At 43.1% G+C, this 278,769-nt stretch overlaps 4 protein-coding genes across 6 annotated transcripts in view; all 4 read left to right on the top strand.

The window, feature by feature from the left end:
* Window positions 1–110,120: 110,120 nt before the first annotated feature.
* On the top strand, window positions 110,121–119,530 carry pet100 (PET100 cytochrome c oxidase chaperone). Its single transcript, XM_072564215.1, has 4 exons — window positions 110,121–110,264; window positions 117,268–117,354; window positions 117,912–117,944; window positions 118,735–119,530. The coding sequence occupies exons 1-4, from the start codon at window positions 110,136–110,138 to the stop codon at window positions 118,828–118,830; spliced, it is 345 nt and encodes a 114-aa protein (XP_072420316.1). The 5' UTR covers window positions 110,121–110,135; the 3' UTR covers window positions 118,831–119,530.
* Window positions 119,531–145,068: 25,538 nt separating this feature from the next.
* stxbp2 (syntaxin binding protein 2) lies at window positions 145,069–210,428 on the top strand. Of its 3 annotated transcripts, none has more exons than XM_072564211.1 (19): window positions 145,069–145,131; window positions 167,337–167,386; window positions 172,358–172,439; window positions 175,023–175,099; window positions 177,173–177,251; window positions 178,504–178,607; window positions 179,306–179,454; window positions 182,771–182,855; window positions 190,993–191,123; window positions 191,643–191,750; window positions 194,410–194,467; window positions 197,025–197,090; window positions 197,428–197,508; window positions 198,957–199,095; window positions 200,989–201,095; window positions 202,538–202,636; window positions 205,577–205,662; window positions 206,297–206,454; window positions 208,782–210,428. In XM_072564211.1, exons 1-19 carry the CDS (start codon window positions 145,095–145,097, stop codon window positions 208,859–208,861), a joined length of 1,776 nt encoding a protein of 591 aa, XP_072420312.1. In that variant the 5' UTR covers window positions 145,069–145,094; the 3' UTR covers window positions 208,862–210,428. The 3 variants fall into 3 exon arrangements, with proteins under 3 accessions (XP_072420312.1, XP_072420313.1, XP_072420314.1); XM_072564212.1 differs by lacking the exon at window positions 145,069–145,131 and adding an exon at window positions 145,484–145,523; XM_072564213.1 differs by lacking the exon at window positions 145,069–145,131 and adding an exon at window positions 158,668–158,744.
* Window positions 210,429–236,320: 25,892 nt separating this feature from the next.
* LOC140468039 (G-protein-signaling modulator 2) lies at window positions 236,321–262,458 on the top strand. The gene is made up of 4 exons (XM_072564210.1): window positions 236,321–236,758; window positions 253,374–253,512; window positions 259,778–259,921; window positions 262,050–262,458. The coding sequence occupies exons 1-4, from the start codon at window positions 236,618–236,620 to the stop codon at window positions 262,058–262,060; spliced, it is 435 nt and encodes a 144-aa protein (XP_072420311.1). The 5' UTR covers window positions 236,321–236,617; the 3' UTR covers window positions 262,061–262,458.
* Window positions 262,459–268,934: 6,476 nt separating this feature from the next.
* xab2 (XPA binding protein 2) overlaps window positions 268,935–278,769 on the top strand; it is a 48,988-nt gene continuing 39,153 nt past the window's right edge. Inside the window, exons 1-6 of the mRNA XM_072564209.1 lie at window positions 268,935–269,113; window positions 270,585–270,733; window positions 272,612–272,735; window positions 274,778–274,975; window positions 275,719–275,853; window positions 276,563–276,727. Of these exons, the coding sequence (XP_072420310.1) occupies window positions 269,078–269,113; window positions 270,585–270,733; window positions 272,612–272,735; window positions 274,778–274,975; window positions 275,719–275,853; window positions 276,563–276,727 (807 nt within the window). The 5' untranslated portion in view covers window positions 268,935–269,077. The remainder of the gene's footprint in view (window positions 269,114–270,584; window positions 270,734–272,611; window positions 272,736–274,777; window positions 274,976–275,718; window positions 275,854–276,562; window positions 276,728–278,769) is intronic.

Genomic DNA, 278,769 nt, shown 5'->3' with positions numbered 1-278,769 from the left:
CAACTGCGTTTGTGACAATGGTCTATATGCAAAGATTATTTTTTTTTCCTCTTGAATGCCGTCATAAAACAAAATTAGACTGTGAATCTGCAGACCCAGAACTGAATGTTTTTTCCCATGTCAATCTGATTCAGGGATGTTCTCTGGCATGGCTCAGTGGTTAGCGCCAGGGACCCGGGTTCAATCCCACCCTTTGGTGGCTGTGTAGAGTTTGCACATTTTCCCTGTGTCAATGTGGATTTCCTTCAGTTCCAAGATAGAATAGAATATTCGCAGAATCCCTTCAGTGTGGAAACAGGCCCAACACGTCCACACCGATCCTCTGAAGAGTAACCCACCCAAACCCATTCCCCTACTCTACATTTACCCCTGACTAATGCTCCTTACCGACACATCCCTGAATGCTATGGGCAATTCAACATGGCCAATTCATCTAACCTGCGCATCTTTGGATTGTGCAGGTCAGGGTGGATTGGCCGTGCTAAATTGCCCAAAGTGTCCAGGGATATGCAGGATAGGGTAGATTAGCCATGCTAAATTGTCCATAGTATCCAAGGATGTGCAGGTTATGGTGGATTGGCCATGCTAAATTACCCAAAATGTCCAGGGATGTGTGGGTTAGGGTGGATTGGCCATGCTAAATTGCCCATCGTGTCCAGGGATGTGCAGGTTAGGGTGGATTGACCATGCTAAATTACCCATAGTATCCAGGGATGTGCAGGTTAGGGTGGATTGGCCATGATAAATTGCCCCATAGTGTTCAGGGATGTGCAGGTTAGGGTGGATTGGCCATGCTAAATTACCCATAGTACCCAGGGATGTGTAGGTTAGGGTGGATTGACCATGATAAATTGCCCATAGTACCCAGGGATGTGTAGGTTAGGGTGGATTGACCATGATAAATTGCCCATAGTACCCAGGGATGTGTAGGTTAGGGTGGATTGACCATGATAAATTGCCCCATAGTGTCCAGGGATTGCAGGTTAGGATGGATTGGCCGTGGGAAATGCAGGGTCATAGGGGCAGGGTGGTTTGGTGTGGATTTGATGTGCTGAATGGACTTCCATGTCGTAGGGGCTCCATTCTATGATTCAGGTGGGGTTTGTACCTTTGTTTGTGTAAACTCACAGCATAAGGGCATCTCCAGCCAGGCCCAGCATTTATTGCCCATCCCTAATTGCCCAGAGGGCAATTAAGAATCAACCACATCACTGTGGGTCTGGAGTCACATGTAAGCCAGATCAGGTAAGGATGGCAGTTTCCTTCCCTAAAGGGCATCAGTGAACCACATGGGGTTTTCCCATGGCTTCATGGTCATCATTAGACTCTTAATTCCAGATTTTTGTTAAATTCAGATTCCGCCATCTGCCATGGCAGGATCTTAACCCAGGTGCCCAGAACATCAGCTGAGTTTTTGGATTTATAGTCTAGTGATAATATCATTTGGTCGTTGTCTCCCTGGACCTCCTGGTTCAGAGATAGGGGCACTCTCACTGAGCTAGAACAGCCCAAGTTCATGATAAATAATTCCTAATCAACCCATTGGGGGATGATATTACAAACCACTGGAGCACGAGGGACACCTGAACCCAGGACTCCTGGCTTAGAGTTAAGGTCACTACCACTGTACCCTAAGGAAACTGTACACGCTCATGATAGTTAGTTTTAATCAACCTGCCCAGAGATATTATCACCAAACTTGCCACTTGAACCAAGGATTCTTGCTCAAAGGTAAGGACAGTACTACAGTGTTACAAAATCTCTATATAACCTCATGATAGCTAGATCAACCAGTCAGGAGATGTTATTACATCCCTCTGGAGCAGGTGGGGCTTGAACCCAGATCTTTCTGCCTCAGGGGTAGGGACACTACCATTGCGCTGCAAGTGCCTTTTCAATCTCATGATTTGTCTTCATCTATCACCCAGCACCATCCAAAAAGTGAGGGAGAGGGGGCTAAATGCACATGGAATTGGAAGGGTAGAGAAAGCACACAGTCTCCCCTGCTGTGCCCATCTCTCTCTAAAAGGTATCACGATTATTGGTGGGCACCACGTGCTCCCTCTGCAGGGGCACAAACATAGCTGTGGAAGATGGGCAGGTGGTCAGCAAAGATGAGCCCCTCCATACCCCGCTGTCTGGACTTGTTTATAGCCAGCCAGGCCCCGCAGCAGACCCACAAAGAGGTCCCTCCGATCTGCCCACTCCCCTCTGCACCTTGTGCCCGAAGATCAAATAGCTAGGAAGGGAGTGCAGTCGCCCACAACCAATGGTCCATGGACTCCACAAAGCATTCAGTCAGGCTGGGAATCTGAGAACCAACCACAGTCTGCAGTTATACTGTTGCGTGTGACACACTTCACCCCCCCCCCCCCCCCCATGCCCATTATGGAAACAAGGAGGACTTCTATGTAGAGAGCCCTCCACCGATTCTGTTTTACATGAAAGTAGACAAAAGAAGGGTACTCCACACAGACCATGATCTGAATCCCACTGACCCAAGTTGTAATCATGTCACTTTAGCCTTCAGAGTCACCATTATCCTCAAGAACTATACAACTGCTCTCGCATTACAGAGAGACAACTCAGAATCCCTACAGTGTGGAAACAGGCCATTTGGCCCAATAAGTCCACACCAACCCTCTGAAGAGCAATCCACCCAGACCCATTCCACTCTACATTCACCCCTGACTAATGCCCTTAACCTATACATCCCTGAACACTATGGGCAATTTAGAGTAGCCAATCTACCTTAACCTCCACATCTTTGGAGGATTGTGGGGAGGTAACCCACACAGACATGGGGGAGAATGTGCAAACTCCACACAGAGAGTTGCCCGAGGCTGGAATCATATCCTGGTCCTGTGAGGCAGCAGTGCTAACCACTGAGACACTATGCCACCTGCCACGTTTAATCAGGGGGTCACTATGCCTCGAGCGAGGAGAGAGGCTGAAGGTAAGACCTCCATGATGATTTCAGCTAGTACATTGTTAAGGTCACTCTGCGTTATAATCCAGCAAACTGATCCACTATCCACCCCCTCATGATGGATATTTTTAATCCTCCTGTTCAGACATGCTGCTACATACATTTGGAGGAAGATAGACTTGGACCCTTCTGGTCCAGAGCTCAGACACTATCAACGTGCCCACAACCTTCTGAAAGCTATTTTTCTAACCCAGCAGTTCAGAGATATTAATACGCACCTCTGAGCAGGTGGGACTTGAACCCAGGCCTCCTGGTCCAGAGGTAGGAATGTCACCAATGTGCCACAACAGTCCCACATGATATTCACACCAGAGACACTGAAGCCAAGTGACCACCATGACTAACAGCCAATCAAATTAACCTAGCAACAGCTAGAGCCGATTGTTAAATTAGCCTGACTCTGATGTAAGGTGATGATCAATCAGGGGTTAAAAACCAGGACTCCACATGGTTTCATCACGAGCTAAGTACTGAAAACGCTCCAGGTTAGAACCACCTGTCAATCTCTGTAGATGATGGGAGTGCAGAGATGGAGAGTTTTGAGAGGGTGAAGCCTATCAATGGATTTTTATCCAGGTGTAGCTATGAAAGTTATTGCACTAAAGAATGTTAAATATACACTTTTCCTTCAACTAACTTTCTCAAATTGACTATCCAAACACTTTTCTGTCTTAGTTGCTAGCAATCCTAACAACCTTTAACCATAAGCAAAATACTGTGAGAGTGTTGGGGATCTGAAATGAAGACAGGAATTGCTGGAGAAACTCAAGAGGTCTGGCAACATCTGGAGAGAGAAGCAGAGCTAATGTTTCTGATCCAACACGACATCTTCAGAATGAAAACTGAAAAAGTCATAGTGAATTCAAAACATTAACTCTTTCTCTCTCCATAGGTGCCCAGAACAATCTTTTTCACACAGAACTTAAATTCTGACTCACCGCTGCAATCAGTCCTGGACAGATAAATAAGAATTTAGAAGATTGCAAACAGACTAAGATTCAATATTTCGATTAAAGGACCTCTTCATTTCTTTAGATTGTAACAAATGTCTGGTTCTATGCCACCAGAGCAAACTCAACCTAAGCAAAAATGACTTTAAACTGGGATTTAAGATGGGATTGGTGAGCTGGGAATTTCTTGTAGAATTTGTTTGTCAGGGCCAACTTTTTTATTTCATTTATCATTTTCAAAAAATATGCATAGTCACAAATGCAGTTTGCTCTGTACAGTAGCTTGTGAAGAAAACAAACATTGAAGTTTGACTTTATCCAACAAACAAACCAAAGGCATCTCTTACTTATGCAAAATTATGTTTTTATATAATTAGAGTACCAAGATAACTGAATGGGACCCACTTACCTTCAGCAGGAAGACCTCAGACAGTGGTCTTTCCCCACTGCGCCTTGGCAGTAGCTGCCCCAAGCTTCAGTGTGTCCCTCAGCACATAGTCCTGGACTTTGGAATGTGCCAGTCTGCAACACTCAGTCAGGGTCAACTCCTTGCTCTGGAAGACCCACAAGTTTCGGGCAGACCAAAGAACGTCTTTCACCGCGTTGATGGTGCTCCAGGCACAGTCTATGTTTGTCTAGTGTGCGTCCCAGGAACAGCCCATAGAGCACAAAGTCCCGCCTCACAGAGCTGCTCGAGATGAATCTCAACAAAGAGACTTCCTTTTCAAATGTGGCTGGCAAGGCAAGAATCAAACACATGACTGAAGGATTGTCTCCTCCGTTAAATTTGCACTAATTGTTATTCTCTCTGCTCCCTAATGCCAATGACTGTGCAAAATCACTTCTTAATTTATACCAGGAGAAAAAAAAACTCCTAATACACAAAATATGGTGCTATATGAAACTAGAGGAGGCGGATATAGAGTCATACAGATCAGAAACAGACCCTTCAGTCCAACTCGTTCATCTCAACTGGATATTAGATTAGATTACTTACAGTGTGGAAACAGGCCCTTCGGCCCAACAAGTCCACACTGCCCTGCCGAAGCGCAACCCACCCATACCCCTTACCTACACTACGGACAATTTAGGATGGCCAATTCACCTGACCTACACATCTTTGGACTGTGGGAGGAAACCGGAGCACCCGGAGGAAACCCATGCAGACACGGGGAGAACATGCAAACTCCACACAATCATTCGCCTGAGGCGGGAATTGAACCCGGGTCTCTGGCACTGTGAGGCAGCAGTGCTAACCACTGTGCCACCGTGCCGCCCAGCAATATCATAAATTAATCTAGTCCCATTTGCCTGCACTTGGCCCATATCCCTCTAAACCCTTCCTATTCATATACCCATCCAGATGCCTTTTAAATGTTGCAATTGTACCAGCCTCCACCACTTCCTCTGGCAACTCATTTCATACATGCACCACCCTCTGCGTGAAAAAGTTGCCCCAGAGGTCCCTTTTATATCTTTCCCCTCTCACTCTAAACCTATGCCCTTTACTTATGGTCTCCCCTACCCCAGGGAAAATACTTTGTCTATTTATCCTATCAATCCCCCTCATGATTTTGTAAACCTCTATAAGGTCATCCCTCAGCCTCCGACACTCCAGGGAAAATAGCCCCAGCCTGTTCAGTCTCTCCCTATAGCTCAAAGCTTCCAACCCTGGCAACATCCTTGTAAATATTTTCTGAACCCTTTCAAGTTTCACAACATCCTTCCTATAGCAGGGAGACCAGAACTGCATACAGTATTCCAAAAGTGGCCTAATTAATGTCCTGTGCAGCTACAACATGACCTCCCAACTCCTGTTACCAATGTTCTGACCAATAAAGGAAAGCATACCAAACAGAATTAGCTGGAAAACTCTGCAGTTAAGGTGGCAGTTGTAAGGGAGGATCCCAATTAATGGACTTAATCTTCCCAGGTAAAGGCGGAGGTGGTGAGGGGTGGGGTTAAGGAAGAAAATTCAATTGACTGTCGTCGGAATAGTTTCGTGACATGTCCCCATTTCTGTGCAAATTTTCCTGCAGACAAGATCCCAGCAGTGGATATTGAGGTAGACAATGACTATTGGAACTGGATTGCAATGTTACTGATTCATCAGTAGCAATTTCTCCCAGATTCCCGTTCCCGCTGTGTCAGTGAAATTGAGCAGAGGTGACTTCACAGCTGGAGGTCAAAGTTACAAGTAGTACTTTTTTTTCACAAAAATATATTCCATTCACCAAATTTATAAAGGTAGATTCAAAAACATTTCAAATTGACTATTACAGGAGATATTGTGAAATTGAAGTTTTCTCCAGTTCTACTCCAAATAGCCTCAGTTCATGTGCAATAGTGTTGATATTGACCATATACATTCCTTATCAAACACACAGCACAAACGGGATTACAGTTTCCAGCGCTTCAGTGTTCTATGAATCCACAATTTAGATTAGATTAGATTAGATTACTTACAGTGTGGAAACAGGCCCTTCGGCCCAACAAGTCCACACCGCCCCGCCGAAGCGCAACCCACCCATACCCCTACATCTACCCCTACCTAACACTACGGGCAATTTAGCATGGCCAATTCACCTGACCTGCACATCTTTGGAGTGTGGGAGGAAACCGGAGCACCCGGAGGAAACCCACGCAGACACAGGGAGAACGTGCAAACTCCACACAGAAAGTCGCCTGAGGCGGGAATTGTTCAGTGGTTAGCACTGCTGCCTCACAGTGCCAGGGACCTGGGTGTGATTCCAGCTTCAGGAGACTGTGTGGAATTTGCATGTTCTCCCAGTGTCTGCTTGGGTTTCCTCCCACAGTCCAAAGATATGCAGGTTAGGCTGGATTGGCCATGCTAAATTGCCCTCTCACCCTAAACCTATGCCCTCTAGTTCTGGATTCCCATACCCTGGGGAAAAGACCTTGCCTATTTACCCTATCCATGCCCTTCATGACCATAAGATGCAGGAGCAGAAATTAGGCCATTCAGCCCATCAAGTCTGCTCTGCCATTCAATCATGGCTGAAAAGTTTCTCAACCCCATTCTCCTGCTTTCTCCCCGTAACCCTTGGTCCCTTTTACAATCAAGAACTTATTTATCTCTGGCTTTAATATACTCAATGATCTGGCCTCCACAGCCTTCTGTGGCAGTGAATTCCATAGATTCCCCACTCTCTGGCTGAAGAAGTTTCTCCTTATCTCCATTTTAAAAAGGTCTTCCCTTTACTCTAAGGCTGTGCCGTCAGGTCCTAGTCTCTCTTACCAATGGAAACATCTTCCCAACATCTACTCTGTCCAGGCCATTCAGTATTCTGTATGTTCCTTCATCTACATCTTTAATGTATAAAGTGAAAAGTTGTGGTCCCAACACTGAGCCTTGCAGAACACCAGCTGCCACCCTGAGAAGGACCCTTTTCTCCCCACTCTGCTTCCTGCCAGACTTCTATTTCATGCTAGCACCTTGCCTCTGACAGCATGGGCTATCTTACTCAATAGCCTCCTGTGCGGCACCTTGCCAAAGGTCTAGTTGAAGTCCAGGTGGTAACATTCATTAATTCTCCATGGTCTAACCTGCTTGTTACTTCCACAAAGAATTCTAACAGATTTATCAGGCATAACCTCCCGTTGATGAAACCATGCTGACTCTGCCCTATTTTACCATATACTTCCAAATATTCAGAAATCTCATCCTTCACAATGGATTCCAGGATCTTACCCATGACTAAGGTCAGGCGAATTGGTCTGTAATTTTCTGTCTATTGTCTTATTCCCTTTTTAAACAGAGATGTCACATTAGCAATTTTCCAGTCCTCTGGGACCCTCCCAGATTCTGAAAGTTCCTGAAAGATTGAAGGAGTTTAGAGGGATATGGGCCAAGTGCATCCAAATGGGAGTAGATTAGGTTGGGATATCTGGTTGGTATGAATGAGTTGGACTGAAGGGTCTGTTTCCATCCTGTAAATCTCAGTGACTCTGGGGTCATAGTCCATCTGGTCCTGGTGATTTATCCACCTTCAGGCCAGTTTTTCTAGCATCTTCACCTTGGTGATGGCCACCATACTCAGCTCTGCCCCCTCACTCTCAAATTTTTGGAATATTATTCATGTCTTCCACCATGGAGACTGATGTAAAGTAATTATTCAGTTCCTCAGCCATTTCCTTGTTCCCCACTACTATCTCTGCAGTGTCATTTTCCAGCAGTCCAATGTCCACTTTTGCCTCTCTTTTGCCCTTTATATATCTGAAGAAACTCTTAATATCTTCCTTTATATTACTGGCTAGCTTACCCTCATTTAATCTTCTCCCTCCTTATTTCTTTATTTGTTGCCCTCTGTTAGTCTTTGAAAGCTTCCTGATCTTCTGGTTTCCCAACGTAGTTCACCACATTATATGCTTTCTTTTTTGCTTTTATGCTATCCCTAACTTCCCTAGTCAGCCACAATTGTCTCATTCTCCCTGTACCATGCTTCTTTTTCCTCGGTATGAATCTCTGCCGTGTCTCCTGAATTACTCCCAGAAACTCCTGCCATTGCTGTTCCACTGTCTTTCCTGCAAGCCTCCTCTCCCAGTCAGTTCTACCGAGCTCCTCCCTCATGCCTCTGTAGTTGTCTTTATTCACCTGTAATACCGTTACTGCTGCTTCTATCTTTGCCCCCTCAAATTGCAGAGTAAATTCAATCATGTTGTGATCACTGCCTCCTAAAGGTTCCTTCACCTTAAGCTCCCTTATCAAGTCTGCCTCATTACGCAACTCTAATTGGCTGTTCCCTAGTGGGCTCCACCATAAGCTGTTCCAAAAAGCCATTCTGTAGACATTCCACAAATTCCTTTCCTTGCAATCCACTACCAACCTAGTTTTCCCAGTCCACCTGCATACTGAAATCCCCCATGATCACTGCAACTTTGCCTTTCCTACACATCTTTTCTATCGCCTGGTGTACCTTACGCCCCAGCTCCTGACTAATGTTTGGAGGACTGATCATAACTCCAACTATGGAGTTTTTAACCTTAGTGGTTCCTCAAGTCTACCCACATAGATTCGACAGCATCTGACCCTACTTCGTTTCTTACTATTGATTTAATTTTGTTTTTTTACTCAATGGGAAACCCTAACCTCTCTGCCCACCTGCCTATCTTTTCAATAGGATGTCTATCCTTGAATATTCAGCTCCCAATCCTGATCCCTTTGAAACGACGTCTCCATGATGCTCACCACATCATACCTCTCTAGTGTCATTTTCCAGCAGTCCAATGTCCACTTTTGCCTCTCTTTTGCCCTTTATGTATCTGAAGAAACTCTTACAATCTTCCTTTATATTGCTGGCTAGCTTACCCTCATATTTAACCTTCAATCTGCGCCACAAGCTCATTTGTCTTTTTCCTTAAATTGCGTGCATTCGGATAAAACACCTTCAGCCCGGTATTTAACCATCCCTCTCCTCATTGCCATTCGTTTGTCCAATGTGCTTGAAGTTTGATAGCTAACCCTTTCCAAGCACTCTGTCCTATTTGTGTCTGTGCTGGGGATTTTAAACTCCTCCCTGGAGTTCTGCACATCTTTTAATTTGGGTTTTCCAATTTCCCTTATAATTGAACCCTGCCCCCCTGTATTGCGTTTCAAGCCCCGTGTGCAGCCCTGGTTATGTGACTCCTTAGGACTTTGGTCCCAGCACAGTTCAGATGAAGATTGTTCCATTGGAACAGGTCGCTTCTTCCCCAGTACTGGTGCCAATGTCTCATAAATTCAAACCCATTTCTCCCACACCAATCTTCGAACCACGGTTTCACTTACTTAACCTTATTGTGACCCTCTGCCAATTAAATCGTGGCTCAGGTGGTAATCCAGAGATTATTACTTTTTTGGTTCTGCTTTTAAATTTAGCTCCAAGCTGTGCATACTCCCTTAGCAGAACCTCTGCTCTAACTTTATTAATGTCGTTAGTACCTATGTGAACCACAGCCACTGGATCTTTACCCTCCCACTCCAGGTTCCTCTGCAGCCCAGATGAGATATCCTGAACCCAAGCACCAGGCAGGCAACACAACCTTTGGGACTCAGTCCTGGTGGCAGAGAACAGTGTCTATACCTCTAGCTATTCTATCTCCAATTACAACATTTCTCTTTTCTCCCCTCACTTGAATGGCACCCTGCACCACGATGATGCAGGCAGTTGACTCATCCTCCCTGCAATCCCCATTCCCGTCCACACAGGGAGCAAAACTCTTGAACCTATTGGACAAGGAGGGGCTGAGGTTCCTGGATTCCTCTACCTGCCTCACTCACAGCTGCACCCTCCTGCCCTTGACCACTGGCTGAATTCAGTTTGGTTAGTCTAAGGGGTGTGATTGTCTCCTGAAACACTCTCCCCCTCCCCGATGTGTCGCAATGTTTGAAGGTCAAACTCCAACACATCAACTTTGAGGTGGAGGTCTTCCAGCAACCAGTATTTACTACAGAGATGGTCACTGGGAACCACAGTGAATCCACTAGCTCCCAGATCATGCAGAAGCAACACATCACCTGACCCTTCATCCAGATATGGGCCGGGTGCTGGCAGGTGGGACTAGATTGGGTTGGGATATCTGGTCAGCATGGACGGGTTGGACCGAAGGGTCTGTTTCCATGCTGTACATCTCTATGACTCCATTTGTTTTAATTAGGTTTGGATTTGTTTTTTTTTTAAAACATTTAACTGTTTTTGTATCTCTGCTTATGCAAGTTGTAACCAATAAATTTAGCACAGATTCAAATTTAGCTGACCCTTTATTAGCCAAACTAATCTTAGCCCTCCTGTGACTTCACCTTTCAGTTTTCCACTCAGATGCAGAATCAGAATCTCTTATCATCCTAGAACACTCTCCGCTCAGCTCCTTTCCCGAAGTGAAGGCCCCAAGTCTATGCAGTAAGTTTTTATACCACTTACCTTCCCAGAATGCTCTGCATTCGGCTCCTTTCCTGAAGTGAAGGCCCCAAGTCTATGCAGTAAGTTTTTATACCACTTACCTTCCCAGAATGCTCTGCATTCGGCTCCTTTCCCAAAGTGAAGGTCCCAAGTCTACGCGGTAAGTTTTTATACCACTTACCTTCCCAGAATGCTCTGCATTCAGCTCCTTTACCGAAGTGAAGCCCAAGTTTTTATAGTATTTACCTTCCCAGAATGCTTTGCATTCGGCTCCTTTCCCGAAGTGAAGGCGCCAAGTCTACGCAGTGAGTTTTTATACCACTTACCTTCCCAGAATGCTCTGCATTCGGCTCCTTTCCTGAAGTGAAGGCCCCAAGTCTACGCGGTAAGCTTTTATACCACTTACCTTCCCAGAATGTTCTGCATTCGGCTCCTTTCCCAAAGTGAAGGTCCCAAGTCTACGCGGTAAGTTTTTATACCACTTACCTTCCCAGAATGCTCTGCGCACAGCTCCTCTCCCAAAGTGAAGGCCTCAAGTAGATGCAGTAAGTTTTTGTACTACTTACCTTCCCAGAATGCTCTGCGCTTGGCTCCACTCCCAAAGACTAATATTTTCCATTTTTCGGTTTAGCTTTAAGCTGTTGCTGTTGTGGGCTTGAAGAAGTAGAAGCCATCTTTTCCCTCGCACTCAGTCACAGCTAGAAGCTGGGGGTTCCTTTGTGCTGCTGGGTTACCTGGGAGACAAATCTATTTTTCTGAACTTGCCTTTTTGCCAAGGGGTGTGTTTATGGGATGTTACTGCATTGGAACAGTTAGTTACTAATAGTTACAGTATCGGTTATTCAGTTAATTTTCCCAATTAAGTTAAGTTATTCTAAATCTCTCTTTCATTTGTTTATATTTTTAACCATAGTATTTAAATAAATTGTGTTTTTGCTTAATGTCGAGTAGTTTGACTAGTCGCATTGCCTCTGGAACATGGCATTTTACATTTGCCTTAAAAGTTAGCCTCTAGGCTACCTTCTTATATTTTGTAGGGGTCTGGTCTCATCCATAACTGGCGGAAGTGGGTACTGCAGATGCTGACGATTAGAATCAAGATTAGAGTAGTGCTGGAAAAGCACAGGTCAGGCAGCATCCGAGAAGTCGGAAAATCAACGTTTCGGGCAAAAGCCCTTCATCAGGAATCAGGAGTTACAGATTCCTGATGAAGGGCTTTTGCCCGAAAAGTCAATTTTCCTGCTCCTTGGATGCTGCCTGACCTGCTGTGCTTTTCCAGCACCACTCTAATCTTGACTCTCATCCATAACAATCTAGCCTCGTTTTCTTATGTATTCACACAACTCTATCATATTCTGTATTCTGGTTTGTTTGTAACATTGTCAAAGTTGTGATAATTAGAACTTACCTATCTGCTGTGGGTTTGTGTCTGTCACGAAGCTCTTTCAACAGAGTTCACTTAAATACCTGGTTCCAACCTTATGCTCCGTCTGCTTTGGGATATTTTTAAACTGCTACTGAAAACACACCTAAAGTTGCCCCGAACTTCAATTAGGCAAAGTTAACTTACTATAAATTAAAGTGGGCCTTAACTTAAAAGGCAACATTGTAGCTTCATTGTCTAATGTAAAGGCCCACACTAATTAATAAGTTTCCAGTTGTGTTGATCAAAAAGAAATTTACCTGGCCACAGAGAACTCCAAGTTTTCTTTCAGAATAATCCCTTCAGTGTGGAAACAGTCCATTTGGCCCAACAAATCCACATCTATCCTCCAAAGAGTAATCCACTCCCCTACTTATTCTACATTTACTCCTGACTAATACACCTAATCTACACATCCCTGAACAATCGGGGCAATTTAACATTGCCAATTCATCTAATCTGCACATTTTTGGATTGTGGGAAGAAACCAGAGAAGACCAGCACAGACACAGGGAGAGCATGCACACTCCACACAGACAGTTGCCCGAGGCCGGAATCACACCCAGGTCTCTGGCGCTGTGAGGCAGCAGTGCTAACCACTGAGCCACTGGGTCACTTCAGATATCTTCAAGGACCATCTAAAATATTCAAATGGGTCGATAGCTAGGTTAGTGTCTCTTTCAAAAGATGTCGCCTCCAACAATACAGGAGTCCTTCCGTCCTGGAATTACGTGTCAGCCAAGATCAGTCAGCCTCAAACTGCAGTCTGTTGGACATGATGTGGTGTTGGACTGGGGTGGACAAAGACAGATACCAGGTTATAGTCCGACAGGTTTATTTGAAATCACAAGCTTTTGGAGCACTGTTCCCTCATTACACTTCACGTGACGAAGGAGCAGTGTTCCGAATAAACCTGTTGGACTATAACCTGGTCTCGTTTGTTGACTTCTGATTACAGTCTCATGGTGACACAGGGTTCCGATGAGGTAGGGGTAGGCAAACTAATGAGAAGAGCCCCTCCTATAGGTGGACGATGGTAGCAACAGTCCAGTCCACTCTGGTCAAGGGTGGAAAATGAGCAATGGGTGGTGGTCACTTGGAAGCAGGCCGGAATGCCTGATCTAGAATGGGAAGTCTACATGGCTACTTTCCCATATCAACCTGCTTCAGAGCTGTTACAACACACCTCAGGAGCAGATAGGACCTGGATCCAGGACTGCTCACTCAGAGGTAGGGACACTATCACTGCAATACAAAAGTCCTTGGAGCAGCTGTGAGAATGGCAATGGCAATAACCAGGGAGACTACATTAAACAAGGTTGGAGGTAGACACCATGTCCCTAAGAGAGGTTTGTTTTTTTCAAACAGAGTGAAGTACTACATGCTTAAAGAAAGGTGACCACAATACAAATTCAGGTAAAAGCAAATTACTGCAGATGCTGGAATCTGAAACCAAAAGAGAAAATGCTGGAAAATCTCAGCAGGTCTGACAGCATCTGTAAGGAGAGAAAAGGGCTGACGTTTCGAGTCTAACTGACCCATTGTCAAATTCAGGCACTGTCTGGAAGTGGAGAGTAGTTTGTGAATGTCATTGCCAATCACTGCACCAAGGACAGACACGTTTTGCAATTAGAGGCGGGAACACCCATCCCCCATGTAACTGTAGGTAAATCTCTGCTCCCTCAAAAGCATTATTTAAGACACTTTAATGCAAAACATCTACACTGTGAGTCTCGTATTATCATCGAAGGAGTGGTGATCTGTGATTACAAATCCATTTAAAAAGTGTTCTTCAATCAAAGTCTTTTGAGAACCTAGATCATGCTGGAATGGAAAGTGGGGTTTGCCTGGTTTGTATGCTAGTAGAGGGAATTGGTTTAGCTCCATTAGCTGGATTGTTGGTTTATAGTGCAGTATGATGCTAACAGTATGGGTTCAATTCCCACCACTGGTTTGAGGTTCCTACGAAGGACTCTCCTTAACATCTTCCTTCACCTGAGGACTAGTGCCCTTCAGGTTACACCAGTTGCTTTGCCCTATGGTCTGGTAAGACTATAGCAATACAGCCAACCAACATTAGTAGAGATACTGTATGAAAGTAATCCTGAGTAAATAACTTGCTTCTCTGTTGAAAGATGCTGACAGCAGTAGCCATCAACAAATCAACCAAACACACACAAGAGGAGTAAGCAAGATACTTAAACCAAATAAAATTGATTTTTAATGGCTTCCCTTTACAGGACGGCACTGTAGACTTTGTTTCTTTAATGACTTGTCTAACTAAGAAAATGCAGCCATTATGTAACCCAGGCACCTTGATCTTCCAAATAGATTCAGTTAAAGAGACCAAGATGTCAATTGTGCTAAGTGCCACATTCAACATCTCAATGAAATCTCACATTCAAATTATTTAGGCTGCTTTTCCAATTAACATTCCACAAAAAGAGTGGTTTTAGAACCCATCAAATTTACACAAACACACTTAAATGTTCAATGAGAAGGAGCTATTTATTTGTCATAACCTATCAAGTATTCATTGAATTATCTGTTCAGTCTCTTGGTAATAAGAACTCAAAGCAGATATAGCTACTCCAGAGTGCTTTGCAGTTGTCATTGGGTTAGTGAAACAGGCTTGGAATACATGATTTGGAAATGTCAGTGTTGGACTGGGGTGTACAAAGTTACAAATCACACAACACCAGGTTAGAGTCCAACAGGTTAAATTGGAAGCACTAGCTTTTGGAGCGCTGCTCCTCCATCAGGTGGTTGTGGAGTACACGATTGTACGTCACGGAATTTATAGCAAATGTTTACAGTGTGATGTAACTGAAATTATACGTTGAAAAATACCTTAATTGTTTGTTAAGTCTCTCATCTGTTAGAATGACCATGATAGTTTCACTTCTTTCATATGTAAATTGCAAAACGTTTTTTAAAAAAAAAGTTACATTCTCAAGTGAACTCCACCTTCTCCTCCTTGACCTATCACCTTCATCCCCTCCCCCACTCACCCATTGTACTCTATGCTACTTTCTCCCCACCCCCACCCTCCTCTAGCTTATCTCTCCACGCTTCAGGCTCATTGCCTTTATTCCTGATGAAGGGCTTTTGCCCGAAACGTCGATTTCGAAGCTACTTGGATGCTGCCTGAACTGCTGTGCTCTTCCAGCACCACTAATCCAGAATCTGGTTTCCAGCATCTGCAGTCATTGTTTTTACCTCGTTGATTTTAACAATTGGTGTCAGCCCAGATAATGTTTGGATTAGCCTGGAATATCAATGATAGAGTCCATTCGTAAATCACTTACTGATTTCATTCCTTTCTTTATTCACTCATGGGATGTGGGAGTTACCATCTAAGTCAATATATATTGTTCATCCCTAATTGCCCTGACAAAGCTGGCTTCTTGAACTGCTACAGTCCTTGGGGTGTAGTCACGCCAACGGTGCTTTAAGGAAAAGAGTTCTAGGATCTTAACTTAGCCACACTGAAAAGCACGTGATGCATTTCCAAGTCAGGATGGTGGCATTCCCAAATATCTGCTGCCTTTGATCTTCTAGGTGGTTGAGGTTGAAGGTTTGGAAGGTGCTGTTGAAGGAACTAGGATGAGTTCATTGACACTTGGCAAGGCATGTGTTCAGATATCCAAACCTCTCAGCCTGTGCTCCTCACAATTCAGCTCACAAGGCTTACAAGGTACCACACGCATTTAATTTAATGGGCCTGGAATTTGGCATTTGCTAGTTTCAATGCTTTTGACCCATCAATGAATAAAGCACTCAGAGTAACATGTAAAGTTACTGCAGTGCTGCTCTCTCATTAGCGATTACTGGGGTGGTGGTTTAACCTGAGGGTCACTGTGCCTCAGGGAAGGGAGAGGTGAAGGGGAAAATGCTTCATGATAATCTCAGCCGGTGTGGGAATTGAACCTGCGTCGTGTGGTATCACTCTGCCTTACAAACCAGCTATCTAGCTAATTGGACCCCATCTTGGGTGAGAGAGATGTATTTAATTGGAATTGGGGATTTGAAGGTGGACTGGCATTGGAGGGGGAGAGAACAATTCCCCCCCCAAATGCAACACATTTTGAACTTGAAAATGGGAAGCTGGAAGTTGAAAATCTAGAGAAAAGAAGGCAACTTGGCTCAATTCCCCAATGGTCTCTTCAATTAATTTTGAGAATCCCTACAGTATGGAAACAGGCCCTCTGGCCCAACAAGTCCACACGAACCCTCTGGAGAGTAACCCACCCAAGACAATTCCCCTAACCTATATTTACCCCTGACTAATGCACCTATCACTATGGGCAATTTAGCCTGGCCAATTCACCTGACCTGCAACATCTTTGGACTGTGGGAGGAAACCGGAGCACCCGGAGGAAACCCACGCAGACAAGGGGAGAACGTGCAAACTCCACACAGACAGTCACCCGAGGCTGGAATCGAACCCAGGTCCCTGGTGGCAGCAGTGCTAACCACTGAGCCACCATGCCACCCCTTAAATATCTTCAGTTTGAACATTTTGTTCTGGTTTTCTTCTTGATATTCGTGTTGCACACCAATAAAGCACAATGGCAGCAAGCCCTTTCAAACAGGAGGTTGACAAATGTCAATGGAAAAATACCTAAATGGGGTACTCCAGTGAACGACTGCCTTGTGCGTAGACTTTCTTCACAAAAGTGCGATTGTCAAAGGTTACCACTTTTTTGAAAAGTATCTGTACCTCCTGCTCTGAGTCCTGGCCAAATGGGTGTAAGTTAGTCAGTTGTCCCTTGCTGTTAGTATTGCCACACCCCAGACAATTACTAGCTGCTGCTGAGGGCAAATGCAAAGAGATTGCAGGACCAAGTACCCTCCCTCCCTTTACAGCTGTCAGCTCAGCGCCTCCCTTGCCTACAATTCAGGATACAATCGATGGAAGGACATGTATCTAAAATGCTGGGAGAAAGTGAGGACTGCAAATGCTGGAGATCGGAGTCAAAACGTTTGGTGCTGGAAAAGCACAGCAGGTCAGGCAGCATCCGAGGAGCAGGAGAGTCAACGTTTCATCCCTGATGAAGGGCTTATGCCTGAGACGTCGACTCTCCTGCTCCTCGGATGCTGCCTGACCGGCTGTGCTTTTCCAGCACCGCACTTTTCAACACGTATCTAAAATGCACCTCTCCTGAATTCAGGATGTCTCAAAGTGAATTGCAGCCATTTTTTGTAGAGTTAGAGGCAAAAGAAAAACTGCAGATGCTGGAATCCAAGGCAGACAGGCAGGAGGCTGGGAGAACACAGCAAGCCAGGGCAGCATCGGGAGGTGGGGAAGTTGACGTTTTGGATATAAATCTTCATGCCTAAAGAAGGGTTACACCTGAAACGTCAACTTCTCCACCTCCTGATGCTGTGTTCTATCAGTCTCTTGCCTGTCTACTTTTTGAAACGTAGCCAAAGTTATTATTTTTTTTCATTCATGGGATGGGCAAAGTCTGTATTTATTGCCCATCCCTAATTGCCTTGAGAAAGTGGTGGTAAGCTACCTTCTCAAACCTTCTTGCAGTGCTAGGGACCTGGGTTCGATTCCAATCTCATGCAACTGTCTGTGTGGAGATTGCGCATTCTCCCTGTATCTGTGTGGGTTTCCTCCCACAGTCCAACAATGTTCAGATTAGGTGAATTGGCCATGATAAATTGCCCACAGTGTTCAGGTAGGTTAGGTGCATTGGTCAGGGGTTAAATAAAGAGGAATGGGTCTGAGTGGGATACTCTTTGGGGCGTTGGTGTGGACTTGCTGGGCCGAAGGGCCTGTTTCCCCACACTGTAGGGATTTTATGATTCATTGAAGTCCATGGTGCTGTCAGAGAGGAAGTACCAGAGGTCTGGCTCAGAGACAGTCAAGGTGTGGTAACCTAACCAAAATATCCCTGAATATTATGGGTCAATCCACCCAAACCTGCACACTATGGGCAAGTTAACATGGCCAATCCACCCTAACCTGCACACTATGGGCAAGTTAGCATGGCCAATCCACCCTAACCTGCACACTATGGGCAAGTTAGCATGGCCAATCCACCCTAACCTGCACATCTTGTACTGTGGGAGGAAACGCATGTGGACACAGGGAGAATGTGCAAACTCCACACAGACAGTTGCCCGAGGGTGGAATCGAACCTGGGTCGCTGTGAGGCAGCAGTGCTAATCACTGAGCCACCACACCACCCGCATCAGAGAACAAACAAAGTTTGGATTTAACTTCTGCAGTTAAATATGGTGTACAGTTTTGGTCACCTGATCTGAGAAGGAGTACAGCAAATGTTTATCAAATTGATTCCTGAGGTGTTAGGACTGATGTATGAGGAGAGATTGAATCCATTAGGATTGTATTCAGTGGAATTTAAAAGAATGAAGGAGGTTCTCATAGAAACCTATAAAAGTTTAACAGGACTTGACAGGTTAGATGCAGGATGTTCCCCATATCGGGGGAGTCCTGAACCAGGGGTCACAGTTCAAGGATAAGCCTTTAGGACTAAGATGGAGGAGTAGTTTCTTCACCCAGAGAGCCTGTGGAATTCACGACCACAGGAAGTGGTTGAGAGCAAAACATTAGGTGTTTTCAAGCAGAAGATAGATATAGTTATGGAATCATGGAGTTGTACAGCATAGGAACAGACCCTTCGGCCCAACTCGTCCATGCCAACCAGATATCCTAACCTAATCTTGTCCCATTTGCCAGCATTTGGCCCTTATCTCTTTAAACCCTTCCTATTCGTATACCCATCTGGATGCCTTTTGAACGTTGTAATTGTACCAGCCTCCACCACTTCCTCTGGCAGCTCATTCCATACATGTACCACCCTCTGTGTGAAAAGGTTGCCCCTAAGGGACCTTTTAAATCATTCCCCTCTCACCTTAAACCTCTGCCTTCTAGTTTTGGACACACCTACCCTGGGGAAAAGACCTCTTGTGACTGAAGGGATCCAGGGATATTGGTGTGGGGAGGGGGAGGACGGGATTAGGGTATTGAGTTCCATGATCAGCCATGATCATATTGAATGATGGAGCTGGCTGAAAGATCAAAAGGCCTACCCTTGCTGCTAGTTTCTATCTACCTGCTTAGATGAAAGAAGACAGCACGCGTGACAATGCAGCACAGCCTCATCACTGCAAAGGACATGGGATTTGAATACACAGACTTCATTGGCAAGAACACTGATACTACAAGAGATGACAGAAAAAGAATAATGACTCTGTCCCACTGAGGGCATTCCTTTCAAAACAACCCCAAAAAGAAATCACAGATTCTAATTCCATTGGCTTAATCCTTTCCGAAGTAGTTTACCGCGTCAGGTGCTCCCAGTGTGGTCTTCTCTGCATCAAGGAGACCCAACGTAAACTTAGGGAACGGTTCACCGAGCATCATAGCTGGGCCTGCAGGGGCTGACCTGACCTCCCGGTCACCGCCCATTTTAATTCCCCTTCCCACTCCCTTTCTGACATGGCCATCCTCTGCCTCCTCCATTGCCCCAGTGAATCAGCCCGGCAATTGGAGGAACAACACCTCACCTTCCGCCTGGGCAGCCGACAGCCCGGAGGACTCAACAGTGAGTTCTCCCATTTCAAATACCCTCCCTTCCCATCCCCTCCACTACCTTCCCAGCCCCTCCCCCTCCCTTCCACTCCCATCAACTGGATTCATTCCTCCATTGACCAACCAGGTTGCGCCCTCTACCTGTCTTCACCTATCCCCACTTCACCCCTTTATCTGCAGCTCCCCCTACACTCACCCCCAGTCCTAAAGAAGGATTACACCTGAAATGTTGACTTCTCCACCTCCTGAGGTTGCCTGGCCTGCTGTTTACCTCCAGCCTGTCTATTTCAATCCTTTCAAAGGTATGTTAGGACTATTTTGAACATTATTTTAAACAATACACTTTATTTAGCCTGTTTTCTGACTTGATTCTCTTTCAAAAGGTGCTTAAGTATCCAGTTCAACTTACGCAGATCTACAATGGTAACCACACTGACGCATCTAGTCAATGACGGCATCAGCTAATTTGAACTCGGCTTTCTTTTACAGTATGGTTCATTAGTTCCTCCCAGCCAGTGCCCCGATGTGATGCTGTGCACTTTAATGTTCAACCAGCAAGATTGTAGCTTCCTGAAAATAGAAATAAAGTTATGGGTTTTTTTCAATCACAATTGCAGGCTTTTGTTTGTTTGCGAGTTGAATTATGGGATGTCAGAGTTAGGGATTAGAACACTTTGGAGCAAAACAAGAGATAACGCAACTACACAACAGGTCAGACAGCTTCTGAAGAGTCGGAGATAGTGAGAACTGCAGATGCTGGAAAGTCAGAGTGGATAAAGTGTGGAGCTGGATAAAGCACAGTGGGTAAGGCAGCAACAGAGGAGCAGGATTGTCAGTCCCGATGACAGGTCCCAGCCTGAAACGTCAATTCCCCTGTTCCTCTGATGCTGCTTGACCTGACGTGCTTTTCCCAGCTCCACACCTTATCAGCTTCTGAAGAGTGACTCGGCAGTCAAAGTAGGTTGCTCGGCCCATTTCAGAGGGCAGTTAACAGTCAACCACGGTGCTGTGGTTCTGAAATCACATGTTGCCCAGATCACCACCCTCCCCATTTATCTCTCAGCCTCCCCAGCCCACAAGCCTCATTCCTGATGAAGGGCTTATGCCCGAAACGTCGATTCCCCTGCTCCTCGGATGCTGCCTGACCTGCTGTGCTTTTCCAGCACCACACTAACCTTGACTCTAATCTCCAGCATCTGCAGTAGCCACTTCCATCTATTCATCATCAAGAGACCCAGGTAATGTGCTGGGGACCAGGGTTTGAATCATAGAATCAAAGAATCTGCAGAAAGGTTGACATCCCATCACCAAATCATCATTTATTCCCTTGTGCACAATACACTGGCTGTAGCCAATCAGCTTGGAGTCAGTCCCTCAAACTGGGAAGATTCTAAATCCCCTCATTGTATCGTTTATTTCTTTCTTTTTAAGGACTTTATCTCTTGTTTTTATATTTCTTTCTTTTTTATTAATTTTTCTCAAAAACCCCCACACTACCACATAACTGCAGTAGTGCTTATTTTTCCCCAGCACCCATGTTGTGTGTCTGTGGAGGTGTGAGACACAGTGAGAGACACAAGGTGCACAAATCTTTATTCAGTTTCCACCACCAGGAAAACACCCGAGTGGCCAGTGACAAGCACTGCCCTACACCTCAAAGGGCAATGCTGTGTGATCAAACAGTGAAGGGGAGGGTAGGGACTAAATCAAAATAGAGTTGGAGGGGGAAATAATACACCCCACTCCCTGCGGCGCCCACCTCTCCCTGAACAACTCCAGGGTGTTGGAAGACACCGTGTGCTCCTTCTCCAAGGACACCCGGGCTCTGACATACCCATGGAAGAGGGTCAGGCAGTCGGCCATGACGACCCCCTCCACGGCCCGCTGCCTGGACCTGTTTTTTGCCAGTCTGTCGCCTGGTTGTTTTTTTTTTCCTGTTTATTTTTTTTTTGTGAACAGAATCTCTGACACTCCTGTTTATTTTTAAAAATTTTTTTTACCCAGCACCCATGTTGTGTGTGCACAGGTGTGAACACTCCTGTTCATTTTTTTTCTTTTTATTATTTTTTTTCTCCTGTTCTTTTTTTTTCTGTTTTTTATTTAGCCCCCACACTACCGCCTAAGTGCGGTAGTGCTTATTTTTTCCCCAGCACCCATGTTGTGTGTGTGTAGGTGTGAGACACAGTGAGAGACACAAAGTGTACGAATCTTTATTCAATTTCCACCACCAGGAAGAAAGGAAACAACCGAGTGTCCAGTGACAAGCACTGCCCTTCACATCAAAGGGCAATGCTGTGTGATCAAAAACAGTGAAGGGGAGGGTAGGGACTAAATCAAAATAGAGTTGGACGGGGAAATAATACACTCCACTCCCTGCGGCGCCCACCTCTCCCTGAACAACTCCAGGGTGTTGGAAGACACCCTGTGCTCCTTCTCCAAGGACACCTGGGCTCTGACATACCCATGGAAGAGGGTCAGGCAGTCGACCCTAACGACCCCCTCCACGGCCCGCTGCCTGGACCTGTTTTTGGCCAGTTTGTCCCCTGGTTGTTTTTTTTTAATCTTTATTCAATTTCCACCACCAGGAAAATACGAAAAACACCCAAGTGGCCAGTGACAAGCACTGCCCTTCACATCAAAGGGCGATACTCCTGTTTATTTTTTTTCTTTTTCTTTCTTCTTTTTCTTTTTTTTTCTTTTTTCCAACCCCCACACTACCGCCTAACTGCGGTAGTGCTTATTTTTTTCCCCAGCACCCATGGTGTATGTGTGTGTGTGTGCAGGTGTGAGACACAGTGAGAGACACAAGGTGCACGAATCTTTATTCAATTTCCACCACCAGGAAGATAGGAAAAACACCCGAGTGGCCAGTGACAAGCACTGCCCTTCACATCAAAGGGCAATGCTGTGTGAGCAAAACAGTGGAGGGGAGGGTAGGGACTAAATTAAAATAGAGTTGGACGGGGAAATAATACACTCCACTCTCTGCGGTGCCCACCTCTTCCTGAGCGACTCCAGGGTGTTGGTGGACACCGCATGCTCCTTCTCCAAGGACACCCGGCCTCTAATGTAACCCCAGTAGAGGGGCAGGCAGTTGACCCTAACGACCCCCTCCACGGCCCGCTGCCTGGACCTGTTTTTGGCCAGTTTGTCCCCTGGTTGTCTTTTTTTTTTATTTCTTTTTTTTTCTTTTTTTTTTCAGCACCCATGGTGTGTGTGTGTAGGTGCGAGACACAGTGAAAGATACAAAGTGCACGAATCTGTATTCAACTTCCACCACCAGGAAGATATGAAAAACACCCGAGTGGCCAGTGTCAAGCACTGCCCTTCACATCAAAGGGCAATGCTGTGTGAGCAAAACAGTGAAGGGGAGGGTAGGGACTAAATCAAAATAGAGTTGGACGGGGAAATAATACACTCCACTCCCTGCGGCACCCACCTCTCCCTGAACGACTCCAGGGTGTTGGTGGACACCGCGTGCTCCTTCTCCAAGGACACCTGGGCTCTAACGTAACCCCGGAAGAGGGGCAGGCAGTCGGCCCTAACGACCCCCTCCATGGCCCGCTGCCTGGACCTGTTTTTGGCCAGTTTGTCCCCTGGTTGTAGTAGTCAGCTAGAGCTCCCTGATTGGCCCAGATTAACGACCCCAATCAGAGATCTTGCAGTCCCGATCACTATTGATTCCCACCACACCATGGCAGATGGTGGAATTTGAATTCAATTTTTTTAAAAATCTGGAATAAAGATCTAACAAAAGCAACATTCAATTGTTAGAAAAACTCAGCTGGTTCATTCATGTTCTTTAGGGAAGAAATCTTCCAGCTTTACCTGGTCTGGCCTAAATATGAGTCCAGAGTCACAGCCACAATGGAATTGACTGTTACGTGTCCTCTGGGCAATAAATGCTGGTCTCACCAGTGACATTGTTTTTCTATGTTTGGGAGAAGATTTGTAGCTCGGGTGCTCGTTTTTTTTAGATTAGATTAGATTACTTACAGTGTGGAAACAGGCCCTTCGGCCCAACAAGTCCACACCGCCCCGCCGAAGCACAACCCACCCATACCCCTACATTTACCCCTTACCTAACACTACGGGCAATTTAGCATGGCCAATTCACCTGACCTGCACATCTTTGGATTGTGGGAGGAAATCGGAGTACCTGGAGGAAACCCACGCAGACACAGGGAGAACGTGCAAACTCCACACAGTTAGTCGCCTGAGGCGGGAATTGAACCCGGATCTCTGGCGCTGTGAGGCTGCAGTGCTAACCACTGTGCCACCGTGCCGCCCACGTTGTTGTGGTTCTGTTCGCCGAGCTGTGAATTTGTGTTGCAAACGTTTCGTCCCCTGTCTAGGTGACATCCTCAGTGCTTGGGAGCCTCCTGTGAAGCGCTTCTGTGATCTTTCCTCCGGCATTTATAGGGGCCTGTCTCTGCCGCTTCCGGTTGTCAGTTCCAGCCGTCCGCTGCAGTGGCCGGTATATTGGGTCCAGGTCGATGAGTTTGTTGATAGAGTCTGTGGATGAGTGCCATGCCTCTAGGAATTCCCTATATTGGCTTGCCCTATAATGGTAGTGTTGTCCCAGTCGAACTCATGTTGCTTGTCTTCTGCGTGTGTGGCTTTTTCTTTTATTTGTTTTTCTTTTATTTGTTCACAAGCTTTTTTATTCCAGCTTTATTAATTAATTCAATTTTGTATTCCACCAGCCGCTGTGATTGTGTTCTAACTCATGATTCCTGAGCATTAGTTTAGACTCTGGGATTTTAAACTCAGGAACATTGCCAGTACATTACTGCTCCATACTGTGATGATACTATGGCTTTTTTGTCCTGGTTTTTTTTTAATATGAAGTGTGGTTGAGACAGAGCTAGCAAGTAGTCTGTTCAAAGCCAATAAAGCAAACAGCTTGTGAGGCCTTGAGATTTTAAATAAATGTTGGAACAATAGAAGCAGACTGAATGGGTGGGGTCAAGGTCCCCCAGAACCAAGATTTTTAATTTTAGCTTTCAGTAGCTGTTGGGGCTGTGAAAGCGGCGATATCTCTCTCTGTCTCTTTGTGAGAGCTAAAAGCTTGGGTTCTCTTCCTGCTGCTAGAATTGCACGTGCAACATTACTGGATTTGCATTTGTGAAGGGTGTGCTTATGGAATGTTACCATATTGGAACAGTTAATAAGTCATAGAGTTATACAGCACAGAAACAGACCCTTTGGTCCAACCAGTCCATGCCAACCATAATCCCAAACTAAACTAGTCTCACCTGCATGTGCTTGGCCCATATCCCTACAAACATTTCCTATTCATGTGTTTATCCAAATGCCTTTCAAATATTGGAACTGTACCCACATCCACCATTTCCTCTGGAAGTTCATTCCACACACGAACCCACTCTGTGTAAAAGAAAATGCCCTTCAAGTCTTTTTAAAATCTTTTTCTTCTCAACTTAAAAATATGCCCCTTAGTCTTGAAATCCCTCATCCTAAGGAAAAGGCACATGCCATTCACCTTAGCTGTACCCCTCATGGTTTTATAAAAAGCCAACCTTAACCTCCTACGCTCCTATGACAAGAGTCCCAGCCTATCCCTAACTCAAACCTTCCATTCCTAGTAACATCCTGGTAGTTTATTACTTTGTAAGTATTTCAATAGAGTTACAGTGAAGTCAATTCTTTTATTTTTATTTTGTCTGTATTTTATCTATAGTGTATGACCAAAGTATGCCTTCCTTCAAGCCTGATTGTTTGACCAGTCGTACTGCACCTGGAATACAATGCCTGGCATTTGCCTTCAAAATAAGAAAAAGTTAGGGTCTAGGCTACCTCCATGATATGTTTTGAGGAGGTTTAGTCTGCTCAGACACAGGTAAAAATGAAACCTAGTCTGAAAACCTAACACCACCCATCAATTTCCAAGCAAGACAGTCAATTTGTGACAGTCTGCCTCACAATTGTGCGATATGGTCTTGTACAGTTAGTTCCTTTAAACCAACTCCCCCTGGAATTACAAAATCCAGTATACATTCAAACTTTGATCTTGGATGTGAAAGAGCTTGGTAGTTCATTAAATTCCTTTTGATTTCTTCTTAAAAACTGCTAACGAATAAACAGGCAAATGAATTTTGTTTCTGTCCCACTTGTGACATTGAATTTTAGACGGTCTGTTAAACATGCCCATTGTGTCCCTTATTAAAATTCAACTGAAATCACTTCTCAGTACACATGAACATGATGGAAATAAATTAAACAATGTTTTTTTGCAGTATTAGCAGACAGTAACTAGAATTATGGATGGAATTGAGAATATGAGGACATCGGTCAGCAATGTTGAATAAACAAGTCTTCAGCTCCCTGGCAAAAAGCAACAAGCTCATTATCTGATGTCCTGTAATACGTTCCAATGCTAAGTCTGTCCAGCTATAGTTCCACAGGCACTGGCAACCATCACACATCTAACCCAAAGGTGTGTATCAACAGCCTCTGAACAGCAGCACCACTGAACCCAATGTTACCTTCACCAAATAATCAGACATGTATATATACACAAGGATACACATACACAGACAAACATGGACACTTTTGAGTTGGGAGTCACTATGACCCAGGAATGAGAAACTTAACATATGAGGAACTTTTGAGGACTCTGGGTCTATACTCGATGGAGTTTAGAAGGATGAGGGGGAATCTAATTGACACTTGTAGAATACTGAATAGCCTGGACAGAGTAGATGTTGGGAAGTTGCTTTCATTGGTAGGAGAGACTAGGACCCGAGGGCACAGCTTTGGAATAGAGGGAAGTCCTTTTAGAATGGAGATAAGGATTTCTCTCTTCAATTAGATGCATCACTCTCTTCTTCATCGAGAGAGTGATGAATCTATGGAATTCGTTGCCTCAAAAGGCTGTGGAGGTCAGGCCATTGAGTATATTTAAGACGGAAATAGATAGGTTCTTGAGTATCAAGGGGATCAAGGGTTATGGGGAGAAACCTGGAGAATGAGGATGAGAAACGTACCAGCCATGATCGAATGGTGGAACAGACTTGATGGGCTGGATGGACTAATTTTTGCTCCTATGTCTGATGGTCTTATGGTAATAATCAAACACAGGAACCTTGGCTCAATCAGCACAATTCTAGCCAGACACTTTGCGCAGAGCCATTATCCTGTAAATTTACTAGGGCTATAGTGTTAACTGCCTAAGGGCTAGGTGGGGAAAGTGAGAAAGGAGCTAGAATTAATTCCGTCTTTAAATATCTGTCACAGAAAAATCTCATATGTCCAAGCCTTACTAATTTACAGTCAATAGCTAAAAGGATGGATTTAGAATCATAGAATGGTGCAGCATATTAAACCTATGTCACCGCTTTGAAAGCGTTATCCAGTGCGTTTCATTTCCCCATAGTCCTGCAGAATTTTTCAGTTCAAGTATTTATTCAATTCCCTTTTAAAAGGACGATTAAAGCTGCTTCCAAAACAATTGCAGCAGTGTGCTCCAGCGCACGGCAAGTCTGTGTAGAAAATGACATCCTTTGTGCCAACTTCTCTTTCTTCTGTAAATTGTTTCTTCCATTCACAGGATGTTGGTGTCACTAGCTAGGCCGGTATTTATTTCCCATCCCCTTGTAAGTGGTGGTGAACCACCTTCTTAGTAATAGAGGCAGGCATGGTAGATTCACTTAAGATGCGTCTGGACAGATGCATGAATAGGTAGGGAGCAGAGGGATCCCAGATGCTTAGGAAATGGCCGACAGGTTTAGACAGTGGATTTGGATCGGCTCAGGCTTGGAGGGCCGAAGGGCCTGTTCCTGGGCTGTAAATTTTCTTTGTTTTTTGCTCTTGAACCTCTGCAGTCTCCACATCGAGTATAGACCCAGAGTCCTCAAAAGTTCCTCATATGTTAAGCTTCTCATTCCTGGGACATAGTGACCCCCAACTCAAAAGTTTCCATGTTTGTCAGTGTTTGTGTATCCTTGTGTCTGTATACATGTTAAGAAGGGAACGCCAGGATTTTGAACCAGCAACAGTGGAAGGAACATATAGAATATATTTCCAAGTGAAAATGGTGTGATTTGCAAGTCACCTTGCAGCTGGCATTCCCACATACTTCCAGCCCTTGTCCTTCCAAATGTTAGTTGTCGCAGGTTTGGAAGGTGCTGTTTAAAGAATATTCATTTCTAATAATTATTAATCAAAGGAGCTGAAATGCACCTTGTAGATGGTAAACACTGCTGCCAACAATGGAGGCAGTGAGTAGTGAAGGTAATGAATGAGATACCAATCAAGTAGAACTGCACTGCCCTGGATAGTGTTAAGCTTCTTGAGTTTTGTTGGAGCTGTACCCACCCAAGGAGAATTCCATTACACTCCTGACTCATGCCAAGTAAACAATGGACAGGCTTTTGGGCATCAGGAGGTAAGTTACTCACAAAGGAAATCTCAGTTTCTGATACCCTTTTCTAATATTTATATGGCTGGCCCAGTTCAGTTTCTAATCAATTGTAATCCCCAGAACATTGATAATGTGACAGTAATGGTGAACAGGAGAGGGTTAAATTCTCTCTCATTGCAGACAGTCATTGCCTGTCACTTGTGAATATTACTTGAATTTGTCCTCTGGCTATCCAACTTCTGCTGGTGAGGATAATTTCACCTTAAAAACCTGATTTCATGTCTCATGACATCATCTGTGTTTACCGTTCTACGTCCATAATCTTAGTGTTAAGAATGCACACTGCTTACTCTCATTGTAGCTGAAATGCAAAGTACAATTGGCCGTGAGGTGCTTAGTGATGTCATCCCAGAGGAAATAAAATTTTCAAAACTAGCAATACTTGGAAAGAACATACCAGTTGCACTAGCCCTGTATTTTGAAGCCTACAGTTCGGAATAGGATGTATCATTTGCAAAAGTTAGAGATTTTTCTTTCAGGCTAAGCATCTGAAAGGCATGATAAAATTATTTTCTCTCTCTTTCTGTCTTTCTCATAGAGACACACAGCAGGGAAACAGAGCCTTCGATTCAACCAGTCCATAATCCCAAAGTAAACTAGTCCTGACTGCTCTGGGCCCATATCCCTCCAAACCTTTCCTATTCACGTACTTAGCCAAATGTCTTTTCGATGTTGTAATTGTAACCACATCCAACACTTTCTCTGGAAGTTCATTCCATACACCAACCACTATCTGTGTAAAAAAATGTTGCCCCTCCTGTTCCTTTTAAATCTTTCTCCTCCCACCTTAAAATTATGACCCCCTAGGCTTGAAATCCAAGGGAAAAGATACCTGCCTTATCTATACCCCTCATGATTTTATAGACCTCTACAAGGTCACCCCTTAACCTCCTATGCTTCAGTGAAAAAAGTCCCAGCCTATTCAGCCTCTCCATTTCCAGCAACATCCTGGTAAATCTCTCTTGAACCCTCCCCAGATTCATAATGTCCTTCCCACCACAGGGAGACCAGAAGTGGATGCAGTACTCCAGAAGAGGCCTCATCAATGACCTGCACAACCTCAACATAACATCTCTCTTTCCCTTTCTCCCCCGTTGTAGTGTGTAACTACAATTCATAACCGGCGCCCAAATTATGTAAATCAGAGGGATCACAAGATCATGCGAAATGAGGTAATGAGCTTCAGGAGCTTCAATCGAGATGAGAGCGAAGAAATTTCAGTGAGTCCTTATCCTGTTCCGAGTTCTCGAAATCTCTCCAGAAATGCGTGTCAGATATGGGACCTTTAAGGAGTGATTCACAGCTGGATCACATCAGCACCCCTTGCTTACCTTACATGTGAAAAATATTTACCAAGTGATGATGCCTGCTACCTTTTGCTGCTCAAACGTCTCAATCCCAGCATGAATCAGCACCTTCAATAAAGGAGTAAAGAAACTAGCCTCTAAACACAACGCACAAAGATCAGATAGATAGATCTGAACATAGATGATCAAGTATTTTATAAAGCACCAAAGGACTTGCTAACTGGATATTTATTTCAAAGTGAATAATTAAACTACTAATGCTTCTTCAAATTATGCTGTAGGTTTGGTTGTCAATCTGACGTGAATATTTTCACTGATTTGTGGCTGAATACAAGGCATCTCGAATACAGAAGCGCTGTGCCCTGTTCCTAAGCAGAACCAAGAGAAAAGAGCTAATGAGCTCGAAAGCATGTTTGCGATATGATAACTTGGATCCAAATGCAAGAGGGAAACCATTCTGCAGTCAGCAATGAGATAAATAACTGCTCTCCCACATTCTTATGCTGGTCAAGGGAATCTGTCTAAGGGAGATTGACAGCGTCCAGCTTTCAATGCAAGCTTTCTCCCCTTGTATGTCAGCTGTTCACAGAACCCCTACAGTGTGAGAGCAGGCCATTTGGCCCATTGGGTCCACACTGACCCTCTCAAGAACGTCCCGCCCAGATGCAACCCCCTACTCTTTCTCTGTAACCCTGCATTTCCATGGTTAGAGCAACAGAGTCAGAGAGATGTACAGCACCGAAACAGACCCTTCGATCTAACTTGTCCATGCTGACCAGATATCCTAAACTAATCTAGTCCCATTTGCCAGAACTTGGTCCATATCCCTCTAAATCCTTCCTAGTCATATACCATCCATTCATATACTCATGTTGTAATTGTACCAGCCTCCACCACTTCCTCTGGCAGCTCATTCCATATGTGCACCACCCTCTGTGTGAAAAAACTGCCCCTCAGGTCCCTTTCCCCTCTCACCCGAAACCTCTGCCCTCTAGTTCTGGACTCCCCCACCCCAGGGAAAAGACCTAGTGTATTCACCCTATCCATGCCCCTCATGATTTTATGAACCTCTATAAGGTCATCCCTCAGCCTCTGACACTCCAGGTTTGATTGACAACCAAACCTACAGCGTAATTTGAAGAAGCATTAGTAGTTTAATTATTCACTTTGAAATAAATATCCAGTTAGCAAGTCCTTTGGTGTTTTATAATAGCCCCAGCCTATTCAGCCCCTCCCTGTAGCTCAAATGTGATGTCAGAGTGAAAGCCTTGCCAAGTTTAATACGGGCAAACACACTCACTAGATTGCTGGAATCTCCATATACCACTATTATGTGGGAATCCAACCTGGCCATTGGGACACTGGCTCATAATGATAGATGTAAACGTAGAGGCAAAGAGCAATAAAAGAGAGTCCTACAACAAAACAGGGAGTTTGACTTTCCCTTTGTATGGGACAACTAGGAATGAACTTGACTCAGGGAACATATGGGATTCTGAGAAGGTTTGACTGGAGGTGTATGGTTGCTGTCAGCTGGAGAATCCAGAGCACGCTACGATCATCAGGACCTAACATTGACATCGGACAGTCTTTGGAATTCTCTGCAGCAGAGCGTTATGACTGTTCCATGACAAGGTATGTTTGGGACTGAGATGGGCAGATCTTTGGTAGCTCAGCAAGATGGGGAGCAAGTGACTTTGAGGCAGAGATCAGTCATGATCCCAGGGCCAAGGGGCTGTATGATCAGGCACTGATTCTCTTTCTTCAATTCATCCAGTCAGAGGGCACCTAAATCACCACCTCAGCGAGTGAATCTGCAGCGTTTCTACTCACTGCCGAGAACAACAGGGGAGCTCTGTTAAAGTCAAAAATTTGCCTTCAAACTGCAACACTGTACTGTTGTCAGATAACATCACAGTGTCGTGTGGCTGTCTAGGTACAACGTGCATCATTCTATTAAAAGATTCTCTGATTCACAAAGCTTTTTATCCTTAGTGACAGAGTTAGTGCTCTTACCTTCACTAGCTTCCTCACCTTTTACAGCTGAAAGAATTAGCCATGATAGCTATAGTGTTAATTCAGTTGCTATTCTCTTCTGACTGCAACCTCTTATCTCTGTTTTTACCTTGGTACATCTGAATCATGCTTTCAAAGGACTACAAATCTTAGGCATCAAGTATCAACAAATTCCCTTACTTTCCCTTCCTTCCTGAATCATGTTGTGCCAAAAAGTGTGACGCTGGAAAAGCACTGCAGGTCAGGCAGCATCCGAGGAGCAGGAAAATCGACGTTTCAGGCTGGAGCCCTTCATCATTTGTGGTAAATATGATCAACCCTATCCTCAAGGTGTCAACTTGTGCTGGAGTAGAGTTAAACAGGACTCTCTCCCAAATATGCTGGGCCAGAGGAACATTGGAACAGGGGTACTGTCAAGATCACAGAGTCATAGAGACATAGAGTCATACAGCACGGAAACAGACCCTTCGGCCCAACCAGTCCATGCCGACCATAATCCCCAAACTAAACTAGTCCCACCCACCTGCTCCTGGCCCATATCCCTCCAAACCATTCCTATTCATGAACTTATCCATGTTATAAGTGTACCCACATCCAACACTTCCTCTCGAGGTTTATTTCATACACAAAATTACCATGTCTGTAAAACAAATTGCACCTCGCGTCCTTTTTAAATCTCTCTCCTCTCACCTTAAAAATGTGTCCCATAGTATTGAAATCCCCCACCCTAAGGAAAAGACATCTGCCATTCACCTTATCTGTATCCTTCATGATTTTATCAATCTTGCTATGGTCACCCCTCAACCTCCTACGTTCCAGTAAAAAAAGTCCCATCCAAGCCAGACCTTCCTTATAACTCAAACCTTCCATATCTGGAAAGACCCTACTCAATTTCTTCTGAACCCTCTCCAGTTTAATAATATCCTACTTATAACAGGGAGACCACAACTGGACACAGTATTCCAGAAGAGGCCTTACCAAAAATCTATTGATCTCAACCTTAAATCTATATGCATTTTCTGAGCGTCTATAGTCCTCTGAGATAACCATAGTCATTCTTGGAGTAGATGTGCAGGCTAGGGTGAATTGGCCATGCTAAATTGCCCATAGTGTTCAGGGTTATGTAGGTGAAGTGCATTAGTCAGGGGTGAATATAAAGTAATAGGGAATGGGTCTGGGTGGGTTACTCTTTGGAGAGTCAGTGTGGACTTGTTGGAACAAATGGCCTGTTTCCACACTGTAGGAGTTCTATGATACTATGATGATTCCATCACCAAACATGTCGCAAAATCGCAATAGGTGGGCAATGTTGTAGAATAGAGAAATCTTAGGGTTCTGGCACATAATTCTTTAATTTGCATCACATACAGACAGAGTCAAGAGTGTGATGCTGGAAAAGCACAGCAGGTCAGGCAGCATCTGAGGAGCAAGAGAATTGACGTTTTGGGCATAAGCCCTTCATCAGGAATCACATATAGACAGGATGGTTAAGAAGACATTTAGCACACTTGCCTTCATTACTCAGATCTTTGAGTCCTGTATAACCTCAGCATGACAAAGATCTGAGCAACGAAGGCAAGTGTGCTAAATGCTTTCTTAACCACTGTCTATATGTGTTTCAGTCTTCAAAGAATTATGTACCTGAACCCCTAGGTCTCTCTGTTCTACAACATTGCCCTCATATTGTGATTTTAAGACATATTTGGTGCTAAGATATAGACACTCCAAGAATGGCTACAGTTATCCCTGAGGGCTGTGGCTGCTCAGTCGATGCTTATAGATTTAAGGCTGAGGTCAATAGGCTTTTGGGCACCAGGGAAATCACAGGTTACTGTGATACAGCAGGAAGGTGGATTTGAGGGGGAACTTAATATTGAATGGCACAACAGGCTGGAGGACTCAAATGGCCTACTCCTGTTCCTATATCCAATTTTTAAAATATAGATATATAGCAGAATTGAATAAAGCTGAATTTTTATCTTTTAATGAAACATTAGGCCTATCTGCACAAGCAGAGCGATGTAATAGCAATACCCAACGTGCTGGTTGGGTGAAAAAATGAGACATGCACAGTCTGTAGATTTAATTACTGTGTTTTATTTGTGTGAACTATCATTACTCAACATTCATCGTTTAGCCATTCAGTGCAGAGCTGCAGAACAGCAGACAAGAAACAGCTGGATAAACACAAAGGTATTGATCGAGTCCTGTGTCGTATCATTTCATTGTCAAACAGCAGGTCAGGCAGAATGAAGGTCGCATATTGAAACAGTTCAAGTTTCCCTGCACTGAAATAAGCCCAAAGAGGCCTGGCTGGCTATGGTAACCATGGCAACAATTACACCTTTGTCGGCATTTGAAACAAAACCTCACGCTGAGAGAGTTATGCTTAAATTGATCCTCTTGGGAATGTAACGTATTTGGTCATTGATGAGGGTCCTATAGAACTGCAGGTTTTATCATTCCATCACATAGTTCTGTCAAGTTGCTAGACCTTGCTTGAGGTGGTTGTGTTGCCACTGTAGGATTGGAGTCCAAAATCTGCACGAAGATGCCAGGACAAAGAGCATTGTTATGATCCCAAATGATGTTACTACCTCGCGAGTCAGATCCCTGAATTTGGGGTCTGGCTTCATAGATCATATTTTGTTTTCTTTATAATTCACTGCGGCAAGTATTTCACACATCATTCCAGCTGCAGCTTTGATTTTGCCGATAAGATATTGGTTTATTATACAAAAGAAGTGAAAATAAAATAAAACAAATCAAGCTATGACACAGACAAAAATAGAAACTGTTGGAAAAGCTGAACAGGTCTGACAGCGTTGGTGGAGAGAAATCAGAATTACCCTTTTAAGTCATAGAGTCATAGCCATTGAGTCATAGAGATGTACAGCACGAAACTGACCCTTCGGTCCAACTCGTCCATGCCAACCAGATATCCCAACCCAATCCAGTCCCATCTGGCAGCACCCAGCCCACATCCCTCCAAACCCTTCCTATTCATATACCCATCCAGATGCCTTTTAAATGTTGCATTTATACCAGCCTACACCACTTCCTCTGGCAGCTCATCCCATACACATACCACCCTCTGCATGAAAAGGTTTCCCATTAGGTCTTTTTTATATCTTTTCCCTCTCACCCTAAACCTACGCCCTCGAGTTTTGGACTGCCCCACCCCAAGGAAAAGATTTTGTCTTTTTACCCTATCCATGCCTCTCATGATTTTATGAACATGTATAAGGTCACCCCTCAGCCTCCAATGCTCCAGGGAAAACAGCCCCAGCCTATTCAGTCTCTCCTTGTAGCTCAAATCCTCCAATCCTGGAAACATCCTTCTAAATCTTTTCTGAACTCTTTCAAGTTTCACAACATCCTTCCGATAGGAAGAAGACCAGAATTGTACACAATATTCCAACAGTGGCCTAATCAATGTCCCTGTACAACATGACCTCCCAACTCCCATACTCAATGCTCTGACCAATAAAGGAAAGCATACCAAACGCCTTCTTCACTATCCTGTCTACCTGCAACTCTATGTTCAAGGAACTCGAATGACCCTTCCTTAGAACAAGCTATAACACAATCTGAAAGATTTCAAAACATAGAGCCAAAAAAATCCTACCTCTTCCCCAATATTATCACTTTAAAAAACTCAAAAGCCACAGAAATTTGCATTCCCTGCCCAAATTATAGCTTCGTCTTAAGTGATTTTATTTCTCAGTTCCTGTCCTGTGTGTTTTGAAGCATTTTCCTTGAATCTTATTCAACTCTAGACTTTGTCAGGTGTGAATAACCAGTGCAGACAGTTATGGACCAGATCAGACCCCCTTAAAATATTCTCAAAAGGTAGCCTAGACCCTAACTATTTTTTATTTTGAAAGGTCCCTGGCACAATGTAACTCGTCAAACCACTCGACTTTGAGCAAAATACAATTTATTTAAATACTGCGGTTAAAATGTGAACAGAAGAAAGAATAAGTTGACTCTATTGGAAAAATTAGCTAAATAATAGATGTAGTAGCCATTACGAATTAACTGTTCCAATGTAGTAACATCCCATCAACCCTTGGCAAAAACAAAAGGTAAATTCAGGCACAGATTCTCACATGCAGTTGTCCAATTCAGGAGGAAGGCAACACCAAGACAGAGTAGCAGCCAGGAGACATTCACTGATGCTTCCCAACTCTTCTGAGAGCCCAATAACTTCTGCTCAAAGCTAAACCTGAAAACCCAGAAATTTTGATCTGTGAGAGCTGGCCATATCCACTCAGGCTGTTAAAGAAAAAGCCCAAGGTCTCCCAAGTTGTTTACTCTCATGGTTCTGGTAGACTGCCTGATTCCTCTGCCATACAACCTCTCTTCAAAAGTGAAACAGGACACAATAACCTTTTAAAGTCACAGCATCGTCACATGATTTCCAGCTGAAAACATCAAAAACAAACCAATCTATCTCAAAGTTTTGTCTCGCCCGTCATAAACCACCTCAGTAGAAACAAGCTCTCTTTATAAGTTCAGGAGGCACATGCTACCTTATAGTTAGGCCAAGAGAACAGGCCTAAGTAATTTTAGAGTAAGGGCCTTTAGGACAAAGATAAGGAGGAATTTTCTCATTGGTAATGATTCTGTGGGATTCTTTACTGCAGCAATGTACTGAGAAAGGGTATTAAGTATATTCAAGGCTGCGATCAACAGACCTTTTAATCAGTAAAGGTAATCAAGAGTTACAGGGAAAAGGCAGGAAAGTGAAGTTGAGGATTATCAGATTGGCCATGATCCTGTTGACTGCCAAACAAATTCGATGGGCCAAATGTCACGGTCATAGAGCCATGAAGCCATACAGCATGGAAACAGACCCTTCAGTCCAACCAGTCCATGCCAACCATGTTCCCAAACTGAACTAGTCACACTTGCCTGCGTTTGGCCCATATCCTTCTAAACCTTCCCTTTTCATGTACTTATCCAAACGTCTTTTAAATGCTGTAACTGTACCCGCATCCACCACTTCCTCTGACAGTTCATTCCACACACAAATCACTCTGCGCAAAAAAGTTGTCCCTATGTCTTTTTAAACTTTCACCTCTCACCTTAAAAATATGCCTTCTAGTTTTTAACTCTCTCCACACTTGGGAAAAGACCTTTGCTATTCACGTTATCCATGCCCTTCTCTGACCTCTATAATGTCAACCCTCAACCTCCCAAGCTCAAGTGAAAAAGGTCACAGTCTATTTTTATAACTCAAACCCTCCATTCCCTGAAACATCCTGGTAAATGTTTTCTGAACCCTCAATAATTTAATAATATCCTTCCTATAGCAGGGACACCAGAACTGAATACAGTACTCCAGAATAGACCTCACTAACACCTTGTGCAACTTCAACATGACATCCCAACACCTATACCTTGCAAGAACTGTAACAAACACTGCATTGGACAAACAGGGAAAACTAGCCACCAAGATACATAAACATCAACTAGCCACAAAAAGACATTACCCACTCTCACTCATATCCTTACATACAGATAAGGAAGAACACCACTTCAACTGGGACAACACATCCATCCTAGGACAAGCCAAACAGAGACACATGGGAGAATTCCTCGAAGCATGGCATTCCAGCTGGAACTCTATCAACAATTACATCAAGTTGGACCCCATCTACCACCCCCTGAGAAAAAGAACAGGAAATGACATCACCACAGGAACTGACATCACCCACCCAAGGAAACCTAAACACATAAATAAAAAGCGGGCCATACCACCAGTGCTTCACCAGAGGCTCACTGATGATGTTACTTAGAATGGTGACAGAAAGTCTGAAAACAAACCTTCCAGCTCAGCGAGCAACCTACATGCAGAACCGCAACCTGAGCTACAAACCTTCTCAAAACTCGCTAACCTATAATCAAAGTTCTGTCCTACGTCTGTTTCTGCGTTCAAAAGGAATGGAAGGTTATGTTGATAAGTTGAGATGAAATGCAACTAGAGCTGCTGAACCAAATTTTCTGACAAATTCTATGAATATAATTCAATGAATGTACAGTTTGAACTGTTGACACATATGCCCCAGGAGGGGCTTTGTTTCCAGGAGATGGGGTGGAGTTGGAAAGTTAATTTCAAAGTGCTGGAGAAACTCAGTAGGTCTGGCAGTATCTATGGAGAGAGTTAATATCCAATGTGCCTCTTTTTTTCGGAAATGGTTTGCTATTCCAATTCAGAGAGCAGTTAAGAATCAACCACATCACTGTGGGGCTGGAGTCACATGTCGGCCAGAACTGGACAGGACTGGCAGATTTTCTTCCCTAAAGGACATTGGTAAGCCAGAAGAGGAGTCATATCGCTCTGCAAGCATTAACTCTGTTTTCTCTGTCTGCAGATTATGCCAGACCCTGCTGGGTTTCAACTGTACCTTCCTGGTTTTTGTTTCAGATCACCAACATCCACAGTCCTTTTTTCATGCGGGGGAGGGCTTGGTATAATTAAGGAGGCAGATGGAAGGGGAAACGAGGGGGTATGTGAGCTTCCTTCCTTTGGAAACTCCAAGGTACTTTGCCGAGCTACGAGGAGAGCAGCAGGGCTGGTTCTTGCTTGGGTCATGGCCAGCCAGTTTCAAGAGGGGAACCTAAAATAGGAAACTAAAAATGAAAACTGACATTTTAGGAAAAGGTATTCAGAAATAAAACCCTCATAATCCTATCCGCAGTTTTATAAGACTGGAGCTCAGTTAGCCTGTATACCTAACATAAAGCTACATGAAGTTGTGGTATGGTGGCTCAGTGGTTGGCACTGCTGCCTCACAGGGTCCTGGGTTCAATCCCAGCTTTGGGTGACTGTGTGGACTTTGCATGTTCTCCTCATTTCTCCTGTTTCCTCCCACAATCCAAAGATGTGAAGTTTAGGTGTTTTGGCCATGTGAAATTGTTCATGGTTTTTTGGGATGCACAGGTTGGCTGTGGGAAATACAGGGTAAAGGGTCTTGGTGGGATGCTCTTTGGAGGGTTGGCACAGACTCAATGGGCAGAATGGCCTCTTTCCACACTGTGGGGACTCCATCATTCTTCTCTGTAGTCCCTCATTCCTGGTGCTAATTGAATACATTCTTTCTCTGTTGACAACTACAGAGTTGTGCCCAGAATCATATATAAGGTTCCAGCCCAGACTTAACAAGTGTTTCATAAAGATTTAGCACCAATATTATAGAAAGCGATAATTTATTTCTCAATGAGAAAAATATTGAAACTCGACAAATGACAATGTGCACATGTAATAATTCGCTGTAAGTTTCATTAATTCAGTGGGTAACCAGAGAAACTCAAGTTATTACAGCTGGAGCTTCCTTATCCTGTGCTTGTAATGCCATGTAGCTTTCTCCACATTAACGACACTAAATAAATAGATGCTGTTGTTGTTGATGGAGTGGATTAATACTTTTGAATACACGAGCAGTCAATCAGTTCTCTTAGTCTGGATTTTCCAGGTAATTTATAAGGGAGGAAGTATTGTGATATGTCTGTTGGCACTTTGCAGATGAGGTACTGAATCTGGGCAGAACAATATGCTTTCTGCAAAGCTGTAAAGGTGACAGGAAATCAATTTGCGAACTTGTGTATTCAATGGAAAACAAAGATGCCGAGCGGGCTTATGAGATTGTGGCTTGATATTTCCGAGGCAGAGCAAAAATTCAGATAAGATGTTTGTGTTCACCGTGTCCAAAGTGGGTGGCAAGTTTCCAGAATCCACTACGTTAGTCTCTGTCCTCATTAAAGGATTCAGCAAAACCTCATTGATCAATCTGTATTTCGATTACATTAGCACCAGACCTGATAAATCTGAAGTGAGTTTATTCCCATCTTCTGTCAAAGAGGTGATGAAAGATGAACAGAGATTTCCAATCACTGATAAAATGTAATAAACACAATCTAGTCAAAAACTGTATTTGTGTTGTTTTCCTTCAATATCGAAGATTTTTTCTCATTTTAAACTTCCTCAGCAGTAGGGCTGGCTCTTGCTTGGGTCATGGCCAGCCAGTTTCAAGAGGGGAACCTAAAACAGGAAACTAAAAATGAAAACTGACATTTTAGGAAATGGTATTCAGAAATAAAACCCTCATAATCCTATCCGCAGTTTTATAAAACTGGAGCTCAGTTAGCCTGTATTTTTTTTTTTATTTCAAAAATATACTTTATTCATAAATGATTTGATGGTCTGTACATTGGATCATGCCACACATATGTCCATATTTACAAACACAGATTCGACTTTATTCTTGTCCTTTACAATCCTGTGCATTTTTTCAATCTTGTATATATACATATATTTGGCTGAGGCATCAGCAGAGCCCAAAAAAACGTCTGTATGGGCCCCCTGTTCTTCTTTCGGCAGGCCGATCTTACACGGTGGTCTTTCCCCACCGCGCCTTGGCGGCAGCTGCCCCAAGCTTCAGCGCGTCCCTCAACACGTAGTCTTGGACCTTGGAATGTGCCAGTCTGCAACACTCGGTCGGGGTCAACTCCTTCAGCTGGAAGATCAACAGGTTTCGGACCGCCCAGAGAGCGTCCTTCACCGAGTTGATGATCCTCCAGGCGCAGTTAATGTTCGTCTCGGTGTGAGTCCCGGGGAACAGGCCGTAGAGCACGGAGTCCCGCGTCACGGCGCTGCTCGGGACGAACCTCGACACGCACCACTGCATTCCTCTCCAGACTTCCTCTGCATAGGCACATTCCAGAAGGAGGTGTGTGACAGTCTCGTCCCCCCCGCAGCCACTTCGAGGGCAGCGTGCGGTGCGGCAGAGAGTCCGGGCGTGCATAAAGGATCTCACAGGCAGAGCCCTTCTCACCACCAGCCAAGCCACGTCTTGGTGCTTGTTGGAAAGTTCTGGCGATGAGGCATTCTGCCAAATGGCTTTGACAGTCTGCTCAGGGAACCGCTCGACAGGATCCGCCCTCTCCTTTTCCCGAAGGGTCTCAAGGACGCTACGTGCTGACCACTTCCTGATGGACTTGTGGTCAAAGGTGTTTTTCCTCATAAATTTCTCCACGAAGGACAGGTGATACGGAACGGTCCAACTACTCGGAGCGTTCCGCGGCAGCGAGGCCAGGCCCATCCTTCGCAACACCGGGGACAGGTAGAACCTCAGTACGTAGTGACACTTGGTGTTTCCGTACCGGGGATCCACGCACAGCTTGATGCAGCCACACACAAAGGTGGCCATCAGGGTGAGGGTGGCATTGGGCGTGTTTTTTCCCCCATTGCACCGGTCTTTGTACATTGAGTCTCTTCGGACCCGGTCCATCTTTGATCTCCAAATGAATTGGAAGATGGCCCGGGTGACTGCGGCGGCACAGGTCCTGGGGATAGGCCAGACCTGTGCCACATATAGCAATACTGAGAGGACCTCACACCTGATGACCAGGTTTTTTCCCGCGATGGAGAGCGACCGTTGCCCCCATCTGCCTAGTTTCTGTCTCATCTTTCTGATCCGCTCCTCCCAGGTCTTGGCGCACGCCCCAGCCCCCCCGAACCAAATACCCAGCACCTTCAGGTGGTCAGTCCTGACGGTGAAGGGGATAGAGGATTGGTCGGCCCAGTTCCCGAAGAGCATGGCCTCGCTCTTGCCTCGGTTTACCTTGGCCCCCGAGGCCCGTTCGAACTGGTCGCAGATAAACACGAGTCTGTGCACGGACAGCGGATCCGAGCAGAAAACAGCGACGTCATCCATGTACAGGGAGGCCTTAACCTGCAGGCCCCCGCTGCCAGGAATAGTCACCCCTCTCAGGCTCGCATCCTTCCTGATGGATTCGGCAAATGGCTCTATGCAACACACAAACAAGGCGGGTGAGAGGGGGCATCCCTGCCTGACTCCAGATCTTACAGGGAAGCTATCTGATTCCCACCCATTGATTGAGACTGCACTGACAATGTTGGTGTAGAGCAGTCTGATCCAATTTCCGATTCCCTCCCCAAAGCCCATTTTGGAGAGGACATCCCTCATATATGTATGCGATATCCTGTCAAAGGCTTTCTCCTGGTCCAGGCTGATGAGGCAGGTGTCCACCCCCCTGTCCTGCTCGTAGGCGATCGTATCCCTGAGGAGTGCGAGACTCTCAGAGATCTTCCTGCCCGGTACAGCACAGGTTTGGTCCGGGTGGATCACCGATCCCAGAGCAGACCTGACCCGGTTGGCGATGACCTTTGACAGGATTTTGTAGTCTGCATTTAACAGTGAGATCGGTCTCCAATTTCTAATTTCCTCCCTCTCCCCCTTCCGCTTGTAGACGAGGGTGATGATGCCTTTCCTCATGGATTCACTCATGGTACCTGCCCGGAGCATACTGACATACACCTCCAGCAGGTCCTGGACGATCAAGTCCCAAAGAGCGGAATAAACCTCGACCGGTAAGCCGTCGCTTCCGGGAGTTTTATTCTTTTCGAAGGACTCGAGGGCCTTGGTCAGTTCATCCAGAGATAGCGGCTGGTCCAGCCTCTCTCGTGTTCCGTCATGTAGGACCTCCGTGATAGAGGACAGGAACGACTGGGAGGCCGCGCTGTCGGTCGGCTTCGAGTCATACAGGCTGGCGTAGAAGGATTTGCTGATCCTCATGACGTCAGCCTGAGATGACGTTACCGAGCCATCTTCTTTCTTCAGGCTGCTGAGCACGGAGCTCTCTTTGTGCACCTTCTGGAAGAAGAAACGTGAGCACGTCTCGTCCTGCTCCACCGAGCGGACCCTGGACCGGAAGATTATCCTGGAGGCCTCCGAGGCAAAGAGCGAGGCTTGCTGGCCCTTCACCTCCTTGAGGTCCTCCGTGACATCCACCCCCATCGTCTGCAGCAGGAGCAGGTTCTGCATACTTTCCTGGAGCTGGGACAGTTTTCCCCGCCTCTCTCTCGCCTCCTGGACACCTTTGAGGATAAAGAACCTCTTGATGTTCCCTTTTACCGTTTCCCACCAGTCCGCTGGAGACTCAAAGAGGGGCTTCACGGTTCTCCAACCTGCGTAATCCCTCTTGAGCTCTTCGATGTTTCCCGGGGTCGACAGCTTGGTGTTCAGTTTCCACGTTCCCTTGCCCGCCCGCTGTTCGTCCTGTAGGTGACAGTCGACCAGCAGGAGGCAGTGGTCAGAGAAGAACACCGGCTTGACGTTGGTGGATCTGACTGAGAGCGTTCGGGACACAAACAGGTAATCTATCCTTGAGCGGATAGACCCGTCTGCCCGTGACCAGGTGTATCTACGCTGCGCTCCGTCTGCAGGGGCGCTGAAGACGTCGTGTAGCTTGGCGTCTTTGACCGTTTCCATCAGGGCCCTGGACGTAGCGTCCGGTTTACTGTCCCCCCCCGCCGGATCGTCCATCAGTTAGCCTGTATACCTAACATAAAGCTACATGAAGTTGTGGTATGGTGGCTCAGTGGTTGGCACTGCTGCCTCACAGGGTCCTGGGTTCAATCCCAGCTTTGGGTGACTGTGTGGACTTTGCATGTTCTCCTCATTTCCCCTGTTTCCTCCCACAATCCAAAGATGTGCAGTTTAGGTGGTTTGGCCATGCGAAATTGTCCATGGTCTCTCGGGATGCACAGGTTTCCCAGCATGTTTTGATCACTTAGGCTGATTAAGAAGATTAGAATATTTAAGGTCTGACTCCTGCCCAATGTTTCTTCAGAACAGCACACCAAAGAAGAAAGCCATTCTGCCCATTGACCTGAGCAAGGCATGATAGAGTCATAGAAGTCTACAGCATGGAAACAGGCCCTTCGGCCCATTGGTCATGCTGACCACCTTTCACAATTTGAATTAATCCCATTTGCCTGCATTTGGTCTATATCCTTCCATACCTATCCCATTCATGTACTGTCTTAAATGATAAAATTGTACTCATATCCATCATTAACTCTGGCAGCCTGTTACAGGGACTCACCGCCCTTAATGACAACACATTGACCCTCTGGACCCTTTCGTATTTCTCCCCTCTCACTTTAAACCCATGCCCTCTAGTTTTAGACTCCCCTACCCTGAGGAAACTCTGGTGGCTATCTACCTTATCTATGCCTCTCATGATTTTATAGACCTCTATAAGGTCACAACTCAGTCACTTACGCTCCAGGGAGAAATGTCCCAGTCTATCCTACCTCTCCTTACAACTCAAATCTTCCAGTGTAGGTAGTATCCCAGTAAATCTTTTTGCACACTTTCTAGTTTAATGATATCCTTTCTATAGTAGGGTGATCAAAAATGCATACATTACTCCAAATGTGGTCTTACCAGTGTCTTGTACATCTGCAACGAGACACCCCAACTCCTATAATCAATGCACTGACCAATGAAAGCAAACATGCTGAAAACCTAGCCATGATAAGTATGTACATTGTTTAAGAATTCTATGTTAACGTTTTTCCTAATGTCATTCCCATTTTAAGTTGTTCCAGTCACAGTTATAGTAGAGAACTGAGAGTGAATCCTAATGAGCGGGAAGAAATATAAGCAATTTCCAGCATAAATGGAGCATATGAAAAGGAAAAAAGAATGACTTTGAAATTGAACAGAATTGTTTCTGTGCACAATTGTCTGAGATGCACTGCAGAAATTCACCAAAGATCCTCAGACAGCACCTTCCAACCTATGACCACCTCCATCCAGGAGAACAAGGGCAGCAGAAACACTACCCCGCCCCCTGTAAGTTCACTCACCATTCGGACTTGGAAATATATCTCCATGTGTCGCTGGGTCAAAATCCTGGAATTCCCTCCCCAAGGGCATTGTGGGTCAACCTACAGCGGGTGGACTGCAGCAGTTCACCCCCACCTTCTCAAGGGACAACTGGTGATGGGGCAATAAGTGGTGGGCCACACCCCACAAAATGAATTGCTTAAAGCAATTATCCGGGCACTAAGCATGTTTCATCCGAAGGCTCTTGCTCTGGATGTTGTACAGCTAATCCCACGGGTGATGAACAAACTGTACATGCACTCCCTATGCTTGTCCTACATTCTTGAGCTTTCGGGATAAATCCCCATGCTTGCACGTGGATAATTCTGCAAATAGATGGTACTGCATAAGCTGTAGGCACCCAGGTCTGAAACATCACAAATACAGTCTGAGGCACATTGGTTTCATTTACCTGCAGCATCACTATCAGTGATCCATTGGTATGACGGACAAATACCGCTACCCATGAGGGTAATTACAACCCATTTTGCTATTTATGAACTTTTCTGGGGGCTTGATACAGTATCTAATATTAGCATTGGACAAGTGCACCTTTAATTATGAGGAATACAATGATGGATTGTGCGTAATTAATTATGAGCCAGTTCCTCTATCGACTTGCTGAGTTAGTGTTTGAACCACAAGAGGGGTTGAATCAGTTTCATTTTGTTAAAGGTCAAATTTTCAGTCAGGAATATTGTCAGTGGAAGCAACTGGGAACCTCAGAGGTACAAAGACAGAATGACAAGCCAACGTTCTACAGGCAACCCGTGGGATGCGAATGGTTTCTGTTCTGGTCTTTAATATTATATTCCTGTAGATATTGTGTTCATAAGTATCGCAAGTCAGACATTCAGAAATTGGGGGCCCCCTGTAAACAGTCAAGGGGAATACACATTATTCCTGCTGGCCTTGGGTGGAATACAGACAATGTCAGTTGGTACAGTTGGAAAAGTATAAAATGGATGACAGACTGTGGGAATTATAATACATAGCAATATAATTATAATTGTAATATTACGCATAAAGCTCAGAGGTGTCTGTAGTCCTACAGTTGGTTTTATGCTGATAAGACTAACCCTCTTTACATGCACATGAGACACAATCATTAACCCATACCTGAAGTCTCCTATCAGTTTGTTGGGTTGTAAGAAAACACCACACACAGTGTCCCCTGAAACAGCTGCACAGAGGGTGGTATCCTGTCACCAAGTCACCCTTTATTTTCAGGTGTACCATACATGGGCTGTGATCAGCCAGCTCAGAGCCAGTTCCTAGACTGAGGAGACTTTCTGAATCTCCTGTTTCTATCTGTCAGCCAGGGTTCCCTGATTGGCCTGGTGTAACAACCCTAATCAAGAATCAATGTTAGCTGATCTCATCCAACACTGCCCAAGGCAATCTGCCTGCTGAAAGATTTCAGTTCAGCTCTCCCTAGTTGCCTAATCAGTATGTATCTCTCAAACAAACAAGACAGAATCAGACTAACTGGTTGTTGATACACTGTTGTGTGTCAGACCTTCCTGTGAGCAAATTGGCTTCCACATTTCCTGCAACAGCGAACTAGCTTCAGAAGTACAGTACTCCATTAGCTATGAAATGCACAGGGAGTCCTGAAGTTGTGAATGGTGCTCTCCAACAATAACAATCTACATTCACCTAGCAACTTTGTTGATGCAAGACATCCTCAAAGCACTTCATGACGGTGTTAATTATCAAGCTCAATGTGACACCAAGCCACAAGTAGAAATAATAGAACTAAAAACCAAAAGCTCGGTCAAAGAGGTAGGTTTGATGGCTCATCTTAAAGGAAGAGAGAGACACGACGAGGTTTAAGGAGCAAACTCTACAACTTAAGGCCCAGTTAGTAGAAGGCATAGCCTCTGATGGCAGACCAATTAAAATTGAGACAATTCAAAAATGAGAGTTGCACTGAGAACTTGGATGGTTGTGGGGCTGGAGCAGTTGGGAAGGCCATGAGGGAGCTTGGAAACAAGGATCAAAGCTCTAAAATGGAGATGTTGCAAGGGAAGCAGTGACCATAGGGACAGTGGGTGAGCTGGATTTGGTGCGGGTTTGTAGATGAGCAGCAGGGTTGTGTATGAGGCTGGAAGAAAGGAAACCAGTTATGACAACACTGGCATAGTCAAGAATAGAGTTAAGCACGGCTTAATGAGGATTTCAGTGATAGATAAGCTCAGGTAGGGATGGTGTCGGGCAGTGCTCCAGGAGGTGGTTTTGTTGACATTGCAAATGTCAGGTGAGAATCCCATCTCGGCGTCACATTCATTACCAACCTTACAAATGGTGTGCTTCAGGCTCTGACAGTAACAAAGGGGAAGGTGGAGTTGATGGCTTGGGAATGGAGGTCTGGGTAGGGGCTGGAGACTATTGGGTCTTCCTAGGATTCAGTTGCAGAAAATTCCTGCTAACCTCTGACTGGATACAAAATAAATAAAATGGATGTTGGTTTGCTCGTTGAGCTGGAAGGTTTATTTTCAGATGTTTCGTCACCATACTAGGTAACATCTTCAATGAGCCTCCGGATGAAGCCTCAGGGCATCGTCCAGAGGCTCACTGATGATGTTACCCAGTAGGGTGACGAAACATCTGAAAATGAACATTTCAGCTCAGCGAGCAAATCTACCTCCAGAACCTCAACCTGAGCTACAAATCTTCTCAAAAGGCTTTGTCCGGAGGCTCACTGATGATGTTACCTCGTATAGTGACAAAACATCTGAAAATGAACCTTCCAGCTCAATGAGCAAACCTACATCCTGAGCTACAAATCTCCTCAAAACTCGCTAATAAATAAAATTTTAAAAGTTCGATAGATGCAAAGCTTTCTTTAGAAATAAGCTCTAATTTGAAATGACATTTCCTAACTGTAGAAGACACAAGTTCTCTCTGGTGTTAATTCTGATTTCACTGCCCCAGCAACATTTAAGCATTCAGAGTGCCAACACTCGAATGATTGTGTCTCTCATCCAAAAGCTCTACATTCAAGTCCCCACCTTGGACTTGATGTCCAAAGTCCTTTCATAATGAGTATCAATCTGTTGGCATATCCAACATATGACAATGGCAGGCAATAAAATCAGGAGAGATTCTTGGTCAGCCAAGAAAGAAAGTTAAACCTCTATAATATGCATATAGATTAGATTTCCCACAGTATGGAAACAGGCCCTTCAGCCCAAACCAACCCTTCAAAGAGTAACCCACCCAGATGCATTCTCCTACCTAATGTAATGGGCAATTTAGCCTGACCAATTCACCCAAACCTGCACATCTTTGGATTGTAGGAGGATACCCACACAGACACAGGGAGAACGTGCAAACTCCACACGGACAGCTGCCTGAGGCAGGGATTGAACCCAGGTACCTGGCACTGTTAGGTAGAAGTGCTAATCACTGAGCCACCATGCCACCCATGTAAGAAGGCACATTACCACAGCAGTTCACACTCCCTGAGTCAACTGATCACACACTATCACCCTGGGAATTGCAAGTAGACTTTGAGACCAATAGTTACACATCAGTAACCTTCAGAATGAAAACTCCAATAAATTATATTTATTACTATTCACTGTGAAATCTGTCTCCAGATAGAATAGAGAAGATATCAAGGAACAGTATCTATTTATTTCTAGCCTAACATGGCAATACTTCCTAATTATGTCAGCTCCACTTCTTCAGCACTGACATCTTTTAACTATCAAAAGGTAAACTTAAATATAAAGTTGTTATCTACAGCTCAAATCCGACATTCTGTTCCCATTAATCAAATCCTTCTTTGAATGTCATCAATGAGGGTGAGATACCAGCAGGCTCTGTCTATGACAGGCAACAGTGACAAATGAGGCTGCTTTGTCCCTTCAGCTTTCATTATAAAGAGATATCGTCTGGAGAGAAAATTGGCTAATTTTGCTATTTTATGCTTTGCAAAAGAGAGAGAGTGATACTGGTGTTGCAGAGTCATTTTGCCTGGCCTTATCAAAAATGACTCAATAGCTCAGTTTAGCTTGTAGTACAACCTGCATTACATCCATTGGCAATGATAGGAACAAATTTAATTTCACAAATGACCACTAAATTATGAGCAAATGGCCCATTATTACCTTCAAATCACTCAACCGTTCCTCGCTCTGGATGTGTATGAAGTGTGGCTTTTCAGTATTCCTCGTGGCTGGAGACTGTGAAGGTTGGCTATTATGTGGCTGTGGTGGGAGCTTTGTCCACTTCCTTATGGAATGTGCCTTTGCAAAGAAGATCCCCACAGAACGACGCAGAACTTCTTGTTGAGGTTTGTCCTGAGCAGCTCTGTGATGCCAACCTCTGCTCTTTGTGCGGTTCCTCCCAACGCTCACCAATATAAGCATCAACTGTGTCTTGAGGACCATTTGCTTGGTTAAAGGTGATTTGCCCAAAACAATCTAATCTACCAGTGCATGTGGTTTGCCTTGGGGAATATGCTGAGGGATGCACCAAAGCTTGGGGCAGCTGTGATGGAGAAAGGTCACAGCTTAAGACCTTTCATTCATAATGTACCATGGGACTGAGAAATGTAATTGTATAAAATCCCTACGGTGCCAAAAAAGGCCATTTAGCTGATCCTTCAAACAGCATCCAGTCCAGACACCTCCCCTCAATACAACCCCCCACTACCCTCTGCCCGTAACCCTACATTTTACCATGGCCAATCCACCTCACCTGTGTATCCCTGGGCACTATGGGTAATTTAGCATGGCCAAACCACCCTAACCTGCACATCCCTGGACACTATGGGGCAATTTAGCACAGCCAATCTGCCCTAACTTGCACATCCCTGAACACTATGGGGCAATTTAGCATGGTCAATCCACCCTAACATTCATATTCCTGAACACAATGGGGCAATTTAGCACAGCCAATCCACCCTAACCTGCACATCCCTGAACACTATGGGCAATTTAGCATGGCCAATCCACCCTAACCTGCACATCCCTGAACACTATGGGCAATTTAGCATGGCCAATCCACCCTAACCTGTACATCCCTGAACACAATGGGGTAATTTAGCATGGCCAATCCACCCTAACCTACACATCCCTGAACACTATGGGCAATTTAGCATGGCCAATCCACCCTAACCTGTACATCCCTGAACACAATGGGGTAATTTAGCATGGCCAATCCACCCTAACCTACACATCCCTGAACACTATGGGTAATTTAGCACAGCCAATCACCCGAACCTGCACATCCCTGAACACTATGGGTAATTTAGCATGGCCAATCCAACTAACCTGCACACCTTTGCACTGTGGAAGGAAACTGGAGCACCCGGTGAAAACCCACGCAGACGCAGGAAATGGACTCCTGGGACAGTGGTGGGGTATCGCCTGCAGCGATGGTGGAGCTGGGACTCCTGGCAGGGGTAGGCCCAGAGCATGGACTCTTTTGGTGAGGGATCATTGACTGTGCCCAGAGCAGGGGTTCATTGCTGTGGTAGGACAGGCACGGCGACCTTGCAGAAGCCTTGGAGCCAGATTTGGGACCCTAGCTGAAGAAGATGAACCCTACTGAAGTACTTCCTTCAAAATCTTTTGCACCTCAAAATGGCACCAGAGTATGGCGACGGAACACCTTTCACTGTATCTCCCCGAAAATGTGACAGTAAATCACTCATTCATCTTCCCTCTATCAATATGATGAAGAGTTGAAATATTAGCTTGCTCTCTCTCTCTCCACGGATGCTGCCTGACCTGCTGTGATCTCCAGCATTTCTCATTCTCTGCAAAGTATCATCACTTTCCCAGTGCAGGTTACTCAGACAACCTTCCAATCATTATTCCCCTTATGCGTCAGCCTCCATTTTTGAAGATGCATGTCATGGCATAATCTTTTCAATTATGTGGCTCATCATTATGAGAGTACAATTTAGCTGAGGAGGACATCTTGCTTCAGGAAGGTAGGTGGGAAATTTTATTTCCAAAAGTACACAATCGGTATATAAAAACATTTCAACCTGAGTATCACAGGTAGACAGTCCTTTATCCAAAACCCTCGGAACCAGCTATATTTCGGATTTCAGAATTTTTCGGATAAAGGATAAAGGATTAAATGACATTAAATGACATTTTCATAGTAACATTTTTTTTTAAATTACCGAACCTGTGATTATTACGAGCCCTGAGACACAATTGGCGTCTGCCAGTGCTGGGCCCCACCGCTCCGTCATATCTGAGTGATGTGGGTCGAGGGGGTGTGGAGTTGCATTAACTGTTTGCACGCCAAACAACCTTGTTAATGCGAAAAAAAACATCAGGAAAGAAACTTGGAATTTGAGAGCTTTTCGGATTTCGGAATTTTGGATAAAGGATTGTCTACCTATACAAGATTTGTAAGAAAATTCAACATACCGTGAGACGTGTTCCGCTCAATTCAATTGTTGCAATCTTAACACTTATAAAATACATTCCACATCAGTCTGGGGGCAAAATATTTTTAACTGGAATTAACAGAAAAGGCAATAGGTTGAAACAGAAATATATTTAGTCACTGTGTCACCTGCCCCTTTAATTTCTCTTTTGAAACGCGCAAACTACTTGTGAAAAGTTTTCCTGAAGAGGAATATGAATCAAGCAAACTTGAGAATCTACCAACATGATATCCATGATGAATATCGTGGCTCAGTGGTTAGCACTGTTGCCTCACAGCACCAGGGTTCGATTCCAGCCTCGGGTGACTGTCTGTGTGGTGTTTACACATTCTCCCCGTGTCTGCGTGGGTTTCCTCCCACAGTCCAAAGATGTGCAGGTTTGGATGAATTGGCCATGATAAATTACCCATAGTGTTTAGGGATGTGTAGGTTAGGTGCATTAGTCAGGGGTAAATGTAGGATAATAGGGTAGGAGTCTAGGTGGGTTACTGTTTGGTGTGGGCCTGTTTCCTCACTGTAGTACACATATCGAACTCTAAATGTTTTTGCTGTAATGCTTGTACCATGGTCATGACATTTATTTTGACCTTTCGGATAATCTGTAAACATTTTTGTGATATATTTCAACCCCATCTCACTATGATATTTTTGTTCCAGTGTAATGGCAATGTGACCTTACCTCTGAATAGCTGTGCTCACAACCATCAGTGCCCATGTGTTCCAAGTTCTACTGCATTATCTTTTATCATATTTCTTGGTATAAAACTCTGCAAGCTACCCCTGGTGCCTCAAATATATATAAATATAGTCTTGTAAGAAATGCCTTTGGCTTGTTTGTTACATAGAGTCAAATCTCAGCATTTGCTTGTTTCTCCATATGTTACTGTACAGAACAGACCTGCTTCAATTCCTATTGTGTATGCAATTTTGATTATAAATAAAGCATCTTTTTAAAATTTAAAGAAATGTTTGCAGGAGAACACCTTGGGGTGTGTCTTACAACACATGAACGTTGTGAGAGTCAAGAGTATTGAAATTGGACTCAGGCACCTCAGAGTGGAACATGATGCACAGAGGAAAGGTTCTGGTAATTCCTAATTTGAAAGGTGTCGTCCTTGGGCTAGCTACCTGACATGGAACTGAATGAATTAATGTAATTAAGACTATTGCATTAGTATTGAATGTAACGTGCTGAACAAATCTAATTTACTGCAAATTCTGAAATGCTCAAGTCGAAAGGTTTTGTAGTTCTTTTGTTTGCAAATCTTATGAATTAAAATATACATTGGGAAACAAAGCTATGAGGGCACAATTTAGTCGAGGAGGATATCTTGCTTAGGAAAATCCTATTTCCAAAAGATCATACCATTTGTAAGTAAAAACAGTTCAAGATGAACATTACAAGATTTGCAAGAAAGTTCAACATGCCCCAAGACATGTTCTACTAGATTTGATTGTTACAGTCTTAACATTTCAACATGAACATTACAAAATTTGTAAGAAAGTTCAACATGCCCCAAGACATGTTCCACTAGATTTGATTGGAACAGCCTTAATATTTATAAAATACAGCCTGAGAGCAAAATAGTTCCAACTGGAATTAACAGAAAAATATAGAGTCATAGAGTCATAGAGATGTACAGCATGGAAACAGACCCTTCAGTCTAACCCATCCATGCCGAACAGATATCCCAACCCAACCTAGTCTCACCTGCCAGCACCTGGCCCATATCCCTCTAAACCCTTCCTATTCATATACCCATCCAAATGCCTTTTAAAAGTTGCAATTGTACCAGCCTCCACAACTTCCTCTGGCAGCTCATTCCATACACGTACCACCCTCTGTGTGTAAAAGTTGCCCCTTAGGTCTCTTTTATGTCTTTCCCCTCTCACCCTGAACCCATGCCCTCTAGTTCTGGACTGCCCCACCCCAGGGAAGAGACTTTTTCTATTTAGCCTATTCATGCCCCTCATAATTTTTTAAACCTCTATAAGGTCACCCCTCAGCCTCCGACGCTCCAGGGAAAACAGCCCAAATATATACAACCTCTCCCTATAGCTCAAATCCTCCAACCCAGGCAACATCCTTGTAAAATCTTTTCTGAACCCTTTCAAGTTTCACAAAATCTTTCCGATAGGAAAAAGACCAGAATTGCACGCAGTATTCCAACAGTGGCCTAACTAATGTCTTGTATAGCCGCAACATTAACCTCAACTACCACTCTGCCCTCATCAATCTCTTTGGTACTTCTTCAAAAAACTCAATCAAGTTTGTGAGACATGATTTCCCACGCATTAAGCCATGTTGACTATCCCTAATCAGTCCTTGCCTTTCCAAATACATGTACATCCTGTCCCTCAGAATTCCCTCCAACAACTTGGCCACCACCAACGTCAGGCTCACTGGTCTTTAGTTCCTTGGCTTGTCCTTACCACCTTTGTTAAACAGTGGCACCACGTTAGCCAACCTCCAGTCTTCCAGCACCTCACCTGTGATCGATGATACAAGTATCTCAGTAAGAGGCCCAGCAATCACTTCCCTAGCTGCCCACAGAGTCCTAGGGCACAGCTTTACACTAGTTTCAATTTACTTTGAATGCCTGGATTGTCTGTTGACTGAAATTGAGTACATTATGTAGGCTGCCATTGCAATACAGTAAAAGGAGTGGGTACTCTGCATTTAAAGTAGTGCCAGCTTTAATAGGGGACCAAACTGAATTCTCCCTAATTGTTGAAACAAGTATAAAATATCTTACAATCCTAATCAAAGAATAATGAGCTTTTCCTGTTGAAACATAAACATAAATTGCCAGAGAAACAGAGAGGTGCAGGATTGGTGGATTAGCCATTTGAAGTGCAGATTTACAGGGATAGGGTAGGACCGTGGTCTGGGTTACTCTTAGGCGGTGCGGTGTGGGCTCGATGGGCCGAATGGTCTGTTTCCACACGCGGGATTTTATGTATTCTATGTTTAAACTCAGCAGGTCTAGTAGCTTCTGTACTCTTGCTTAAAAATGTACATTAAAGCCTGTAAAGGTTCTACGTTTTCCAGCCCCTCGGTACTTTGACTGAAAGGCAGTAACCTTTGCCCAGTTGTATTTCTGTGGCAGCTGCCCCACATTGAGTGCACCCCCTCAGCCCATCGTCACGGTCCTTGCAAGGTGCCAGTCAGCAACGCTTGGTTGTGGACAACTTTACACCGGCAAGTTTCAGTTGGAGCAAAGCCCATCTTTTCCCAAAGTGGTGGCCCTCCTGAGCATATTTGACATTTGCCTCAGTTTGTATTCAAGCCGTCTGTACAAAGGCACGTTCCAAAAGGAGGTGGGCAAAAGTTGTCCCCCACCACAGCACATCGAGGACAAAGAGCAGAGAGGGGGGGATGTCAGTCGGGTCAGAAGGATCTGATGGGAAGCCCTTTCTCATGACCTGCCAAAATATACCTTGGTGCTTTTCTTTTAAGTTCGGATGATTCTGCCACAGTGCCTTTGGTCCATCATCCTTCTAGACATATCAATATTTTGAAGTCATAAGTTCTACCCAGACGGTACTCCACATTTTAGTGCCAGCAATATTAATAATGAGAAAGGACCTCTTGCCCTATGGGACAGAACCTATGATCAATAGCTTGCTAGGGGGTAGTAGGCTTTCTTGGGATAACTATGTTGTTGTTTGATATCTCACTGTTTTACAGGAGAGGGCGCAAAGCCCTGATTAGCGATGTGACACAACCCATTGGTGAATGCGTCTGCCATAAAGTCATACAGCACAGAAACAGGCCATTCAGCCCAACCCGTCCATTCGAAGCAGGTCCCATTTGTCTGTGTTTTGCCCATATCTCTTTAAACCTTTCCTCGTCATGTTGCGACAATGCTATGAATTTAAGAGGTGTATTTCGTCCTGTTGTTATTTATGAAGAAAGGTTGAGACTGAGGTGGAAGGCAGTCTGCTCAGAGCCAGTAAAGTAAACAGCTCCTGAGGCCTTGGTATTTCTTTTAAAGTTGGAACAATAGAAGCAGCCTGAATGGGTGGAGTCAAGCTCCCACAGAACCAAGGTTTTTAATTTTAGGCTTTCAGCAATTGCTGGCATCTTGAAGCTGGATGGGGAAGCTCTTGTCCCTCTCTCCATTACAGCTAAAAACTGGAGTTCTCTTTCTGCTGCTGGACTTACATTGGGGAAAATCTGTTTTATTGAATTCGTCTTTGCTAAGGATGTATGCATGAGATGGTGCTGTATCAGAAAGTTAATTACTACACATAAACTGTATGTAAAGTATATGATTTTGTTAAGCATTTTGATCGAGTTACAGTTAGGCCAATTCTTTTTGGGTATTTTTTCTGTATTTTAACTGTAATGTAACAATCGAGTGTGTTTTGCTTAAAGTCAAGCAGTTTAACCAATCAAATTGAATGTGAAACGCCTTGCACTCACCTTGGAAAGAAGAGAAAGTTAGGGTCTAGGGTATCTTCTTAATATATTTTGAGGGGGGGTTGGTCTGGTCCATAACCATGTACATGTCCAAATGTGTTTTAAATGTTGTAACACTTGTATGTGCATGTACCATTTCCTCTGGCAATTCATTCCATTTCTCCACCTTCTGCATGAAAACTTTACCCCTCAGGTCCCTTTTAAATCTCTCCCCTCTCTATGCCCTCTAGTTTTGGACTTGCCCACCCCAGGGAAAAGAACTTGACTATTGACCCTATCCATGCCCCTCGTGATTTTATAAATCTCTATAAGGTCACCCCTCAGCCTCTGATGCTCCAGGGAAAGCAGCCCCCAGCCTAGTCAGCCTCTCCCTATAGCTCAAACTCTCCAACCATGGCAAATTCCTTGTAAATCTTTTCTGAACCCTCTCAAGTTTTACAACACCCTTCCTATTAGCCGGGAGACCAGAATTTCATGCAGGATCCCAAAAGTGGCCAAACCAATGTCCTGTACATGAGCTCCCAACTCCTCTGCTCAATACACTGACCAATCAAGGCAAGCATTCCACTTGAATATTCCACGATTTGCAAGAAAATTCAACATGTACGTTTGGAATAGACTTCATTTTTAGTGAATACATTCCATGTCAAGTAAGCAGCCAAATGACAAGGCTTATCCAATTATAAGTTATAGAATTTTTTAACTTGGGGCAAAGTTTTCTATACAAAATGTTTCACTTTGAGATGCCTCAGTGTATGTTTGATCTTTCTGCCAGTGTAAGTTCAGTTATATGTTCCTCTTGTTGTCTCAAAATATATAAGTGAAAAATGCCAATGTTTGCAACTGCAGGGAAGTCCTGAAGAATGTCAAATTCTAATGACTTTGTTACTATTCCTCTGTGTAGAGTGTACAGAGCTGTTTTAGTACCGTGTGTATACTGTACATAAAGAGAATTTTTAAGAATAAAGCATATTTTTGCAATTAAAAATGTCAGTGGAGGGAGAAGCAGAGTTAGCATTTTCAGTCCATTCTGTTCTCAAGAACTCTGGTATTCTGAAGAATGGTCACTGGACTCGAAACATTAACTCTGTTTCTCTCTTCACAGGTGCTGCCAGACCTGATGAGTTTCTCCAGCCATTTCTGGTTCTGTTTTGTTTCAGATCTCCAGCATCTCCAGTTCTTTGTTTTAGGGTTACAGGGAACCCAAGCATGACCCTGTATAACTTAGTGGCTGTGTCAGTTTTACTGGTAAAGATACATACCAGGGCCCGGGGAATGATTGACAGCTGACTATATTTAGGGCATTTAATGCACTAACGGACACAATTCACCTACACAACATTCTGCAATATTATAGCCCAGTATATTGTTGTTGTCCTGTAAAAGATGGGAGTTCAAGACCACAGTGTTTTTTTTTATTCATTCATAGGATGAGGATATCACTGGCTAGGCCAGCATTTATTGCCCATCCCTAATTTTCCAGAGGGCATTAAAGGTCAACCACATGTGGGCCTGAGGTTACACGTGGGACGGACCAGGTAAGGATGGCAGTTTCCTTCCCGAAAGGACATTAGTTAACCAGATGGGTTTTCCCCTGAGAATTGATCGATCCATGGTCATTTTGAGACTCTTAATTTAAAGTTTTGATAATGTGCACAGACCACCATCTGCCATAGCAGGACTCAAACCTGGATCCCCAGAACATTACTTGGATGTCTGGATTAATACTCTAGCGATAATACCTCTAGGCCATTGTTTATAATAGTAACCACAGATGGATTGGGCATAATGAATTTGGTCCAGTGTAAGTATACGTGCATCGACATGAATATCTGAAAAGGGTGCAATAAATAGCGGAACAAAATGTAATTTGCTGGAGTCTATTTGCTATAGACGCGTGTATATTTACACTGGACCAGATTCATCAGGGGAAACCCCCTCTAGTTAACTAATGCCCTTTCGGGAAAGAAACTGCCATCCTTACCTGGTCCGCCCTACGTATAACTTCAGGCCCACACGTGGTTGACCTTTAATGACCTCTGGAAAATTAGAGATGGGCAATAAATGCTGGCCTAGCCAGTGATGCCCTCATCCCGTGAATAAATAAAAAAACACTGTAGTCTTGAACTCCCATCTTTACCAGGTCTGGCACTATTTGCGGAGAGAAAGCAGAGTTCACATTTTTGGTAAAAACAAGGACTGCAGATGCTGGAAACCAGAGTCGAGATTAGAGTGGTGCTGGAAAAGCACAGCAGGTCAGGCAGCATCTGAGGAGCAGGGAAATCGACGTTTCGGGCAAAAGTCCTTCATCAGATATCAAGTGTTTTGTAGAGGAATGGGATATTGTGGTTACTGTGCTCTGTGTTGTATTGATCTGTGGCTGTGTACTCTCCCTGAATATTGCTCATCGCAGTCAGTGCAATGTTAAAGAGGATGGTGCCTATTGGGGCAGGAGGACTTGGGATGACGAATTCAGTATACTCTAGTTTCTCTTCAGATTGTGTAAATCTTTTGCCTTTTACTAAAGATTCTTGGCCTTTTGGTTAAGATCAAGTGTCTGTTCTTATCAGGACAGGGGTCGAGTTGCAAGTCATCAGAGCTAGTGGCGATCATCGCTGGATTGTGATTGGATGTTGGAGGATTGTTTGGTTGTGCTGATCTGCTCTTGGTGGATCTTTAAACTAGCTTTGGCCTAGCGCCAATTCAGGGACCAGCCAACCTCAGAGCTATGGCCTTAACAGCTGCCCGCAGCCCTGAGCAGGGGGTTCGAAACACAGTCCGGGTGACTGTGAAGAAGGTAGAGAATCATACACTGGTCAACTGCATCCTGTTTATTAAGAAAGTACTGTTGGGATGCTGTGGGTTCGTTGCAGTGGATGTGATCGCTTCTCTGCCTTTTGACTAAGATCAAGTGTCTGTTCTTATCAGGACAGGTGTCGAGTTGTGAGTCATCAGAGCTAGTGAAGAGATCATTGCTGGATCGTGATTGGACGTTGGAGGATCGTTTGGTTGTGCTGACCTGCTCTTGGTGGATCTTCATGCTGGCTTTGGCCTAACGCCAATTCAGGGACCAGCCAACCTCCGAGCTATGGCCTCAACAGCTGCCCGCAGCCCTGGGCAGGGGGTTCGGAACACAGTCAGGGTGACTGTGAAGAAGATTGAGGATCATATACTGCTCGACCGCACCCTGTTTATTAAGAAGGTACTGTTGGGATGTTGTGGGTTTGCTGCTGTGGATGTGTACTGCCTACTGCCTGCAGGATTTCCCTAGGGCAGGCTACTTCGATGTGACCTTCAGAAGCGCGAAGCAGTGTGAACAGCTCCTGAAGGTCTTCAAGGAGAAGGAAGGGGAGCTGCTGTTTTCCATCTTGTCGGCGACCCCATTGTGTGTGCTTCCTGCCCAGAGGAATCAGGTTGTTACAATCCATATGTACAACCCCTATGTTCCAGCGGCTGATGTCCTGACCTTCCTGGGAAGGTGCATCCAAATTGAGGGAGAAGCCTTTGGGATCTGGACCAGTAAGCGGCAGGTCAGGGTAACTCTGAGGGTCGATGACAATGGGAACATCCTCCACCCACCCTCGAGATTCGCAATTGGAGGGAGCAGAGGCTACCTGACATATGCAGGGCAGCCGAAAGTGTGCCGAACCTGCGGGAAGTCGGGACACGTGGCGGCGGATTGCAAAGTGACCATCTGCAGGAACTGCAAACAGGAGGGTCACTTGACTAAGGACTGTCAGGAAGAAAAGAGCTGCAACCTGTGCGGAGAGGTGGGCCACATGTATAAGACCTGCCCAATACGGGGGGGCCCCACTTACGCACAGATGGCTGGAGGTGGCAATGTGAGCCGTGGACCCCCAAAGACCAGTAAGGTCCACCCGGACAGCAGGGAAACGGAGTCTGGTGGCACCCAGAAAGAAGAACAGGCTGGAGTGGAGGAGGCGGCAGCCAGCGGAGAGACACAGCAGCTGATCCTAGCTCTAGCCGGGCAGATGGAAGAAATGGAGGAGGAGGTAATCAAGCAGGCAGAGGAGTGGATACCTGTTAAAAACAGGAAGAGGAAATCTTGCCAGGCTCCCAAAGCCTCCCAGCAAAAGGGGAAAAGACAGCTGCACGAGGGAGGGACGGCCAGCTCTTCGGAGGGGGAAGATGGACGCAAAGAAGGCCATCACCACCAGAAGAAGAGACAGAGCACTGTAGATAAAGAGGAGGGCATTTCCTCCCAACCAGGAAACAACGGACCCCCCGAAGTCCACCCTCCACCCAGTGAGAACCAGGAGGTACCCACTGCCCCACAACTACAGGCAACCAAGAGCTGTGATCCTCTGACAGTCCCATTGTCAGACACAGAACTGGACAGGGAGGACCCTTGCCCTGGCTCAATGACACCAGAGCGGGTAAATGACCCCAGTGAGGAGCTGGACAGCTACCTCAGCCCAGCGAAGGTCCAGCAGTTCGTGCTTACCATGGGGATGTAGACAAGCTACCCCAGAGATAGGACAGTCAAATGGACAATGGTAACCCCATAAAGTGGGGGCTAAAGAAGGTTCCTTTGCTTTCATATAACAGGGCACCCACTCAGTAGGTGGGTTCCGCTGAAGCCACAGCTAAATACTAAGAGACTGGATGGTTAATAAAGGGAACTGTAAATAGGATAACTGTAAATTCAATTAATTCAATCTGTTCTTTGTAATGTTAAGACATGAGATGTATATATCTATGAACGACATGACAAATTGTACAAGTACCCAAAGATCTATTTCTATGAATAAAGCATATTTTGAAATTGTAAAAAATTTCACCTTTTACTAAAGATTTCCGTGGAGAGGAACACTCAGAGAATAGCAATTTTTTTATTGCCCTACTTTTGTAGGGCTTAATGTGACAAAAAGAGCAGTTTGAAAATGTATTATGTATTTTGTTGTGTGATGTGAGTCAGTGTGAAGGGTTAATATCAATTGATTCAGGCTTGAAGGTGCTTGTGTTGGATTGCAGTGTACAAAGTTATAAATCACACAATACCAGGTCATAGTCTAACAGGTTTACTGTGTTTAGAAGCACTCCATCAGGTGACTGTGGAGTATAAAAGTTAAAAATCACACAACACCAGGTTATAGTCCAACAGATTAGATTACTTACAGTGTGGAAACAGGCCCTTCGGCCCAACCAGTCCACACCGACACACCAAAGCACAACCCACTCAGTCCCATTCCCCTACATTGACCCCTTCACCTAACGCTACAGGCAATTTAGCGTGGCCAGTTCACCTGACCTGCACATCTTTGGACTGTGGAAGGAAACCCACACGGACACGGGGAGAATGTGCAAACTCCACGCAGACAGTCACCCGAGGCTGGAATTGAATCTGGGACCCTGGTGCTGTGAGGCAGCAGTACTAACCACTGAGCCACTGTGCCACCCAATTGTGTGATTGTTAACTTTGTACACACCAGTCCAAAATAGGCTCCTCCAAATCATGGCGTATAAGATCATGGTCAAAGCATTTATAGCCAAAGGACTCCAAAGGGCGGCACGGTGGCACAGTTGCCTGTTGCCTCACAGCGCCAGAGACCCGGGTTCTATTCCCGCCTCAGGCAGCTGCCTGTGTGGAGTTTGCACCTTCTCCCCGTGTCTGCGTGGGTTTCCTCCGGGTGCTCCGGTTTCCTCCCACAGTCCAAAAATGTGCAGCTCAGGTGAATTGGCCATGCTAAATTGCCCGTAGTGTTAGGTGTAGGGGAATGGGTCTGGGTGGGTTGCTCTTCAGAGGGTCGGTGTAGACTTGTTGGGCCGAAGGGCCTGTTTCCACACTGTAAGTAATCTAAGATATAATAAGCAATTTTAGATCAAATCGTTCATCTTTTTGAATGGGATATGCTGGTTTCCGTTCTTTGATATGTAAACCCCAGATTTTCTTTTTAATTACGTTCTGAAGACAGCTCAGCTTTTTAAATAATAGGAGTGAAGTCGGTCTGTGTCCCAATGTTTAGTCAGAGTTGCACATAGTTAGTTACTGGAATTGAATGGTTTGCTTGTCTTTCTGAGAGTTGTGAAGAACCAGCATATTGCAGTGTGCCTGGGAACCATCACACGTCAGCCAAGTCAGGATCAGATCTCCTTTCTCTGAGGGATATGAGCAAAGGATAACGTTAAAAATTACTCAACACCAGGTTATAGTCCAACAGGTTTATTTGGAAGCACTGGCTTTCTGAGCGCTGCTCTTTCATCAGGCAGTTGTGGGGCAGGATCATAGGACACAGAATTTATAGTAAAAGATCAAAGTGTCATGCAAGGTGAAGCCACTGTTGGAATATTGCGTGCAGTTCTGGTCTCCTTCCTATCGGAAGGATGCCGTGAAACTTGAAAGAGTTCAGAAAAGATTTACAAGGATGTTGCCAGAGTTGGAGGGTTTGAGCTATAGGGAGAGGCTGAATAGGCTGGGGCTGTTTTCCCTGGAGCATCAGAGGCTGAGGGGGTGACCTTATAGAGGTTTATAAAATCATGAGGGACATGGATAGGGTGAATAGACAGTCTTTTCCCTGGGGTGGGGGAGTCCAGAACTAGAGGGCAGAGGTTTAGGGTGAGAGGGGAAAGGTATAAAAAGGGACCTAAGGGGCAATTTTTTCACGCAGAGAGTGGTGCGTATATTGAATGAGCTGCCAGAGGAAGCGATGAAGGCTGGTACAATTAAATCATTTAAAAGGCATCTGGATGGGTATATGAATAGGAAGGGCTTAGAGGGATATGGACCAAGTGCTGGCAAATGGGTCCACATTAGTTTGGGATATCTGGTCGGCATGGATGAGTTGGGCCGAAGGGTCTGTTTCCGTGCTGTACATCTCGATGAGTCTATAACTGATGCGACGCATTGAACAAACCTAAATTACTGTAAAGTCTTTAATTACTCAGAATGGGGATGCAGGTTTCAATTCATCAATATGTAAATTCCAGAACTTCTTTCAAATTACATTCCTGAGACAACTTAAGGTTTTCTTTTTAAAAAAAGACATCTCAGCTCAGACAATGCATTAAAGCTGTTGTGTGATTTTTAACTTTGTCCACCTCAGTCCAACACATCATTCGTGAAGGTGACAGTTTCATGGTGCTCATTATTGAGATTAGCTTTCAGTTGCAGTGGTTCTTATTCGAATGCAAATTTGTTTAGCTGCTGTGATGAAATTTCAAGCAGTATCCCTCATTATCCTGATTGTCTGGATTACGAGTCCAGTGTCAATACAATTTCATCACTACCTTCCCAGCCATTATCCAAATGGAATTATATTCTTTGATTTGTGTATTGAGTTGGGGAAATGTGGTGTCTATGGTGCAAACCCTGCACCAGGAGATTATTTTGGAGGCCCCTGAGGCAAAGAGTGAGGCTTTCTGGTTCTGTACCTCCTGGAGGTCCTTCGTTATATTGATCTCCATCGTTTGCAGCAGGAGTGGTTCTGCATGGTTTTCTGGCGTTTGGACCGTTTTCCCCAAATCCTTCTCTCTGACCTTCTGAAGACCTTGGAGGATGAAAAACCTCTTGATGTTGGAGGGGCTTCATGGTTCTCCAACTTGTGGATTCCCGTTTCAGCTCCTCAGTGTTTTCTGGGGTCGATAGTTTCACGTTCTGCTTCCATGTTCCCTTGCTGGTCGTCCTGTAAGTAACATCCAGCCAGCAGGAGACAGTGGTCGGAGAAGAACGCCTGCTTGACCGAGAATGCACAGGAAACAAACAGGAAGTCTCTCCTTGAACGGATAGACTCGTCGAGTCACGGCCAGGTGAATTTATGTGACACTCCCTCTGCAGGACTGCTGAAGACATTGTGCAGTCAAAAAAGTATGCCGTTGGAAAAGCAAAGTTGATCAGGCAGCATCTGAGGAGCAGGGGAGTTGATGTTTTGAGCCTAAGCCCTTCATCAGGAATGTCGGAGTGGCCAAAGGGAGCCGAGAGAGAAATGGGGGAAGGTAGCTGGGATTGCGATAAGTAGATGAAGGGGAGTGATGGTGATAGGTCAGAGAGGAGGGTGGAGCAGAGAGGTGGGAGGGAAGATGGACAGGTCAAGATGGCAGTGTGGAGTTGGAGGATTGGATCTGGGATAAGGTGGGGGTGGGGAGATGAGGAAACTGGTGAAATCAACATTGATCCCGTGTGGTTGTAGGATCCCATGGCGGAAGATAAGGTGTTGGGTGGTGAGTGGAGGAGGCCCAGGACTTGCATATCCTTGGCAGAGTGGGAGGGGGGAGTTAAAGTGTTCGACCACAGGTTGGTGGGGTGTTTAGTGCATGTGTCCCAGAGATGGTCTCTGAAACGTTCCGCAAGTTGGCGTCCTGTCTCCCCGATATAGAGGAGACCACATCAGAAGCGATGGACACAGTAGATGACATGTGTGAAAGTGCAGGTAAATCTGCCGGATGTGGAAGCCTCCCTTGGGGCCTTGGATGGAGGTGAGGGGGGAGGTGTGGGCGCAGGTTTTGCACCTCTTGTGGTGGCAGGGGAAAGTGCTGGGAGTGGAGGGTGGGTTGGTGGGGGTTGTGGACCCAACAAGTGATTCGCAGAGGGAATGGTCTCTGTGGAACGCAGACAGGGGTGGGGAGGGAAATATGTCTCTGGTGGTGGGGTCTGATTGTAGGTGGCGGAAATGGCAGAGGATGATGTGTTGTATTCAGAGGTTGGTGGGGTGGAAGGTGAGGACCAGGGTGAGGGGGTTCTGTCCTTGTTGCGATTGGAGGGGTGGGGTTCAAGGGCAGAGGTGTGGGAAGTGGAGGATGTGCACTGGAGAGCACCACATGCCTTGACACTGATCTTCAGCATCTGCAGCCTTCACTTTCTCCTAGAAGACATTGTGCAGCTTGACGACTTTAGCCGTTTCCATCAGGAATGCGGACGCAGGGTCTGGTTCACTGTCAGCCTCTCTGGACCGTCCGAGCTCATCGATGATGCAGTTGAAGTTTCCAGCCGGAATGGTGGGCCTGGATGTCACCAGCAGCAGGGGGAGCTGTTGCGGGATGGCCAACTGCTCACTCTTTACCACCGGGGGCGTACCTGTCTCAGGGGAGCGTCTTCATACATAACATCTGCCACAAGAAGGCACCCACCCACTACCTCCTTAACCTCGGCGATGGTGAAGTTGCCTCCTCGACAGAGGAACAGCAATTGTTTTCCCTGCCCCTCCCGACCAGATTGAAGGCCCCTTAGCCCATAAGCATAAGTGTCTCCCGAAGCTGCTGAGGTGCGGTATCCCACACTCCTGCAGAAACGGGAGGACCTCTTTGGCATTGGCCACACAAGCCAACATGGAAACAAATCACACAATAGATATACCACTCCGCTTGTTAATGCTGCCAATTTTAACACCCATTTTGAGAGTTCATTGACCAGTTGTCTGTTCACCCGTGTCAGGTAGCCTTGGCTCCCTCCAATCTCGAGGCTGGAGGATATTCCCACTGGTGTCCATCTTCAGGGTAATCCTAACCATTAGAAACAACACCCAGACTGGATATCCTGCCACAGTTCAGTGCAACCCAAGGGACAGTCGCTGTAACATTCATTACAACCGTTACATTCACTTGTACACTTGGTTGGTTGCAATAAGGTTAATCCAAAATAATCAACTCCCCCAACCAAATGAAGTTATGTTTAAAAGGTGCTGATTTGAACAGGCTTTCTTTCGTTAAATATGAGTTTAATTCTTGCAAACTTGAGGAATAAACAATAACGCGACACACGTACCCGAAGATTAAAATGAGAAGTGAGTTCAAGGAAGGATAGAGTTACAAAATGGAAGGGTTGGTTGTGGATTGCATGTGAAGAATAGATATTCCTGTCAGGGTGAAATGTAAGCACGTCTTTTGTGTCTGCTCCACAGTCTGGAATATAACCCGTAGGAGGTGTTTCCTGCTGGGTGGAGGCAGGTCCGTTGCCTTCCAGCTCTGCCCTCATGTTCCTCGAAATTCTACATGGTGCGACACATGTAGGTTTGCATAGGAAGTCAATGGCACTTGGTGAATTCCATTCTGAGACATGACATTTTCAATAATGCTTGGCTTACAATACCTAAAAAAGAAAATGTCTGGTCCAATAATGTAATATGTCCGAACGTAATCTGGGGTTCTTACCCTTTGTGGTGACACCTGAAGACTTAACACTCTCGCCCCCTTCACAGATGCTATTGAGTTTTAGCCGCAGTTCACACCGTTGTAACCGAGATCTGCTTCTCCTCCCAAGTTCAGATATCACACAACACAGGGTTATAGTTCAGCAGGTTTATTTGAAATCACAAGCTTTTGGAGTGCTGCTCCTTCATCCTTCTGAAGTCACCTTCTGAAAGCTTGTGATTTCAAATCAACCTGCTGGACTATAACCCAGTATTGTCTGACTTCTGACCTTGTCCATCCCAGTCCAACCACAGCACCTCTGCATCATTTTCGGTAACACATACAGCTACAACAAATAGAACCGATACAGTAACTGCATTTCTCTAACTCAATGCACGAATCAAAGAATATAATTCTATTTGGATATTACAAATGCATGGGAAGGTAGCAGTGTCTTTTTAATGATACTGAACTCGAAATTCAGGATGTTAGGGGGGTCACTACTTAAAATCTCACCACAACAGCCAAGCTTTGTCTACTTTAGATTTCAGCGTCTGAAGTTTTGTTTTGTCTCTAACCTGCATTTACTGAGCAGTTGGATTTATAGGTTGGTTTCCATCCCCTGCAGTCCCACATCACAGATGAGTTACCTTCAGCTGGCTAACACAGGTATTAGATTACATAATAAAGGTACAGCTGTCCAGCTCTGCATCAGTGCACTCAATTCAATCCCGCAGGATTCTCAGTGCTTTAATCTTCTAATTCAGAATGTAGTTAACGTTTTCTGATTGAATTATTGCCATCTGCCTCACCACCTCCCATCTATCACATATTGACAATGGTCTGACTTGTATGGTCGCATTTAGAATTTGAGCTGTTCCGTTGTGGGGCAGGAGGTCATATCATTGCCTGGTCCGGCTTCAAGTAACCTGGATTAATCCTAATCCTATCACAGGGAGCCTGGATTAATCCTAACCCTAGTCCAGGGTTATCTGGATTAACCCTATCGCAGGGAGCCTGGATTAGCCCTAATCCTATTGCAGGGAGCCTGGGTTAACCCTAACCCTTTCCTAGGGTTGTCTGGATTAACACTATTGCAGGGAGCCTGGGTTAACCCTAACCCTTTTCTAGGGTTGTCTGGATTAACACTGTGGTAAAAACAATGACTGCAGATGCTGGAAACCAGATTCTGGATTAGTGGTGCTGGAAGAGCACAGCAGTTCAGGCAGCATCCAAATAGATTAACACTATTGCAGGGAGCCTGGATTAACCCTAACACTATCGCAGGGAGCCTGGGTTAACCCTAAATCCAATCCAGGTTTGTCTGGACTAACCATATCGCAGGGAGCCTGGATTAACCCTATCACAGGGAGTCTGGATTAACCCTAACCATAATCCAGGATTGTCTGGATTTTCCATGGAAGATCAAAACCTTGCACATCATCACTCTGGTCAGCTGCAGGGTTGTGTTGGGCAATGCCTGCTATCAAACAGGACATGTGTCATCAGTCTCTCGACTGGGGAGTGTATTTCAGTAAAAGGATTTCTGGTGAGTGTGACCTTCAAGGTCCACTGTCAACAGGAATATGTCTACTAATTGGTGGTATTCTTTGAGAAGGATGCATTCCCTGCAGACTGCAGAATAGAGTCAAATGGAATAGTAATTTATTGTCAGTTGTATTTTGACAAAAAAAATGGAAGAAGAAATGGTAAAATTGTCATGCTCCGGCGCCTATATTAATGACAGATCTTTGGAAATGCAAAGCTCCATTAGCACTAGACAAGGAGTTGGGTTAGATGATGTTTTAAAATCCTTTAAGTGGGGCTTGAGCCCAATACATCCAGCCTCAGTGGGAAAGTGCCACCAAGTGGGCATAGCTCAACACTGCAAAGGGGCAAAAGGATGGTTTAAAGGATGTGACAGGAGGCAGAGGACCACAGCAAGTAATGGTGTGACAGGAGGGTGAGGAGCACAGTAAGTAATGGTGTGACAGGAGGGTGAGGAGCACAGCAAGTAAGGGTGTGACAGGAGGGTGAGGAGCACAGTAAGGGTGTGACAGGAGGGTGAGGAGCACAGTAAGGGTGTGACAGGAGGGTGAGGAGCACAGTAAGGGTGTGACAGGAGGGTGAGGAGCACAGTAAGGGTGTGACAGGAGGGTGAGGAGCACAGTAAGGGTGTGACAGGAGGGTGAGGAGCACAGTAAGGGTGTGACAGGAGGGTGAGGAGCACAGTAAGGGTGTGACAGGAGGGTGAGGAGCACAGCAAGTAAGGGTGTGACAGGAGGGTGAGGAGCACAGTAAGGGTGTGACAGGAGGGTGAGGAGCACAGTAAGGGTGTGACAGGAGGGTGAGGAGCACAGTAAGGGTGTGACAGGAGGGTGAGGAGCACAGCAAGTAAGTCAGCAAGTGAAATGACTGAGGAGGACTTAGAGACTAAAGCCAGTAAGGCTGAGTGGAAGGCTAGGCAGGAAGAGATTTCTGAACATGGAGGGACTGGTAGTCTGAAGTGTATTCGTTTTAATGTGAGGAGTGCGACATGTCAAGCAGATGAGCTTCGAGTTTAGATTGGTACATATACCACCGTGGGCGGCACGGTGGCACAGTGGTTAGCACTGCTGCCTCACAGCGCCAGAGACCCAGGTTCAATTCCCGCCTCAGGCGACTGACTGTGTGGAGTTTGCACATTCTCCCCGTGTCTGCGTGGGTTTCCTCCGGGTGCTCCGGTTTCCTCCCACATTCCAAAGATGTGCCGGTCAGGTGAATGGGCCATGCTAAATTACCCGTAGTGTTAGGTAAGGGGGTAGATGTAGGGGCATGGGTGGGTTGCGCTTCGGCGGGGCGGTGTGGACTTGTTGGGCCGAAGGGCCTGTTTCCACACTGTAGGTAATCTAATCTAATCTAATGTAACTATGATGTTGTAGCTGTTACTGAGGTTTGATTAAGAGCGGGACAAGACTCGAGAGTGTGGTGCTGGAAAGGCGCAGCAGGTCATTCAGCATCCGAGGAGCAGGAGAGTCGACGTTTCGGGCAAGAGCCCTTCATCAGGAATCAGGGCAGAGGAGATGGAAGCCCTGCATTCAAGTCCTACCAGCTCCAGATCACAGGAGGATTCGGAAATGGGAAGGCTGTGGGGAATTTTGAATTGGGCTGGGTGGGATTGGCCACACGGGAGCAATGTGGATTTCACCAGTTTCCCCATTTCCCCTCCCCCCAACTTATCCCAGATCCAACCTTCCAACTCAGCACCGCCCTCATGATCTGTCCTACCTGTCCATCTTCCTTCCCACCTAATCGCTCCACCCTCCTCTCTGACCTATCTCCATCAGCCCCACCTTCATCCACCTATCACGCTCTCATCTACCTCCCACCATGCCCCCTTGGGCCCCCTCCACATTCATGATGAAGGGCTTATGCCGGAAACGCCGATTCCCCTGCTCCTCGGATGCTGCCTGACCTGCTGTGCTTTACCAGCACCACACTCTCGACTCTGATTTCCAGCATCTTTAGTCCTCGCTTCTCCTAGAGAGACAAGACTTAACATTCGGGGACTTAGATGTTTCAGGCAAGATAGAGAGGGATGGAAATGAGGTGGGATAGTTTTACTACTGATTAGGGAGAATACATACTGAGGGAGGACACCTTGGAGGGTCGTATGGGTACAGCTCAGGAATAGGAAGGGTGCAATCATTTCAATGGGGTTGTGCTACAGGCCTCCCAACAACTAGCGAGTGATGGAGGAACAGGTATGTGGATAGATTGTGGAGAAATGTAAAACAACAGTGTAGTTGTGGTGGGTGATTCCCCTATAGTAACTGGGACTCCCTTAATAGTGGGTGGCACAGTGGTTAGCATTGCTACCTCACAGCGCCTGAGATCCGGGTTCAATTCCTGTCTCAGGCAACTGTCTGTGTGGATTTTGCATATTCTCCCTGTGTCTGTGTGGGTTTCCTCCCACAGTCCAAAAATGTGCAGGTTAGGATGGATTGGCCATGCCCATAGTGTTAGGTGAAAGGGTAAATGTAGGGGAATGGGTCTCAGTGGGTTGCTCTTCAGAGGGTGGGTGTGGACTTGTTGGGCCGAAGGGCCTGTTTCCACACTGTAAACAGTCTAATATCCCTGTTATGTGTATTCAGGAGGATTTAATGAAGCAATATGTAAATAGTTTAACTAGGGAAGGGGCCATACTAGACCTGGTATTGGGGAATGAGCCAGGCCAGGTGAGTGAAGTTTTGGTGAGGGAACAGTGACCATAATTCTGTAAGTTTTAAGTTACTATAGATAAAGATAAGAGTAGTCTTTGGGTGAAAGTACTAAATCAGGGGAAAGTCAACTACAACAATATCAGGCAGGAACTGTGAAATGTAGATTGGAGGCAGTTGTTTGAGGGTAAAACCACATCTGTCATGTGAGAATCTTTTAAAAGCCAGTTGATTAGAGTTCAGGACCAGCATGCTCCTGTGAAAATGGAGGATAAGGATGGCAAGATTCAGGAACCTTGGATAGCAAGAGAAATTGTGAGTTTAATCAAAAAGAAAAGAAGGTGTATGTAAGGTTTAGGAAACTGAAGACAGACAGAGCCCTCAAAGAATATAAAGAAAATAGGAAAGAATTCAAACTAGGAGTCAGAAGTGCTAAAAGGGGCTTTGAAATGTCCTGGGTGAACGCAATACCATGATGCTTTAAACGTATATAAGGTGCAAAAGGATAGTCACTCGTGCGTGGAGCCAGAGGAAGTGGGTGAGGTTCTTCACAAATACTTTGCATTGGTATTCACAAAGGACATGGTGGATGGTGAGTTTAGAGAGGACTATGTCAATGTTCTAGGGCTTGCCAATATAGAAAAAAAATTAGGTGTTGGGTGTTCTGAAAGCATTCAGGTAGACACATCTCAGGACCTGATGGGATCTATCGCAGAATACTGAGGGAGGCGAGGAAGGTATTTGCTGGGGCTTTGCATCCTCTTTAGTCAGGGAGATATCCCGGTGGACTGGAGAATGGCCATTGTAGTTCCTTTGTTTAAGAAGGGCGACGGGGATAATCCAGGAAATGGTAGGCCAGTGAATCTTATTTCAGTAGCAGGTAAATTATGGGTGAAGATTCTGAGGGACAGGATTTACTCACATTTGGAAAAATATGGAATTATTAGTGAAAAGCGGGCAGGAAGGCTTTGTGGTTGGGGGGTGATCTTCTCACAAACTTGGTGGAGTTCTTTGAGGAAGTGACAAAGATGATTGATGAGGGTAAGGCAGTGGATGTTATCTACATGGAAGGCCTTTGACAAGGTCCCTCATGGCATGCTGATACACAAGGTGAAGTTGCATGGGAACCACAGTGAGCTGGTAAAATGATACAGAACTTGCTTGGTTATAGAATGACAGAGGAGCAGTGGAAGGGTGGTTCTCTGGCTGGAGATCTGTAACCAAATGGTGTTCCACAGGGATCAGTGCCAGGACCCCTCTTGTTTATAATATATATAAATCATTTGGAGGAAAATATAGGTGATCTGATTAGTAAGTTGTGGATGACACAAAGGTGGGGGCAGCTGTGGATGGTGAGCAAGATTGACAGGAAATACAGCAGGATAGAGATAGGCTGGAAATTTAATCCAGCTAAATAGAACAACATAGAACAGTACAGCACAGTACAAGCTCTTCAGCCCTTGATGTTGTGCTGATCTTTCATCCTACTCTAAGAAAAGTGAGGTGACGCACTTTGGAAGGTGAAAGGCAGGAGGGAAGTATACAGGAAATGGCAGAACCCTTAGAATCATCAATGTACAGAAGAATCTAGGTGTAGTGGTCCACAGTTCCCTGAAAGAGTCAACACAAATGGATAACGTGGTTAAGAAGGCATACGGCCTTCATCTGTCAGGGCATACAGTCTAAAAATTGGCAAGTCATGTTGCAGCTGTATAGAATTCAAGTTAGGCTGCATTTGGAATAATGTGTACAATTCTGGTTTCCTCATTACCAGAAGAATGTGGAGGCTTGGAGGGAGTACAAAAAAGGTTTACCAGGATGTTGCCCAGTTTGGAGATTATTGGCTCTGAGGAGAAATTGGACAATTTTGGTTTGTTTACACATGAACGCTGGAGGCAGCGGGATGGACCTGATAGACTACAAGAGGCATAGATAGAGTGGAGAGTCAGAGTCTTCTTCCCAGAGTAGAAATGTCTATTACTTAGGGGGCATTGATTTAAGGTAAAAGGGGGCGAGTTTAAAGGAGGGGTGTGTGTGTGTGACATCAGTAGAATGGGTGGTGCCAATGTAACAGGAACATTAACGTCTTCAGAACTCATGAACTTTTACAATAAACAGGACAACAGAATTGCACTGTTCCTCTTCCAGCTGTGACACACGAATTTTGGATTCTGCCGAAACAAGCAAAGTTAACAATTAAATTTTTGAGGAACTTAAGGCACTCGGGACTTCTTACCTTTTTTTATTCATTTGTGAGATGTGGGAGTCGCTGGCCGGACCCAGCATTTATTGCCCCGTCCCTAGTTGCCCCTTGAGAAGGTGGGGGTGAGCTGTCTTCTTGAACCGGCGCAGTCCACCTGCTGTGGGTTGATCTGAAATGCCCTTAGGGAGGGAATTCCAGGATTGTGACCCAGCGGCAGTGGAGATAAGGAAGGAACAGCAATATATTTCCAAGTTGGGATGGCGATTGGCTCGGAATGGGACATGAAGGATGCGGTGTTCCCATACATCTGCTGTCCTTGTCCTTCTAGATGGAAGTAATTGTGGGTTTGGAAGGTGCTGTCTGAGGATCTTTTGGTGCATTTCTGCAGGGCATCTTGTAGATAGTACATACTGCTGCTGCTGAGCAATCAGTGGTGGCTCTTACTTAGGACAACTGCTAATAAATGAGTCAATAGTCATTCTCCCGATGGAATAAGCACATCCCTTTAGATATTTGTCCGTTCAGGATGGAAGATCCCCTCCGTTCCATAACCGTGATTGCATTTACTGATCAGTACACGTGTCCGTATTTCAATTCACTTCAACGGTTCAGGACGAGACAGAAGGTAACGTTCCTAAACACTATTCCGTGACCCATTTGGGGAGTGAACATTGGAGGAGTACAGTATAATACCGACCTGTAACTTGAACTAAGTAACTTTGAATTAAGAATAGATTGTAGGAAGTTGCACAAACGACCTGCTATGCTCATGAGTAGCTATGGACAAGGGTGCAAAATACAAAGAGGTGAACATAAATTAAAGTTTGTATGCCAAGTCTGTTTCTCTTGAGGGGAAGGTGGCTACACAGGTACTGGATGTTGTTCAAAGAGGGGTCCTTAGTGAATGTCTGGGAACCAACTACTACCTGGTTATGGTTGGAATAGAGTGCTACCACCAATCCTCCTTTCTCTACTCAGTTTAAGGGTTTGCCCAGTTAACTGCAGTACAGGGTCAACCACAAGTGAGTCTTAACAAGAACAGGAACTTGCCTCAACTGCACAATGTAGTTTATTGCACAATAGCAATAGATACAAGTTACATTGGTTGGCTAGACATAATCATCAGGGCAGTCAGGAGCCCGCAATAACCCTATTCGGATCTTGAACTGGAGATCCCCACATAGGACTGTATGACAACATCAGATTGGTGAAGCCTAATGTAGTCTCCTGCATTAACCCCTGTTTTGACCTGGGGACACTCAATAATACAACACCGTTGAGAACAGTTTCTAAGATTTTCCGATACCACAATGGAAGCCTTCCCACTGGAGGTGAAGGGGAAGGGGCAACTTTGATGGGCGACCTTTAGAAGTCACGCAAGCTTTTTTTTATTTCAAAAAGATACTTTATTCAGAAAAAAATTCTTTGCGTAAGTACAGTGTCACAAACGCAGTTCAGTTTTGCACAGTGGCATATAAAGGAAACAAACACACATTGGAGTTTGACACTCTCCAAACAAACCAAAGACCTCTCTTATACAGTTAAAATCCCAAAACACCAGGTTATAGTCCAACAGGTTTATTTGGAAGCACTAACTTTTGGAGCGCTGCTCCTTCATCAGGTGGTTGTGGAGTATAAGATCGTAAGACACAGAATTTATTGCAAAAGTTTACAGCGTGTTGTAACTGAAATGATATATTGAAAAAGACCTGGATTGTTTGTTAAGTCTCTCATCTTTTAGAATGACCATGTTGGTTTCAGTTCTTTCATATGCAAATCGCAAAACTTTTTAAAAAAGTTACAGTGTCAAGTGAACTTTAACACTTGGTGTCATGTCGGCCCAGATAATGTACTGAAGGTGTTAGCTCCCTGTGTGAGGCTGTCTGTGCCGCAATGGTCAGACTGATTCTAATCTAAAAAATGGATTTACAGAATCTTACATGGATTCATGCAGTTTTTGAGCAAAGTAAAATATAATTCTGCAAGTACAAATTCATCCCACAAACTTATGTATATATGTGTGTGTGTGTAGGGGGAGGGGGGTTATGCATGTCTATGAGAGTGTGTGTCTGTGTGTGAATGTAAAGGGGTATAAGTGCCACATTTACATGCATTTGAGGTATGGGAGGGTCCGGTAACTGAACGGACCTCCATTTACCTTCAGCAGGATGACCTCAGATGGTGGTCTTTCCCCACTGTGCCTTGGCAGCAGCTGCTCCAAGCTTTAGTGCGTCCCTCAGCATGTAGTTCTGGACCTTGGAATGTGCCAGTCTGTAACACTCAGTCAGGTCAACTCCTTGCTCTGGAAGACCAACACGTTACAGGTAGACCAAAGATGGTCTTGAACCGCGTTGATGGTGATCCAGGTGCAGTCAATGTTTATCTCAGCATGCGTCCCAGGAAAGAGTCTGTAGAGCACAGAGACCAATGTCTCGGGACAAACCTGGACAAAAACTACTGCATCTCTCTCCAAACTTGCTTTGCAAAGGCACATTGCAGCAGTGTGACAGTCTCTACCCACCACCCTAGAGCTGCTTCGAGGTCAGTACCTACAGCCAAGTCATGCAAACACAGCTTGGTGCTCGAGATGTTTGACACTATAGCTGCCTGTACAATGTTCACAGATGTTTGCAGGGAATCACTAACTTGATCCTCTTCAAGTGTGTGTGTGCGTGTGTGTGCGTGTGTGTGTGTGTGTGTGCGTGCGTGTGCGTGCGTGTGTGTGCATGTGTGCGTGTGCATGTGTGTGCATGTGTGTGTGCATGTGCGTGTGTGCGTGTGCGTGTGTGTGCGCGCGTGTGTGTGCGTGCATGTGTGCGTGCATGTGTGTGTGCTTGTGTGTGTTTGCGTGCGTGTGTGTGCGTGTGTTCGTGTGCGTGTATGTGCTTGTGCACGTGTATGTGCGTGCGTGTGTGTGCCTGTGTGCGCGTGTGCGTGTGTGTGTGCGTATGTGTTTATGTGCGTGTGCGTGCGTGTGCTTGTGTGCGTGTGTGCGTACGTGCGTGTGTGTGTGTGCACGTGTGTTTGTGTGTGCGTGTGCGTGTGCGTGTGTGTGTGTATGTGTTCTTGCTGCCAAATGCATGTTGAGCTTGAAACAGCTGTGCCAGCACCACAGAAGGGGAATGGGTCAGGGTCAGATAATCTTCAGAAGGTTGGTGTGGACTTGATGGGCCAAATAGTCTGTTTCCACGCTGCAGGGATTCTATAGATCTTCTATAATCAGCTTTCACCGTCATAGCACGTACTGTGGCCAGCACCAAAGATAAGGACATGTGTTGCAAATACCATTTTAAGATGGGAAAGATTGGCCCAAATTTCTGGCAATGTCAAACTCTAGGCTACTTCAAATGAGCAGGTTCATTCAGTTGTAATTTCATTACCTGTTTGTTGTCTTTAGTTGAGAAACATTCATTTCTCAGCTGCAACCAGAACAAAGTAAAATTAATTTCAAACATTGCACCCTTTTGCAGCTTATATTTACTCCTGTAACATCTCTAATATAAGCTTCCTGTCATAACAAATTTACATTTACATTTATATTGGAATAGTAAGAATTCAATCAAATTTTCGATTCAATCTCTTGCACCTAGAACAATGAATTGATCTCTGCAATTACTGAACCCAATTGCATGCAGCCTTAGTAATGTGATTTATTGGCTGGTATGGTATTGGTGGCTGGGTAATCTCATTTGGGGTCTGCAATGCCTGCAGAACCTTTTCTAGTATGTCTGAGTTGCTGCCTTACCCTTGTGCATCTGTGGACCAATTGATTTTATATGTCATTGAAGAAATATTTGCCAGAGGCAGCTTTGATTGGAAGCCTGTCTATCAATTCTTGGAGTGAACAGAAACAGTTTGTAGTATGATGGGAGTTAGCTTTAAGTTACGGAACTTCTCACTGCACTTTTGTGAACAAACGCGTTCTGTTTGCCTGTGGGGGCGGCACAGTGGTTAGCACTGCTGCCTCACAGCGCCAGGAACTCGGATTCAATTCCAGCCTCTGGCGACTGTCTGTGTCAAGTTTGCACATTCTCCCCGTGTCGCATGGGTTTCCTCCGGTTTCCTCCCACAGTCCAAAGATGTGCAGGTCAGGTCAATTGGCCATGCTAAATTGCCCACAGTGTTAGCTGCATTAGTCAGGGGTAAATATAGGGTAGGGTAGGGGAATGGGTCTGGGTGGGTTACTCCTCAGAAGGTCAGTGTGGGCTTGTTAGGCTGAAAGGCCTGTTTCCATACTGTAGGGAATCTAAGCTTGTGGCACAGTAATAGTGTCCCTGCCCCTGAACTGAGAAACACAGGTTCAAGAACCACCTGCTCCAGAGGTGGGAAATAATATCTCTGAACAGGTTGATTTGAAATAATAAAAATAAGAAAAATATTTGGGGAGGCACAGTGGCTCAGTGGTTAGCACTGTTGCCTCACAGTGCCAGGAACGTGGGTTCGATTCCACCCTCGGGTGATTGATTGATTGTGTGGAGTTGTGTGTTCTCCCCGTGTCAATCCAAAGATAGCATCATAGAATCCTTACAGTGTGGAAACAGGCCCTTCAGCCCAACACGTCCACACTAACTCTCTGAAGACTAGCCCATTCCCCTACCCTATTATTCTACCTTTTCCCTGACTAATGCACCTAACCTACACATCCATGAACACTATGGGCAATTTAGCATGGCCAATTCACCCTAACCTACACATCATTGGATTGTGGGAGGAAACCAGAGCACCTGGATGAAACCCACACAGACAGGGGGAGAATGTGCAAACTTCACACAGGCAGTTGCCCAAGGGTGGAATCGAACCCGAGTCCCTGGTCCAGTGAGGCAGAAGATGTGCAGGTTGGGAGGACTGGCTATGCTAAAATTGCCCATAGTGTTCAGGGGCAAGCTAGTTGGACTACCCATAGGAAATGCAGGGTCTGGGTGGGATGCTTTTCAGAGGGTCAGTGTGGGCCGGATGGGCTGAATGGCCTGCTTCCACACTGTAGGGATTCTATGATTCTTCTATATTCATTGAATTCTCAGATCTAGCGAGGCAATGAAAGTGGGAACTGAATACTAAAAAACCATTACTTACTGAGATGGATTTGTTCAATAACAGGGAATCCTTTGATACATAATGCACTCGAAGTCTTGAGATAAACTGAGGATTCTATGGGCCAAATAGTCTGCTTCCATACTGTACGGATTCTATAAAAAAAATAGACTGAGATGAATGATCAAAGGATAACAGAAGTTGATATGACTTTATTCATAAGTAAGAGCAAGAAAGCAGCTAATACTGAAATATGGATCTGTAGAGTTTACAGCAACTTTTAACTCTAATGCAACCATCAAATTAAATCTCACAGCAACTCAGACTAACAAAGGAGCTTCCCAAGTGGACAAATTTACTGCCTCGTGTTATGGACCAGGCCAGACCACCTCAAAATATTTTAAGAAGATAGCCTAGACCCTAACTTTGTCTTATTTTAAAGGTGGATGTGATGTGGGTATTCCAGGAGTGATTCAGCTGGCCAAACCACTCGGCTTTAAGCAAAACAGAATTTATTTAAACACTATGATTGAAACACAAACAAAAGAGAACAGAATTTAGAATAACCTAATTATTTGAAAACTTAACCAACTCAATAGCACAACTTAACTTAGGTGCTGTTCTAATTCCCGCAACATCCCGTAAATACACCCCTTGGCAAAAGGTAAATTCAAACACAGGTTCTTACAGACAGGAGAGATTTCAAAGAGAGAAGCCAGTCAGGAGTCATCTGCTGAAGCTTGGAATCTTTTTTTTTCCCACTGTCGCAGCTTTTGTGCTTGCTACCAGCAGCTTCTCTGCTACAACTAAACCAAGCTAGAAAAAAACCCAAACTGGGAGAACTGGCCATTCCCCTGCCATTGTTAAAGTAGACATATCGGCACCTCTGCCTTTACGATCCCTCTTGAAAGAAACCAAGGACTAAATAACCTTTTGCAAATGACAGCATCGACATACTGGTCTTGAACTTAGCCCACACAATTGGAATTAGTCAATCTTCCTGTGCAGTTTTTTGTGACCTTATTCCATCTCCAAAATCGCTCCTGCTCTCCTACACAGAGAGTGAGGAACCAACAGCTAGCTCACTTGAATGACCTTTCTGTGAATTTTTCAAGCCAATATTTTCTTTTGTCCTTTTAACCCCATGTAATGAAAGCTATTTGTACTCCTACGCTAGCGTGTTTTAACATGCCCAAAATCAACTAACCAGCACAGATCAGTACTCCTCACACCTCTAGAGCCTCTCAAACGCTCCATACTTTTGACTCTGGATTTCTGCATCTTCTCCCTTCCCTTTGTCACACCATTAATGGCAGGTATTCAGTCCTAAACTAAATCTCTCCCTTTCCCACATGGGCCTTTTCCATGGTAATAAAGTCATTGGATAATAATTCAGGGGCTCAGACGAATAGGCGAGGGGTTATGAGTTCAATCCCATCACTGGAGCTGAGAAAACTAAGTTAATTAACAAGTGAAACTAATGATCAATCGAACACACACTCTCTCACACACACAAACACACCTCTTTGAAGTTATGTTGGTGCAAAGATGCAGCTTTTACCCCTTGATTGCTGCTCTGTAAATACCAAGGTGGAAGAGGAAGCTTTTTAATAAGATCTTCCATTTCCCTGTCGAATTAGCAAAGGTTGAACAGGTTGGGACTCTGCTCATTGGAACTTAGAAGATGGAGAGGTGATCTCATTGAGACACTTAGGATTCTTTAAGGGTAAAGGCTGAGAGGATGCTTCACATCCAACAAGCTGCTCTGAAAACTGTGCTCACATCTGTGATAAATTCTCCCAAAGCAGCTACGACCATCTGCCACCTTCCAAAACAATGAACAACACTCCCTGGAGCATATTTTGCAATTAGTTTGTAATTAGTTGTAATTGATGTGATAGTTATGTGCTAAAGAAATTGTTGTGAGTGACTGAGAGAGGAATTAAAAACAGAGGAGGTGATCACACCTCACCTGCCATATCATATTGGTCACTGCTATCAATTTCCCCCTCGGCGTGTAACCTTATGAAACATCATTGTCGAAAGGGCTTCACGAATGTAAGTTATTCTCAGACTGGAGACTTTCCTGATCTTCATGATTGGATTTCATATCACTTAGTGCAGCTACATGCTGAGTTATCAAGGCAACAAAATCAGTACAGCGAAAAAAAAACACCGAGGAACAGCAGATGCTGGACGTCTGGAGCAAACAAAAGCAGGAACTGCTGGAGAGAAAACACCAATGCTCCCAGATCTGCTAGGTTTCTCCAGCAATTGGAAACTAAGCACAGCGGTTGCTTTCAGGCTGAACATGATCTTGTGAGTTTAAACCCCGCTGGTGGTTCGCTCAGTTGGCCGGATGGCTGGTTTGTGGTGTAGATTGATACCACCAGTGCAGGTTCCATTCCTATACGGGATTGAGGTCTCTGTGAAAATCCTACCTTCCCAACCTTTTCCTTTACCTGAGGTAAAGTGACCCTCAGGTTAAACCACCACCAGTTGTCTCCCTGTAGTGAAGGGGGGCACTATGGAGACATTACCTTTATTTACAAAGAAGCTCATTGAAACCTTGAAAGAGGGCAGCTGATTTCAGTGCAGAAGCTTCTTATAAAATTAAACAGAAATGTCAAAAACGCACAATCAAGTTAAACGGGGAGCAATTTTTAAAAATGCATTCTCCATGGAATGTGGGTGCCCCGGTCTATTGTTGTTTATTCCCAATTGACCTTGAGAAGGTAGTGATGAGCCACCTTCTTGAAACATAGAGTCACAGAGTCATAGAGCGGTACAGCACAGAAACAGATCCTTTGGTCCATCTCATCCATACCGACCAGATATCCTAACCGAATCTAATCCCATTTGCCAGCACTTGGCCCGTATCCCTCTAAACCTTTCCTACTCATATACCCATTCAGATGCCTTTTAAATGTTGTAATTGTAGCGGCTTCCACCACTTCCTCTGGCAGTTCATTTCATACACGCACCACCCTCTGCATGAAGAAGTTGCCCCTTAGGTCCCTTTTAAATCTTGCCCCTCTCACCTTAAACCTATGGCCTCTAGTTTTAGACTCCCCTACCCTGAGAAACAGACCTCAGCTAATCATGCCCCTCATGATTTTATAAATCTCTATAAGGTCACCCCTCAGCCTCTGACACTCCAGAGAAAACAGCCCGGGCCTATTCAGCTTCTCCCTACAGCTCAAACCCTCCAAGCCCACTGCAGTCTAAGTGCTGTAAGGTAATCCATCATGCTGTGAGATAAATAATCTGGATAAATAAGTGCTCTGGGGTGCAGTGGTGACCTTCTAGTACAAATTATTTCAAGACTGATCGGCACTCACTGTCATCGAAGTGTAGGTATCCAAATTGCGATGGAACTTTCTCCACTTACCTGGATGTGTGCTTGATCAGTATGCAATCCACCACTTTAAACACTCCCTCCTTCCACCATCAGATGCAGTGGGTTCACCATTAACATTGCAACAACTTGCCAGAATTTCTTCAACAACACTTTCCAACGGTGACCTTCACTAACTCTTCTTGGACCGTCACTCGGGGTCAAGGATGCCTTGTTTCTACTCTAGTTCGATGGGTTCTGAGATGGCTTGAGTAGCGCTTGTTTGTAGGTTTGTGTGTTCCCTCCAGCACCTTGACTTCACTTCCACTCTTGACAAAATCCCTGGATGTGCTCGGTGTCTTTCCGACCGAGCTTCCTCCATGTCAGCCTGTCACAAGCCAGGATTTTCCATGCTCCTAAGGGATGTTTTGTGAACATCTCTAAAGCATTTGCACCACGTTCCTAGAATAGACCAAGCTGGAGTAGAGCAGTTGCTTATGGGAATCGGCATGTGAGAGGACATCGCTGATGGACCACTATTCTTCTCAATTGACTGGGAGGAGTTTATGAAAGGGCATGTTTCCAGTTCTGCCACCTATAGGGGGGAGGGCAGAACCATCATTTGCAAGTTCCTCCACATTATCCTGACTTGGAAGTTAATTACCATTCCTTCATCTCTGCTAGGTCAAAATCCTAGAGTTCGTTCCCTCAGGGCACTTTAGGAATTGCAGCAGTTCTAGAGGAGGGAGGAAATGTTTAAGACGGCAGAAGGGCTAGCAATAAAGTGAACCACTTTGCTTTGGTGGTGTCAAGATGCTGGAGGTATGTTTATCCAGGCCAGGGAAGAGTGTTCCAACACACCCCTGATCAGTGACTTTGACAAGATTTGGAGAGTCAGGAGATAAATTACTCACTGCAGAATTCCTGGTCTCTGTCTTACTTGTGGAAGCAAAGCATTTATGTGGCTGGTCATGTTAAATTTCTGGTCAATGGTAAACCCCCTGAGATGTTGGTAGTGGTGGATTCTGTGGTATATTATATGATTAAGCAACGATAATAGTGTTTTCATAGAATCCCTACAGTGTAGAAACAGGCCCTTCGGCCCAACAGGTCCTCACCAACCCTCTGAAGAGTATCCCACCCAAACCCCTTACTCTACATTTACCCCTGACTAATGCACCAAACATACATATTCCTGAACACAATGGGCAATTTAGCATGGCCATTCCCAATGAGCCATGGGTGGACCATGTACTGGACAACAGGGGCCCTGCTGTCATCATGCACTTAAGAAATATTGCCGATGACCTGCAGAAACAATGGCCTGTTTTTTTCCCTTCTTCTTCTCTAGTCTGAAACTATCAAGCTAGCCCACCTGCACTCCAACCTGAAGTAACCCAATCCAGCACAACATCTGGATCCCACCTGTTTGGATGATGCAGCTCATAATCCAGGTTCTTCATAGGCACCGAGGCGCAATGGCAGGAGCTCATAATTCTAGAAACAATAATTGGCAACTGGATTTTCACATTAGGTCCTATCTTCAACAAGGAGAAGGTGAGGACTGCAGATGCTGGGGATCAGAGCTTAAAAATGTGTTGCTGGAAAAGCGCAGCAGGTCAGGCAGCATCAAAGGAGAAGGAGAATCCTAAAGAAGGGCTTATGCCCGAAACGTCAATTCTCCTTCTCCTTTGAAGCTGCCTGACCTGCTGCGCTTTTCCAGCAACATATTTTTAAGCTATCTTCAACAAGGTCTGCTCATAGCTGACGATACTCAGATTAATGTTTGCCTGTACTTGCCAGTCTAACTCTGCTAAATTTGCGCCATGTCAAATGCTGGAAAATGGGAGCTCGATTAATTTAGGATATCTGGTTGGCATGGATGAGTTGGACTGAAGGGTGTGTTTCCATGCTGTACATCTCTATGACTCTCTGTCCAGTGTGAGTCCTTGGATGAGTGGCTGAGTGGCTTATGCCCGAAATGTCGATTCTCCTGCTCCTCAGATGCTGCCTGACCTGCTGTGCTTTTCCAGCACCACACTCTTCAACTCTGATCTCCAGCATCTGCAGTCCTCACTTTCTCCTGAGTGGCTAATTCTGCCCTTCAAGTATTGCCTGTGATGGAAGTATCTTTCTCTGCGTCTGTACATAGTCATAGAGATGTACAGCATGGAAACAGACCCTTCGGTCCAACTATCCATGCCGACCAGATATCCCAACCCAATCTAGTCCCACCTGCCAGCACCCGGCCCATATCCCTCCAAACCCTTCCTATTCATATACCCATCCAAATGCCTTTTAAATGTTGCAATTATACCAGCCTCCACCACTTCCTCTGGCAGCTCATTCCATACACGTACCACCCTCTGCGTGAAAAAGTTGCCCCTTAGGTCTCTTTTATATCTTTCCCCTCTCACCCTAAACCTATGCCCTCTAATTCTGGACTCCCCGACCCCAGGGAAAAGACTTTGTCTATTTACCTTATCCATGCCTCTCATAATTTTGTAAACCTCTATAAGGTCACCCCTCAGCCTCCGACGCTCCAGGGAAAACAGCACCAGCCTGTTCAGCCTCTCCCTACAGCTCAAATCCCCCAACCCTGGCAACATCCTCGTAAATCTTTTCTGAACCCTGTCAAGTTTCACAACATCTTTCTGATAGGAAGGAGAACAGAATTACATGCAATATTCCAACAACAGCCTCTATTTCCCAATGCCTGCCATTTCAAATAATATTTTTTCAAGTCTATTCCGTTAGCGCTATATCAGATCCTTCAGCCTCTGGGTTACATTTTCCAGGCAGCAGTGTCTTCAAAACACATCATTTAGCTACAAAAAACTAAATGATTTTTATTCGACATCTGAGCTGCAGTTAGCGAACCCAAAATTGATATCCTACTGTATGCACATTTTTCTTTCCACACATTTTGAAAAGGAGAATCATTTATCCTGCAAGTGAAATTAATCTGACCATAGAACAGGGATAAAGACAACAGAAAAACTGCAGATGCTGGAATCCAAAGTAGACAGGCAGGAAGGACACAGCAAGCCAGGCAGCATCAGGAGGTCAATGTTTCAGGTGCAACCTTTCTTCAGGACTTCACAAACGTGGGATATGCAATCACCATTTCTGTAGTGATTGTAACAAGGTCAGCCAAGTGGAGCTAATAGAATCTGAGTTCCCCGATTGTGGCTGTTAACCTGGTCCAATCAGGAAGCCCTGGCTGACGATATAAACAGGAATGTCACACAGCATTGCCCTTTGAAGTGAAGGGCACTGCTTGTCACTGGCCACTCGGATGTTTTCCTATCTTCCTGATGGTGGAAATTGAATAAAGATTTGTGCACTTTGTGTCTCTCACTGTGTCTCTCACCTGCATACACACACACCATGGGTGCTGGGGAAAAAAGAAAAAAAAATTTAAAAAAATAAACAGGAATGTCAGGGGTTCTGTTCACTCTAAGGGCTGACTCTGAGGGAGCTGGGTCAGTGTCAAGGACTCTCCATGTGTAAATAAAAGATGACTTGCCGACAGGATACCAGACTTTGTGGCGTTATTTCAATTTGGAAATGGACTTTTGTCTTCTGCCATAACTGATCTTTAGTGTAACATTGCCGCGGATGAGTTTGTTCCCCTCCCCTGACTTTTCTTCTCTGATTATCCCTCCCTGCATTTGTCCTTCAGGTTTGACACGAATTGGGGTACACATTTCCTAAGGTGTTGGCAGCTCACAAGTGGGCCTCCCTTTTAGTAACCCACACTCGCAGCCTGGCCCAGCCCTTAGTACAAAACACTGCAGATGCTGGAAATCTGAAACAAACCCCTGAAAATCCTTATCAGATTCAGAGACAGAGGAAAGCGGCTAGTGTTTCAGGGCAGTGACAAAAGAAAAACAGGTGCAAAAACAAAGGGAGTGATAAGGGGGTGGAATAAAGAAACAAAAGTTGTCCCTAACAGAGGTGGAAGTGGGGATTGCTATAGATAAAGTTGAAGATAGGACTTAATGAGAAAAATGAAAATCCAGTTGCCAAATATGATTTCTAGAATGAGAAATCTGCTGGCTGCAGAGGCATCTATTCATGACGGTATCAGTAGGAGTGACCATCACACAATCCGTGTGGAGATTACATCCTATTTTCACATTGAGGATGCCCTCCGTCATGTTGTGTGGGATAATCAACACAGTAAACGGGTTAGACATTGAGCAAATCTAACATGTCAAGATCAGATATTCATCAGCAGCAGAATTGTACTGAAGCACAATTTGCAATCTCTGGCCTACCACATTGCACACCCAACCATCAGCATCAATCCTGGTTCAATGAAAGTTCAGGGAGACATGCCAGGAGCAGCACTAGGCGTACCGAGAAATAAGGTATCAACCTGGCTAAAGCTACAACACGGGACTGCTTGTGTGCCCAAGACCATAAGCAGCAAGTGATTGGATGGCCACAGCATTCTGATCAGATCTAAATGCCACTCTTTGGAGTTGCTTAAGCCCATCCTTAATAACAGGGGATCTCAACCTGTCAATGCAAAAGAAAAGACTAAAGCATTTGCGACAATTTTTAGCCCGAAGTGCTAAGCCATCTCAACCTCCATCAATCCAAATTAACACAGCAATTAATTAGTGCCTCTTTCAACTGCAGTACCAACTCTCTCTCTCCTGTCATGATTGTCTGAGATTTGGTGTTCATACGTGTGTTCTAATGGTTGTCAAAAGATATGGCAACAGGTCTCTTAATTACTGTATTCCTGATTTGTACTTTGGTAAATATACTTCATTCATAACATTTGTAAAATACATTGCAAAACGTTTTGACTCAAAAATAACAGGAAGTGCAACAAAATTCAAATTGTCTCCACAGAGTACGTGCTACTTTTAGACCTAGGAGTAATAGTCTTAACATTTACAAAATACAGTTCAATATTCAAATTGCTATAAAAATAAAAAGACAGTAAAATTTATTACATAGCTTTGTAGAGGCCATCACACCTCTGTGATGGTAAGAGCAAAATGGTGAGCTGAAGAAAATAAGTCACATTTAAACTAGATCTGGATAATCAATGGAAGCAATGATGATTTTGCTCGGTTAGTGAGAGAAGATTAAAAGATTGTGTTTCTGTCCAGTAGACTTTTAAAGTCCATGGGGCGGCACAGTGGCTCAGTGGTTAGCACTGCTGCCTCACAGCGCCAGGTTCAATTCCAGCCTCGGGTGATGTCTGTGTGGAGTTTACACGTTCTCCACATGTCTGCGTGAGTTTCCTCCGGGTGTTCCGGTTTCCTCCCACAGTCCGAAGATGTGCAGGTTAGGGTGGATTGGCCATGGGAAATGCAGGGTTTCAGGGATGGGGGATGGGTGGGGTACTCTTCATTGTGGACTCAGTGGGTAGAGAAGCTCTTTCCAACCCTTTGCCTCAGATGCAAGGAACATACATGATGTAATTGCCGTTGTAGAATGTGGGGATGTAAGTGGCAGAATCTTCATGATTAAAAACCCGAGGGCTGCAGTATCAGCATTCGCCTTGAGCAGGAGTCATTTGTCATCCTGAACACTTCAAGAAATCTGTGGAGCAGATTATTCTATTAACAATTTAGTCACAACCCTGCTTTTCTGTGTGCGTCATGGATGGGAAATTAAGAGATAAATTCACAAAGTCACAACCAAATGGGAGCTATTTGCTGCTTGATTGATTTGGGCATTAATACTCCCCCCTTGCATGGGCTTTGCACACGTCTGATAAATTGGGAACATGTGAGGTTTCATGGTGGGGAGATCTACCAGCTCCAATTTCAAGTGTTGGCAATGATCAGTCTATTACAGTGCCCCCCTCCCACCCCCCACGATCAGAATTAACTGGAACTGGATCAGAGTGAACTGGAAGGGCTGGCATGGTAGCTCAGTGGTTAGCACTGTTGCCTCACAGCACCAGGGACCCAGGTTGGATTCCAGCCTCAGGTGACTGCCTGTGTGGAGTTTGCACATTCTCCCTGTGTCTGCGTGGGTTTCCTCCCACAGTCCAAAAACTTGCAGGTTAGGGTGAATTGGCCATGTTAAATTGCCTAGAGTGTTCAGGGATGTTTAGGTTGGGTGCATTAGCCAGGGACAAAATATAGGGTACGGGAATGGGTCTGGAGTGGGGGGTTACCCTTCGAAGGGTTGGTTGGGCCGAAGGGCCTGTTTCCACATGGTAGGGATTCTATGTTCTGAACTGTTCTGTTTTGAAGAAGGATAACTGAATCTGAAACGTTAGCTCTGCTTTCTCTCCACAGATGCTGCCAGACCTGCTGAGTTTTTCCAGCAATTTCTGCTTTTTGCAACTCCTTTTCGCCCTTAATTCATAATCCAAAGCAATACAGCTGGTCATTGTCTCAAGCCACTCCCATTCAGTATCAGAATTTTCATAAAGCATGAATTACTGACAGATTGTGGGATGTGGCGATGGTTGGTGGTGGAGTGGGAGCATTCCTCCAGTCGCTCTGTTTGTGGACTATCATTTTTTTTAAGACCCGCAACAAAAATATTGTAAAAAAAAAACGGAAATTGCTGGGAAAGCTCAGCGGGTCTGTCAGCATGTGTGGAGAGAAAGCAGTGTTAATGTCTCACATCCAGTGACCCTTTATCAGAATTGAATGTAGCTGGGAAAAGGTTGGTATGTTTGCTAAAGTTGGGGTTGGGTGGGGGGGTGAGGAGTAAATGGCAGAAGCCCAGAGAGAGAGAGAGAATAACTATGGAGCAGGTGCAGAGAAGGTTTACCAGGATGTTGCCTGGTCTGGAGGCTTTTAGTTATGAGGAAAGGTTGGTTAAACTTGGATTATTTTCATTGGAAAGATGAAGGCTGAGGGACAACCTGAAAGAGGGCTACAAAATTTATAAGAGGCACAGATAGGGTTTATAGTCAAAGGCTTATTTTCCCCCAGGGTGGAAAGATCAACAAGAGGGTACAGGTTCAAAGAGAGGGATAACATTTAGGGGAGACGTGCAGGGAAAATGTTTCACACAAAGGAGCCTGGGACACACCCAGTGCCAGAAACAGGCACATTACCAACATTTAAGGAATCTCTAGATAGACACACAAATGGGAGGTGCTTATGGACCAGGCCAGACCCCCTCAAAACATTTCAAGAAAGTAACCCAGACCCTAACTTTGTTTTAAGCAGGTGTAATTCCAGAAGGAATGCAGCTGGTCAAACCATTTCATTTCAAACAAAACAGAATTGATTTACTAGACTACCGAATGAAATACAAACAAAAGAGAACAGAATAACTTAACCTATCCGAAAACCCAACAGATCATCCCAACTTAATGATGCTGTTCCAAATGCTTGCAACAATCCCCATAAACAACCCCTTGGCACAAAAGGTAAAATCAAACCCAGGGTCTTACAGGAGAGAAATCAGAGAGAGAGGAGGATCAGCATAGACCTGCTTCCTTGGGATCCAGTGGCTTCACAACTCACTGCCTGCTCAAACCAAACCAAACCAGAGAAAAGCTGAGCTGGGAGAACTGAGCACTTCCCTTTCATTGTACAATGTTTTTTTTAAAACTTGAAAGCCTTTTTTCTTGAGGCAGTATCTGTTAGCTATAATCAAATTGGCCTAAAAACCCTTCAAACTTAGATTGTTTTGGTCTGTGTCTTTTACGACCTCTCTGAAAAAATAACCAAGGAGCAGCGTCGTCACAAGAAGGATAGAAACCACATGTGGGCAACAAGTAGCAGATCTAAATAAGGCTTGATGGGCCAAAGGGACTGTTCCTGGGCTGCACTGAATTGTATTACATATTGTAAGATGGCCCAAATCACTTCCCTCCTCATAGGCGATGAAAGGAGATCAGGAAGGAGTGAAGATAGATTGCATAAGTTGATGTTACAGAAGAAATCTGTCGTTTTGATCAATTCCACGTTAAAAAGTACAGCACTTGTCAAAAAACCAAACCATATAAAGTACTAAATTCGAACAGACTAGTGAGAAATTCTGGCCTGAAAGATTTAAATACATCCGCTCATCCAGTCCCTTGGCTCAATGGTAACAATGCTGCCTCACAGGGCCAGGGACCCGTGTTCGATTCCGGCCTCGGGATCTGTGAGTGTGGAGTTTGCACAGGATATTAAGGTTGACAGCAGTTTGGTAACCTTGTACGGTGGAGTCCTCTCCACACTGTGATATGAATCCAGACGGGGTCTCATCCCTTCCCCATTACTCTTAGCTGCAAGTACAACAGGAATAATTCAGAATAAACTCTCAGAGAACTAAAAACTTCAACCAAAGTGTCTTTTGAAAGGAAAGTTTAGAAATAGATAGAAAGTGCAACAAGGAAAAGGAGTGACTGATTAAATCTTAGCTGAACACCAACCCAAAGAAGCATAAAGCTGCCCTCATTGCCAGAAGATATGGAAAATGATTTATTAATACAAGGTTTTATGTCTTTCTTTGAGACCCTCGATATTCCTGACAACAATTGGAGCAGAATGCCAGCCACATGGTGGCACCTACCATGACAACCCTGAATGCACCTTTGCCCGCTGTCACCACTGCAGACGTTAGATGGTCTTCCTGAGAGTCAACCCAAGGAAACCTGGACAGCGTCCCCAGTCATGCACTCAGATCCTGTGTGGACCAGCTGGTGGAGGTATTCACTGACAGCTTCAATCTCTCCCTACGACAAGCCCAAGTCCCCAGTTGCTTCAAGAAGACCACCATCATCATGGTACCTAAGAAAGCACGTGCAACTTGCCATAATGACAACCATCCAGTGGCTTTGACCTCCCTAAACATGAAGTGCTTTGAAAGGCTGGTGATGGCCCACACCAACTCCTGACTCCCAGCCTGCCTTGATCCTCTACAATGTGCCTACCTGACGTAACAGATCCACAGCGGTCGTCATGTCCCTAGCCCTGCACTCATCCCTGGAACATGTGGCCCCCAAGGACAACTACATCAGACTCCTGCTCACTGACTACAGCTCCTCTTTCAACACCTTTAAACCCTCCAGACTGATCACAGAACTCTGAGACCTAGATCTCCCTTCCTCCCTCTGCAACTGGATCCTCAGCTTTCTGACCCACAGACCGCAATCAGTGAAGATAGGTAACTGCACCTCCTCCACAATAACGCTCAATACTGGAGCCGCCACAAGGATGTATCCTCAGACCCCTACTGTACTCCCTGTACACCCACGACTATGTAGCCAAATTCTGAATGAATGGCATTTACATGTTTGCTGACAAAGATCGAGGACTTGGTGTCGTGGTGCGATAATAACAACTTCTCTCTCAATGTCAGCAATAAAAAAAAACAACCATTGATTTCAGGTAGAATGGAGGAGGACACACTTTAATCTACATCATTGGAGCTGAGATGGAGGGGGCCAAGAGCGTCAAGTTCCTCGGAGTGACGATAACTGACAATCCGTCCTGGGCTACCCACATACATGTGACGGTCAAAACGGCACAACAGCATCTCTTCTTCCTCGGTGGCTTCGGAAATTCAGCATGTCCATACAGATCCTCGCCAACTTTCACAGATACACTATAGAAAGCATTCTATCGGGATGCATCAAGGCTCGGTACGGCAACTGCTCTGACCAGGAGCACAGGAAACTACAGGAGGCTGTGTGCACAGCCCAGACCATCACAGGAGCCAACCTTCCATCCATGGACTCCATTTACACTTCACGATGGCGTGGAAAGGCTGCCAACATCAAAGACCCCTCCCACCCTGGTCATGCTTTCTTCCAACCTCTTCCATCAGGTAGAAGGTACAGAAGTTGGAACACAAGCACCAACTGGTTCAAGAACAGCTTCTTCCCTGCTGTTAGTAGGTTGCTGAATTGACTCTCTAACTTGAAAGCAATGTTGATCTTGCTCCACGCACCTCCTGTGCAGTGTAGCCTGTATGCTTCGCTCTGTCTCAATGCCCTATGATCTATATGTCCTTGTTTGCTGTCATCTGCCTGTACTGTACACAAAACAAAACTTTTCACTGTACTTTGGTATATGTGACTACAATAAATCAAATCAAAAAACAAGACTATGTCACCTTGTCAACACATTGAGGACACTTGAGAGTATTGCTTTGGATATATTTTCTTTATCCTGTTCAGTATCTTAACCTCCAAAAGGTCTTCTCTAGAATATTTCCTTTAGACCAAAGAATCTTCAGTTATCTGCTTGCTCCCAATGGGTGAATATAAGTGACCTTCATACTCCCCTAAAATGCAACTGAGATCACCTTTATCACAGCCTCTTAGTAAAAAATCACCTGGTTTTTGTAACAGAACATAGGGTGCACCTCAATTCCCTTCTCAAAGCTGCCCCCATTTTAACCATAAATAAATGAATCACAGTCAACATAAAAATGGCACTTAATGAGAAACAATTTTGAAAACTTATTTTTTAAAAACTGGCAAGCAATTACCTATAATGTTAACCTTCACCACCAGTGTGCTCAGTATGGTGGAGAGTCTATTAGGGCCTGAGAAGATGCTTTAGGATTACGTGTTGTCAAAATTGATATTCTTAATCTGCAGCACTGTGATGATAGGACGGCTAAGCTTTGAATTCTAAACACTTATTTAACAATGACTGATGCTCTTTCCATTTTCAGAGTTAATGGGCGGTAATAACACATCAATGGAGTTAGATGACAAAGGTGAATAACCTCCCTTAATAGTTTAGGAAATTACCCAGCACGTACCTTAGTGCTATCTGGCCCCAGTCACTGCTGAGTTAGCTGACCTCAGCTAAAACACAGAGTTAAAGGAGGTGCTTCGGTGTTTCTGATTTAAGGTTGGAAAAATAAGTCAGGGTGTCTATTCTTATACAGTATTAAACTTCTGCTTAGCTCAAATATGTACGAATTTGTTGAGGCTCAGCTGTGACAAACAATGTGTTCACGCAACCCATTATTAATTATACAGGAAGGTTAAACACTTGGCTAAAATATTGGTGTGTGTTTGCACATGAAACTAAAGCTCCAACGTGTGGTCAGAAGTGGGGATATTTACTGATGGTTGCTCTGTTCAATGCCAATTCTGACTTCTGAGGTACTCACACAGTCTGTACCTATGTGCAGCAGGACCTGGGCAACATTCAGCATTGGACTGGAAAATGATAAGTATTATTCACACGACATTTATATAACTTATTTGGGTGTGAACATAGGAGGTGGTTAATAAATTTGCAGATGACACCAAATTGGAGATGTAGTGGACAGTGAAGAAGGTTACCTCAGATGGGCCAATGGGCTGAGGAGTGGCAAATGGAGTTTAATTTAGATAAATGTGAGATGCTGCATTTTGGGAAAGCAAATCTTAGCAGGACTTATACACTTAATGGTAAGGTCCTAGGGAATGTTGCTGAACAAAGAGACCGTGGAGTGCAGGTTCATAGCTCCTTGAAAGTACAGTCACAGTTAGATCGGATAGTGAAGAAGGCGTTTGGTACGCTTTCCTTTATTGGACAGAACTTTAAGTATAGGAGTTGGGAGGTCATTTTGTAACTGTACAGGATGTTAGTTAGGCCACTTTTGTAACTCTGGTCTCCAGGAAGGATGTTGTGAAACTTGAAAGGGTTCAGAAAAGATTTCAAGGATCTTGCCAGGATTGGAAGGTTTGAGCTATAGGGAGATGCTGAACAGGCTGGGGCTGTTTTCCCAAAGCATCAGAGGCTGAGGCATGACCTCATAGAGGTTTATAAGATAATGAGGGGCATGGACAGGATAAATAGTCAAGGTCTTTTCCCTGGGGTGGGGGAGTCCTGAAGTAGAGAGCATAGGTTTAGGGTGAGAGGGGATTTAGAGGAGACCTAAGGGGCAACATTTTCACGCAGAGGGTAGTACATGTATGGAATGAGCTGCCAAAAGAAGTGGTGAAGGCTGGTACAACGACAGCATTTAAAAGGCATCTGGATGGATGTGTGAATAGGAAGCATTTAGATGGATATGGGCCAAATGCTGGCAAATGGGACTAGATTATATTAGGATGTCTAGTCGGCATGGACGAGCTGCACCAAAGAGTCTGTTTCTGTGCTGCACATCTCTATGCTCTATGACTCTATGACACAACTCCAAGGCAATGACTGTCTCCAACATGAAATAAACTAAACATTCCCCTCTTGCCATTCAACAACATCACCTTTGCTGAATGCTGGCCATACCGGCAGCATACACATTTTCAAAAAATGACATCAAGCAAAAATAAAAAGCCCAGCAAAATGGAGAATTCTTTAAAATTTCATTCTCAATCCTCACAATCTCTTCTTAGTATCATTTGGACGCAATAAGGGAGGAGTTAATCTCACAACTGCCTGTTTCTTCTGTCTGAAAGACGCATCAGGTTCCTCAATTTTGCATCATCACCTGCTAACATTATCCACCATTTGTCCTTCTAAATATTTTTAATTAAGTTGTTCAGACAACTAAAGGGAGGCAGATCCTCTCTATCTCACAGGATTAATGCAGAATCCCTCATGTATCTTGTCAAGGGCACTTACCATTCACCTACATCTCCCATGTTACTCTTCATTATTCCCACAGCTTGTTCCTCTCCTGGCTACAATCTTTCTTTCTAATTTGTCCATCCTCTGCTCGTTTTTTTCTCTTTGTTGCTCCTCCCTCTCACACTATAGTTCATTCAATTTACAGAGGTCTCACGGTGAACCATATGGGAGCTGTAGCCACTGCCCTGCACTTTGAAGGTATCAAACTATCTTGTTCACTGAAGGTCATCAGAAAATACTTAAACCCATTGTTCACGGTCCCAAATTCAGAACATGTTAAATTAGGGAATGAAGATGTATGCTTTGAACAAACCATAGAGTCATTCAGAGCACAGAAACAGACCCTTCGGTCCAACCTGTCCATGCCGAGGTTCCTGAACTGGCCCCATTTGCCTGCATTTGGCCCGTACCCCTTTATTCCTTTCCTATCCATTTATCTGTCCAAGTGTCTTTTATAGGTTGTAATTGTACTCGCCTCTATCACATCCTCTGTCAACTCATTCTGTATACCCACTACCCTCTTGTGAAAAAGGTGTCCCTCAGGTCCCATTTCAATCTTTCCCCTCTCATCTTAAATCTCTGCCGTATAGTTTAAGCTTTCCCTAGTCGAGGGAAAAGACCTTGGCTATTCACCTTATCCATGCCCCTCGTGATTTTATAAACCTCTATATGGTCACCCCTCAGGGAAAAAATACGCTCCAGGGAAAAAAATGTCCCAGCCTATCCAACCTCTTCTTATAACTCAAACTTTCCAATCTTGGTAACATCCTTGTAAATCTTTTTTGTAATCTTTCCAGTTTAATAATATCCTTCCTATAGCAGGGCAACCAGAATTGTATGCAGTACTCCAAATGTGGCCTCACCAATGTCTCGTACAGCTGTAACATGATATCCCAACTCCTGTACTCTATGCTCTGACCAATGAAAGTAACTGTGCCAAACACCTTTTCACCACCCTGTCTACCTGTGATGCCACTTTCAAGGAACTATGTACCTGCATCCCTAGCTCTCGCTGTTCAACAACACTCTAAGACCCTATTATTAATTGTAGAAATATCAGCAACTTTGCAAAAACAATATTGAAACAAATCCATATTTGATCATTTTAATCGAGGTGAAGCTGTGAACTTTGTTGAAAATCAAAAATAATCAAGAGGTATGAATGAGAAAGTTATTCCTGTCCTTTGAGTGGCTGTAAGGGTTCTAAGTGAGCACACACATAGGATTACAAAGGATGTACAGAACGGAAAAGGCTATTCCACAGTCATAGTGTCAGAGAGCACACAACACGGAAATAGACCCTTTGGTCTAACCAGTCTATGCGGATCATAATCCCACACCTGCCTGCGCTTGGCCCATATCCTTCCAAGCCTTTCCTATTCATGAACTTATCTAAACATCTTTTAAATGTTGCAACTGTAACCCAAATACACCACTTCCTCAGGAAGTTCATTCCACACTCATAGAGTCATAGAGATTTACAACATGGAAACAGACCCTTCGGTCCAACCCGTCCATGCCAACCAGATATCCCAACCCAATCTAGTTCTATTTGCCTGCACGTGGCCCATATCCCTCCAAACCCTTCCTATTCATATATCCACCCAAATGCCTATTAAATGCTGTAATTGTACCAGCCTCCACCACTTTTTCTGGCAGCTCATTTCACATATGCACCACCCTCTGTGTGAAAATGTTGTCTCTTAGGTCTCTTTTATATCTTACCCCCTCATCCTAAACCTATGCCCTCTGGTTCTGAACTGCCCCTCCCCAGGGAAAAGACCTTTTCTCTTTACCCTATCCATGCCCCTCATTTTATAAACCTCTATACGGTCACCCTTCAGCCTCCAACGCTCCAGGGAAAACAGCCCTAGCCTGTTCAGCCTCTCCCTATAGCTCAAACTCTCCAACCCTGGCAACATCCTTGTAAATTTTTTCTGAACTCTTTCCAATAGGAAGGAGACCAGAACTGCACGCAATATTCCAGAAGTGGCCTAACCAATGTCCTGTACAGCCGCAACATGACCTCCCAACTCCTGTACTCAATACTCTGACCAATAAACGAAAGCATACCAAATGCCTTCTTCACTATTCCCACCTTCCTTGCAACTCTACTTTCAAGGAGCTATGAACCTGCACTCCAAGGTGTCTTTATTCAGCAACACTCCCAAGTACATTAGCGTTGAGTGTATAAGTCCTGCTCTGATTTGCTTTTCCAAAATGCAGCACCTTGCATTTATCTAAATTAAACTCCCTCTGCCACTCCTCAGACCATTGCTCCGTCTGATCAAGATCCCATTGTACTCTGAGGTAACCTTCTTTGCTGTCTATTACAACTCCAATTTTAGTGTCATCTGCAACTTACTAATCACACCTCCTACGTTCACATCCAAATCATTTATACAAATGATGATAAGTAGCGGACCCAGCACCGATCCTTGTGGCACTCCACTGGTCATATGCCTCCAGTCTGAAAAGCAACCCTCCACCACCACCCTCTGTCTTCTACCTTTGAGCCAGTTCAGTATCAAAATGATTAGTTCTTCCTGTATTCTATGTGATCTAACCTTGCTTACCAGTCTCCCATGAGGAACATTGTCAAGCACCTTACTGAAGTCCATATAGATCACATCCACCAATCTGCCCTCATCAATCTTCTTCGTTACTTAGAGTCATAGAGATGTACAGCATGAAAACAGACCCTTCAGTCCAACACGTCCATGCCGACCAGACATCCTAACCCAATCTAGTCCCATCTACCAGCACCCGACCCATATCCCTCCAAACCCTTCCTATTCATATACCCATCCAAATGCCTCTTAAATGTTGCAATTGTACCAGCCTCCACCACATCCTCTGGCAGCTCATTCCATACACGTACCACCATCTGCGTGAAAAGTTGCCCCGTAGGTCTCTTTTATATCTTTCCCCTCTCACCCTAAACCTATGCCCTCTAGTTCTGGACTCCCCGACCCCAGGGAAAAGACTTTGTCTATTTATCCTATCCATGCCCCTCATAATTTTGTAAACCTCTATAAGGTCACCCCTCAGCCTCCGACGCTCCAGGGAAAACAGCCCCAGCCTGTTCAGCCTCTCCCTGTAGCTCAGATCCTCCAACCCTGGCAACATTCTTGTAAATCTTTTCTGAACCCTTTCAAGTTTCACAACATCTTTCCGATAGGAAGGAGACCAGAATTGCACGCAATATTCCAACAGTGGCCTAACCAACGTCCTGTACAGCCGCAACATCATCTCCGAACTCCTGTACTCAGTACTCTGACCAATAAAGGAAAGCATACCAAACACCTTCTTCACTATCCTATCTACCTGCAACTCCACTTTCAAGGAGCTATGAACCTGCACTCCAATATCTCTTTGTTCAGCAACACTCCCTAGGACCTTACCATGAAGTGTATAAGTCCTGCTAAGATTTGCTTTCCCAAAATGCAGCACCTCGCATTTATCTGAATTAAACTCCATCTGCCACTTCTCAGCCCATTGGCCCATCTGGTCCAGATCCTGCTGTAATCTGAGGTAACCCTCTTCGCTGTCCACTACACCTCCAATTTTGGTGTCATCTGCAAAAATACTAACTGTACCTCTTATGCTCGCATCCAAATCATTTATGTAAAAGACAAAAAGTAGAGGGCCCAGCACCAGTCCTTGTGGCACTCCACTGGTCACAGCCTCCAGTCTGAAAAATACCCCTCCACCACTACCTTTGAGCCAGTTCTGTATCCAAATGGCCAGTTCTCCCTGTATTCCATGAGGTCTAACCTTGCTAATCAGTCTCCCATGGGGAACCTTGTCGTTCGCCTTACTGAAGTCCATATAGATCCCATCTACTGTTCTGCCCTCATCAATCTTCTTTATTACTTCTTCAAAAAACTCAGTCAAGTTTTTGAGACATGCTTTCCCACACACAAAGCTATGCTGACTGTCTCTAACCAGTCCTTGCCTTTCCAAATGCATCTAAATCCTGTCCCTCAGGATTCCCTCCAACATGTTGCCCACCACCGATGTCAGTCTCACCAGTCTATAGTTCCCTGGCTTTTCCTTACCACCTTTCTTAAATAATGGTACCACGTTAGACAACCTCCAATCTTCCGGCACCTCTCCTGTGACTATTGATGTTACAAATATCTCAGCAAGGGGCCCAGCTTCCCACAGAGTTCTAAGGTACACCTGATTTGTATCCGTGCACCCAACGTGCTCTCCTATCCATCGGGGAGACAGGACGCCAACTTGCGGATCGTTTCAGAGAACATATCTGGGACGCCCGCACCAACCAACCCCACTGTGGATGAACGCTTCAATTCCCCTCCCACTCCATCAAGGACATGCAGGTCCTGGGTCTCCTCCATCGCCAAACCCTTAGCATCCAGCGCCTGGAGGAAGAAAGCTTTATATTCCGCCTTGGGACCCTGCAGCCACACGTGATCAATGTGGATTTCACCAGTTTCCTCATTTCCCCTCCCCCCACATTATCCCAGTCCCAAGCCTCCAAATCGACACCACCCTCTTGACCTGTCCATCACCTTTCCCATCTATCCGCTCCACCCTCCTCTCTGACAAATCACCTTCTCCCCCACCTTCGTCTACCTATCACATTCCCAGCTACCTTCCCATTTATCTCTCAGTCCCCAGGCCCACAAGCCTCATTCCTGATGAAGGCTTTAGGCATATAACGTAGACTCTGCTGCTCCTCAGATGCTGCCTGACCTGCTGTGCTTTTCTTGCACCACACACTTGACTCTGGTTTCCAGCATGTGCAGTCCTCACTTTCTCCTACACCTGATCAGGTCCTGGGGATTTATTTATCTTTTTTTTTGCATTTTAAGACATCCAGCAACTCCTCCTTTGTAAGATGTCATGATCTATTCCCCCACATTCTTCATCTTCCATGTCCTTTTCCACAGTAAACACTGATGCAAAATACTCGTTTAGTATCTCCCCCATTTCCTGTGGTTTCACATATAGATTGCCTTGCCAATCTTTGAGGGGCCGTATTGTCTCCCTAGTTACCCTTTTGTTATTAATGTATTTATAAAATCCCTTTGAATTCTCCTTATCCCTACTTGCCAAAGCTATTTTATGTCCCCATTTTGCCCTCCTGATTTCCCTCTTAAGTATACTGCTACTGCCTTTGTACTCTAAGGATTCACTCAATCTCTGCTGTGTACACCTGACATATGCTTCCTTCTTTTTCTTGACCAAAACCTCAATTTCTCTGGTCATCCAGCATTCCCTATACCTACCAGTCTTGCTTTTCACCCTAACAGGAATATACTGTCTCTGAACTCTCGTTATCTGATTTCTGGAGGCTTCCCATTTTCCAGCCGTCCCTTTATCTGTCCCCAGTCAACTTTTGAAAGTTCTTGCCTAATACTGTCAAAATTAGCCCTCCTTCAATTTAGAACATCAACTATTAGATCTAGTCTATCCTTCTCCATCACTATGTTAAAACTAACAGAATTTGTTAAGTGCGTTCACAAAAAATGTCTGATTCAATATGTGGATGTTCGTACTCGAGAAGGTGCAAAACTTGACCTACTCTTGGGAAATAAGGCAGGGCAGGTGACTGAGGTGCCAGTCACCTGCCCTGCCTTATTTCCCCAGAGTAGGTCAAGTTTTGCACCTTCTCGAGTAGGAACATCCACATACTGAATCAGAAATTTTTCTTGAACGCACTGAACAAATTCATTTCCATCTCAACCCTTAACATTATGGCAGTCCCAGTCTATGTTTGGAAAGTTAAAATTCCCTACCATAATACCCTATTATTCTTCCAGATAACTCAGATCTTCTTACAAATTTGTTTCCCAATTTCCCACTGAATATTTGGGGGGGAGGGGGGTGTGCCGCGGGGGAATGGGTCTATAATACAATCCCAATAAGGTCATCATCCACTTCCTCTTGCTCATTTCCAGCCAAGTAACTTGCCTGGACGTATTCCCAGGAATATCCTCCTTCAGTACAGCTATAATGTTATCCCTTATCAAGAGCAGTACTCCCCCTCCCTTCTTACGCCCCACCCCCTTCTATCCTTCCTATAGCATTTGTATTCTGGAGCATTAAGCTGCCAATTCTCTCTATCCCTGAAGCAAATTTCTGTAATTGCTATGATATCCTGGTCCCATGTTCCTAACCATTCCCTGAGTTCATCTGCCTTCACTGCTTGGCCTCTAGCATTGAAGTAAGTTTAAATTTACCAGTCTTACCTTGTTCTCTGCTTTGTTCTCACCTGAACTGACTGTTTGACTAGTTCCTTTTCCCAGCTGTACCAGCCTCAGATTTATTTCTTTCCTCATTATTTCCCTGGGTCCAATCGCCCCACTTTACCAGTCTAAATCCTCCCGAGCAGCTCTAACAAATCTCCCTGCCGGTGTAAAAAGTTTGCCCCTCATGTCTTTTTTACATCTCTCTCCTCTCACCTTAAAATGGTGCCCCCTAGTCTTGAAATCCACCACCCTAGGGAAAAGACAACTACTATTAACTCTATCTATACCCCTCATTGTTTTATAAACTTCTATAAGGTCATCTCTCAACCTCCTGTGCTCCAGTGAAAGATGTCTCAGCTTATCCAGCCTTTCTTTATAACTCAACCTTCCATTCCCAGCAACATCCCAGTAAATCCCTTCTGAATCCTCTCTAGCTTAATAATCTCCTTCCTGTAACTGGGTGACCAGAACTGGATACAGTAATCCAGAAGTGGCCTCCCTAACATCCTGTACAACCTCAACATAACTTCCCAACTCCTGTACTCAAAAGGTCTAAACGATGAAGGTAAATGCGCCAAACGCTTTACAACCCCGTCTTTACGTGATGCAAACTCCAAAGAATTAGGAACCTGAACCCCTAGATCCCTCTGTTCTCCAATACTTGAGCTTTTTCCTGTAATTCCTCATCAAAACCTACCATTGTCACCCCCCCCCCCCCACCGGTTCACCCTTCCTCAAATGTTTGTCCAGCCATTCCCTTAAACACATCAACGTCATGCACTCCAAACCACTCCCTGTGGTCATGATTTGGAGATGCCGGTGTTGGACTGGGGTGTACAAAGTTAAAAATCACACAACACCAGGTTATAGTCCAACAGGTTTAATTGGAAGCACTAGCTTTCGGAGCCACCTGATGAAGGAGTGGTGCTCTGAAAGCTAGAGTGCTTCCAATTAAACCTGTGGGACTATAACCTGGTGTTTCTTAAGATTTTTTTTTAGATTGTCTACAGTATGGAAACAGGCCCTTCGGCCCAACAAGTCCACACCACCCCTCCGAAGAGTAACCCACCCAAACCCATTCCCCTACCCTATACTTATCCCTGACTAACGCACCTAACACTATTGGCAATTTAGCATGGCCCATTTACCTCAACTGCACTTCTTTTGGATTGTGGGAGGAAACCGGAACACTCGGAGAAAACCCATGCAGACACGGGGAGAATGTGCAAACTCCACACAGACAGGGGGGAAATCGGACCCAGAACCCTGGTGCTGTGAGGCAGCACTGCTAACCACTGAGCCACCGTGCTGCCCAGATTAGATTTGATTACTTACAGTGTGAAAACAGGCCCTTCGGCCCAACAAGTCCACACTGACCCTCCGAAGCACAACCCACCCAAACCCATTCCCCTACATTTACCCCTTCACCTAACACGACAGGCAATTTAGCATGGCCAATTCAACTAACCTGCACATTTTTGGACTGTGGGAGGAAACTGGAGCACCCAGAGGAAACCCACGCAGAGAATGTGCAAAGCCCACACAGTTGCCTGAGGCGGGAACTGAACCTAGGTCTTTGGCACTGTGAGGCAGCAGTGCTAACCACTGTGCCACCGTGCCGTGTGTGATTTTTAACTTTATACTCTCTGTGTTAGTGACTTCCACATTCTCATCCCACTCTTTCTTTTGAATTCCCTATTGGATTTCTTGGTGACTATTTTACACTGATGGCCTCTAGTCACCTGTTGCTGTATCGACTCTATCAAGGCATTCATCATTATAAAGATGTTTATTAGGTTACCCCTCAGCATTCCTTATTCCAAGGGAAAAGAGATTCTGCCATTTATCCCATTTGCTTTGAATATTCAAAAGGACAAACACATTCTGAGGCTTAGTTTTATCATCCATCCCAAAATCTAGCACCTTCTTCTGCCTTGCGGCAATCCATCAGCACAACATTGGAGTGTTATCCTATATTCACAACTCACCCAATGGTTGCGTTTCTCTGAAATAAATGCTTTTCCTATCGCTTGGTTCTCATGCATTAGAGAACTTAATAAATTTTCCTTCAAAATCATAGATGCAATTGCTCAAGAGTTTTGGGTTTTGAGTCAACGTTTTGAGGTCAGCTCTTAAAATTGAAATGTGAAGGGGACATTTCAATGCAGGATCTGGTATTGGACACAGCTTGTAATTGCGACAGCATTTGTCAACAATAGCAAACCGTATCTCTGCTCTGAATGACGAACAGGGATATCATTCCTTTGGTCAAACTTGAGATTTTCAAGTGATGGAAGCTTTAATCTGACTGGATTATTCCGTTCTGTGTTTGCTTTTGCTACGGTTCATTCTTTACTTTGTGATAATACAATTGGTGAACTGAGACAAGAAGCTCTGCAGAAAGATTTTGACCTTGAGATGGATAAATATGCCACTGGTGATCAGGAGAATAAGGACATTGAATATGCCTGATGTATCTAATAACAGTGTTCAGCAGTCTTCCTGAGGAGATCAGGGGAGCAGTGAGCATTCTGTCAATCTAACAGGATGATTTCACAAACTGACCAGCTGCTGTACCTTAATATCACTAACTAATATCTTGAACAATTGAGAATTGAGCTTTCAACCATTTGCCAGCTGTTCCTCACCAAGAATTCAATTAACTGTTAAACAGAACCTGGGCTGTCCTCAGATGCCATCATCTTTATTGCAATTATCTGAATCTGCTCTTACCTATGTGTTCACAATCCAATACAAGACAATCTTTTCTCTCTCTCTATGACCATAATTCTCCTCCCCATTCATGTCCCACTCCTAAAGGCTGCATTCAAGTGTATTTTCACAGGGAAAGTCCAATTCATGATAGAAGACCATTGCACTTGGGAGGACATTATGTCAGTTGTGAATTGCAGTTCAGCTGAGATCAGAAGGGCAATAAGAGATAGAAGCAAGAATAGGCCATTTGGGTCTTCAAGCTCACTTGATCATTTGATTAGAACATGGCCAGTTTCAAAATTGTCAGAATTCCACTCTCCTGCCGGTCTCAGCTCCTTTGTAAATCTGTCTAACTCAGCCTTGAATGTATTCAATAATCCAGCTCGCAATGCGTTTTGGGGAAGACCATTGGCTCTCTGAGAGAAGAAATTTCTGTTTATCTCAGTCTTAAATAGGAAACCACTTATTTCCAAACTCTGTCTCCTAGTTCTGGACTTCTCCACAAAAGAAAACATCCACAAACACCTACCCTGTCAGAACCTTATTTGTTTCAGTGAGGTAATCCCATCCTTCTCGTCTCCAGTGTTTATAGATACAACCTTCTCAACCCTGTCATCACCACCCTCTGCATGAAAGCATTGCCCCTTCGTTCCCTTTTATATCTTACCCCTCCCACTTTAAACCCTATGCACTCAAGTTTTAGACTCCCTATATCCTGCAATAAAAACCTTGGCAATTCACCCTATCCATGGTCAACCACACAGCTTAGTGTGAAGCACCAACTGAGGCTGCTGGGACATTAGATGATCAGGCTGAGGTCCTGAAGTGGTTGTCAATTGACCACTTAAAAGCCTTAATTAAGAGCCTTTATTGGTGGTGGATCAGGAAGGCTAAATATGGGTCTTCTCACTCAGAACGTAATGCCCAAACTGACAGCACAGTGGAAGATACCTCCCTGGAGTATACTTCCATATGCAGATGATAACATCATCTACACTCCATCCAAAGGAGTTGATAGCACCGTCATTGAGCCCAGGATCAACTGTTGGGCCAGACACCTGCTTAGGATGCCTGAGTTCCGACTGACAAAGGAAATCTTCGTTACCCAGCTCAAGGAAGGCACTTGAATGACAGGAGGACTAAGGAAGTGCTTCAAACATTCCCTGAAGAAATGCAGCATAGATGTCAATGCCACAAGAGACACTTGCTCAGAATAAATTGACTTGGAGGCAACTCCTGTATGAAGGACCAAATTCCTTGAGAACGCCCATCATAGAGTCCGACAGCCCACATTGGTCTGTGCTGACCAAAATGTCATAGAATTCCCACTGTGTGGAAACAGGCCATTTGGCCCAACAAGTCCACACCGACCCTCCGAAGAGTATCCCTCCCAGACCAATGCCTCCACCTGATCACTTTTACATTTCCCCTGACTAATGTACATCCTTGGACTATGGGAGGAAACCAGAGCACCCGGAGGAAACCCATGCAGACACCCTGGTGCTGTGGGGTGGCAGAGCTAACCACTGAGCCACCATGCTGTCCTCACACTAACTCCATTTCCCTGCACTTAGCCCATTTCCTTCTAAACCTTTCCTATTCATGTACACTAGTCCCCGCCTCCCCCCACCCCCGTACCCACAGGGGATATGTTCCAAGACCTACCACTGATAGGTGCAAACCCATTCATTTCAATGGGAAATGTACCTTCCCAGCAGCCCTCTGGTCCCTGGTTCCGGAAGGCTTCCTATATGTTCGGGCTGCGTAAACCACGGGTAACTGAAACTGCGGAAAACGATTCCATGGATATGGGGGTCACCCTGTATTTGTCCAAATGCCTTTTAAATGTTGTTAATGTACCCGCCTCAATCACTTCGGTTGGAAGTCAGCAGGAGGACGTCCTGAAAAGAAACCAAAGAAAGAATATCAATGATGCCGACTCCAAGGACCAATCCTACCTTGGATGATTTTATAAACCTCTAGAAGGCCATTCCCTCAGCCTCCAACACTCCAGGAACAATAGCCCCAGCCTATTCAGCCTCTCCTCATAGCTCAAACCCTCCAACCCCAACAACGTCTTTGTACGTTTTTTTCTGAATCCTTTCAAAAGTTCACAACCTCTTTCCGTTGGCAGTCATATCATCATGAAGCTATCGCAGGATTGTGATGAAGTTATTTAAAATCCTAATCTAAAAGGTGGGTTCAGAGACAGTGTGAACAGCAGAATAATGGAGAGCAACTATCTGAAAGCAAAGGTAAGAAAAACAAGATTAAGGCGGAGACATGCAAAGAGAAAGAAACAAAACAGAAGAGGGAAGGGCTTGCAGAAATGATTAAAGTTTGAAATATTTGAACTCAATGTTGAGTCCAGAGTCGATAAGTGCCTCAGTGAATTCATCGAGTTTGCACTGAGGTTCACTGGAACACCACCATTATACAGAGGATAGAGATCTCAGCATGAAAGCAAGTTGGAGAATTAAAATGTCAGGCCTTCAGCAGCATTTTTTAAATTTCAAATATACACTTTATTCATAAATTCTCAATACGTTCTAAATTAGTTCTGTACAGTCTTTTCAGAGAGAAACAAAATTCTGAGAATGTTGACATTTATCAGTTCTTCTCTGTAGTTATAAAAACAAATGCATTTTCTACTTACGTGAAAAAAAATTCACGTTCATTTGGAGGCACTGAGAGAGTCTAACATCTGTACAGACCCTTGTTATGCTTTGGAAAAAGACATTAAATTGTGGTCTTTCCTCACTATGCTTTGGTTTTAGCTGTCCCTAGCTGCACTCAGCACTAAATTTCTGGATCTTGGAATGTGTCAATCTGCAACACTCGCTCCGGGTCAACTCTTTACACTGGAAGACCAACAAGTTTCAAACAGACCAAAGAGCGTCTTTCACTGAGTTGCTGGTCCTCCAGGCACTGTCGATGTTTGTCTCTGTGTGCATCCTTGGGAACAAACCATACAGCACAGACTCCTGCGTCAGATAGCTGCTTTGGATGATGTTCAACAAGAACCACTGCATCTCCCTCCAAACCTTTTGTCGAAAGACACATTCCAGGAGGAGATGTGTGACACTCTCAACCCCCTTGCAGCCGCTTTGAGGGCAGTGTGTGGTGGCAGAGAGAATCCAGGCATACATGAATGGTCTCACAATTAGTGCCCTACTCACCACCAGCCGAGTGATGTCTTGGTGCTCGTTGGAAAGTTTTGGTGATGATTTGACTGCTAAGTGACTTTGATAGTCTGAATATTTCAACAGGATACACTCTCTCCTTTTCCTGCAGGGTTTTGAGGACTCTACGTGCTGATCTCTTCCTGATGGACTTGTGGTCAGAGGTGATTTTCTTTGCAAATTTTTCCACGAAGGGACACGTGATCCGAGACGGCCCAATTACTTGGGGTGTTTTGCGGCAGCAAGGCCAGTTCCATCCTTTGCAACACCGGGGCCAGGTAGAACCTCAGAATGTGGTGAGACTTGGTGTTTGCATACTGAGAGTCTATGCACAGCTTGATGCAGCCACACACAAAGGTGGCCATCAGGATGGGAGTGGCGCTGGTTACGTTCATTCCCCGCTCCCCCATCCAGAGTTTTGTACCAAAGAACTTGTGATAATGAGAGTGGACTACAATGCTACAACAGGGTTTCTACAAAAATGGGCTATTCAGAGTTTGCAAGCTCAAGAGTCTTTCATTAATTACAGTTGACTGTGCTTCGGAAGCTTTTATGCAAATTAAGACTGTGTGTAACATTGGAGATAAAGGACTCAAATCACAGAGATGCTGGAGAACAGAAAACACATCAGCAGTAATAAAACATTCATTACTGGGAGAATTTGGAAATGTTATTTAAATTAGCATAACATTACACAAATGACACAAACTACCTCAGGTTGCCCGCATTGCTTTGTAGCTGCAAAGAAAATTAAATGACTGGAAGCTGTCCACACAGTGCAAAACAAATATTAATGTCCCGAGATTATCTGTTATTATCATCAACAGCCTGGTTCATCATTGTTAAGAACCTACCTCCTCTCATCTATGCCAATGACTTTCATTATTTCTGTTTGTGTTTATCAATGTGTCTGGAATTTCAAAGAGGTAAATATTTTTGAAGTAAAATTCCTTCCCTTTTCGGCACATCTCTGATTAGAGAGTGTGTCCTCATTTATTAAATGCAGCTACTTCAGTGCAAAGAACTGAACATTATGAGGCACATAATGAGGTCCAGGATTGTGTGATGAGAGATGCACTAAATCCTGAGGCAGCTGCTACAAAGGCCATAGTCTAGGTCCCTGCTGCTTTAGAACACAAAAGAGCTGGAAAACAACTTAGAGTTAATGCATCAGAGAATGTTTGCCAAGAAAGGTCAATATAACCTGAAGTTTTAAATGCAAAGAGGCACTTCAGAGAAACAAACACACACACACACAGTCCTTGACAGAAGGCTGACTATACTACAAACGTACAAAAACAAAGACTGCTCCATCACTCAATGTAACCATGTCTCCTCTGAATGTGGTCTCAACTCCAAATTCCCACCTACCCCGAATTTGGCGAGACAAAGACCGCACTTCCTGCAATGCAAAATTGTAGTTGAGAAAATTGCACAGAGGCCAGTATGCCATCACCAAGTCACCCTTTACTTACATCTGCACAGCACATGGGCTCTGACCAGTCAGCTGAGGGCCAGTCTCTAGAATGACAAGATTCTCTGAATCTCCTGTTTATTTTCTATTTTTTTTATTGTGGAGTGCCCTTCACTCACTGGTCCAGCTCCCTCAGAGGCTGCTTTTAGATTGGACAGGATGTCTGACACTCCTGTGTTTTGTTTTATTCCACCCCACTGTGGTAGTGCTTATTTTACCCCTGCACCCATGTCGTGCGTATGCAGATGTAGGACACAGTGAGGAACAACAGGGGTATAAATCATTATTGATATTCCAGCACTAGGAAGAAAGGAAACACCCGAGTGGCCAGTGACAAGCAGTGCCCTTCACATCAAAGGGAAATGCTGCGTGATCAAACAGTAAAGGGGAGGGCAGGGATTAAATCAAAATAGAGTTGGCGGGGGAGATAATGCACCCAACTCCCTGCAGCGCCCACCTCTCCCTGAACAGCTCAAGGGTGTTTGAAGACACCGTGTGCTCCTTCTCCAGAGACACCAATCTCCTATTTATATCTGGGAGAAAGTGAGGACTGCAGATGCTGGAGATCAGAGTCAACAGTGTGGTGCTGGAAAAGCACAGCAGATCAGGCAACATCCGAGGAGCAGGAGAATTGACATCGATTCTCCTGCTCCTCAAATGCTGCCTGACCTGCTGAGCTTTTCCAGCACCACAAACTCAATTCCTATTTATATCTCTCAGCCAGGGCTCCCTGATGGGCCCAGACTAACAACCCCAATCAAGGATCTCATAGTCAATAAAATCCATCTGCCCTCGTTCCAATCACTACAGTTGGATATTCGTTCACTGGACATTATTGTCAAAGTCAGCATTTGTAGTCCACCCTAGTAGCTGTTGAGAATGTAGTGATGAGTAGCACTCTTGAACCTCTGCAGTACACACACCTACAACATTGTGAGGGAGCCAATGTCAAGATTCAGACTCAAATGTACTTTTGTAATGTTCTTCTGTAAGTTTTACAAATGAAAGATATTTTCTGTTGGAATAGCAGATACTGAACAATGCTCCAAGTGCAAAATAGTCTCTTCGCTTCACCCATCCAAAAACAGCTTTGGAGACTCTGCTCACAGAACCTTTCAAAACACCTTGGAGTGCTGGTTCATTGTTCCTTGCAGGTGGATTTGCAGGTGGACAAGTTAGTGAAGAAGGCATTTGGTGCACTCGCCATTTTTGGTTGCACTCCTACAACCCCTATCACCTCAGATACTGACAATTCCATGGGCAAGTTCACTTCAGAAATTGTGGGAGCACAATCTGTTGAGTGCATCACTGCGACAGCTCTGTAGCTGGCCAAGGAAGAAATCTATCAGGCCACTGGCACCTGGAGGATTGCTGAAGACCTGGTACCTGCTCAGCCCCAGGCAAAAAAGAACCTGTGGTATCAGCAATTGGGAACTTCATCCAAATGCACCGGGAGGAGCAGAGTTGGTAAACAGGTACATCAAAAGCATGATTTGAAAATATCTAACGGATGGAGTCAGATACTTCTAACACCAAGTTAGAGGCCTCATCGGACTTCTCATTCAATTCTGGCTACAGCTCATATTCCTTTAACATTCCACCCATACAGGTATTATTCTGTTAAACCTATGCTGTACTCCCTCTCTGGCCAATCTATTATTCATCAGGTGATGTACAAACAGCTCAATTCCTAGTCAGCTTGCAGATTTAACCAAAGCAGTCGCACAACATGCAATTCACCAGAGGGGATGAATGGTTTGAAGTGTAGGTCATTCAGCTCAATGTGCTCATACAAGTTCCCCGCAAGACCAATTTAATAAGATGCATTCATCTGCTTGTCACTCAACAATTTACCCCACACCACCCCATACTCTTTGAAGAGTCACAGAGCTATACAGCATGGAGACAGACCCTTAAGTCCAACTTGTCCATGCTGACCAGATATCCTAAATTAATCTAGTCCCATTTGTCAGCATTTGGCACATATCCCTCTGAACCCTTCTTATTCATATACACGTCCTGATGCCATTTAAACATTGTATAGAGAAATTAAATAGCTTATTCAATTTCCTTTTGAAGTTTCTTCCCAGCTTGATGCATTTTGATCTTTTGTGGCAGAATCAGAGCCTCTGAGCAGTGAATCAAGTACCACTGCCCTGACCATTCCTCTTTGTGGTAGGATTTCATTATTTCTGCTTACCAGCATAACCCCCATTACATGACTATTACTTAGTTTGTGTTTTTACATTGATTATGCATACCAGTTTATTGTCCGGAATGTTTCATCATCCTGGTCCCATCAATACCAGTTCATAAAAGGTTTGCTGCATTAAGATACAGAAGTGACTGAGGGGCTGAATGGACTAAAATTGCATTCAGAGTTTTGCACATGCCCACACTTCAAAGATGTGCAGGTTAGGGTGGATTGACCATGCTAAATTGCCCAGTGTTCAGGGATGTGTTCATTAGTCAGCGGTAAGTGTAGAGTAATGGGAATATGTATGGGTGGGATACTCTTCAGAGCGTCAGTTGGACTTGTCAGGCCGAAGAACATGTTTCCACATTGTAGGGATTCTATGATTCGATGCCAACCTCGGGCATCTGTCTTTGTGGAGTTTGCACATTCTTCCTGTGTCTGCGTGGGTTTCCTCCGGGTGCCCTGGTTTCCTCCCACAGTCCAAATATATGCAGGTTAGGGTGGATTGGTCATGCTAAATTGTCCTATAGTGCTGAAGTATGTGCAGGTTAAGGTGGATTGGCCATGCTAAATTACCCATAGTGCCCAGGGATGTGCAGGTTAGGGTGGATTGACCATGCTAAATTACCCATAGTGCCCAGGGATGTGCAGGTTAGGGTGGATTGGTCATGCGAAATTACCCATAGTGCCCAGGGATGTGCAGGTTAGGGTGGATTGACCATGCTAAATTACCCATTGTGTCCAGGGATGTGCAGGTTAGGGTGGATTGGCCATGCTAAATTACCCATAGTATCCAGGGATGTGCAGGTTAGGGTGGATTGGCCATGCCAAATTACCCATAGTGTCCAGGGATGTGCAGGTTAGGGTGGATTGGCCATGCCAAATTACCCATAGTGTCCAGGGATGTGCAGGTTAGGGTGGATTGGCCGTGCTAAATTACCCATAGTGCTCAGGAATGTGCGGGTTAGGGTGGATTGGCCATGCTAAATTGTCCTATAGTACTGAGGGATGTGCAGGTTAGGGTGGATTGGCCATGCTAAATTATCCATAGTGCCCAGGGATGTGCAGGTTAGGGTGGATTGGCCAGGCTAAATTACCCATAGTATTCAGGGATGTGCAGGTTAGGGTGGATGGGCTCTGCTAAATCTCCCCCATAGTGTTCAGGGATGTGAAGGTTAGGGTGGATTGGCCAAGCTAAATTACCCCATAGTGTTCAGGGATGTATAGGTTAGAGTGAATTGGCCATGCTAAATTACCCATAGTGCCCAGCGATGTGCAAGTTAGGGTGGATTGGCCATGCTAAATTACCCATAGTGCCCAGGGATGTGCAGGTTAGGGTGGATTGGCCAGGCTAAATTACCCATAGTGCCCAGGGATGTGTAGGTTAGGGTGGATTGGCCATGCTAAATTACCCATAGTGCCCAGGGATGTGCAGGTTAGGGTGGATTGGCCAGGCTAAATTACCCATAGTGCCCAGGGATGTGTAGGTGAGGGTGGATTGGCCATGCTAAATTACCCATAGTGCCCAGGGATGTGTAGGTGAGGGTGGATTGGCCATGCTAAATTACCCATAGTGCCCAGGGATGTGCAGGTTAGGGTGGATTGGCCATGCTAAATTGGCCGTGGGAAATGCAGGGGTACAGGGATGGCGGGGAGGGGAGTATACCTGGGTTGAATACTTTTCGACGGTCGGTGTGGACTCGATGGACCGAATGACCTGCCTCCATACTGTCGGGATGCTGCGCTTCCACCTGTTACCTGAGCGGGGCGCTGCCGGCGCGTGTCTCCTTGCGACGGTGTCTCCATGGCTACCCACGCTGAGCCTATCAGCGGCCGTTTTACATGGCGGTGCCGTTGGCGTCTGAGCCGATTGGCCGGGGCTTCCAGCCAATGGCGGCGGCCGTTACGGTGCTATCTGGTGACGGTGGAGAGGGAGTGAAGATGGGGGGAGTGAAGCTGGAGATATTCCGGGTAAATATTCTGGGGATATAAAATCATGGGCCCGGGCTGGGATGGGGATCTATAATGTTAATGCTGAATATGTGAAGCATCAGCAACCTCAGGCCAGGGCCAGGGACAGGGAGTGGGAGTGTAATGTTATGAAAGTGGCAGGAAGCCAAACAAATGCCATTCAAACTGTTCCTGGGGCAGCAGAGAGGTTCCTAGGCCTTGGAAGAGGGAAGGCATGAGGACAAATGATGGACACAATCACAGTCACACCAATAAATTTAGGGTGTAGTTTTGCTCTGAGATGTAGGTTTGATATCCAGACGTTTCATTACCTGGCTGGGTAACATCATCAGTGGCGACCTCCAAGTGAAGCGAAGCTGTTGTCTCCAGCTTTCTATTTATATCTTTCTCCTGGATGGGGTTCCTGGGGTTTGTGGTGATGTCATTTCCTGTTCGTTTTCTGAGGGGTTGATAGATGGCACCTAGATCCAAGTGTTTGTTAATGGCGTCGTGATGGAGTGTCAGGCCTCTAGGAATTCTCTGGCATGTCTTTGCTTAGCCTGTCCCAGGATAGATGTGTTGTCCCAGTCGAAATGGTGGTTTTTTTCATCCGTGTGTAGGGCTATGAGGGAGAGAGGGTCGTGTCTTTTTGTGGCTAGCTGGTGTTCGTGTATCCTGGTGGCTAACTTTCTTCCTGTTTGTCCTGTGTAGTGTTTGTGGCAGTCCTTGCATGGAATTTTGTAGATGACGTTGGTTTTGTCCATGGGTTGTACTGGGTCTTTTAAGTTAGTTTTTGTTTGAGAGTGTTGGTGGGTTTGTGTGCTACTAGGATTCCAAGGGGTCTTAGTAGTCTGACTGTCATTTCTGAAACTTCTTTGATGTATGGTAAGGTGGTTAGGGTTTCTGGCTGTGTTTGGTCTGCTTGTCATGGTTTGTTCTTGAGGAATCTGTGGACTATATTTTTTGAGTATCTGTTCTTCTTGGATACATTGTACAGGTGGTTCTCCTCTGTTTTCCAAAGTTCGTCTGTGCTGCAGTGTGTGGTGGCTCGTTGGATTAGTGTTCTAAACAAACACATAGATCCAGATACCATCTATCAACCCCTCAGAAAATGAACAGGAAATGACATCACCACAAACCCCAGGAACCCCATCCAGGAGAAAGATATAAGTAGAAAGCAGGAGACAACAGCTTCGTTTCATTTGGAGGTTGCCACTGATGATGTTACCTAGCCAGGTAATGAAACGTCTGGATATCAAACCTACAGTTCAGTGAGCAAACCTACACCCTAAACCTCTTCCTGAGCAAACACCAATAAACCTTGATTCCATCTGTGGAGAGAACACACTTCTTCAGACTAAGACTACCAAAGGCTGGAGATCACAGTGGGTCAGGCAGCATCCATGGTGAGAGAGCAAGCCAACGTTCCAAGTCTCGATCAGTCTTCATTAGAGCCGATGTGAAGTGTAGAGGAAGCAGTGTTTATGCTATAGTGGCGGGGGGGGGGGGGTGTTGGAGTTGGAGTTCTGGGGGAGTTGGGGGGAAGCATGTTGGTCATTCAGATTAAGTGATCAGAATGTGAGAAAGGCAGAGCAATGGTATGTCCAACTGGGCCCCACTGGGGGAGGGGGAGCAGGGGTGGGGTACTGCAACAAATAAAGCTAAAAGAAAGGGGAGGAATGAGTTCACTGTTTGATGGTGTTGAACTCAATATTGAGCCCAGAAGTTTGTAAACTGCCTAGTTTGAAGAGAAGATGTTGCTCCTCCAGTTTGCGCTGTGATTTGGAGGAGCATTGCAGCATGCCAAGGACAGACAAGTGGCCATGCGAGCGAGATACTGCGTTAAAGCTAAATAGCCTGTTGGCAGCTCAGTGAAGTTGGTATTTATACTTCTGATGGATTTTATTTTGGTTTGATTTATTATGGTCATATGTATCTCGGTACAGTGAAAAGGTTCGTTTTGCATGCAGTACGTAACATTCAAACGTATAGGGTGATTGGACAGAACAAGGAAGTTGCATAAAAAGCAAGTTCAATATTAGATTTGAAATTTGAGGTCTGTTCGGAAGTCTATTAACAGTGGGGAAAAAGCTCTCTTTGAAGCTGTTGGTACGTGTGTTTAAGCTTCTGTATCTTCTGCCCAATTGAAGAGGTTGAAAGAGATTGTAACTGGGGTGGGAGGCGTCTTTGATGATGGCTGTCTTTCAGAGGCAGCAAAAGTGTAGATGGATGGAAGGTTGACTTGGATGATGTCCTCAGCTGTATTCACAAAGCTGTAGAAGGTGTTAGGGAGATAAGCACCACCTTTTCCTAGCAGCTATCAGGTCTGAAGAAGGGTCATTGGACTTGAAACATCAACAATACATTCTCTCCCCACAAATGCTGCTGAGTTTCTCTAGCGGTTTCTGATCTTGTTAGTTTCAACACTCGCAGTTCCTCGTTTTAAACCAGATTCTACTTCTGGCTTCCAAAACATTTCAACGCTGCTGTAATGTGTTTCTTGTATTGGCCACTGCAGCAGCAAAAATATTCAGCAGAATCTTTGTGTGTATTTGAATGAGAGAGAAAATGCAAAGTTAACCTTTTATGGATTGATGACCTCGTGACAGTAAGCTACCTCCTCTCCCGAGGTGATTGAAATCTGAAATTCGATTCCAAGCATCACCTGAGGCAGTGTTCTGCCTTGGGATCTCTCAATGCTTTGTTTGCATCTTACTTTGAAAACAAAAGTCAAGGTCAATGCAGCAATATGTAATTCAGAAGAAATCTGAAGACCGCTGGGGGTAGTTGAGTGGAATATTATGGATATATTGGAAAAAATTATGAGAAGACTAGATAAATACAGGGAGAAAGATATAGAAGGTTATGCTGTCTGAGTGAGCAGTGGAGGAGTGGGAGGAAATAAATGTAGAGTATAAAATATGTTGGGTCCAATGGCTTCTTTCCATGCTGAACATTCTATGTCAAGAAATGATGCATAATTCACTATAATGAAATCTAAAGTTATGTTCAATCCTCATCTGTTGATTGCAAGTTGTTCACATTTGTCTTTTGATAGCTGCTTAGACGCAACTGTTTACAAAACATTAATTTCAGAGGGGTGAAAAGGTGTGAGTGAGAGCAGGAAAAAAATGTTTTTGATATTGCTTGATGGCTAATGGCCTGTTGCAATCACAGGAATTGAACAGTTTGATTTTGTCACATACCATCGCGTAATAATGTATTAAAGAGGAAAGCTGCTTTAGGTGAATTTTTGCTCATAATTTTTTGACAAAAAAAACTGTATTCCATTGCTTACAGTCCTATTTCTTTTCCATCTTTGTCTTTCCTGTTAGCTTTTCTTTAATAATTTCTCTTCAATGCTGTTTTCCATTTGCTGCTCTCAAGTGATTGCGTCCAGTTATTTTCCCATCTCAACCATATTAAATGCTTGAGGTGCTTTCAGTCATGTTGGAATATGTACCCATTAGAAGCAGATAAAAGGATTATTTTAGCAATGCATAGCGACTCACATTGTCAAGCCAGACCTTTTGCAATTCTTACTTTTTCACTTGTTTTGTGATGGACTCAGTTCAGCATTGTTTTTAAGTTTTTATTTTATAATCTTTTAAGTTTTCAGAGAATCTTAAAATTGTCAGAGCATAGAAGAATGTCACTCAGCCTGTTCCCTGTGCCAACTATCCAAATGCGAGTCTTGCTTGGTGCTGATCTCCTGGCTTCTCCCCACACCCTGCACACTGTTTATTTTCAAATAACTGTCTAATTTCCTATAGAATATTTAATTGAACTTGCCTGTGTCACACTGCTAGACAATGTCTCTAGATTCTAACCACTCAATGTACAAAAATGTTTTCCCTCCTATCACTTTTGCTTCTTGTACTAAATATTTTACATCTGCCTGCGTTTGTTCTCAATTATTTCACAAGTGGGCACAGTTTCACCCGATTGACTCTGTTCAGACGCCTCTTGACTTGAATGCTTCAGTCAGATTTCTTCTTGGCCTTCTCTTCTGTGGGGAAAGCAGTGACAACTCCTCCCAATCTATCTTCATATTCCTTATCCCTTGAACCACTCTTATAAACCACCCTCTGCACTCACCCAATGCCAGGGCTTGTTGCAACTCTCTAGATGAGACAAAATTAGTTTCTTACACAAGTTAAACATAACCTCCTTCCACTACATCGTATGCCCCTGTAAGTAAAACATAGGATACTGTATGTTTTGTTAAGTGTTGGTACAAACTGTCCAGCCACCTTTTGTCACTTATGCATATGTACACCCAGGTCCTTTAGATTTGTACTCATTTATTTTATATTGATCCTTCATGTATTTCCTATCAAACTCACATTTCTTTGCATTGAACTCCATCTGCCACCTATCACCCACTCCACCAATATCAAAAGGTGTGGTGTTGGAAAAGCACAGGTGGTCAAACAGCATCAGAAGAACAGGAGAGTTGACATTTCAAGCATAAGCTCTTCAATAGGCACCACACATTTTGACTCTGATCTCCAGCAGCTGCAGTCCTCACTTTCTCTCACTCCACCAATATGTCTATGTCCTATTGAAGTTTTGTACAATCCACACAGTTAAAATACTCAGGTTTTGGAACACCCACAAATCCTGTGCACGGATTATTTATTTCCATACAATGATCATGATCGCAACATTTATACCAATTGGAGGATTCAAATGCATTGGTATGTGTTTATTGTTATTCCTGTTTCTGAGAGAGGAGGAGATTGTAAGATTAATTCCTGTCAAGGGTGCAAGAAAGAAAGAGTCATAATGTACCAATTGGAAAGAAAACTAAGAATCTGAATCCTCATGTAATAAATTTCATACAGAAGTTATATATTTACAATGATGGAGAACATTGATCTCTTCTTGATATTCCATATGTTGCCATCACTGAATCCTTAACAAACAACATTCTGGGGGTTGCCATTGACCAGAAACTGAACTGGGCCAGCCATATAAGTACTATGTGAATGGAGAGACCTCCCGGATTTAGCTACATAGTTCCTTGAAAGTTACATTGCAAGTAGAAAGGGTGGTAAGGAAGGCATTTGGTACGCTAGCCTTCATTGCTCAGACCATTGATTATAAGGGTTGGGGCGTTTTGTTGTAGTTGTACAGGATATTGGTAACTTTTGGATTACTGTGTAAAGTTCTGGTTGCTCTGCTATAAGGAGGTTATTATTAAATTGGAGGGGGTGTAGAAATGATTTACAAGGATGTTATCAGGACCAAAGGGTTTGAGTTTACAGGTAGGCTGGGACTTCTTTCACTGGAGCATAGGAGGTTGTGTGGTGATCTTATAGAGGTTTATAAACTCGTGAGAGGCATAGATAAGATGAATAGCAAATGTCTTTTTTTGTATCATAGGGGAGTTCAAAACTAAAGGGCATCATTTTAAGGTGAGAGTAAAAAGATTTGAAAGGAATCCAAGGGGCAACATTTTCACACAGGATGGTTCACACAGATATAGTTATAACATTTTTAAAAGACATTTGGACAGGTTAATGAACAGGAAAGTTTAAGAGGGATGTGGGCCAAATGCAAGCAAATGGGACTAGCTTAGTTTGGGAAACTTGATTTATTGTTGTCGCATACAGTGAAAAATGTTGTTTTGCTACACAGTAGATCATACCAAATAAAGCATCAGGGTAGCAGAAGTACAGTGTTACAGCTGCAGAGAAGATGCAGAAAGAGAGGGAGAGAGATCAGAACTAACATTTGAAAGATCTGCTCAAAAGTCTGATAACAGCAGGGAAGAAGCTGTTTTTGAATCTGTGCGTACATGTATACAGATTTTTTTTTATCCTCTGCCCAATGGAAGAGGGTGGAAGTGAGAATAAACGGGGTCTTTGATTATTTTGGTTACTTCCCTGAGGCAATGGGAAGTATAGATGGAGTCAATAGATGGGAGGCTGGTTTGAGTGATGCACTAGGCTGTGTTCACAACTCTCTGTAGTTTCTTGCGGTATTGGGAGGAGCAGTTGCCATACCACGCTGTGATGCTTTCTATGGTCAGTGTGGACGAGTTGGACCAAAGGATCTGTTTCCATGCTGTATAACTCTTAAGAGCAGGTTAGATGCTGGAGGTTCTGCTGAGAGTAACTCAACTGACTCCTCAAAGACCGCAGACCATCTACAGGCTGCAAATCAGAAGTGAATTGAATTTTTCTCCACTCACCTAGAAGAGTGCAGCTTCAACAACATTCAAAGCTTGACACAATCCAGGACAAAGTAGCTTACTTGATTGACATCCCATTTAACACCTTAGCATTTGCTCCTACTACCACCAACGCAGGTAGTAGCAGTGTGCACCAACCACAAGGTGCGTTGTAGGAATTCATGAAAGTTTCAAAGACAGCACCTTGCATGCCCTGAATTCTATGACTTACGAGGTCCAGGATAGCAGAAACAAGGCAATACCATGACTTGCAAGTTCCCCTACATGTCTCTTAGGATGCTGACTGGGGATATATGGCTGTTCCTTCAGCGTCACTGGGTCAAAATCATGGAACCACCTACCCTAATAGCTCTTTGGATGTACCTACACCATATGGACTGCAATGGTTCAGGAAGGCAGCTCATCATCACCCTTACAAAGGCAATTAGAGGTGGGATGTAATCTAATGTTCCATTATCAAGGAGGTAATATAATGTTGGAAGTCTTCTTTGGATGTGACAGTAATCCACAGCTGATGGAGGTGATGCTGAATAACCCACATCATTGTTCAATGTCCAGGCTAACATTTGTCCCAAAGTATAATAGACCTTCCTCTCCATTTCTATGAGGTACTGCTAATATAAATTAGTTGTGTTTTCACTTTGTGTAAGCCACTGCATTCAAAATAGCTCATTGTTTGAGTCAGTTTACTGATTATGTTATATAAATGCATTCTTGAATGCTTATACACCAATGTGAGGCTTGAATGATTGTAAAAATCTGGATAATTGTGTGGACACAAAGCAGTCAAGCTGTTTATGATATTAACTGTTTCTTTATCATCAGATGTGCCTTTACCTGTCATTCCCTGTGACAGTGTTTTGGATCTCCAATCAAGCAGAATATTTTGAGGAATATGTGATCAAAAGGAAGGTCAGTGAGTGACAGGCTGCAATTTGCAGTTGTTCAAAAGGTGACATTGAAATGTGTATTGACATTCACTTGGCATGAGATACTGAGTTTCAGAAAGCTAAGTAAAGCGTACATTTTGTCAGTAATTCCCCTCAAGCAAAAGATCAACGGTAGAGTAGTCCACGAGCTCTTTCACATCTTGATGGTTGGGTACATTGGTTAAAAGAACAAATTTCAGTGTCTGGGGTCTAACTCTGATCTTCTACAAATTCAAAGTGGCATGATCATAAGTTCACTCTGTTTCGTTTCTACTTGTGATTCTCCCCCCTCCCCCCCCCCCCCCCCCCCCTTTCCAGTCTAGCCAACTGTTGGGCTTTATAAAATAATGGGAAGTTCCTTTCTTGTGAGGGTTATTTTTCTCATAACTTTGTAAGGTGCTTTCTGTATTGTTGACTGCACATCACCTTGTATTTTTTAAAGTTAAAAATCCCACAGATCAGGTTATAGTCCAACAGGTTATTTGGAAGCACTAGCTTTTGAAGCGCTGCTCCTTCATCAGGTGGTATTGTATTTTTCAGAGAGAGATCTATCCACCAGAAGAGAAGATGCGTGTAAGTACCTGAACTCCTGAACCTTACTTTTTAACATGTTTATTCTAATACTTTGTAGCTAAGTTTTTGAATCTAGGTTCCTTTGTACCCAAAATGGCACAGTGTTTGGCGACATTTTCGTTGCACTCCTGTACTTCTGCACTTGAGTACACTTGAAAATAAAATCTAAATATGTTGTGAAAATGGTACACAATGGCAATCAGCTGGCTAAAAATGAACAGTGAACATTTCAGTTTATTTTTCTCATAAAGCACCTCTTACATTTGCAGTATTCTAAGAGAATCGAGGGATTATGGAGATAATATGGGAAGCTGGTTTGAAGTAGACGATCTGCCATGATCACTCTGAACAGTAGCAGATTTGAAGGGCTGAATGGCCCATTCCAGCTCCAACCTTGCTTAAATTTCAATGACCAAAAAATAATTTTACAAGTGGCTTATAGCAAGATTGAAAATTTTTTAAAAAAACAAAACTTCAGTAATGGAACATTCTACAAGCTGCAAAAATAATTTCCTGTTTAATGTCCCATGGCAATCATTTATTTCCATTATCACTAGAGAGAGGGCCGCAACTATCATCCTGTTGAGCTTTTGTAAATAGTTTCCTACTTGCAGCGATATTGCGTTATTGCTTTGAGAGATGCAATGATCATAAATACTTGAACCAGTTCTCGCAACACAATACCATACGGGTAGTTTTTAAAAATATTTTCATAAACAAACACACACTTCTGAGCTATTGTTCAGCTTCAAGAATTGATTCTGATGCTGCTTTCTTTTAATGATCACAGCGCAAAGAGTTGGAAGACTTCAAGGAACGAATGAGGGAAAAACGGGAACAAAAATTACTGCGTGCCCTCGAAACCCAGAAAACACAAGAACAGTAAAGCAGAGTCAATATTGCACAGGCTGTCACCATGTCTTCAAAGTGTTGGAACTTTGCAAGCCTTTTTTTTTGTCTTCTCTGAGATTCTTTATCGGTCGTTGATTATTGCATAAAAGCCAAACTGTACGTAAAGCACTGATCTTAAGTTATTTTTTACAAAATAAAAGTAATACATAGCTATAACAGTGCTGGTAAAAAATTTGTTTGTAGAATATTTGCACATCATAAAGCTCTTCTGCTTTTGACCACTGCACCTTTTTGAAGTTTGCATCAGTGTATTAGATTCAGAGGCATGCCAACTGTGGTAATTGTACTGTAACGGTTTGAGGAATTTGCTTCTGGTGACCAGACATTATTTGAGCCAGGGAAGCATAATTTGAATGTCAGCCATCTTTAGTTAGGCTACCATCTTTTGCAGAGTTCTGCCTCTAGTGGTAGTCTGTATCTGCCTGCTCTAACAGTTTAATGTTGATCCACTATTTACCTCGTGTTTCAATGATCCCAATTGCTTTATATTTTTTTCTTTTTTACAGCTAATCAGTTACCTCGTCTCCTGTTTTTTTTTAAACCCCCACACTACTGCCTAGTTGTGGTAGTGCTTATACTTTCCCCACCACCCAATTGCTTTCTATTCTATATGTTTCCTACAGTCCAGAATTGCATTACCTCAATGAGAGCAATAAACCTTCTACCATTTGCTAGTTGTGTCTTTTTGTTATATTTGTACAATTGTGACAGAGTTAAACTGTAATGTTGCCTGAATACAGACAGATTTGGTGGCTCTTTTTCAATGGTAGACCATTTGTTATGTACAGTCTGTCATTGATTCATAACGATTGGGACTACCTTGATTGCTGGAATCCAAACAAAATCTTCTCAATTTTAAGAAGTTATTTTTTACATGAACATGCAATTCCAGAAAATCACTCAACTGTTTACACTAGGTGAACAATGACTAATAGAATATTTTGGAACTATTTCATAGGTAGATTAGGGATGGGAAGAGGAAGCAACATGGTATATATAATGACAAGTGCATTTTGTTAATGCAGGGAATGTAAACATCCGATTCAGGGAAACAAATGGGAAATCTATAGTTCAAGTATGTATAACTGTTACTATTAATTTCACTTGCACTCTGAACTAGAAGCTAGATTGTAATAAATTATGATAAGGCAGCAACAAAACAGTGCTGAAAATTAAACATTTTGGTTTTATGAAAAGGATTTTTACATTTAAGGAGGTGTAATTACTGTTTTTATCTTTTTTGTTAAAGGTCTGATTGACACTTTTGAATTAAATAGTACAAGACAACTTTACATTAATTCTAATTTCTATCATCTATGTAGGTGGCTAGAATATCAGGTTAATCACTATTGCTTCCACTGAGCAGTGTTTTCCTCAGTGTGGTAAGTGCCTTTTTTAATGGTACACTTAATCAAGAGGATTAACTCTTTGTATCATGATTGACTTCGTTAAAACAGTAAATAAAATATTGCATTAGTGATCAGTGTGATCTCTGTGAGAGGCTCAGGAAATGCCTCCCTTATGTGGAAATGCCAGTGGAAACAGACTGAATGAACTATTTATTTCCCTGTCGGTGATTGGTGCAATAGCTTTTGCAATGATTGCTAGGTTAAGCTTACATGGGCATCAGGATAACACTTACAAGTGATAGGGACAATCTGAAAATACTGGTTGCTGTGACACCATTCTTGATTCTGACATTCCAAGCGATCACTGCCATAACCATATTGTAGCAAACATTTGTTAGGGTTGTAGGAACAGTAATAATGTGCAAGTAAACCAAATACATGGAGATTAAGTAATCTGTTAATAGTCTGCCAGTAACCTGAGATCCCCTGGCAGGGCCCCATGTGGTATGAAGACCAAGGTTTAAAATTGACCATGCTTTAAGCATCAGGTCCAGAGATAAATAGCAGCGCTTCAGGAAAAAACAATCCAAAACGGATGGCCATTTGGTTGCAGGTTTATTTAATCATGAGGGGCATGGATAAGGTGAAAAGAAAAGGTCTTTTCCTCAGGGTGGGGGAGTCCATAACTACAGGTTATGGTGAGATCGAAAGATTTGAAAGGAACCTAAGGGGCAGCTTTTTCACCCAGAAGGTGGTGCATGTATGGAATGAGCTGCCAGAGGGAGTGGTGGAGGCGAGTACAATTACAACATGAAAAAGGCATTTGGATGGGTCTATGAATAGGGAGGGTTTAGGAGGATATGGGCTGAATGTAAGCACATGGGACTAGATCAGATTGGGATGTCTGTTCAGTGCAGACGAGTTGGACAGAAGAGTCTGTTTCTCAGCTGTATGACCCAATGACTTTATGAAGAAGGCAGATGGGCCTTAGTTTAAGGCCTCGTAGGAAAGGCTATAGCTCCAGAAATGCAGCACTCCCTCAGTGCCTCACAGTAGTTCCATTTTTGTATGTTGGACTAGATGACTGCCTTGTGTCGAATCGCAAGAAGACATTATGTACCTGTTAACTAGGAATATGTACGTTAGCCTCCCTGTGAGATTCCAGGTTTAAAATGTTTGCAGATTGCTGACAATTGAATTAAGCAATTATGTTTCTGGAAAATTATACCTACAAATATAAAAACCTAAACAATTGTGTGAATCTAGGTTTTGCTTAATGATTCTTTTCATTAGAATGGTTATTGCTGAAAACAGATTCACTTCACTGCCTCAGTGGCACCTTTTAATTGGTGTTTTAATTGCTGTGCAACAAAAGGTTGCACAGCATTGGCTTGGGCTGTACAGTGTTACTATTCACCACATGGTTTGTGGCTGTTAGAGGGCGGATAGAAGAATGTGCAAAACGATTATCAGAAAGCCTCAGAGGTGTTTGGTTGGTGCGTGCCACAGGAAGCAAAATATGTTGGAAACTTCAGTTTTATAACTTGACCTGGTGGAAAAGGTTAAATATCTGAATCATGGTGGCTCTGAATATAATAAATTTAAAATCATATCATATTTTCCTCATGACTCTCATTTTCTTTTATTCATTCATTGGATGGGAAGATCACTTGTTAGGCCAGTACTTATGAACACAGTTGCCCTTCAGAAGGTGGTGACAAGCTGCCCTCTTGAACTGCTGCACTCCATGGGCATAGGAACACCACAGCATCATTAAGGAGGGCAGTCCAGGAAGGTGACAGTGATGAGACCGCAACGTAGTTCCAAGGCAGATGGTGTGTGCTTAGAGGGCAACTTGTAGATGATGGTCTGATGTTAATGCCACTAGACTAGAGATCTAGAGGCCCAGGCTAATGCTATGAAGTTGAGTTTAATTCCCACCAGCACATCTCCTGGAGGAATTTAAATTCAATTAATAATTCCAGAATGTAATTGTTTTGCTTCCCTAATGGTCCAAGGTCATTAAGGATATTCAAGGCTGAGATAAACAGATTTTGAACAAGTAAAGGAATCAAAGGTAATGAGGAAAAGGTCGAAAAGTGGAGTTGAATATCATTGGAACAGCTGTGACCTCATTGAATGGCAAAGCAGAATAAATTGTTGAATGGCCTACTCCTGCTCTGACATCTTATGGTCTTATTGTAGGTGATGGTATTCCCAGTTATCTGATGCCTTTGCTCTTCCATGCAGTAGAGATCACAGGTTTTGAAGCAACCTGTATGAGTTGCTGCAATGGATCTCTAGATGTTATACACTGTAAGGCACTGGTGTGGGGAGTCAAGTAGTTCAGTTGTTAGTGTGGGATATACACCAATGCTAACTATCAGTTCAATCCCTATATGGCTGAGGCAGTTGTTGAGTCACAGAGTTATACTAAATTAATCTACTCCAATTTGCCAGTATTTGGCCTATATCCCGCTAATCCCTTCCTAATCATGTAGCCATCCAGATGCCATTTAAATGTTGAAATACCAGCCTCTACCAGCAGCTCATTCCACACACACCACCCTCTGCATGAAAAGGTTGCCCCTTAGGTCCCTTTTTAAATCTTTCCCCTCTCACCTTAAGCCTATGCTCTCTAGTTTAGGACTTCCCCACTCTGCGAAAAAGAACTTGACTATTCACTCTATCCATGCTCCTCAATTTTATAAACTTCAATGTGGTCACCCCTCAGCCTCCAACATCAGGGAAAGTAGCCCCAGCCTATTCAGCCTCTCCATACAGTTCAAGCTGTCTAACCCTGGCAACATCCTTGTAAATCTTTTTTAAACCCTTTCAAGTTTCACAACCTTCTTCCTATAGCAGAGAGAACAAAATTGAACACAGTATTCCAAACACGGCCTAACCAGTGCCCTGGAGGGTCGCAACATGATATCCCAACTCCTTCAATTGAATGTTCTGACCAGTAAAGGCAAGCGCATCAAACACCTTCTTCACTGTACTATCTACCTGTGACCCCACCTTCAAGGAATTATGAACCTGCACTCCAAGATCTCTTTGTTCAGCAACACTCCCCAGGACTGTACCATTAAGTGTATAAGTCCTGCCCTGATGTGCCTTTCCAAAATGTAGCTCTTCACGTTTATCTAAATTAAACTCCATCTGCCACTCCTCAGCCCATCTGATCAACGTCTCGTTCTCTCAGATAATCCTGTTCACTGTCCACTACAAACTGCAAACTTACTAACCATTTCTCCTACATTCACATCCAAATCATTTATGAAAATGACAAAAAGCAGTGGACCCAGCACCAATCCATGCGGCACACCGCTGGTCACAGACCTCCGTCCAAAAAAACAACTCTCCACCACAGCCCTGTGGCTCTTACTTGCATTTGTATACAAATGGCTAGCTCTCCCTGGATTCCATGTGATCTAACCTTGCTCACTAGTCAACCATGTGGAACCGTGTCGAATGTCTTGCTGATATGTCGATAATATCCACCGTTCTGCCCTCATCAAACTTCTTTGTCACTTCAAAAAAACTCCAGTTATTGAGACACCTGCTTCCTAGCTTAGTTAATACATGGCATAAGGTTTATTAAATGATCTCTCACAGTGAGTAGACTACTGAAAAGAGAGACCAATCAATCAAATTTGCCTATTGGGATATCTGGTCAGCATGGACGAGTTGGAATGAAGGGTCTGTTTCCGTGCTGTACATCTCTATGATTCTATTAGAATACCTTAAGTGGGTTTTATGGGAACATTTTATGTCAGAAGAAACAAAAGGTTATTTTGGAAGTTACAGTGAAGTGAATCTGCTTTGGTGTGTTTTTTTTTACTGATTTTAGATTCCCTATGGTGTGGAAACCATACCAGTCCCCACCAACCCTCTGAAGAGCAACCCACCCTGACCCACTCTCCTCTGACTAATGCACCTAACACTATGGACAATTTAGCATGGCTAATTCACCCTGGCCCACACATCTTTGGACTGCAGGAGGACATGCATAGACACAGGGAGAATATGCAAACTCCACACAGACTGGGGCTGGAATTGAACCTGGGTCCCTGGTGCTGTGAGGCAGCAGTGCTAACCACTGGGCCACCGTGCCACACCTACTCATTAGTCAATTTATTTAACAGCTGATCACTAGCAATACCGCTCGTGATTTGCCAAGCGATATATAATAATGGGTTGTCTATAAATTTAAGACAATAATAATCCAGTATGTTAAGAAAGGTTGTGAAACTAAATCAGACTGCTGATTCTGATGATATTGCTGAAAGAAATGGAAGCTATGCTCACAACACTACGTCTGTAATCCTTTCCAGGCGCGTAAGTCCAAGATTTTTTTAAACAATCCATTCTCAGGATGTGGGCAGTGCTGGCTAGGTTATTGCCCATCCTTACTTGGCCAGAGGGCAGCTAAGAGCTAACCACATTGTTTTGCTTTTGGAGTTTCATGTAGACCAGACCAGGTAAAGATGGCAGATTTCCTTCCCTCTGAGGCAGTAGCGAATCGGTTGGCTTTTTCCCAACAATATAATCGTTGGATTCGTAATTCCAGGTTTTTAAATTTATCCCATCTGTCACGGAAGCACTCAAACCCAGGCCCGCAGAACATTACCTGAGTCACTGGATTAATAGTCTAGCAATAATGCCATTAGGCCATCACCTCCCTGAATAGCTATTTGATATCTAAGATATTTAAAATATCTGCACTTCTCTAATTCATCTTGTGCAAACTATAATAGCTCTGCCATTGTCTCAGGAATTCCCTTTCACATCCTCTCTACCTTATTTAAATTTGTTAATGGGATTTGGCTGTTGCTGACTGGCCCAGCATTTATTGCCTATCCCTAATTGCCTAAAGAAAGTGACGGTGAGCTGATGTCCTTGGGGTGTAGGGACACCCACAGTACTGTCAGGAAGGGAGTTCCTCACTTTCCTGTTTCAAGACAAGGGTGGTATGGTGGCTCAGTGGTTAGCACTGCTGCCTTACAGCACCAGGGACTAGGTTCAATTCCACCTTCAGGTGGCTATGTATCTGTGTGGGTTTCCTCTGAGTGCTCAGTTTCCTCCCACAGTCCAAAGATATGCAGGTTAGATGGGTTGGCCATGCTAAATTGCCCATAGTGTCCAGAGATGTGAGGCTAGTTGGATTAGCCGTGGGAAATGCAGGGTTACAGGGATAGGATAATGGGATGGGTCTGGGTAGGATGCTCTTCAAATGATTGCTGTGACTCAATGGGTCGAATGGTCTGCATTCACACTGTAGGGATTCTGTGAAAACACTCCATAAAATCTTTGATCAAGCCTTGTGGTCATGTGCCCTAGCATCTCCTCAAATGGCTTACATTGCTTTAAAGAAGGGATGGACCTGATTGAGGGCAACAGGATTTTGCTAGTCTGATTCCTGGAATGGTTATGTTGCCATATGCGGAGAGATCGAAGAAATTGGGCCTATATTCTCTCGCGTTTCAAAGAATTAAATTTACAGGGGAGATATTGATCGGACGTTTTCCCTGGCTAATGAGTCTTGAATCAATGGACACATTCTCAGAATAAACGGTAGGCCACATAAGGGTGAGATGAGGAAGAATGTCCTCAGTCAGAGGATGGTGAACCTTTAGAATTCCCTACCCTGAGGGCAGTGGAACCTCAGTCATTGAGCTTGTTCAATGCAGCAGTCGATAGCTTCCTGGATACCAATGATATCGAGCATATGGACTCATTGGAAAAAGGAGTGGAGAGGTAGATGATCAGCCATGATTTGTTTGACGGTCAGAAAAAGTTCAGTGGACCTAATGGCCTATTCCTCTTACTACTACTAAACTTCCTATAGTGTTTTTGCTGCATCTTATTATGTTAAAGGTGCCACACAAATGCAAGTTGTTGTTCCCATCGACTGGAGAAAGGCTCAGGTGTAATATTCATCAATGGTAATTATTTAGAGTAATTTTAGAACCAAAGGTAAATTGCAAGAAGATATCGTAATGGATAACCCTATACGTTCATTTCGACAAAAGGGTTATTACAGACTCTCATTAAAACATCTGGAAATGAGGTCCATGACTCACCAGCTCGTGTAATTATTTCAGAAAGCTGCTAAGTTATGGTAGGCAGTTTAATTCTGTACTAGAGCTTTTTGACAAGGTGCCGCACACATAGCTCTTGGCTGTTTGTCTTGTATCTTAACACAATCTTGGGCAGTATGGTGGTACAATGGTTAGCACTGCTGTCTCACAGCGCCAGAGACCCAGGTTCAATTCCCGCCTCAGGCGACTGACTGTGTGGAGTTTGCACATTCTCCCCGTGTCTGCGTGGGTTTCCTCCGGGTGCTCTTGTTTCCTTCTACAGTCCAAAGATGTGCAGGTCAGGTGAATTGGCCTGCTAAATTGCCCATAGTGTTAGGTGCATTAATCAGGGTGAATGGGTCTGGGTGGGTTACTCTTCGGAGGGTTGGTGTGGACTTGTAGGGCCGAAGGGCCTGTTTCCATACTGTGAATAATCTAATCTAATCAAAAATTCGAGAGTGAAGATCAGTGATTTCTTCAGTTTTGCACAACCCAGCAACAATCACTATCTAGATGCATTGTGAAGACCTGCTATACTAATCACATTTGATGAAAAGCCTTTATCCTGAGCTTCTCCTTCTGTCTGCAAAGTGTGGAAAGAGAATTTCAGCATCAGTACTTTTAAAGCAATATTTAATTTCAAAAAGAATAATTGAGTGCATAATGCATTCCAATTTTTAGTCAGTTTTCAGAAGAAGTTTTATTTGTGCAGTTACTGGTGACTTTGAAAGTGATATCTGTAGGCAGGCTACTAAACTTTGCAGTGTGAAGGAGCTCGTTCAATGTCAGTAGACAATCATTAATGCAGCATGTTCTAACACTCATTTTAATTGACTGCAATAATTAAAAGCTCTCTCTCACTTAGAAACATTATCTCTTCAAGCTCATTACCCTTGGGAAATACTGCAGACTCTTCTGAGTATTGCATTTTCCACATATTTGTTATGTACAGCTGACATTTTTTTCATATTTATAACCTGGAACTTTGTGAAGCGCTTTATACCAAGTGAAGCATAGTCACTGTTATAATGCAGATAGGAGTGGGGGGTGGGGACAGGCCTTTCAACCTCTCAAACCTGTCCATTACTCAGTCAGATCATGGCTGATCTGAATTTTCATCAACTGCTTTGCTTCTGTAACCTTAAGTATCTTTGTGTTGCAAAAATCTTTCGATCTCACTTGGGACATTCCCAATTGATCTCTGACCTCAATAACTATTAGGAGAGAAAGTATCAGATTTCTGTTCTACAAAGTGGGGACCAAATAGAGCCACAGCCTGTCGAACACTTTGTGATAATCAATGTATGATACATCCAGTTCTACTGTATCTGTCCTAGGACTATTTTGAATAAACCAGTGCAAGCAAGAGTGCTATTTACTTATCCAATTCCCACCCTCACCACCACCAAACAGAGCATATATAATACAATGCATGTACAAAATATTTCCTTTCAGCTCAAAGATGAGCAACAATAAGACAAAATGAGATTCATTATCATCATGTCATTATCAGTGACTGCCCTAGGCCCAGAAGGGGAACAGATGCAGTTTGCACATCTGGTTGCTACAGAGTTCATAGGAGTAGATGTCAGATGATACGAGGGTTATGGTTTAGATTTGATGTCCTGTATATTCAAATAATCTTCTGGCTGTCTTTGTCTTGGGTCTAAAATTGAAGAATGACCATTGGTGAGTTAGGAGCTGAAAATGTGTTGCTGGAAAAGCACAGCAGGTCAGGCAGCATCCAAGGAACAGGAGAATCAACGTTTCGGGCATAAGCCCTTCCCGAAACGTTGATTCTCCCGCTCCTTGGATGCTGCCTGACCTGCTGCGCTTTTCCAGCAACACATTTTCAGCTCTGATCTCCAGCATCTGCAGTCCTCACTTTCTCCTTCCCATTGGTGAGTTAGTAAAAACAAAAAGCTGCTGGTACTATTGAGCAAGATTTGGAATCTTCAAGGCAGTATACGTTGGCAGGAACGAAAAATTACCTGACATGACTCATTTTGATTGGCCAATTATGAACCATACATTTCAAAGTGATACATTCTCCTTTGTGTTCAAAAAAACCCTCCAGGTTTGTGTTTATGATGTGTAACATCCCAGCCACTGTATTAGCTTCGTATTATTCATGACCAGTTACTTATTCACCTGCCTTTTCATAGATTGCAATATCAAACTGCTCAGCTTGAATTATTCACCATTTGCACTGGGTACAGATGAGAACAGGCATCAGTCTTTCGTTTCATATCATAGGTGACTCTTCAAAAATTAATTTAAATAACATTTAGAGAAATTAAAGAATTTTTAAATTGATATACAAGAAGGAACTAGTTTGTTTCAAAGTTAGACTGAGAAAGCTACAAACTAATTTTCCGTTAAAGTTTCACCTCCTTGTGTCAAAAGAGTAAACGAAAGCCAAACTTGCATTTATATGGCTGTTTTCCTGATCTAAAGACACAGCAGAGTACTTTACAGTCAATGACATACTTTAGAAGTGTACTTACTGTTGTAATATAGAAAATGGAGGAGTCAAGATGTAGGTTAGCTCGCTGAGCTGGTAGGTGTATTTTCAGACGTTTTGTGACCATACTAGGTAACGTCTTCAGTGAACTTCCAGATGAAGACTTCATCCTGAGACCCACTGAAGATGTTACCGAGTATGGTGACAAAATGTCTGAAAATGAGCCTTCCAGCTCAGTGAGCGAACCTACATCCAGAACCTCAACCTGAGCTACAAATCTTCTCAAAACTCACTAATGTAGCAGTCAATTTGTGCACAGGAGGCACCTGCAAATGGCAAAGTGATAATGATCAGCTTTTTTGGTAATATTGATTGAGGGTTAATTATCGAACAAAACATCAGTGAAACCTCCCTTGCTTTTCCCCAATAGTGCAACACTCAGTGCTGCACTGTAGTTTTAGCTTTGATATTTGGTGTTGAAGTCCTGGAGTAGGATTTGAACCCAAATCCTTCTAGCTGAAGACAAACTGAAAGAACTGCGGATGCAGTAAATCAGAAGCAAAAACAGAAAGTTGCTGAGAAAGCTAAGCAGGTCTGGAGGCATCTGTGAAGAGAGATCTGGGTTCTTAGGAACGGTCATCAGACCCGAAACATTAACTCTGATTTCTCTTCACAGATGCTGCCAGATTTGCTGAGCTTTTCCAACGACTTCTGTTATTGTTCCTTCTGACTGAAGTCTTACACGATCAAACATATGACATGTAAACCTGAAATAGCAGTTGCTTTGGTCTCTGAAATATATACTATTGCATAAGGTTGGTTAATGGGTCTGTAGAAGTAGGTATTCGTGCCACATTGAGTATGATGTACAATAGTTAATTGTGGACTCGCGAGGAGATGTTGTACAGTATATGATAATGTTCCTGAAAGAGTTAAAGGTCATGTTACTTTGAGCTCCACTATTCTGATCATGTCGCACAGACTTAGGGTAGAGATGGTTAAGGCTCAAGTATCTTACAGGAGATGATGTATTCTATACAATTCCCCAGTGTGCTTAGGCCATAGGACGTAGGAGCCAGAAGTAGACCATTCAGCTGAACGAGTCTGCTCTGCCATTTATAAGATTATCATTGATCTGAATCTACAACTCCACTTTCTCGCAGTTTTCCTATAACCCTTAATCCCCATACTGATTCAAATTAGTGAGCTTCACACGGTTAGGAAGGAGAGATTCCATAGAGTCACAGAGATGTACAGCACAGAAACAAGACACTTCGGTCCAACTCGTCCATGCCGACTAGATATCCCAAACTAATCTTGTCCCATTTGCCAGCACTTGACCCATATCCCTCTAAACCCTTCCTATTCATATACCCATCAGATGATTTTTAAATGCTGTAATTGTACCAGCCTCCACCACTTCCTCTGGCTGCTCATTCCATACACATACCACTCTCTGCATGAAAACGTTGCCCCTTAGGTATCTTTTAAATTTTTCTCCCCTCACCCTAAACTTATGCCCTCTAGTTCTGGACTTCCCCCATCCCAGGGAAAAAGATCTTGTCTATTTACCCTATCCGTGTCCCTCATGATTTTATAAATCTCTATAAGGTTACCCCTCAGCCTCCAATGCTCCAGGGAAACAGCCCCAGTCTAATCAGCCTCTCCCTATAGCTCAAGCATTGATAGAATCGATAGAATCCCTACAGTGTGGAAACAAGCCATTCGGCCCAACAAGTCCACACCGACCCTCCGAAGAATAACCCACTCAAACCCTATTAGGGTAAAACACAGTCTGTATGAGTATATAGTTCAGGAAATTTGGAGCCAATGTGAGAATACAATGATAAACCTTTATTTTCTCTACTTTAAAAGTTTAAAATTCAGTCGTCCAGTTAAAAAGTTCATAAGATAGCAACTGAGGGACAGTTATCAGTTAGTCACCTGAATAGAGCCTCATTATGGCTTAATTACTATTGAAGCTTAACTATTTTGAGTAATCTCAACTCTGATTAAGAAAGGGACTTGTGAAAGTGCACGATCAGTAAGCTTTGCACAGTCAGGCAGGAGAGATCACGACCAGAATCAGACACAGGATAAATTGAAGTCTGAAGTCAGGGCCCCAGCCCTGACATCACAGATAAATTGTGAATTCATTAGTTAACGATAGCTACTATATTGACTATGTATTTGACTATAGGTAACTTTCCAACTGAGGTAAGCAGAGAAAATATTGACAAGATACAAATTAAAAGACCAGTAACAAATCTTCAGAAATCAAATTAGGAGCTAAGTAACTTAAATGGAGATGTTGGCAATGTGTTATAACTGCATGATGTGGGAGCTGATGGACCCCCATTGTGTTGTCCGTAGCAACCACATCTGTCGCAAGTGTTAAACCAAAAAAACTAAAGAACTGCAGATGACTGACTTCAGAAACAGGTCTGGCAGCATCTGTGGAGAGAAAGCAGAGTTTATGTTTCGACTCCAGCGAATCTTCAGAACTGATTGATTGAAGCTAAGGATGGAGCAGGAATAAATGATGGGTGGAGCTGAAGACCAGAGAGAATGAACAACCGTTGGACAGACAAAGAAATGGGTTAGGGTTGGCCTGGGGAATCAATAGCTGCTATTGGGATCCATTAGTGACTGACAATTGGAGAGACTTAGGATCTGACGGCACAACCTCAGAACTGAAATGTGGAGAAATTTCCTTATCCAGAGGGTAGTTAATCTGTGGAACTCATTTCCTCAGGGGGCTGTGGACACCAAGTCATTGAGTGTACTTAAGACAGAGATAGATAGGTTCTTGATTAGTGAGAGAGTGATTGGATCTTACTCACTGAGATCCTTGATTGGCCCAGGTTAACAACTCCAATCAGGAAAGCCCTGGCTGACCAATACAACAAGAAGATTTTTCAGGGAGAGGTGGGCACTGCGGGCTGTGCAGTGTTTTATCTCCCCCTCTAACTCTGTTTTGATTTAATCCCTGCCCTTCCCTTCACTGTTTGATCACACAGCAATGCCCTCTGAGAAGGGCGCTGCTTGTCACTGGCCACTCGGGTATCTCTTTTCATCCTGGTGGTGGAAATTGAATCAAGATTTGTACACCTGTTGTCTTTCACTGTGTATCACACCTGCACACGCACAACATGGGTGCTGGGGAAAAAAAATACAAGAAGAAGATTTTTCAGGGAGAGCTGGGCTGTGGAGTGTTTTATTTCCCCCTCTGACTCTATTTTGATTTAATCCCTGTCCTCTCCTTTCACGCAGCATTGCTCTTTGTCGAGAAGGGCACAGCTTGTCACTGGCCACTCGGATGTTTCCTTTCTTCCTGGTGGTGGAATATGAGTAAAGATTTCTGCACTTGTTCTTCTCTGTGTCTTACACCTGCACACACACGATATGGTGCTGGGGAAAAATAAGCGCTACTGCTGTCGTGTGGAGGTTATATGTTAAATGGAAAAAGAAGGAGAAAAAAGTATAAACAACGGGATGAAAGAGAGGCCAGAGATTAAATCAAGTAGAATCTCCTCACGTCCTCGGACTGTCTCTGAACTGGCTGAATAGCTGTGTCCTGCAATTGTTTTTATCTTTGAGGACTGATTTCTGAACTGGCTGATCTTCCAAAGAAAAGAACATACAAGAAGATTTCTCAGGGAGAGATGGGCCATGGAGTGTTTTATTCCCCCTCCGACTCTATTTTGATTTAATCCCAGCCCTCCCCTTCACTTTTTCTGATCACTGAGCATTGCCCTTTGATGCGAAGGGCACTGCTTGTCACTGGCCACTCGGGTGTTTCCTTTCTTTCTGATGGTAGAAGATGAATAAAGGTTTCTGCATTCATTCGTCACTGTGTCCTCTACCTACACAGAAGAAATTCCTTTTCATCTCAATTGTCCAGCGAATCTTCAGAACTGATTGATTGAAGCTAGGAAAAGGTTCGTATTTATGCTGAAGCTGGGGTGGGGGGGGATGGAGCAGGAGTAAATGATGGGTGGAGCTGAAAACCAGAGAGAGTGAACAACCGTTGGACAGATTATGTCCTCTGGTCCTAGACTCTCCCATAAGGAGAAACAATATCTCCACATCTACCCAATCAAGTCCCCTAAGATCAGTAAGGTCACTTGTCGTTCATCTAGATTCCAAATAATACAGACCCAAATTAATCAACCTCTCCTCCCTCCAAATCTGTATCAGCCTAGTGAACCTTCTCTGGACTGCCTTGGTAATTATCTCTGATTAGTAAGGTAAAGTGTATCTATTACTATAATGCAATAAAGTACAGTGCATCTGTAGACACCAGTGATCTGCCTTGCAAAACTGAAAATTGGAAAGTCCCTAGACTCAACATAGAGAAAGGAGGATTGGTAGCAGTGACGTATCCAAAGCAGAATACTGCATGATGGTATCGGAAAATACAATATATGACATCTTTAGTAACAGATATAGAAGGAACATAGCCTGAGTGGTCTCTGAACTATTGAATCAGAGAGTATCAGTCCTATAGATCAATACAACAAGAAGAATTCCAAAGCCTGAAATCCAAAGGGCTGAAGTTAAGTCAATTAAGAACTGAGGTAGACAGATTGTTAACCAAAGACCGCAAGATACTGGAGTAGAATTTGGCTAATTGGTATCAGTCCCCTGAATTGGCCAAAGAAAAAGAATAGAATCTCCTCAGTTGAGGACTGACTCCGAGCTGGCTGGCCACAGCCAATATACTGCAGGGAAACGTTCTCTTGATCAGAGACATTGCCTTCTTTGTGTTTTTGAAACAAAAAAAAAACCCCGAGTAGGCAGTAACCTACTGATTTAGAATCTCTTCAGTTCAGGGCACTGATTATGAGCTCGATGGTCACACAGCTAGTGTGTTACTGTTATTCATTTTTTGAGACAAGAAAAATATATAATAAACAGGAGATTAGAATCTCCTCCATTCAGTGGACTGGTTGAGCTGGCTGCCCACAGCCTGTGAATGAGTAAATAAAGAGTGATTTGGTTTTTAAAAAAAACAAAAATGGAAAAAAACAAAAAACAAAAAATTTTTAACCAGAAGATTTAGCAACTCCTCAGTTCGGGTGATTGACTCCGAGCTGGCTGGTCACAGCCAATGTACTGTGCACATAATGTTATGTCTGTGAGAATTCCCCTTGGATTTGAACAATCCAAGATGTGAGATCTTACATGGGTTTCACCATTCACATTGTCTGATCAGGAACAAACCACACACTTTATCTTCCCTTCTACTCCCACAAAGCAGAAGTCTGAAAGCAATATTTAGGTGAATAAATCTGGTTGAGAGTTGGTTATCTCATTAAAATGCATAGCATAGGACTTACCCTTTGTAAAATTTAACAATTGCATCTTACATTACTCTATACTCTGTTCAATTTCACAACTATGATTCTCAGTGAAATAAGCTATATAAATGCAATTCCTTCAATTGAACTTTGGTCTAATGTGCTAAAGCCAAGACAGGTTCACCTAGCTCATTTCGCTCACTGCTTTGAATGGGCATCAGAGAACATGAACTGAATAATATGTCTGTCTCGAGTTGTAGTTGAAAGCTGGCAATAGATGTCAGAGAGACCCAGTTTTCCTCAGCTGAAATCAAAGTGCTAAAATGCCCCTAGTGAATTGTAACTGACCAGCAGGCATACTTTATTCCTAGTGAAATCAGTCAGACAAGAGCTAATCTTCCATGCAATACAAATCTTGCCAGCAACAAATGGAAATGAGAACAAGTCAAGTTTACACAAGAGAGGAATTAATTTTGCATATTGTATGTGATGAGAATAAAATGACTCCCCTTGAAAGATTGTCATGGCCTTACTGAACATTGAAAAGATGAACAATGAATGTGCAAGTTTTTATTCTGACTCCTTAGGGCTGAAAATGTTTTCTGACTTTTGCTAATGGGGATATTTTGGTTGAAGGAAGGTATCCAGTGTGGAACCTTGTTAAACAGGAGCCGGAGAGACAGCAGTTTGGAATCAGAACTCTGTCTCTAAATTCTAGTCTTGTCTGCACCACATTTCAAATACTGTGAGCAGGTCTGGCCAGTAGGATTTTGGTGCATTGGCAGTGGTTTAGAGAACTTAAAAACCATAAGCTATAAGAGCAGAATTAGCTCATTCAGCCCAATGACTGCATCCCACCAGTTGATCATGGTTGATACGTTTCTCAACCCCATTCTCCTGCTCAAAGTTTGGGAGAAGATTTGTAGCTCGGGTGCTCGTTGTTGTGGTTCTGTTCGCCGAGCTGGGAATTTGTCTTGCAAATGTTTCGTCCCCTGTCTAGGTGACATCCTCAGTGCTTGGGACCCTCCTGTGAAGCTTCTGTGTTTGCAAGACAAATTCCCAGCTCGGCGAACAGAACCACAACCATTCTCCTGCCTTTTCCCCCTAACCCTTGCTAATTAAAAACATATCTATCTCTTTCTTAAATACACTCAATGATTTCACCTTCATAGCCTTCTGCAGTGATGAATTCCACAGATTCACCACCCTCTGGCTAAAGAAATTCCTCCTCATCTCAGTTCTAAAGAGTCATCCCCTCACTCTGAAGCTGTTTTCCCAGGTCCTAGTCTATCCCATTGGTGGAAAAAGCATCTCCTCATCTGCTCTCTCCAGGCTTCTGTAAGTTTCAGTCAGATCCCCCCTCATCCTTCTAAACTCCATCATGTACAGACCCAGAGTCCTCAACCAGTCTACATATGACAAGCCCTTCATCTCTGCGATCGTTCTTGTAAAGTTTAATAGATTGATACATAGAATGAGGGGGTTGTCTGTTGAGGAAGGTTTTGACTGACTGGGTTTGTTTCACTGGACTTTCAAAAAATGAAGATTGATTTGATTGAAGTGCATAAAATCCTGAAACATCTTGACAAAGTGTACGCGGAAAGAATGAGTCCACACCTGGGGGGGCATGGTTTAAAAATTGAGGTTTTTGGGACTGAGGTGAGATGTTTTTTCTCTCTTAGGGTTGCATGCAACTCAGTGACAGCGCTAGGGACCTGGGTTCGATTCCACCCTCAGGCGACTGAGTGGAGTTTGCACATTCTCCTCGTGTCTGTGTTGATTTACTCCAGGTAATCTGGTTTCCTCCCACAATCCAAAGATGTGCAAATTAGGGTTGGCCACGCTAAATTGCCCACAGTGTCCAGGGATGTGTGGCTAGGTGGGTTAGCCATGGGAAGTGTGGCATTGCAGGAATAAGGTAGGGAGGTGGGTCTGAGTGAGATGTTCTTCAGAGGGTTGGTATGGACTCAATGGACCATTTGGCTTACATGCTGTAGGGACTCTATGTGTGTTATTAATCATCTAGAACTGAGCCTTTAGCATAATCTTAGAGGGAAGGGATATACCTCCTCACCCCAAGTTGCTGGACAATTGATACATTAATAGCCAATGAAAATCACCATTTATGGTGACCAAGTCTGCCTTATTCGTTTTAATGTTGCATTCATAAATCAAATGTGAATTTTTATATACTCTGTTGCAGATTTAGCATCAGTTAAGCTCTGGAATGTTCATTGCAAATGAGGAAAATATTTGACTTCCTAAAAACTGTTTGAAATGCAAACTTTAATTGGGTTTAATTTAAACATCCACTGAATTGGAAAAGTGCCATTATTCAAGCAAACAAGGCCTTTGAGATGATCCAGGTGTTGCATATCAATTAAATTTCCAGAGGGTAAATCTAAAATCATGGTTATACAATTACCAACATTCATCAGAACAAACCGCTTTAAATTAGAGCCAAGGGCTGTTATGGTGCAGTGGTATTATCTTTGCCTCTGAGCCATAAGGCTTCAGTTTGACTGCTGCCTGCTCTAGTGTAATCTCCAAACACGTTAATTAGAAAATATCTTTAAATTAGAACAGACACAGTTCAAAATCAAACTGTGCAATAAAACTTAATGAAGGTTTCATGTAATTAAATATTGAAAGAAAATGTTCTGTAGCATAACCGTGCATAATCACTCCAGTTTACGCACAAAGAGGGTTTTTTAATCAATCATCAAATCCTCCAGCAGGAGATCATTCAGTTGGAGGAGTTCTTCAATTTTCCAAACTTGCCAGATAAATGCGAGGGGCTGCATTTCAGAAAAGCAAATCAGAGCAGGACTGAGACACTTCATGGTAAGGTCCTGGGGAGTGTTGCTGAACAAGGAGAACTTGGAGTGCAGGTTCATAGTCCCTTGAAAGTGGAGTCACAGGTAGATAGGATAGTGAAGAAGGCTTTTGGTATGTTTTTCTTTATTGCTTAGAGCATTGAGTATAGGAGTTGTGAGGTCATATTGGTTAGACCACTTTTGGAATACTGCACGCAATTCTGGTCTCCTTCCTAATGGAAGGATATTGTGAAACTTGAAAGGGTTCAGAAAAGATTTACAAGGATGTTGCCAGGGTTGGGGGGTTTGAGCTATGGAGAGAGGCTGAATAGGCTGGGGCTGTTTTCCCTGGAGCATTGGAGGCTGAGGTTTATAAAATCATGCGGGCATGGATAGGGTAAATAGTCAAGTTCTTTTCCGTGGGGTGGAGGAATCCAGAACTAGAGGGCATAGGTTCAGGGTGAGAGGGGAAAGATATAAAAGGGACCTAAGGGGCAACCTTTTCACATGGAGGGTGGTTCGCGTATGGAATGAGCTGCCAGAGGAAGTGGTGGATTCTGGTACAATGACAGCATTCAAAAGGCATCCAGATATATATATGAATAGGTAAGGTAGTGCAATGAGGAATATGCATCGAGTGCAGGCAAATGGGACTAGATTAGGTTAGGAAATGTGATCAGTATGGACAAGTTGGACTGTTTCTAACCTGTTCATCTCTATGACTCTAGATGGTTCACAGTTACAACTAAATAAGAAGAAGATTTTTTTTAAAAAGCGAAGAGCTACTCTCTTGTTGAGTTTAGACACAAGAGTTCTGTCCAGCTGAGATGTTAGTGACTTACCAACAAAATGGTGATCTTATCCAGCAGATGGTTTAAGAATGCAGCTTTTCTCCAAATGCTTGATGAACTCACCCTAGGTTCGCCTGTTCGCTCTTGGATACTTTCAGAAAGGACAATTTTGGTCAGTTTATGAAACGTGCCTGTAGGCACACCATCATTGAGTCCATCACTGTTATCGGTTTGACCATTGTTTGGTAAAAAATCCTGGAATTCACTCCCTAACTGCATTTCTGGCTGACCTACAGTATGTGGACAGCGATGGTTCCAGAAGGCACTACTCTCTCAAGGGCAACTTGGAGCAGGCAATAACTGCTAACCCAACTGATGATAGCCACATCCCATCAGTGAATCACAAAATCCCTACAGTACAGATAGAGGCTGTTTGTCCCATCGAGTCTGCACTGACCCTCAGAAGAACATCCCACCCAGACCCAATGCCCTCACCCTATCCCTGTAAGCCCACATTGTTACTCTGCAATGAATCTTGTGACTGAAGAATCTGGATGAGGAACCTTGGTATCTAAGATTGTGCTGTAAGTGGCGACTTATCAACTTTTCACTGACTCATTTGACTACATGTGACAATAAAGCTAATTCAATTTAATTCAATTCAATTAATTTACCATGGCTAATCCACCTAAAGTGAACAAGGAAAAAACACAGGGTAATCAATAATTATTGGGGTTTTGCCTGGAGGTTCCATGCGCAACTTCCCATCTCCACCCAGTCGACCTGCCACCTCTGTCTTCACAATGTTTGTCATTAATAAACAAATATATTTAAGATAAAAAAACCACACTTCTTTTCTAATCGTATTCTGCTCTTATTTGGCACAATGATCAGCAGATTAATGTTTAATTCTTGGAGGGTTAGCAACACTGCCCTGCAGCCTCTGCGGTGCTTAAGACTTTTGAATGGTTATCTTGGAAAACCTCCAAGTCCCAATAGCCTGGGCACTCTTCACCATACAAGAAGCGATAACCAATCAAGCCGAATGGCAAAAGGTAAATCGACTGTTTACAATTCGCCCATATTCTGAGTTTGAAGCATGAAATCACATGAGTTAGGAAGTGAACAATCAAACCAAAGACTTCAGATACCAGAGATCATAGAATCCCTAGAGTCTCGGAGCAGGCCATTTGGCCATTGACCATCCCACCTCCCCATGGCTAATCCACCTAGCCTGCACATCCTTGGACATGATGGGCAACTTAGCATGGCCAATCCACCTAACCTGCACATCTTTGGACTGCTGGAGGAAATGGGAGTGTTCAGAAGAAACCCACATAGAACTGGCAGAAAGTGCAAACTCCACAGAGTCGTCTGAAGCTGGAATCTAGCCCAGGTCCCAGCATTGTTTTTAGATTAGATTAGATTAGATTAGATTAGATTACTTACAGTGTGGAAACAGGCCCTTCGGCCCAACAAGTCCACACCGCCCCACCGAAGCGCAACCCACCCATACCCCTACATCTACCCCTTACCTAACACTACAGGCAATTTAGTATGGCCAATTCACCTGACCTGCACATCTTTGGAGTGTGGGAGGAAACTGGAGCACCCAGAGGAAACCCACGCAGACACGGGGAGAATGTGCAAACTCCACACAGAGAGTCGCCTGAGGCGGGAATTGAACCCGGGTCTCTGGCGCTGTGAGGCAGCATGGCTGACCACTGAGCCACCGTGCCACTTAACCTGAAATAAAACAGAAATTGTGGGACAGTTCCTGAAGCAGGGTCACTGGACTCGAAACATCAGCTATATTTCTCTCTACACAGGTGCTGCCAAGACCTGCTGAGTTTCTCCAGCGTTTTCCGTTTTAGGATTTGAGCACATTGTCTCCTACTGCGAAGGTGTTCAAATATCTATTTGGTATTGGTTACAAGAAGAGAAGTTTGGGAGTGAAAGGGAGATCATATTCCCCTTGTCAAGTACTTCTGTTTTTGTCAAAATAGTAATTGAGCTACATGATCTGCTATGAAAGAACACTGTAGAAGTTGTCAGTGAGGAAGAATTTGTATAATGGAGCTCCTGCCAGACAGATTTTTAATTACTAGTAGATTGAAGAGTTATGGAGATTGAGCAAGGAAGTGGAGTTGAGTCTGATTTGATATCAGCCATGATTGTATCAAATGGTATCAGCAGGCTCAAGGGACTGAATTACGTACTCTTGCTCCTAATTCTTATGTCCTGACCTCAGGATGTCCCTAAATGCTTTCCAGCCTATAACATAGACCTAGGCTTTATGCTCAAGCCCCCAAAGTTAACCCACACCTCTTGATTCAAAGTTCAGACTGCTACCCCAGCAGGCTAGAGTTGGTCGTGTTACAAGAGACATTTCTGGAGAAGAAAGGAAGTGGAAAATAGTGGATGTGAGGTTTATACAAGACATTGGTGAGGCCTGTTCTGGAGTACTGTGTCTAGTTCTGGTCATCCTGTTATAGAAAGGGTATTATTAAGCTGGAGAGGATTCAAAAGCAATTTACTAGGATGTTTCTAGGTTTGGAGGGTTTGAGTTATAAGGAGAGGCTGGATAGGTTGGCACTCTTTTGCACTAGAGCGCAGGAGGTTGAGGGGTGATCCTATATAGGTTTATAAAATTATGAGGAGTAAAGGTAAGGTGAATAGTCGATGTCTTTTCCTTAGAGTGGGGGATTTCAAGACTAGGAGGCATATTTTTAAGGTGAAAGGAGAAAGGTTTTAAAAAGATATGAGCGATGATTACTTTTAAACAGAGAATTGTTCATGTGTGGAATGAACTTTCAGAGGAAGTGAGGGTTGCAGGAACAGTTACAACATTTAGAAGACATTTAGATAAGTACATGAATAAGTAATATTTGAAGGCATATGGGCCAAATGCAGGTGGGTAGGACTAGTTTAGTTTGGGATTATGGTCGGCATGGACTGGTTGGACCGAAGGGTCTGTTTCTGTGCAGTATGACTCCAATACTGTGAGTGGAGCACATTTTAAAAAGTATTATTCCAAATTGTTGTAGAGTCCATTGCCCCTTGTGCTCCCTTTAGACGTGATCGAAAGAGAATACTGCTATCTTTCATGTTTGACTGCACCAGGCAGGCAGATTGATGCAAAAGGAGTAGTGGACACACTTTCTGCATTGATTTTGTTTTCACTTTCTTTCTGAATGAATAGTTCCAATCATTTTAGCCAGCTGCCAATTGGTATTATTTATGTAGGTTGTATGATAAGATTAGATGGTGCCAAAAGAATTGTACGGGCTAGTTTTGCAATGTGCACCACTTGCCTAATTGCTGTAAAACTGATTGTTTCAGGAGACAATCAAAAGACTTCAAACATGGACCATATGGCGTACATGCACCAATCGGTTGAAGCAGGGATTGTTAATCTTTATGGAGAATTTGAAAGCTCTTTATTGGCAGCAGCTCTTGTGAATGTATTAATCAAAGATCCCCATCACCAATGATGGGGGTTGCAGCTGTGTTGCCAATCCAGTAAACCCTGAGCCCTGGAATAATAATCCAGATAAATGTAAGCTCCAAGGCAATGGAAGAAATCCTTTTTAAATAAAAAGGGACAATGTAAAAAAAGGGTGCCACATGCAAAAAATATGAAGGACCATTGTTGTCTGCAGTAAATGGTAATGGCCTGGAATTCGGTCCCAGTGTTCCCACTCATTTCTTAGGTTCCAAACAGATTTCTGAGATCCCTGCAGAACAGCAACTTCTGGAACTGGGAAGCCATTGCTGTGACTGATGTTCAGTTTGCGTTGACCCTCGGAACGACTACGCAGCCACACGGCCGCACACCTCAGAGGTGACGTTGCTTACTCCACATGATGAAAAAGAAGATGTGAATGATTTCAAAAGGAAATTGTTTGGGCACTTTGAGGGAGATATATTTGCAGGGCTGCAGGGATACAGCCAATGGGCTAACTGGGAAGTGGAGTCTTTCTGAAATGGAGTCTTTCTGTGCCACGGTGATTCTTGCCAAGTTGCGAAACTCTTTTTAGATTGCCAACTCTCCTTAAATCTCCAGGAATTAAACAGCTAAATGCAGCAGCTAAAATCAAAGGGGCATTTCAACAAAATTCAGGATTTGGTGCCTACTGTGGACAGATGGAGAGTTATTGAAGAAAATTATAAATATTTAAGGCCCCATGGATCCCTGTGACACTTCACTCCACATTTTACAGACCCAGGATATATGCCTACTCTCTGTTCCCTGTTAATTAGCCAATCATCTATGCATGCTAATATATTATTCCCTACACCATGAACTCTTATTTTGTGTGATGTTTGGCATGGTACCTTGGCAAATGCCTTCTGGAAATATATACCTTATCCACAGGTTCTCCTTCATCCATTTTGCTTTTATCTTTCTCAAAAAACTCCAATAAATTAGTCAAGTGCAATTTCCCTTTCACAAACTGAAAACTGAACACAAAGGGTTGCATCAGGAAACTTTGAGAGACGGTCAACTACGTTGATTCCTGAGATGAAGCAGTTGTACTAAAAGGAAACTACAGGACAGTTAGCTATTGTCATAGTGAAACTGCTAGGCTCTATTGTGAAGGAAGTAAAAGCACTCTGATAATCTCAGTGTAACCCAGCAAAGTTAACATGGTTTTGTGAAAGGGAGGAAATTACTGCAGATGCTAGAATCTGAACCGAAAACAAAATGTGCTGGAGATCGGAGTGGGCCAGGCATAGAGAGAAATCAAGCTAACATTTTGAGTCTGGATGACCGTTCATTGGAGCTGATGAAGAGTCATCTAGACTCGAAACATTAGCTTGCTTTCTCTCCATGGATGCTGTCTGACCCACTGTGATCTCCAGCATTTTTTGTTTTTGGTTCAGATTCCAGCATCTGCAGTAATTTCCTCCCTTCCTTTCACAAAACTATGTTAACTTTGCTGGGTTACACTGAGATTTTCAGAGTACTCTGCTTTTACTTCCTTCACAATGGATCCTAACAGTTTCACTATGACAATAGTTACGCTAACTGCCCTGTAGTTTCCTTCATCCCAGGAATCAACGTATGTGACCTTCTCTGAAATGTTCCTAAGGCAAGTTTTTGTCTCCTTAAATGAGAATAGCAAAACTGTATATAATAGTTGGTTTCACCAACAGATTGTGCAGTTCTCACAAACTTGCTTACTTTATACTCCATCATCTTTGCTGGGGTAGATTGGAGAGATAGGAAAGCACGTGGCTGTGTTTGTTGCATCTTACTGTTCCTAAATTGGTGCCTACACTGACTTTCAATTGACACAAATTTTTAATTTTTTTATTCATTTGTGGGACTTGGGCATTGCTGACTGGTCAGCATTGATAGCTCATCACCTTGAGAAGGTGGTGGTGAACTGCCATCTTGAATTGCTGCAGTCCGCTTGTTGTGGGTTGACCCACAATGCTGGTAGGGAGGGAATTCCAGGATTTTGACCGAATGACTGTGAAGGAACAGCAGAATATTTTCAAGTCAGGGTGGTGAGTGGCTTGGAGGGGAACTTGCAGGTGGTGGTGTTCCCAAGTACCTGCTGCCCTTGTCCTCCACGGTGGAAGTGGTCGTGGTTTTGGAAGGTGCTGTCTAAGGATCTTTGGTGAATTTCTGTAGTGCATCTTGTAGATGGTACACATTGCTGCCAATGAGCATCGGTGGTGGAGGGATTGAAATGTAATGCAAATTGTTATTGTTTTGTTTTATCAAGGGTTGACTGGCAAGGATAGTATTTGTTCTATTCCTTGAGAAGATAGTAGCCAGCCACCTGTTGCAATCCATCTGGTATGTGATAAGGCCTGAGACAGCTGAGTGGCTTGCTAAGCCATTTCAGAGGGCATTTAGGAATCAACACATTGCTGGCATCATAGGTAGGTCAGGCCAGGGTGAGATGAGAGATTTCCTAGGTTTTCCTGACATTCTGAAATGCCGGGTTTATAAATTTTGAAGTTCACCAGCTGTCATGTTGACTTTTAAGACTCATACCCCTAGAGCCTTGACCTCTGGATTACTATCCAGTGGTATTAGCGTTAAAGAGATTCTTGAAAGCAAGGGGATGATGGGTGATCGGGGTATGGTGTTGGGGGGAGGGGAGTTGGGAGGTTGCACAATCAGATCAGCCATGATCCAATTGATTGATATGAGCAGGCCTACAGGTTCAAGTGGTGTTGTATTCTTACTCACAGCACCAGCCAATGATGGGCCGCAAGCACCCAAATATTCCTTCACTGGCTGCAGACTGGCAAGCAGATTCTTGATTAGTCAGGCAATCAAGGGTAATGGGAAACGGGCCGCAAAGCGGATATGAAGAGTATCAGATTGGCCACGTGTGACGATGCTGCTCCTTTAACAAGGTTGTGTTGTCCTTGTTTTTTTTTCAAAAGTGTTGTATGAGGCAGAGTTGCCAAAATGTCTGGCTTGATCAATTTGAAAGAAGCTTGAAAAACACTTGTAACAATGAAAGGCGAGTGGCCAGTTCTCCCAGCTCACCTTTGGTTTGGATTTTAGCAGTCTGGCTGTTCAGAGTAAGCAGCTGAGAATCTGTTGCTGGAAAAGCGCAGCAGGTCAGGCAGCATCCAAGGAACAGGAGAATCGACGTTTCGGGCATAAGCCCTTCTTCAGGAAGCATGCAGACGTTGTTCAGAGCAAGCAGTCAGTTTTTTGAGGCTGTTAGTGAAAGAAACAGCTACATGGAAGATATGTTCAATACTGAATCTGTCTGACATCTCTCTCTCCTGTAAGACCCTTTGTTTGATTTAACCTTTTTTTTGCCAAGGGGTGTTCATGGTGATTTATTGCAGGAATTTGGAACAGCAGCATTAAATTGGGATAATCTGTTGGATTTTTAAACAGTTGTTATTCTATATGCTTTTCTCTTTTATTTGTGTTTCATTTGGTAACCTTGCAAATAATTTCTATTTTGTTTACAACTAAGTGGTTTGACCAGCTGCATCACACCTTGGAATATCCACTCTACATCTGCTTAAAACAACTAGAAAAGTTAGGGTCTGGGCTACTTTCTTGAAATGCTTTGATGGGATCTAGCCTGGGTCCACCACCATATCCTACTGAATGGGCTGAACGGCCTGCTCCGCTTATTTCTTATAGTCTTTTATGGGAGGTCTCAGGGTCCCAGGGATCATTGAAGGAAGAGATGAGAATAGACGAAGACCCAGTGAGAGGGATTGGTGACGTCAGAATAAGACTGAATGACGTTATACAATAGGGCGGATGATGTCACAAACGACCACAACGGCATCTGTTACACGTGACGTTCACCGCAGCAAGAACGTGTGACGTCATATGTGGTTAGGAAGATGACGTGTCCCAAGGGGGGGGGGAGACGGTCGGTGACGTCATAAAGCGCAGTGACGTGTAACCTGCGCGAGAGGCGGGAAGACCAAGATGGCGCTGATGGGGCTGAAGGCGGTCGTCGGGGAAAGTGAGTTCGTTTTCGCCGGTGTTGTTTCCTCGTTTCTTTCATTCTTGTTTCCCTTTTCCCTTCCACTCCCAGCCGTGTGGGAAAGGAACGCGTTCGAATGTTTTCCTTCCAGTTCCGCCGAGGATGCGAACGGTTCGAAGCGAAATAAACTGACACCAGTCCCTGAGGGGGTGGTTCGGCCACCGCCTCCTCCAAGCTTCTACCCCTCCCCCACCCCGGGTCACCGCCCTCTCGTCGCCGATTGGGTATCTCGTCTTCGTTCCCTTGCTTGATTGGTTTCCGGTGCTGTCCATCACGACCTGCGCTGGACTTCCGGTTCCCATGAGCTGCAGCCCAGGGCTGGGACTGACAGCAGGCAATGAGCTGGATGGCTTTAAAATATCAATTGCGGGGTGTGGTGCAATATTCTTTTCTTGTCGATTTATTTAGCTAATACGCAATGTATAAATAAGTCTGCAAAGGGATTTCGGCCTTAATGCGTTTCTCTTAATTTTAGAGAAAGTGTTGGTATTAGAGAAGAATATTTTCTGATAGGCTGTTTATTTTCTGATCCGTCCAAAGCTGTTGGGTTAATGTACCTGTTTGGGTTAATTTCCTGTTTGACAGAATTTGTGAACTGTGGCTTTAAATGTTAGGTTTTAGTAGTTCAGTTTTGATCCACAAGAGCGTTTTATCTTTTGAGGGAGGCCAGTTCAATGCAAAGAGTAAAATGTCCTTCTACAAGTCCAATAAATGCTGCAGGGTATGTGTGCACCTGTTGTTTTCCCCCTAGCTATTACTCTGCCAGCGATCCAATGGTTTATTACTTGTTTTGCAGCTGTTGAAACAAGTTGTGATGAAAACAAATCTTTATGCATTGCTAATAAAGCATAGCTGTTAAATAAATAGGTTTGAAAGTACAAAATGTATTTTCTGTTAGAGCAAAACTAAGTATGTCAGGAAAGACCAAACAGGTTGGGGCTAATTTTACTGTGAAGGTGCTAAAGGATGACCAGATAGTCTTTAACAATAAGGAAAGGTTTCATAAGGTAAATATAGAGATTGAACAGGATGTCATAGAATCCCTACCGTGTCAAAACAAGCTCTTTGGCCCAGCAAGTCCACACTGACACTCCAAAGAGTATCTCAGCCAAACCTATTTCCCTACCCTGTTACTCTACATTTGTCCCTGACTAATGCATCTAACCTATGCATCCCTGAAAACTATGGGACAATTTAACATAGCCAGTTCAGCTGACCTGTACATCTTTTGGTTTTTGGGTGGAAACCGGAGAACCCGATGGAAACCCACACAGACACTGAGAGATTGTGCAAACTCCACATGGGCAGTTGCCTGAGTCTGGAATGAAACCTTGGTCCCTGGTGCTGTGAGGCAGCAGTGTTAACCACTATGCCACCATACTGAGATGTTTCATCCTATGGCAAAAAACTGGAACTAATGGCAATGGAAATAAGATAGTCGCCAGTAAATCCAGTATTAAATTGAGGGTTTTCTTTACCCAGATTAGTGAGATTGTGGCACTTTTTTTAAAAGTTGAAACGTGTGGCGCTGGAAAAGCGCAGCAGGCCAGGCCGCATCCGAGGAGCAGGAGAATCTCCTCCTTGGATGCTGCCTGGCCTGCTGTGCTTTTCCAGCACCACACTTTTCAAACTCCGGTCTCCAGCATCTGCAGTCTTCACTTTCTCCGCACTTTTTTAAAACCCAGGGAGTCAAGGCTCAGTCAGATTTTTAATCTGTAAGAGAGTAAAGGGTTATGTAGAAAAAGCAGGAAAATGGAATTACAGATTCAGATCCGTCATGATTTTATTGAATGGGAGAGCAGCTAATCCTCTAATACATCTAATGCTCTTACAAGAAAGAATGTGCATTGAAAGGAAAACTGGAGTAAGGATTGGAAAGAGATTTGGTGAATTTTAAACAGTTAGTCAAGGAACATGTGGAGCATAAACATTGGTATGAGTGCATTGATCTAAATGGGCTGTAAATATTTTTCCTTTAAATTTATTGCCATTGTTGTTCTTTCGAGAAGACCAGGTTGAGACGATATGTAATAGGAAAGCTGAAAAATCAATAGGGGTCAAGACAGTAGATGGAAAAAATGCATTGCGAAGGTGAAAAGGCAGTGAAATGGGAATTGCTAAATTCCTTTTGCATGGACACAGTGGGCCAAATGGTGATTTCCTGTACTGTATTCATTCTCCAATTCCTGATTTTTAAATAATCATTCCACTCATTATTCATATTTCATATACTGAAGATGTATTGTAAGTTTTCCTCCATCTGACTTTGATGTTTAATCAAATAAATGAATATGCATCTACAAGTACAATGTGCATACTTGCAGCCTAGGTTGGTTTCAAACAGAATAGATAACTGCATGAAATAGCACTTTTCTCTTTTAAGGAGCTGTCTGGAGACTGAACAATCCAGCTTCATCCAGCTGAAGCAACCAAGTCTATGTATGTTGTAAAAATGAAGACCGTGTCAGTAATCTCAAAGCATTAAAGTGTTAAGCATCAATCAGCTTAACAAAACGGCTATAGTATCTTTACAAATATCTGTAAGATGTTTGATAGTGCAGCACTGTTTCAAACACATTGGAAGTTTTGTAAGAATATTCATATGTGAAATTTGTAATGCTTTCACATGAAGTCTTTTGCAATAGTTTCCGGTATTCGTTGTTGGTGAAACTTTTCTGCTGTGAAGGTTAAAGTTGGCAGCACTTTTATCCCAGACTTTAATGATCATTGAGACTCCTTTTTGCTTTAAAGACTGTTTGTTCATTCCCATGTCATTTTGACTTCATCCTCGTGGCATGTCAAAGACCTATTTTATATCTTTTGAAATAGAGGAACTTGATTTTTCAACTGATATTTATAAATTGACTTTTCCTTCAATTTTTCTTAGAATTGGTTCAACTCCACAAACTAACAAGATGATTTCAGTTAGGTTTATTGGATAGTGATTGTTGTCTTTCCTCATGGTATAGCTGCTGTGGTTCATTGCACCCCAATCAATTGGTGTTGCTGGTTCAGTTGGGTTTTGTGATCCAATATTAGAACTTGTTTCCCTACATGTGACTTTAACCACCAATATTTTGCATGATCAGTTTATGATGATAAAAACGTTGCCACATACCAGGAAATGTTAATATTCTCAATGTTCACATTGCATATTACTCCTGAGTTTGGAACATCACAAACCTCTGGTAAACAGGCCAATTCCAAAAAGGAGCTGATGCCATTCAGACGTAGTAGTGAACATTGTTTCAAATGCAATATTTAGCTCGGCAACCCAATGGTTCTTAAAGGGTACGAATGTAAGAAACTGATGCATTACTTAGCTACATGAAGGGTTTGGAGGGATATTGCCCAGGACTGGCAGGTGCAACTAGTTTTAGTTTAGGATTACTTTTGGCATGGACTGGTTGAACTAAAGGGTCCGTTTCCATGCTGTATGACTCTCTTTGTAAACTACCCTGATATCCCAAAGCATTTTACAGTTCATTTATTTTCATTGTCACTTGTGTTTTGAAAGCAATTATTTTTAGAAGTGCAATACACATAAATGAGTTAAGAACTAAATTGTACTGAAATAGGCATTTTAACACAAGAAAATGTATTGTAACTTCCACAGTGGTGGACAGTATTTAGCCATTATCCTCTGCAGCCTGGATCTCCATTTCTGAACATATTTCTTTTCTTCAGGCTCCTTTTCTTGTATCCTTAAGATCTGCTCTTTGTTCATATTACTTCCTCTTATTTTCTTCCCTCTTCGTTATTTGCATTTCTGCTTCATTTGTATTCTTTAGCCACCAGCTTGTCATTCTCTGAAATGTATTTCTGCAAATGAATTTAATACAGGAGTCACTGCACAAGTGCTATCTTTGTGCCATCAGATGTGATGTTCTGGCATGGAGGGAAATGCTTTTAAGCAACCAATCTGTGGTTAACGAGTGTCACCCAGTGAGCTGTAACCTGCTTCTCTTCCCTCAAGTGTTGTGAATAATTAAGTACATTCAGCAGTTCAAACAAGATAGGTTGGCTTATACTTCAATTATTCTTGGAGTGAAAGTGACAGTAGAACTCATCTTACAAAAATGCAGCAGTATACAGTCTGTGGGAAGACATTTTACATTATTTGGTTTTGTATAGAGCATGTTCAACAAATGCTCAGTTGAAGACCACTCGAAGTTTTATATATTCCATGCTTCACTTTAGAATTTGAAGGAATTGGACAGTCGATTTAGCACTCCCAAATGATCCAAAAGTTTGCAGATCAAATAGCGGAGCTTGTTTTCATATAACTCTACAGGTGGTGTTCAGGTCTGTGGCAGTTACAGCATGCCATTCACAACTAGAGGTAGCACACAGTCAAATAGATTATTGCCGTGTGAGCATGTACATTGCATTATCTAGCCAAGGCCAGCAATGGCAATATAACTGCAGCCTCATACACTCTGTGGGTTCAGTGAAACTGATTTGGGTCGATTTATTTGCTTCTTTTTGAAATTGCATGCAGTCAGGAGAAGGTGAGGACTGGAGATCAGAGTTGAAAAATGTGTTGCTGGAAAAGCGCAGCAGGTCAGGCAGCATCTAAGGAGCAGGAGAATCGACGTTTCGGGCATAAGCCCTTCTTCTGCATGCAGTCAGACTAAGCAATAAAACCTATAAAGTTTTAGTATTAATATACCAAATCAAAAAACTGTCATTGTTTTGGTAAGCTTAAAATATTTAACTTACTCACAACCTTCTGGTTTTCCCAATTTTCTCTTTCTAATTCATTTGAGCGATGCTTCAAGCCTTTGTTCTGCTTTTAAGATCCGCTAAGTGCAGTGATTCACAGAGTAATATATTGCTTGTTTTTTTTTTGAAGGTTTGGAGTCTTGAATCATTCAGACTTGCACATAAATTAGATAGCCAATCCATTCTGGCATTGCAGCCTACTGAAGGTCAGGCAGAAAAAGACTAAGAAAAGTTTGGTTCATACTGGTCTGTATCATTTTGAGTTTTCTTGATCTAGCTTGACCAATACACTTGAGCTCCTAAGTTGCTTTGGAAGTTGTTGCAGAGATCGTGCTTACTAATGGCAGTTTAAGATATATGAAGCTTTGAAAAAATTACTACCTGTGAGTTACTCCTGATAATTTCTGATACCATGCAGTCCTTCTGTAATGTGGTAACTAGATTTCCCCCAATGATGGAGAGGCAATGACCTATGTAGGCTCAGTGTCATGTACTAAGTGATTTGTGTGTGTTACCACTTGTCTGAACAGAACTTCTGCTTTATTTATAGAATGACAACCATTATATAGGCAGATGATTTTGCGTGCTAGCCAATACTCTGAAATTCTATTTTTCTCTGTGCTTTTATCCTTTTTAATTGAACAGTTATTGTTTATTTAGTGTTATAATTTTGTACTTGGCAGCACTGAATTTTACTTGTCGTATTTCAGCCTAATTTTCCACTGTATTTGGATATCCCTGCACCCTTTTCAGTTTGCTCCTAATGGGTGGAACCTCTTATTCCTGTTTTTCATGGACAAGTGGTAAATGTTTTGTTTCTACCACTTCTTTAAAAGTCATTAGTTAATATCCTGAGCAACAAGTGTCTCAGCATTAATACTTCAGTCACCTTGATAAACATTTCCCACCAAGTCAGTGCATTTGAACGAACAAGGGGGCATAGCTTTAAATTAAGGGGGGGTAGATATAGGACTGATGTTAGGGGTAGGTTCTTCACTCAGCGAGTCGTAAGTTCATGGAATGCCCTGCCAGTAGCAGTAGTGGACTCTCCCTCTTTATGGGTATTTAAGCGGGCATTGGATAGGTATATGGAGGATAGTGGGTTAGTGTAGGTTAGGTGGGCTTTGATCGGCGCAACATCGAGGGCTGAAGGGCCTGTACTGCGCTGTATTCTTCTATGTTCTATCTCTTGTGCCCATTTACCCTGTGTGGGCGATTTTGTAATAACATAAAAATTATAATTTAGGAAATCTGTCTACTCTCTCTTTTGTGTGCAATGCGAAGAAATGGAGAAACAGGAAATGAATTTTCCTAATATTTTTAACTAAAGTAAGGTGTGCAAACCATGTTTGGTAGCTTGTGACTTGGACAGTAGAGAATCGGAGTAAAATTACCATAGTGCCAGTAGACCAGAAGGCTGCTGTCTCATTAGAGAGAGAGATGACTGATGGTGAGTTTACCCTATGGGTTACCACTTCTCAGATGAAGAGTAAGGTTGAGAAGATAGGCCTTCATGAGGAACTCAGCCACCATAGCAATTGAATCCATGCTGTTGGCATTACTTCATCACAAACCAGCTGTCCAGCTAACTGACCCCCTCAGGCCTGTGGTCTGCTTGGACAATGGCAACTTTACCTTAGAACGAGAATAAGTTTATCCTGGTCAGAGGGAAAGATACAACAGGATCCTGCAAAAGCAGTCTCAACCAAGACAGCTGGAACTCCTAATAGGTGGTATTATAGTCATACAATAGTTTACAACATAACAATTGGTGATCTTTTTAGGCTTCAGTAAATGACCAAAGCTGACACTTGTTGTTCCTTCATCAGAGTTGTATTGTGATGTATTATAGGAAAAATCCCATTTAAAGTGATAAATTTAAATGTATAATTTATCTTGTGCTGCCAGGTTTTTGTCTGCAGATTACTCCCATTGTCGCTATCCATATCAGTGAGCCACATAACATCACTCTTATATTCCAGATACAGGTTTACTAATGTTCAAGTAAATATTTAATGAAAATGTCACCATTGTTTAATTCTTAGTGATAGAATTGATGTGAACTGTAGGGGAGTTTTAACAAGTTATTTTCAGGAAGTTGAAGAAATGTTCAAATGTTAAAACCTTGTGTCACAAACCTGTTTCCTGTTTCTTCATTTTTGAGCATTGCAAGTAGCAAGCTAGTAAATAGAGTTCCTGAAGCACATTTTAAAGATGCTTGTGATTCTGTAAATACTTTGGTGTCATTCATCCGTATAAGATTAAACAGTTGAACCCTGCAAATCTGAAAATACTTAACTGATATTCCTCTCTTTACATTAACTGTTAACTCAGTTTTATTCTAAGGCCAGCACACAACATCAAGGGCCGATGTGTTATGCTTTCTACATAACTTGTCGATTCTCTCTAATGAGTTGATCAATTGGATAACATTGCACATTTCACATCTTTTTCCTTATTACTTTGTAATGAATGAGCTAGCAGAGAAGAAACATGATTCTGGCTTTTGAGTCATTAACTTTCTTTTAAAGGTTTATTCTATCCCATTAGCAATATTTAATATCCCTTTTGCTTTTAATGTCACAAACTTCATTGAGCATGATACTCTAGTAGCTTTTGAAATTCACTGCTATGTGCACTTAATCTCATAAATGCCATCAGTGTTGTTATAGCTCTAGTCCTTTCCCATTTGAGTTTTTTAGGAAGAGCATTTGGAGTTTTTAAGTGAATTTAGATTGGGTGCGTGCAAAAATATCTGTAGCTGATTATGACGCTGATCTTGCAACACTCTGTTCATTTAATTCATCACTTCAAATAAAAAAAAATGTAATATTGGCGCTTTTGTGCTGTCTGAACTTGATTTGGCATTTTTTATGAATATTTTATATTGGCTGCAAGTTGAGCAGAGTACAGTATCTTTGTATCTCAAATCAGGCCAGCCCACATTCCATCAGAATTAAAGTCTCCTGGTCAAAGCAGGCAGTGGTTGTTACTTGCAAGTTCTGAGCAGCCTCATAGTGTATGTAAGCAGATTGCTCCAATTTAGTGAACAGTGAGAAAGAATACTTTCATGCTATTCATCTCCTGGCTAAACCTTCTCATCCAAACTCATTGAAAGGAACTGTGATGGCCTTGACAGTTGTATTGTTTTTGGAAGTTGCCTAAAATGAAGTGTTATAGTCTAATCAAACCTAATGTTTTGCTCTTGGTGACTGAATGGTATATGAATTGGTAATTTCTACCTGAAAATATGGCTTTATCCAAGTCAAAATTAGCTGTTTTTCTACACTCTTTCCAGTTCAAATTAGTAGTAAAAAGGATTTACGACTACTCAGCTTGTTCTGTACACAAAGTTTCTCTGATAACACCCCTCCTACCCATAGCATAGCTAGTTTATTTGGTCTTTCTTTTTGAAAAGAAATATTCCTCGCCTGGGCTGGCCTGGCTTTATGTTGCAAAAGGACTGTCCTATAAATGGAGACAAAGGGAAATCATAGACATGTGGAGGGCTGTAATGCTGATTAGTAGCAACAATGCAAATCTGAAAATACTTAACTGATATTCCTCTCTTTACATTAACTGTTAACTCAGTTTTATTCATAAGGCCAGCACGCAACATCAAGGGCCAATGTGTTGTGCTGTACTGTTCTGTGTTCTATATTATACATAGTGTTTGCCCAAAAGATTTGCACTGAGCACAAGTGAGAGAATTCAAATCATAAATTGATTCTCTGCAGTTGGGACGAACCGAGCAAGTTCTACTCTCCTGCGCAGCATTTCACATGAAATATTTCACTGCTTCATCTGAAGGATACAGTTTAAAATGGCTTGAACCCTTGTCTGATGGATTGAATGGCTGCAGTGATTTTTAAGGTTTGGCATCCCATTCGTTACCTTCAGCATTCGCTGCTTTTGCCACCTGTGCACAGCGATTGCAATGTGTCATCTGCATTTTCACCAATGCTCTTTCCATGGTAACTTTCAACCCCATGATCTGCCCCACGTAGAATTTCTGAGGAAATTAATACCACCAACATCAATTTCTGTTCCAGCCACAACATTGTGATTTGCTGTTATATTGATGTTCCTTAACTCATTGGCTCGATATCCTGGAACTTTCTCTCGAACAGCGCTAATGGGGATTCCATCCACTTCAAGGGCTTCAAGAAGGCAGCTCACTACTGTCACCCTCCAGGACACTAAGGAAGAGTATTAAATACTGGCCTGGCCAACAATCACATGAACAAGTTTTTAAAAATAGCAGTAATTATCAGCTTTTCTAAGTGGCAGCAAGGAAATCCATTTTTATTATTGAGACTAAATGATTTTTGGTGGGGAATTTTAATGCTGTTTCCTGAAACAAAGGTGTGTGCGCATACTTGGAGTACGCCAGTATAAGCTTAAAGCACTGCTATCACAAGTTGTTGAGCTCAAAGTACGTTTGAAGTTGACTGTGATTTGAGACTTTTTTTGCCTGTTGACTACTTTTTTTTAGAAATGCAATCTCTTACATTACTAAGACCTGCATTCTTGAATGTGGATGAACTGCATTTTGTGCATTCCTGTCACCCATCTACCCCTCCCTACATCCCCTGGAGCACAGACGTGACAGTTATGAGGTTTGATATTGTGCTGGGGAGCTTTAGAGTTGGGTTACATGTGAGCTAAATGAATTCTTTTCATATTAATTGTTGGGGTGGAATGAAAATGAATCACTCGACACCTGGAGTCCTCTTCCAGCATCAGAGTTTATTGAAATTACCAGTGGGAAGAAGCCTTTGGAAATCCAGACGTTGCTGCAGTGGACAAAGAAAAGACAGACATTTTTATACATTTTTGTTTTCAGTTTGTCTTTAGCAATTACAGACTAATTATATTATAAATTAATTGCATAAACTTCCAATTAAGCCAATCATCTAACTGCATGGTTAGATATGGGTAGGCATGATTTTTCCTAGACACTCAGATCTCCCTTCCTAGTAGCTTTTGACAGTGGATACTGTATACAATCACATTCAAATGTGTTGATAACTGCACTCCTTCTCACAGTTGCTAACTGCATCGCATTAACTAGCTTATCAGTAAGTACCTTTTGAATTCTGTTATGCAATTTATTTTACATACTGTTCTCATTGGAGTTACAAAAGGATGCTAATTTTGTCCAGTTATTATAAAATTTGCAACATCAATTCTGATATGAAGTTAGTTATGCAGTTATAGCTAAGAACAGCTTCTTTCTCACTTGACCTTGGAAGGTTACACAAACATTATCTTGCAGCTGCAATTATAAATCTTTCTATTTGCATTTTGTAAATGGGTTTCCATCTTTATAGGATTTTTCAAAATGGCGTCTCTTGCATGCTTATTGTGCAGTTTTTGTGTGTATATGTTTGAAATCTATAACTATGGTTATCGGTAAATCTTAACAAAAACGAATAGATCTTTCCTACCACTTGTGACATATGAGTCAAATTTTGTACTTAATCAGTTTAGACCATCTGCATGCAGGGAGCTCTTATCTAATTATTTCTACACAAGCAACCACAGCTGCATATATAAGCTGTTACCTTGGATAGATCTACCTACAGAGCCATTAATCCAACTTGATGATTTGCTCCAAAACAAACTACGCCGAGCAAGCTATTCTAAGTTGAGTAAAACACTTAACCACGTGCAGCCATTTTAAGGTGCTATCCACCATAGGCAGCCCAACATTTTTGTAAAAACAAAGGAATATTAGTTTGAGTTTGGGAGGTTGAGAATTTTTTTATACAGCACAGAAAATGTTAAAGAGCTTGAGCACGCTGCCTACAAGAATGGTGGAGCAGAGAAGATTATTATTTCAAACTGGCCAGGCACTTGGGGGCTGTAACTTTCAGGGCGGGTGGGGGGCAGGGTAGAAGGAGGAAGTGGTGCCAACTGGATTGCTGTACAGAATGCTGGCATGGATACCATTAAGCTCATTGAGTCCTACGGTGCTGTAATTCCAGCGACTTAGACCATAAAATGTAGGAGCTAAACTCGGCTGTTTAGTCTGTGAAGTGCTCTGCCATTCAATGACATCATGGGACATCATGGCAACAAACACATCGACCTGGACCCAATATACCGGCCACTGCAGCGGACAGCTGGAACTGACAACCGGAAGCGGCAGAGACAAGCCACTATAAATGCCGGAGGAAACATCACAGAAGCGCTTCACAGGAGGCACCCAAGCACTGAAGATGTCACCCATATAGGGGACGAAACGTTTGCAACACAAATTCCCAGCTCGGCGAACAGAACCACAACAACGAGCACCCGAGCTACAAATCTTCTCCCAAACTTTGAATGGGTAATCTGTTAATCCTTAATGCCACTTACCTGCCTTTCTCCCTTAACTCTCTTGATTCCCTTACTGATTTGAAAAAAATCTAACTTCAACCTTGAATCTACTTTATGATCTAGTCTCCATAGATTTGCTACCTTCCTAGTTTAAAATAATTCCTCCAAATCTTAAAAACTTTGTACTTCCCCTTTACTACTACTACTACTTGTGTAGTCCTTCTGAGAAGTATTGTAGCATCTCAAAACGGTGCGAATTCTTTTAAATCACAAAAATGCTTGTATTCTGTGACTTTTTTTTCCCCCAAAAACCAGAATAACCTTTCTTCTGTGTGGTAGCATTAATGATACTCGCAATAATATAATATGCTGTGTGTGTGTGTGAGACTGCATTTGATCTAAAGGTCCCAGGTTTGGTTCCTCGTCTGACTTGAGTTAACTGGTCTCATTGTGGTTATGGTTAAAACCATACATCTTACTCATGGCACTCTTGGAAGGGAGCAGCAGCAAGAGGGCCCCAATGTGTGAAGATGTGCTTGGTAATGGATTAAAACTGTTGAATTAACTTTTGGACTGCTCTTCATATTCTGCGGTATAGCTTCTCCATAAACAATGGTTGCCTGGACGGTTGCTGCTTATGTTATTTTCCATGCCCATGCAAGCCTTTGAATTTCGCAGAAAAAAAATTCTGACATGAGCAATATGGAGTTTTACAGTTTCTGCAATACAGGGGCATCACGTGCACACACACGGACAGACGTGCATGCATGCATGCTCAGACTGCATGCTAACACACAGAAACGGGCTCATTTCTTCCCCCGTCCTGTAACTGAGTGTGAGGATTGTCAGGAGATGAGCAGTTGAAGACAGGGTTGTGCTTTGCTGTGGTAATTCATGACTGACTTATAATGCATTTTTTTTCTGAGCATGCTAATGAATGGTTACTGAATACTGTTGTTTTTGCCTAATTACTCCCTATTTGCCCCAGCTTGTTGATTTTCAAAGTGTTGGATTCTCTGATCAGGGTTTACAGGTGTCTGCAATTTAGTCATTTTATTTTCCTGATAAACAGCAGTTATTGAAGACGGGAAGTTTGAACTGGCCTTGTGTAATTTCCTGGACTGTAATAAACTTTGGAGTATTGTCTTATTGTCAAATTTCTTCAGACCTTGACAGAAGTTCACAATGTAGTCTCTCAAATATGACACAAAAAATGTCTACACAGGGTGTGTGTTAAATTATAGTGCAGCCTTTTCAATAAATGGGTTGACCAGCTTGTTGCAAGCTAACTGTTAAACTGTGTTCAACCTGCTCTTATTTGAGGACTTGCTGTTCAAATGCAGCTAGAAACAAGTGGAGTTACCACCAAAACTGCCCATTCAAAATGGCCAACTTCAAAAATCCGTTCTCCAAGGAGTGAGTTTGTTTTAATCAGTCAGTTGCCAACGTTATCAGTTAAAATTTCAATAAATCTAATTTGGTTCAGAGCTAAGTTTCTGTTTTATTGGTTTTGATAATTTTATTAAGGCTTAGGGATATTGTGAAACCCAATAATATGATTTCATGTTGCAAGTAAGTTAAACATCTTAATGATGTCTGCGCTGATAATTAACTCTTTGTCTCACACTGCAGAGTTTAGCTAAACTATATTACCTGTTCTTCCTCCAGCCTCTAATTTTGTAATGTGCAAAATGAGACTTTACTCTGTTACATTTAATTAGATGTTTAATTTCCCTAATGTTAGACTACATTCATTTTCAATTAACACTGCAAATTTGATATTATATGGTTGCACTTTCTCAATTGTGTTAAATTGAATTTTGGCCAATTTTGATTTTTTTTTTCCAAATCCCTTTTGGAAAAAGTAGACTCTTGCTGTTTGTTGGGTACTGGCTGGTTAGCCATCCTTCAGTGTCCAATCAATCCTCATTAATCCCAAGTAGTGGTTGTCAGTATGTTACTTAACCATAGAGAACATTCTAACCAAAACTGAAAAACATATCCATGTCTCATATGATGACCACACAGTGATCATTTAACAGCAGCCAAGCAATGGTGGTGGTGGTAGTAGTGATAGTATGATCTATAACCTTAGAGCTACTTGGATCATTAATTAGTAAAAGCTTTAGAATAAATAATTTCACAACGTTTGATGCAAAGGTAGCATGCCAGTAGTCCATATGTGTAAGGTTAATTTGGGTTAATTGCAGTAGCCGACTGTGTGAGAAACTATGGGTTAGTCTGATTTGTTGGGAAACTGCTGCTGAAAAGCAGTTTAGCTTAAATGAAAGGAATTAAGTATGGCAAGTTTGGGTTTTGTAGCCTCTTCGACTTTGTCGGCATGAGTAAAATTGCCTAGTTTTAGCAGGCCTAAGTCATCAGGTTCCAAAATGGCTATCTGCATGTAGCTGGATCTGTGCTGCTAAAGTTTTTTTCTTGTAGGACTACTGCTTTGTATCACAGATGATACTGGAAAGGAGAGCAAAAATCTCAACCGAGAATTTTTGAGAGCTGAAAACTTGGGATTAGCAGTGGTTGCAAAGGTAAGGAGGAGCAAATACTGTGGAAATAAAAAGGGCAGGTGGCGGACGTAGAACTTTTGTCTGCACAGGACAGAAGGCCATTGGAGGTTTACAAGGATCAGAGTGATAGACAGGTATTTTGCACAGAATTATGTTAGAGGTTGCATGGTTTTGAATATTTGATTTTATTTAGGCTGCAGATTGGGAAGCAATTGAGAATGAATTTCAGTCCCTTATAAAAACAGTGTGATAGTTGCTGGGTATATCCACATTAGATTCCAAAGGAGTTTTTCTCTCCGTTTTAGTAAGGTTTCTGTTTACATGTTAGAAATAAAAAAATGGCCTGTTATAAAATAAGCAGCATTTGTCCTGACTAAAACTAGGATCCAAACCTGTATTAGAATGAACTGCACTGTTTTTCTTATTCCCTTTGCCTGAATATGTTGATTCCTGTTGGGAATCCTCCATCTGAGACATAGACAACACAGACAAATGTCATTTATCATACTTAATTCATCATTATGGGGGCTGAGGTGATGAGATTCAGTAGGCCTGGGCTGTCTAACCCATGAACTGAAGGTATTCTGATAATGTTTTAAAATTTTTTCCAACTGGTTTGCCCTGTTTGAATTTTGTGGTGAAAATGTGTTGCTGGAAAAGCGTAGCAGGTCAGGCAGCATCCAAGGAGCAGGAGAATTGACGTTTCAGGCATAAGCCCTTATTCAGGCCTGGATGTCTGAAAAAATTAATTTTAGAACTATTGTTTCATTTGTAGGCTATTGCTATGTCATAATTCTTAGATTTGTATTGTCGTTAATGTGCAAACTAGCGGGCATATTGATCTGCCATTAGTAGGCTATTTGGAAAGTATTGCAACTAAACTACTTCATATCCTTGTGAACTATTTACGTTTGCTTGTGTTTCAGCCAGGAACGTTGGTTAAATGTTGGCTATGGGAGCGTGATTCCCCATCCAGGTGTTGAGCCCAGTAATAGAACATTGGTTCCACAGCACAATACAAAGGGCTGAAGGGCCTGTACTGCGCTGTAATGTTCAATGTGAAACCCACCTATCCTACACTATTCCACTTTCATCCATATGTTTATTCAATGACCATTTAAATGCCCTTAAAGTTGACGAGTCTACTACTGTTGCAGGCAGTGCATTCCAAGCCCCTACTACGGAGTAAAGAAACCACCTCTGACATCTGTCCTATATTTATCACCCCTCCATTTTAAAGCTGTGTCCCCTTGTGTAAGCCATCACCATCCATATACTGCCCAAAGCATGCTCCCACCTAAAGTTTTCTGATTCAGTATGTGGATATACCGACTAGAGAATGTGCAAAACTTGACCTACTCTTGGGAAATAAGGCAGGGCAGGTGACTGAGCTGTCAGTGGGGGAGCACTTTGGGGCTAGTGACAATAATTCTATTTGTTTTAAAATAGTGATGGAAAAGGATAGACCAGATCTAAAAGTTGAAGTTCTAAATTGGAGAAAGGCCAATTTTTATGGTATTGGGCAAGAATGGCACGGTGGCACAGTGGTTAGCACTGCTGCCTCACAGCGCCAGAGACCCAGGTTCAATTCCCGCCTCAGGTGACTGACTATGTGGAGTTTGCACATTCTCTCCGTGTCTGCGTGGGTTTCCTCCGGGTGCTCCGGTTTCCTCCCACAGGTTAGGTGAACTAGCCACGCTAAGTTACCCGTAGTGTTAGGTGCAGGCTAAATGTAGGGGAATGGGTCTGGGTCGGTGTGGACTTGTTGGGCCAAAGGGCCTGTTTCCACACTAATCTAAACTTTCAACTAGCTCAACACTACTTTTCCTCACCAGCTTTTGTCTGCTGTGGGGACTCCACTCTTTGTGATCTGAGAAACATCCCAATTACTGATGTGACTGAATATGGGCAAGATCTGAATGTTGGAATTTGGCTAGGAGAATCGATGTTTTGGACAAAAGTCTTTCATCAGGACTGAAGGGCTTTTGTTGGAAACGTCCATTTTTCTGCTCCTCAGATGCTGCCTGTCCTGCTTCCTTTTCCAGCACCACACTTTTTCAACTCTAACCTCCAGCATCTGCAGTCCTCACTTTTGCCTATAAGAATATGGCTCCTAATCTAAGCTCAGCTAAATAATCATCTGCTCTTATTCTACACTTTGGTTAAGTTCCCAATGTGCAATTATAAGTCAAAATAGTTGGTTGTATGAGAGCTCCACTTTTTAATCTTTGAGTTGCGCTTCTTACACAGTCAGTAGAGAACTGCCTCCAGTTCATTATTACCACTGCATTTCAATGACTGTATTTGTAACAACATTCAGAAGTGATTAAGATGTACCAGTTTTGCTTTTTGCTGATCAGCCTTTAAAATGTCTACATTTTCAGAGCACTTCTGGATAATTGCATCTTAATGCTTATAATCTGACTGTCTTTAATATTATGTCACACCATAATATTTCAAGGGAATTGTTCAAATATTGAGCTTCTCCAAGAGGAGACAGGTTGTTGGTATTAAGACAAATTTTATAAGGATGTTGCTGGGGTTGGAGGGTTTAAGATACAGGGAGAGGCTGACTAGGCTGGGGCTATTTCCTCCGGAGCATCGGAGGCTGAAGGGTGCCTTTGGAGGTCTATAAGATCACAAGGGGCATAGATAGGGTGAATAGTCAAGGTCTATTTCCCAGAGTAGGGGAGTCCAAACCTTGAGACCATCGGTTTAAAGGAAGGGGGAAAAGACTTAGAAAGGATCTGAGGGCCAACTTTTTCACGGAGGGTGGTTCGTGTATTGAATGAGCTGCCACAAAGTAGAGGAGGCTAGTACATTTACAACATTTAAAAGGCATCTGATGGGTATATGAATGGGAAGGGTTTAGAGGGATATGGGTTGGCAAAATGGGGTTAGATCAATTTTGGATATCTGGTTGGCATGGATGAGTTGGACCGAAGGGTCTGTTTCCATGCTGTATAACTCTGACTCTAAGTGGCTTCTTCTCCATTACTGTTTGTTAAAATGAGGAATTAATTTAACCTTTTACATAATACACTTACAAGTATGAATAAAACACTTTCTATGATTTATGTATTATTAATTATAAATGACAGCTCAATAAGTTGAACTAGCAGCAATCCTCTGAGATTTCACAATGTGTGCAATACATGTAATAATGCAAATTCTCTATAAATCTAGCAATATGCTCTAACTGGTTGTTGAATTTTAAATGATGACTATTGGTAAAACATTTTACTACTTGAACTGTAGAGTGCCATGTTTACACTTTTTATTTCTTCTTGTCCATTAGGTTTTATGAAGTCAGTGATTCTAATCTGGTCCCCTCATTCTATCTAGAACATTACAGCACACTACAGGCCATCCGGCCCTCGATGTTGTGCTGAGCTGTGAAACTGATCTGAAGCCCACCTAACCTACACTATTCCATTCTCATCCATATGCCTATCCATTGACCATTTAGATGCCCTTAAAGTTGGCGAGTCTGCTACTATTGCAGTCAGGGCTTTGCACGCCCCTACTACTCTTGAGTAAGGAAACTATCTTTGACATCTGTCCTATATCTATCACCCCACAATTTAAAGCGGTATCCCCTCGTGCTCGCCATCGCCATGTGAGGAAAAAGTCTGTCCATTCTATCTAACCTTCTGATTATCTTTTATGTCTCAATTAAGTCACCTCTCGACCTTCTCTCTAATGAAAATAGCCTCATGTTCCTCATAAGACCTCCCCTCCATACCAGGCAACATTCTGATAAATCTCCTCTGAACCCTTTCCAAAGTTTCCACATCCTTCCTACAGTGTGGTGTCTAGAGCTGTGCACAGTACTCCCAAGTGTGGCCACACCAGTGTTTTGTACAGCTGCAGCATGACCTCTTGGTTCCAAAACTCAATTCTCCTAGCAATAAATGCTAGCGTACTGTATGCCTCCTTAACAATCCTATCAATGTGGGTGACAGTTTTCAAGGATCTATGTACCTGGACACCGTGATCTCTCTGCTCATCTACACTACCAAGAATCTTGTCATTAGCCCAATACTCTGCATTCCTGTTACTCCTTCCAAAGTGAATGCCTTCACACTTTACCGCATTAAACTCCATTTGCCACCCCTCAGCTCAGCCCAGCCCTGCAATTTATCTATGACCCTCTGTAACCTACAACATCCTTTGGCACTATCCTCAACTCTACCGACCTTAGTGTCATTTGCAAATTTACTAACCCATCCTTCTATGCCTTCATCCAAGTCCGTTCTAACAATGAGAAACAGCAGTGGACCCAAAGCAGATCCTTGTGGTAAACCACTAGTAACTGAACTCCAGGCTCGACGTTTCCAATCAACAGCCACAAGCTGTTGTCTTACAGCTAGCCAATTTCTCATCAAAATCGCCCTCAATCCAATGCCTCTATTTTGTGCAATAGCCTACTGTGGGGACCTTTATCAAATACCTTGCTGAAATCCATATACACCACATCAACCGCTTTACCCTCATGCACCTGTTTAGTCATCTTCATGTGAGGCACAACTTAACCTTCTCAAAACCATGTTGACTATCCCTATTCAAATTATTCCTTTCCAGATGATTATAAATCCTACCTCTTATAACCCTTTCCAACTCTTTGGAATCTCTTTTGGGGTAGAAGTGACCTGTACAAGAAGGACTGATTGCACCTAAATTGGAAGGGTACTAATATACTGGCAGTGAAATTAGCTAGAACTGCTTGGGAGAATTTAAACTAGTAAGGTTGGCGGTTGGGACCCAGGGAGATAGTGAGGAAAGAGATCGATCTGAGACGAGTATAGCTAAGAACAGAAGTGGGTCAAACAGTCAGGGCAGGCAGGGACAAGGTAGGACTAATAAATTAAATTGCATTTATTTCAATGCAAGGGGCCTAACAGGGAAGGCAGATGAACTCAGGGCATGGTTAGGAACATGGGACTGGGATATCATAGCAATTACAGAAACATGGCTCAGGGATGGGCAGGACTGGCAGCTTAATGTTCCAGGATACAAATCCTACAGGAAGGATATAAAGGGACGCAAGAGAGATGGGGGAGTGGCATTTTTGATAAGGACTAGCATTACAGGTGTACTGAGGGAGGATATTTCCAGAAATACATCCAGGTAAGTTATTTGGGTGGAACTGAGAAATAAGAAAGGGATGATCACCTTATTGGGATTGTATTATAGACCCCTCAAATAGTCAGAGGGAAATTGAGAAACAAACTTGTAAGGAGATCCCAACTATCTGTAAGAATAATAGGGTAGTTATGGTAGGGGATTTTAACTTTCCAAACATCGACTGGGACTGCCATAGTGTTAAAGGTTTAGATGGAGAGGAATTTAAGTGTGTACAAGACAATTTTCTGATTCAGTATGTGGATGTACCTACTAGAGAATGTGCAAAACTTGACCTACTCTTGGGAAATAAGGTAGGGCAGGTGACTGAGGTGTCAGTGGGGGAGCACTTTGGGGCCAGTGACCATAATTCTATTAGATTTAAAATAGTGATGGAAAAGGATAGACCAGATCTAAAAGCTGAAGTTCTAAATTGGAGAAAGGCCAATTTTGATGGTATTAGGCAAGAACTTTCGAAAGCTGATTGGAGGCAGATGTTTGCAGGTAAAGGGACGGCTGGAAAGTGGGAAGCCTTCAGAGATGAGATAACAAGAATCCAGAGAGAGTATATTCCTGTCAAGGTGAAAGGGAAGGCTGGTAGGTATAGGGAATGCTGAATGACTAAAGAAATTGAGGGTTTGGTTAAGAAAAAGGAAGCATATATCAGGTACAGACAGGAAAAATCAAGTGAATCCTTAGAGTATAAAGGAAGTAGGAGTATACTTAAGCGGGAAATCAGGAGGGCAAAAAGGGGACAGGAGATAGTTTTGGCAAATAGAATTAAGGAGAATCCAAAGGGTTTTTACAAATATATTAAGGACAAAAGGGTAACTAGGGAGAGAATAGGGCCCCTCAAAGATCAGCATCTAATGTGTAGAGCCACAGAAAATGGGGGTGATACTAAATTAATATTTTGCATCAGTATTTACTGTGGAAAAGGATATGGAAGATAATAGACTGTAGGGAAATAGATGGTGACATCTTGCAAAATGTCCAGATTAGAGGAGGAAGTGCTGGATGTCTTAAAATGGTTAAAAGTGGATAAATCCCCAGGACCTGATCAGGTGTATCCAAGAACTCTGTGGGAAGCGAGAGAAGTGATTGCTGGGCCTCTCGCTGAGATATTTGTATTGTCGATAGTCACTGGTGAGGTGCCGGAAGACTGAGATTGGCAAATGTGGTGCCACTGTTTAAGAAGGGTGGTAAGGACAAGCCAGGGAACTACAGACCAGTGAGCCTGACCTCAGTGGTGGGCAAGTTGTTGGAGGGAATCCTGAGGGACAGGATGTACATGTATTTAGAAAGGCAAGGACTGATTCGGGATGGTCAGCATGGCTTTGTGCATGGGAAATCATGTCTCACAAACTTGATTGAGTTTTTTTTGAAGAAGTAACAAAGAGGATTGAGGGCAGAACAGTAGATGTGATCTAGAAGGACTTCAGTAAGGCGTTCGATAAGGTTCCCCATGGGATACTGATTAGCAAGGTTAGATCTCATGAAATACAGGGAGAACTGGCCATTTGGATACAGAACTGGTTCAAAGGTGGAAGACAGAGGGTGGTGGTGGAGGGTTGTTTTTCAGACTGGAGGCTTGTGACCAGTAGAGTGCCACAAGAATCTGTGCTAGACCCTCTACTTTTTGTCATTTACATAAATGCTTTGGATGGGAGCATAAGAGGTACAGTTAGTAAGTTTGCAGTTGACACCAAATTGGAGGTGTAGTGGACAGAGAAAAGGGTTACCTCCGATTACAACCGGATCTGGACCAGATAGACCAATGGGCTGAGAAGTGGCTGATGGAGTTTAATTCAGATAAATGCGAGCTGCTCCATTTTGAGAAAGCAAATCTTAGCAGGGCTTATACACCTTAATGGTAAGGTCCGAGGGAGTGTTGCTGAACAAAGAGATCTTGGAGTACAGGTTCATAGCTCCTTGAAAGTGGAGTCGCAGGTAGATAGGATAGTGAAGAAGGCGTTTGGTATGCTTTCTTTTATTGGTCAGAGTATTGAGTACAGGGGTTGGGAGGTCATGTTGTGGCTGTACAGGATATTGGTTAGGCCACTGTTGGAATATTGCATGCAATTCTGGTCTCTTTCATATTGGAAAGATGTTGTGAAACTTGAAAGAGTTCAGAAAAGATTTACAAGGATGTTGCTAGGTTGGAGGATCTGAGCTACAGGGAGAGGCTGGGGCTGTTTTCCCTGGAGTGTCGGAGGCTGAGGGGTGACCTTATAGAGGTTTACAAAATTGAGGGGCATGGATAGGATAAATGGACAAAGTCTTTTCCCTGGGGTCAGGGAGTCCAGAGCTAGAGGGCATAGGTTTAGGGTGAGAGGGGAAAGATATAAGAGACCTAAGGGGCAATTTTTCACGCAAATGGTACATATATGGAATGAGCTGCCAAGAGGAAGTGATGAAGGCTGGTACAATTGCAACATTTTATAGGCATTTGGATGGGTATATGAATAGGAAGGGTTTGGAGGGATATGGTGCCGCGTGCTGGCAGGTGGGACTAGATTGGGTTGGGATATCTGATTGGCGTGGACGGGTTGGACTGAAGGGTCTGTTTCCATACTGTACATCTCTATGACTCTATGACTTTACCCACAGCTGAAGTAAGGCTTCCTGGACTAGAATTATCAGGGTTGTCTCTACTCCCCTGCTATCCTCCAGTTTTCTGGTGCTATCCCTGTAGACAATGACAACATAAAGATCTAAGCCCAAGGCTCGGCAATCTCCTCCCTGGCTTCATAGATAATCCTTGGATAAATCCCATTGAGCCCAGGGGATGCATCTATTTTTACCCTTTCCAGAATGGTTAACACCACCTCCTTTTGAATCTCAATCCCATCTAATCTAGTGGCCTGTATTTCCATATTCTCCTTGATAGAGTTGTCTTTTTCAAATTATTCATTCAGTGCATTCCGTATCTCTACTGACTCCCTGCACAACCTCCCACTATTATCCTTGATTGGCCCTTCTCTTATTCCTGTTATTCTTTTATTCCTGATATACTTGTAGAAAGCCTTACCTATCCGCCAATTACTTCTCATGTCCCCTCCTGGCTCCTTGTAGCGCTCCTTTTTTTTTTAGGTCTTTCCTGGCTAACGTGTAACTCTCAAGCCTCCTAACTGAGCCATCACATCTCCTAACATAAGCCTCGTTACTCTTGACAAGAGATTCAATTTCCTTAGTAAACCACTGCTCCCATGCTGGACAACTTCCTCCCTGCCTGACAGGTACATACTTCTCAAGGATCCACAGTAGCTGTTCCTTGAATAAGCTGCACATTTCAATGATCTATTTGTTGCTTGTCATATTTGTATTTTGATTGAAGGACTTAACTGATCCAGGGCTGTGCTTTATTTATTTATTTCTGTTTAATATGGCACGTATCCTCTTTACACTACTATATAAAGACAGGAAAATAAACATTACCCCATAAATACTTTTCTTATGATCTCAACTGGAGTTTTTCTTTTCTTGTAGAAATTTTAACTGGGGTGATCAAGAATCTGAAGAAGGATGGAGAGTGGAAGGTATGTAATACCTATTTGGACCTGAATACTTTCAGCTTGGAGAAGGAAAGAGAAATGATTCATCTTCAGGCAGTTTATTTTGTGTGTTTGGACTTACTCAATGGTTCAAGTACCAGTATCAAAATCTGGCATAAGAATAATTTGGACCTTGTTAGTGATGTTAGGCAGTTGGATGCTGTTTCCAATCATAAGCTTGTTGTGCCATCCTTTGGAAAAAATTAGTGCTTGAATTTACAGTAACATTTCTATGGGCTCATGTAATTTACATTTTGCATGGAGTGTGAATATTCCAAGCAATTGAGCTGTGGTCAGTGCCTTGATTTGTTTAATCTCCAATCAGAGTTGATCTTGGAAGGAAGTGCCTTGCAAATCTGACATTGCAATAAGTTAAGTACAATCTCTGTATCCTTAGCTTGAATGCTAGGTGGCACAGGGTGATAAATCTTTGGCAGTAATTAATAGCTTGGCAGAGTGTTGTCAGTGTTTGCTTAAATCAGATATGGTATTTACACTTTTCAAAAGCTCATTGTTATACGATGCATGAAATGCTGATACCTGAGCCATAAATTCCTCAAAGCTTATATAAATTATTGCTTAGAGTAAGTGTACCAGGTCTTCAAAATGTAACAGGGTAGAAGCAAGTCATTCTCAATCCCAAGGGACTGCCTAAGAAGAGGAGGACCAGTTAAGAATCCCAGAAATTCCAAGACTTATAGGAGGGCAAAATAGAGTAGATAAAATTCAGAACAGATAAGTGGAAGGTATTAGCATTGAAAAAGAATGAAAAATGTGCATTCAGCTCACCTGCTTAGTTCAAAATAATTCATTGAAAGATCTGCAAACGGAAAATGTACTTCAGTTTTCCCAATCAATGCAGCTAATACTCGTAAGGCAGGTGGGTCTGCTGTGTGCTCAGAGCACTAAAACTTGGTTAATAAACTTCATCCACAAGGGAAAAGGATGTCAGCTCCAGTCTTACTGACTGGCTTGGATCCAGATTGAGAGAGACAGGTCTCTGTTTAAAGCACAGTTGCTGAAAGTTTGTAATGTTGTGATTGGTGTGATCCAAAAGAAGCCTCTTCTGAGGATATGGTGCATCTAATGCTCCATACCTCCCTCCCCTCTTCCCAGTCCAACAGTAGTGCTAGCAGGCTAAGAAATGAGTGGATATGGAAACCTCAGACTATCAATCTCATGAGTTAAATAAGCGATTCATTCAGTGCCAATAGAAAAATAAACTATATTGAATGTTTTAAGTTTTTTTGAAATGCAGGACAAGCTGGCAATGAACAAGTATTATCTTAAAGTAGTTTTTGCAGTGACTAACTTCTGTGTGGGATAAAAAGCAGGAAATGTAATGAAAGCTATGGGAGAAATAAAACAGACCAAATGATACCCCTCATTCTCATTGATATTGGTACATAGACAAAATTGCAAATGCCGGTCTCTTTATTCTGTAACTATGAAGTCTAGTTTGTATTCTGGGATACTTTTATTCCTCTGCCCCACCAAATAAGTACCTCCCTATTCTTCTTAGCAAAATGTACTACCTCGCTTTTTCATGCATCTGTGCTGAACTTCATTTTACCAATTAATAACCTGTTCTACAAATTTACTTATCTCCTGTAATGTGTTGTAGTCCTCCTCAGAATTGACTGCTCACCCTTCATCTGCAAGCTGGTGTCATTTGGTATCAAAGATTTATCAATTATCAATAACAATTTGAACTTTGTGCATTTAGGAAATAAATTGTGAACAGTTGTGATCTCAATACAAATTCTTGTGGAATATCACTTCCCACCTCCTGAAATTCTGAATATCCATCCTTTGTTCCTATTCTTTGCTTTGGATTTCCAGTGGCTTCAAGATTCCTGATTGGATTAAGTCAAAAAATGTACATTCAGTATATGGGGCACATTTCTGAAGGCCTTTTGAAAATTGAACAAATGGCATACACAACACTTCCATTATCTATTCTCTGCTATCTTTTCCAAAAGTTTGATATATTAGATCAAGAAGGATTTTCATTTTTGAAATCCATACTTGACTATTCATTGTTATATTTTTAATTTCAAGTGTTCTTCCATTTTCTCCTTTAGTAAGGGTTCCATTTTGTTTTTTTCTTCCACTAATGTTAAACTGGTTGGGTCTTTAATTCATTCCCTAGATATGTATTGTCACCTTTCATACTAAATAAAATTACATTAGTTTCTACTAAATCACTGGCATCTTTTTCTGATGAATTATTAAATACTAGTAATGTTGCCTAAAATTTCTTGTCCCTAGATAATAAAATGTAATTTGTAATAGAATTTTCCATAAAGTTTGAAAATGATGTAATTCGATTTGAAACTAGGGTCTTAAATCTAAACAAGGCAATGAAGGTTTAAGGGGCCCATTGGCTGTTATGGATTGGTGAAAGATATGAAAGTAGATGTGCAATGTATAAAATTTACAGATTAAATAAATTTTTTATAAAACATGTGCATTACTTTTCTGATTAGATTTTTGCACCTTAAAAGTGAGTTAACCATAGTCGACAAAGGAAGCTAAAGATTGATTGATTGTATTAGATAAAAGGAGGTGGCTTAAGGTTTCCAGAAATCTAGTAAGCCTGAGGATCAGGAGCATCTTAGAACTTGGTAAAAGAGAACTAAGAAACTGATAATGGAGGTTTAAATATAAATGAGCAAGAAGCATGAAAATGGATTGTAAAGGTGCTCATAAGTATGTAAAGAGGAAAACTATTAGCAAGTACAATATTAGTCAATTATAGGCAGAGTTGAAATATTGTGGGAAGTGATAGAGAAGCTAAATAATTACTTTGTGTCTGTTTTCACCAGGGAAGAGATCTGAGTTAGTCAGACCCTTTGGTTCAACTCGCACGCCAATTAGACATCTCGATATGACCTAGTCCCATTTACCAGGATTTAGCCCATTTCCCTCTTAAGCAATTCCTATTCATGTACCTATCCAGATGCCTTTCAAATCTTTTAATTATACCTGCCTCCACTACTTCCTCTAACTGCTTGTTCCATACTTGCATCACCTTCTGTGTGAAAAAGTTACCCTTCAGGTCCTTTTTAAATCTTTCCCCTCACCTTAAACCTACATCCCCTATTTTTGGACTCCCTCACCCTAGGAAAAAGACCTTGGCTATTCACCCTATCCACGCTCCTCATGATTTTATAAATAAAGGTTGCCCCTCGACCTCCAATTCTCCAGGAAAATAGCCCTAACCTATTCAGCCTTTCCCTTAAAGCTCCAACCCTTTAGTCTCGGCGACATGATTTAGATCCCAGAGTATTGAAAGAAGTGACTGTACAGATGGTGGATACATTGGTGATCATCTTTCAAAATTCTACAGATTGTGAAATTGTGCTTGCAGACTGAAGGATTGTAAATGAAACCTCCCTATTTAAGAAAGGAGAGACCTAAAACAGGAAATTAAAGATCTATTAGCCTGACATCTGTCATAATACAAATATGATCTACTATAAAGAATGTGATAACTGGACGGTCAACATAGATTTATGAAAGGCAAATCACATCTTTTCCAAGTATTTTGAGAATGTTACCAGTGAAAGAGGTAAGGCAGACCCGTTGGATATGGTGGATTTTCAGAAAGCTTTTGATAAAGTCCAATATAAGTTAGTAAACAAAATTAGAGTGCATGGATTAGGGGCTAATATACTGACATGAATTGAGGATTGGTTATCTGATTGAAATGCAGATTATCAGGCTATGATTTAGTCTGGTACCACAAGGATCAGTTCTTCGGGCTGCAGTTCAGTCTGTACCAATTATTTGGATGTGGGGACCAAACACACTACTAGTTATCCGCAAACATAGAATTATGAGTTGAGGATGCAAAGAGGCTGCAAGGGCATTTAGACAAATTGAGTGGACAAGAGTATAGCAGATAAAATGTGGGTGAGTGAGAGGTTTTCCACATTGATTGGAGGAATGGGCGTGCAAAGCATTTCATTACTGGTGAGAGATTTGGGAAGCGTGAGTGTCCGAAGGGACTGGTGTATTCTTATTCATGAGTCTCTGAAATTTAGCCTGTAGGTGCAGAAAACACTTAAGAAGGAAAGAAGATGGTATATTTTCTTTTTATCCTCTTAGGATAAGAATATAAAAATAATGGTGTTGTTTCAATTGTCTTGAATCTTAGTGAGAGCACACCTCAATTATTGTGCATTGTTAAGGTTCCCTTGCCCATGGCAAGGTATATTTTCCATAAAAGAATGCGATGGAAGTTCCTCATCTAATTCCTGCACTGGTGGGGCTGTCATTTTTAGGGAAGATTGAGGAGCCTGGGCCTCTTAACAGTTTAGGCCAATGAGAAGTGAGCGAATTGAAATACGCAGGATGCTTCGAGGGCTAGACAAGGTAAAAAGGATCTTGGGTGCGTGTCCAGAACCAGGGCTAACTATCGAAGATAAGTTACAAGCTATTTAGCAATGAGATGAGTAAAGTCTTTACTAAGAGGGTAGAATTTTAAAAAGCCTTGCCATGGAGGACCATTGAACCACAGCCATTGTGTTCAAGATAGATTGATTTTTGGATATTAACGATATTGTGGCATAACATGGGTGACAGCAGAAAGGTGGATAATCAGCCTTAATCCAGAGCAGGTTCAAGGGGCTGAATAGCCTACTCGTGCTCTTATGTTTATATAAAAAGTAGGAAATTCTCCATTGCAGCATGACAAGACCATTTCAATTATCAGTCACTTAATGAACAGCTTCACAATATACATTTTATCTTTCTTTTTGAACATTTGTACCCATTGCCCTGCAGTTAAACTTAAATTACGTTCTTAACACCCAATTTTAGCCTTACCTAACCATTGCTTTTTTTTAAATACATTGTCACAATGTCATGCTGTCAGTCTTGATTAAATGCCTCTCCCAAATAATAATGAAAGGAGTTGGTTAAATATAACTTTCTCTAAACCTTTCCTAGGTTCTGCTTGTGGATCACCTAAGTATGAAGATCTTGTCTTCCTGTTGTAAAATGTCTGACATAATGGCAGAAGGCATAACCAGTGAGTAAAGTCACATTTAAATGTAACCATTTGTTTGAATCCCAGTTTGAGGAAGGCATGGAGTTGGCTTGCATGGCCGGGGTGGTGGGGGAAGGATTCTGCATGAGGGTGTAAAGACTAGCCAGGATAACTTGTGCATTTGGTATATATCGTTTTACATTGCAAAGTGATCATTGTTTAATTATTGCACAAAGAAACCTGCCTGGATGGATCTGCCAAGGATTAATTTTATTGCACAGAGGCACAGTCCAAAGTTTCATTAACCACCTGACCTCTGCATGTTATAAAGCACAGTATTGTATTTGCATCAGTGTAACAGGTAATATATATCATTGTATAAGGACCTCGCAGGCAACTGCATACTATTTTTAACATTAGTAAAAATATTTGTTTTCTTTAAAAATGGGAATCCGTCTATTTTATTGCGAAGTCTGTAACTGAGAGGAAGGACACTCTTGATAGACAAGGACACTAGTTTCCAATTTAGTGAGTTATCAAATTCAATACTGTTTAATACAATCAACATCAATTTTCATGCTCTCTTTTTGGCGCTCTTTTTTTTTCTCTTCCCCCCCTCCCCTCCCCATTTCCTAATTTCCCATCTTTTAAAGAGTACCCTCTACTTCTGTTCATTTGAACCAAGGCAGATTACCTCACTTACTTGCCTCATATTCTCTCTGCCATGTTCTTGTCCATTCCACCAATTGAAATCCCCACTAAGCTTACAGCTTACATTTCCACCCATTTTGGTTTCTGAATGTAAGTTTGCTCGCTGATCTAGAAGGTTCATTTTCAGACTTTTGTTACGATACGAGGTAACATCAGTGAGCCTCTGGTGAAGCACTCGTGTTAGTGACCTGCTTTCCATTTGTGTTAAGGTTTCCTTGGGTTGGTGATGTCAGTTCCTGTCACTTTCTGGTTCCAAACAATTGATTACAGATTGCTGACTCCTCGGGCCTAAACTGGGATATACTACCAAACCATTTATTACTTCTGTTTTCTTTTTGTGAACCAAACCTCAGTCCACGCTGTCTGTTTCTGTGTGCTGTCCCTCATTCATTCTCTCTCTTCCGCCAACGACCTCCCCCCACCCTGCTCCAAAAAAAGTATCCTTGTACTCTAATTTTGTTAATCTCTGGCACCACCCCAAACACTTTCTGAAAGTCCAAGTACAATGCATCCACTATTTACTTTGCTGGTAACGTATTATGGCCCCCCCCCCTCAAAACATTTCAAGAACGTGGTGTAGACCCTAATTTTGCTAATTGTTTTAAGCAGGTATAACGTAGCTATTCCAGGAGTGATGCAGCTAGTCAACCCACTTAGTTTTAAACAAAACAGAATTTAGCTACAAGATTACCGAATGAAACACAAACAAAACAGAACAGAGTACAGAATAACTTAATTTCTCCAAAACTCCAATAGGTTATCCCAACTGTTCCAATACTTGCAACAATCCCCATAAACACGCCTTGGCACAAAAGGTAAAATCAAGCGAGTCATACAGGGGAGATCTCCAAGAGAGAGAGTACCAGCATGGACCTGCTTCTCTGGATCCAGTAGCTTCTACAACATTACTGTGTAATAACAAGTCAAACCAGACTAAACCTGAGCTGGGAACACTTCCATTGTACAAGTGTTTTTGTTTTAAAAACTTGAAAACCCTTTGCTTGAGGAAGAATCCATTAGCTATAATTGAACTGGAGCTAAAACCCATCCAAACCCAGACTTTTTGGAGTCTTTGTCTTTTACAACCTCTCTTGGGGCGGGGGGAAAGAAAACGAAAGACAGCACAGTGGTCCACAGTGGCCTCACAGCACCAGGGTCCCAGGTTCAATTCCAGCCTCTGGCGATTGTCTGTGTGGAGTTTGCACATTCTCCCCATGTCTGCGTGGGTTTCCTCCAGGTGCTCCGGTATCCTCCCACAGTCCAAAGATGTGCAGGTTAGATGAATTGGCCATGCCAAATTACCCATAGTGCTAGGTGCATTAGTCAGAGGGAAATGGGTCTGGGTGGGTTACTCTTCGGAGGGTCGGTGTGGACTGGTTGGGCCGAAGGGCCTGTTTGTGCACTGTAGGGAATCTAATCTAACTATAACCTTGTTAAAGGAGCAGCATTGTCACACCTGCAGAAAAACTGCCAACAGGTTTGTCAAACATGATTTCCCTTTCATGAATCCATATTGAACTCAGATTATTTTCCAAATGTCCCATTATCTCATTCTCTATAATAGGTTATAGGATTTTCCCTATTACTTGATGTTAGTCTAACATGTCTGTCATTGTTTTCTCTCTTCCCTTCTCTGCGTTATTTTTGAAACACAGGTGACTGTTAGAAAATTAGTGTGCAGAAAAGGGTTAGGATTAGGTGCTTCTGCAGAAATACTTGTTTTTATGATTTCAAATATTGCATCTCTGTTGAAGCTGAGATCTGTTGTTTTTCCCTCCCTGCCTGAAGCCTAGGTTATGCAGGGTGTTCACAACTTTTGCATAACAGATCCATGTCTGTCTCCCAAAACTACAGTATTAATTCTCATATAATGATACTTGAAACTCTATTGCGACATGGTCTTTCTTGTTCCAGTTGTCGAAGATATCAACAAGCGGCGGGAGCCAATTCCCAGTTTGGAAGCCATCTACTTAATTACACCATCAGAAAAGGCATGTACTGAATGCAAGCTGCAAGTATAAACACTTGTTCAGGTTACTGTCCAGACTCTGTGTATGGTTGTGTATTTGTTAAAAAGTCAGTCATCTTCATTTGACAATGGGTGTGGCACCAGACTATTACGGTGCATGCCTCCTATGTTGCTGAAGAATGCATCTCCACCCCAACTGAAAAAAAAACCATACCAGTCTCCTAGTAACCGGATTGAGGGCATCTAATGCTCGGTTTAACTTGCTCTACAACTATACAAATCCATAAAGTACTTTAGTATTAACTTCTACTGATTTGGAACCTACCCCAGCTATGCTGTGGAGAGAGAACTATATTATCACCAGTAAGTTTACATCAGCTTTGTGTAAGAGTACAAAGAGGAGAAGTAAATGGCACTGCCATTGTAGGAAAACAATGGATGAAGGATTATTTTTGTTTCCATCTAACTACATAACAGATCTAAGGGATGTCGCTATTCTGTTTTGTCTGGGTTGGATTTAGCACAGATACTAGCAGAAAAGAATAATAATTCAAATATCCAGGGCAAGCTGATCTTTTCTGAAATTATTTTTAAAAACTTAGCATTGAACAGCAAATTCTGGCAGTTGCAAACAAATGGCAGCAAATTGTAGATATTCAAACCTAGTTTCAAACCATAAATTTTAGTTTAGTCATTTAAAAATCTGAGTCCCTTTACAGTGTACGTTCCTGTTTTATAAATGATGTATCACCATGCGAACCACTTTAATTACATGTATATCCAAAGAAAGACTCTTGGGCTCCAGTTAGTGATTAGGCATATAATTGAACTGGTGATCCCAGGATCAGAATTGTGACACCCTACAAGAAAGACAGACCCCACATGGTGAAATTTGCCCCTATATCTCATCTGTCTCTGGTTGTCTGCATCCTTTTTGTTTTGTTGCCCTCCCCTTTTATATTTTTGACGATGCAAGTTTTGATCTGATGGTGCTTCCATGAAATACCTTGGGGTGTTTTTCTGTTACCAGCAGTGATTGATATATTTACCTACTGTAGCAATAAATCTGTTTTTAATGGTTTTGGAAAGATCAATTAAAGTGGGTGTGTTCTTTCGCAAATATAACAGAACGTGCTCTTGGAGCACTGCTGCTTTGGACCTGCATGGCAGGAGCCAGTTTCCTTATGGACCTTTAGTGCAATATTAAAATTAGTTTTAAAGTGTTTGTCATGTGCACTACTTTGTGACATTTGTACGGCGTTGTGTATTTCTCAGGAAAACAATGGTCAAATATCTGATTATGAAGGTAAAATGGGTTGGCATAAGTCCTGTTGAGCAGTTAATCTGAGAAGGTGGCATTTATGAGCCACGATTCTGATATTCTCTTTCTCTTGCCTTTGTTTTACCCCAGCTGAACTTTATTTCAATCCCGTTTAGCGGATAGTTGATCTTGCACTACAGATAAGAGCAAACAGCAAATATTGGCAATCTGAAACAAAAGGCAGTACTATTGCAAATACATTGTAGGTCAATCTGCGTTTTGTTCAGGGGGAACACTAGTTTAATGTTTTGGATTCTGAACAGAAAGATAATTGAAATTCAGGCAAGTTCTGGAAATGAGAAAGATCTATGAGAAGGGGATGGATTATAACATTTCAGTCATTCAGAAGAGTTCCAAAATGTTACAACTGAATAAACATGTTGAATTTTGTCAGTGTTATGTTTGTCACTTTGGCCCCCAACCTACCATATTACTGAATTTAATAAATTTAATTTCATAACTTTGTGGGATTTGAGCTGTCAACAATTGCATTACTCAATTAGTGCAATAACCATTAAACTACTGTCCTACTGTTCAAATTTGATATGAAGTATTGAAAACAAAAAAAGTTGGAAATCACATCAGGTAGCATCTAGAGAGAGAGCGCATGCACAAGCTAACATTTCAAGTTCAGATGACTCTTCATTAGACCATCAAGGTGTATGGGGTAGTTGTTAATCATATTTGGAGAAGTAAATTACATGGTGAGCAAAATATGTATATATGTTTCTGGTTTATTTTAATCCTGGGTGCGACTCTTCATCTTCTTTCCAGTCTGTTCGAGCCCTGATTAATGACTTCAAAGACACTCCAACATTTATGTATAAAGCAGCCCATGTGTTCTTCATTGACAGTAAGTGTTTAATATTTCCAGTTTCCCCAATTTTAATCTGAGCAGATAACAACCTTGAAGTTATTGCTATTCCAAATGTTGCTTTTTCTTTCACATGCATGTTTTGGACCCTTTCTGGAAGAGCAAAGATGTGTATGTTTTCCATAGTTCTGCGTGAAAATCCAAGAGCATATGACATGGTTCAATTTATACTATAGGATTACTGGAACACTTACTATAGGTAGTAGTATAAGGGATGTGGACAGGAATTTGGGAAGGATATGGTTCATGGTAAATAGGATTGGCGCAGTTGTTCCATTTTGAAGTGCTGCTACCTGTTAAGAAGGGGTTCAGCTGACTTCTCAAGATGTAAAATATATTGTATTGGTTATAATTAAGATATGATAAACTGAATGTACAGAATTCAATGTAATGCTGGTTTGACCATTTTCTGTTTTCTAATTGTTGTGGTTCTGTTCGCCGAGCTGGGAATTTGTGTTGCAGACGTTTCGTCCCCTGCCTAGGTGACATCCTCAGTGCTTGGGAGCCTCCTGTGAAGCACTTCCGTGATGTTTCCTCCAGCATTTATAGTGATTTGTGTCTGCCGCTTCTGGTTGTCAGTTCCAGCTGTTCGCTGCAGTGGCCGGTATATTGGGTCCAGGTCGATGTGCTTATTGGTTGGATCTGTGGATGAGTGCCATGCCCCTAGAGGCATGCCTGCAAGACAAAGTGTTGCCTTTGTCTTCTATGAATTGTATGCCAGTAGATTGGGAATTGAGAGGGGCGGGTAGAACTAATGTAATAATGCACTGTCATGCCACATAGTGCCCCTACATGACCGCTTTCTCCACAGATTTTTCGTGAAGAAATCATCTATTCATAATCGCTCAAACATTTTCTTAACTCCAACCTAAAAATTGAATTGATCTGCTCTAGAATTAGGCCTCTAGTAAACCTCTGAATTGCATGTACTCCAGGGGGTGGGTACTCTGTCAGATGGAAGGAATGGAGGAGAGAAAATGAGAAACTTACAACTGGATTTATTTCAAAGCATTACAGAGAATAAAACCTTATGTCGCAAATATCACAGTTTACAAGTTTTTATTTATTTAATGGTTTGGTAGAAGTTATGCCATCTATATGAACTCACTGTAACTGGCCTTGATCCATCCTTGTAAGTTAGATTATTTGCCATCACAATGGCTAACTAAAGATTTGTGCTGGGCATTGATCAATCTGGTTTGGTTTCAGTCCCAATTTTTGCTCTCCGCAGCCTGTCCAGAGTCGCTGTTTACCGAGCTTGGAAGATCACGATGCACAAAAATAGTAAAAACCTTGAAAGAAATTCATGCATCTTTCCTTCCTCTCGAATCCCAAGTGAGTAATTGCTGGACAGCTGGTTTAATAATGCATCGTTTTAACCATAAACAGCACATCTGATTCTGCAGTAGACCTGCGTGAGTGGCAGTTGCATTGTGCTGCACAAATGATGCAAATATATTTTCATTTCAAGTCAATCTGACATGCCTTTAAATTCTTTTACAATAAAGTTTAAAAACAGTCAAAATTGTGGTAAATAAAAGGAATTCTCAGTTTTGAGAGAATTTGATTTAATATGGCTTGACTTTTTAATTTTTATATGTACTACTACTTCTCCAAAACACAGCATTTTTCAAATATCTGTAAAATAAATGTTGCTCTTTCAACCAGAGGGCACTCCATTGTTTCAGCATTGAATAATTAATTTGTTTGTGGCAGTTCCATAGATTTGCTGCCTTTGAGGGCAAGTCACTTTATTAAAGTTATTAATGTGTGCCATTTGGCATGATAAACCTCATGCCTGGAACAGCTTTATTACTGTAATAATCTTGCATTATTAAAGTAAACCCTGAGAATATTAACTTATGAATAAACAATTCACTGACTTGAATTTAAAGCAGGCTTTATCTTGCTTTCTGTCAAAAGTACATAGTCATCGTTCATATTTTCCTTGAATAACATAGTGTAGCTGCCTATGGTTTAGTGTGCTTATGTTCAATGCTGGCATTCCAGTGACTGTGTGTGATCTCTATAAGGTGTTCTCGCTGGATTCCCTGGATTCCTTCCATCACTTCTTCAGCTCTCACACTGCAAATGGTAATAGTACCCTGTTGGAGGATCTGGCTGAGCAGATTGCAACATTATGTGAAACATTGAAGGAATATCCAGCTGTGAGATATAGAAAGTAAGTCTGTTTGCAAGCCTTGTTGACATCAATGTTTCCCCTTCCCAGTATACCAAAGTGATGGATGTTGGGCTAGAACTCTTTCCTCCCTCCAGTCCTCAAGACAGGTGGTGATAAGGCTAGGTCATTTGAAAACCTCTGAACTGAGCTTTTGAGGAGCTTTGTTTGAAGAATTATGGAACAGAGTCAGGTTGATGAAATTGGTCATGGTGTAATTGAATGGTTGTAATTTCCTTAATGTCTTGCCCTTCAAATTCCATAAATTACGATTTATCTTAAGTTCTTCACCTTCAGTTCAATTTTTTCAACCCACCTATGGAATTCAGAATTTGAAGTAGCTACGAATGAAGATCTCAGTGATGGACATATGGAGCTAGATACTAACCTACAAGAAATCGAGTTTAACATCATTTCCTTCCTACTTTGGATGAAGCTGACAAAATCTGTTTCAATTCGGGCCAGTAAAGCATGTGAAGTTACACTGTTCAAATTCAATCCCTGCTGGCATGTACTGGCTTCTCCTCCAATTATCTATTGTACTTAAATGTTTAAGCCTTAAATCCTTTGATAGCCTTGTCCCTTCCTGTCTATAATCTTCTAGTTCTCACTCCTTTCCCCACAATTGGTGGTAATGTCTTCAGCTCTTGAAATTCCCACTTCCACTCCACTATTCTCCTTTTTAGAAAGCATTTTTTTTTTAAAAGTCCAGAACTTTGATCAAGATTTTGGTCACCCAGTCTAAGTTTTCCTTGTTTAATTGAAGCGTACTTTTTTAAAAAAAAATTTTTTTTTTTAGGTTATTGCTGCAACGTTTCTGTAAAAGTAGTTTTGCAATCTTTTTCTTTCAAGCTTCCATATTTTAAAATAGTGTAAAATAGAAATGCAATAAAATTCAGGTTTTTTTTAAACATACTATTTTGAAAACAAACCCTCAATTTTCAATCTGCTATTTGAGGGAGGCTGTGGGTTATATCATGCATATCCACAGAAACCTGGAATAATCTAGCAGAGGATGAGATTATTCACTAGTGAAGGTTGTCTCAAAGGTATGCTGCTAATTGAGTTTAAACATTTGCTAACAAGCTTCCTGTGGCTGCAAGCTCACAACTCAATATCTTGCCATACAAGTTAGTAATATATCGTGGTCAGGGAGATGACCTGTGTCGGAGATTGAAAACATATACTGATGCAGTTGTTGAAGTGAGATGCGTCGTCAAGTTTGGAAGGGGGAGAAAAGCTGACCCTTGCTCTGTTTAGATGTGTGTGTTTGCTGAGGAGCAAATGAGAATTTGTTCACTGGAATGGTATTGGTTTGGAGTACACAAGAAATTGGAGCATTTACCTCCCATTTGATTTCTCTCAAAGTAATGTTGACACTTAACAATTTGTGTCAAAAGCACTGTAGCCTTTTTGATTCCATTCTTGGTCTTTGGATGACTGAGTGAAGTCTTTTGGATTAATTCAGCCCTTTATCTGCATTGTATCTCTGAATGTGTCATAACATGGTGCCACTCTGCTCCTTTACCCTATAACTCTGGATATTGTTTCTATTTAAGGCAGGATCAAATGAGACATTCAAGATAAAATTACTTAAATAGAAGCAACATTCAGTTTTCCAGAATAAAGATCAAGCGGAGTATCATTTAACACTTCTTCCAATTTCCCACCTCTGTATGCAAATCCCCTTTTTTTGGTTCTTAATCAGTCGTCCTCCTCTCACCATCATTTACTATTGATGTGTTTATAGAAGATCTTTTCGATTTCCCTTTTTTCGTTGCTTGTCTTTTTCCATCCGTTCTCTCCTTTGCTGTTCTTAGTTGCTTTTTCCCCTCCTTTCTGAACCTTCTCTATTTGATTTGGTTCTCACTGTAATTTCAGTTTGAAACCAGTCATGGGGGCACTTTTTTTTTCTCCATTGTGATTTCCTTTTACATCGAGAGCTCAAGGTTTGTTTGCCCTTCCTTTCCCTTTTTGTGGGAATATATCGCAGCGGTGCCTGAACCACCTTTTTTTTAATATGAAAACCTGTCGTTTAGCTACACTTTTGTTCCTGCCAGCATTTTCTTCCAGACCATACAGTCCAGATTTGTTCTCCAGTTGAATTTAGCTGTTCCCAGTTAATTATTCATTCCCTAGATTGTCCTTTGTCCTTTTTCAGCCCATTACCCTAAACTTTATGATGATAATCACCATAGTCTTACCAGGCCATAGAGCTGCTCTCTCATTAGATAGAGACGCCTGATGGTGATTTAACCGGAAGGCCACCATACTTCAGGGAGGGGAGAGTTTGAGAAGGAGAACCCTTCATGGTAACTTCAACTAGTGGTGGAAATTGAACCCACCCTGTTAGCATCACATTGCTTTGCAAACTGGCCCCTAAATGCTCCTTCATTAATATTTGATCTATGTACTTCAACCTGTTCTGTATACCTAGGTCCAACTGTGCTTCCATTCTGGACTCGCAGATTGGACACAGACTGTTGTAGAACACTTGCCCCTTGTTGCCCTTACACTACCTCTATGCCACATTGTGTTCAGGTAACTAAAGTTGCCCTTTACCAATGACTCTGATTTTTGTACCTATCTGTAAGTTCCTTGCCGATTTTGTTCCTCTACATATTTGTCAATATTTGGTTGTCTGTCAACTACACTGAGCAATGTAATTGCATCCCTTTTTGTTCCTTAATCCTAGCCAAATCAACTCTGTCCTTTAACCTTCTGGGGTATCCTCTTTCTGCAGCATTACCATGCACTCCATAACCAATGCTGCCACCCCTCTAGTTTTATTTTCCTATCTCTTCTGCACATCTTGTAATCACAACAATTTAACACCCAGTCCTGCCCCCCTTGAGTCATGTCTGTTTATTATCACAACATAATTTCATTTAGCAATCTGCACCCTTAACTTGCCAATTTTACTGATGATACTGTGTGCATTCATAAACCTGCAATGTAACCCTGATTTTAGAATCCATTTCTTAGTTCATTTCTGTTCGTTATTCTGATGCTGTCTCTCTGTTTTGTTTGATACTTTGATACTCTGTGATTATACTTTCCTGGTTTCCACATCCCAGCTAGTTTAAAGGCCCCTCAACAGTACTGGTAAGCACCCTGCAAGAAATTCAGTTCCAGCTCTGTTCACATGCAACCCACTGGCTCTACACCACCATTCTGAACGTGCTATTTACATTGTGTTTGCAATACAGAAAACTGTGACACCACTGCCTGAGCTTGCAAAACCCATAGCTCAAGCTTGTGCAGCTGTTAACTCTTATCATTTGGCATGCAAAATTTAAGTTTCTTCTTGTGTTTTTAGGGGCCCAGAAATCAATGCAACATTGGCAAATTTAATACACGACAAACTGAATGCATACAAAGCTGATAATCCCAGCATGGGGGAGGTGAGTAATATTATCACTAATTTGTTCAATTAATTATCAGTTAACTCCTCTTAATTTATGCCTTTTGTTTTGCTGAAAATATTTGTAAAGCCAACAACTTTGGGGAAGAAGTACCTTTTATTTTTGCTGAGAAGCAGCAGTGAGAATATTGGGTTTAAAGGAATAAATACAATGCAATGCCTTGTACTTGAATAGCCCTTATACTGGAAAGTCCTTGTATAACAATAACAGACATCAGTTACTGGGGGGATATTGGGCTTTGAAATTGGTCATACATCAAAATTTCACAGATTTAATTTATTTTTCATTTTGAAGTATTAAAACATTTTGCATGTTGAAGCATTTCTCTGGTTGCGCAGTGCCTCCTTGATACTGTTGAAAAATGGGGTGGGAGAGGAAGTGAAGATGCACTGAAGTGTCACAAGTTCAATAATAACTAACAGTGGCTTGCTGAGAAGGCAATCTGCAGTGTGCAGAAGCTAAACTAACAGTATGCTGCCAATGCCCTGGGTTCTGAAAGCAATTATAATTTTTTACTTAAAGCTTTGTTTCTAATATCAGTACTTCTGTTGCCGATTGAGATTCGGCATCTGCTCTGAGCCGGAGTTCTTCCATCAAATATTCCTGCAGCCTGCAATTTGTTTTTAACGTAAACAGAATTTTACAATGACCTAATGTTGAATTAGGAGATAGTGAAGACTGCTAAATTTGGAGAAGTCAGTTGTTAAAGTGTGGTGATGGAAAAAGCACAGCAGGCCAGGCAGTATCTGAGGAGCAAGAGAGTCTACATTTCGAGCTTAACCCTTCAATTAGGACTTTGTCGACTAATGTTGGAATTAACCACTTAGTAACTTTGCATCAAAGATGTAAAATTAACAATGCTAAGTTTAGTACTGGCTAGGTTGACTCTAATTTGTCACTGAGGACAGTTATTCCTATGAAATTTTGACTTGCAGCCATTTTATGATGGGTTTAACTGAACATTTCTTAACTGTCAAATGCTTGGATAAAGAGGACAGGATAGAATAAACATGGAAATGCTTTGTACCACAGCTGTATCTTTCTCTTTTATCCTATCTTTACCTGTGCCCTTTAAAGTACTTATTTTCTGATATGTCCTGCCCAAGTCTCCTTCCCTTCAGATTTTCTCCTCATCCTACTTCACTTCTGTGCGGCCTATTGTTATGGACCAGACCAAACTCCCTCAAAATATTCAGGAGATAGTGTCTAGACACTAACTTTTTCTTATTTTAAAGGTAAACGTAAGGTTTTTGTGTTCCAGACACAATTTGATTGGTCAAACTACCAGATTTAAAGCAAAACACTTCATTTATCCAATATATTTTAAAATACAATGAAAGAAGGAATTTGAATAACTTAATTCTATTGGAAAACGTAAGAGAATAATAAATACAATAAATATTACTAATTAACTGCTCCAATATCGTAAAATCCCATAAACGCACCCTTGGCAAAAGGCAAATTCGGAACAGTCTCACATGCAACTCTAGTAGAAAGCAGAGAACCCCCAGCTTTCGGCTGTAACTGAAAGAGGGGAAAAGTAGCTTCACTTCTTCAAGACCTCAACAGCAACTGCTGAAAGCTAAACCTGGTTCTGTGGGACTTTAACTGTACCCATCCAGCTACTTCCACTGTTCCAGTTTGGTTTTTTTTTCCAAATAAAACACCAAGGCTTCACAAGATTTTTGTATCTTCTCTGATTGCTCCGCTAATCTCTCTGTAAAGGAAACCAGGATGAAATGCATCTCTTAAATCCATAGCATTGTCACACTATTGAGTAAAGATGGAGAATGAAAACCAGTCAAGACTCTTGCTCATGACTTGCATTTCAAAAATAACTGTTTGAAACCTATGGATATTAGGTACTAACAGGATTCTGATGTGATGGCCTCAATGTTTGAATAGTCCATTTTTTTCATTTATATTTCTAATTAACCTGTTCAAATGTTATTGCACACCTCTGAAGCAGGTGGAACTTGAACCCAGGCCTTTTGGTCAAGGATTAGGGACACTAGTTCTGCACCATTAGATGGTTCCTCTGTCTGTATTCTTATCTTGAATGATCCCTTTGCTGTCACCAGGGAAATCTTACCCAGCAAGAGTCAACACCCCAAGTAGATGAGAATAATTTTGTTTGCTTCTCCCTCCTCAGAATTTGGATTTTACTACTTTCAAAATTTGAGTTTTTTTTTGTTCTCAGCTGTTACTGCAAAACCCTAATGTGACGAATAATTGGTCATTTTGACAATGGATCAGTTTGACTTGACACTCAGCTGCATGAATATTTTTAAGTGTTCTTTGTTTTCATCAGGTGAAAATTAAGAGCTTTGCACATGGTAGATAATAATCATTTTCTTTTTTTAAAAAACTGCCAGAAAGTTAACCTGAGAGACAAGAGCAATTTGTAATTACAGGTCTGTTTCAATTATGCAGATTTGGCCATGGAGAGTTCTTAATCAATGATAGTGCATATTAATATCGAGCACTAATTATGGTCCAGTTCACTAGTCAGCAATGCCACCGATCATTTGGAAATTGTTAAAAAGTAGACTTAACTTTTAACATTGTTTATAACATCAAGTATATTTAGATTAGATTTTAGATTAGATTCCCCACAGTGTGGAAACAGGCCCTTCGGCTCAACAAGTCCACACCGACCCTCCGAAGAGTAACCCACCCAGACCCATTTCCCTCTGATGAATGCACCCAACATTATGGGCAATTTGGCATGGCTAATTCACCTGACCTGCACATCTTTGGACTGTGGGAGGAAACCCACGCAGACACTGGGAGAATGTGCAAACTTAGCGAGTTTTGAGAAGATTTGTAGCTCAGGTTGAGCTCAGAATGTGCATACTCCACACAGCCGCCCAAGTCTGGAATCTAACCTGGGACCCTGGTGCTGTGAGGCCACAGTACTAACCACTGAGCCACCATGCCAGTAAACTGGACCGTAATTAGTGCTTGATATTAATATGCTCTATCATTGATTAAGAACTCTCCATGGCCAAATCTGCTTAATTATGTGTGAAAATGAGTGTTCTGCAAAGACTGAAGTGAGCTGGTCTCAGTTTATTGGTTTGCATTGCAGTGTTTCTTTCTCCTTTTTTTTTAAACTGTTTTCCTTTTCTCTTTTTCCTTCTGTCCCTTGCTTCCTTGTCCATTTTCCAATTCTCCTGTTCTTCCAGAATGCGAACGATTACATTTCAGAAAAGGGTAAATAACCGTGCATTTATTTCTATGCGTGTTACTATGTGTCTCATTTTTTTTTTTGTCGAACAGATCCACAGTTAGTTCTTCGGAATAGCTTTCTGCATATGTGGCATTGACCTGCACGTTTTTGCAAAGTGTTCTGTCGTAAAACTGATATGCACTGTGCTTGATGGGCATTCTAAAATGATGCCAACAGAAAGGACTTGAGTCATTTATTTAATTGTGCTGTGCTAATTTTAGAAATGTCCTGGAGGCTTGCAAAAAACTTATGAATCAAAATAGTTGAAGTCGCATGGATGAATAAATGATTATGATTAGTAAAGATAATGTTAGAATCATAGAATTAGACAGTATGGAACAGGAACTTTTGGTCCATCAAGTCAGCACAGACAAAAAAAATCTCCCCTAAATCTGTCCTAGACCCAGTTTCCAGCACTTGCCTATAGCCTTCAATATTATGACACTTCATGTGCTCATCCAAGTACCTTTTTTGTGAGGTATCCCACCTCAATTGCCCTCCTGTGTAGTACGTTCTAGATTCTCATCACCCTCTGGATGAAACATGTTTTCCTGAAATACCCTCTAGTTCTCTTGCCTTTCACCATAAAATATTGTTCCTTTGTTATTAACCCTTCCAAGCAGAGGGAGCATCTGCTTTCCCATCAGGGGACATTGATTGCAGTAATAAAATGTTCATTTTTGCAGTGTTTTTCACATCTTGCCAATGTCCTAAAGAACTTCAAGGCCAATGAATTACTTCTGAAGACGACATTCTGGACAGCATGGTCCCACTGGTTGTACTGAGATGAATGATCAGCCAATCTGCATTCCTGATTGAGGGATAAATATTGGCCAGGAGCTGCTTGTCCTTCATCAGATAGTGACTTCAGTTGTTCTAGTGGATGTGGCAGAGCTGAAAGAGGTTTTAGTTAAACATCTCATCTGAAAACCAAAACCTCAAGCACTGCCGAGCTACCTCCGCTGTACACCAAACTGTCATCCTAGGTTATGTGCTCAAGTCTCGGACTGAAGGTTCTGCACTGGAGACAGTTAGACCTCTGTGCTGCCAGTTAAATGAGGTTTAAAGGTATTAAAATCTTTCTGAAACATGCAAGGTTCAGAGATCAAAGCCACTGATAACAAGACTGGGCTCTATCAAAACTGCTGTCTGGGCCAGAATTCAGTCCTGCAACTCTGACCAAAACCAACTGTGGAACACCCTCACAATGGTTGTAATTTCATCCATAACTCAGATGAGCACTAAATTGCCAGTTGGTGTTGATTAGTGTATGAAGTAAATGGAGGAATTGGTAAGGATGTAACTAGCTAATAAATTGGATTAATTACTACTTGCTGCCTCTGCTGATATTGTCATTTATCACAGATCCATGTGCTGTAATTAATCAAATATTGTGTTGATCAAGATTGGAGTTGCTTGCCAATTGCATACTATCACATGGTGTAGAGCTGTTCGGTAGTTGAATAATTTTGTGTTATTCCAAAGTTTTCTTTGCCTTTTTGGTGCTGATTGATAAAGTTAATCATATTGGTTAGGCTGCTTTTGGAATATTGCATGTAATTCTGGTCTCCTTCCTATCAGAAGGATGTTGTGAAACTTGAAAGGGTTCAGAAAAGATTTACAAGGATGTTGCCAGGGTTGGAGGATTTGAGCTATAGAGAGAGAGGCTGAACAGGCTGGGGCTGTTTTCCCTGAAGCATCAGAGGCTGAGGGGTGACTTTATAGAAATTTATAAAATCATGATGGGCATGGATAGGATAAACGGATGTTTTTTGTTTCCTGGGGTGGGGGAGTCCAGAACTAGAGGGCATAGGTTCAGGGTGAGAGGGGAGAGACATAAAAGGGACCTAAGGGGCAACCTTTTCACACAGAGGATGGTGCATTTATCGAACGAGCTGCAAGAGGAAGTGGTAGAGGCTGGTACAATTGCAATGTTTAAAAGGCATCTGGATGGGTATATGAATAGGAAGGGTTTCGAGGGATATTGGCCAAGTGCTGGCAAATGGGACTAGATTGGGTTGGGATATCTGGTCGACATGGATGAGTTGGACTGAAGGGTCTGTTTCCGTGCTGTACATCTCTATGTATGAATACAAACGCAACAGGCCAACATTTTGGCTTTATGTTCATGACCTAAGTACTCATTTTTATCCTCCCCAGCTTCCTGATCCTCTATTACATCCAGAAAGTTGCAGACTGAAATTGACTGACTACAATTTACAAATTATATTAATGTTCTGAATTTGTTCTCCTGTTGAAAGCAGTTCTGCAGTGAATGCACTCCGTGTATTTCCTTTCTTTATAGAGGAAGTGTTAGTTCCCTTCTGTGCCCAGCTGGCAATTTGTTGTCTGGACACTCTCCTGTTAAAGCCTAAGTCTTGTTCACCTATGTTGGAATCTTTTATTCATTTTAGTTTCCTAAAGAATCACTTTATTTTTACGTTTTATCAGCAATAGATGACAAATCATATTATAGAAGACTTTAGATGTTGCATTATTTCTGTTTTGATTACTGTCTTGTTTGGGGTCTTAGCATCAGCCATCTAATTCCTCAAAAGGATATTGTGTGAGTCGATGTCTGGTACATGCTTGGACAGTCCTAGGTTATCATTGTGCCAGCATCATTTCCTCAAATGTCCTTTGTTTTTATCTTATCTTGCTATTGGTGTAGTTCGTCTGTGTTTTTTACTGTAGCATGGTATTCCATTTGTGGATAACTTATGGAAATCTCTTCCAGCTGAGACGGGCAGTAAATGGGTGGCAGAAAGGCAGGTGCGCTGTCCAATCCACACAACGTGGATTACTTCAGGCTGAAGTGGAATCAGAGTTTTTTAAAAAATCATTGATATGGTTAGGTCGCTGTTGGAATATTGCGCGCAGTTCTGGTCTCCTTCCTATCGGAAAGATGTTGTGAAACTTGAAAGGGTTCAGAAAAGATTTACAAGGATGTTGGCACGATTGGAGGATCTGAGCTACAGGGAGAGGCTGAACAGGCTGGGGCCGTTTTCCGAGTGTCAGAGGCTGAGGGGTACCTTATAGAGGCTTGCAAAATTGAGGGGCATGGATAGGGTAAATAGGCAAAGTCTTTTCCCTGGGGTCAGAGACTCCTGGACTAGAGGGCATAGGTTTAGGGTGAGAGGGGAAAGATATAAAAGATACCTTTGGGGCAACTTTTTCACACAGAGGGTGGTGCGTGTATGGAATGAGCTGCCAGAGGAAGTGGTAGAGGCTGGTACAATTGCAATATTTAAGAGGCATTTGGATGGGTATATGAATAGGAAGGGTTTGGAGGGATATGGGCCGGGTGCTGGCAGGTGGGACTAGATTGGATTGGGATATCTGGTCAGCATGGACAAGCTGGACCGAAGGGTCTGTTTCCATGCTGTGCATCTGTATGACGTTTTACTTATATTGCAGTGATTAAAAATGGAGAAGTTACTGCACCTGAGCCGTAAAAATAAGAGCAATACCTATAAATCAGGATGGTATATAACTTCAGAGGGGACTTGCAGGTAGTGATGTTCCTATGCATCTGCCTCTTGTCACTAGTTGTTAGTAGTCACAGGTTTGGTAAGTGCTGTTGAAGGAGACTAGTTGAATTACTACAGTCCATATTGTAGATGGTACACAGTGTACCATGATGAAGGGAATGAACGTTTAAGGAGGTGGATAGGTGCCAGTTGAGTACTTTTGTCCTAAATGGTGTCAAGCTTCTTGAGTGGTGTTGGAGCTGTGCCAATCCAAGTAAATGGAGAGTATACCACCACTTTGTTTTATTTTGCCTTTGCACCTTTAACAGTATCTCCAAATATAACAATCATGCTGTGTAATTGATCTCTGCAGTCTATTCTCTGCAAATTTTAACAGACAACTTTAACACGTTATTGCCTCTCTCCAGTTCTGATATTTCCCAATAGAATTTCTCTCAGTTGGTGTTTGCATTCTCAAAGACATATATGGAAGAAATGTTCATGAAACATTTTTTTGCATGCTGTTTTACATTTATTACCACACTACCACAGGATAAAGTAGGGAAATCCAAACTGTCATTGGATCAGTTTTATTTTCCCATACTTCCACTTTTTAAAGAAAAGTACTTTTGAGATTTCATTAAAGCAGAGTCCTGTTGGTTGAGGTCACTCTACGATTAATCCATTGAGAAACAGACCAAAGCTGTTATCTGAAACCTGAGTAAAGGTGAGTAAACTTGCCAAACACTAGGTAGAGATTTAGATATTCCCTGTACCAATGCAGAGTAACTCACTGTGCAACAGCACCCTCCACCTGCAAGTTTTGAGCACTGCAACAGCAGGCTCTCCTCTCACCTGTGATGGTAGCATTTTAGCACAAATAACCCTCTCTGCTCTAATACTGATCTACAAAAAATAAAGTTTGGCTATTCAATATTTAATTGAAGCCCATCTTGGCCAGTGCTTGTATCTGTTTATACAGTGTACAAGTCTCTGGAGACCGAATAATTTGATTTTTATTTTCCTTGAACTGCTTTACTCTTTAAACTACTCACAGCATAGAAGACGACCATTTGACCCATTGCTCTCAATGAGCAATTGATCATTTTTCCGCCTTGTCCCCTATAATACTGCACATTCATCTTTTATGAATAGTAATCTAGTTCCCTCTTGAATGACACGATTAACTATGTGTGCGTGCACACACTCACACTCTCTCTCTCTCACGTACACGCACACAGTTTATTCCAGACTTTAACTATGTGGGAAAATTTCTCCATTGCTTCTTGTAATCTCATTACATTACATAAATGGGATTCTCCTGTGGGTAGATGAATCGCATTGGGCTGAATGGCCATTATCTTGTGCCTCCTTTTTAATTTTTGTTTCACTCAAACCTCCAATTTTTGTCTAGGGTCCTGAAAAGTCCCGTTCACAGCTGTTGATAGTCGACCGGGGCTACGACCCAGTGTCACCAATCCTGCATGAACTGACCCTCCAGGCTATGGCCTACGATTTGTTACCAATTGATCAAGATATTTATTCGTAAGTTTTAGTTTTAAAATTACTCCAACTAAAATGTTTTTTTGACGCGTCAGTGCATATTTTCCATTACCCTGTTTTCTGGTGCATTATGTTGAGAGTTGTGATGGATGGTATAAAGGAGTTCCATTAAAATTGAGAATGGCAACATGTACAGTAACAGTCAACTACAGCAAAGCATTTAAAGCCTAGGCATTTGGAAATCTTTCCATAGTATTCAGGAGTTCCTCTTAATATCTTGGAGATGTTTTGTTCCCAGTTTGTGCATCTGAGGACATTTCATTGGTGTCAATGGTAGTTATTCAGAGCTCCATTGTAAACTAAAACTAAGTTTTTTTTTTAAAAGTTACTGATCCTAATATTTCAATGTTTTAAAAGTAATCCGTATTTAGATGTTGAAGCGATTATCTTGAGAGGGGGGAAAACTTAAAATGCATTGTATATTGAAGGAGACCCAACATTATAATTTCTACACAGTATTTTTTGATCTATTTGCAGACACCTTGTTGCTTTATTTTTCAGGTATGAAACTGCAGGCGTTGCAGAATCCCGAGTGAAGGATACTCTGCTGGATGAGGATGATGAACTTTGGCTGCAGCTGCGCCACATGCACATTGCTGATGTCTCCAAGTATGTCCTTGTTATCGCTTGATATTAGATATGCTGCTATTTTCATAGAATCATAGAATTCCTAAAGTTTGGAAGAAAGCCATTCAACCCATTGAGTCCACACTGACCCTCCAAAGACCATCCCGTCTAGACCACCCCCACCCTGACCCTATGACCCAGCATTCCTCATGGCTAACCCAACTAATCTACTCATCCTGGATACACTGGGCAATTTAGCACTGCAGATTCATCTAACCTGCATATCTTTGGGCTGTGGGAGGAAACCGGAGCATCCAGAGGAAAACCGTGCATACGTCACACAGTCACCCAAGGGTAGAATCAAACCAGAGTCCCTGGCGCTGTGAGGCAGCAGTGCTAACCACTGAGCCACCATGCCACCCCTTTTGAAGAAGAGCAGGCAAGTTCTTTCCAATTTTGTCAACATCACTAAAACAGATTATTCTTGTGGAATTTGGCTGCCTCATTTCCTAAATTGTTGACTGTCAATCTGTTTTGAAGTATTTGCTATAAATGGCTTTGGCATGACCTGAGATCTTGGTTGATACATAAATGCAAGTTTTGAACCAGATCTGTACTACCTTCTTCAGGATAGCAAATTTGCACACGTTATCATTTATTTCTAGCTTAATCCTGACAAGAACTGACATGTACCCATCAAATATTTATAGTAATTATCCCCTTCCACCTCTTGAATGTAATCCAAAAGCAACAAATAATAATTATTCCAACATAATTAATACACCAACAGATCTTGTGCTGCCTTGGGCAGAAACTCCAGTTTCAAGTCCATTCACATGGCTAAAGAAGTTATGTTTATAATGAAGCCAGACACATTTGAATAGCAGCCTGTGAACCATTTCAATGTATGCCAATGGAAGGCAGAAAGATTTCTTGTCAGTTATCTTTTGGAAAGGAATTGGAACCTCTAACATTGCTATCCAACCTACAACATGCTGTGGCAATCTAAATTTGTGTGTAAGTCTCTGGTTCTTTTGGGATTGAGGACCTGTTGTTTCAGTTGGATCAGAATGCTGCCAACAACAAGGGTTCAATCGCTGTTCTGTAGGGGTAGATTTGGGACCAACCCCTCTACCTATTGTGAAGGTCAAGGTGGAGCAAGCTTGGGCAGAGAACTCAAGAAAATGACAAGAATTAGAGTGCATCCACAGTGTCTTTAAATCAGCAAAATTGTGTGAATTTTTCCAAAAAGAGCAAGTAAACAAAAACATTCATCTCAACAACACTAGACATATCAAAGTCTTACGGACGTTTAAATATTTTTGTGTAGTCACTGCTGTACTGAACAATTGTTTGTGTGTATACGCTCACTCATATCACTATTAATAATGATACAAGCTAATTCTCAAACTTTCCTATAGCCTTACCCTTTACCCATTGCTGTCCCTCCACTCTGGGTTATTTTCCCTTGTGGAGAGGCTATAGTATGGCAATGGTAAGATAATTGATAAAATTACACTTAATTAACTTTACATATAAATTAATTGAAAGCAGGTCCCTCCTAGTCTTCACTGATTAACTGGCATTAATGTCTGAATTGAGAATGTTGGAGGGAAGTAATTTTTTATATAAGTTATAAACTACAGAAGTTACTTAATTTTAGATTCTTGAGTCTGCTTGAAACAGCATTTCAATTTGTATAGCTTAAGAAATATTTTTGATCTCAGTCGATTGCTCCATGGAATGCTCAGTCCACAGAATCAGTGCAATCCCACTTTGTCCCATAGTGAACCAGAATTTTCCCAGGACATAACCTTGTGCCAGACACATTTGTTGTACAATATATTTTGCTATCTGTGTATTACAATCTTTCATGGAATAAAACTTGTGTTGTTTTTCCAATTTGTATTGTGTTTTCCCATGCGTAACATATGAAAGGTTAAAATTTGGAATCGTATTTCTGAGAGGCTGCCACTATTTAAATTAATGTAATTAACTAGCAACAACAACAACTTGTACTTACATTAAAGCTGTTCGAGTGTTTGGTATCTTTTAAAAACAAAGGCTCTCATAGAATTAGGTGATAGCGAGGCTGTAAGAAGACTTTTTTCTTAAATGACTGGGATTGAAATGAATACCTGGGTTTAGAAAATGCTTTGAATAAACTCCAACACTCAGATTGATAGAATACAGTGGATCCCCGTTTCCGCAGTTTACCGCAGCCCAAAAATGTTACATGGAACATTTCAGAAATAGTTCTGGGGCGGCCGGGGAGGTAAGTTTTCCATTTAAATTATAGGGTTCGCTACTATCTTTGATTTCAGGCATCTGCGGATACGGAGGAATACCTGTACTCAATGCTAGAGTTTGGTTGTTCCTGGATTAGAATTGGAGTATCTTTCAATGTGGTGATAGCTGTTATCACAGAATTCTTAAAATTGCATCCGCAAAACTATTCTAAATTTGTGGGAATTTATGCTGTTTTGAGTGTTGTCCCGTTGTGCTGAGTAAATGAAAATTATTATGGCTCAATACATATAACTGGACTTGTGCAAGACTCTCTCTCCTGAGAGTTTGTTTTGTAGCCAGGTTCTACAAGGCCAGGTCATTTGTATAAATAATCATTTAAATGTATTCTTTCCTGTTGACTGGATTGGTTAAGAGTTAAGACACACACCTCCTTTTTGTTTTTCCTCCTAAGGAAAGTAACAGAATTATTGAAGACATTCTGTGAAAGCAAAAGGATGACAACTGATAAGGTGAGCAGAATTTTCTCCATTGGTCATGACAGTCACCAGATCCCTATGTACACACACTAGCCAACATGCATCTGATTTTAAAGTCCCTGTCTTTTGCCCTTTTTCTTAAGGAGGGGAGTTAGAGGTAAGATGTCTTCACCCAGAATTCCCTGCCACAAAACTGTTGAGGCCAAAACCTTGAATGTTTTCAGGAAGTAGATAGAAATAGATTTTAAGGCTACGGGACATCATAAGGATATGGGGAGAAAGCAGGAACAAGATACTCAGTTGGATGATCAGCTGTGATCATACAGAATGGTGGAGCAAACTTGAAGGGCTGAATGGCCTACTGCTGTTCCTATTTTCTATGTTTTAGATCATACAAAGCAGGAAGCTACAGCTGGAAAGCAAGATGTTACTTGCATCTGTACGTGATGTATTTGAGAGAAAGTGAATTAGAAAGGTATGCTGAAAAGCTAAGATCAGGGGATTCTGGAGTATAAATATCAGCACAGATTAGTTGACTTGAATAGAATCTTGTACACCACGTTTGTCCTGTTCATAGACTCAATACCATCATGTGTAGGATGAATGTGATGTGCAAGGTTTCACGCAGAGACTGCACAAAACATTATTCATAGGACAAACGGGCAGACAACTTGCAATCTGCATTCATGAACATCAAATAGCCTCTAAATGCTACGACCAGCTATCCCTAGTATCAGTTAACACAGACAACCAGGATCTCTCACTTGATTGAGACAACACCATAATAGATCAAGCCAAACAGAGGACAGCCAGAGATTGCAGAGAAGCATGGCACTCATCCACAGATTCCATCAATAAACACATTAACCTAAACCCAATATACTGACCACTGCAACGAACAATCCGAACAAAACCACATAAATTCCAACCGACCGCATAGCAGTGCTTTACAGGAGGCTCCACAGCACTGACGTTGTCCCTAGGAAGGGGACAAAATGTCTGCAAACCAAATTTCCCAGCTAGGTGAACATACCCACAACAACTGCTACTGACATCCAAGTGACCAATCTTTGCACAAACCTTAGTTCTTAACAGAACTGGTAATGTTAGACAGTAGTATTGGACCTGCTGACATGCGGTAGATATGTTACCAAACAAAGACCCATAACTTGATTTGATGTTTGCTTGGAGTATTGAAGGCAGCAGCACTGGCAAACTGGTGTTGGCATTCTGTTGCTCTGACAGTCTCTACCATGAAATTTATCAAAGATTGTTCTTCCTATCAATAAAATGACGTTGCTGCCAGACCCAAGTGCATTTCACTCCTCCTGATCAATGCAGTGTTGCACCATGGAAAGGTTGCACATTGTACAGATTTAGTATACATAAAACATAAAATTCCTCATTCCTACATCAGCTTATTGGCTAGGTAAGGGTGAGAAAGGCCACCTGTCCAATCATATTTTCGTTAGTCTAGAGAGATCCTATGTTTACCTGTCATCGTCCCCACCCAACTTTAAAACTTCCTGGCAGAAAAATCTGTTTTCTAAGTTATATTAAATTTGTTTCTGATATTCTACCCTCTGGTTCATTTTGTATTTTGCTCACTCTTTGTGATTATGTTCCTTGATATATGTAAAATGTGCTAATTTTAACGTTGTCTTGTTTTAACAATGTTTAAAAATGATCCCTTTAAAAGAAATTCTCTGAGACCCCTTTTCCAAATGAAAGCCCAAGTTCTACTGACTTTCTTAATAACCAATAACCACACCCCATCATGATAACTTCCAACAGTAGTGTTGCCTGAAGGGGGTTTCAATGCTTGCCAAAGTTATGCCAATCAATAACTGTATTCTCTCATTAAAATAAATACAAATAATAAGTAAACTTTGTCATGAACTGACATTGAAGTACAACACTAAAGATGAGCAACTGCGTGCTGCACTGTAACAGCAGCTCTGTGAAAGAATAGTTTTACTAACAGGCACTGTCACCCAGTTGCGGTGTAGTCACTAAAATATTTCAACATGATATCACTTGTTTCAGCGGGGCCTGTTTACCACTTTAATAGACTTGGGCTACAATTTTGTAACGTTGAGGATTGTTTTCTAGCAGGATTTTCTGTCTACTGTCAATATGGCCAAGGGTTATGCCGGAGAGTCTGGGACCAGATCAGCTGTTGAATGGGCTGGGACGGGCTCCAAACAGGCACCACTGGAGAAGGGCTTATGTCTGAAATGTCGATTCTCCTGCTTTTTGAATGCTGCCTGACCTGCTACGCTTTTCCAACAACACATTTTTCAGCTCTGATCTCCAGCATCTGCAGTCCTCACTTCTAGCTTCGTGTGGACCAGGAAAGGGAAAATAGTGACCTACAACTGCGTTCTTGATCCTCCTTTCATATTCCAGTTGGAAAGTGATTTGCATGTGTGAATATGATTTAACTCACTTGTGAAGAGCTTGACAGAGGTTGTAGGATGAAGAATACTACCAATGTTGGTGGTACTCTGACAAGAGCCAAGCCCTTTTAAAAGGAAGGGGAGAAAATTGAAGTAAAAATAGTGTCAGAAGTACTTCTCTTTTCTTTCAGGCTAATCTGCGGGATCTTTCTCAAATACTAAAGAAAATGCCTCAATATCAGAAGGAGCTCAGCAAAGTGAGTACCACAATGTTTTATTATCTCTGATGGGGGAGGGGATTGGAGAACAAGTGAGCATGTGTAGTGTTAGTTGGAAGGTAGAAAAACTACAGGGGCTATAACTGCAACAACTTACAGGCTATACTGTAAGCCCTCACTAGTGAATGGGGAGGATGTTCAAGAATTTGTAGTCCTTTATTGTCAAATTTCAAGCACTATTTTTCCCTCTTAATTTTCAGTTAAGGGTAAAGAATGATGTTTCCTTGTTTTGTCTACATTATTCCTGCTATTCTCTTATTTCTATTGCTTGCAGTCCTATTGTAATCATATCACACTTTTTTTTTCTCCCTTGTAGTACTCTACACATTTGCACTTGGTTGAAGACTGTATGAAGCACTTTAAGGGCTCAGTTGAAAAGATGTGTAAAGTGGAGCAGGTCAGTGCGTTGTCTGCCTGGAGTCCATATTTGTAGTAGGTAATATCTTCGGTTACTGATTTGCGGTCACACTAAACGTTTAATGATCTAATTTCTTTTTACTTGATGCTTTTCAAAGTGGATCCCTGAAAGTATAATTTGAAATGTCTAGGCTATGGATGTAGGCTTTGCTCGCTGAGCTGGAAGGTTTGTTTTCAGATGTTTTGTCATCATATTAGATAACATCAGTGAGCCTCTGGATGAAGCACTGGTGACATGGCCTGCTTTCTATTGTGTTTAGGTTTCCTTGGGTTGGTGGTGTCATTTCCTGTTTTTTTTCTCTCTCTGGGTGTGGTGAGGTCCAAGTCAATGTGTTTGTTGATAGAGTTCAGGTTGGAATGCCATGCTTCTAGGAGTTTTTGTGCATGTCTCTTTGGCTTGTCCTAGGGTGGATGTGTTGTCTCAGTTGAAGTGATGTCCTTCCTCATCTGTATGTAAAGAGTGGGTCTTTTCTTGTGGCTAGTTGATGTTCATGCATCCTGGTGGCCAGTTTTCTGTCTATTTGTCCAATGTACTGTTTGTTACAGTTATAACAGTCATAAAGATGTACAGCACGGAAACAGACCCTTCAGTCCAACCTGTCCGTGCCAACCAGATATCCCAACCCACCTGCCAGCGCCCAGTTCATATCCCTCCAAACCCTTCCTATTCATATACCCATCCAAATGCCTCTTAAATGTTGCAGTTGTACCAGTTGTACCAGCCTCCACCACTTCCTCTGGCAGCTCATTCCATTCACGTACCACCCTGTGTGAAAAAGTTGCCTTTAGGTCTCTTTTAAATGACATTAGTTTTACTTGTGGTCTGTATAGGGTCCTTCAAGTTCATTTACCACCACCTGAGAAAAAGAACAGGAAATGATGTTACCAACCCAAGGAAACCTAAACATATAAATAGAAAGCTGGCCATGCCACCAATGCTTCATCTGGAGGCTTACTGATGTTAACCTAGTAGGGTGACGCAACGTCTGGAAATGAACCTTACAGCTCAGCGAGCAAAACTACATCCAGAACCCCAACCTGACTTACAAATCTTCTCAAACTCGCTAATTTCTAGGCTATTTTACAAAAATTCATTTACGGTTGTTGTATGTAAAAACAAAAAAAAATTGTGTAATTGTATAAAATGTATGTACTAGGAGAAAGTGAGGGCTGCAGATGCTGGAGATCAGGGTCGAGAGTGTGGTGCTGGAAAAGCACAGCAGGTCAGGTAGCATCCGAGGAGCAGGAGAATTGACGTTTCGGGCATAAGCCCTTCAACAGGAAACTTACCTGACGAAGGGCTCGTGCCCAAAATGTTGATTCTCCTCCTCTGATGCTGCCTGATCTGCTGAGTTTTTCCAGCATCCCACTGTCAACTAAAATGTATGTACATCAGATTAATAAAATGAGCCTGTGGTCTATAAACAGGACCTTGCCATGGGGACTGATTCAGAGGGAGAGAAGGTCAAAGATCCAATGAAGATAATTGTGCCAATCTTACTGGATACAAACATTAAATCCTATGACAAAATCAGGATTATTCTTCTATACATCTTCCTCAAGAACGGTGTAGTATAACTTTTGAAAAATTCATTTTTTTATTTGTTTCAAATGGTGTTATGTTGTCTAGTGTTACAGTTGTGGTTCCCAATATTTATCCCTTTCACATGATGACCTGTCACACGGTTGATTTCAAAACAACCTCTGACAAATGTCATGTTAGCTCTGTGTAAATCTGCGTTGTAATATTTGAGGTAAAGTAATTAAGTTGACAACTGCTAACACTTTTACAAGATCACTTCAATGAGGTTATTGGGCTTTGTGACGACAAAACTGAACAAGTGGGCCTGGAGAAGTGGTAGTGAGAAACGTAGAATTGGCCTCTTGCCTCTGCATCTTGGGTTTAAATCCAGCTCAAAAGTTTCTTGTTGTGATGGTCAGTGTGAAATAGATTTGAGTTATCAATTCTGTTTTTTATTTTCAATTCACTCATGTGTGCACTGCTAGCAAGCCCAATATTTATTGCCCATTCCTCGACTCTTGAATAGAGTGGTTGGCAGACCGTGCCAAAGGGCACTTGATAGTCAGGCACATTGCTATAAATCTGGAATCATCTAGGCCACACCAGGTGAGGATGGCAGATTTCTCTCCCCAAAGGATATTGGTGAACCGGATTGTTGTAAAAACCCACGAAATTGTCGTGGACATCATTGCTGAGAGCAGCTTTTGATTCCAGAAGGCATTGATTGAATATAAATTCTACCACTTGCTGTAATGGGATTTGAGCCCATTTTCCCCAGCTATTGGCCTGTGCCTCTGAATTACTAGTCCAGTGTTATTTCTCACCACCTTGTGTGAACATGAGCTTGTACTCCAGGTTGGTCCTGATTCTACTAATTGGCCATGCCTTTCCTTTGAAATGTTTACATAGAAAATGTTGCAAAAAAAAGTAAACCGATGCTTTTTTTTCCCCAGGTTGGGACAAAGGCACAACCTGTGGAGCTGTAATCTACATTTTGCATTGCTTGTTGTGTTGATACGGCTTGTTTGTTTCAGGCAACTAGTCCTTTTGCATAGAATTAATTCCCCTTGACCTTGAGCACAAAATGCATCTTTTATTTAAATATGCATCTACAGTAAAAGATCACCTGATGTGATTTGCCAAACTTACGCTCAACAAAGTAGCTCTTTGAGCTTTCAAGTAGAAAGTCTCTCAATCTGACCATTTAAACTTGAACACTTCAGTCCTGTACTTCACAGGAAGATATCAAATTCATTGTCTGTGCTGCATTATTTGGCTTCTGCAAGGGTTGAGCTTGAGAGCATAGCATTAACTGATGTCCAGTCACATTTGGTGGGACATCGTTGTGTATAGGTTGGCTAAGGATGATCATGAGTTAAGTTAGGGTGCCTTCCCTATGAAACAGTATGCCATTGTTTCTAATTGAAACGTGTAGGATTCTGAGCTGACTTTACAGAATAGATCCTGAGTGGTTATTTCCTGTGGTTAGAAAAACTTCAACTAGATGATACAGTATTAGATTTGATTGGCCATTTAGAACTGAAACCAGGAGGGATTTCTTCACTTTAGTGGCTGGTGAATCCTTGGAATGTTATATCCCAGAGACCCGTGGATGTGCAATGAGTTTATTTAAGGCTGAGATCGCTTCAGTTTTTGACACTGAAGGAATCAAGGGATAAGGTCATATGAAGGAAAGTACAGTCGAGATTGAAGATCAATTATGATCCTATTGATTGGTGATGCACAGGGTTAAGGGACCATAAGAAGTGTCCCTCCTCCAATATCAAATCCACTGTTACCTCACCGATGCCAAGAATGGCTGTTAGTGTTAGGTTCTTGTGAAGGTTTTGGGAGCCACATGGGGAAAGTTAAGAAATATTTTCTTATTTCTATCATCTTGTTTCCTCTAGTTAAACCTGCTCTGCTTGATTGTTTCAGGGATCACAGAAGAGAACCTCACCAAACTTATTCAGCATGCAAACATCCAGGAAGACAGCAATATCATCCGAAACTTTCAGAACCTGGGTACGACCATCATAGCTGGGGTACGCACTACATAAACTGACTGAGTTTTTTGTTTTCAGTTTTTGCTTTGAGTTTTTGCTTTGTATGTAGCAGTCGCGAAAGTAGTATTCTGTTTCCAACACACAGACATAAATTTAATTCTTAACAAAAATGTGACTGTAATCCCTTCTCAATTATTTTTGAAGTCCAGCTGTAAAAAATGTGAGTTTCTAAATTATGACAATATCCTAAAAGCAGAAAATGTTAAATGTTGAGACAAGGCAGCATCCATGATGAAGAAAGTGAGTACTGCAGATGCTGAAGACCAAAGTAGAGAGCGTGGAAAAGCACAACAGATAGGCAGCATCTGAGGAGCAGGGAAATCGACATTTTCAGGCATAAGCCCTTCATCAGGAATGAGGCTTGTGGGCCGGCGTCAGAGATAAATGGGAGGAGTGGTGGGGAAGGTAGCTGAAGGTGGGGGAGAAGGTGATAGGTTAGAGAGCAGGGCGGAGCAGATAGATGGCGAAGGTGATGGAAAAGTCAAGAGGGCAGTGCGGAGTTGGAGACTTGGGACTGGGATAATGTAGGGGGGAGGGGCAACGAGGAAACTGGTGAAATCCACATTGATCCCGTGGGGTTGCAGGGTCCCAAGGTGGAAGATGAGGCATTCTTCCTCCAGGCGTCTGGTGAGGGTTTGGTGATGGAGGAAGCCCAGGACCTGCAAAAAGGCAAGTAATGAAACAAAAGATGAGGCTAGAAAAATTAGATTACATTACAGTGTGGAAACAGGCCCTTCGGCCCAACAAGTCCACACCGACCCGCCGAAGCGCAACCCACCAATACCCTTGCATTTACCCCTTACCTAACTCTACAGGCAATTTAGCATGGCCAATTCACCTGACCTGCACATCTGTGGACTGTGGGAGGAAACCCACGTGGACACGGGGAGAATGTGCAAACTCCACACGGTCAGTCGCCTGAGGCGGGAATTGAACCCGGGTCTCAGGCGCTGTGAGGCAGCAGTGCTAACCACTGTGCCACCATGCCGCCCACTAGTGGTGATAAATTGGTATTGATAGATTTGATTTTCCTACTTGACCCACATTCAGCCATAGACAGTGAAATGCAACTAAGTGTTCTATTATTTAGGCACATTCTGCTTAATTGGGGTGCTGTTAACTTGCATTTCATCAGATGTTTATGAAAGTTGGAAGGTCAGTGATTGGAAAACTCTAATTCAGAGATAACCATAATACAAACACAATTTTCTGCTGACTTGGATATGGGAGATAAATGGAGGATATTGCAAATATGGGCATTGTGTTTACTGATGGATACTAGGATCTGGAATTTGGATATTGGGTCTTGGTTGAACAGGGCATCAGGAATCCACAGTCACTTGGAAAATAGAGGAAGACATAAAATGCTGGTATCTGACATTAGTGAAGTTAACCTGTATATATTTTAACTTCATTTTAAGAGTGGATCATCTTCAAAATCTAAACCGGAAAGGAAATTACGAACAGAGTCAACTTACCAACTCTCCAGGTGGACTCCTGTCATCAAAGATATCATGGAGGTATAGTGGTTGTAATTTGGATAAGTGTGGGTTTCCAACTTAGGACAGAAAGCTGCTTGTCACTTTGCTACATATTCAGTGATCGTGAGGTGACCAGTTTATCTCTCTCATTCATAGTTGATATTTTCAGGATTTTGAGAATAGACAATAGGTGCAGGAGTAGGCCATTCTGCCCTTCAAGCCTGAACCACCATTCAATATGATCATGGCTTAGTATCCTGTTCCTGCCTTATCTCCATAACCCTTGATTCCACTATCCTTGAGAGCTCTATCCAACTCTTTCTTAAATGAATCCAGAGACTGGGCCTCCACTACCCTCTGGGGCAGAGCATTCCACACACCCACCACTCTCTGGATGAAGAAGTTTCTCCTCCTCTCTGTCCTAAATGATCTACCCCCTATTTTTAAGCTGTGTCCTCCGGTTCGGCACTCGCGCATCAGCGGAATCATGTTTCCTGCCTCCAGAGTGTCCAATCCTTTAATAATCTTATGTCTCAATCAGATCCCCTCTCAGTCTTCTAAACTCCATGGTATACAAGTCCAGTCGCTCCAAACTTTCAGCGTAAGGTAGTCCCGCCATTCCAGGAATTGACCTCGTGAACCTACGCTGCACTCCCTCAATAGCCAGAATGTCTTTCCTCAAATTTGGAGACCAGAACTACACACAATATTCCAGGTGTGGTCTCACCAGGGCCCTGTACAGCTGCAGAAGAACCTCTTTGCTTCTATACTCAATCCCTCTTGTTATGAAGGTCAGCATGCTATTAGCCTTCTTCACTACCTGCTGTACCAGCATGCTTACCTTCATTGACTGGTGTACAAGAACACCCAGATCTCTTTGTACTGCCCCTTTACCTAAATTGATTCCATTTAGGTAGTAATCTGCCTTCCTGTTCTTGCCACCAAAGCGGATAACCATACATTTATCCACATTAAACTGCATCTGCCATGCATCTGACCACTCACCTAACCTGTCCAGGTCACCCTGTAATCTCCTATCATCTTCCTCACATTTCACCCTGCCACCCAGCTTAGTATCATCAGCAAATTTGCTAATGTTATTACTAGTACCATCTTCTATATCATTAATATATACTGTAAAAAGCTGCGGGTCCCAGCACTGATCCCTGCGGTATCCCACTGGTCACTGCCTGCCATTCCAAAATGGAGTCGTTTATCACTACTTTGTTTCCTGTCAGCCAACCAACTTTCAATCCAGGTTAGTACTTTGCCCCTAATACCATGCACCCTAATTTTGCTCTCTAACCTCCTATGTGGGACTTTATCAAAAGCTTTCTGAAAGTCCAGGTACACTACATCTACTGGATCTCCCATCTTCAGAGTTACATCCTCAAAAATTTCCAGAAGATTAGTCAAGCATGATTTCCACTTCATAAATTCATGCTGACTCTGACCTAGCCTGTTACTACTATCCAGATGTGTCGTAAGTTCATCCTTTATAATAGACTCCAGCATCCTTCCCACCACTGAGGTCAGACTAACTGGTCTATAATTTCCTGCTTTCTCTCTCTCACCTTTCTTTAAAAAGTGGTATAACATTAGCCACCCTCCAATCTGCAGGAACTGATCCCGAATCTATCCAACTATGGAAAATAATCACCAATTCATCCATGATTTCTTGAGCCACCTCCTTCAGTACCCTGGGATGTAGACCATCAGGCCCCGGGGACCTATCAACCTTCAGACCTAACAGTCTCTCCAACACCAAATCCTGGCAAATATAAATTCCCTTAAGTTCAGGTCCTTCAGCCACTGTTACCTCAGGGAGATTGCTTGTGTCATCCCCAGTGAACACCGATCTGGAGTACCAATTCAATTCTTCTGCCATTTCTTTGTTCCCTGTAATATATTCCCCTGTTTCTGTCTTCAAGGGTCCAATTTTATTCTTAACCATTTTTTTGCCTTTCACATACCTAAAAAAGCTTTTACTATCCTCCTTTTATATTTTTGGCCAGTTTACATTTGTACCTCATTTTTTCTCTGCATGTTTCCTTCTTAGTACTCCTCTGTTGCTCTTTAAAAACTTCCCAGTCCTCTGCTTTCCCACTTATCTTTGCTATTTTATATTTTTTTTAACTTTATATGTTTCTTAACTTCCCTCATCAGCCACGGCCACCCATGCCGCCTCCTAGGATCGATCTATCTTTTTGGAATGAACTGATCCTGCATCTTCTACATTATACGCAGAAATATCCGCCATTGTTCCTCCACGGTCCTCCCTGATAAGGTATTGCACCATTGAACTTTGGCCAGCTCCTCCCTCATAGCTCCATAGTTCTGTTTATTCAACAGAAATATTGTCATTTCCGATTGTACTCTCTCCCCCTCAAATTGCAGATTAAAGCTTATTGTATTATGGTCACTACTTCCCAATGGCTCCTTCACTTCGAGGTCCCTGATCAATTCTGGTTCGTTGCACAATACCAGATCCAGAATTGCCTTCTCTCTGGTAGGCTCCAGCACCAGCTGTTCTAAGAATCCATCTCGGAGGCACTCCACAAAGTCTCTTTCTTGAGGTCCAATACCATCCTGATTCTCCCTGTCTACCTGCATGTTGAAATTCCCCATAACAACTGTAGTAACATCTTTGCGACAGGCCAATTTCAGCTCCTGATTCAACTTGCATCCGACATCCAGAATGAGCTAAATTTCCTTTGACCAGCAAACTTGGGAAATAGAGAATAGTACTAATTTGTGTATAATAAAATAGTGAATGCAAAGATTCTTATGCATATTGAAGTTGTAAAAATGTATATGCTTAAATGGTTAAAAAAAGCGATGGAGTTCATAATATGTAAATGTTGCACACTATGGCTATATATTCAATATCTCATCTGAAGTATTCATTCTTCTGTGCACATTACCATCCATTAGTTTGCAATAGTATGTATGTTTATGTAAACCTTGTCCATCTTATAGGATGCTACGGAAGAAAAGCTTTGCAAAAAACAGTGGCCATTTGTGTCCGACCCTGCCCCAAGTGCAGCAACACAGACAGCTGTGAGGTACATGATTGATACGTTCCCTGTGTTCCACCTACTGGAATTGAAAACCTTAGTTAATGATGCAACGTCTTGCATCATTTGAAGGCAAAAAAACTAGTCACTTTGTTCCTATAGCAGTGCTGTGTGAAGATCCTATATATTTTCAGAAGAGAGTAGTTAGTATATAAGTTATTACTCAGGGCATGAGTACAGATCCCACCCGGGCAATTTTGGAAGTTTAATTTTTTAAAAATAATTGTAGATTTTAAGAACTGGCATTATAAAGCGGCTATGAAAGTGTCTGAAATAATCCAGCTAATTCACAAGAGTCCTTTAGTGGAACAACCTGCTGCTCATCCTGATCTGGTCCATGTGTAACTCTATCACACTGGTTTATCCATCCTCTGACAGCACTAGCAAGTTATTCAGTTGCATCAGACCATTACTTTGGCTATTACTTTGGGAGCTGAGGATGTTCAACAAATTATCGTCTTGCCAGTGTTGCCAGCCACCAAAAGTGATTGTTTATTCATCCTCTGAGAAGAGGAGGTTGTTTGCGTGTCATTATCCCCGTGCTAAGATTCTACAACCCTGAGACAATTCTTTTGTTAATAGCAAATGGGGTAAGATTAACAAACCTTGTTGCTTCCTTAAGCGCCCGTTTTGGTCATTGGCACAAGAACAAGACTCCAACAGAATACAGAATTGGACCCCGGCTCATTGTTTTTGTTATTGGGGGTGTCTCCATGTCTGAGATGCGCTGCGCATATGAAGTAACCAAGGCTACCGATGGCAAATGGGAGGTGTTGATTGGTAAGTCCTGTCTGTTGTTTTCTGTATTGAACTTCTATCATAGGTTCAACGCACATTTGCAAGGGAACCATTGCAAACAATCATCTTCTGATTCCCAAACTTGTCTTTCATATAACGTGTAAAATTGAGTGAATATTGAAATTGGCTAGGGAATTTGGTGGTAGACTGGGAATTATGGCTCTAATTTTCTTAGACTTCAGCACTGTCTGAGTGTAGCAGGTTTATTCTTCTCTCGAACTGCAGTGACTTGAGGTTAGATCATTAATGGAAGTTTGCATCGGTGAGATTAATTCTAATTACTTCTGGTGCGGATTTCTCTAGACTTAATTGATGGGGTGCTTCTCCCAACTCAGCCAGGAATTGGAATTGTTACATGGTGCCTACTTACAGTACCCCTTCTCCTAAATCTATTTTATTGCTTTAGTACATTTTGCACTTTATTATACTTGTGGGTGCAACAATGAAAGTTTTACATTGACAGAATTTCGCATGTAGAATAATTTAATGTGGGTTCAAATTTTATCCAGAGAGAGAACTTAGAAGAACCTGCTGGATATTTGACATTTGGGTGTTGAAAGCACCATTTCTGATGATGGGGAGAGACCAGTTTGACAATTTGAGTCATTCAGAGTGAGAAATGAAATTGGACACTTCGTGTTGGCCAAATGATAATCCAGTTTTGAAATGTTTTTGGAATCTCATTCTAGCGAGTGCTGGAAATGGGTCGAGTGATTGAATGCATTGAGAACAGAAGCATTCTTATCTGTGAAATGGAACTGCTTTCTGGGGACAATGGTATTTTGCTTTGCCTGAAAACTAGTTTTGAGAAGATTTTTAGCTCAGGTTGAGGTTCTGGATGTAGGTTTGCTCACCTAAGCTGGAAGGTTCATTTCCAGCCGTTTTATCACCCTACTAGGTAACATCTTCAGTGGGCCTCAGGTGAAGCACTGCTGCTAAGTCCTGCTTTCTATTTGTATGTTTGGGTTTCTTTGGGTAGGTGATGTCATTTGCTGTGGCGAAGTCACTTCCTGTTCTTTTTAATCAGGGGGGTGATAGATGGGGTCTAACTCTGTTTGTTGATAGAGTTCCAGTTGGAATGCCATGCTTCTAAGAATTCTCATGCATGTCTTTGTTTGGCTTGTCTTAGAATGGATGTATTGTCTCAGTTGAAGTGGTGTCCTTCCTCATCTGTGTGTAAGGATACTAGTGAGAGAGGGTCATGTCTTTTTATGGCTGGTTGGTGTTCATGTATCCTGGTGGCTAGTTTTCTGGTGATTTGTCCAATGTAGCATTTGTTGTCTTCCTTGCACAGTACTTTGTAAATGACATTAGTTTTGCTCATTGTCTGTATGGGCTCTTTCATGTTCAATAGCTGCTGTTTTAGTGTGTTGGTGGGTTTGTGTGATACCATGATGCCCACGTACAAACGAAGCTGCATCAGAATGTTATCTCAATGAACAAACACACACTGCAACACGTGAGGAACTACACAGAGCACAGGAAAATCACCTATACCAAGTATTCAAAAAAGAAGGGGTACCCAATGAACATAGTCCGCCGATTTCTCAGCAACAAATCCAAACAAGCAGACAAAACATGTCCAGAAACCCCAGCCACTCTCCCCTACATCAAAGACATCTCGGAAATGACTGCCAGACTACTCAGACCTCTTGGCACCGTGGTAGCCCACAAACCCCCTCAACACACTATAAAACAGCAGCTAATGAACTTGAAAGACCTATATAGACAACAAGCAAAACTAATGTCATTTACAAAATATCATGCAAGGGCTGGAACAAACGCTACATTGGACAAATTGGCAGAAAACTAACCACCAGGATACATGAACACCAACCAGCCACAAAAAGACATGACTTGCTCTCACTAGTATCCTCACATACGGATGAGGAAGGACACCATTTTGACTGGAACAATACATCCATCCTAGGACAAGCCAAACAAAGACGTGCATGAGAATTCCTAGAAACATGGCATTCCAACTGGAACTCTATTAACAAACACATGGAGTTAGACCCCATCTACCACTCTGAGAAAAAGAACAGGAAGTGACTTTGCCACAGGAAATTACATCACCAACCCAAACATATGTAATAGAAAGCAGGACTTATCTTCAGTGGGCCTCTGGCGAAGCACTGCTGCTGTTACCTAGCAGGGTGACAAAACATCTGGAAATGAACCTTCCAGCTCAGCGAGCAAACCTACATTTTCCTGAAAACTCTTCAGGAAGGTCAGACTCTTAAATTTAATTAAAATGTTCTGCAGTTTTACCAATGCCAGCACGTGTCTGTCTTTTGACTCCTCCACAGGTTCTTCTCACATCCTGACTCCTGAAAAATTCCTGGACAGCCTGAAGAATTTAGACAAGCCTCTGGAGACAAAAAGCTGAAGCTACTGTTGAAAGTTCCCAAATCTGCCGATAACCTGTAATTTTCCCAACTGTGATTAAACCCACAGAAAAGTGAAATAGTGACTCTAAATCAACTGGTTATATGTTAAGCTCGCTGAATTAGATGTAATTATTTATTTATCTTTTAAATTTAAGTTTACAGTTGTATCTTTTTTTTTAATTATCAAGCAAGGGTGCATCAGTGCTAATTTACTTGCCACTTAGTGAGTTTAGTCCAATTCAATTTTTTTCTTTTTTGAAGATGCAAGCTCTTAGCTCTCTGACACCTCAATCCTGCCCATCTGATGTGTGTTTAACAAAAGAGAGGATTTCTTTTAAGTTTGTTAATATACAGAGGCACACGGTCGTTTTCAGTCCTTTGGTCAGTATTGAGTCGTCAACCTGGATGGCACGTGGGAAGCCATGTAATTGACCTTAATATTCGGCTCATAAAGTGGGGACTGAGTTTTGCCATTTTCCCTTTCTCGAGCAAAGGTGAGAATATTTGGTTTTAATTGGAGGCAGTACCTCACCCTTTCCTGTTGCCTTCATGTTGTAAAACTGTTGTAGTTGACTCCTTTCATTAGCACTAAAACCTTAAACTGCAGAAATAAAGCTCCAAAAGATCCAAAAAGCACCTTTTGGCCAAGATGAGGAGCTGATTCATTGGACGTGGCGTGAGTTACAATAATTTAGAGCCAGAGTACAATTAAACAATTGAAGATAGAAAGATAAATTACACTGATGCTACCAACTAACTTTTGAAGTGCTTTGATTTTGAGCTCAACCAAAGCTGGTAAGCAACTTTTTCTCCTGGAGTTGTTCATCTCTGTTAGAAATGAGGTTTTAAAAGCCTTTCTGTTAATGTATAATCATTTAGCATACCCCTCAACATATGGAAACCCCCCTGTATTGTTTTACTGTACATTTTAATGCACTTTGCATTGTTTTGTAAACTGGAAGCAAGGACCAAATCATAAAGGCTTGTATATTTGTGGTGTGTTGTATCATCTTTTACTTCACATTTTTTTGTTGCAGTTGTTCTGCAATCTGAATAAGCAGTTAAACGTTTTAATTATTTAGATCTGAGAGGTTGAGCTGATGTCCTTCAGATCCATTTAATCTGATCCTTGCAGAATACCAATGCTAAGCCTTTCCATGGTTTGTTTTCTGTAGGCAAATGGACCTCTGATTAACATTTATCAAATTACATTAAATAATGAAAAAGCGAATTTAGGACACAATTATGTTTTAAGATCAAGTCTCAATGGGACAGATGCTGAGTTTGGCCATGGTAATCATAATCTGATGTTAATCTGAGGTCCAAAAACAATCTCAGATTATAGGTAACGGTTTTCTTATCTGTGAAATTTTCCGGCACGAGTAATCCTCCTTACTTAACAAGCCTGGTGGTTTGCATGCATGTGTTGATGGCATATCAGTGTTGTGATCTAACTGACCTATTCAGAACTTTTTAAGAGTGTTGTCATTCCTCTTCCTCCAACCTCTTTCTCCCCACCACCTTCCCCCCCACACCACCTCTTTTTCTTCCCCCCCCCCCCCCCCCCCCCCCAACCTCGCTTAGGTCTCTCTGTCTCCTTCCTTCCCCCTTCCCTCTTTCTCCATTTTCCCACCCCCCTCACCAGGCAGGTTCTCTCCCTTACTCCTGCAGTGAGCGACTCATCTGCTACTACTTTTTACTCGGCTGCTTGAAGTAAATACATAAAAATCAGAGACTTGGTCTAGAACTTTTTGTTACCTGCTCTCTCCGGGTGGGCATGAGTTTCTTCATCACCTTGTCCCCTCCCCCACTAACATTGCCAAATTTGCACTGTTGTATGTGGAATCATGGCATAAACTTTCATCCTCCGACTGGATGGCACCATGTATTGCAGCAACTGGCACGGCACAGTATCCCATCATTGTAAAATAAGAGATGTTGTATTAGTTTCTAGATCATATAACCTCGTAATGCTAACCTTTATATCCAACGATGTTTTAATAACATTTATATTTACAAGTAAACACTTATTACCTCAAGACAAATCATCAGTGGAGAAAAGAGGAATTTGTATTGCTAGAACGAAGGCTTGCCTTTAGGGATTATGTTAGAGTTAATTTGTTTGTAAACTCACTACACTATATGGTGCCTGGAGACTTCATCTCTCCCCTATCCTCAATAGCATCCAGTTTTTCCCTGAGATGTACAGCACTGTTTTATGTTCTTGATCAGCCATAACAGTCCCTGGTATTGCACAATACTGTTTACTTTTTGTCTGACGCAAAGGGAACCCCTGGTTGTGAAAACTGCACTGCTTCACGCTGGAGGAGATATTTAAACTATTGCAGCAATAAAACTAATCTGGCAAAAGGTATTTGCAAGAACTCAGCATCCCAGGGTTTCCACAGGAGGGTGACAATGCTCTTTGGTCAAGGCTACATCCTCTGAGACCGTCTGTGTAGATTTGCATAAGTTCACTTTTTTAAGCTTTATTGCACTAATTAAATGCAACCTTTCCATAAGTTCCTGTCACCAGTCTGTGGTTTTTAAACATTTTTCAATGGAGTAGATGTTTGTAAATTTTGTTTAAATGAAAGCCGTAAACACATTCATTAGTCCACGTTGAAATCTCTCTTTAAAAATCTTGCTTTGTCAATGTTTTGGATGGAACATTCTAGTTTTGGATGCTACTGTGATACAATCTTTGTTTAAAGAATTATTGACAATATCTGTGTGCTTTTTCTTTAATATTTGTGCATTAATCTATGCTTTGTATGTGTTTTGTTAATATGCACCTTTCAAACTGCACAACATGCCCTTGCCCTAACCCAGCAGCAGTTCGGAAAGGATGCCGTATGCACTCTGGGCTCTTAAGTGTGTTCAGATTCAAGTAGAGGGAATCTCCTGAATTGTGGCTTATTTTAAGAAATGTGTTATACTTGGGAGTAAGCACCTGATGATGGTTTACGCACCGTTCATAGCTTGAGGCACGCTTTGGCAGATCTTTCACATCTGGGCAAATACAGGATGTGTTGTCAGTGGTATCTGATTTGTCAGTCACCCTTTTCTAGCCAAGAGGATGCTTTTCCACATGCATGCTCCTGGTCTGAAGAGTGTGCTTAAGACAGCTTGGATAACCTATCTTGCTCATAATACTTGAGCAGGTTCTGTAGTGAGCTTCTAGGTTTATCGGAACCCCTCTGCACTTCTCCAACTGGTTTCATACTGGGTGTATTCCATATGGTCCCATGCTCTGTGTAGTCGTAAGACCCTGTTGCAACCCCCTCCTTCCTTCTGCTTTTCCAAGTGGCTATCTCACACCATTTGGCTTTAACGTTGCATCTAGAATCCAATGAGTACGTCTGGCTCTGTGGTCCACCTACCACTTTATATTAGAGAAGGGGTGTGTGTCTGCATATGTCACTGCGACCTTAATATCAGCCAGGATTTCTGTATGTAAACCAGACCTATCTTCACTATTAGGTCTGAGCCCTTATGAAGTGGCCAGGGACAGACATTTAAGCATATGCTTACTGTCTTACTGCAGACCCCTTCATCGCAGACCTTGACTGGGTGGAGGGGTGTGCTAATTAACTTAATTCTCTGACCTGTTTGAATCTTTTGTTTCCAACATGTAATCTGCCTTTTGATCATTTCAGTGAGTTTACTTTCATTTGTGTTCATGATTTAACTAGATAGCAAAGGTTGATGTAAATATTTCACCTTTTAATAGTTGTAGTCAGTGTATCTTTTGTATGTATATGCATTGAATAATTAAAGTCCTAGAAACTCTCAGTTTATGTATGTTTTTATTTCATTTACATTTTCAACACTTATTTGATTCCATTCCTAGCATGTAATGTATTTGTAGTTTGTTTAAACACTGCATTTATGTAGTACTTCTGTCACCTTAGGATCTTTTACAGTATCTCACATCCACTTTGAAGTATATTCACTATAGTAATGCATGGAATTACTGCTCCAGTCTGCTGTTAAGTAGCCAAATAATGTGACTCTCTTCCTTGGTCCCCCGTTCCTGCATTGAAAAGCCTCCTATGTGGGCTAGTGTTCCCTTCAACTCATTGTTTCTTTTCTCTGCAGTTCTGTATTCAATTGTAGGCTTGCATATTATGAAGTTTTGAGGGAAACTTGTATGTGAAGCTGTTACTGGGGTTTGTTGGCCTTGAAGGAGGTAGTGAGCTGTCTGCTTGACCCATTATGGTCCTTGTTATGTCAGTAAGCTTCTGAGTTAGCAAGGGAGGCCCTTGAAGATACCTTCCCAGGAGGCATAGTGGAAGACTTGCTGAGTAGCTGTAATGTACGTTGTGGGTGGTGCATATTGTAATCAACTCCCCTGCATCTGTAGAGGATGGAATACCAGCCGCTAGGGCTATGCATTACTGAATGTTGTCAAGCTGCTTGGTGTGTTGATAGAACTGTGCTCATCCAGACAAATGGGGGCATTATATCCTGACTTTACCTTGTAGGTGATGAAAGGACTTTGGAAGTCAGGCTGTGGCGAGTGAGATTCATCTATGACCTACTCTTGTAGCCACACAAATATTTGTGAATTGCCTAGGGAAGATGGTTAGACTCTGTTCGGTGAAGATGATTTGTGACATGTTTATGTAGTGTGAAAGTCACTTGCCCAAGCTCTGAATGTTGTATTATTCCTGCATGTTGGCTACTTTATTAAAGAATTGTAAATGGAACTGAGCACTAATCACCAGTATATATCTCCAGTTCTGAGCTTTTGTTGGAGGGAAGGTCATTGAAGCAACTGAAGCTTCAATGTTACTTTTGAGGAATTTCTCTAGTGCTATTGCAATAAAAATTTCAACTTTCCACTGTATTAATAATGTAACAAGAGGCCCAAAAGGTCAGCGTTCAGTTTGTAGGACAAATCTTTTTTGTTTTGTTTTTAAAACTGTGGACTGAGATGAGAGAGTTGTTTTTTTGTGACTGAAGTTTCAAAAGCAAGTAACTCATAATTGATAGCAGGCATTGTAAGTAACTGTTCAAACAAAGCTGTAAGTGAAGTTTGTGATTGTAGACTGGTGCAGAAGATGGGGAGTGTACATTAGCAGTTTGTGTTGGCAATGAGAAGTTGATTGATAACTGGTCACTAGTCCATAGACCAATGACAGGGACTTTTTATTTGTCTGCCATTAACTGTGAGATTGGTTCTCTGGTAATTGAATAACCTGGAGCTGGGACAAATTCTCACAGGGGTTAAATGTGCAGTTCTTCCCAGCTCAAGAGCAACCTCCCTGTTTCCTGCAGTGATGTGAAAACCAGTTTATCTTGCCTGCAACAATTGTTGTCTGCTGTGTCTTTTAACTGTTAAGTCAGACTTTTTTTGAAGCAGAACCAACCACCTTGTGTGTCTTGGCAACCATCTGAAACATCTGGAGAAAGCTAACTGAAGTTACATGCTAGTCAGCGAAAGAGTCGTAAAGATCATCTCAACAACGGAACCTGGAAACAAAGACTACTGAACTGTCTTTACCCTCTGTTCATAACAGATTAGCTGTGTGTGTGTGTGTGTGTGTGTGTGTGTGTGTGTGTGTGTGTGTGGGAGATAAGGGAATTTAGATGTTTTAATTAGTATTAAATGCTAATTGTTTATAACTGTTTACCTGTAGCTTGTCTGACTACTTGCAATTAATAGTTACTCTAGTTCAGAACAGAAATCTGGTCCATGCTTTCAATCAATATGGGGCTGAAAACTTGGTAAATCGGGAGACTTTATGTAATTGTTAGTGCTATCACAAAAGTTAAGGATTCTGAGAGTTCAACTTCCAGCATGCTGACCCAGTGTATTGTAGCAAGTTTATTGACCTACAGTTAATCAGTTTTTGTTCAATAAAATTCCTTCTAATATTTGATTGTTTCCAGCCTGGAAAGTACCAGATAAGACACTACTGGATATGAAGTGTCCTGTAGGTTAGATGGGGAGGAGGGATCGGTGAGCCAAGTTTTGTGTAGTGTGTGTTGACTTGAGCATTCCCCTGCTTTTGGAATAAAATTATCATCTCTTTCATATTAACATCTTGTTCCAAAAAAAAATCACTCTAACGGTTCAGTACTCTTTCAGTAACGCACTTAGATTTTGTGCTCAAATCTTGTTGATTCCAGTGTTACCAACGGAGCCATGGCAGATATTTGAGTGACCCTTGATCATCTTGTTGAAAATGGTCATAAATATAGAACAGTACAGCATAAGAACAGGCCTTTCGCTCACCATGTTGTGCTCAAAATTATGTCAAATTAAATTAATGCCTTCTGCATGCTCTTGCTCCATATCCCTCCATTCCTTTATCTAAAAGTCCCTTAAACACCCCTGTTGTATCTGCCCCCACCCCCCACTACCATCACCTCTGGCAGCGCATTCCACATTCCTAACACTTTCAAAAAAAAATCTTTCCCCTCACATCTCCTTTTGAACTTGCCCCTCTCACCTTCTTAAATGCATGCCCCCTAATAGAGACATTTCAATTCTGGGGCAAAAGATTGACTGTCAACCCTATCTGTGCCTTTTGTAATTTTATAAAATTCTATCAAGTCACCCTTCTGCTCCAGGCAAAACCACCTGAGTTTTTCTAGCCTCTCCTTTTATAGCTCATACCCTCTTAAAATGGAAGTGTTAGTCTAGGAGCTAAGCTGAAGTTGGTCCCGATGTGATTGGGCAGTCAAAATGAGTCTTGGGCAGTTTTATTTGGCGACAGGTGTCTGCTACTTAGTAAACATGGAATCCCTACAGTGTGGAAACAGGCCCTTCATCCCAGTAAGCCCACACCAACACTCCATGGACAATTCCACCCAGAGAACACAATGGGCAATTTAGCATGGTCAGTGCACCCTAACCTGCACGTCTTTGGATTCTGGGAGGAAACCAGAGCACCCAGAGGAAACCCACACAGTTGCCCGAGGCTGGAATTGAACCTGGGTCCCTGGCGCTGTGAGGCAGTAGTGCTAACCACTGTTTCGCCCTTGCATAACCACCAGTATAATTTAGCTCGCATATGGTAGTAATAAACCTTACCTTGTTAGCCCAAGATGGATTCCTGTTATGCTGAGACTTGGTCGTGGCTGATTCTTCATCACTAATTACTATAAAATCCCTAGACTGAGACAGGAAGGAGGACTGATTGCAACATTCTACCCAAGATACCCAACTTTGCTATTATAACTTCACTGGCCCTTTTGAAATTTTAATGGTGCAGTCCTTTTTGATTTTTAAACAGCGGATCCTTCCTCTAAACCTCAGCCTTGCACAACAGTCAAATTCAAAGTGTTGGATGTGTTATGAGCACCATTTGGTCACCTTTCATGCCTAGAGCTCTTAGTGCACAAAAGTGAGCAATAGACCAATTAAAGACCAACAAAGTAATTGTCATGATTTTATTTCTAAAACAATCACTTCGTGCTGCAAAGGAAACTGGCGATGTCACAATAGGGTAAGCAATTGCATTGAAATGCAATAAAGAAACTGTTGGAGGTGGGAGTTTTTAAAATGACTGTCCCTGTATTTTTAGAAAAATGATGAAATTAGTTTATATTTGTATATTTGTTTGGAATCTGTTAGGAGGTTGGTGTTACCCTGGTAAGTATGTTTTCTCATTACTTCAGTTAATATTTAGAATGTGTGTATGTGGGACAGAGATGAGCACAGTGGGGCTGTTGTCCAGCATGAAATTTTGTTCCCTATGTTTTACCTCCGTATTCTATTCCTTTTGCCACAAAATGCAATTAAATATCCCTTCACATCACATCTGTCATTTAGAATCAGGAGACACTCCGCATCTGTCCCTGTTTGAGCAGGAACCCAGCAAAAATACCAAACCCAGAAGGCGTAATAGACTATTTGGACCCTTTTGAGAAATCTATCTGTCTCTGCATTGGGCATATTTAATTACGCCGTCTCAAATGCCCTCTGCAATAAAGAACTTCACCAAATCGCATTCCCCAGGAAAGAAGTTGTTCTCTATTTTTGCCTCAAGTAGGCAGCTCCTTACTCTGAGATTTGTCTTCTGGTCCTAGACTGTCACAAAGGAAGCAACCTTTCATCATTTGCCCTGTCAAGTCTTCTAAGACTCTTGTATGTATCAGTAAGGCCACCACTCGTACTCCTTGAATGTTAGGGAGAATAAGCCCAATCTGGTCAACCTTCCCTCATGAGGAAATTTCTCCAAACCTGGGATCAGCCTTCTCCCAATGCCAGTGTATCTATAGAACTCCTACAGTTTGGAAACAGGCCATTCAGCACAATGAGTCTACACTGACCCATCCTCCTCCTCCTCTATCTCTGCATTTCCCATGGCTAGCCCACCTAGTCTGCACATTCCTGGACACTATGGGCAATTTACTACAGCTTATTGACGTGACCTGCATATCGTTGGACTGTGGGAGGAAATTAGAGCACCCAGAGGAAACCCACACAGACACTGGGAGAGAGTGCGCACAGTTGTCCAAGGCTGGAATCGAACCAGTGCTAATGGAACCTTAAACCAGCACAATTAGATGCTAGACTAAATACAGTGCATCATAATTCCGATGTGGCAGTTGCAAATGTTTTGGCACTGGAGTGCCTGAACGAGCTACTGGGAAGCAAGGTCTGATGCCACAGACCTTAAATCTACAAATCCGTTGTAATTTATTTTACAGGGTGCGGTGTGCCAAGCATAAAATATAAAAACAACTTTGCCAGAGAGATACGCCCTGGAGAGTTCCCATGGCAAGTCCAATTGCAGTTTAACTGGAGGTATTTGTGTGGTGGTGTTATTCTGAACAGATGGTGGGTTTTGACAACAGCACATTGTGTTTTCATGTTGTAAGTATCTCTCTCTCGCGCTCTCTCTCTCTCTCTCTCTCTCTCTCTCTCTCTCTCTCTCTCTCCATCGTTCCAGCCTGTTGGGCACTGAGTGACGGCAGTCCGGAGTTAAGCTTCCCCAAGCAAAAGGGAACTTATTTCTAATTGTACGATGGCCTTCCAAAGGGGATAGTTCAACTGGGAGATCATATTTCTGCTCTGCAGTAATTGTATAGTCTTGACAAGAAACTTAAGCATCACCACTTAAGCAACAGGCATAGTCTCTCAAGGATGCCTCTTCACAAATTAATTGGGAAGTAATTTTTGAAAGATAGTATTGTTTTCTTGATGCTTGAAGAGCTGATTGTTAATAAGCTAAGAACCAAGATGAAACCACATGTCCAGCACCTTGCAAGATTGAGAATATGTACAAGGATACTTGGGCAGCACAGTGGCTCAGTGGTTAGCACTGCTGCCGCACGGCGCCAGGGACCTGGGTTCGATTCTAGACTCTGGGTGACTGTTGAATATGCGCGCTCTGTCAGCGTGGGTTTCCTCCCACAGTCCAAAGATGTAAAGGTTGGGTGGATAGGCCATGCTAAATTGCCCACAGTGTGCAGACTAGGGATGAGGGTTGGAGGAGTTAGCCATAGGGAATGCAGGGATAGAGAAGGAGGGTGGGGGGGGGGGGGGGGGGGGGGGTGGGGTGGTTGGGAATGCTCTTGAGCGAGAGGGTCAGTATGAGCCTGATGGGCTGAATGGCAAACTTCCACACTTGTAGGGATTCTATGAGACACCAATATGCTGTTTGGGAACCACAATTGGGTTACTTTTGTACATTTACAACCCCTAAAAAGGGAAAACACTGAGAGTGCATTAAACTAACCTTTTATCTGAAGTTAATGTTTGGTGTACCCTTTATTTGGTTTGTGTTCAGAGAAAAGTCTGTCCCTTTTGAAAACTATTGAAGCAGGTATGGACAAAAAGCCAAGAGTGTAAACTTCTTTTCGTCAGAGGCAACTGAATTTTTTTTAAAAAAGATTTAAGTGCTAGACGGTAAGAACACCTAAGGAGTAATGTACAGACATTTAAAAGCGAAGAGGTCAAATCTTCCCAAATTGTAGAGAGTTAAGTGGACAGGGATGTAGGGAGTAAAAATGTGTTGGTCCGAAATTATTGAATTCCCTTGCTGCAAGTTTCTAGCAGGTTATATTTTATTTTCGGTTTCCAGTACCTACAGTTTGTTCATTTTTAAATTGTTTTTTTTTATATACTGATACCTGATTTCATTCCTGATTTTCAAATCATCCAACAGCTCCAGCGAACTCTATTCGAACCTGGTCATCATTGCTGGGACCCTTCAGCAAGACGACGTGCAAATCATTTATAACGTCCACAAAATCATTTTGCACAAATATTTTGCGTACGATCTGTTTGGGGTTAAAATTCCAGACCATGATATCGCCCTTGTTCTGGTGCGAGAGCCATTTATATTCAACAACCTGGTGTCCCCGATCTGTTTCCCAGATGATCGGCACCTTGATATGGATACACTAGAAAATTGCTGGGTTACTGGATGGCAACTAAAAAGTGTAGGTAATTAACTTGTTTTTCAAAGATGTCTATGTTTGTTTCCCTTATAGACACACCGATGACTGGCACCCTAGGCCAGTGATGGTTTTTGCAGGATCGATGAGATATTGGTTTGTCCCCATCTCCCCTTCCTGCCTGTGCAGAACATCTCTCTAATACCTTCTGGGCTATATCCTATCTAGGAAGTAGGATGCTGCCAGAGTTTGATGTGCTAGAGTCATAGTCATGCAGCATGGAAGCAGACCTTTTTGGTCCAACCAGTCCATGCTGACCATAATTCAAAACTAAACTAGTCCCTTCTGGCCCATATCCCTCCAAACCTTTCCTATTCATGTACTTATGCACTACTGTAGTTCTACCCACATCAACCACTTCCTCGAAGTTTATTCCACGTGCAAACTGTATTTTTTTTTAATGCCCCTCCTGTCTTTTTTTTTAAATCTCTCCCGTCATCATTAAAAATGTGCCCCTAGTCTTGAAATCCCCCATCCTAGGGAAAAGGCAACTACCATCAACTCTATCTATACCCCTCACTATTTTTAAACTTCTATAAGCTCACCTTTCAACTATCTATGGTCCATGGGAAAGATGTCCATCTAGAATACCAAACCTGGTTATTTTGATGTTTTAGCACCTACTGCACCAGATGGATTGGGCCTTAGTTTGCCAAAAGATGGCATCTCTGACAGTACTGCACTGCCTCAGTGTTGGACTGGGAATGTACCTTCTGGATTTCCACCGGTACACAGCCCACACTCCCAATGGATGTTTGTTTTTTTTTAAATCATTATTTTTGATTTCATTATCCCACTGACTTCCTTTCTAAACTGGAGTTCCTGGTGCTGTAGGCAATGCCTTGTACATTGATGTATCAGTTGTGCCTCAAGATAATGTCTGATAATTACTGAAGAAATAGTTACAAAATGGGTAGAGTACAAAGGCAGTGGGACAGTCCAAAATCAGCTTATGGGCTTGCCTTCAGTGCCTATCTGAGAACCTTTTGCTTTTGAGGTGCTTGTTTCGCAGTGGTCGTGTCCTTAACCTGGATCCCCTGGTCTAGAAGTAAGGTCTTGCCTGCTCCAGAGATGTGCAATAGCACCCCTGAACAGGTGGTTTGGAAAGTACTGAAGAATAAATCTCGTACGACGTTCCAATTTTTGTCCTTGTGTGCTTAAACTCAGCAGTTACGCTGAGTTAGGCTCAGCCTGAAATGGAGCTGGTTTTCCTAAGGTTTTAACCCTGTTTGCTTTTTGTGCAAAGTTCAAGGTCCCATGCCTCCGATCTACCACATGGTGAAGCAGAATGTCGGGCATCAAACACTTGCAACCTGTGAGAAGTTCTACCCGCAGAACCTGAGGAAAAATCTGATTTGTGTGACAAACTGGGACAAGAAGCAGTCTTTGTGTATGGTAAAACTTGTTTACAGTGCTGTGTGTTCTGTTAAGTGTGCTACAGGTGGCGCGTCACTAAAGGACTGCGCTCTCCTTCCAGAGAGACGATTTGGGTGGTGGTTTAACCTGAGGCCCACTGCAACCTCAGGCAACAGGAAAGGTTGAGTCCTTCCACTGGTAACTTCAGCCGGTGCGGGAGTTGAACCCACGCTGTTGGTATTACTCTGCTTCACAAACCAACCCAGCCAACTGAGCTAAACCAACGCCCCATAGAATCACAGAACTGTGCTAGTACAGGAGGTGGCTATCCAGCTCAGCTTATCTGCCCCAGCTCTCCACATGAGCATTGTGAATTACAGTTAATCTCCTTCCCCTATCAATAACCTGCACATTGGTTCCATTTGATATAGCTATCGGATGCCCTCTTGAAGGGGTCAATTGAACCTCCCTCTATTTTCTAGATATGAGAAAGGGTTTTGCACATTACCCTAATGTTGTAACCTCTTGTTCTTGACCCCTTTTATGATTAGATTAGATTAGTGTGGAAACAGGCCCAACAAGTCCACACCGACCCTCCAAGGAGCAACCCACCCAGACCCCTTCCCCTACATTTTACCCCTTCACCTAACACTCTGGGCAATTCAGCATGGCTAATTCACCTGACCTGCACATTTTTAGCCTGTGGGAGGAAACCGGAGCACCCGGAGGAAACTCACATGGACAGGGGGAGAATGTACAAACTCCACATAGACAGTTGCCCGAGGTGGGAATTGAACCCAGGTCTCTGGTGCTAACCACTGTGCTGCCATGTTTATGATTAGGAACAATTTCTCCTTTATCTACTCGATCAAGAAAAACTTTTTCTGATCTCAAATTGGCTTCCTTGATTATAAGTGTGACTCTGACATCCTGGCAATATATTTTCCCCTATCCCAGCTGTAGAATGTAGAACAACAGGACACTGCCTCACAATAAGGGTTTGACAGTAAGCCTGAGAAATCATAGTGTACAGCACAGAAACAGCGCCTTTGGTCCAACTTGTCCACACCAACCAGATGTCCAAAATTAGTCTTGTCCCATTTGCCAGCATTTGGCCATATCCCTCTAAACCCTTCCTATTCATATACCCATCTAGATGCCTTCTAAATGTTATAATTATACCAGCCTCAGCCACTTCCTCTGGCAGTTTATTCCATCCACGCACCACCCACTGCATGAAAAAGTTGCCCCTTAGGTACCTTTTTTAAATGTTCCCCTCTCACCTTAAACCTATGCCGTCTAGATTTGGACTCCCATAGCCTAGGGAAAAGACCTCTGGTTATTCACTCTATCCAAGCCCCTCATGATTTTATAAACCTCTATAAGATCACCTCTCAGTCTCCAACACTCCAGGGAAAACAGCCCCAGCTTATTCAGCCTCTCCTTGTAGCTCAAACCCTCCAACCCTGGCAACATCCTTGTAAATCTTTTCTGAACCCATTCAAGTTTCACAACATCCTTCCGATAGGAGGGAGACAAGAATTGCACACAAAGTCCTGTACAGCCCTAACATGGCCTCCCAACTCAATGCACTGACTAAGAAAGGCAAGCGTACCAAACGCCGCCTTCTCTACTCTATCTACCTGCGACTCCACCTTCAAGGATTTCGAACCTCCTCTCCACGATCGGAGGTAAAATATCTTCACACAATGGGTTAAGAATCTTAAATCCTCTATCCCACAGATCTCTGGATACTCAAACGTGGAGTATTCAAGTGAGAGCTTACTAGATATTTGGGGATATAAAGGGATGTGGAGATAATGTGGGATGGTGTATCTGAGAACAAGATACAGTCTTACTGAATGACAGAGCAGGCTTGAAGGAACAAATGGCTTGCTTCTCCTCCTATTGTTTGTTCCTCCTTTCTCAATATGATTGGCTACAGTTCTCAGTAGACCGGCAAAAACTTATCCAAGTGACACTTTTTCATCTCTGAATCTAGACAGGTGGATTTTGGTGGGATATTTGAGAAATTGAGTTTGGAGCAATTTTGGAGGCGGCTGAAACCAATTGTGTGCTTCTCACAGAGAAAAACCCTCAGGAGTCCCCACACTGGTTTTGATTCTCCTGTGAGTGCAGAGTACTGAGGCTAGTTGCAGTACCCCTTCTGTCACCTTGGCCCAGACCAAGAAATATTGGATTAAAGGGAACTTGTCGGTCTAGAACATTGAGGTTATTAGAAGAATACAGCAGGATTTTGATCAACTGGGCTAGTGGGCTGAGGAGTGGAGGATGGAGTTTAATTTAGATGAGTGCGAGGTGTTACATTTTGGTAAGGCAAACCAGGGCACGATTTATACACTTAACACTCCCCAGGGCCCTACCGTTGTCGAACAGAGAGGTCTCTGGGTGCAGGTACATAGTTCCTTCGCAGGTAGACATGGCAATGAAGAGGAGTCTGCCTTAGTCAAAGCATTGAATTTAGGAGTTGGGGTGTCATATTACACCTTTACGAGACATTGGCCAGGCCACTGTGGACAATTCTGATCTTCCTGCTATAGGAAGGATGTTGTTAAACTGGAAAGGCTGCAAAAAAATCCTTAGAAAGACTGAAGGGTTTGAGCGATAGGGAGAGGCTGAATAGGCGAGGGCTGTTTTCACTGGAGAGGCCAGAGGTTGAGGGATGACCTTGATTTTATAAAATTCTATTCTATGAAATAATGAGGGGCAGTTAAATAGCTTTTCCCCTGGTGTGGGTGAGTCTAAAACTAGAGGTCATTGGTTTAAAGTGAAAGGGAAAAGATTTAAAAGGGACCTGAGGGACAATGTTTTCTCCCAGAGTATGGAATGAACTACCAGAGGAAGTGGTGGAGGATGGTACAATTACAATGGTCTGGACAGGTACATGGTAAGAAAAGTTTAGAAGGCCAAATGTAGGCAGACAAGACTAGTCTAATTTAGGAAAACCGGTCGGCATGGCTGAGTTGGGCCAAAGGGTCTGTTTCTGTGCTGTACGACTCTAGTTTTGTTTTTAAAAAAGTCATTTAATCCATTCCTTTCATTGACCATATAGACTATTCCTTAATCATGGATCTTCTGAAGGAAATGACCTATGTGGCTATTGTCTCTCTGTCCTGGTTTCAGAGATAATCAAAGAAGATTCATGAGGTTTCATACGTTCTCGAGCATAGATGTTGAGAAAGAATGGAACGTAATTTGTACTTCCCTATCCGATTTGAATTTGTCAGTGTAGGCTCCTACAGTAGATGCCTACAGCCCTGGGTTATCTGCTGAGTCATACTCGTGAAGGTCAGTGCTGGAATGGTTTTCACTGTCATTGAGAGAGGCAACAACTAAATGGTTGCAATCAGCCAAGCCGCTGACATTAATGGGGCCGCCAATGTGGCATTGTCCAAGCAAGGGCTCAGATTGTCAAGAAATGTGCACTGTCTGAACTAAAACACAGACTTAAAGAGCTAAGGATATCACTTGGCTCTATGACTATGAGCGCTCCAAGTAATGGCAGTGATATTGGTTCCAGTTTTTCTTTTTACTTAGGGAGGTTACGGAGCCCCTCTCGAATGCCAGGACAAGCTCACGAAGGTTTGGATTATAGCCGGAGCTGCAAGCTTCTGCAAACAGTCGTGCAACTACACCGCCCTGTTCACCAGGTACGCCCACTACCTGGACTGGGTGGAAACCCGCACCCTCTTGGCGGGGAAGCCGTTCCTTCCCGTCCAAATGCCCCCTAAGCCCACCCTGTCCTGCAAGAAAATCAGGCACTCCATCAACCGCAACTCCAGGCGGGAATCAGCGGGGAAGTGGGACCGGAGACGCAAATGGAAAAAGCAGCGACCGCACAAGGTAGTCTTTGGGAGCAACTTGTCCAATCGGCAGTGGGATCCGCGACAGGTCCTCCCCTGCCTTGCACTGGCGCTGTTGCTATTCACAACACTAAGCTGACCGTTGTAGTAAAGGAGAGGGTTTACTGAAGGCTCGCACTCTGAATATGGTTGTTTTGTTTCAGTAATGCACTAGCGATCCCAGACTTCAGATCCTACCGTAGCAAGTTTTTGAACTGAATTAAATGAATCTCTTTATTTGTCAATGTGTGTCTTGATTCAGTGCTTTGGGACTCGGGAGTAGACCTCTAACTTTCTGACTGAGGCCTCCTATAGCTACTGAGTGTGGACAAGGCATCTTCCCAATGTTAGGGTTTAAGAAGCAACCCTCATTCCAAGGGGCATATCCCTCAGGAAGGTGGGGGGTCGAGCATCTTGTGCCTGGGAAGGGAAGGGAAGGGATGGGATTTAATGGGAATGCCGGTGCAAGATCTGATTTTGTCAGAGCTGTATACAAGGCAAAAGAAAAATACCTTTGAAAATTATTCTTAATGATGCTTAATGAATAAACCATGGTTGTAATTAGCAAGTCAAAATGTAACTGTATATTAATAGTTTGCACTTACTCTTCTGTAATTATAATGAAGGGTAGTCTTTGGTTGTTAAAGTCCCAAGTGAAATATGCCTGGGCAGCCTCAAACCAGCTCTGCCTCTTGGGGATGTGAATTCAAGGCATGAAGAGTGCTGATAATTTTGGCTTCAATTAGGCTTCAATTCAATTTCATTACTTCAAAGAACCAGGATGACTCCCCGTCATGGGAATGAAAGGCAGTGGAGTTAGGAGAACCCCACTGAGGATTGCCTCGAGCCAACTTGTTGGAAGGATTTGCATTTAGATAGGGCCTTCCACCATCTCTGGATGAGCTAACAATCTTGACAGAGTACTTTATGAAGTATAGCTGGTCTCTGGAATTTGGGAATGCAATGGGCTTGCAAACACCCTTGCAATAATAGCCACCTTATCCGTCTTTGTGATGTGGATGGTGGGGTGATTATCGGCCAGGACACTGGAGAGACCGAAAGAGAGGCCTTCCCACCAGCTCTTCAAATAATGCCGTTAGATTTATCGAGGTATTATGACAGGGTAACTGTAATTTGGGTTATTTCAATCATTTTATGAATGAACATTAAAGAGCTCAATGACCTTCTGCTCCCTTTAAGCAGGAAATCCTCTGTTAACTAACCATGTCATGTTTCAAAGAGCACTTTGCAATAATTGCCTTTCCAGATGGTGGAATGGATTCATTATTATCATCGACTTCAATTCTAGAGTCTCCGGGCACACAGCAGAGTTGAGCCTTTAATTCCCTTGTTATTTGGTTCATGAATTAGTCATTACAGCTTTAAATATTGCTACCGCTCACAAATGCGATTGCTAAATGCATCACTTTTCAATGAAACGTAATGACCTATTTTTCTTTTGAGAATTTATTATGAGAGAAACCTCTGAGCTTAGAACATACTCAGTGACAGACGGCAGTTTCCAACTTTGCAATGTAGAGTTCCTTTTCATTATTACACCACGATAGGGTGAGACTTTGGAGGCTGTGTCGGCTAAGGAATGGAGTAGTCCTAAGCCAGTCAAACACCCAGGGAAACTAGTCCTGAAGGGGTCTGTGATTCAGAGAGGAGGAAATTTGGGGAGATTACAACATGAGGAAGGCCTGCTTTAAAAGTCAGGCCTCAGAAAAGGTCAGCAAATTCTGTCTGCCCTCCTAGTGGGAGGGTGTGGACGGGCCAGTGTTGGACTGGGGTGGACAAACTCAGAAGTCACAAAACACCAGGTTATAGTCCAACAGGTTTGTTTGGAAGCACTAGCTTTCAGAGCGCTGCTCCTTCATCAGGTGTTTATTTGAAATCATTTCAGATAAACCTGTTGGATTATAACCTGGTGTGGTGTGACTTCTGACTTTGTCCTGGCAGGATGGGGATTGGGAATCCAGGAGATCAGGAAGCATATAACTATGTTCGGAAATAACTTCTGAACCCAAATTTTCTAAAAGGTTTGCATTTAGACCATTTCAAATGTTAAATCTGACTGACTTGTCAGATGTTCTGATGTCAAACGGAGTCTCGTTTCCTACCAAGAGCTTAAAATTGACTACACTGGCTCCATTTGTTTGTCTCTTCTACCTGGATTTAGTAGTGATCTCATCCAACTGTGGAGTCACAAGTTCTAATGGTAATTTTAAAAAAAGTTAAATCTGCCATGTTTTAACAAGTCTAAGTGTTTAACTAAATGAAGCAATGAAATATTCTGATATTAACCAGGGTAGGACGGTGGCTCAGTGGTTAGCAGTGCAGCACCAGGGACCTGGGTACGATTCCACCCTTGGATAAGTGTCCGTGTGGGTTTCCTCCGGGTGCTCCGGTTTCCTCCCACAGTCCAAAGATGTGCAGGTTGGGGTGGATTGCCCATGCTAACTAGCCCTGTAGTGTCTGGGGATGTACAGGCCTGGCGGGTTAGCCATGGGAAATGCAGGTTTACAGGGATCGAGGAGTGGGTCTGGGTGGGATGCTCTTCAGAGGGTCAGTGTGGAGTTGATGGGCCAAATGGCCTGCTACCACAATAGGGAATTTGTGTCTATTCTGTGAACAGAGTGCCCCTCTTCACCAACCCCTAAAGCCATTGTTTCAGGGGGTTGAATAACTTAGTTGGCTGAATAGCTGGTTTGCATTGTAAAGTGATACCAACAGCATAGGCAATTCCCTCAGTGGCTGTGGTGGACTCTGCTTCTCAACCTCTCCCCTCACCTGAGGCAAGGTGACCCTCAGGTTAAACCACCACCAGTCGTCTCTCTCTAACGAGAGAGAGCAGCCCTATGGCCTGGTAAGACAATGGCAACTTGATTTTTAAAACCATTATTTGATAAGGTTTCCCACAGTAGGCTATTGCAGAAAATACGGTGGTATGGGATGAGGGTGATTTAACGGTTCAGATCAGAAATTGGCCAGCTGAAAGAAGACTGGGTGGTGGCTGATGGGAAGTGTTCATCCTGGAGTTCAGTTACTAGTGGTGTACCGCAAGAATCTGTTTTTGGGCCACTGCTGTTTGTCATTTTTTAATGAATGGCCTTGATGAGGGCATAGAAGGATGGGTTAGTAAATTTGCAGATCACACCAAAGTCTGTGGAGTTGTGGACAGTGCAGAACGATGTTGCAGGTTACATAGAGACATAGATAAGCTGCAGAGCTGGGCTGAGAGGTGGCAAATGGAGTTTAATATGGAAAACTGTGAGGTGATTCACTTTGGAAGGAGTCACAGGAATACAGAGTACTGGGCTAATGGTAAGATTGGTAGTGTAGATGAGCAGAATGATCTGTGTCTATGCACATAGATACTTGAAAGTTGCCACCCAGGTTGATATGGTTGTAAAGAAGGCGTATGGTGTGTTCGTTTTTATTGGTAGAGGATGGAGTTTCGGAGCCATGAGGTCATGTTGCAGCTGTACACAACTCTTGTGTGGATGCACTTAGAGTATTATGTATAGTTCTGGTCTCCATATTATAAGAAGGATGTGGAAACATTGGAAAAGGTGCAGAAGAGATTTACCAGGATGTTGGCTGATATGAAGGGAAGGTCTTATGAGGAAAAGTTGAGGAACTTGAGGCTGTTTTCGTTAGAGAGAAGTTTCAGGTGACTTAATAGAGGCATACAAGATGATCAGAGGATTAGATAGGGGGATAGTGAGAGCCTTTTTCCTTGGCTGATGATGGCTAGCACAAGGGGGCATTGTTTTAAATTGAGGGGTGATAGACATAGGACAGATGTCAGAGATAGGCTCTTTACTCAGAGTATGTGGAACACACTGCCTGCAACAGGGGACTCGCTAACTTTCTGAGCATTTAAATGGTCATTGGATAAACATATGGATGATAATGGAATTGTGTAGGTTAGATGGGCTTCAGATTGTTGTGCCAACCTGTGAAACCATCGAGGGCTGAAGGGCCTGTACTGTGCTGTAATGTTCTATGTTGTCTTGTTGTTTCTCCCATCCTAGCAATCTCTGTAAAGGAGAACAATAGCGCATGATTGAATTCAGCTTCAAGTTCCCTTCCAGTTTCTTGTTAACCCCGAGCTGAGTTTTTTTTATTCAGCGACTGCCCAGGATAGAGACTGGTGGTTTGGCGATGGGGAACAGGAAAAGGAGGACGGAAGGGTGCACAATTTTCTCTTGGACTGTACTGTTGTGCTGGGTTTCCTCCGGGTGTTCAGGTTTCCTCCCACAGTCCAAAGATGTGCAGGTTAGGGTGAATTGGCTGTGCTAAATATGTACGTTAGGTGCACTAGGTAGGGGTAAATGTAGAGTAATAGGGTAGGGGAATGGGTCTGGGTGGGTTACTCTTCAGAGGGTCGGTGTGGACTTGGTGGGCCGAATGGCCTGTTTCCACAGTGTGGGGATTCTATTCTATGTTTGTTACCCAGGTTCCACTGGGGAAATGAAGAGGGTCAGGTGCAGCGTGAATGCTGATCCATTGTCCCCTGTTAAAACAAGTCACAAAGTGGTGGGAGAGATGGCAGATGGAAGTTTGGGAACACGTCCTGCAGGAAAGAGGTTTAAGGAAAGAATTTCAGACTGCAGGGTTTTGGTTACAGAGTCACGCAGCATGGAAACAGACTCTTGGGTCCAGCCAGTCCTTGTTCCCAACCACTTTCTCTGGCAGTTCACACGCGCGCGCACACACACAAATGTGCAAAAGGCCAGCTTCAGTGGGATAATATTTCACATGGCTGTATGCAAAGTTCCTTTTAGGCTGGGAGTAGGGGTGACTGTGCAGGAATCGTAGAATCCCTATAGTGTGGGAGCAGGCCATTTGGCCCATTGAGTCACACTACCCCTCTGACGAGGGGCCTACCCAGATCCATCTCCTTATCCTATCCCTGTAACCCTGCATTTCCTGTGGCTAACCCACCTAGCCTGCACATCCCCAGACACTATGGGCAATTTAGCATAGCCAATCTACCCTAACCTGCAAATTGTTGGACTGTGGGAGGAAACCCACACAGACAAAGGGAGATTGTGCAAACACCACACAGGCAGCCATCTGAGGCTGGAATTGAACCTGGGTCCCTGGCGCTGTGAGGCAGCAGTGAGCCACTGTGCTGCCCTAACATCTTAAAGTACAGGGCTCTAACGATCTGAACCCAGCCCCTTCCTGGTGCATACAAGATTGCAGAATGATCCAAAAGGGACTGTGGAGTGTGAGGAAAAGACCACACTCAGTGAGGAATTGGGGGGAGTGTTGGTTTTAGGGGCCCTGAGATTCCCCTGTGAAGTGCTGTTGTAGGAATAACCAGAAACATGAGCAGCGGTGGATGAAATATTTAGCAACATGGAGGGAGGAGGAAGAGATGTAGCTTGTCCACACTGCTCCTGTTACCAGAACAAAATAGAGTTGTCATAAAAAAAGAGGGTCGCATTGGATCAGTCGATGGCCTTTAATGTTTATGGATTTATCACTGTGACCATAACTGGAAATACGACAGAAGATCAACTGAGGGAAGAAGTGCTTTACCGATAATGTCACAGTGTTAATCTGGACCTCTGCATGAATCGATGGGTTTAAATCCCACCACTGTAGTCTTCTCAGTTTAAAATTCAATGAATAAATTTGGAATGTAAAGTCAGTCTCAGTAATAGTGACTATAATTTTTGTTGTAGGGGCATATCTGGTCTTTTAGGGAAGGAAATCTGTGATCCTCACCTGGGCTGGCCTACAATGTAACTCCACATTCCTGATGAAGCGCTTTTGCCCGAAATGTCGATTTTTTCCTGCTCCTCGGATGCTGCCTGACCTGCTGTGCTTTTCCAGCACCACACTCTTGACTCTAATCTCCAGCATCTGCAGTCCTCACTTTCACCTACATGTAACTCCAGACAATGTGGCTGACTCTTACCTATCCCTAATTGTCCAGAGGGAGGTTAATAAATGCTGGCCTCACTAGCGAAGCCCACACCGAATGGAAGTATTCAATCAGAGGGTTTGGAATTCCCTTCCTCATGAGTGGATGCAGAAATGTTTAAGGCAGAGGTAGAGATACTTGATGACCAAGGGGATGAAGGATCGGGGTGGAGGATTTAGAGTTGCTGAAATGAGGGATAATTCACCACAGGGAATGGTCAGACCAGAGACCATTTGAAATCTGTAGCTGATGTATGTGGAGAAGAACACTCCTCTGCGGTGGACTGAGTGGCCTCTTTCCTGAACCTTGACGACACCAGCACAGTTCTGCTGGTAATTCTGATTGAGTCCACGTTACTGTGGTGTTCTATATCTCCTCAACAAAGCATAAATTTCCAATTTCCAATTTCCATTTGTGTAAGTGCTCCAAAGCCAGGATTTGCAGAGTGTTTACCCTAAAGCTAGGATTTGCTAAATCTGAATACAAAAATAAGGATTAGCTAAACATAGAATTTAAGATGGGATTTAATGAGTCAGAATGGGCAGAGGTTCGTTCACCAGCTGACTGTTCCTCTTAAACGAATATTGTAGCAAGTCACGGTTTAGAAACTTCTGAAATGTACAGTCACCATCACAGTTTACATTAGTTTGGGTGCAAAGCTGCTTGAATCAAGGTTTTCAGTGCAGCGTCGAGAGAAACTGGAACTATTATGGGACATTCGGACCTCTCAATGCTAAGAGTATAACACTCACTTGTCAGTGAAGCTTGTTGTACTGTTTGCTGTCATGCTGTTTTGTTACATTTTTCCCCCTCAGTTGCTCTCTCACCCTCTCCTGAAACAACTGGGGAGTTGTTTATTTGCTGATCAGCACTGACTGCATGCACGCACAGTCCCAATAGAGAGCGCAGAGGTAAATGAGAAATTCTGGGAGGGAAGGGTCTCGGCAGTGCCACCACTGGTGGGAGAGTGCAATTACAATATGAATGTTTACATAGCAATTTCCTGCTAGATAAGGAACTATGAGCAGGAATAGGCCATCTGACCCCTCCAGCCTGCTCCGCCATTCAATAAGATCATGACTGATCTTTTCGTGGACTCAGCTCCACTTACTCGCCCTCTCACCATAACTCTTAATTCCTTTAATGTTCAAAAATTTACCTTTGCCTTAAAAACATTCAATGAGGTAGCCTCAAGTGCTTCACTGGGCAGGGAATTCCACAGAATCACAACCCTTTGGATGAAGGAGTTTCTCCTCAACTCAGTCCGAAATCTGCTCTCCCTTCTTCTGAGGCTATGCCCCAGTTCTACTTCCTCCCACTGTTATGAAGATGTGGGTGTACTGTACCTTTAAGAGAGTTAAAAGCTAGCAGTGACAGCATCAAGTGTTCTCAGTAAGGTACAATGTAACATGTGCTCCAGCTACTGGAGTAGCTAGGGCAGCTGGTTGCCTGGAGACAAAAACAGATTCAAATTAAACCACTCAGTTTAAATTATACCCCCAAAAAAGACCAAACTCCAATCCAGTTTGAACTTAGTATATTGACAATCTTAAAAGCCAATGACACAATTCGATGCTTTGGGGGTATAAGACCAAGGAAAATTGAACATTTGGGAGAAGAACTGCCAAGCCAGCATGTAGGGACAGCCCAAAAAAAAGCACTCTCAAACTGTTACAACACTGGGTAAACCCTCCTGCTTATTGGAACCCAGCAACACAGAAAAGATTTTATCCCGTGCAATAATCTGTGAAAATTCAGTAGGCCAAGAACCAGTAAAAGTAAAGTAAAAATAACAACTTTATTTCTTAAAGTATAACACAGAATAATTAACTAACAACTATTTACAACTCTTTCCTCGAACCTATCTTTAACTTTCCCTTCTATAATACTAGTTTGATTAACCCCACCCCCCACCCCGCTTAAGATTTTCAAAACAAAACTTCTTACCCCCAAACCAGGCAGCTTTTGGTTCTTTATATTCCGGTCTTCTTTTCTTCATGTTGGGGATTCTGCCTCACAGGTCACTGATCGATAAAGGTACCTTTAAGAGAGCTATTCTCTGGGCTGTTTGCAGATGATGTTGGCTTGGCAGTTCTCCTCCCAACTGTTCAATTTTCCCTGACATTATACCCCCCAAAGCATCAGATTGCGTCATTGGCTTTTAAGATTGCCAGTGTACTAAAATCAAACTGGATTGGAGTTTGGTATTTCTTTGGGGGGTATATTCAAACTGATTGGCCTAATTCAAATCTGTTTATGTCTCCAGGTAACCAGCTACCCTAGCTACCCCAGAAGCTGGACCACATGTTTACATTGTATCTTATTGAGATAGCTTTTAACTCTCTTAAAGGTGCAGTACATCCACCAGTGGAAACAATCTCCCTGCTTCGATCTTATCTGTTCTCTTCAGAATTTTATATGTTTCTATAAGATTCCCCCTTAATTCTAAACTTCAACGAGTACAGTCCCAGTCTATGTAATCTCTCCTCATAAGCCAACCCTTTCATTCTAGAATCAATCTAGTGAAACTTATCTGCATCCTCTCCAGTGCTAGTACATCCTTTCTCAAGTCAGGTATTAAATATAGATATGAGGCTTGATTGTGAAATTTAAGAATAGAAGCGAGGGTTAAAAATCATGAACGCATTGTTGAAAATAAAAATGCTGTTTAAGAAGGCCACAAGAAAATGCAAACAGAGCACAGGGATTCGTTTCTAGAGAAATAGATTGGAAACACCAGGAGACGTTTAAGTTGCTACAAAATCTTAGCTAGGCCTTTCTTGGAATGCTGCATTCAGGTCTAGTGTCAATAGCACAAGAAAACCACTGGAGAAAGCAGAAAATGATTAAGATGATGAGAATGGAACTGAGAAGTTTTAACTCTCCGAACACAACGGGGCTCTTTTATCTGAAAAGAAAAGGCAGGAAGAGCCAAAACAAAAAGTCATGATTTGGAGGAGCCAGTGTTGGGATGGGGTGGACGGAGTTAAAAAATCTCACAACACCAGGTTTAAGGTTCCAACAGGTTTATTTGGAAGTACTATTTATTTGGGCTGCTTCTTCATCAGGTGGTTGTGGAGCAGGACCATAAGACACAGAGTCGATAGCAGATGATCACAGTGATACATTGAACAAACCTAGATTGCTGAGTCTTTCATCTTTCAGAAGAACCAAAACCAGCAAATCCATTCTAAAAGATGAAAGACTTAATCTAGGTTTGTTCAAGGTATCATGTTATCACTAATCTTCTGCTATAAACTCTGTTTTATGGTCCTGCTCCACAACCACCTGATGAAGAAGCAGCGCATAGAAAGCTAGTGCTTTCAAATAAACTTCCTAGACTATAACCTGGTGTTGAACAAAAAAAGAGTTACTAATAAATCTAGGAGTAAATTCAAGAGACTCTCCGTTACCTAGAGAATATTTAAATTTGGAACAGGATACCTCCATTTGCAGAAACTAAGGAGAACAACCTTTTAAAAATGTACTTGGATGAGCACTTGAAGTGTCATAACTTTCAAGGCTATGGGTTTAGTATAGGAAAGTGGGACTAACATAGGTATTTTTCGTGGTACAAAGATGATGGGCCAAATGGCCTCTTCTGAACTGCATGATTCAATAACAGCCAAGATACGTTTAAAAGCAAGCTTGATAAACACAGAAAGGAATAAAAGAATGTATGGATAAAGTGGAATGGCATGAGACTTTGATGGAAAATAATCACTAAATGGATCAGTTAAACTGAGTAATGTTTCTATGCTGTAAATGTTATCGAACTCTACGTAAGAAAGACAGGATGCATGATTTTTTTGTTTTAAATGAGGATTCAGCCATGTACTCAAACCATATTTCACCTGAAGACTACTCAGTCCTGACTCCACATGAGCAGTGCTACAAGAGATCATCTCACAGTCAAGATTGTATATATTTTGTGGGGATGAGGATTGCTGTGTTGTTGTCAGCAATGTTGGAAGTATCCTAAAGGTTTCAACAGTGGCTGAACTCTGAATGGCCTTGCAGAAGGAATTGGAGGGAAGTTAACAATAGTGAGATTTGAAGAGGGCTGCAGGATCTTTCAGAAAGACTTAGCAACTGGAGGAGATTGGAGAGTCTACAACTCTGGGAAAGATCCAATCCTTTCTTCACTGCTTTGGGATTAAAAATCTTTTACTCAACAGCTATCAGCCAGAATGGGCAGGATTCTAGTGCTCAATGAAAATACTCTGTTGGATCTTCAATCTCTAGACAGAATCTGCAGGATCACTCTACAAAGTGAGAGGCCAGTGAAATCAGTAAATGTAAACACTTCACACAGAAGCTCCATCAACCCTTGTTCCCCCCTATTTCAGACCAACTTTCACAAATCTCAAATCGGTCCATTTTATTCACAAAATAGACCATTCTTAAGCCTTCATTTGATTGTGCCCTGCTAAATTCAGTTATGTGGCAGGATGGGTCGTAATGTGATGCTAGCATTGGGCAGGCCTGATTAATCTGCTCTCTTTGTCTTCACTCAAATTGCAATCCATTCAGAAAATGGCGTCACAAAGGCCATGGTAAGGGAAGAGTGACCATCCAAAGAGGATACCCAGGTTGCCATGGCAACATGCTGCAGCCTGGAGCTGTGACTGGTCAAAGTCAAGACTCCAACTCTCTCTCCATTCCATGCTGACCAGGAATCTCTCCTACTGTTAGCGCCTCCCTTTGGTGGGTGTTGGAAGGATTTCCAAGTTGATAATCAACTACGTGATGAACACACCTTCTTTGACTGAGATTCAAATCCAGAACTCCAAGCTCAGAGGTAGGGACACTACCTGCTCTCCTCCAAGCAGAGGAGGACTCATCCTTTTGAGTCAGATATTTACAACGTGCTATAGAAGATGGATACCTTGACGTCTCTGTTTCTTTCTTCCCCTGTTTGATTGTTCATAGAATCCCTACAGTGTGGAAAACAGGCCACCTAGCCCATCGAGTCCACACTGACCATCAAAGAGGAGCATCCCACCCGGCCTCAATCCCTGCATTCCCCATGGTCAATCCACCTAGCCTACACGCTATGGGCAATTCAACACACGTCTGTCTGCAATAGGCAAATTTAGCAAAAGTAATGGCCTCTTTGCTTGTTGCGTTCTTTTTATATTTAAACTTCTGACTAAAAGGGACCTGACAGCTCGAGAGATCTACCTTCCTCAATAGGCAAATGAGAAACAAACTTCTTCATTAGTGAATGAATGAATGCCTTGTAACTGACAGAGGATGTTACAGAACGTACAGCACAAAGGGAGGCCATTCGGTCCCACTGGTCTATGCTATAGTTAATGCTGCATGCAACCTTTTCTTTCATCCCCTCTTTGACTCTTCCGATCAGCATAATCTTGTATTCCTTCCTTCCTTGTCAGTACATCTGTCCGTCTAGTATCAATACCATTCACCTTGACCACTCCCTGTGCATGCAAGTTCTACATTTCAACCACACTCAGGGTAAAGGGCTTTTCTCCTGAATATCCACTGACTATCTTATTCTTATTGCTCTTTGTTTCCCTCTGTATAATACTCTCTCATACTCTATATCCAGTAGATCACTCCTGATCTCTCTCTCTCTCTCTGAGAGAAAAGCAGCCCAGCCTGTTGAATCTTTCCTGAGAGTAATAACCTCTCAGTTTAACAATTCCAAAAAAATCCCCTTCAGCACTTTTTCTTTAGAAAATGGAAATCAAAATTGTGTGCACTGTACTCCGTGATGCTGGTCTAACTCGGTATAGGCTGTTTATTAATATGTGTCTGAAAGAATTAATCACTCTTTTAGCTCATCAATTGTGCGTTGGAGATAAGCTGCCTGTCAGATTAAACATATTGGGTGTTTACCTCACGCTTGCTATATAGGCTGCAGCATTGCGTTGGAGAGGATCGCAGGATTTGTAAACCTGAACCAGGGTGGATTTTTTAATGCAATGAGCTAAGACTGAGAGTTGCGGGATCTGACTAGCTCTGCCCTGCATCTGTGATTGTGGTGTTTGAGCTGGTGGAACGGGGTGAGCAGGAGATGAGTGAGATCCCCTGAACGACGATGAGCATCTATTGAGCAGAGCGCGGTTGAAGAGTTGGACGGGATATCGTGAGCAAGTGCTGATCAAGCCTTCTCCGCTGTAAGCTGTGACCAGTCCCTCTCAACAATGAGTCAAGGCGGTAAGCTGCTTCAGCAGAGCTCGCCCACCAGTGATCTCAACAGCCCCGACGCAGGTAGGCCCGATACGGGGACAGACTGCAAGGAGGAAATGCTTGAGGAATTGTCCAGTGCCATTGATACTGAGCTGGTAAGTGCCTCAATTGGTGTCACTCGTTTCTCTGTTCAATCTGTTGCATATCAGAAAGAAATCAGAAAGAAGGTAGACCATATCCCTCTTGAGCCCACTCCGTCATTCAATAAACACCATTGCTGCTCCTCAACATCTACTCAGGTTCCCTACTCTATCCCTGCATCCTTTCACTTCCTCAATGCCTACGAATCATAGAGTCAAAGAGATGGACAGCACGGAAACAGACCCTTCGGTCCACTCCGACCAGATATCCTAAATTCATCTAGTCCCCGTTTGCCAGCATTTGGCCCACATTCCTCTAAACCCTTCGTAATCATATACCCGCCCAGATGCCTTTTAAATGTTGTAATTGCACCAGCGTCCACCACTTCCTCTGGCAGCTCATTCCATACACGTACCATCCTCTGTGTGAAAAGGTTGCCCCTTAGGTCCCTTTTAGATTCTTCCCCCTCACCCTAACAGACCCCACCACCAAGGATATATTTCCCTCCCCTCCCCTATCAGTGTTCCGGAAAGACCACTCCCTCCGTAACTCCTCTCGTCAGGTCCACACCCCCCCACCAACCCAACCTCCACTCCCGGCACCTTCCCCTGCAACCGCAAGAAATGCAAAACTTGCGCCCACACCTCCCCCCTCACTTCCCTCCAAGGCCCAAAGGGATCCTTCCGTATCCATCACAAGTGCACCTCCACACACATCATTTACTGCATCCGCTGCACCCGATGTGGCCTCCTCTATATTGGGGAGACAGGCCACCTACTTGTGAAACGTTTCAGAGAACACCTCTGGGACACCCACACCAACCAACCCAACCGCCCCGTGGCGGAACACTTTAACGCCCCCTCCCAATCCGCCAAGGACATGCAGGTCCTTGGCCTCCTCCATCGCCAGACCATGGCAACATGACGCCTGGAGGAAGAGCGCCTCATCTTCTGCCTAGGAACCCTCCAACCACACGGGATGAATGTAGATTTCTCCAGCTTCCTCATTTTCCCTCCCCCCACCTTGTCTCAGTCCCAACCCTCGGACTCAGCACCGCCTTCTTGACCTGCAATCTTCTTCCCAACCTCTCCGCCCCCACCCCCTCTCCCTATCACCCTCACCCTCACCTCCTTCCACCTATCGCATTTCCAATGCCCCTCCCCCAAGTCCCTCCTCCCTACCTTTTATCTTAGCCTGCTTGGCACACCCTCCTCATTCCTGAAGAAGGGCTTATGCCCAAAACGTCGATTCACCTGCTCCTTGGGTGCTGCCTGACCTGCTGCGCTTTTCCAGCAACACATTTTTCAGCTCTGATCTCCAGCATCTGCAGTCCTCACTTTCTCCCTCTCACCCTAAACCTATTTCAGTGGCTCTTGGACAGGTGTATGGAAGGGTATATATGTTAGTCTGATCTTAGAGAAAGATAAAAGGTTGGCACAACATCAAGGGTCGAAGGGCCTGGAGTATGCAGTACTATTCTATGTTCTATGCCCTCTAGTTCTGGACTCCCCCACCCCAGGCAAAAATCCTTGGTTCTTTACCCTATCCATGCCCCTCGTGATTTTATAAACCTCTATAAGGCCACCTCCCAAACCCCAAAGCTCCAGGGAAAACAGCCCAGCCTATTCAGACTTTCCCTATAGCTCAAACCCTTCAAACCTAGTAAATCTTTTCTGAACCCTCTCAGAACAAAGAGACCTTGGAGTGCAGGTTCATTGCTCCTTGAAAATGGAGTCGCAAGATGGCGTTTAGTATACTTTCCTTTATTGGTCAGAGTATTGAGTACAGGAGTTGGGAGATCATGTTGCAGCTGTATAGGACATTGGTTAGGCCACTGTTGGAATATTGCATGCAATTCTGGTCTCCTTCCTATCGGAAAGATGTTGTGAAACATGAAAGGGTTCAGAAAAGATTGACAAGGATGTTGCCATGGTTGGAGGATTTGAGCTAAAGAGAGTAGTTGAATAGGCTGGGGCTGTTTTCCCTGGAGCATCAGAGGCTGAGAGGTGACCATATAGAGGTTTATAAAATCATGAGGGGCATGGATAGGATAAATAGACAAGGTCTTTTCCCTGGGGTCGGGGAGTCCAGAACTAGAGGGCATAGGTTTAGGGTGAGAGGGGCAAGATGTAAAAGAGACCCAAGGGTCAACGTTTTCATGCAGAGGGTGGTACATGTATGGAATGAGCTGCTAGAGGAAGTGGTGGAGGCTGGTACAATTGCAACATTTAAGAGGCTTTTGGATGGTGTATATGAATAAGAAGGGTTTGGAGGGATATGGGCCGGGTGCTGGCAAATGGGACTAGATTGAGTTGGGATATCTAGTTGGCATGGACGGCTTGGACCGAAGGGTCTGTTTCCATGCTGTACATCTCTCTGACCTAACCTACACATCTTTGAACACCGTGGGCAATTTAGCATGGCTGATTCACCTAACCTGCACATCTTGGATTGTGGGAGGAAACCCACACAGACAGGTGGAGAAATGTCTGTGTGAAGTTTGCACAGTCACCCGTGGCTGGAATCGAGCCCAGGAAAGATGATTGGACAGACTGGGATTGATTTCCTTATCGAAGAGGGGATTGAGAGGGGACATAATTGAGATGTGCAAAACTGTGATGGACTTTGATAGAGTAGACATGAATGAACTTTTCCCCCTGATGGACAGCTCAATGACCTGGGGCATACATTTTCAGGGAAAGGGCAGAAGATTTAGAAAAATGTTTTCACCCAGAGGATTGTGGGAGTTGAAACTCGCTACCAATAAGCGTGGTCGAGGCAGAAATGCTCATAACATTGAAGAAGTATTCAGGTGTGCAATCCAAGTTATGATTATATTAGATTCCTTACAGTGTGGAATCAGACCCTTCGGCCCAACAAGTCCACACTGAACCGTCGAAGCACATCCACCCAGACCCATTCCCCTACACCTAATACTACAGGCAATTTAGCATGGCCAATTCACCTAACCTGCACATCTTTGGACTGTGGGAGGAAACTCACACAGACACGGGGAGAATGTGCAAACTCCACACAGTCAGTCGCCTGAGGCAGGAATTGAACCCAGGTCTCTGGCGCTGTGAGGCAACAGTGCTAACCACTGAGCCACTGTGCCACCCTACTATGGGCCAAATACTTGAACATAGAATTAGAATGATTAGGTAGTTGTTTTTGATTGGCATGGACGTGATGGATCGAAGGGCCTTTATTTGTGCTGTCAATCTCTATGACTCTATAATGGGATAACTCCTGTACTGCAGAAGTGGTATAACTGTATAACTCCTGTTTCGGGTTCACAAATCCTTTTCACCTAAGTTGCAATTATTAAAATTTTAAAATGTAGTGTTCGTTCTGGAAATTTGGTTTTGCTTTTCATCTTCAAGATGATCTACATTCAATCCCCTTTGCTCTGGAAGATCCTGAGAATGTGTCTGCCCCCCCTCTCCCCTTCCTGGTGTCTCCCTCAAGTGGCCCTCCCTCAGACACGAACCATACACATTACACATTCTGTCCTGTTTGTCTTTTGGGTAAATCTCTGTCAGCAGGCCTCTCCCAGTCCTTTAACAATCCCTCATGGGAAGACGATTAAGCGACCATATAACCTTGTGATACAAATTCCTGTGTGACTCAATTTCATGGCGGATAAAGATATCTTAAAATGGCATTTGTTTTCATCAGGATAAAATGAGGGCAATTTCAGAATTATTAAGCTCCTACTGATAAGTCAATTGTCTAAATATGATAAGGACACCAAAAAACAGGGCCAACTGCATTCATTCTGTTAATGCAATGTTCTATCGCTCTCCTTTTCGGGCCTAACCCAGATTTAACCGTTCATCACCTTGTCCAAAGTTACAAATCACACAACACCAGGTTATAGTCCAACAGGTTTAATTGGAAGCACTAGCTTTCGGAGTGTCGCTCCTTCGTCAGATGGTAAAGGAGCAGCGCTCCAAAAGCTAGTTCTTCCAATTAAACCCATTGGACTATAACCTGGTATTGTGTGATTTTTAACTTTGTACACCCTAGTCCAACACCGGCATCTCCAAATCATCACCTTGTCCAAACATTTGTCACTCTTTGACTTATAGGGATGGAAATCTGCTGCCCTTGCCTGGTCTGGCTCACATGTGACTCCAGCCTGACTCAATCTGGCTGACTCTTAACCGTTCTCTGAAATGACTGAGGAAGCCAGTCAGTTTAAAGGCAGTTAGGGGTGGGTAACAAATGCTGGCCTTGGCAGCGATGCCCACTTCCTATGAAAGAATAAATAAAATGGGTCTGTATCTTTTGGGGATCTCTTGTAGCTCTTTGGTGATTAATCCTGACCAGTTAAGTTTTTGTATACCTGCCTTCCCAAATGCAAAGCAAATATTAATGGCTTACTTTTCTCTATTGGGCCAAGTCTAGAAATGATGTCTGTTTAAGCATTTTAAATTCTGTTAGGAGGTCTGCTGTGTCCCAATTCAACGAGGAAATATGCTTTTGACCTTCCCATGCTCTGATGAAGACTCAAAACGTTAGCTTGCTTTCTCTCCATGGATGCTACCTGACCCGCTGAGATTTCCAGCATTTTTTGTTTTCAGTAAACAGAAGCAGTTAGGTGGTGTTTGCAGACCTTTATGGACTCCATGTTTTAAGTGTACATAATGTTGTGACTCTGCCAGGCGGATAGTCTGCTTTGGATTCATAAGTCAAAGAGTGTTGCTGGAAAAGCACAGCCAGTCAGGCAGCATCCGAGGAGCAGGAGAGTCGATGTTTCGGGCATTAGCCCTTCATCAGGACCTGATGAAGGGTTAATGCCTGAAACATCCACTCTCCTGCTCCTTGGATGCTGCCTGACCGGCTGTGCTTTTCCAGCACCAAACTCTTCAATTCTAATCACCAGCATCTGCAGTCCTCACTTTCTCCTTGGATTCATAAATTGCATGCACAGAAATCAGTTGGCTTACTGTAATGTCTGCTTCATAACTTATTATGTCTTCTACTGTTTTAAATGAAATGAAGTTGATCAGTCACTCATGAGAATTGATTGTGCTTGAACAGTCAATAAGCAAGTTAATCTACAGGTGAAACACATGGTGAACAATGCTAAATCAAATTATATGAGATTGGACAAAGTATGACAAAGTCTTTCCTTGTTACAGCATTGGAGAATATTCAAAACACAGCTTGCTGGTTAGCAGGCAAATCCTGATTGAGAGTCCAGTTTAACTCACTTGAAGAAAACAAGTGATCGGGTACGTGCAGGGTCAATAGTAAGCAAGGGAAGGTCAAAAACATGTTGTCAGAACATCCACAGAAGTTCCGAGTTAAACTAGGACACAGCAGACCTCTTAACAGAAATTAAAACACTTAAAGAGCTATGGTTTCTAGATGTAGTTGTGCCCTACATGGAACAGCAAGCCATTAATATTTGCTTTGTATTTGAGAAGGCAGGTCTACATATACTTTACATATCAGGATTAATAGCCTATGAGCTAAAAGATCCCCAAAAGATATTCACCGCATTAAAAGACCAATTCAAAGTCTGATTTAAATTTCCATAATCAAAGACTAGAATTCGTGTCATTTAAACAGGAGTGTATAGAAGCTGTAGACCCAAATGCAGAGGGGAGTGCTCGTTCTGTGATTTGTTTTTTTCAGATGGGCAGTTGGTGAACAGATTGTTGAGGTGATAATTGCACCTACCCTCAGGGCAGCTTCCCAGAGAGATATGCTATGGTTATTGGAGGCTGAATTTAGTACAAAGTAATCTTCACAGGCCGACAAATATAGAACAGTACAGCACAGTGGCAGGCCCTTGAACCCTCCATGTCTGTGCTGACCATGATGCCATTCTAGTCGAACCCGCTCTGCCTGCACATCGTCTGTATCCCTCTAGTCCCTGCCTGTCCACGGGTCTGTCCAAATTGCTCTTAAATGTTGCTATCCCCTGGCACCTCCCCTGGCAATGTGTTCCTGGCAGCTTACCACCCTCTGTATAAATAAAAGGTGACCTCATGCATCTCCTTTAAACTTGCCCCCTCTCACTTTTAACCTATGGCCCTGAGTACTTGACATTTCCAGTCTGGGAGAAAGAAACTTACTTGTATGAAGTTGATGGTTGACACAAACACTAGAGTGCCCAAAGACAGCAGGAGATGTGACGGGTGAGGGCTTTCAATCAATTTGGAAAGGCAAGCAACAGAGAAGGCCATTGGCAGAGACAGTGGGTGGCACGGTAGCTCAATGGTTAACACTGTTGCCTCACAGCACCAGGGTCTCAGGTTGGATTCCAGCTTCGGGTGACTGTCAGTGTGGAGTTTGCCCATTCTCCCCGTGTCTGTGTGGGTTTGCTCCCACAGTCCAAAGATGTGCAGGTCAGGTGAATTGGCCATGGTAAATTGCCCATAGCATTAGGTGTATTAGTCAGAGGGAAATGGGCCTGGGTGGGTTACTCTTTAGAGGGTTGGTGTGGACTGGTTGGGCCGAAGGGCCTGTTTCCACACTGTAGGGAATCTAATCTAATCAGTGCATAAGAGCAAATAAGCAATGAAGAGCAATGCACTGACCCCCATCGGAGTGCGCACCAGGAGTGTCTGTAAACTGCAATAAAGCCCAGGATCTCTCCAGAGGTGTCCACGTGAAGTGATTGACAGACCAGAATCTGATGATGATGTTGAGACAGAATGGTGAACATGTCTCACGCTCAGTCACATGGGAAACCTCAATATCATCGCAACGTCTGAAATGTTCCCACAATTTCAAATGCTCTGTCCCCAGAAAACGGATGACTGTATGTTTTTGGCTGACTGATGCAAGAGCATGTCGTAACACATTATTTCCCCCCCGCCAACCCAAACTCAAAAGAATGTGGGGCGGCACGGTGGCTCAGAGGTTAGCACTGCTGCCTCCCAGGAACCCAGGTTGGATTCCACCCTCAGGTGACTGTGCAGAGTTTGCACGTACTCCCGGAGTCTGTGGGGGTTTCCTGTGGGTACTCTGTTTTTTTTATTATTATTTAGATTGATTAGCCATGGGAAATGCGGGACTGCAGAGGTGGGATGGGTCTGGGTGGAACCATCTTCAGAGGATTAGTGTGGACTCAATGGGCTGAATGGCCTGCTTCCAAAGTGTCCTGGGATTCTAACTCTAAGGGACACCATAATGAAATGTGCGAGCATAAAATTTTCAACATGCAATAGCTCACCAATTCCTTTTGCAGAACCAATTAATGAGGTCATAGATGCTGTACATTGACCAGGTCAGAAACTATTAGACGAGTAATTTCAGGCTTTAGCAGCATATCCTTACCTCACACAAGTTGGACATTCTTTTGGAAAGGAAGGTGTTGTGGACTTTACCTTGAAGAGAGTTCACATTGAAAGCTGTGAATACAAAATGCTGTGACCCTGCCTGAACATTGGTCTACCTTGAATGCAGTGGAACATTGGCCTTTGTTTTGAAGGTAAGTGTATTACAAAGAATCATTGAATCCCTGCAGTGTGGAAACAGCCCCTATGGCACACCAAGTCCACACTGACTCCCACCAGGATCCATTCCCCTACCCTATTATTCTACATTCCCCCTGACTAATGCACCTAATGCCCACATCCCTGAACACTATGGGCAATTTAGCATGGCCAATTCACCTGACCTGAACATTGTGGATTGTGGGAGGAAACCCACTCAGATATGGGGAGAATATGCAAACTCCACACAGACAGTTTGCCCCAGGCTGGAATCGAACCCGGGTCCCTGGCACTGTGAGGCAGCAGTGCTAACCACTGAGGCACCGTGCCACCCAGGATGGTAATGAAGTGACAATCACGTAAACTCTGCACCATAGGGGGAATGCTGAAGACCGCGGAGCAGGAGCGGACTATTCGACCACTTGAGTCTGCTGGACCGTTCTGTAAGGTCATGGTCGGTTTGGTGGTGATCTCTGCTCCACTTTCAGCTCTGCAACTGCCTCGATTATCACAAACCCGATCGAGTGCAGCCCTGAATACATTCTGTGAACTCATTGCCACTGCTTTTTGGGGAAGAGAGTCTCACAGAGTCTAAGAGACAAAATTCATCTGCACCGCCATCTCAAATGAAGACCTCCTACTTTTTAAACTGTGGCTCCTAGATCTGTGCTCTCACACACAATGCAACATCTCCTCTGCACCCATCTTGTCAAGGATCTTATATGATGAGTACCTCATTCTTAACTCCAATGAGTAAAGGTCCAACCTGCTTAACTTTTTGACAAAATCTTTCATTCAGAAATCAGTTGAATGGATTGTCTCTGAGCTGCCTTTGAACGCAATTCAAGTAAAACACGGCATGGTGGCACAGTGGTTAGCACTGCTACCTCACAACGCCAGAGACCTGGGTTCAATTCCTGACTCAGGCGACTGACTGTGGGGAGTTTGCACATTCTCCCAGTGTCTGCGTGGGTTTCCTCCGGGTGCTCCGGTTTCCCCCCACAGTCCAAAGATGTGCAGGTCAGGTGAATTGGCCATGGTAAATTGCGAAAGTGTTAGGTAACGGGTAGTTGTAGGGGGATGGGTGGGTTGCGCTTCGGCGGGGTGGTGTGGACTTGTTGGGCCGAAGGGCCTGTTTCCACACTGTAAGTAATCTAATCTAATCTAGCCTATCTACAGCATGCTCGCGAGATCAAATGATAGTATTCAACAGAGAGTTACTCTGGACACAGGTTCTTAGATTAGATTCCCAACAATAGACAATAGACAATAGGTGCAGGAGTAGGCCATTCTGCCCTTTGAGCCTGCACCACCATTCAATATGATCATGGCTGATCATCCTTAATCAGTATCCTGTTCCTGCCTTATCTCCATAACCCTTGATTCCACTATCCTTGAGAGCTCTATCCAACTCTTTCTTAAATGAATCCAGAGACTGGGCCTCCACTACCCTCTGGGCAGAGCATTCCACACAGCCACCACTCTCTGGGTGAAGAAGTTTCTCCTCATCTCTGTCCTAAATGGTCTACCCCGTATTTTTAAGCTGTGTCCTATGGTTCGGCACTCACCCACCAGCAGAAACATGTTTCCTGCCTCCAGAGTGTCCAATCCTTTAATAATCTTATATGTCTCAATCAGATCCCCTCTCAGTCTTCTAAACTCAAGGGTATACAAGCCCAGTCGCTTCAGTCTTTCAGCGTAAGGTAGTCCCGCCATTCCAGGAATTGACCTCGTGAACCTACGCTGCACTCCCTCAATAGCCAGAATGTCTTTCCTCAAATTTGGAGACTAGAACTACACACAGTATTCCAGGTGTGGTCTCACCAGGGCCCTGTACAGCTGCGGAAGACCCTCTTTGCTTCTATACTCAATACCTCTTGTTATGAAGGCCAGCATGCTATTAGCCTTCTTCACTACCTGCTGTACCTGCATGCTTACCTTCATTGACTGGTGTACAAGAACACCCAGATCTCTTTGTACTGCCCCTTTACCTAAATTGATTCAATTTAGGTAGAAATCTGCCTTCCTATTCTTGCCACCAAAGTGGATAACCATACATTTATCCACATTAAACTGCATCTGCCATGTATCTGACCACTCACCTAACCTGTCCAGGTCACCCTGTAATCTCCTAACATCTTCCTCACATTTCACCTGCCACCCAGCTTAGTATCGTCAGCAAATTTGCTAATGTTATTACTAATACCATCTTCTATATCATTAACATATATTGTAAAAAGCTGCAGTCCCAGCACTGATCCCTGCGGTACTCCACTGGTCACTGCCTGCCATTCCGAAATGGAGCCGTTTATCACTACTCTGTTTCCTGTCAGCCAACCAACGTTCAATCCAAGTTAGTACCTTGCCCCCAATACCATGCACCCTAATTTTGCTCACTAACCTCCTATTTGGGACTTTATCAAAAGCTTTTTGAAAGTCCAGGTACACTACATCTACTGGATCTCCCTCATCCATCATCAGAGTTACATCCTCAAAAAATTCCAGAAGATTAGTCAAGCATGATTTCCCCTTCATAAATCTATGCTGACTCTGACCTATCCTGTCACTACTATCCAGATGTGTCGTAATTTCATCCTTTATAATAGACTCCAGCATCTTTCCCACCACTGAGGTCAGACTAACTGCTCTATAATTTCCTGTTTTCTCTCTCCCACCTTTCTTAAAAAGTGGTACAACATTAGCCACCCTCAAATCCGCAGGAACTGATCCCAAATCTATCGAACTCTGGTAAAATAATCACCAATGCATCCACAGGCCCTTCGGCCCAACCAGTCCACACTGACCCTCGAAAGAGGAACCCACCCAGAGACATCCCCTAACTAAGGCACCTAACACTATGGGCAATTTAGCATGGCCAATCCACCCTGACCTGCACATCTTTGGACTGTGGGAGGAAACCGGAGCACCCCCACACAGACACGTGGAGAACGTGCAAACTCCACACAGACAGTCGCCTGATGCTGGAATCGAACCAGGTCCCTGGCAGTGTGAGACAGCAGTGCTAACCACTGAGCCACCGTGCAACCCCTAATTATAGCTCAGATTCTGAACAGGGGGAGAGGAGAGGGGTCTGGGCTGTCCATAGCCCCCACAGAGCAGGGAGTTATTGTATAATGAGCATGTACATGTTCGTGATAATGTATAATGCATAATGTAACACTGAGGTCAGTTGACATATGCTATTGAGACTCAGAGGACAGGATAGAGTAACCAGTAAAAGTAGTCGTCATAGACCTACCAGACCATAGAACTGTTCTCTCACTACAGAGAGACAGAGAGAGATGACTGATAGTGGTTCAACCTGAAGGTCACCATTCCTCAAGAGAAGGAGAATCCTTCAGGCTAACTTCAGTCGGTTCAGGTATTGAACCACTGGAGAGCTGTATGACAGACTGTTATTTTGTAAAGGTTTGATGGAACTCCAGAAGTGTCAGATATTCATCAACCTTAGATTAAGCAGAGACACCGCTGTAACGTAGAATCCCTACAGTGTGGAAAGATGCCATTCAGCCCATCAGTAAAACTGTCAGCTCGATTTTCATCAAAAGCCAATCAGGAGGTCATGGTGTGACGGTGAATGTCAGCTCAGTGTTCAGTTGTGGAAGTTTAACTGTGATGCCTAGTTAGATCTACCACCATGACAATAAACCTAATTCAATTCAATTCAATAGTCCTTAGTCAATAGACAATAGACAATAGGTGCAGGAGTAGGCCATTCTGCCCTTCGAGCCTGCACCACCATTCATTATGATCATGGCTGATCATCGTCAATCAGTATCCTGTTCCTGCCTTATCTCCATAACCCTTGATTCCACTATCCTTGAGAGCTCTATCCAACTCTTTCTTAAATGAATCCAGAGACTGGGCCTCCACTGCCTAGGCAGTATATCTTCATTCTGGCACAGGAACCAAAACTGACCCAATCATTTAACAGTTTCAATGTCATGATCATGACCTTCTGCTGACTTTACAACCCATTGCTATTATCATCAGCTTGTTGAAAGGATACATTATCCAAACACTGAACTTGACTGCTGGGTGGCATGGTAGCTCAGTGGTTAGCACTGCTGCCTCACAGCGCCTGGGACCTGGGTTCGATTCACAGCCTCAGGTAACTGACTGTGTGGAGTGTGCACATTCTCCTTGTGTCTGTGTGGTTTCCTCTGGGTGCTCTGGTTTCCTCCTACAATCCATAGAGATTTATAAAATCATGATGAGGCATGGATAGGGTAAATAGACAAGGTCTTTTGTTCCCCTTGGGGTGGGGGAGTCCAGAACTAGAGGGCATAGGTTTAAGGTTAGAGGGGGGAGTTATCAAAGGAACCTGAGGGGCAACGTTTTCACACAGAGGGTGGTGCATGTATGGAATGAGCTGCCAGAGGAAGTGGTGGAGGCTGGTACAATTACAGCATTGAAAAGGTATCTGGATGGGTATGAATAGAAAGGGTTTGGAGGGATAGGGGTCAAGTGCTGGCAAATGGGACTAGATTGGGTTTGGATATCTGGTCGGCATGGATGAGTTGGACCGAAGAGTCTGTTTCCGTGCTGTACATCTCTATGGTTCTATGACTATACGCAGGTTAGGGTGAATTGGCATGCTAAATTGCCTATAGTGTCCAGGGGTGTGTAGGTTAGGTGCACTAGTCAGGGTAAATAGGGAAATGGGTCTGGATGGGATACTCTCCAGAGAGTCAATGTGACTTGTTGGGCTGAAGGGCCTGTTTCCACACTGTAGGGATTCTGTCTTGTTAAACAGGAAAAAAATGGTGATCATGAAGAATTCCAGTTGGCAGAGTGCCTGGCAACACCCAGTTTACCATAGATCCCTTTTCAAGTAAGATCCAATACTGGTCTCAGGAAGGCTGCAGCACAGAGGCACAAAACTATCACAGGGGCTGAAGGGGTTCCTTTGGAAGGATAGATTGCATGGATATTCCCCACACCGCCCTGAGAATGGCTGAAGGGGAGATTGAGTTTAAGATGGTGCAGATAGAGCTAAAATAGTTCCTCTGGTGGGAGATTCCAGGTCAAGAAGCATAACCCTAACATTGAAACGAGGTTCATTTTTGGGAAAAATGTCTCCGCACAAACACCAGTAGAAATCTTTGACTCCATTCTCCAAAGGAAACTATTCAGGCCCATTGAAAATTCCAAAATGTCCGACGATGAATGGCGCTTGATTCGGTATATTCAAAAAGAAATGTAGGCATCAGCAGGGGTCAATCATGGAACAGGATAGAGGGGCAGAATGGCCAAAGTGCTGATTCTAAGGCAGATGCTTGAGGTTTTGTGACCACCCAGCAGGAAGAGAGAAATAAAGAGGGTGGGAGGAGGGGGCTCTGAAAGACTCAGTAACAGGTAATGGTTTTGGCTACGTCCTTTGGGTTGACCTGCACTTTGAGGTCGAACCAGGCCTGATGGACACTGTCTCATACCCAGCCTTCAATAAACTTCTTTCAGAAATAAAATCAGGGAAATAGAGTATGTGTGTCCATGTGGTTGTCCCTGAGCCTGGGAATGAAGCTGTTACCAGACTTTCGAACAAGCCTCTCAACTGTTAATGTATCTCTCACTCTCTCTCACTCACTCTCTCTCACTCACTCTGCACCTTCTCTGCAGCTGTAACACTGTATTCTGCACTCTGTCCTGTTACCCTGATGCACTTTGTATGGGACAATCTGCCTGTATAGCATGCAAAACAACACTTTTCACTGTATACCGTTACAGTAAATCAATTATAGAATCCTTACAATGCAGAAGCAGGGTATTCGGCCCACTCCAAAAGCATCCAACCCAGATCCACCCCGCCCCACCAATCTTATTCCCTGCAACCCTGCATTTCCCATGGCCAATCTACCTCACCTGTACATCTTTGGACTGTGGGAGGAAACCCACAGGAAGAATTTGCAAACTCCACACAGACAGTCACCTAAGGGTGCTGTAAGGCTGCAGTGCTAGCCACTGTGACATCCAATCAGCTTGGTGGCTCGGTGGCTCAGTGGTTAGCACTGCTGCCTCACAGTGCCAGGGACCCAGGTTCAATTCCCACATCGGGTGACTGTCTGTGTGGAGTTTGCACGTTCTCCCCGTGTCTGCGTGGGTTTTCTCCGGGTGCTCTGGTTTCCTCCCACAGTCCAAAGATGTGCAGGTTAGGGTGGATTGGCCATGCTAAATTGCCTGTAGTGTTAGGGGAATGGGTCTGGGTGGGTTACTCTTTGGAGGGTCAGTGTGGACTTGTTGGGCCAAAGGGCCTGTTTCCATACTGTAGGGAATCTAACCTAATCATCAAAACATGCAGCTTATTAACATGGGGAGACTGTTGAGTGCAGCTAGTACATTGTTCTGATTGACCAAGAAACTCTCTTACTCTTATCACCTGTCTTAAATGGACTTACAGAGACATAATCAACTTGTTTGGCTACTTTATGACATACCTAGAGAGTCTGGACAGACTTGACTTGTTTTCTATAGAGCAGAGAAGGCTGAGGGGGCAACCTGATAGAGGTGTATAAGATCATGAGGGCCGTGGTCAGGATAGATATGAAGCAACTGTTCCCATTAGCATTTTCTGTTTTTGTTTCCGATCTCCCATGTCCACAGTTCTTGGTTTTCGATGGAGCCACAGAGTCACACTGCACAGAAACAGAACCAGTCGGCCCAACCAGTCCATGCTGACCATAATCTCCAAACTAAACTAGACCCACCTGCCTGCTCCTGGTCCGTATCCCTCCAAACCTTTGCTATTCATGAACTTATCCACTTTCAAACTGTTGTCACTCTGGAAGTTCACTGAACACTCGAAACACTCTCTGTGTTAAAAAAAAAATTGCCAGTTATGTCCTTTTTAAATCTTTCTCCTCTACATTTGAAAAGAAGTCCCCAGTCTTGAAAGCCCTTACCCTAGGGAAAACACACCCTGCCATTCACCTTATCTATACTCCTGATGATTTTAATATTAATTTCTGGAATAAGGATATCATTGGCAAGGTCAGAATCGCCCGTCAGTCCCTAATTGCTTTCAAAGGGGCTAGTGATCCATCTTCTTAAACATATTACATGTGGTGTAAGTAGACCCACACCACTGGATGCAGCGGGTTGCTGTCACTGAGCAGCTTGGTCAGCTTCTTTAGCAGGCTAACACATCGCTATAGATCTGGAGTCACGTATAGGCCAGACTGGCTAAGTAAAGGAAAGATGGGTTTTTAGCAACAATCTGTGAACGTTCTCACAGTCAGCATTACTGAGATGAGCTTTCCAATTCTAGATTTTGTGACAATAATATGGATTTAAGAGTTTATTTTGACCTTTTTCTTTGCAAGGCAGAGGTAGAGCATGGTCTACCAGAACCACGAGAGTAAACAGCTTGGGAAGCCTTGTGTTTAAAAGTTGGAACAATAGAAGCAGCCTGGATGGGTGTAGCCAGCTAAGATTTCTATTTTTTTAAATGGTTTTTAGGTTTAGATTCAGGCAGTTGCTGTTATAGACTCATAGAGATGTATAGCACAGAAACAGACTCTTCGGCCCAACTCGTCCATGCCGACCAGATACCCTAAACTAATCCAGTCCCATTTACCAGCAATGGCCCATATCCCTCTAAACCATTCCTGTTCATATACCCATTCAGATGCTTTTTAAACACTGTAATTGTATTAGCCTCCACAACGTCCTCTGGTAGCTCATTCCATGCACGCACCACCCTCTGAGTGAAAAAGTTGCCCCTTGGTCCCTTGTAAATCTTTCCCCTCTCACCCTAAACCTATGCCCTCTAGTTCTGGACTCACCCACCCCAGGGAAAAGACTTTGTATATTTACCCTATCCATGCCCCTCATAATTTTATAAACCTCTATAAGATCGCCCCTCAGCTCCAGGGAAAACAGCCCCAGCCTATTCAGCCTCTCCCTATAGCTGAAACCCTCCAACCCTGTTGTGGGTTTGAAGAAATGGAAGCTATTTTTCTCTCTCTTGATTGCAGCCAAAGGCTAAGGGTTCTCTTCCACAGATTGAATGTGAGACAAAATCTGTTTTTCTTTAATTGCCTTTTTGCCAAAGAGTGTGTTTGTGGGTTGTTAGTAAATTGGAGCAGTTAATCAGTAATTGTTACTGTATCTATTGTTCTGTTAAGTTTTCAAGTAAGTTATTCTAAATTCCTCTTTCTTTGGTAGTATTTTAACTACGGTGTTTAAATAAACTGTATTCTGCTTAACATCACATAGTTTGACCCGTCGCATTGTATCTGGGACCGTCCCATTACATTTGCCTTTAAAATAAGAAAAAGTTAGGGTTCAGGCTACTTTCTTAAAATATTTTGAGGGGGTCTGGTCTGGTCTGGTCCATAACAATCTATTTATTCAATAACTCATTCAAATCCACCTGATGAAGGAGCAGCGCTCTGAAAGCTAGTGCTTCCAAATAAACCTGTTGGACTATAACCTGGCGTCGGGTGATTTTTAACTTTGTCCACCCCAGTCCAACACTGGCCCCTCCACATCAGAATTCAAATCTTGCAGCTGAAAGAGTGGGAATTGAGCCCACTACCTTTAGAGAACTAATCTAATAGCTCCATCTCCCTCTTCCCCTTTTCTGCCACAATCTTCCCTTCATGATCAGAGGATTCTATAGGGTAGACAGTGAAAGTCTTTTTCCTAGGATGATGATGTCAGCATGTACGAGGGGGCATAACTACAAATTGAGGGGTGATAGATTTAAGACAGACATCAGAGGCAGGTTCTTTACGCAGAGAGTGGTAAGGACGTGGAATGTCCGACCTGCTAATGTCGTCAACTCAGCCACATTAGGGAGATTTAAACAATCCTTAGATAAGCACATGGATGATAATGGGATAGTGTAGGGGGGATGAGCTGAGAATAGTTCACAGGTCGGTTCAACATTGAGGGCTGAAGGGCCTGTTCAGCACTGTATTGTTCTATGTTCTAATGCGGACCAAAAAACACAGTTCACCACTGCGACCTTAACACGAGAGAGGAGCGACAGAATGATGTTGACCATGAAGAGTTCTGAAGGCAGCACATTTTGCTCAGTCGTGCCACCTGAGGAGGGCATGAATGGGCCTTATTTGTAATGGAGGTAGTTGGAGGAGGCTGAATGGGCTGGTCCTACCTCAGTATCTCAAACCCTGTGATTTTTCCTCGACAGGAAACCGATCCCAACGAGGCAGAAAACGAAGGGTTTTTCAACATGGTGAGTCATGTTCAAAGGAACCGAATGGATGACCAGCGTTGCAACCTTGGATGGAATGAGACACCCTCTAAAAAACCAATTTTTGACGCAAGTAGTAAGTAGAGTGGGAAAAGGATCTCACTGCCTGTTGTATGTATACCTTGCCTTTAAGAGAGTTCACCTTAAGGACACCATAAAGGGGAATGGTGGAAGGCAGTCCAAGTGACTGGAGGCCAGTGGCTAGCGGTGGACCACAAGGATCAGTACTGGGACCCTTATTGTTCGTTACATACATAAATAATACTGATGAAAATGCTGGGGGGGAATGTTAAGCAAGTTCGCAAATGACACCAAGATTGGTGGGGTGGTTAATTATGAAGAGGATATTTGTAGTTTGCAGGAAGATAGAGATGGGATGTGCAGACCAGTGGCAAAAATGGTATTTAACCCCGAATAGTGCGAGGTGATGCACTTTGGAAGGAGAAACAAGATAAGGGAGTATACAATGAATGGCAGAACATTGGGTGGCTTCGAGAAGCAGAGGGATCTTGGGGTCATTATTCACTGATCCCTTAAGTCAGTAGAATAGGACAATTAAGAAGGCAAATGGGACACTTTCATCAAGCATGGCATAGAGTATAAGAGCAAGGAGGTAATGCTGGAGTTGGACACAGCATTGGTCAGACCACAGCTGGAGTACATTGTGCAGTTCTGGTTGCCTCACTGCAGGAAGGATGTGATAGCACTCGGGGAGGACAGGGGAGGTTCACCAGGATGTTGTCTGGGATGCAGTAACTGAGCTGTAAGGAGAGATTCCAGAGGCTTGGACTTTTTTCTTTAGAGCAGCAAAAGCTGAAAGGGGACATGATTGAGGTGTATAGGATTATGGGGGGAATAGACAGGCTGCATAGGGGAGCAGTAGTTCCCCTTGGTCGACGGGTCAATCCCCAGGGGGTGTAGTTTTAGAATAACGGGCAGGTGACTCAGAGGAAAATTGAGAAAATCTTTTTCATTCAGCCAGTGGTAGGAATTTGGAAAGCAGGGAAGGTAGTGGAAGTGGGAAACCTTGCAACCTTAAAAAAAAAATTAGATGAGCACTTCAAATATGGGGCATGTGCAGGAAATTGGGATTAGCATGCCTTTAATGGTAGTTATGTCAACGCAGACTCAATGGGCTGAAGGGCCTTTTCTGCGCTGTATGACTCTGTGTGGTGTGCATATATAATGCTGTAAGTCTGCCAGATAACCTGCTGTGGGTCAGTTTGCTCTGATGTCTGCTTCATACCTCATACTGTGTTCTACTGTCTTAAATAAACTAACCCACAAAGTTCAAAAGAAAATCATAGAACTATGGACGATGGAAATCAGAAACAAATCAACCGCAGCAGTTCTGGCAGCATCAGGACAGAGAAATGGAGTTAACATTTTTGAGTCCAATGACCCCTTGTCAGAACGGAGTTTAAGAAGGGCGGTAAAGACAAGCCAGGGAACTATAGACCGACGTCAGTGGTGGGCAAGTTGTTGGACGGAATCCTGAGGGACCAGATATACATGTATTTGGAAAGGCAAGGACTGATTAGGGATAGTCCACATGGCTTTGTGCGTGGGAAATCATGTCCAACAAACTTGATTGAGTTTTTTGAAGAAGTAACAAAGAAGATTGATGAGGACAGAGCAGTAGATGTGATCTATATGGGCTTCAGTAAGGCGTTCGACAAGGTTCCCCATGGGAGACTGATTAGCAAGGTTAGATCTCATGGAATACAGGGAGAACTAGCCATTTGGATACAGAACTGGCTCAAAGGTAGAAGACAGAGGGTGGTGGTGGTGGTGGAGGGTTGTTTTTCAGACTGGAGGCCTGTGACCAGTGGAGTGCCACAAGGATCAGTGCTGGGTCCTCTACTTTTTGTCATTTACATAAATGATTTGGATGCGAGCATAAGAGGTACAGTTAGTAAGTTTGCAGATGACACCAAAATTGGAGGTGACAGCGAAGAGGGTTACCTCAGATTACAACAGGATCTGGACCAGATGGGCCAATGGGCTGAGACATGGCAGATGGAGTTTAATTCAGATAAATGCGAGGCGCTGCATTTTGGGAAAGCAAATCTTAGCAGGATTTATACACTTAATGGTAAGGTCCTAGGAAGTGTTGCTGAACAAAGAGATCTTGGAGTACAGGTTCATAGCTCCTTGAAAGTGGAGTTGCAGATAGATAGGATAGTGAAGAAGGCGTTTGGTATGCTTTCCTTTATTGGTCAGAGTATTGAGTACAGGAGTTGGGAGGTCATGTTGCAGCTGTACAGGACATTGGTAGGCCACTATTGGAATATTGAGTGCAATTCTGGTCTCCTTCCTGTCGGAAGGATGTTGTGAAATTTGAAAGGGTTCAAAAAAGATTTACAAGGATGTTGCCAGGGTTGGAGGATCTGAGCTACAGGGAGAGGCTGAACAGGTTGGGGCTGTTTTCCCTGGAACGTCGGAGGTTGAGGGGTGACTTTATAGAGGTTTACAAAATTATGAGGGGCATGGATAAGATAAATGGACAAAGTCTTTTCCCTGGGGGGGGGGGGGAGTCCAGAACTAGAGGGCATAGGTTTAGGGTGAGAGGTGAAAGATATAAAAGAGACCTAAGGGACAACTTTTTCACACAGAGGGTGGTACGTGTATGGAATGAGCTGCCAGAGGATGTGGTGGAGGCTGGTACAAGTACAACATTTAAGAGGCATTTGGATGGGTATCTGAATAGGAAGGGTTTGGAGGGATATGGGCTGGGTGCTGGCAGGTGGGACTAGATTGGGTTGGGATATCTGGTCGGCATGGATGGGTTGGACCGAAGGGTCTCTTTCCTTGCTGTACATCTCTATGACTCTAAGGGTCACTGGACCTGAAACATTAAGTGTGTTTCTCTCCACAGTTGTTGCCAGGCCTGCAGAGTTTCTACAGTAATTTCTGTTTTAATAACCCGCCGGGTTAGCCACTTCCTTAAGAGTAATTATTAGACCATTTTAATTGACGTAACACTGGATGTAGGTTTGCCCACTGACCTGGAAGGTTCATTACCAGACGCTTCATCACCCTACTAGGTAATATCTTCAGTGGGCCTCCGGACGAAGCCTACTAGGATGTTACCTAGTAGAGTGACGAAATGTCTGGAAATGAATCTTCCAGCTCAGCGAGCAAACCTACATCCAGAACTTCAACCTGAGCTACAAATCTTCTCAAAACTGACATAACACTGCCAATGTGACACAGAGAGAATGCTGTCCCCTGGAGTAGACATCAGGGCTGACTTCTGACGTGAGGGTAGATGGGAATATGGAATTTGAAATACAAACAGATAATTGATCTTAGTGAACAGTGGAATGTGCTTTGGGGAAGGGGGGTCGAAATGGAGTACTGCTGCATTTTGTATCTGGGCACTTTGTAGTGAGAGGGAAACATTTAAAAGGGAACTAAGGGACAACTTTTTCACACAGAGGGTGATGCGTGTATGGAATGAGCTGCTAGAGGAAGTGGTGGAGGCTGGTACAATTACAGCATTTAAAAGGCAGCTGGATGGGTATATGAATAGGAAAGGTTAGAGGGATATGGGCCAAGTGCTGGAAAATGGGACTAGATTAGGATATCTGGTTGGCATGGACGAGTCGGACCGAAGGGTTTGTTTTCGTGCTGTATGTCTCTATGACTAAAGGTAGAGTGACTATCGTCCTGCACCCTTTTTAGAGGGAGATGACCTGAGGGTCACCACGTCTCAGGTGAGGGGACAGGTTAGAAAGGAGAATCCTTCATGGTAACCATGATCAGTGGGACGGCACAGTGGCTCAGTGGTTAGCACTGCTGCCTCACAGCACCAGGATCCCAGGTTCGATTCCAGCCTTGGCCGACTGTCTGTGTGGAATTTGCACATTCGCCCTGTGTCTGCGTGGGTTTCCTCCCACGGTCCAAAGATGTGCAGGTTAGGGTAAATTGCACATGATGTTAGGTGCATTAGTCAGAGGGAAATGGGTCTTGGTGGGTTACTCTTCGGAGGGTTGGTGTGGACTTGTTCAGCTGAAGGGCCTGTTTCCACATTGTGGGGAATCTAAGCTAATCAGTGCAGGATTTGAACTCACTCTGTGTGTGTCACTATTGCTGACAAACCAGGGTCCAAACTAAACCCAGCCGTCCCCATCCAGGATGTAGTATTGGGTAGAAAGCATTTGAATGGCATTAGATGTATTGATGACAACACAGTCTCAACTGACCCACCACCCCCACACAGTTTGTCATTTTGTTTCTACCAAAATTATAATTAATACATTAAAAATTGTGAAAATATCATAGAATTATCCTAAATCCGATGTTTTTGTACACCACAACCCAGATCAATCAGAATCTTATTGAATGGTGGAGAAGACTCAAAGAATGACCAACATCTGCCCTCTGAGCCTGTGTTCCTAAAACATTCGACCCTTCTCCCCTCCGGCACCTCACTCCAATTGGGGTCAGTTAGCTGGTTCGCAATCATAGAGCGATGCCAACAGCATGGGTTCAATTCCTGCACCTGGCGAGGGAACCCCGAAGGTCCTACCTCAGCCCCCTCACCAGGGGCACGGTGAGCCTCAGGCTAAACCAGTAGCCGTCATCTCTCACTCTCCTGGAAGGGTTGGGCTATGGCAAAGTCACCTTCACAACTTTAATGCTTATAATAGACACTCCAGGTGTGCAGCCTGAGGGCAAATAATTTGAATTTGAAAATTATAGGAAGTGCAATAAAATTCAGCTTCTCTCCATTCAATGAGTTCCACTCTGAGCTACCAAGACCAGGGTTTGAGACTAGTTGTGCTGTTGAAGCAACAGGGAAGGAGGTTTCCTCTGTCTGTATGTGTCTGTGCATGTTTGTATATGCACATTTGTGTATGTGTGTGCGTGCTGCTTGCTGATCGTTGATCGAAGCACCAGTCACTGAAGCATGGGAGGTGTTGCTTCCTGTTATTGTCCATGAGCTCATGTGTTTGTGTTAATTTGTTTTAACTGGTCCAAGTTCGGCAGAAGAAACGTACTGGACTCGTAAAGTTAATTCTGTTTCTCCCTCCACAGGTGCTGCCAGACCTGCTGAGTCTCTTCAGTACTTGCTATTTCTATTTCAGATTTCCAGCATTCATAGTACAGAGGAAACCTCGATTATCCGAAGGACACAGGCAGGGGGTATTTCGTTCGGTTAATCGAATTCTGGATAACCGAATGCCGGATGACATAGTTCAGCCGAGCATCGGGTCCTTGCGATCTTGCTGAATAATCCGGATATCTGGATAATCATATGCTGGATAATCGAGATTCCTCTGCACTTTGCTTTCATAAGTCATAAACACAATAAGTTGTTTCAATAAATCTAACAATACTGTGCCTGTTCTTACTCCAACCAGCATTATGTGACAGTCAATCAGCTGAATTCATTTCCTAGTCTGGGTAGACAGGGTGGTTAAGAAGATGTTTAGCACTTCATTGCCTTCATTGCTCAGACCTTTGAGTGTAGGAGTTGGGATGTCATGTTGACGTTGTACAGGACATTGATGAGACCTCTTCTGGAATATGGTGTCCAGTTCTGGACACCTTGTTACAGGAAGGATAGATAGGTCCTTGAGTATCAAGGGTTATGGGGAGAAAGTGGGAGAATGGGGTTGAGAAACCTATCAGCCATGATTGAATGGCGGAGCACCCTCGATGGGCTGAATGGCCTAATTTCTGCTGCTATGTCATATGGTCTTGTTATTAAGCTGAAGAGGGTTCAGAAGAGGCTTACCAGGATGTTGCCGGGTATGGAAGGTTTGATTTATAAGGAGAGGCTGGATAGACTGGGACTTTTTTCACTGGAACATAGGCTGAGAGGCAACCTTTTCGAGATTTATAAAATCATAAGATTGTCGATAAGGTTAATGGTAGGTATCTTTTCCCTAGGGTGGGGGATTTCGAGACTAGGGGGCACACTGTAAGGTGAGAGGAGAGAGATTTAAAAAACACAGGAGAGGCAAAACATTTACACATGGGGTGGTTCACGTGTGGAATGAACTTCCAGAGGAAGTGGCGAATACGGGTTCAGTTACAACATTGAAAAGACATTTGGAAAAGTCCATGAATAGGAAAGGTTTGGAGGGAAATGGGCCAGGAGCAGGCAAGTGGGACTAGTTTAGTTTGGAATTATGTTTCGGCATGGACTGGTCGGACCGAAGGGTTTGTTTCCATACTGTATGACTCCATGTCTCATCTCGGACAGAGAGTGTAGTTCACCTGAACAGGGAGATGCCTAAAGTGATGTTTTGGATTTGTTTTCTCTTGGTTTTAATGTGTTTATTGATGTGCCCTGCGTTTAAATGAGTCTCTCGGCTTTTATTTGGCAGAGACCAACTGTGAACGTCCAGTCAACGAACTTCTGGACATGCTCGCTGACAAACAGGGCCAACGTCTGGATGACCAACGAGTAACCTGTGACAATTTACCAGGTCTCCAATTGTCCGAGTGCTACATACAGGCCACTTGTGAAGGCAAGATGAGTTCCTCAATGCAGTGGTACACTTCCAGACATATTGTAACTCACATGTAGTTCTCTCCACGTCTATGAATGAGCACCGGGCCAGATTACAGTTCAGAGTAATTTGAAACAAGATTCTTAAAGTAGCCAACTGAACTCAAGAGAAAACAAAATTCATTCATCCTAATCCACACGCCATGAACAAAGATCACAATCACAAATCCTACTCAGATCATTCAATCTCATGAGAGAAAGCTTCTTTCCACCTCCCCAATTTAAATTAAGCATAACATAGATGTTAGGCCTTATAGAACATAAAACAGAATAGCACAGGAACAGGCCCTTCGGCCCACGGTATTGTGCTGACCATGACACCAAATTAAATTAGTCCCTTCTGTCCACCCTTGGTCCATATCCCTCCACTCCTTGCATATTCATGTGCTTAGCTAAAACCACCTTAAACGCCCCTACTGTATCTTAATCTGAACTTCCAAATGAAGTCCTGTTTAAGTCAGACATTCCTGATGAACAGCTTATGCCTGAAATGTCAACTCTCCTGCTCCTCGGATGCAGCCTGACCTGCTGTGCTTTTCCAGCACTACACTTTTTGATTCCAAATCTACAATGAGTAGCCGAGGAAGACTTACATTTACATAGCATCTGTCATTGTGTGATGTTATTCTAAAACACTTCACAACTTGCGATTGTTCTGTGAGGAGCTCGGCAGCCATTTTGTGCACAGCTGTTGTGGGACAGTTATGTGCTAACAACTATTTTTTGTGACGTTGATTGAGGAATATAAATATACAAGGGAGAACTTCCTTGCTCATCTTTGAAACGTTGCCATGGGATCATTTATATCCACCTGAGATGGCAGGTGGGGTTTCGGTTTAACATCTCGGTCAAAATGTGGCACTTGTGCAGTCAGCTTTCTATCAGCAGTTTAGCACCACAATGAGCTAGAAATCTACATTACCCAGCTTTGATGATATAGGATCTTTGATCTCATTGGTGCTAAAGTAACACTTTAATATGCCAACAAATAACACTTTGTTGACATTTAAGCACTTTGGGCTGAGGCTTTAATCAATCTAAAATTGACAAAGTTAATACTTCTATTTCAAATTAATGCATAAATCGCTCACATTCATTCCCTCCAACATCAGAATGGCACAGTTGCCTCACAAAGACCCGGTTTGATTTCACCCTCAGGTGTCTATGTGGAGTTTGCACATTCGCCCAGTGTCTGCGTGGGTTTCCTCCGGGTACTCCGGTTTCCTCATACAGTCCAAAGATGTGCAGGTTAGGGTGGATTGGCCATGCTAAGTTGCCCATAGAGTCCAGGGATGTGCAGGTTAGGTGGATTAGCTATGGGAAATGGAGGGTTACAGCGATTGGGTGAGATGCTCTTCAGTGGGTTGGTGTGGATGCAATGGGCCAAATGGCCTGCTTCTATCCTGTCGGGATTCTATCATTCTCAGGCAGTCTAGCACTCCCACATTGGAATGTTGTGGTCTGAAGACTTCAGCCCACAACCTTCGGACTTAAAGGTGAGAGTGAAGTACCCGCTGAGCTATAGCGAGCACATAACAACTAGGAATAGGCCATTCAGCCTCTTGCACCTGCTCTGCCGTTTAATATGATCATGGCTTATCTCATCTCAGCCTCAACTCCACTTTCCTTAACCCCTTCAAAGGTTTACTCAATGTCTTGGCATCCACCACACTCTGGGATAGTGAATTCTGCTCATTCACAACCCTTTAAGAGAAGTAATCCTCCCCATCTCTGTTCTAAATCTGCCGCCCCTTATCCTCAAATGATGACCTCTCGTTCTAGATTTCGCCACACGAGGAAACATCCTCTCTACGGCTAGCGACATCTCGACTTTCACTAACTCTGTTGGCATCCGGTCTCACAATTATTTTAGTCATCATACAGCCTCCCTGTTAACCAGACATTAAACAAAAAAATTCTAAATATTGAGCTGTACCGTAAGGTAGATAAAATAACACTACTTTTAATAAAAATGTTCTGTAATTTATTTCTGAAAGTGTTTTACCTATATTTCATAAAACATTAACTTTTTCCCAGTTAACCTACTGTGATGTTCAAATCAATCATTCTGTCCTGTTTTATTTCAGAGATTGAATAAGCCCAGGGCTGGATTCCAGTTGAACCTGATGGAAAATCTATTGACCTGGCTAACCGAGGGTGGGTGAGAAACTACCAGAGGAAAAGCGAATGCTGAATCATTTCCTTCACGTATTAATTTTTGTGGTGACTCTGTGTTTGAAGCAAAGTTCTTTGCTCGCTGTTATGTTTCTTTTGGAGCCTATGATAAAGTGAGGCAGAGACTTAGTTGCTTTAGCCTGGCCTTCCCTCTTGTTAAACTATCACGACATATCCGAATCTCTTTTGAATTGCTTCCAATATGTTCTGAACCAACACGTGATAATACCAGTCATCATTTATTTGTTGTCTTTGAAACAAACTCTGACTGTGTTCTCATTGAAAATGGTGCAAAATATTAATAAAGATGTTTAAATGTTACATGTTTGACCTACGAATGATTTTTTTTTCACAGCTTTTCTGTTCAAGGTCTATTCACATGTATTTTTAGCCATAGGGAATTTCAATATACAGGACCCTTCAGTGCAAAGAAATACTGTTCTGTACTTACACTCCATTATAAAGTCATTTTGACAAAGCCATAAACTAGCAGACAACAGAATGTCAGACAGTAATCTTAAAACAAAGACAGATATTCTTGGAAAATCTCAGCTGTGCTGGAGGCATATGTGGAGAGAAAAACAGAGTGAATATTTCGGGTCCAGGTTCTGAAGAAGTGTCACTGGACCTGAAACATTGACTCTGCTTTCTCTCCACAGGTGTTGTCAGACCTGTTGAGTTGCTTCAGTAATTTCTGCTGGTGTTTCTGATTCCCAGCATCCCCTGTTTGTTTCTGTTTAATAGTTTTCAATTTTTGCGCAGAGTCATCAAGTGCCAGAGTCTAACCTCACACAACCATAAGACGCAGGTGCAGAAATTAGGCCATTCAGCCCATTGATTCTGCTCCACCAGTCAATCATGGTTGATAAGTTTCTCAACCCCATTCTCCCACTTTCTCTCCCCATAACCCTTGATCCCCTTGGTACTCAAGAACCTATCTATCTCCGTCTTAAATATACCCAATGACCTGACCTCCACATCCTTCTGTGGCAATGAATTCCATAGATTCACTCTCTGGCTGAAGAAGTTTCTCCTTATCTCCATTCTAATAGGTTTTCCCTTTACTCTAAGGCTGTGCCCTCAGGTCCTAGTCTCTCATACAAATGGAAGCATCTTCCCAACATCTACTCCATCCAGACTATTCAGTATTCTGTATGTTTCAATTAGATCACCCGTCCCTCAAAGTTACTTATTCTGCTGGAGAATAGTATTTTTTTAAATACTTGACACAGTCTTTCATTACGATTGAGGACTGTTGAAGAGGAGTGTAATCAGAGTCCAGAGTTCTGAAATTCCCTTTCTATACCTCCTCACTTCCCCATCCCAATTACCTCCTTTACGATATTCCATGGTAGCCAATTGACCAAGCTTTTGGTCACCTGCCCCAATATCTCCTCACATATCCAGAGTTATGCTTTGCTTTCTAATGCTCCTGTAAAACACACAGGAGGATGTTGCATCACATGAAAGGCACCATACAAATGCAAGTTGATATGGTTGCTACTTGGTGAATTGCCTGTCAAAATACATTGTAAATGACAGCGAAGAAAAACGCAAAAACAAAAAAATATAGCACTGAGACAATTTATGTCACTTGATATTCCATGTGTACCAACACCAAACCTTTTGCAAAATAACTTTCGTAATACTGATAGAGAAAATTTGGAACTGAGCTAAAATGAATTGGTTAATATAGAATATATACATACATATTATTCTATAATATTTAAATAGTCATTTGTATAATATCCCAGCTTCTGGCTCATTCAGACGAAATGTAGGAGGGTGGGAGAACACAGCAAGCCAGGCAGCATCAGGAGGTGGAGAAGTCAACATGTCGGGTGTAAGCCTTCTTCAGGACTCAGGGTGGGTGCAAGGGGTGCCGCAGATAAAGGGGGAGATGGGCAGGGTAGTGAGGTAGTGATAGGTGAACACAGGTAGAGGGTAACACCTGGTTGGTCAATGGGAGGAAGGAATCCGGTTGGGAGCTGGAAGGAGGAGTCAGTCAGAGGAATGGAAGGGAGGGGGAGGGGCTGGATAGGGAGTGGGGGGATGGGAAGGAAGATCATTTGAAATTGGAGAACTCAATAGTGAGTCCTCCAGGCTGTAAACTGCCCAGGCGGAAGATGAGGTGTTGTTCCTTCAATTTGTGGTCTGATTTGCTGTGGCAATGGAGCAGGCCGAGGATGGTCATGTCAGAAAGGGACTGGGAAGGACGGTGACTGGGAGGTCAGGTCGGCCCCTGCAGGCCTGGCTGAGATGCTTGACGAAATGTGCCCTCAGTTTACATTTGGTCTCACTGATGTAGAGAAGACCACATCGGGAGCATTGGATACAGTAAACTAGGTTGGAGGAGAGGCAGGTAACCTCTGTCTCACCTGGACCGACTGTTTGGGGCCCTGGATGGAGGTGAGGGAAATGGTGTACCAGCAGGTTTCGCATCTTTTATGGTTTCAGGGGAAGGTATCTGGGGGTTGGGGGGTGGGGTTGGTGGGGAGAGTGGCGCGAACCAAGGATTGGTGGAGGGAACGATCCTTGTGAAAGGCAGAGAGGGGAGGTATCTAATTGGAGTTGGTGGAATTGTTTAAGGATGATACGTTGGATGCTGAGACTACTCGGGTGAGGATGGGGGGAGGGGGATGCTGTCTTTATTGTGTTTAGAGTGGGAGGGTTTAGTGAAGCGAAGCGGGGAATGGAGGAGGAGGTGTGATGGAGGTCTGTCTGGATGACAAAAGAGGGGGAAAGCACGTTGTTCAAAATAGGTGGACATTTGGGATAGTTGGGAGTGAAATGTCTCCTTGTCTGAGCAGATGTAGCGGAGGCAGAGGAACTTGGAGAATGAGATGGAGTTCTTTGTATTGGGAGGAAAGCATTCATTTTTACAAATAACAGAGGGCTGTTGAAATTAGCAACAGGCACCATTCAGTATTAATGTCATTCTTGACTCATTCCTCGACATTCACTGGCAAGACCAGATTAGAAACCTTGAAATCTTAGAGTAAGCCCAATCAACAAATATCGAGACAATGCTCCTGAAAGCCCAGTGCACTGTAATTTGGACATGTAATTAAAATGGTGGACCATACCATTCCAAGACAGTTGCTGTATAGTCTGGAGAGTTGTCGCATTATACAGCACGAAAACAGACCCTTCAGCCCAACTTGTCGATGTTGACCAAGAATTCCAAACTTAACTCGTCCCATTTGCTTGCATTTGGTCCATGTTTCTCTAAACCTTTCTTATCCATGTACCTATGTAAATGTCTTTCATATGTGATGTGGAAGCGCTGGTATTGGACTGAGAAGGACAAAATCAGAAGTCACACAACATCAGGTTATAGTCCGGCAGGTTTATTTGAAATCACAAGCTTTCAGAGGACTGCTGATGAAGGGCCTTTGCCCGAAACATCGATTTTCCTGCTCCTTGGATGCTGCCTGAACTGCTGTGCTTTTCCAGCACCAGTCTAATCTAGAATCTGGTTTCCAGCATCTGGAGTCCTTGTTTTTACCCTGTCAGACTATAACCTAATGTCGTGTAACTTATGTATTTTATATGTTGTTTTTGTACCCACCTCTACTACTTCCTCTGGCAGCTCATTCCATACATGTGCCAACCTCTGCATGAAATACTGATTAAGGATGATCAGCCATGATCATATTGAATGGTGGTGCAGGCTCGAAGGGCAGAATGGCCTACTCCTGCATCTATTGTCTATTGTCTAAATATTGCCCCTCAGGTCCCTATTAAATCTTTCCCATCTCAACTTAATGCTATGCCCTCTAGTTTTGGTCTCCCCTATCTTAGAAAATGCTATTCACCCTATCCCCCAGCTTCTCCTTACAACTCAACACTCCAGTCCAGCAGCATGCTTATAAATTTTTTCTGCACCCTTTCTAGTTTAACATCCTTCCTATAGAAGGGTGACCAGAATTGTATGTAGTATTCCAAAAGTGGTCTCACCAATGTCTTGTACACCTGCAACATGACATCCCAACTCCTATATTCAACGCTCTGACCAGTGAAGGCAAGCATACCAAACACCTCCTGACCAAACGTGACAGCACTTTCAAGGAACTATGAACCTGTGGATGTAAGTTTGCTCGCTGAGCTGGAAGGTTTGTTTTTCAAACGTTTCGACACCATATGAGGTAACATCATCAGCGAGTCTCTGGGGAAGCACTGGTGTTAGTAACCCATTTTCTCTTTATGTGTTCAGGTTTCCTTGGGTTGGTGATGTCATTTCCTGTTCCTTTTCTCAGAGAGTGGTAAATGGGGTCCAAGTCGATGAGTTTGTTGATACAGTTTCGATTGGAATGCCATGCTTCTAGGAATTCTTGTGCATGTCTCTGATTGGCTTGTCCTAGAATGGATGTGTTGTCCCAGTCAAAGTGGTGTCCTTCTCATCTGTATGTAAGGATACTAGTGAGAGTGGGTCATGTCTTTTTGTGGCTAGTTGATGTTCATGTATCCTGGTGGCTAGTTTTCTGGCAGTTTGTCCAAGGTAGTGTTTGTTAGAGTTCTTGCAAGGTATTTTGTAAGTGACATTAGTTTTGCTTGTTGGCTGTATAGGGTCTTTCAAGTTCATTAGCTGCTGTTTTAGTGTGTTGGAGGGTTTGTGGGCCACCATGACACCAAGAGGTCTGAGTAGTCTGGCAGTCATTTCCAAAATGCCTTTGATGTAGGGGAGAGTGGCTAAGGTTTCTGGATGTGCTTTGTCTGCTTGTTTGGGTTTGTTTCTGAGAAATCAGCAGACTGTGTTCATTGGGTGCCCATTCTTTTTGAATTCGTTGTATAGGTGATTTTCCTCTGCTCTGCGTAGTTCCCTCTGCATTGCGGTGTGTAGTGGCTCATTGAAATAAAATTCTAATGCAGCTTCGTTTGTGGCTGTTGGGATGATTGCTACTATAGTTCAATACTTGGTCCGTATATGTTGTTTTCCTGTAGACACTGGTTTGAAGTTCCCCACTGGCTGTTTGCTCTACTGAGACAGCTAGGAATGGCAGTTTGTTGTTGTTTTCCTCTTCTTTAGTGAATTATATGCCAGTGAGGGTATTATTGATGGTCCTGAAGGTTTCTTGTAATTGTTTCGTTTAGTGATGACAAAGGTGTCATTCACATAGCAGACCCAAAGTTTGGGTTGGATAGTTGGTACAGCTGTTTGTTCGAGTCTCTGCATGACTGCCTCTGCTAAGGACCCTGCTGTCAGAGATCCCACAGGTGTTCCATTGGTTTGTCTGTAGGTTATGTAATTGAAGTGGACTGGGTGGTAAGGCATAGGTCCACCAGCATGACGATGTTGTCCTCGCTGATGAAGTTGGCGGTGTTTGTTGTATGTGTCTTTGGTTCTTCTAATAGTGTAGTCAGTGTTTCCTTGGCTAGGTTGATGTTGATGGATGTTGATGTGTTACGTCAAAGGAAATCGTTATTTCATCCTCTCCTACCTTGGTGTCTTTGACGGTCTTCATGAATTCTTGGGTGGAGTCAATGGAGTGGAGTGAGTCTTCTACTAAGTGTTTTAGTCTCTGGCGTAGCTCCTTGAACAATCTGTACAGTGGTGTTCCGGGTAGCGAGACTATGGATCTGGGTGGGTTCAGGTTTTGGGAATTATGGGTAATCCGTAGAAGCGTGGTGCATTGGATCTGTCTGATTTCATTTTTTTGGAAATCTGTCATGTTTAATTCTCCAGCTATCTGAAGGGTTTTGAGTAGGGCTGTGATCCGGTTGGGTCGGGTGTATCACCACGTGTTGATAAGTGTCAGTATCCGCAAGCAGTGCGTTCGCTTTCTCAATGTCGTCTTCTTCAGTTTACAGCCCAGGAACAGGCCCTTCGGCCCTCCAAGCCTGAGCCGATTCAAATGTACTGTCTAAACCTGGCGGTCAATTCCTAAGCATCTGTACCCCTCTGCTCCCCACCTACTCATGCATCTGCCCAGACGCATCTTAAATGAATCTACCGTGCCAGCCTCTACTGGCAACGTGTTCCAAACACCCACCACCCTCTGTGTGAAGTATTTGCCACGTGTATCCCCCTTAAACTTTCCACCCCTCACACTGAAAGCATGATCTCTCATTATTTGAATCCTTCACCCCAGGAAAAAGCTTGTCTCTTAAAATGTCAAACATGGGCGGCACGGTGGCACAGTGGTTACCACTGCTGCCTCACAGCGCCTGAGACCCGGGTTCAATTCCCGCCTCAGGCGACTGTGTGGAGTTTGCACGTTCTCCCCGTGTCTGCGTGGGTTTCCTCCGGGTGCTCCGGTTTCCTCCCACAGTCCAAAGATGTGCAGGCCAGGTGAATTGGCCATGCTAAATTGCCCATAGTGTTAGGTAAGGGGTAAATGTAGATGTAGGGATATGGGTGGGTTGCGCTTCGGCGGGGCGGTGTGGACTTGTTGGGCCGAAGGGCCTGTTTCCACACTGTAAGTAATCTAATCTAATCTAATCTAATCCTTTGTCTGCAAGTAAGAGAACAATCTTTTTTTTTTAAGTGCTTTCCTTTCTTGTGTATTGGGTCTGAAGAACAACTCATGGAACATGCCAAGACCAGCACTGTCCCAGTTGCCCCTCATCAGCCTTTTATCAGGACAGCTAGTTCCCACGTGGGGGAAACGACCCAATCAGAAATGGCCCACACCGTGTCCAATCAGCTTCCAAAGGCATTAACCAAGCGAGCACAGCGAGATCCGAAGCCCATTGGTCTATCCGCCTGTCCATCTATAGCGTTACCCAACCAACGGCCGCGGTGGGCGCGAGCCCCGTGACGTTTCACGGCCTGCCCACCAATCGGAGTGGCGCAAGGGTGGGCGCCTCGGGCCCAGTCCAGTCCGGTTCTCTCGCGAAGCCTCGGTCTAGGTTAGAGTGGTGCTGGGGAAGCACAGCAGGTCAGGCAGCATCCGAGGAGCCGTAAGCCTCGGTGTTGGCTGCGGCCGCGGGGGCAAAAATGAACGGCTCCACGCAGAAGCACGATGTTATATTTGTAAGTGAACCGTACCACTCCGGGGTGATGGCGCCCAGTCCAACATTCCCCGCCGGCTGAGCCGCTCTTTGCGGGTAGGCCTCAGCTAAAGCCTCGGTCTCGATTTTCTAGTCAGTCTCCCAGGGTATTGACAGCTTCTTGGGTTTATAGCCCCCTTTCTCCCCTTCAGGAACTGTACGTCCTACATTGTTCATTTTAAAAATATATTTTGTGCTGAAATCATAAGATGGGATTTGAACCCAAATGACAGCTGCAGTAAACAGTAGCTTCAAAAATTAATGCATTTGATGGCAAGCACTTTGGGACTGACAAGGTGGTAACAGATGATTCTTGTCCATAGTTTACCCTTCAGTTCTTTACATTGCACTGCTTAGCTTCAAGAAGACACTTCTCAAAAACAAAACAACGTCTGCACTGAATGCTGAAAGTTGGCCTCCAACCTTCTGATGCTGTGATGTAACTTGCCTATTTAATAATGACTAGGTTAGAGTGGTGCTGGAAAAGCACAGCGGGTCAGGCAGCATCCGACGAGCAGGGAAATCGACATTTCGGGCATAAGTCCTTCATCAGGAGGCGAGGCTTCGTTCCTGATGAAGGGATTTTGCCCGAAACTTCGATTTTCCTGCTCCTTGGATGCTGCCTGACCCGCTGTGCTTTTCCAGCACCACGTTAATCTTGACTCTGATCTCCAGCATCTGCAATCCTCACTTTTGCCTATTTAATAATGACTGATACTGGATATGAACATCTTAGAAACTAATTACTGAAAACAATAAGTCTGAGACCATTTAGCTACCTCATTGTGTTGTTAAACACGGTACAAAACAGGGCAGCCCCAGCACAAAAGTGTCTTCAACCATCCCTCGCCAAATGCCTGTAAAATTCCTGTTTGTTGTTCAGTTGAAGTACTTCCATCTTGCTGTTCGTGTTCTCAAAAATAGATTTGGATTGTGAGGATTGTACGTTCTTGCTATGCTTTTTGATTACAGCTTAGACCTGGCTTTTACAGGTGCACCAAGCCAACCACAAGTTGCTGAGTAAATTAATTATATAATTCCAAATTAATCACTAAGTACCAAAGTTCTCCCAGAGCCCAAAGATGTGCAGGTTAGGTGAATTGGCCGAGCTAAATTGCCCATAGTGTTAGGTGTAGGGTAAATGAGTCTGTGTGGGTTGCTTTTCGGAGGGTTGGTGTGGACTTGTTGGGCCGAAGGACCTGTTTCCATACTGTAGGGAATCTAATCTAATCGTCTTTTACTTTTTTCGGAAGTATGTTGGAAAGAACAGTTTTGAAGGAACCTTTTGTAATCGATAATTTGATAATCACAGATAAGTTTTGCTTTACCAAGTTGCTGTTTGTGTTGACAAAAGCAATATTTTGTATGTTGTCAGTGCAACAGGCTTTCTCCAAGGGTCTGAAACTTTCTTGCATCCCCTTCGTTTTGTACACTTGTCTGAATCTCTTTGACAGGAAGAAGATGATCTGCCATATGAAGAGGAGATAATTCGCAATCCTTACTCTGTTAAATGTTGGATCCGCTACATAGAGTTCAAACAGTCTGCACCCAAACATGTGGTGAATATGATCTATGAGCGAGCACTCAAAGAACTTCCTGGCAGGTATTGTTTCTTTGTGGGCGCAACAAGTTTTAGTAGGGGCATTGAAGCTTTTGAGATCAACAACTGATGGAAGCAACTGGCTTGCTCAAAAGATCAAGCACAGATCAAAGTTTTGTATCTTGTCTGCATCCATCATACAGTCAGTTTATGGAAAAGAATTTTCCCTTGGGACATGTCATTTTCTGGTGTTTCTAATAATCCTCGGTATAAACGTAGTTAGAATCAGCAGGCTTTGCGTATTTGGAATATTTACTTCAGCGGTGTATAGTCAGCTCACTAGTGAAGCACTTTAATGATGTGCCAGACCAAATACTAACTATGAGGCACATCAGAGATAAACAAAATGTCAATTTTAGACTACAAGAGGTTGTGTGTAACATGAAAGCACAGAAGCAAGACTGTTTGGTCTGTCAAGTTAATGGTGGGTATAAATTTCTGCTGCTGGGTATAAATCTCCTTCCCCATCAGAACCTGATTAATGTATCATTTATTCTCTTATCCAGCTTCTCTCTAAAGATATTGGTTCTGTTCACCTGAGCTCTTATCTGAGAGAGTGAGTTCCATATTCTCCTCAGTCTTTTGTTACTGGCGTTTCTCCTGAATTAATCAATAGATTGATGAATGATTGTTTTATATTTATGACCCCTGGTTTTAGACAGCTAGAAACATTCCCCCACACAAAGTGGGGCATCCCTTTTCTAGTTGGCTTTACTATTGAATTGCATTGTGTTACATCTGTTACCCATATTCTGAATTCACAAGTACGTCCAAATCCTTCCTTAGCTTATCCTAGAACATAGAACATAGAACATAGAACAATACAGCACAGAACAGGCCCTTCGGCCCACGATGTTGTGCCGAACTTCTATCCTAGATTAAGCACCCATCCATGTACCTATCCAAATGCCGCTTAAAGGTCGCCAATGAATCTGACTCTACCACTCCCTCGGGCAGCGCATTCCATGCCCCCACCACTCTCTGGGTAAAGAACCCACCCCTGACATCTCCCCTATACCTTCCACCCTTCACCTTAAATTTATGTCCCCTTGTAACACTCTGTTGTACCCGGGGAAAAAGTTTCTGACTGTCTACTCTATCTATTCCTCTGATCATCTTATAAACCTCTATCAAGTCACCCCTCATCCTTCGCCGTTCCAACGAGAAAAGGCCGAGAACTCTCAACCTATCCTCGTACGACCTACTCTCCATTCCAGGCAACATCCTGGTAAATCTTCTCTGCACCCTCTCCAAAGCTTCCACATCTTTCCTAAAGTGAGGCGACCAGAACTGCACACAGTACTCCAAATGTGGCCTAACCAAAGTCCTGTACAGCTGCAACATCACCTCACGACTCTTGAATTCAATCCCTCTGCTAATGAACGATAATACTCCATAGGCCTTCTTACAAACTCTATCCACCTGAGTGGCAACCTTCAAAGATCTATGTACATAGACCCCAAGATCCCTCTGTTCCTCCACCTGACCAAGAACCCTACCATTAACCCTGTATTCCGCATTCTTATTTGTTCTTCCAAAATGGACAACCTCACACTTGGCAGGGTTGAACTCCATCTGCCATTCCTCAGCCCAGCTCTGCATCATATCCTGTTTGAGATCTGCCCACTTGAAGAGCATTGTGTCTTTCAGCAGATTTCAGAGTTGTGCTTGTAACTCCTAGCCCCAAATCATTAACAAAGGTATTAAATAAAATACACCAGAGGGCTGTCAGACTCCACAAATCTAATGAAAGCACTTGCAGGACAAAAGGGATGAAGTTGGGAGAAGTAGAGCCTGCAGATTTTTCTTGGAATTTTCCAAGGGATTTTGCGTACTGTGATTGGGTCTTGTACATTAAGTCTGCTTCTAATTCTTTCCCAGTTACAAATTGTGGTACAATTACCTGAAACAGAGGCGGAAACAGGTGAAGGGAAAATGTATCACAGACCCTGCATTTGAGGAGGTTAACAACTGCCATGAGCGAGCCCTGGTCTTCATGCATAAGGTACGTATTGGCTTGTTTTAACTTGGTGGGTAAGGTTGCATGGTGGTAATGTTGCATTACCCCAGTCCTCTGCAGTACTGGGCAATGATCTGAAGACGTGAGTTCAAATCCTATCACCGCCACTGGGGAATTTAAATTCAGTGAATGAAATAAATTGAGAATCGAGCTGGTGTCAGTGATGGTGTCCCTGTAACAGCTGGGTTGCTATTGTAAAAACATACTCTGTCTGGTTTACTTGTACCCTCTAGGAAACATGATCTTCCAGACTTTACCCACTCTATGACTATGACTGCAGACCCACAGCAATCGGATTGACTGGACAGCCCTTTAAAGTCACTTAACTAGTCACTTAGTTGTCAAGGAAGCTGCTGACCAGCACCTTTCTAAAGAGCCATTAACAATAGGCAGTAGTTCCTGGCCTTGTCAGCAGCCTTCACGTCTTGCGAATACATTGGAAATAGTCAGCACTATAATCTCCCCCTCCCCAGCCTTAAGATGAGGTCCTTTTACACGCTAACCATGTTCATAGTCATAGAATCATACAGCACAGAAACAGAGCCTTCGGTCCAACCAGCCCATGCCAAACATGATCCCAAACTAGACTAGAACCACCTGCCTGCACTTGGCCCTTATCCTTCCAAACATTTAATGATGTACCAGACCAAATACTAACTATGAGGCACAACAGAGATAAACAAAATGTCAATTTTAGACTATTCATGTAACTTATCTAAATGTCCTTAAATGTTATAACTATACTTGCATCCATCACTTCCTCTAGCAATTCGTGCCACACACGAACCACCCTCTGTGTAAGAACAAAAAAAATTGTCCCTCGTCTTTTTAAAATGTTTCTCCTCTCACCTTAAAAATATGCCCCAGAATCTTGAAATCCCCCATCCAAGGGAAAACACACCTTCTATTACCCCATCAATACTCTTCATCATTATATAAACCTGTTATGGGGTCATCTCTCAACATCCTACACTCCAGTGAAAAGGTTTCAGCCTATCCAGACTGTATTCAGCCTATCTCAAACCCTTCATACCTGGCAATATCTGGTAGATCCCTTTCCAGTTTAATAATATCCTTCCTGTAACAGGGAGACTAGAACTGGACACAGAAGAGGGCTCACTGAGACCCTGTGCGATCTCAACATGACATCCCAACTCCTATAATCGAAGGTCTCAGCAATGAAGGCAAGCTTGCTAAATGCCGCCTTAACCATCCTATCTTTATCTGATCAAAATGTCAAAGAATTCTGTATTGAATCACTAGGGGTCTATGTTAATAAATAAACTTCTGTGAATAGGCAGCTGCTTAAACAATATCTCAAACTAATAGGGGTCCCTTCCAACAGAAGCTTCAAAGCACATCTTCAGTCCATCACTAAGGCTGCTTCCTTCCAGCTCCATCTCTTCTGCCTCACTTCCAGTGCCACCAAAAGCCTTTCTCCACTATTTTACTATCTCTAGACTTGATACTTTCAATACACACCTACTATCTGATTCTGATTTATAGTGGGCTGGATGAATTTAGAAATATGTTTTGAATTTTAAGGCTCCAACTTGTATTATATTAATCCATGCACAGTCCAACAGATCGTAGCATCAATGATTTGGGGTTTGATGAGCTCGGTTGGGTGATCTCAGCCACAGAGACACCCATTTACCTTCATGCTGTTGAGTTGTGATGTGTGGCAGGGTAAAGAAGGAATCAGTTTGAGATTCCCACTGCCTCCCATAGGACAGTAAATGTATTTCCTGACTTGAGGGCTGGATTGTTTTGTATTTGAATAGTTTGTCCTTGCCTACATTTAGCTGTCTAGTGGAAGAGTGGCCTCCAGAAAGTCAAATGGTGCAGGATAGAATGGGAGCCAATTGCTATAGAAATACACATCACAAACACGCACCTCCTCACCCAACGAACGGCACTTGCCTACTGTTAAATATAATGAATGCAGATGGCTGAATGTATAGTCACACTTTAGTGACTTCAGGACAGTAACATTAAACAATCAAGTCTTCCCCTTGACCTTGCAGATGCCACGTATTTGGCTGGACTACTGTCAGTTCCTGGTCGATCAGTGTAAGGTAACGAGAACTCGTCGAACCTTCGATAGGGCTCTCCGTGCCCTCCCTGTCACTCAACATTATCGCATCTGGCCTATGTACCTGAAGTTTGTTCGTTTGTTTCCCTTGCCGGAGACTGCAATCAGAGTCTATAGGCGCTACCTGAAGGTATGAGTAATTGTAGCTTGTATATTCACAGCTTGATTGGAGCAGTTGATCATTTCCTAGCTGGTCCTCTGAACCACTGGTTAAAGCAGTCTGTGGAAGGTCGCTTAGTTGTTAATAGTTAAGGAATGTTGGCAACACCGGCAAGGCCACAATTATTGACCATTGTTCATCTTGTGATGTGCTTTCTTGAACCTCTGCAGTCCAAGTGTTGAAGGTGCTACCATTATGCTATTTGAGAGAGAACTGTTCAGGTGTGTAACAATAAAGGAATCACAATACAGTTCCAAGTTAGAATATGGATCTCAAAACTTGAAGGGGATGGTATTGCCTTGCACTTGTTGCTTTGTCCTTCGGGTTGCTGCAGGTGTTGTTAGAGGAGCCGCCAGGCAATCTGGTTAGAGTACCTTTTGCCTTGGTGCATCTGCAGTGGATATTTAAGTGAGTGAGGAGAATGGGGCTTTCATTCACTTGCATTTAGATGAATATTTTTAAAAAACATGCAATATACTTAAGCTTCCAACCTAATAAGTTCTCTCTTTCCTTAGTGGGAGAGTCTAGAACCAACAGCTATAGTCTTATGATGAAAGATAAGTCATTGTGAACTGACACAAGAAATTTCATCCCTTGGAGGCTTGTGTGCCAGTCAGTGAGAAATTGCAATGTTTCCCCACTGCTCCTCGACCAAATGATTTCTGAATGAACAATGTTCCTTCACATTACTCAAGATCTTCCAATATTTACAGCTGTCCCCTGAGAATGCTGAGGAGTACATCGTGTACCTCCGCTCTATAGATCGGCTCGATGAGGCTGCAGTCCGGCTCGCTGGCATCGTCAACGATGAATCCTTTGTCTCAAAAGAGGGGAAATCAAACTACCAAGTAAGCCCCTTTTTAGGTCTAGCTGATTATCTTTGTGTCGGCAGAAACAGTGAGCAATCAAGTCTAGTATGTTATAATGGAACTGGTCGCTCGATAGTGTAGAACTTGGGGATGGGGTTGGAAATAAAAGATATATGTTGTTGATGCTTTTCATCTTGCATCCATCAGGACAGATGGAAGAATGCCAAATTTCAGGGGGAACCAGCCATGATTCTTTGGCAAGTGATTCTGATTGGGAAAGCCCAGCCTGCTTTTTGGAATTGGAGGTTGAGAAATGGAGGAAAGCAATTCATTTCAGACTGGGTCCTCGTAAATAACTGCTCCTCCACCCACTCTCTCCATTCACTGCTCTCTTCATTGTGCCAGAGAATGAAACAAGCTGCAATTAGTTAGCCCAGTTAAATGGATGGCTGGTTTGTGATGCAAAGTGGTGCCAACATTGTGGGTTCAATTCCCATCCCAGCTGGGGTTACCATGAAAGTCCTGCCTTCTCAACCTCTTCCCCTCACCTGAGGTGTGGAGGCTGCCAGATTAAACCAGCACCAATCTTGTGTCCCTATCTAATGAGAGAGCAACCCTATGGGACTGTGGTGACTTTACCTATAAGCAATGCAGTGATGAGTGTGGAAGGAAGCAAAATCTTTGAGGTGCAGACAATGAAGGCCTGCATTTTGTTTTTTTTTAAACAAAGAGTCTTGTATTTCCACAGCTATGGCACGAGCTTTGCCATCTAATTTCTACAAACCCAGACAAAGTGAAATCCCTGAATGTTGGAGCCATTATCCGGGGAGGTCTGACTCGTTTCACTGACCAACTAGGGAAGCTCTGGTGTTCTTTAGCTGACTACTACATTCGAAGTGGTCATTTTGAGAAGGTATGGGCTCAACATTTACCAGGAAATTCTGCTCAAGATGATACAATGCTGGGTTCTAATATTCTCACCTGAAAATTTGATATAAAAAAACATAATTTTGTACTCACTTTAATCTTTTTGTTTTTATGCATATAATATTTGTTTTGTTAGTGACTGTAGTGGCACTGAATGCTACATTTGAAGGGTTATTTATGCACCAGGTTATTGTAGAGGCTGATGCAAGTTGACTAACCCAGTTCCAGTGTAGCTTAAATTCTGGTTTTAAGAGTATTGGCTCTGAACGGTAAAATGAAAATTACACACTTAGTTGGACTGCCTGGGAATCCCTTCAAGAGTATTACATAGAAATTCCAGCCCAGAAAAAAAGCCATTTGTCCCACCCTGTCCGTACTAGTGTTTATATACTGGACAAAATACCTCCTATCCTAAGTCATCAGACGCATGAAGATACCCTTCTGTTCCTTTCTATCTTGTCCCCTTTATAGGATTCAGTGTTATACTCCACCACTACTGTTTCCGTTTGCTAGTTCCAACTAGGTTGTGAATTGGAACTACTCTGTGAATAAATCAATACGAAAAATGCTGGAAATGCTGAACAGCTCTGAACAACTTCTATGGTGAGGGAGAAATTAATAGTTCAGGTCCGTGATCATTGGAGAGATCCATTGCAATGATCCTGAACAAGCAAGCCAGAGGTTCAGGCTAATGTTCTGGGGCATGGGATCAATTTGTACCACAGCACTTCATTAATCTGGTAACCAACAGTAGTCCTGAATCTATCGTTGATTGTTGTAAAAACCTGTTCGGTTCATAATTTGGAAAGGAATCTGCTGTCTTATCCAGTCTGGCTTATGTGTGACTCCAGATCTGCAGCAACGTGGTTGACAATAATCATCTTTCTCACAAACCACTCCGTTCAAGTGCAGTTACAGCTCAGCAACAAATGCTGATCTTGCCAGAGACTCCCCCATCCCTTGGATAAAAAGCATAAAGTATGTAACATAAATAGATAAAATAACTTCTAATACGGCTCTTGTCCAACCTGCTGAAGATTTCCAGCATTTTCTGTTTTATTTTCAGATCTCTGCCATAGGCTAGTTCTCCCTATATTCTGTGAGATCTAACCTTGCTAATCAGTCTCCCATGGGGAACCTTGTCGAATGCCTTATTGAAGTCCATATAGATAACTGCTCTCATCAATCTTCTTTGTTACTTCCTCAAAAAACTCAATCAAGTTAGTGAGACATGATTTCCCACACAAAGCCATGTTGACTATCCCGAATCAGTCCTTGCCTTTCCAAATACATGTGCATCCTATCCCTCAGGATTCCCTCCAACAACTTGCCCACCACCGATGTCAGGCTCACTGGTCTATAGTTCCCTGACTTGTCCTTACCACCCTTCTTAAACAGTGACACCACGTTAGTCAACCCCCAGTGCTTCAGTATTCTTTAAGGTAGTCACTAATGCATTTAACGTTTAACATTTTAACATCAGTGTTTATGGCCTCTAGTTTTGTTTTTGCTTCCCTGTATCTTTTCTAAGTCTACTCTTTCAAACCTCTTCGTAACCTTATCAAGTCAACCCTTGAGCTTTTTCTTCTCTGGAAAAATGGATTCACAACCTGTTCAATCTGTCCTAGGAGTTTTTTTAAACTCGGGGTGTCTGATGTAATGTGAAGTGTAAGTGCCTGGAGAAAGCACCTGTCATCTTCAGTGTGGTTAATCACTCCAGTCCTTACTGAAACAATCTCATTCTGTTTGGTGAGCAATGAGACCCCCTAGATTACTAATGTTTGATGTCATTGGATTCACTTGAGTCTCCTTGAGGTCTTCCTGACAGTTCTTGCTTTTCAACCATTTATAAAGCAGAGCGACTTTAAGTCTTTGACACTTTGAAGGAATGTTGGGGAAACTGTGACCCCACGCAATATCAGTCTGTCAAGATGGTAGTATTTTCATTTTGCCCAACTTGATGGGAATTCCACTTTGCTCTTATTTTATTCAGAGAATATTATAGAAATAGCCGGTTTGACTCAACTA

This window comes from Chiloscyllium punctatum, chromosome 46 (assembly GCF_047496795.1).
Source record: "Chiloscyllium punctatum isolate Juve2018m chromosome 46, sChiPun1.3, whole genome shotgun sequence".
In the NCBI taxonomy this organism is placed as follows: Eukaryota; Metazoa; Chordata; class Chondrichthyes; order Orectolobiformes; family Hemiscylliidae; genus Chiloscyllium; species Chiloscyllium punctatum.
This window is presented reverse-complemented; position numbering and strand designations above follow the sequence as displayed.

Excerpts from the sequence above, each read along its gene's own strand:
- stxbp2 (XM_072564211.1), top strand. The coding sequence starts at position 145,095 with ATGGCGCTGATGGGGCTGAAGGCGGTCGTCGGGGAAA. Across the intron at positions 177,252-178,503 it reads CCATGTGTTCTTCATTGACA|CCTGTCCAGAGTCGCTGTTT; the intron begins GTAAGTGTTTAA and ends TGCTCTCCGCAG. Across the intron at positions 191,751-194,409 it reads CACATTGCTGATGTCTCCAA|GAAAGTAACAGAATTATTGA; the intron begins GTATGTCCTTGT and ends TTTCCTCCTAAG.
- LOC140468039 (XM_072564210.1), top strand. The coding sequence starts at position 236,618 with ATGAGTCAAGGCGGTAAGCTGCTTCAGCAGAGCTCGCCCACCAGTGAT. Across the intron at positions 236,759-253,373 it reads GTGCCATTGATACTGAGCTG|GAAACCGATCCCAACGAGGC; the intron begins GTAAGTGCCTCA and ends TTTCCTCGACAG. Across the intron at positions 253,513-259,777 it reads ACCAATTTTTGACGCAAGTA|AGACCAACTGTGAACGTCCA; the intron begins GTAAGTAGAGTG and ends TTTATTTGGCAG.
- pet100 (XM_072564215.1), top strand. The coding sequence starts at position 110,136 with ATGGCGGTGCCGTTGGCGTCTGAGCCGATTGGCCGGGGCTTCCAGCCA. Across the intron at positions 117,355-117,911 it reads AATATGTGATCAAAAGGAAG|AGAGAGATCTATCCACCAGA; the intron begins GTCAGTGAGTGA and ends TGTATTTTTCAG. Across the intron at positions 117,945-118,734 it reads CACCAGAAGAGAAGATGCGT|CGCAAAGAGTTGGAAGACTT; the intron begins GTAAGTACCTGA and ends TAATGATCACAG.